This window comes from Pseudophryne corroboree, chromosome 2, assembly GCF_028390025.1.
Source record: "Pseudophryne corroboree isolate aPseCor3 chromosome 2, aPseCor3.hap2, whole genome shotgun sequence".
NCBI classification, from domain to species: Eukaryota; Metazoa; Chordata; class Amphibia; order Anura; family Myobatrachidae; genus Pseudophryne; species Pseudophryne corroboree.
In genome coordinates, this window is record NC_086445.1 from 470210125 (window position 1) to 470498482 (window position 288358).

Here is a 288358-nt window from a genome sequence, read left to right on the forward strand (position 1 = left end):
CAATTGCAATGCTGATTATTTGTTTTACAAAGCACAAGTAGCTTTGTATACTGTAGGTAGAAATCTCATGTTTTTTATGCAGGATCAAATCTGGGTATGGCAGTATATTGAAATGTGCTGTTTAATAAAGGGTATAGTAACAAAGCATATGCCTTATGTCTCTATTGGAAAAATGGGGGGTGGAGAGACAATTCTCTTTCTGGTACAGGGCATCAAAAAGTCTAGTTACGGCTCTGTCTACTGCTACCTTCTGTGGTAGAAGCGACGTATATCTTAGTCTCTCTTTCCCTGACTTCCCTCTTGCATTTCTCACTGCTTGGATATTTTTTAAATGATACTCATCTAATACAGCAGGTATTGCAACAAAATTGGAAACTCCTAGTGATACCTACTGTAGATAGCCATCAAATAACAAAAGTTTTTATTTTCTGAGTTTTTACCCTTGCTAAACTGTATGTGCCATCCATCATGACCTATTTCATTCATTGTAAAATGATCTGCTCACATTTGCCATTTAAAATCTTAAAGCCTTGTACATATAGTAGTATGTAACAATGTTATTAAAAACACTTATGCAAATATCTTATATGCATTTTTACTAGTTTTAGCATAACATGCCATGAATGCAAAACTAGAAAAGGTAGAGTTCCAAAAACATCACCGATGCAACAAAAAAACTACAGTGAGTATAGTAACACTCTAAAAATCAATGTTCCCAATATTACCATATCCATTTGTTTTATACTTTGCATTGTGTTGGTATTAACACTGGGACTCATTCAGGTGCGGTCAGATTTGCTATCACTGCTGCATCCTAGGATGCAGCATTGGATCAAAGCACCCACCATCGGGTGGCTTGCAGCACCCATGGTGCCATGCAAGCTGCCTGTTGCAGAGTTCAGGAAATCTGTGTCCCATGACGGAGATCCCTGGCCTTTCCCACCCCTGAAATGGCATCACACTGTTAATCAATGTCAGTTTGATGCTGGCCTGCGTGCTATGCCGCAGGACACGCACGCGCAGAATGGGTCCTGTACATGCAACAAGTACCGTGCTGATGGTCTCATACCTGAATGACCCTCACTGTTTGTTCCATTTTTTGTTCATTTGAATGCATTGGAATACATACCCAAGTAGAATTCAAGGGCCTAATTCAGATCTGATCGCAGCAGCAAATGTGTTAGCTAATGGGCAAAACCATGTGCACTGCAGGTGTGTGTGTGTGGGGGGGGGGCAGATATAACATGTGCAGAGAGAGTTAGATTTGGGTGATGTGTGTTCAAATTGAAATCTAAATTGCGGTGTAAAAATAAAGCAGCCAGTATTTACCCCGCACAGAAACAATACAACCCACCCAAATCTAAAGGGCCCCATACATTAGAACGATAATGCCCGATTTCAGCCCAATTCGGGCATTCGGCCCGATATATCGGCTGAAATCGGACATTTTAGGGGTGTTCCCAAACCAAAACTGATCCAATGCGCATTCCCGTGAGCATCAGATCGGATCCTCCAGATTGAATGTGCTGCACATTCAATCTGGTCCGACCTGGGGGCATGGCTTGGGATCGCCCAGATATATCATATGTAACTGTGCAGCATACAATGTTTCTTGGCCAAACCTGCCCCCCGGGAGGCTGCTGGGGTGATCGCCTGCGATCACCTCCGACATGAGATCGTTGTAGTGTATGGGGCCCTTTACTCTCTCTGCACATGTTATATCTGCCCCCCTCCCTGCATGGTTTTGCCCATTAGCTAATAAATTTGTTGCTGCAATCAGATCTGAATTAGGCTCCAAGTACAAACACACTAATGGGAAGATTCAGCTAGTCATGGGGCTTACTTTATTGTTAAGGCTCTGACTATAGCTACCAATTAATGCTACTGGTTCCCCCACACCTTAAGCCCCATAGGATGCACTGGAGCCTCTGGAGCTGAGAGGAAAACAATCCATATTAAGTGCACCCCCTGGGACTTACTGCGCTGGGTAACCCATTGATTCTGGGCTCCTAACTCAGAATCTTTGAGTTAGCGCATGTTAGCCTTGGCCTTACTGCATGAGTAAATTGCTTAGTAATTGAATAGCTCTATACATTAAACCCGGAGCTTTAACCCCACAGCTAATTGAATCTGCCTCATAATGTGAATCTAAAGATTTTGCATTTGATATACATATTTGCCAGTGTTACAAAACACATTTGAAACGTAATATTAGACTAGAAGTTTCAAACACTGGCTTTTTCTCAGTGCAACATTTTAAGAACAGAAGTATTCTCATGTGTCTGCACCAGTGGATCTCAATTCCAGTCTTCAAGTACCTCCAACAGGTCATGTTTTCTGACTTTCTTTAATCATGCACAAAGGAGTTTATCTATTTTTGCTGGGTCAGCAATTATGCCACTTATTTCCCCAGATAGAAATCCAGAATCACATCCTGTTGGGGGTACTTGCGGACTGGAGTTGAGAATCATTGGTCAAACATAGATCTGTTTTATAGTGACAGAATACAGCACCTCTAAAATAAATGATTCGGTTCAGCTGAAAGTATTGGAAATTATAGTGGAAAATAATTAGGAAAGACAAGATCAGTCCAGGGGAGAGGATGAAGCCAGCACGTATCCAGTAACATGGTCACAAGTATTACAATTTTAATTCAGTGCAGTTTAAATATCATCAATGGCAGTTACTCTTAAGAAATGTAAATTAATCACAGAATTTAACTGAAATAACACTATATTAAATGTTAGATGCGTACAACAATGCATTCCCTTCACTGTCATTTTATTTGAAAACCAATTAAAAAATTGGATTCACATTTTGCCATATTGCAATAGGTCACATTTCATGGATCAACCTACTTAACCCTACTGATGTCATAGTAAGCACATGTGTGCATAGTTATGTTGACCGAAAAGGCATACAGTAAGATCCTGAGTTACAGACAGGTGCAAGTTTTACCCCGGTGCAGACTTTACAGCAGAGCAAACTATATTACACTTACATTTTCTGAGTTAGTCTCTTATTGCCAAGGCCATCTGACAATGGCGTCTGTATGTCTCACCAGAGAGGGATTCTTGGATCTCTCTGTACAGTGGTTATGCAGTCACAATAAATACATGGGGTCAGAACCCAGAAGTTCTGTCAGTGGAATTGAATCAGTTCCAAACACAGCTTGTTATCTGCTGCATTGTTCCTACTAGATAAATACATTTATCCAAAGTATCATCTCATCTCGGTGAATAGTGCCATTAACAAATGATTCTATATTGAACTTTTATGTGAACAAACCTAAATCAGAGAGATAACTTTACATGTTACTCTCGCACACATTTTTTTTTTTTTTTGAGCACTTGAACCTAGTAGATGCATTTGCACTTTACTCTAAGTCAGCATCTACATTTCAGATTAATGACACATCAACTGCTCTAGAACTGGCAGCCTACAGAGTGGTTGTAGCTCTGAGCTATTTGTATCGCTAACACTGCTGGTTTAGATGAATATAATGTATAATGTTCTTGGGTTCAATGATTGTCAGTAAGTTTCTTCAGAACCAATCTGATGAAAGCTAAAACAGCGGGGAGGAAATGTATTGATCCTAATAGAGTTGTACAGTGAGCAGTGGAACAAAGGTAACCCTGTTCTGTTAATAATGCAACATGAAATGATTCTGAGCCGTAGCTTGAAGGAGCCACTTGATGGATCTTGCATGGTCCACTTAGCATATTGTCAATGGATTCTGAACCTCAACAAACAAGCATAAAACAATGATTACTTCTTTGTGTGGAATATACAACATTTAGCTGTTATTCCAGTTGAATAAATCAGTCTACACACAAGTTGATTGTTTAAACAAGTTCTTAGTTAATCACTAAAAATGTAGAAAGGAACTAATCCTTCCGGTCACAGGTTCCGTATAAAGTTTTAAATAATTATATTCAATAGTCTCATTCATTAAGGATTGTGTACTCTTCATTAGAAAGGACTGTTATGTATTTATTTCCTTTTATGCTTTCGAAAGAGTTACAATCCTTCTTTTTTCGCTACATATTGTGCCGTAAGCGTTCTTGACCTCTTGTAGTGCCTAGTCAAGGCTAAGCATAATGGCTCATCCTAATGGGAATATCTTCTTCCATTCCAAAACAATGGTAAAAGTCAAACTCTAGTTCATACGCTTTCACTATTGGGCACTGTAGGTGGTGTAATTGTTGGAGTAGCTTGTGCCCACTCTACAATGTCTGCACAAAGAGATTCCACTGCATCTAGTCTTTCAATCTGTACCAGTTTGGTGAGCAGATCTGGTATGCTGTAGCCAGCAGTACTGATGCGATCAAAAAGCTGAAGTCCATCTGTCATTCCTCCAATTTCATCTCTCTTCAGACCAAAACTCTCAGCAAGGTGGCGCCACGTTTTCACTATTGCCTTCTCTGTATTATAGGTAGAACTAAGCATCCTGCTGGTCTTTTCTAGACAATCGAATGGCAATTCTGTTGGGCTTAGACCTGAAAGACAACAAAACATTCATTTTAACTTTAATAATTCTCCACTGATTTCCACTGTAGTTAGAACTAGTAGTGATTAGTTTGATTCCCTGTAATAAAGCAAAGATTGAAAACCTTTCTTTATTTTTCTCTTTATGTCTTTCCCAAGAACCCAGTGGACTGTGAGATATTGGTATATATGCATTATACATGTCATATGCATATGTAACAATAGATACTGTATGCATTTTAATTGCTAAACCAGAATGTACCACATGGGCTGAATTGGTTTGGAGTGTAGCCAGATAGCAACTGTCCCTCAGTACTGCAAATGGCCAGGGAAATTTCTCCCTCAGACACCTATATACTGAACAGTGCTGGTTTGCAGGCCAGGGCTCTGGGTTTACCGTGGTAAAAAATAGTTGTGTGGCTTGGGAGCAGCAGCCAATACGGACTGAGTATAAGGCATGCCCAAGGCAATATTACCAATAGTCTTAATAAAGGAATAGAGGAAGCTGTTCTTCTCCTAGGTTCAGTTTTATTCTGCAGCGTTGCCACCTAGAAAAAGGGGGTAGGGAAAGAGCAGCAATTACAGGAAATAATGTGCTCTATTGTGAGAGCTTCATCTAGGAAGACACTACATGCTAAATCCAGACAAAGGGATGCACATTTAGTGGTAGAGTGTACAAGTAATTATCAATGACATATGGGGACCTCATACAAATCAATAGGATTTTTTCCAGTGAGTATAGAGCTGGGAGAAAGACAATGGGATTTCTGACACTAAAATGTGAGTTATTTGAGGCAAATGTAGATTATACGCTACTGCAAGCTACTTTGTAAATGAATGTACAGTATATGTGACTGTGAGTATCGTTTTAATGTTTTATCATGCAAAATTGCCTCTCAACGATGACTTTAAAGGAAACAGACTTATAGTATGATCCAGTGATGTGCAGTGGGGTGAGGCAGGTGAAGCAGATCCTTTCCTGTCATACTTACGCTTAAACCAGAGTTTTGACTTAATAAAGTATATGAAAAATACTAATAATTTGTTTGAAATATCTTCTTTGCATTATTCTAATAATTTTTATAGCCAAAACTCTGGAGTAAAAAGTCTATGGCAGGTGAGGCAGTGCCTCCCTGTCTGTCTTTTCCGCACATCTCTGATCAAAACTCACCAAATTTCCAGGAGTTTATAATGCTGCACCTGTGTATAATGCCCAGATGTACCCTTTGGCTTATATATTGCATGTAAATCTGGCTCTTGGGTTAGCTGGTGCCTCCTGAGCCATTTAGCTCACCGCACGTCCCTGGTATGATCTTATTCCTTATACCAGTGGTTCTCAAACTCGGTCCTCAGGACCCCACACAGTGCATGTTTTGCAGATAACCCAGCAAGTGCACAGGTGTATTAATTACTCACTGACACATTTTAAAAGGTCCACAGGTGGAGATAATTATTTCACTTGTGATTCTGTGAGGAGACCTGCAAAACATGCACTGTGTGGGGTCCCGAGGACCGAGTTTGAGAACCTGTGCTTTACACCATAGGTTCTCAAACTCGGTCCTCAGGACCCCACACAGTGCCTGTTTTGCAGGTAACCCAGCAGGTGCACAGGTGTATTAATTACTCACTGACACATTTTAAAAGGTCCACAGGTGGAGCTAATTATTTCACTTGTGATTCTGTGAGGAGACCTGCAAAACATGCACTGTAGGACCGAGTTTGAGAACCTGTGCCTTATACAGTTCAAGGCTTAGGGGTCTATTTGTGAAGAATTTGGTTGTAAAACCGGGCACGTCTGATCATTTTTATGCACGATATTTAAACTGACAATGCTTTTACTAGCAAAACACAGCTAGCAAAAGCATTGCCCTTTAAAATATTGGGCCTAAAAATGATCAGAAGCGTAGGATTTTACAACACAATGCATTTGCAATCACAGCTGAGGGGCTAATTCAGCATGGATTGCATTTGTAAAGCTGCACACAGTCAACTTTGGAAATGCAATCCTTAGCAATGCAAATGCAGTAGAAAGTGTCTCACACCTCCTTGCTGCATTTGTGATCCCAGCACTGCAACCGCATCGCAGTCTAGGATCAACATCGCGACCGATGGTCGTGATTTTCCCCACAGACTGCCAGCTGGCTGTCACAGGGTGGCTTGCGAGGCCAAAGAAACTGCGTCTCGCGATGCAGTTCTTGGCCTCATCACGCACAGAAAACGATTTTTCAGCTTTACTTCAACACCTATAGATGTGTCTTCAAACACTATTATTGCGATTGCGCAAAACATCCCTTCTCGACGCGCCATTTCCTGTGTGACTCGTCTTGCACCACGTGTCTTTTTCACTTGAAAGTGCATCTTATTCACAATGCGATGTATCAAAACTGCTTCACGAGACTGCACTGATTCATTTAATTTAAAACGTGATTTGTGTGTGGCTGAATCTGTATACAGTATGAAGTGCTACGATCTGCAGGTATGGCTCTTTTTCATGCCAATTTCCGTTGTGCTTCTTATGCAGATTCAGACTGTGTTGTCTCACTGCATATTGTATGTGCTTCAGAAAACGCCAATGTTTCTGAAAAGTAGTTAGATGACTAGAAATGAACCTCACAAGCCTGACAGCAACAAGTTGCAATACTGATATCCAAATATAAATGGACTACTGAAGGTTAGGTTATGACTTAATCTTTGTCACAAATAAACGGTAAGTGGACTAGTAGGTATTAAATAGATTAAACTACACAATGTTTATTGGTAATAAGTATCTTATGAGGCAGTAGTGTAACTATTGTGTATACGCACCTTCTGCAACACTGCATACATTGGCATAAAGATCTAAAATCTTTTTCCTGCGACTGTGAATCTGGGAGGAAAAGAAGATATTGCTGTTAATATGAATTTATTGTAAAATCTATAATTCAGGTATATACTTTACAGAGTATGTTTATTTTTCACCCACAGGCAATGTAGTGCCATTTAGTTTTTAAGCAATGTAACATTTTTGCCTCTTTATTTTTCATAGGTAAAGCATGAACATCAACATAATTGACACATTATGTTGATAATCTATATACAGTATATTTAGGGGGAGTGAGTTAATAAAGTAACAAGACCACTAAACAAAATATGGTAAAGGTATTAAAGATACAAAAAGAAAATAAATTCCCATCTCAAGTGTTCCAAAGTCTGCCTAGATTATATTAAACTCTAAGTCAGTGGTTCCCAAACTTTTTGAATCACTGCGCTCTAGAGTATCAGAATTTTTTTCACGGCAACTCTAGGCCAAACTTTTCTTATTGAGAAATTCACAAAAATATATTAAATTGTGTTCATATGTCATCCTTAGGATCAGTTATGTGGTGAGGGACAGGATTAATTTCTGTTTGTCCACATATTTTATGATTGGAAGCCACAAGCACTGATTTTGCCTATTACATTGACCATAAATAGTTTGAGTTGGTCCTGGACCACCAACCCAGGGCACCCCTGCAAGTGTACCCCGAGGCACCCAGTTTGGGAACCAGTGTTCTAAGTAAAGAATATTCTGTAGACAGATTAAATCAATGTGGATATTTTTAAAATAAACAAGAAAAGTTTCATTTTTAGATTACAAAATACCAAACTGCAGCAAAATAACCTCATCACACTGAAAAGCATTGTAGTGGAAGATGGGGTTTGGGCTGGTTTGACGATAATCTACCATTGAGGAATCTATCGGCAGATTCTACTGCAGCCTCCAGAGTATTTGTCCATGAGCCAAAGACAATGTGGGCATTACAACATGACATTCAATATACACATACTGTTAGTCAATTTACAACAGAATGAATGAAGCAGAGAAAAATAATTATGGTTGGAAATTGCAGAGTGAAAGTTGTGACCTTAACTTAACCAAAATGTTTTAGAATCTGTACGTGTGGTTCATGCACAAGCAAAAATATGGGATGCAGTCAATTTACCTACAATCAAAATTCCTACTGTCAAAATACTGACAACCATTGGCCGATGGTCAAAATACTGACAAGGTCAAAATACCGACATTTAAAATGTCGACAGGTCAGAAAATTGACATGCGTTTTTCATTATTTTTTCAGTGAAACCGACTTGTTCATAGTTTACCATCCCAGTGGACGTGGAGGGGGATTATAATAGTGTGCTGAGTGCAGCGAGGCACCGCGACCAAAGCATGGCGAGCGCAGCGGTACACTTATACGGTGTCCATGTTGACCTATGTCAACCTATACACCCAAAAAATGTAAATACTTGTATTGACTTTTTGACCGTGTCAACATTTCAAATGACGGTATTGTGACCATGTTGGTATTTTGACCATCGGTCAACTGTTGTCTATATTTTGACCATCAGGATTTTGATTGCAGGTAAATCATACTGATCCCCCAAAATATCAATGACTAGAAGCCTTGTGAATGCTTGTGTGTTATCACATGGAGCAGCTGTTGGCTGGAGCACTTTCTATGTCACCACTCTTACTCTCTCACAATGCCTCAATTGTGCCTTAGTGAAGGAAAGATGTTCACATTGATTTGGATCTGAACTGAGCACTGTTTTTGATGAATGGGTTAAAGAGGAATATATAAAGAAAATCTCTATAATCTGATATGCATGTGGGGTAATGTTAGATTGATGTCACTGTTGCTAAATAAATAATAAAAGGAGTTAATAATCTAGGGCTATGAAGTTTGGTCAATCATACATGAAAAGTCAATTTTTGTGTGTTGTGTGATTCTTTGATTAAACTGTTTCTCATTATTAAATATATATATACCAGAACACAGCTCTCTGTTATGGATGTAAATTGAAGCAGAAAGTAAGTAAATTAGGTAGAGGGGCAGCATTTGAAGTGGGAAAAGTAAAATCAAGATAGTGTACGGCATATACGGGTTATTCAGGTGTGTTAGTTAACCAAAATAAGTTAGCAATTTGGCAGAATCATGTTGCACTGCAGGTGGGGCAGATGTAACATGTACAGAGAGAGTTAGATTTGGATGGGTTATATTGTTTTTGTGCAGGATTAAAACTTGCTACTTAATTTCTACACTGCAATTTAGATTTCAGTTTGAACACACCCCACCCAAATCTAATCTCTCTACACATGTTACATCTGCCCCACCTGCAGTGCAATATGGTTTTACCCAATTGCTAATTTTTTTGGTTTGCTGACGAACCTGAATAGCCCCCATTGTGTGGTTGAAATTCGCAATTTATTTATTTTAAAATAAATTTTTATTTTATGCATCGTTTGTATTACTATTAGCTTGTTGCCTGTTGTTTTTTTTTGTTTGTTTTTTAAATATACTACAGATTTAGTCTATGAATATATGTCTCAACAGATAGCAAAATACAACATTTGTAAATTGGTGATGTGCAGGGAACTGCCTTTAGTTCCTGCCAAGAGTAGATTGGGTGTAGTATGTGTTGCCGGTGGTTGGGCTCCCGGCGACCAGCATACCGGCGCCGGAATCCCGACCGCTGGCATACCAACAGCTGGGGTGAGCAGCTGGGGTGAGCAAATGAGCCCCTTGCGGGCTCGCTGCGCTCACCACGCTGCGGGCACGGTGGCGAGCTACGCGCGCCACGCTATCTATTCTCCCTTCAGGGGGGCCGTGAACCCACAAGAGGGAGAAAAGTTGTCGGTATGCTGGCGTTCAGGATTCTGGCGCCGGTATGGTGGTCGTCGGGAGCCCAGCCGCCGGCAACCTGAAGACCACCCGAGTAGATTAGTGCACAACATTAATCTGTACCTTGGAGGATAACTGTATGCTGCATAAAGTACTACACTGCCCACTGATACTACACAATATCTCAGCAGAAAGACTCTTGTTTTTTGTGTGTTTACCAGTCCAAATTAGGTAACAACAACAAGTACACGTGTTACAGCAGTAGCTGCTGTCCAAGGTACAGTTTTCCAGAGAGAGATGGTCAGGAAGGACAAGTTCTTTGACTGCAGGAGCAGAATGTGTCTTTTACCATTGCATGTAGGTCATCTCTGCAGTTGTGCATTATCAATACGGGCCTTCCTGCATTTATACTCAGTGGTATAGTATGACTTGGCAGGAGATTAAGTGAGGTTGGAGGGAGGGCTTTATTTTTATTCAAATTAACCACATCTTTTTATTTCTGAACACTATGAGACACTTGGTGTATGCAACATGGTGGATATACTGAATTAAAACTCTCATGTTTAGTGTCTTTGTGTTCTAATGGAAAGGTTAACTTAATAGTGTTCTATTAAAAATAGTAAAAAATTATGGTTAGTTCAGCAGTTCAGAAATACCTTTGTACATTGGGAGCCCTCGGGTGTAGTGCTGCTACATGGTCAATGGTACTTTTTATCTACCACTACGTCTTTTTAGACATGGGCCATGAGTTCACAAACAGTAGCTGGGGGATATGGATATAATGGTTGACATTTATGTATCCATGTATTTATTAATTTGTCAGCTTTTATGGGCCTGCCTGGTACAATAGACCTAGAAATCACTATTTATAGATACAAGCCACAAAAATTCAGATATGTAAAACAATGTAAAACAATTGGGCTTAGTACTGTATTATCTAGTTTACACCATGGCTACACTGATCCGTTTGTAGTATTATACACTGATACAGCAGTTATTAGCATTTGTCCATGCACTAATGTGTCTACTACTCATTTATTCCAGATGATAGTGATGAAAAGTAAACCGTGGTGTTTCTCACTTCTGGGTAGATTCTAAATTAAGGGGAACATGTACTAAGCAGTGATAAAATTGGAGAAGTGAGCCAGTGGAGAAGTTGCCCATGGCAACCAATCAGCACTGATATAACATTTATAATTTGCTTTCTATAAAAGTATACATAGCAGCTGATGGGTTGCCATGGACAGCTTCTCCACTGGCTCACTTCTCCACTTTTATCACTGCTCAGTACATGTCCCACTAAGTTTTTTTTTATAAACTAAAGGACTTATATAAATGGCAATTACTCCCTCTAGGGTTGGGCTAATGTAATAAGTAGATACACAGAACCATATTTTGTAATTCAACCAATACCTTATTCAACAGTTAATTTATAAATGAAAGAAATTTAGGGTTGCTCGATAAAGGGTCACATCTAGTCCTAATATCATTATTGCAAACCTATTGTAGGTCTAGTAACTCTCTTTACCGCCAGACCTAAATTTAGAAATTCCATGAAATTGCACAGTATGAAATCAAACATTATGGATGCAATGAGCTCTGTTGAAACTATCAATCTGGATTTGGAAATGACAAATGCAGTTCAGCATAGACAAAAGTCAAGTTTTCTGTATAGGAGATACTAAATAATATATATTGAATGTTACTATTGTATTTAAGAAGAATTTAGGAGTAAGCGTGGTTCACAGATTGTCCAGCAGCAGGCAATGTCAGTCAGTGGCAGCCAAAGCTAGCAAAATGGTGTTCAAACAGAGGATTGGACTCACGTGTGGAAAATATAATCTTGCCTCTATATAACTCCATGGTAAGACCTCATCAGGAATATGTGGTGTAATTCTGGTCACCAACTTTCAAAAAGGACACATTATAATTAGTCTAGATACAAGTTATGTAATAAATGGTATGGAGACTGTAACGTCTGTAGACAGGTCGATATGGTTGTGTTTAGGTACATAGAAACAGACCAAATACTGCCTTCCTTCTCGTTGAACCCCTGATGTTATCATAATAAAGTTACAAAATTCTCTTATTTCTTCTAAATTGTATATATTATGCTTCCTTGGGCCATTGCAATTTGGCAGGATGTCTGCTAAGCATTGCCGCATTGCTAGACTGGGCACATATCAGCCACATATAGAACCCACAACATCATTAACTGTCATGTGCAGATATATGGGGGTACATGGAAAAGTTTGCAATATTGTCATTCCAGAATGGCGTTAAATTTAATTCAATTTTCCCTCGAGTCTATAAGATCATGCACCATTTTACCGAACTTAATTGAATCTTCTCTGTTTTAGCAATATCTCTTTTGAAATTGAGAACTGATCAAATTTCCATGTTGCGTACTGTATGGGTGAATTTGAAGGTATGTAAACAGATTTATAAATCGAATTAGGTAGCAACAGGAAGTAATACATTTAATACTTATATACTGAGTATTTCATAATGTACAATACTAATTTCTTTGGTTATGCAGCATATTAAATACGTAGCCCCATTTTATGCATGTTTTAAAGAGAGATCCATAAAAGAGCAGTTGAGGCCATTTTATAAAAAAATTGAAGGCCATTTTCTAAGCCTTATTCACTCCAAATTCTTCTTTTTCATGCATGATTCGGTAGCAATACCATTTCAAAGGTACAGTACAAATAACTAATTGTTATAATAATAGCAATTTACTTATAAAAACAGGCAGGCATCTGTGTAGGGTTTACTGTGAATGTTATGGGATTGGGTAATTTCCAAAAGTGTTGCATCAACAGAGAGTATTGTTCTCTTCTGGATATTACTGGTGCAACCTCTTAAACTCAGACTATGATAAATGGTGTAGTGTACTATGCTGTACTGTGCTGCGGTTGCTATACATCCTGCCAACAATGCAAGTGCTCAAGGCGAGCATACAGGAGACAAATGATTTAAAGTGTTCACTAAGTAGTGGTGTACACATAATACGGTAGTCACTGCTAGGTATGAGCTAAATCATGGAGGAATGTCATGCAAACCTAGTTCTGCAAGAAACTGGTCAGTTTTCAGAGGTGCTAAGTTCCAGCAATATGTTCTTCAAGTTCCATAATTGCTTCTACATTCTGCACTGCTGTGTGGAAGTGGGAAGACCGTGTGAGATTTATGAGTTAACTCAACTACATGGCTGAGGAGAAATAATGACTTTTATTTCTTCTACAAGGCTCCACTGCTGTACAGCCCAAAAACTAAAACATACAGTATGATCTACATGATTTTATCCTATGTAGAGGTGTAAGAAAGCAAGCACCATGACTTCCTTCTTTACATGCTTGACACGGAGACAATGCAAATGTCTATGTATGATAGACATGAAGGAAATCTAATTACACTTTGCTTTTTAATAAAATTCCACTGCAAAAGGCAAAGCTGAACCATCTACTTTACCTGCATGTGTCACATGAAACAGATTCAATATTGATATTTAGGGAAGTCTGTAACTGTGGATCAAGGATCCAGTGCATCTCAGCTACTTCTAAGTCAGTCTTTCTAGAACCTTTTGGTTATTCACTACCAGGTGCATAGCCAGAACTTTTGGACCCCATAGCAACATTTTGAAGGGTCCCCTGTCCCAATATTTCTAGAGAGATACCTCTCTGCTGCAGTTATTAATGTTATGCCCCATAATAGTGCCCTAGTTTATTTTATGAACCATAGTAGTACTCTAGTTTATTTTATGAACCATATTAGTGTCCTAGTTCACATTACGTCAAATAGTAGGGTGGCCAGTACACTTTATGCAACACAGTAACCCCAGTTCATATGATGACATAGTGTCCTCAGCCACACTAAAGTGCCTCCACTTCATATTGTGCTACTTTTCAGTGCCTCAGTTCATATTATGTAGCATTATAATGCTCCCAGTTCATTTTATACCACACTACAATGAACATGTCCAGGAGCATAACTAGTTATATAGGCGGGTCCAAAGCAGTGCCGGATTACCAAAAACTGTAGGCAGAGGCCTATGGGCCATGTGACTTTTAGGGGGCCCGCAACAACAGATCAAAATAATATTGATTGGATTTTGAAAGAAAATTACAATCAAGCTTTCTCAAATTGTTTCCAAAAGATAGAAAAAAAATAATCAACTAAAAAAAAATGAAAACTTTACATTAAAGACTTCATAGAGAAAATACTGTATTAATGTAATGTACCCATTAACAACTTACAGTACATAAACAATAGATATCAGATTCAGATTACAGTTTCCAGATCGTAGACTGTTGGTTGGTAAAATTAAAACCTTATTAGGCGATCATTTGTAAAAGGGCCTGATATTTCCAACTGCCTAGGGGCCTCCACATGGTTTGATCCAGCACTGGTCTCAAGGCAAAGGTATGTAAGGGCCCCTGTGTACCACCCAATTGTGAAAAATGTATATAACACATGCAACTTTGCCAGTGAATGTGGGCTCCTCTCAGCTCTGGACCACATAGTAGCAGCACTCCCTGCACCTATGGTAACTACATCCTTGTTCACTACATAGTGGGAAGTGTAGTGTATTGGGTGTAATAGTATTTTACATTGACTGTGTGTCACTGACAATGAATACACTATACACATATTGTAGTTTTCTGTTCTTTTATAACTTGAAAATATACTATTTTGGAGTATTCTGAAGAGCAGTTACTTTAGTAATTACACCATATGAATGGACCAACACCTACTAACAATATATGGTGCACTGCTTATGCTGCACTACAAAGTGGTAAATCTTTTATTTTTATATTCATCAACATGTGGGACCCTAACTGAGAGGTGCAGAAAATATAACTAAGGATTACAAGACACTGTTTATAATTGTGTGCAGTAGAAAGCTTCTGTTAAAATGAATATATTAGAACGTAAGCTCTCACGAGCAGGGTTCTCTACCCTCATGTGGTTTTCCTTCTCTTTCTTATGGGTATATTTACTAAAGTGTGAGTTTTTTAGAAGTGGAGACGTTGCCCATAGCAACCAATCAGATTCTAGCTATTATCTTCTAGAAGGTGCTAGATGAATAATAAGTAGAATCTGATTGGTTGTCATAAGCAAAATCTCCACTTCTAAAAAACTCGAACTTTAGTAAATTTACCCCTTAACTATCTTCTACTCCATACTCCCTACAACAGCACCTAGCCCTTGGTTTCTGCCACCCTGATGCTTATTTCAGTGTTGTGTGCTGATGTAGCAATGTTTTATACCATGTACTTGTCCTATATTGTCTTGTACTGTAAGTTGCTGTTTTCTTGTTTTGCTCATTTGTTTATGTACTTTGTTAGGCGCCGTAGAACCCTTGTGGCGCCATATAAGTAAAGCATAGTAATTAAGAATAATATCACATCCCAAATATATCAGCAGTGGAAGGCAGGCTTCTAAGTGGAAAGCAGCTCTAAGTCAGTATAGTAAATAATATTTTTTTCTGCACAAGTCTCCAGCAAATGCAGAGCTGGGATTGGCTACATGCTAGTAGTGTAAGTTACAGGAGAGCTAGATGATAGATTTATTAAAAATATATATATAATAAAAACACAGTTTCTGGTTGCTTGAGTTTGTTATTTGTAACTTATTTATGAAAAGTGAGTATGTGGCTGTATGAGAGAAGTGAGAAGTAACAGCAGTCCCTTACCCCTGTCAGTTTGTTGTTTGCAGTTGACTTGTCTCTTGCCAGGTGAACTAAGGATAAGAGGCAGAGCTCCGGGGAACCCTGTTTGTCAAGTGCGGCCTCCTCGTCACTGTCCATGCTTCTGCTCAGAAGGTGCTCATTCTCAGAGGAAGCATCGTTTTCACTGAAGGAAGACAAAACCACAGCATGTATTACTATAACTTGTACATGCACCAACATTCTGCCAAATAATAATTACTGTATATTATTAATAAAGCATCTACACAAACAATACAACTAGTAGTAATTGCTGTTACTTATATGCAAGTAACAAACATTTTCCAAGAAACACTGCCTGGAACACTTTTGAAATTCCGGGTATATTAGCAACTGACTGGACAGGAGCTGTGGAGAAGCAATTTGGTGTGGACATCACGTTATCCTGCGGTAACTCACCTAAGGCCAACTTGTACCCTATCCTTCTGGTAGTCAGGGCGGGAAGGTCATTATCACCAGAAGATGTATATTCTAGGTGATATCCAAAAGGGACAAAGGTATATTGGCAAATGCAGGCCTTCAGTAAGTCAGTGGCCAGAAACTGGATTTACTGCGACCTAGCCATCTTATTTGCTACGTATGGGGAGATGTATCAAGTCTTGGAGAGAGATAAAGTGGACAAGTTGCTTAAAGAAACCAATCAGCTTGTAACTCATCAGTCTTTTAACCGTTAGACCTGATTGGTTGCTCTGGGCAACTATCTTTCTCCAAGGCTTGATACATCTCTGTTTATTTTACTAATCATCACCAAGGTTTATGGGGAGTGCACAGTTTTTGGGATATGCATGCATATGAGCATATGGGGGAGATGTATCACACCTTCTAGAGAGTAGAGGAAACGTGGAGAAGTTGCCCATAGCTACCAATCAGCTTCTAGCTAGTATTTATCAAGTGCATTTTATAAAATGATAGATAGAAGCTACAAGGGGGATTTAATAATTAAGGTAATAAGACTTGTCATGTGTGCAATGTTCTCTATTTCACTCTAATTTCCTGTCAGGCCAGAGCAGGTAGACCTCTGCTTTCCCTCACGGCCAATAGACTGTGCCTCTTATCAGTCATACTATCCCAACATTCGTTGTAAGATGGCGGAGCTGGCGGAAACATGGTCACACATTGAGGTGTGCAGTGTGATCAGATTTCTGCATCTAAAGGGCACATCAGCAGCTGACATTCATCACCAACTTGTCCAGGTGTGCGGTGATAATGTCATGTCATGGAAAGAGGTTTGGGTTTGTGCACTATGAGAACTGCAGGACAGACGTTCAAGATGAGCAGCAATCCAGCCGGCTAAGGATGTCCACCACAGACAGTGCACCAACCCAAACCTGTTTCCATGACGTGATTTTAGGATTTGGGTTTAATCAGGGTTCGATTAGGGTTAGGTTTAGGCCTATATTTACATTTCGTCTTAAAATATCCATGTGTTAGCACAACATTCAGACCATGAGAAAGTTGAGATGGTCACTGAGGAACTTGCAACAATAATCATCCATACCTACTACATAAAACTCACTGTACTGATTCATATAAAGAAAACACCAGTGATGCACCTTGCACATACAGGATTAGCTGTAGTAATAATAATATCTGTCAATTCAAGATCTAAAAACACTTACCTTTTCTCAGTTTTTGTTTGTGTTTCCGAAAGTTTCTCAAATTCATCTTTTTCAGAGTAGATGACATTTTCAGCTGTGAAACATATTGCGTGTTTAATTTGAATAGTTCAAAGGGTTTGAGCATTCAGGTAATAACGCATATCACAAATCACAAGAAATCAAAATATGATTACTTATACATATAGGGGGTTATTCAGACCTGATCGTAGATGTGCTAAATTTAGCACATCTATGATCAGTTACTCTGACATGCGGGGGTACGCCCAGCACAGGGATAGTCCGCCCAACATGTCAGGCTCTGCCCCCCTCTCCCCCCCGCACGGCGGAGATGCTTTTGCATCTGCCATGTAGCTCCCTGCCTGCGCAGCCTAGCTGCACTGGCAGGCGGCTATCCGCCGTGTTCCGGGTCGCAGCGGCTGCGTGTGACATCATGCAGCCGCTGCTGCCCGTAACATTCCAGACATGCCTGCGTTGTCCGGACCGCACCCCACAAATGGCATTCTAATGTTGTTGGCACGTCCCCTCCCACCTCGCGACCACCTCTGCCTGTCAATCAGGCAGAGGTGATCGCAGCCCTGAGATGCTTTTAGCAGCTCACTGGACCTCCCGGGGTGTGCACGCGCACTCCCCAAAGGGCTTCAGACTGAGACCGCTGCCGCTGATAGGGATTGAGTCTGAATTAGGCCGTTAGCGCATATCACAAATCACAAGAAATAAACATAAGAATACTTATACATTAAAGTTAAAACAGTGGCAGTTAAAAAAATTGCATTATTTTGGGCAGTACGGATGGTGTAATGATTGACATTACTGCCTCACAGCACTAAGGTCATGGGTTCAATTCTCACCATGGCCCTAACTGTGTGGAGTTTGCATATTCTCCCCATGCTTGCATGGGTTTCCCCTGGGTACTCTGGTTTCCTCCCACAATCCAGAAATATACTGGTAGGTAAATTGGCTCCCCGCAAAATTAACCCCTGTTCAGAGAATTCTGGTAGAAAGACCTTTGTATGAAAGCTTTCCCAAGATAAGGTGACAGTGGTAGAGACAGCAGGGGATGTGATAGTTTGAGGCGCTCATGGCTGAGGCATCAATCACCAGCAACTTCAATTCCCCAAATGTTCTATGTTCAAATGTTGTTGGGATATTTGTGATTACAATTCTTTCTGTATTATAGAGATGCTAATTTGTGTATTATAAATGTTCTGTGCTATAAAATGTACATTAGCTCTGCATTGATCTTTCACGTTTGTATGTAAATGTATCTGCATTTACCTGGCACTTCCTTTTTCTCTTCCTGATGAATGTCCTGAGCTTCCACATTCTTTGTATTAATTGTGCAGCATGCTGGAATATACAGACACACTGATCAGCAAAGCCAGCGGAATAGTATCACAGCAGCATATTACAAACAAAATCCAGGTCTTAGTAGTATAGATTATTAATATTATTGCTATATTGCTTTGTATAGTCAAAAAAAACACTATGGTCATACACTTTTAAGTGAATATGGGAAACATTGAGTGTAGAGCAATATATACAAAATGTAGCAATAATTATGCTATATACTATTTTTCTGGCCACATTGGCCCTGGGGGTTCCTTATGACGGGATCCGGTCTGAAGATCGACAGTATCTAGGTCGACAATGTGTAGGTCGACCACTGTAGGTCGACAGTCACTAGGTCGACATGGATGGAAGGTCGACAGGGTTTCTAGGTCGACAGGTGCTAGGTCAACAGGTCTAAAGGTCGACATGAGTTTTTCACAATTTTTTTCTTTTTTTGAATTTTTTCATACTTAACGATCCACGTGGACTACGATTGGGATGATAATCTGTGCCGAGCGAAGCGGCAGCGGAGCGAAGGCACCATGCCCAAAGCATGGCGAGCGAAGCGAGCCATGCGAGGGGACGCGGTGCACTAATTTGGGATCCCGGTCATTCTACGAAGAAAACGATGCAAAAAGAAAATCCTCATGTCGACCTTTAGACCTGTCGACCTAGCACATGTCGACCTAGAAACCCTGTCGACCTTCCATCCATGTCGACCTAGTGACTGTCGACCTACAGTGGTCGACCTAAACATTGTCGACCTAGATACTGTCGATTTGATGAACTACACCCCCTTATGACAGGTGATGTCAGCCAGACATAGCCAGCATGCATCTTCGCACACAGCAAACTTATGCTATCAATGTATGGCATGCATAAAATATAACACTACCTATGAATGCCAAATCACATAGAACATTTACACTGTATAATATAAGTTATTAAAAGAGTCTCCAATATAAATGTCTCCTAAACTGGAAGAACAGTTTCAACTGTAACGTCATAAGCAATATTATTTTTACACACCAATAACACATGCCCCCCCTCCCCTCATAAGTTCACTATCACATTGACATAAGCCCATTGGCATTACCTCCAGCAGAAGGCTTGGTCTTCACAATGTAGAACATGATGATAAGCACAATAGCAATGGCCATGATGAATATTGTAGACATTGCAATAATGAGAGCGGTGGCCAGATGTCCTTGCCCAGGCACATCCACTGAAGAAGATAATAATTCAAATTATTATTATTGTTGTAGTTGTTGTAGTAGTAGATGTGTAAGGTGTCAGATGTTTAGGAAAACAGACCTTGAACACATCTTGCATAACACAGCAACATGCAAGTATAAAGATGTATTTTTACAGAAAAATGACAAGGGTTGGGAAGAATGTCACCTGCTCCCTAGTGACAGTATACACATAAGCAGCTGAGCACACCATTGTAGTGCCCCAGATATTGTGGCCTGAGAGTGCAGGTTATCACAGCTCCTGCCAGACACTGCTTAGCGCTCACCTTTGTGTGCATGTTGGAAGGGAGAGGCTGTGCTGGAGCCCACAATTCTTGATGAACTCCCGGACGCATAGTGCTGCGTTCCAATACCTGCCAATTAAAGGAGATTGTTTATAATAGTTTGTGCACTAAGTAACGAAAGGAAAAAAATTCTTCAAGGAGCTAAAAATAATTCCTTTGTTATTTTGTGTATTTGTATCATAGCCAGGATTCCATGAGCACTGGGCATGCCTGTGTGAGCTTCTAAAGCCAAGAACTGCAGATTGACAGGTGAAGTAGTATTTTTGGGGGGTGTATTAAAAGATCAACAGTATATAGATAGTCAACAGGCCGACCGGATGGTCAACAGTGTCAAAATTCGACAGTTAAATGGTCACCATGGGCTTAGGTGGACAGGGTCATAAGGTCAACATGCAAATGGTCGACACACAAAAAGGTTGACACATTTATTTTGTTCTCATTTTAACTCTTAATCTAACCCTCCCCCGGTACCTAACCCTCCTCTTGGTGCCTAACTCTATCCTTCCCCTTACGCAGTGTAACCCTAACCCTCCACCAGTTGCCTAACCCTAACTGTCCCCTCCGGCAGCCTAATTCACCCCCAAATGCCTAATACTAACCCGAAAAATTATGAAAAATCACGTGATAACCTTTTCTGTGTGTCGACAATTTAACTGTCAACTTATTGACCGTGTTTCTATTTATGGTCTATTTTCCATCCAGACACCATATATTTTTGCTGTTTTCAGCCAGTATCACCGGGTTATTGATTATCATTCAGCCGCCCCGGCAACATATCTTGATAAATTGTGGCAAAACTAGATTTTCTATTGCTGGGATGATCAGTAAAGAAGAATCAATATTTATTCTGGGGCATAGTAAATGATCATATTACCATGATTAGGTTAACAATATGGCTATAACTGAAATCATTCACTTTCATGACTATCTACGCAATATCACACAATCAACAATATTAACATATACAGTAGAAGAATGTACGTGGGAAGAGACCTAACATATGAATTTAGATATGCCGATGTTTCCAACTGTTCACTGCCGCTGGCCGCTGTGTAGTAGCGCATTGACAGCAGGACATCATACAGGGAGAGAAGGGACAGCATCCGCAGCCTCCCGGGACAGCACACATTGCTGGGCTGAGGAGGGAGGATGCTGTCACTGTGCGGTAGTAGACAGGTAAAAAGTGTTACGCCTGGATCCGCACCTTGGGGTGGTGCAGAAAAGAGGGGGAGAGCCCCCCAAATGCTTAATCCAGCCCTATGTACAGCATTTGCCTGGTAAGTAAATGTATATTTAAAGTATACTGTACAATCTTTTTTTGGAACAGAACTGAACCATGCGGTTAACCGTTAACTTGATCCTACTTTCCTGGCTTTTTACTTGGCTAAATAGTAATGAATCCTCTCTGTGTTTCTGGGTGTTAAAAGTCTATTTTGGAGACCAACCAAAGTAAACATAGCTCTTATTGTTGAGCCTCAACAGAAATGTGTCGTTAGCATTTGTCATCCTCACAAAGGGTATCAGTAAAGGACAGACATAGCATTCAGCACACCTAGAAAATGAGATCAGAGTGTAACTTGTCAAAACAAAATGCGTAATTGTAATTAGAACACCCTATTCATGGCTAACAATGGTAAAATGGTCTATCCTGAAACTCTTCATTTGGTATAGCACAGCAATGGAGACTACATTAGATGATGTGAAGTGTAGCAGGACAATGTCATGTCAACCTTTTGATCCTGTTGACCTTTTGTACCTGTCAACCTTACCCACTGTCAACCTTTTATCTGTCAACCTCTTGTACCTATCGACCATCTGTACCTGTCTACCTAATGCATGGCAACCATTTGCTGTCGACCTACTGACTGCCGCCCTAAATACTGTACATTTTTATACCACTCCCCTGAACAACAGCAGTTGCCAGTGCACACTGCACAGGAGACAATTTGAGTGAATGGATCAAGTTGAAAACCGGAGACTAAGCTGCTGCTAAAGGCTCTTGTAGAGAATGGACCTGCAAATATTGGGTGTTATTCAGGTGTGGAAGCAAACCAAAAAAGCACACAACTTGGCAAAACCATGTTGCACGGCAGGTGGGGCAGATGTAACATTTGCATACAGATTTAGATTTGTGTGGGTTATATTGTTTCTGTGCAGGGTAAATACTGGCTGCTTTTGCATGTAGCCCACAAATGTTAGGCAGATTTATTTCTACACTGCAATTTAGATTTCAGTTTGAACACACTCCACAAATCTAAATCTTCATGTTACATCTGCCCCACCAGCAGTGCAACATGGTTTTGCCCAGTTTGCTTACACACCTGAATAAGACCCATTGTGATTCCAATAAGAGAAAGCAGAAATACAAACACTAACATAACATTTTATCATTCTAACATTGATGACAAAACACTACTCAAGACTTACAGATATGAATCATAGAGAATAAAGGTACATGATGGTGTACTGTACTTCTAGGGATCTATTCTTCATTCTCTGTAATAGTGAATATTTTCTGTAGCTGCTTATGGCAGTAGGAGAACAGTTTCTACAACAAATAGGTTCTGATTGGTATTTGGTAGAAAAACAGATATGAAAGAAATTTTTTAATCAAATAGTTAAAACAATAGTAAAAATACATATTTCTCTAACGTCCTAGTGGATGCTGGGGACTCCGTAAGGACCATGGGGAATAGACGGGCTCCGCAGGAGACAGGGCACTTTAAGAAAGAATTAGGAATACTGGTGTGCACTGGCTCCTCCCTCTATGCCCCTCCTCCAGACCTCAGTTAGAATCTGTGCCCGGACAGAGCTGGGTGCACTTTAGTGAGCTCTCCTGAGCTTGCTAATAAGAAAGTATTTTGTTAGGATTTTTTATTTTCAGAGAGATCTGCTGGCAACAGACTCTCTGCTACGTGGGACTGAGGGGAGAGAAGCAGACCTACTAACTGCGGATAGGTCGTGCTTCTTAGGCTACTGGACACCATTAGCTCCAGAGGGATCGAACACAGGAACGCACCCTTGGTCGTCCGATCCCAGAGCCGCGCCGCCGTCCCCCTCGCAGAGCCAGAAGCCGGCGTGAGAAGCAAGAAGACTTCGAAAGCGGCGGCAGAAGACTCCAGTCTTCATATGAGGTAGCGCACAGCACTGCAGCTGTGCGCCATTGCTCCCACATTACACCCACACACTCCGGTCACTGTAGGGTGCAGGGCGCAGGGGGGGGCACCCTGGGCAGCAATTAGAGACCTCTTGGCAAAGTGGGCATATATACAGTTGGGCACTGTATATATGCATGAGCCCCCGCCATTATTTTACACAAAATCGCGGGACAGAAGCCCACCGCTGAGGGGGCGGGGCTTCTTCCTCAGCACTCACCAGCGCCATTTTCTCTCCACAGCTCTGCTGAGAGGAAGCTCCCCAGGCTCTCCCCTGCAGAAGCACGATAGAAGAGGGTGTAAAAGAGAGGGGGGGCACATAAATTTGGCGTAAAAACAATGTATACAGCAGCTACTGGGTTAACACTACGTTACTGTGTGATTCCTGGGTCATATAGCGCTGGGGTGTGTGCTGGCATACTCTCTCTCTGTCTCTCCAAAGGGCCTTGTGGGGGAACTGTCTTCAAATAGAGCATCCCCTGTGTGTGTGGTGTGTCGGTACGTGTGTGTCGACATGTCTGAGGTAAAAGGCTCCCCTAAGGAGGAGATGGAGCTAATATGTGTGTGAGAGGGTGTCTCCGTCGACAACGCCGACACCTGTTTGGATATGTGTAAGTGCTAAGGTGAATTTATTGCACAAAAGATTAGAGAACAGACAGGAAATATACCCATGTCTGTCCCTATGGCGCAGAAACCTTTAGAGTCTCACAATGCGCACTATCCAAAATAATAGACACTGATATCGACACGGAGTTTGACTCCTGTGTCGACTACGATAATGCAAAGTTACAGCCAAAATGGCAGAAAAGTATTCAATATATGATTATTGTAATAAAGATGATTTGCATATCACTGATGACTCATCTGTCCCTGACACAAGGGTACACATTTTAAGGGGAAGAAAGCTGAGGTAAATTTCCTCCTCTCATGAGGAAAAAGAGCGGGAATCTCCAGACAAGAGACTGCAGCTTCCCACAAAGAATTCTCAGGCAGTATCCTTTCCCCACTAGGGCCAGGATGTGATGGGAATCTTCCCCTAGGGTGTCACGTTTGCCCAAAAGGTAGCCCTAGCTATTCTCAGGGATCCTGCAGATAGCGTGCACATTTTGGTACACTACTCAGACCGGCGATTGTGTCGGCATGGGTTTATAGCGCTGTGGCGGCGTGGACAGGTACCTTATCAGCAGAAATTGAAACCCTAGTATGTATATATATATATATATTTATATATATGTATATATATATATATTAAAGATGCTGTCTTAAAAGATATATATCATAAAACATGCCCAAAGAGACATGAGTATACTGGGTCCTAGAGGCAAAGCTATGTCGATTTCTGCTTGACATATCCTGTAGAATATGCAATGGACAGATGATGCCAACTTAAGTGGCATATGGAAGGCTGAGAATTGTGTGGAGAAGGGTTCTGGGACCTGGTCTCCACAGCTATAGCTGGTAATTCTGATATTTTGCCTTATATTCCTGCACAGCCTAGGAAAGCGCGTCATTATCAAATGCAGCCTGTCGAACAAAGAAACAAGAAAGTCCGAGGTGCGCCCTTTCTTGCCAGAGGCGGGAGCAGAGGAAACCAGCTGCACAACACAGCTAGTTCCCAGGAACAGAAGTCCTCCCCGGCCTCTACGAAAATCCACCGCATGTCGCTGGGGCTCCACAAGCGGAGCTAGGCCCGGTGGGGGCACGCTTTCGTAAGTTCAGCCACAAGTGGGTTCACTCCCTGTTAGATCCCTGGACAATAGATATTGTGTCTCAGGGATACAAGCTGGACTTTGAGAAGATGCCTCCTCACTGACGGCCTGCCGGCTTCCCCCCGAGAGGGAAACAAGGTTAGCTGCAATTCACAAATTGTATCTTCAACAGGTGGTGGTCAAGGTTCCCCTCCTTCAACAAGGAGGGGGTTATTATTCGACCATGTTGTAGTCCCGAAACCAGATGGTTCGGTCAGACCCATATTGAATTTAAAATCCCTGAACAAATACTTGAAAAGTTCAAGTTCAAGATGGAATCGCTCAGAGCGGTCATCGCAAGGGAGGGGGATTTTATGGTGTCTCTGGACATAAAGGATGCTTACCTTCATGTCCCCGTTTATCCACCTCATCAGGAGTACCTCAGATTTGTGGTACAGGATTGTCATTACCAATTCCAGACGTTGCCGTTTGGTCTGTCCACGGCACCAAGAATATTTACCAAGGTAATGGCAGTAATTATGGTGCTCCTGCGAAAGCAATGAGTCACAATTATTCCATACTTGGACGATCTCCTCATAAAGGCGAGGTCCAGAGAGCAGTTGCTGATTAGTGTAGCACGCTCTCGGGAAGTGTTACAACAGCACGGCTGGATTCTAAATATTCCAAAGTCGCAGCTGATTCCTACGACGCGTCTGCCCTTCCTGGGCATGATTCTGGACACAGACCAGAAGAAGGTTTTTCTCCCGACGGAGAAGGCTTAGGAACTCATGACACTGGTCAGAGACCTCTTAAAACCAAAACAGGTGTCGGTGCATCACTGCACGAGAGTCCTGGGAAAGATGGTGGAGTCATACGAGGCCATTCCCTTCGGCAGGTTCCATGCGAGGACCTTTTCAATATGATCTGTTGGACAAGTGGTCCGGATCGCATCTACAGATGCATCGGCTGATCACCCTATCCCCCAGGGCCAGGGTGTCTCTTCTGTGGTGGCTACAGAGTACTCACCTTCTCGAGGGCCGCAGGTTTGGCAGTCAGGACTGGGTCCTGGTGACCACGGATGCAAGCCTCCGAGGGTGGGGGACAGTCACTCAGGGAAGAAGTTTCCAAGGGCTGTGGTCAAGTCAGGAGACTTGCCTTCACATCAATATCCTGGAACTAAGGGCCATATACAACGCCCTAAGTCAAGCGGAGACCCTGCTTCGCAACCAATCGGTGCTGATTCAATCAGACAACATCACCGCAGGGGCTCATGTAAACCGCCAAGGCGGCACAAGGAGCAGGGTGGCGATGGCGGAAGCCACCAGAATTCTTCGATGGGCGGAGAATCACATACGAGCACTGTCAGCAGTTTTCATTCCGGGAGTGGACAACTGGGAAGCAGACTTCCTCAGCAGGCACGACCTCCACCCGGGAGAGTGGGGACTTCATCAAGAAGTCTTCGCGCAGATTGTAGGTCGGTGGGAACTGCCACAGGTGGACATGATGGCATCCCGCCTCAACAAAAAGCTACAGAGGTATTGCGTCAGGTCAAGAGACCCTCAGGCGATAGCTGTAGACGCACTGGTGACACCGTGGATGTACCAGTCGGTTTTATGTGTTTCCTCCTCTTCCTCTCATACCCAAGGTGCTGAGAATCGTAAGAAAAAGAGGAGTGAGAACAATACTCATTGTTCCGGATTGGCCAAGAAGGACTTGGTATCCAGAGCTGCAAGAAATGCTCGCAGAGGACCCATGGCCTCTGCCTCTAGGGCAGGATCTGTTGCAGCAGGGACCTTGTCTGTTCCAAGACTTACCGCGGCTGCGTTTGACGGCATGGCGGTTGTACGCCGGATCCTAGTAGAAAAAGGGATTCCAGATGAGGTTATTCCTACGCTACTAAAGGCTAGGAAGGACGTGACGGCTAAACATTATCACCGTATACGGCGAAAATATGTTGCTTGGTGTGAGGCCAGGAATGCCCCTACAGAGGAATTCCAGCTGGGCCGTTTCCTTCACTTCCTACAGTCGGGAGTGACTTTGGGCCTAAAATTGGGGTCCATTAAGGTCCAGATTTCGGCCCTATCCATTTTCTTTCAAAAAAATAAATAAAAAAGAACTAGCTTCTCTACCTGAAGTTCAGACGTCTGTAAAGGGAGTGCTGCATATTCAGCCCCCATTTGTGCCTCCAGTGGCACCTTGGGATCTTTACGTGGTGTTGAGTTTCCTGAAATCACACTGGTTTGAGCCGCTTAAAACAGTGGAGTTAAAATATCTCACGTGGAAGGTGGTCATGCTATTAGCCTTTGCTTCAGCTAGGCGTGTGTCAGAATTGGCGGCTTTGTCACATAAAAGCCCCTATTTGGTTTTCCATATGGACAGGGCAGAATTGTAGACTTGTCCGCAATTTCTGCCAAATGTGGTGTCATCTTTTCTTATGAACCAACCTATTGTGGTGCCTGTGGCTACTCGTGACTTGGAGGATTTCGAGTCCCTTGATGTAGTCAGGGCTTTGAAGGTTTATGTAGCCAGAACGGCTAGAGTCAGGAAAACTGACTCGCTGTTTATCCTGTATGCATCCAACAAGCTGGGTGCTCCTGCTTCAAAGCAAACTATTGCTCGCTGGATCTGTAACACGATTCAGCAGGCTCATTCTGCGGCTGGATTGCCGCATAAGCCCATTCCACAAGGAAGGTGGGCTCTTCTTGGGCGGCTGCCCGAGGGGTCTCGGCGTTACAGCTTTGCCGAACAGCTGCTTGGTCGGGTTCAAACACTTTTGCAAAATTCTACAAGTTTGATACCCTGGCTGAGGAGGACCTTGTGTTTGCTCATTCGGTGCTGCAGAGTCATCCGCACTCTCCCGTCCGTTTGGGAGCTTTGGTATAATCCCCATGGTCCTTACGGAGTCCCCAGCATCCACTAGGACGTTAGAGAAAATAAGATTTTACTTACCGGTAAATCTATTTCTCGTAGTCCGTAGTGGATGCTGGGCGCCCGTCCCAAGTGCGGACTTTTTCTGCAATACTTGTATATAGTTATTGCTTAAATAAGGGTTATGTTATGGTTACATCAGGTTTGGCTGATGTTCTGTTGTTGTTCATACAGTTAACTGGGTAAGTTTATCACGAGTTATACGGTGTGATTGGTGTGGCTGGTATGAGTCTTACTCTGGATTCCAAATCCTTTCCTTGTACTGTCAGCTCTTCCGGGCACAGTTTCCTTAACTGAGGTCTGGAGGAGGGACATAGAGGGAGGAGCCAGTGCACACCAGTATTCCTAATTCTTTCTTAAAGTGCCCTGTCTCCTGCGGAGCCCGTCTATTCCCCATGGTCCTTACGGCGTCCCCAGCATCCACTACGGACTACGAGAAATAGATTTACCGGTAAGTAAAATCTTGTTTTTTTATATAATTTGCCAACAACAACAACATTTTTTTTTCTTCATTTTAATAATGTAATAATAAATAGATGGCAATAGCTGTGACAGCTATAGGATGGCAGCCAGCAATATTTGTACTTGCTAAATAGACAGCTGGCCATAACTACTGCCACTGAGGTAATTTTTTTTCAAATGGAGATGCCCTATCTGCACAAATAGTGAGCAGAAAAGTAGTATACGGGTAAAAAAAAAATATTGCCTTTGAAAAAACCTCAAAGTTTTACCAGCACTGGGGATTTAGGAGATCTAATGATGCTTAGATTACGCGGCCCATGAATGGAATTGTGTATATTTATTTATTTTATTACCAGTTTTTATATAGCGCACACATATTCCGCAGCGCTTTACAGAGAATATTTGGCCATTCACATCAGGCTCTGCCCCAGTAGAACACACACACACACACACACACACACACACACACACACACACACACACACACACACACACACACACACACACACACACACACACACACACACACACACACACACACACACACACACACACACACACTAGGGTTCATTTTTAGTCAGGACCCAATTAACCTACCAGTATATTTTTGGATTGAGGGAGGAAACCGGAGTACCCAGAGGAAACCCACGCAAGTACGGGGAGAATATACAAACTCCACACAGTTAGGGCCATGGTGGGAATTGCACCCATGACCTCAGTGCTGTGAGGCGGTAAAGCTAACCATTACACCATCCGTAGTGCAATCCGTAGTGCAATGATGGGAACAGTGGGAAGAGTAGCCAGAATAGATAGTATATGTAGTGTACGTAATGTATGTCTGATCTCAGCAGGGACACTGGTGAACTGCATGGCACAGCCTGTTAAAAGGAATAGCAAGTCGAAGCATGTCAGTAATACTAGCATCAGACAAAACATCAATTCGTTTGTGTCTGATAATTAAAGGGAATGTGAGGAGATGCTGATGGCCTGCTGTGGCCTGAAATACTTGGTTGGCAACTTGAGATTTCTCACTGAGATTTGGCAATGATTACTTAGAAACATTTTTGTGAAGAGTGCATTGACGGCTGGAAGCCAGAGCTTTAGTTTACCTGGTTGGCTTATATGAAGAATTAAATGTCAAAACAATGATCTGATCAGTGCGAGAACCAGGCAGATCTAGACAGCAATCAAAATCATTTACTGTATCTACTAGAAAGAACCCTGGTCAGAATCAAACCCAGAGTTTAGAACTTGCAGTTCAGCAATGCTAACCACTGTGCCTGACAGTAATTCGCAATGCAGTGCAGTAGTGTATTAAGGAGAGTGGTGGGTGGTTCATCAGCGATAGACCTGCACCCGTCCTTGTGGGAACATGGCATATCACCAATGTGATGCAGCCACATCCCTTTTTGAAATCTTTATAAGCTGAATTACTGTAATTACTGCAATATGATAATCAAATAGTGATATTATTGCCATCATCACAATTTGCCTTGCAATAGGATGTAGCCATCGCAAGATAACCATTTAATAGTGGTAGTAGTGTGGAGATGTGCCCCGTGTCCCAGGGCATATCGGACCGGCAGGGTGCAGGGGATCTGCATCCCCTGCAGTTCCTAGCTGTGGGCAGCGCTGGGGCAGCTTGTCTGTCCCCAGCGCCTGTCAGTGTGTGGCAGCGGCGGGTGTCTGGTGCAGGGATCAGACGTTTCCCTGCACCAGACTGTCAGTGGCGTCGGGCAGCACCGCGGCAGCGGCACTTTAAACTTGGCGCCATTCTGGCCGCCAATGAAGAGCGCCGCCCGCGGCTTTTCAAATCCGGCACCGTCCGCGAGCCAATCGCGGCTCGCCGGCCAATCAGAGGCGGGCGCGGTGAGCCAATCGGCGCTCGCCGCGTCATAGGCCCCGCCCCCGGCGTCTGACGTCAGACGCCGGGCGGGAGCCGAAGACCGAGCGCGCGCGGAAGAGTGCGGAAGAAGACCGGCGAGAGAAGAAAGAAGACGCCGCCAGGAGAAGAAGACGGAAGGCCGCGCCGAGGAGCGGTGAAGAGGTCCTGAGGCCGCGGAAGAGGCCAGAAGACGCCAGGCTCCTTAAAGAAGATGTCCAGCGGCGGCCGGACGCAGAGAAGAGACGGCGGCGCCGCTGGCCAGGACGGGTCAGCGGCAGAAGAGGGTGCCGGAGACCCCCGGATCAGGTGAGGCCTCAGTGAGGCTACTCTCACCCCCTCCCCTTTTCCTCCCTAGACCATCAGGGACGGGCATTAGGCCCGGGGGCACAGTTCAGGCACTAGGCCTGTGGCGCAGATAGGAATTTGGGGGTCACCATTAGATTTGGTGGTTTGGGCGTTAGGCCCAAGCCACCTAAACTGCGCAAGTTAGGCGGGCACTAGGCCCGTGGGCAATCCAGGCAATAGGCCTGTGGGGGCATTAGAGGGCATTAGGCCCTAGTTCAGTTTGGCGGCCGCTAGGGATACAATAAGGTGACCCTGGGCACTAGGCCCAGGTCACCCAACAGGTGACAAGTTTGGCGGGCGCTAGGCCCGTGGGTGTTGTCGGGCTTCTGGCCTGTGGGCAATTAGGGGCGCTAGGCCCAGTGAATAAGTGCCCCCCCCAAGGTGAATAAAGGTGGCACTGGGCACTAGGCCCGGGCCACCCTGAGGTGTTTAGGTGGGCAGCCTGTGTGGCGCCCCAGCGGTAGGTAGGGATTTAAAGGGACAGCACCGTGCGATCTTGTAATCCGATATTGTGATGTTTGTTGTTACCGTGCAGGGCAAAGTGTCTGTTTGTTTTAAGTTTGTGCATAGTTGTGTTGCACCACCCACACAAGCTAGTTTGAGGGCTCTGTTTATGTAGCTAGTGTAGCGGACGCACACTAGGGTAGTTCTTGGCCCTGCACGGCTGTTTTCTCTTTACCTCCTTACAGGGACCTGTAAGTGGAGAAGATCGGAGTGCAAGACTTGTAACGGTGAGTAGCATCTGTGTACGTTTGTCCTTTGTCTGTCCCAGAGCGCCGGAATAGGGATTGCTCACGGACGTGAGAATCCCCTTCATCACACTATGCGCGAGAGTGCGAGTGTGTGAAATCTGGGTGGCTGAGGCTTTGTGCCAGTGATGACCTTTCACCCAACCGGTAAAGGTCGCCGTCACCCCTGGGGTGTCCCCTTTTCCGGTGGAAGAAGGGTTGATACCCCCCCTTAAGGTAGACTATTTTCTCCTCAGCTCGCTCGTCCGTCAGCTCCGAGAGGGAATCGCCGTGTCCGGATCCGACTGAAAATTGCCAGGTCCGTTGAAGGTTCCGGTACCTGAAGGTGAGAGAGAGCGACGCCTGGTGAGTACCGAAACTAAACCTGCACGGCACCAGGCACCACCACGCGCACCGCCGCCCTCTTACAGTAGTATACACAGTTTCACTTAGAACTTCACAAGTTCAGCTGCGGACACTCCTTGTTGTCCGCAGAGTGTGGACATTGAAGGAGCCATTGGAAACAAACATGCAATGGTGGCAAACATTTCAATCCCAATATTGAATAGACAAAAGTATTTCCATTGATTTGGGAACATCTGTTGTTTCTAACCCTTGCTTTCCAATAGCCATCCCTATTCTGAATTGAGTTCAACTTCCAATCCCAAAAAAATACTAACACCTTCCAGTATAGACATTTAGATAAAGCATAATTCAAACTAAGGGGTCTATTTACTAAGCCTTGGATGGAGATAAAGTCGCTGGAGATAAAGTACCAGCCAATCGGCTCCTAACTGCCATTTTTCAAACACAGCCTGTGGCATAGCAGTTAGGAGCTGATTGGCTGGTACTTTATCTCTGTCCACTTTATCTCCATCCAAGGCTTAGTAAACATAGCTTAGTTTATGCAAACCTGGTTCCCCCTGGCAAAATGTTTTTTTGTTTTTATGTTACTACACTTCATTAGTGGCCCTTAAAAAATTGTTATAATTATTACTATTTATTAATACAGCGCACACATATTCTGCAGCGCTTTTACAAAGACTATTTGACCTACACATGTCTACTTACACCCCCGCATCTTTACTCCTGTCAAATTCAGCAAACACAATAGACAAACGTCAAAGGTACAATACAGATGGAGCTACGCTAATTGTAGCTCCACCTGTGCCTGGGCGCGCCCACCTAGGTGCGCCCATCTCAGCATCTGGTCCCCGCGTCTGTGAGGCTCCCCATTTACTACAATGGGAGCGTCTCTGTCATTGGCGTTTCTATAATGGGTGCAGTGTGTGCGAGGCACACGGGCCCCCAGGTCCAGGGGGGCCCACCCCGCACACACTGTACCCATTTGTTTAATACTTACCTCTCTGAAGTCCCCTGTCGAAGCCATCCCTTTTCGGCAGCGCAATAGAGTTTGAGCACTAGGGGGAACAAACTCTATTGCGCCTGCTGAAAACTCCGGAAAGATGGCACGGCGGCCATTTTTCCGGAGTTTTGTGCATGCGCTTTAGCAAAATCTTCAGGAAAATGGCCACCGCGCCGTGTTCCTGGAGGTTTGCGCATGCGCAATAGAGTCTGTTCTCAGACTCTATTGCCACTGCCGCGGAGAAGGATGGCACCACCGGGGGACTCCGGAGAGGTAAGTATTAAATCTAGTGCATCAGTCAGAGAGGAGGGGGCCCCTGAAGCAGAAACGCCCCTGGTCTCTGTGCACTCCCGTAGCGGGGCTAGGCACCGGATCACATAATCCCGCCGAGAGTGCACGTCTGGTGTATACTGTACAGTAGCTATGTCCACTCACACATTGAGATACATGAGCCTAAAACACTTCCTGTAGCTCTTGCTTGTATGTTTCCCACAAACTGTATGAAAAACATTTAGTAATACATCTCCCAGCAGGTCTCCTTCCTGAGCTAGAGTTTTCACTTTGTTTTCCAATTTAATAAACCTGAACTAATAACTGTATGTAGTTGATATTAAAACAAAATCAATAATTTCATTCAGAACTGGGTAATTTAGTGTCACAATGATTCATGTTGTTTCGGTATATATTTCATAGTCAGGTCAATAAGCTCAGCAGGTTATCATTTCCTTGTGCAGTCATGTCCCTGTCAAAGCCATAAGCAAACTACAGTAGCAGGTCTGTAATGAAATAAGCATGCATTCCACTCACTGGTACTATGTTCATAACAATAATTCTTTTACCAAACTCATAAACATATAACCTGACTTTTGAAATTCTACCCAAGACGTGCAAGAGTGAATTATAAGAATAATTATTTTTTAAAAGCAAAGAATATTCATTTGTGGGCACTGATAATCACTATGATGTGTGCCAGTACTTTCTGTTTTATAGTTTATATATACTTTTTTTTATTTTTTAGAGGAAACTGATTTTCCGCGTAGATTACTGTTTTTATGAGACACTGTAAAATGTCTTTATTGAGAAAATGCCCAGCTGGATTTCTGTTTAAACTTGTTATATTTCAGTAAAATAAGTGCACTTTGTGCAGGAGGTAGAGCCTGAGTTTATCAGACAGCGCTGTATTGTATGCAGAATTTCTCCAGGATTCAGTCTGAAATCTTTGTTTCCTAGCAGTAAATAATACAGTGGTATAATGGAAACATGAGTTTAATCACATACTGTAGGTGTACTTGTTTCTTCTGAGGGAGCAGGAGAGCTGTTCAATACTGAAGTCTGTTACATTTGTACAGACCATTCTAACAAAGAAACACAAAATAATTTACGGGGTTCTTCAACTCCTCTGAGGTTTTACACATCAATGGGCATTGCACAATGAGATCATATAGATAAACTGTGCAATGTGCATCAGATGGCCTGGACTGGTTATACCGTATTAGAAACACAGCACAAAGATACAATGGTTGATGCAGAGATGAATGCTACTTGGCTGTAATTGCATGCAGGGCAGACAAGAGCCGCCTGGGGTGCCAGAGCTACAACCGAGCCATTTTGGGGCGTGGTTACGCCTCATCTGTATTCCCAGCACCCTTGTTTTCTCTTCAGTGTGTGCAGGGAACTCATATTACAGAGGCATATTTTGTTTAATATTGCAGTAATACTAACGAGTATGAGGTTAGCATTTAACATTACTTACCTTTCCGACAAGGTCCAGCAACGTCCCCCTTCTAGGTAGTGTAAAGAGTTAAGGGCCCCATACACTACTGACATGTCACGGGCGATCCCCCTGGCAGCCTCCCGGGGGGCAGGATCGCCCAAGATACATTGTATGCTGTCCTTTTGCATACAATGTATCTTGGGTGATCCTGCGCAATCCAGGCATTGCCTGCAGCGCCGAACCAGATTGAATGTGCAGCACATTCAATCTGGAGGATCCGATCCGATACTCACGGGAACGCGCATTGGATTGGATCGGAAACGCCTCCAAAATGTCTGATTTCATCTGATTTATCGGGCCAAATGCCAGAAATTGGATGAAATCGGGCATTATCGTCCTAGTGTATGGGGCCCTTTAGTTCATTGATGGTAAAGTAACAAACACTGTAACAAACAGACAAATATTTAACAGTGTTTTGCAAAGTAAATAGAGAGGGATAAGCAGAGAAAACTAGGAACCAATACCAACATGTCTTCCTCAGCTTCTCTGTCCAGATCACAGGTATTGTACAAGTGCACAGTTACAGCTGCCAGCATTTTAATAAACTCTCCAGACTTGCTGTCATGTTGGAGCATATCTAAACAAGTGACATGTCCTACACTTCAGTGTTGCAACCCCAGGTAAACCTGGCAATAACCTGGGTCATTGTAGGGTCTACCCGGGTACTGGCTCAGTGAAAAAGGGTCCTTAAATTAACCCGGGACCAGTGACCTGGGAATCTGACATGGGTAGCTACCCGGGTCAGACCCAGGAAGGACCTGGGTAATGGTGCTGTGTAAACTGGTGACCCAATTCATCTGACACGGGCCTGTTAAAAGCCTATGGAGAGCCGGATCACTTGCGCTTGGAAATTATGTCATCTCCAAGCGGCGACATATGTAAGACCTGACAATAACCCGGGTCCAGCCTGTAGTGTGAAAGGGGTATCAAGCTGCTGTGACGCAGGTGTGACTTGGCTTGAAACCGTGTTCAGTTACCCGGGTCGAACCCAGGTTTTAGGTGGAAAAGGGGTATTAGTGTGTGCTATTGTATAATGTTATACGCACAGGGGACAGGGGAACTGTAGCTAAACAATCACCCAGTATGGTCTGTGGAAAAAAATACAACAATTTTCAAAGGAACGAATGCTTCCAATAGCAAATCTCAAAAGCTGGGATTGCTTCTGGAAATTTGGGATATGAGCAGCTCAAGGTCTGTATGGGGCAAATGAGTCCCACAACAGTCACTTTGTCAAAATAAAAGCGAGAAATCAGTGTGATAAGCCAGCAGTCCCTGTGAGTCAGTACAAGTCATCACTTTCATTTGTCAAAATTTTCACTGACAACTCAAACTGCAAATTCAGACAGTGAAGTGTTATTGATTATTAAGTCAATCTACAGTAGAATATCATATATATCTTGTTAGTCATGGTAAAGATATTTTTAACACATAAGATAATTATTAATAATTTTTCCTCCTTAATCAATAATGATTGCCCACATAATTAATAAGTTTATTGAGCTGTGCTTATCAGTACAATGTGTAACAAAAAAAAAACCTGCTGTCTGGAATGAACACCTCAGGCAGTAGGTGGAAAACCACCACAATTATCACTGATTAGTAAATGTCCCTGTGGTCACTGTACTATCATGGGCCATGCAAGGCTACGGCATTAGAAAAACAAATCACACTCCAAATGACACAGCAAGATTGAGACTAAAGGTGGGTACACACTAGGCGACGTGTTCTATGAGCGACGTCGCCTAGTGTTTCCCCCCCCAGGCCTGGCGGTCGGCGGCAGGGTATACACACTGAATGATATGAGGCTCATACCGCTCAGCGACGTCACGCAGTGGCTGGGACGTGCAAGCAGCTCTTGGATGACAGTCCAAATTGAGCTGCTTGCACGGCCGACAGCAAGGGTTGTTAACGACTCACGGGGCCGCGGATAAGTTATTTATTATTTATTTTCAGTTTCTTATATAGCACAGCAAATTCCGCTGCGCTTTACAATTGTAAATAACAATGATATAACAAAACTGGGTAATAACAAACAGTCATAGAGGTAGGAAGGCCCTGCTCACAAGCTTACAATCTATAGGGAAATAGGCATAGATACACAAGGAAAGGTGCTATCTATTGAATAGTTGTCCTCCAGATTGCAAAGGTTCCTGGTGGGCTGTATGATATGGTCACACAGCAATGATGAACTGGGGTCAGGTGGAAGGGTAAGTGAAGAATGAGAAGACGTGTGGATATGTGTGAACTGTGCAGAGTGGATGCAATTTGATAGGAAGGTTTATGAAAGTTATGTGGGCGGTTCTGGAATTTTATATGCTTTCCTGAAGAGGTGCGTTTTCAGGGAACGCTTGAAGGTTTGGATACTAGAGGAGAGTCTTATTGTGCGTGGTAGGGCATTCCACAGAGTGGGTGCAGCCCAAAGAAAGTCCTGCAATCGTGAGTGGGAGCGGGTAATGAGTGTGGATGAGAGACGCAGATCTTGTGAAGAGTCAAGAGGTAGTGTTGGGAGATATTTTGAGATAAGCGAAGTGATGTACGTTGATGTAGTTTGGTTAATGGCCTTGTGTGTGAGTAAAAGTATTTTATATTGAATACGGTAGAATACAGGTAGCCAATGGAGGGACTGACAGAGTGGATCTGCAGACGATGAACGTCTAGCGAGGAAGATTAGCCTCGCAGCTGCACTCACACTTGCCGAGAAAGTGAGCGACGTCACTCAGGAAGGGTGAAAATGAGCGACGTCACTCATTTTCTCATCAAGTGTGATTGCACTTTTAGATGTGTTAATGAAATAGCCTATACAACACTGCTAAACTAGGCACACTGCCCACAGGAAAACAGGGCACTTTCAAGTGCCAAGTGGATATAACTGGTATTTAAAACCCTGATTGTAGTAGTAGTAGTAGTAGTAGTAGTAATAGTAGTAGTAGTAGTAGTAGTAGTAGTAGTAGATTGGCATACTGACGGCATGTGGTTAATTGCCCTTTTGGTATAATTTGTTTCTATTAAAAAATATATATATATATATATATATGTATACATACTTTTATGTAAAATATAAAAGGGAACATGTGTATAAAGAAAACCACATGTTGTGGAAATCCAGAAGATCAATGTAAAACAGAAAAATGCTCAGTTGATATTTTACAAGTTATTAAAAATGGTGCCTCACAGATGCAGTTAGCAATCATTATTGGTATGTTGTCTAGAAAAAGCTGCAAATTGGGTTTCTAGAAGTTCAGAATCAATATTTTCTTGCACTCATATATGGTTGTTCAAAATTAAGCATTACAATTCCTGCTGGTCAAATCTGCAGTTTCTGCTTAAAACAATGTGGAATACACAATATACTGTAGCCAGTCATTACTGAGGTAGGGGATGGCAGTGCCAGTATTCCACGCAGGTCAATGAAGTGGGTCCTACACGACACGATGCGTGATAATGGCTTGAAAGTGCAAATGTATTGCGCATGTCCTGTTATGAAGTTGGGACACACAGACATCACTAACCTGAAAACTATTACAATAGGCAGACACACACCTGAGTGTAAAGCAGCTAGAAATTAGCAGGGTGAACTGCCAGTTTAGCTTTAAACAACCTTAATAAGTCACAAAATTTACAGTGTTGAGATTTCTGCCCAACCTTAATAAGTAACAAAATCTAAGTGTTGAGATTTCTGCCCAAATAGAGTATTACTGGAAATCTGATGGAGACAGTGAGTGCTGAAAAGGTGTGAATAAAAACAGGCAACAACTATTTCTGTCCATAAATTAGAAGAACAGATTGCTCGATGTAGTTGAGGAGGCATTTGGCCCATGCAAAGAATGTAAATACCATCACAATATGCTCTGGCAACCAACCATGGTTTGGTCAATAACTTACATAAGGCTTCCAGTATTCATTATTGGCACACACTAGTATTAGGAAGACAGCATGTGTCCAAACCGCAAGATTCATACTTTAGCAGTACAGGAGTAAATTTCATCACAAACAATCATGTAATGATGCACAGAGCAACAGAAGTACTATCAGGGATGCAGTGGAGGAGGGTGGCAGTTTACAGGCCCTGTGTGTCTGAAGCAATGGTCAGGCCAGGCATCAGTCTGCATATTTCCCCATCTGTAACCTGTTTACAAATGCTGTATTTATTATGTAGACAAAGGGGGGATTACACACTGATGTGTCTGTCTTTTTCATAGGCAGGATATTAAAATTCTAAAGTTTTGTAATAGAAGTAGTTTATGAAGGACGTTGCTATGGCAACTTGCTGCGTTATGTATTTCTGCTTACGATCACACTAATACAGTCATCTCCCCACACTGACTGAATTTAATCACCTTATGGCTTCAACTGAACACAATGCATTTCAAAGCACTGACAAAAAAAATTAGTCATCAAAGCAAGTCGAGGAAGAGTTTATAATAAGGTCCACGTGAAACAAATCTAAAACATGAAGAAAGAACAAGTAAAGGAAATACTGTAGTAGAGCACTATAGCAACACAACACATATGCTTTCTACTTATATATTCATGTTCTGTCCATTTGCAGTGTCCAATGAATCATCTGCTGCCACCATAAACAGGCAATATTCCACCATTATATTTAATAGTTAAATACCCGCATCATTTACACTTTAAGCATGCAGGCTAAAACCTATGCAGCAATTTTACTATTCTTCTCCCCCTCTTACTCCAGATGGAAGCAAAAGGACAGAATGGAGGAAATTAACTTTTTTATGCCACAAAGTAACAGAGAACACATGTCCAGAAGAAAAACACACAGGCCCGTCTAGGTACTCGCTATGTAAGATGTGGGATTACTGAAAACAGAGGTTTATAAATACAGTAGGATTTATTCCTCTCTGGATTCTTTACTCAGTCATTAATTTGTCACTAAAATACAAAATCTGCAGCTAAGACTTCCCTTTTAGCTCACATATCCGATAAACTGTGGATAAATGGGAAAACTGGTATAGATCTCTGCAATAACAATTTACAAAAGAGTGGAGTAAGCTTTGCTAAATGTCAAGAGCAGACTTTCTGTCAGATCTGTTTATCAAGACACAAGTCAACAAGTTTGCGGATTTCACTAAATTTACCCATGTAAAACTCTCAGCGGGATGTAATGGAGTCCAAGATCGCCAGAGGTGCGGGATGCCAGCCGATCACGTACATTTTTTTAAAGGGGCAATCACATACAAGGCCATGCCTTGTAAGTGATTGCCCCTTTAAAAATAGTCAGAGATTGGCCGGCAACCCGCACTTCCGTCAATCTTGGACTCCATTGCATCCCGATGTCTATTTGTGTCTATGGAAGTTTGATGGTGTGGAGCAAATATAGGTATGCAAAATAACATATTTTAACATTTAAGTTACATTTTCTTTGACTAGCTAACTTCATGAAAATGTTTAGTCAGAAACAAAAATCTAATAACAGTTTATGCATTACATTTTGTTAGGGTACTTTGTAGACCAAATATCGCTCTTGCGTGCTGAAGACAGAATTCTACATCACTTCCCAAAACGATTAGGGTTATATTGTACTTTGGGATTTCTATGTGAGAAACTCTCTGTAGTCAACTTTGTATTGGCTTTTATAACTACGTCTCACATTAGTTCTATCTTGGACTATTTAAATCTTAACGTGCGACATGATCAATATAGAATTAGAAAAATATTCAAATCAGACTGCTGTGGCCTCTAGATTTAAATTGAAAGCAAGAATAGACACCTAAGTATTTATATGATATCAGCATTCAGCTACTGTAGCTGTGGTAATGTAATTAAGGGACCTGTGGAGCTGGGGGTGTGCTCTGCGCTCCCTATATAGGTTACTTGTATGTCTAAATATCCGTGCAGCCCAGGTTAGAGTAGGAAACTCTTTTCGGATGTTTCCTTAGTTTTTGTAATCTCTAGGGGGAAAGGACCAACCTTTGGCGCAACTGGATATTGCTCATCAATAATAAATTAATTTGTTACAGTTTTTCTTTCTATACAAAAGATGTCCTGTTATGAATTTATAGTTAACAACTTATGACAAAAGAATAAAGTATAATTCTACTTTCTCTTTCTGTACAAAGTATCTCAATGTTATATTGTTAGTGCATTGAATTAAATAGTATGTATAAAATATAAATGAGTATAGTGAATAAATGAGTAAACAATAGAAAAAATTCCTGTAATTGGAATGAATTTATTTAATAGGCTAGTAGTTCTGTTAAAATACGATAGTGTTTAAATATACCTTAATAACTGAGCGCGCTCTTAATAATTAATTAAAACATCATTTAAACATTCAGTACAGTTAATTCATTTAACACAATATGTTAAAAAGCATGGAGGAGACCGGTCTCCAATTATATATGAAGTGGTGACTTATCAAGCAAGTTTGTGCTCTGGGTGGACGTTTCTGAAATGTCCACAAAGTCCGTTTTTAAAGTTCCCGGTTTTGTAAGTAACTTATGTTACAGGTGCAGAGTGCTAACGGTACTTCAGCATCGGGTAAGGTTTGTTTGAGCGCTTACGTGTCTTCACCCCGTCCGGGGCTGGGGAGTCCGTTTTTACTTGTATTCTTTGGTGCTGCTGATGTTTCTTCCTCGGAGCCGCGGTGTGTTACAGGCGCCTGTAACTCCAATCCTCGTGGTGTTCTCCACGCCCCCCTTCTCATCCGAGACCCGGAGATCCTGACCTCCTGGAAGTCGCCGGCGAGAGAACACCACGAGGATCGGAGTTACAGGCGCCTGTAACACACCGCGGTTCCGAGGAAGAAACATCAGCAGCACCAAAGAATACAAGTAAAAACGGACTCCCCAGCCCCGGACGGGGTGGAGACACGTAAGCGCTCAAACAAACCTTACCCGATGCTGAAGTACCGTTAGCACTCTGCACCTGTAACATAATGCTGCATTCAGATCGCAAATGCCGGATCCTACCCGGTAAGAGAAACGTGTACTTACCGGGTGGGATCCGGCATTTGCGCTCCGTTGCTGGCTTTCCGACCCGGCAATATACCGGGTCGGTTGCCATAGCAGCAGAGGGCGCAGCAGCAGCAGGGGCGGCGGTGGAGGCGGCGCTGGGAGATGAGCTCATCTCCTGCGCCGCCTCTCCCTATGCTGTGAATGGGAGCCGTGTCGCATCGGAACGGCTCCCATTCACACTGCACCTGACCCGGTAATCAACCCGGTAATAACCCTTCTTTTTTACCGAGTTGAATTACTGGGTCAGGCGACCCGCTAATTCTGAAAAGGAGCTTTCACATCGCACACTGACCCGTGTCGATACCGGGTTTTTAGTGCGATGTGAAAGGGGTATAAGTTACTTACAAAACCGGGAACTTTAAAAACGGACTTTGCGGACATTTCAGAAACGTCCACCCAGAGCACAAACTTGCTTGATAAGTCACCACTTCATATATAATTGGAGACCGGTCTCCTCCATGCTTTTTAACATATTGTGTTAAATGTATTAACTGTACTGAATGTTTAAATAATGTTTTAATTAATTATTAAGAGCGCGCTCAGTTATTAAGGTATATTTAAACACTATTGTATTTTAACAGAACTACTAGCCTATTAAATAAATTCATTCCAATTACAGGAATTTTTTCTATTGTTTACTCATTTATTCACTATACTCATTTATATTTTATACATACTATTTAATTCAATGCACTAACAAACAATATAACATTGAGATACTTTGTACAGAAAGAGAAAATAGAATTATACTTTATTCTTTTGTCATAAGTTGTTACCTATAAATTCATAACAGGACATCTTTTGTATAGAAAGAAAAACTGTAACAAATTAATTTATTATTGATGAGCAATATCCAGTAGCGCCAAAGGTTGGTCCTTTCCCCCTAGTAATTAAGGGACCTATTTACTAAGCCCCTTTAAAATCTTGCGTAAATTATAGGACCCTGTTTGCTCATGGTATCTTTAGGTGGCGTTAGCCATTGTATACTATAGAGAGCTTCTCGTCGGCTGGTGACTGTGAAAAGTACTTCTTACTAGTGGGGTTTTGAAGAGACTCCAAGGGAAGCCGGTGATTGATAAATAGCAATAAAAACAAATTCTAAATTGTTGCAATATGCAACAATATGGAATATAAATTTTCGGGGGTTTGTGAAGTATCTTTATAAAGGGACTCCTAAAGCTTTTGAAACCTGTGTTAAATAGAAGAGAGAAAATATAATATCAAAAAAGCTGTTAAAGCAAACTTTATATATGAAGTAGTCAATGTTGATTGACAGGTGATTAAGAGGAGGAAACTCTTAACAGAGGACCAAAAGCCAAAACAGAATCAGAACACAAGTTTCTGAAACAGCTTGCGTCATAGGCAGATCACAGGACAACAGCTTCAAGCATAGCTTAACACACTGATCAAAGTAAGCAAGTCTTAGGGGTACATTTACTAAGCAGTGATAAGAGCGGAGAAGTGAGCCAGTGGAGAAGTTGCCCATGGCAACCAATCAGCACTGAAGTAACATCTATAATTTGCATACTATAAAATGATACAGAGCTGCTGATTGTTTGATGGGGAAATTTCTCCACTGGCTCACTTCTCCGTTCTTATCACTGCTTAGTAAATGTCCCCCTTAATGTCAACAGTTAACAGAAGACTTCCAGCTACAGATTTGACAGATCAAGTGGCAGCAAGAAAGCCATTGCTAAGGTGTCAACATAATAAAAATAGACTTGCCAGACCCATGAAGCACTGCCAGTGGACGACTGAAGACTGGAAGAAGATCTTGTGGAATAATAAATCACAATTTCTGGTTTATCACACAGAGTTTTTGCATGCTGTCAGGTAAAAGAAAGGATGATTCCTCAGTGTGTGACATAACTGTTAAACATGGAGGAGGAAATGTGATGATCTGAGACTCTCTTGCTGGATCTAGAGTCGTCAACTTGCACAGAGTGACCGGCACCTTGACACAAAAGGGCTACTGCAGCATTTTGCAGAATCATGCATTGCTCTCTGGTCTACACCTACTTGATCAAGGGTTCATCCTACAGCAGGATAGTGACCCAAAACAAGATGTCTGTACCAACTTCAAGGAAAAGCAAAAAAAAATGTAGACTTCAAATCAGAGAATGACCAGCACAGTATTCAGACTTCACCCCATCAAGCAGGCTTAGGATGAACTGGACAAAAGACTTAAAGCAAAGCAACCTACAAGTGCAACACATTTATGGGAACTTCTGCAACAGTGTTGGGAAGCACTTCCTGAACAATATCTGATTTCCATTGTAGAAAGAATTCTATTGGTGTGTTCAGTGTTCATATCTGCAAAAGCTGGCTACTTTGATGGAACAAAAATGTAGATGAAAAATTATTCTGTTTTTTTCTCAACTGCCAGTTTTTTAGTAGCTCTAGAGTACAACGAGACATTAAACTGCATAAATTTCACCAATAAATGGAAAAATGAAAGCGTTCCAAATATTTTGACCAGTAGGGTATGTATAAGTAATAGACAGTGGTGGCTCCAGAGATGAGGCTGCAGCACCGTCCAAAATTCAAATAGGGGAGCCACACCAAATGCCGCCAAACATTGCCGGCTGGGACTCACTGGGATATCCCTTATTTGAAATTTGGACTGCGTTGCAGCCCCGCAACTGCAACTCTTGGGTGTGTGGTCACACTTTGATATACAGATGGGTCCACGGTTATCATGGCTAGTTTGCTGCGCCTAGGCACAACATGGTTTATTAACATAAACCCTTCATCTATTGTTCTCAGCTGCAATACAATACAGAGAACAATACAGCAGGGGATTAAGTCATTACAGCAGGGGATTAAGTCCGACTACCCAGTCTCAGTTAATCCTATTAAAGGTCAAGGTAAACATGTACCCATCTGTACGCTAGCCTTGGTGTATGTTCAACCACCCAAGGCATGTGTCTAATGAACACGACTGCATACCGAAGAGTAGTATATCTATGTTATAAAATAGCCCCTGTTGTGATGAAATAGGGTGAACAGGTAGAGAATTGCAGGAAAATAATAGTTCAAAATGGGCTGTTTTAATGTGAATTATTTTTAATGAATAAACATCTAACGAGATAACAGTGTAAGTGCATAAAATGGTTAAAATTCTTGTCAGAAATGTGTATGTCTGTCAGCAGAGACGGTTTAACAGAGGAGGGGCCAAAGTGCAGACTCTCTCTCTCTGGCATTGTGCCAGAGTCTACTGTGTATGTACAGGTCTCCGGAAACAAGGCGTCCGCCATGTTCCCGGTGACTAATCTCTACTGTGCATGAGCAATTCACAATGGAAAATGTCCACCGCACCATTTTGTGGGTGATTGTTGCTGCTCCTGCAGCACTGATGTGGGACTTCGGAGAGGTAAGTAATTAAACATGGGTGCTGGATGTGCATTGTAGGCCCCCAGGGGCCTGTGTGCACTGCACACACACCACCCATTATAGATACACCAACGTCTGTCAGTGAGGCAGCGATGTGCTGCTTTCTGTTAGTGTCTCTGTAAGTGATGCTTTTGTTTACAAATGGATTTGTTTACAGATGGAAATGTGACAGTTGGAAGTAGGTCAAGTATGCGGTTACCCTGGGAAATTTAGAAATAATGCACGGTCATGTGATCTAAAATAGGCGGAGGTGCTACCTGGAGCCGGTGTCTGGACTATTCTTCTTAACAGGTAACTGTCACTGTGACTGCAGCAGCTCTGTCTCAAACAGCATGGGATAACAATCTCTACATCTTTATTGAAGAATACTGAGCAGATTGTTTGCTCCAGCAATGCGAGCAGCGGCACAATACACTTTCCAGGAATCAGATAATGGAAAGGATGTTTATTGTCTATAAGCAAACAACTCTTTATGTAGGTTATGCAGGAAGACTACAGTGCAGAGGAAAAAAAGACTCTTCCCTCAAAGACTGCACCTACAGTATATTCATGGGAATCTGTATGTATTATATGTGTAGTTCAGCTACTGTATAAGGCAGCTTGTAAGTGTACATTTAGTATATTTATCAAATATAGGCCCCATTTTCAGATCACAAAATGGCTTATGAGCAGTGCAGCATCCATTTTTTGCGCATCTGTGCCTCAGTTTCTGTTGGAGCACATGGGTTTGTACAGCAGGATGTCAACATTTGCTGGGGAGCAGAAGTTTGTTCTGGGTAATGGCTGGAGGAAAAGCCAGTGTACTCGTATTGTCCATTTGCTGAGTATATGCAAAAAGCAGATTGTGGGGCAGATATACTAAGCCATGGAGAGAGATAAACTACCAACCAATCAGCTCCTGACATTTTTCAAACACAGCCTGTAATATAGCAGTTAGAAGCTAAATGACTGATACTGGTACCTAATGTTGGCGAGCAGTGGTTCCCCAACTCGATCTTCAAGGACCCACAACAGGTCATGTTTTCCAGGTCACCTAGCAAGTGCACAGGTGTATTCATTACTCACTGACACATTTTAAAACATCCACAGGCGAAGCTAATTATTTCACTTATGATTCTGTCAGGAGACCTGGAAACATGAACTGGTGGGGATCCTTGAGGACCGAGTTTGGGAACCACTGTTAAAGAGCAAATTTATTAGAATGGGATTAAGGGATGGAAAGGTTGGATTATTATGGACATTTCAAGGTGTTAGGAGGGACTCACAGTCATTACCATACCATAAATAGACTTGATTTTGCCTTTTCATTTTGCCAGTTGTTCTGTATCTCTGAGCTGACAGGAAATTGTGTTTCTGTCTCTGCTTTAATAGAATGCTAATTTTAAGTTCCAGTTGTATTTTGGTGGTAAAGAAGTGCATTTCTAACCACACCCTTCCCAATGTAAAAAAAAAAAAACCTGACACATTCAATGTGATGACCCCTCATTTCTCTAGCTGCTATAAATGAAGCTGAAGTGAATAGTTTCAAGAGAAAAGCTTATGAACTGGGCCTAGTGGTAGGAGGTTGGGTTGGTGATGTCACATTTACTCTTTAGCTCACTGTGCCTCTAGGAGATGTCTACACTCCAGTCTCCACTCTACAGACGTTACTGTGAAGTCCTCCAGACACTCTTTCTTCATATGGTATAAATTGTTGTACTTGCACAGTTAAAGCAATAGGATCTCTGAGGGGTAATCCTCTGATCTGGCTGCTTTAGAATTATTTAGAATTATTCGGTACTACATCTGCCAGACGAACTGCCACACATATGCAGATCATTGAGATGGTGTTATATTCTCAGTTTAAACTACAAAAAGCTTAAGTCCTTTGTGGTTTGTACAAATGAAACACTACACTGTCTCCATAGCAGACTATGAGGCTATGACACAAAGGGAATATGGATGGGGCTATGATAAAGAGTGAATATGGAACGACCGTAGGTAAAAAGCTGTGTTTTCTATATGATTTCCCATTTGTTAAATGGTCAGAAACTATAGAAAGGGCTTATCGCTGCTTCATAAAAAGAATCCTAAATCTTGTTAGAACTTCATAATCTGATTAGTCAAGCATTACTGAATAAGCCTCCGGAACATTATTGCAGTTATTACTGCATCATGCATACATGTCTATGGAAACATTAATTTCCCATGTAGCTGTTAGTAATAAGAGGCAGACTAAGTAGCTTGCTATGAGACACTTCTTTTCCAATGGAATATATTTCTCGGGTACATTTTTTTGTATTTTGAAAGCAAGGTCCCACTTCTAATTAATTACAGGGATACGCAGGCCTTTTGTTTTAGGCATCTCTATGCAGGTTCTAACTGTGCATGTGGTTTTACACTGGCTGCCAAGCAAAGCACCTGCATGAGGAGGTAAACACACAGCTGCTACCTCCTGACATTCTTCTGTGAATGGCCCTGTGTTCCTCGGATGTGAATAACAACACGACAAGAAGGTTTAAGGGATGCAGCAAATAAGATGTGTGGCTGCGTTTTTCACAGAACAATGTGTACCTTGAAGTTGGGAGGAGGGGTTACGCCTCAATAAATTCCACACTGAATGTGCATATTAATTACTTGCTCCAGGAATATTATGTGGGAGCTGAATGTGATGTGTTGAAGATGTGAGGATACTCTAAATGGGAAATGTTTTTTCTGCCCACAAACCAAAGCAACGATACAGCATGTTGTAATTAATGAGATAAGCTCCCATACACACCCTTCTTATTAACTACTGTTTTATTTAAATATTTCCTAGATTTTAGCATATATGTAAACAGTTCAGAACCCTTGCTATATTTTGGCCAGTTCAGTACCAAGAATAAGAATGTTATTTTAGAAGGAAAATGTATATATAAAAGAGAATAGTGTGGAAGAGATATTGACATATATTTTTTTGTATTGTTACATAACTGTTACCTTGTGTTCTAGAACCATACAAGACACCCAGGTGCCATTATCTGTGTCATTTGTCCAGGGGAAAAATGACACTTCAGAAAGGGAAAGATGTACCATACTTTCTAAATAAACTGGAGAAGTTGCCCATAGCAACCAATCAAGTTCTAGTTATCACTTTATGGAATGTACTTGATACTGTAAATGATCACTAGAAGCTGACTGGTTGACATGATCATCTTGTCCTCTTTAGAAGGTCTGATACATCTCACCCAAAGAATTATGGGACAGTATAGGGGCTTTGTCATTTATTTTAAAGGTGTTCATATAAATCCAGGACGGTTAGGGCATAGTTCTGAATGAGGATAAAATAATGTATTATATTGATGATACAATGATTTGATAATGTTTGACAATATCTATTCTCTTATTCATTATTTTCCTTATGTGTTCTTTGTCCTGTTATTGTAGGACAACTAGATTTTACCAGCATATAGTACACAGTACAGGTTGAGTCTCCCACATCCAAAATGCATGGAACAAAAAGTAGCTTGGATATCGGATATTTCCGTATTTTTGGAAAATTTGCATATCATAATGAGATATCTTGTGGATGGGGCTGAGGTCTAAACACAGAATGCATGTATGTGTCATATATACCTTACACACACAACCTGAAGGTCATTGTATACAATATTATTAATAACTGTGTGCATTAAACAAAGTTTGTGTACATTGAACCATCTATCTCAATCACGCTGAAAACATTCTGTATTTCAGAATATTCTGTATTTTTCAGAATTTTGGATAATGGAAGCTATACCTGTATTTATGTTTGTGACCTTTTTAGGGAAATTGGATGTTGCATGCTATAATAATATACTAATGCAAATAAAGTATCCAGGTATTATCCAGGTATTTGTCAAAAAAATGCTGCATATTTATTATGTATTGCTTACATAGATATATGGAAAGGAGTAAAACGTGCTGTTTATGATGATTAGTTCTCATTGGTTAGTATTGTTAATGTTATGACAAGCTGTAATGGGCAATCTATGAGTTATGGGATGTGACACAGGAAGGACAGACAACAATGATGCTCTGATTCTCAGTCGCTTTCAAGACACTTTAGTCGTTTGTGTGCTCTTTTTTTCTTCCTGGAACCTGAGAAGAGAACAAAACACATGCAGTGAGGTAGTGTGGGGTTTGTTAACAAGAGGGTTACGTCATGAGGTGACTACAGAACTTCTGGTTGTTTCTGCTGTACTGTGAACTGTAAGAGCAATCAGAATGGTGAATAGTCTCAGCAAGTGTGGAAGTTGCTGAAAGTTATGACTTAGAAAACAGGTACAGTACTTGCAACACCAATTTACCCAAGCAAGGTCACAATCATATCTAGCTTGGAGCTGTTATTGATGCTCCTCCCAAGGTTCCATCTCTGCCTCATTTAATATCGAATAATCGGTCATCCATTTGTTTTATTTTTCATATCCATCATCCATCCTTACTGCGTTTTAGAGTACTGTATTTAATTCATGTAATGTTCCCCCTGTACAATAGCCATTGACATGGCCTTTGAATAACTACATATATATATATATATATATATATATATATGGGTGTGGTTCATCAAATCGACAGTATCTAGGTCGACAATGTTTAGGTCGACCACTATAGGTTGACAGTCACTAGGTCGACATGGATGGAAGGTCGACAGGGTTTCTAGGTCGACATGTGCTAGGTCGACAGGTCTAAAGGTCGACATGAGGTTTATTTTTTTTTGGGTGTCGTTTTCTTCGTAGAGTGACCGGGATCCCAAATTAGTGCACCGCGTCCCCTCGCATGGCTCGCTTCGCTCGCCATGCTTCGGGCATGGTGCCTTCACTCTGCTACCGCTTCACTCGGCACAGATTACCGTTCCAATCGTAGTCCACGTGGATCGTTAAGTATGAAAAAATTCAAAAAAAGAAAAAAAAAAGTGAAAAACTCATGTCGACCTTTAGACCTGTCGACATAGAAACCCTGTCGACCTTCCATCCATGTCGACCTATAGTGGTCGACCTAAACATTGTCGACCTAGACAGTGTCGATCTTCAGACCGGATCCCATATATATATATATATTACACATTGAGTTGTGTTCTGCTGAAATCCTATCAGACTTGACCAGATTTAGTGTTGAACAATATCAGAAACTGTTGATTTGTTATCTATAGGAACAAGTTTCCTTGCAGTATGATGCGTGAGCCATTGTGTTATGTTGTAATTTCCTTTATATTGAATGACGTTATCTCTTTGATTTCAGTTATCTGTGATTCTTTGAGATCTTCTTTGTGGTTCTTTGTGTTGAGTAGTGACCATTTATTTTGTTCAGATTCATCCTGATCTCATATATATGAGCTGCTTTCAATCATTAGGCATTGTTGAAGGAATAAAGTACAGCTGTCCAAGATTTAAGTGGAATAATCTTGGAACGAACTTTTGGAGCTCAATTTGTTTGTACAGTCCTAAATCAGAGGTATAAATATTTCTAAACGCAATAACAGACATCCTATAAATACTTACCTATACAGTACTGATCATGTGACTTGGGCTCTGCTCCAGTCTTTCTTTATTAAATTGTGATTCTAATGAGAATTTGCTCGCTACAAAATGAAGCAGTCCAGACGCAATTCTACATAGAGACAAATCACACGCTTACTGTGCCAGGCCTATAAACACTAGATTATATATCAAAATTACAGTATTACATCAGATTATTAAAGTTAGCCTGTAAGTTTAAGATAAAAATTTTTATTCAACAATGAATCAGTCCAGTTTTTCTTTGCCATGAAAACAAATTAAATATAGTACAATTATTCGATGCTGTGTGCATTTTACGTGGCAGCGAAAGCACTGATTGTATACCCAGTCTCCCATGGCTTGGCCACCACATCTGATTATGACCATATATTGAACAGTTGGTATAAGTGGATTGGTCTCCGATTTTGTTACTATAGAACCTCCAACATGACCATGTTCATCAGGTACAAAATGCCCTGCTCCTGGGCTTCCTCCTTAGTTTATTATTGGTGTCACCTGTGTTGAACTAGTTCATTGATTAAAAAAAAAGGTGTTTCAACATAGGTGACGGCAATCTTAATTAAAAGAGAAGTCCAGAAGCAGAGAATTTTGAACCTGACGGTCATGTTGGAGGGTCTGCTACAAGTTTTTTTGATACGTAGAATCATAGTCTGAAATAAATTAAGATGCATGTGTGTATTACCCCTTCACATCTCCAATGCCGGATCCCACCCGGGAATTGGAAACGGGTCCTTCCTGGGTGGGATCCGGCATGGGACTCTAACAGCAGGCTTCCCGACCTGGCAATATGCTAGGTCGGGTTGCCATAGCGGTGGGGGCGGAGTGGAGGCGGCACTAGGAGATGAGCTCATCTCCACGCCGCCATTCCCCATATATAGTGAACAGGTCCCGGGTTACAGCGACCCGGGAACCCGTTCACACTGCCACTGACCCGGTATTCAACCCGGGAATAACCCTTCTTATAACCCGGATTGGATTACTGGGTCAGGCGACCCGGGAATTCTCCATTGTATAGCAAGAAAGAAAATAAAGAAATGTTAGTGGACAAAGTTTTGTAGCACTTCTATTGTATCTGTATAAATACTCTGATTTAAGCATTTATGTTATCATCATTCACCCGCATCTCATAAGCTACCGATTTAGCAAAACCTTTATTTTACTCAGCTAGACAAACACATAACCAGGAGCAATATGAAACCTAGTTTGAAACAGGTACCTTTGGACACCTTTGAGCTGATCTAACATCTTGTTGCAGTGACTGCATTTTAATTAACCCCAATCAAACATTTTCTGTATCAGTACATTATAGGTTTTCAATAGGTGGTCTGCATGTAAATACATTGTTTCATATTCCTAATAGAAATGGATTGCTAAAATGGGGACTATACACGTTTTAATGGAAGCCACGGTAGACAACATCAACTGAAGAGCTTGCAAATAGTCAGTCTTTTCTATACATTTCGAAAAATGAATTATAGTGTGACTTACTGACAAATCAATACAATAACGGAACTCATAGTCATAGTGTAGAACTACCTGTCACATAATTCTTACATAGACAACAGCGAATATGTGCATTAAATAAGAGCTATGGCATATCACCCAAGGGTCAAATTGCAAACTCTGTGTACTGAACTCAACATTTATCCACTTCCCTGATTACATACATTCAATTGACCAATCCAAATCAGCACAGTTTTCGCCGAAAAAGTATGTCAGCAGCAGCAATGGATATAAAATATACAACATATTAAACCTCCTATTATAGAAGCAGAACATTTCCATCTTTCAGAATAGTTCCACACACTTTGCAGACTGGGAGCTGTCAACATTCTATTTCTCAAAGTCTGAGAAAGTAGAGCCTATGTACGTCTGTGTGCCGGGACGTAACACACAATCACTGGGTGCCTGGGCTCCATATCAACATTTGAAAGTGGCCAGTGATTCATGTCCATTTCATCCGAAGGTCCCTGCTCTGGTAGTTTCAGTATGTGTAGTAGGCTGGTGCATGTGAGAGGCCTGGTGCATGTAAGTAAGTATGCACATCAATAGCCAATGGTTCTCTACCATAAATGGCTTATTTCCAGTGGCAGTATTGTTACCATTCAATTATGGCTTTCCAACATTTGCCATCATAGAATGGTTTGAAAGCAATGGTCTTCCAAGTCCAAATTACAAATGAACACAGCTATTAAAAATCGTGACCGTGGTTCTCTCTTGTGCATGTGCAAAACAAATTTCTTGTGCATGCACAAACCATATGTGCAAAGCTGCATATCTGAGGGCAAGTCCATGTGCGAGCTGGTACAGATAAGAAGGCTGATGCATGTGCTGGGGCAATGCATGTGTGAGCTAGTGCACAAGAGAGGGCTAGTTCATGTACCAGGACAGTGCATGTGCAGGGGCTAGTGCATGTGAGATACCTGGCAAATGAGCAGAGGCTGGTGTATGCATGGGAACATTGTTTTGGGGCTTTTAGCTCTTTGTTTTGTAGACGATAGACTAACGACACCAGTGTCAAAAAGACTCTGCGCCTCTAGAGACAATTATACTTCGGACATGAAAGACAATAAAGATAATTTACAATTGTTTAGTCTGTGCTTTTATAAAAATGTCAGTAGGTTTTTTTTTTTACTTAGCCATGTCCAAGAGTGGGGAAAACGATGTAGCGTAGTCTTCCTCTCCGGGTAGCAGTGGATGCCATTTTACTTTGGGCGCGAAGTAAACAAAAATTGCATAGACCCTTACTTCTACTTCAAAACTATGACTAATCTATCTTTCTATATATATAAATGCGAAAGCCCTCACTTACTGACTGACTGACTCATCACTAATTCTCTTGCTTCCCGATATGTTAGAAAGATGAAATGTAGCATAGGTATTCTTCAGGTGGGAAATAGGAAAACTACGTAATTAGAATTTTAATAACCCCCCCCTAAGGGGATGAACAGGGGGTTGACATAATGACATCATTACCAATGCGTGGCTTGCGTTGTGTGAACGATAACGCCCAAACGGACAATCGGACCAAAATTTGGATTACACCTCCAGTGTGTAGCATTTAATAAACTACAACAATGGTCCTGTCACTTTTTACCATATCTGCTACGGGTACTCCTCGGGTAACACCAAGAACCATAGATTAATATTTACTTACATTAAGACATCTCAAATTTACATCTCTATAGATGTACCAAATTTTTAACACTCATTTATATTTACAACCGTGAAAATAAAAATTCCCGTGCGAAGAACGGGTAGAACGGCCAGTGCAATAATATATGTGTGATATTGCACATATGTATCAGATGTTTTACATAATTACTGTAACACATTTAGTGTATGACCATGTAGGGAACATGTGCAAGAGACGAGGCAGGTTACTTACATTCCTTGGTGTTTGGAGGTGCCAATGAACATGAGTGACACACCATGCCATATATGCTTTTAGGACGGTTCTCTAACATGTAGAATCTGGGATGAAAAACACAGTGAAGAGATTCATAATGTTTGAAAAAAAATCTAAACTAGAGCCAAAAAAAGAAATCAAGGATGGTGTTACAAACTGTGAACCATATTAATTAATTAATTAATTCATATAATATTACATAAAGTGAACCACTTGTACTGTAATATTGAATAATCTCTGTAGTTTGGATAACATAGACTGTTCACTCAAATGGATCATACACCTATCCATTGCGCTGTACCCATGGGCATAGCTAAAAACATTATGGGCCCCACAGCAACATTTTGCTTCTAGGAGACATGTGTCTCTGCAGCAGTTGTTAATTTTATGACCCACAGTAGTGCCGTAATTAATGTTTTGCCCCATAGTAATATCCTGGTTAATGTCTAGTTAATGTTAGGCCCCATAGTAGTCTCATAGTTAATGTTATGCTCCATAGTAGTGCCCTAGTTAATGTCTAGTTAATGTTATGCCTCACAGTAGTGCCCATAGTAGTGCCTAGCTAATGTTATGCCCCATAGTAGTGCCATAGTTAGCTCCATAGTAGTGCCCTAGTTAATGTCTAGTTAATGTTATGCCTCACAGTAGTGCCCTAGTTAGTTGTGCCCATAGTAGTGCACTAGTTAATGTTATGCTCCATAGTAATGTCCTAGTTAATGTCTAGTTAATGTTATGCCCCATAGTAGTGCCATAGTTAATGTTATGCTCCATAGTAGTGCCTTAGTTAATGTCTAGTTAATGTTATGCCTCACAGTAGTGCCCTAGTTAGTTGTACCCCATAGGAGTGCCTAGCTAATGTTATGCCCCATACTGTAGTAATGTCCTAGTTAATGTCTAGTAAATGTTATGCCCCATAGTAGAGCCTAGTTAATGTTCAGAGCTGAGAAAATTGTAGTTTACAGTAAATGTAAATACAGGGGTGGAGGGACCATTCAGCTCCTACCTTGGTAATGCAGGTAACTCCCCTTTGTATGAAGATCTTCATTTCAGCACCATATCCCTTTCTGGGACAGTCCTAACCTCAGAGCTCAATCCCTACCCCAGTTCACTTCACAAAGGCTGTACTTAAGGAGAAGCCTACTTCCTGACAAAGCTGGGCTCAGCTGTGCCTGTGGGGGTGATACGGAAGCACGGGAGATGGATCCTATCAGTATGGGTCATTACTGATGGGCAGAGACAGAGACCTCCACCTATATGAGTGCTGATGAGTCCCTGTTTTCAAGCTGGAAAACAGGTTGGGCTAAATTGATTAGAGGCTAATTCTGGGAACAGTATAAAAAAACGATATGACCTTGGTCCGGGGCCCTCTTTGCCTCTGTTCACCATATCAATTGCACCAACTGCACCCACTATAGCTACGCACATGGCATTGACTGAAACACTTTTACACACTTTGGTCCTTAGAACTTTTTGGAAGCAGCTTAATATGTTATAAAATATATAACACAAAATGAAAACCATAAGAGTAGTATATGGCTAGAAATGATAAAGTATTGAATGAAAAAAAAAATATTTGCCCATCTGCAACTACAGTATACAATACTAATCTAATACAGTCTAACGTGAATTCATTACATATGCAAAACAATTCTATGCAGACATATTTGTTGCAGTTGTATGCAATATTCTGAGGTTAATATTGTATTTAATTCCAACTTAATAATTAATGCACATCATCTTACCCTGGGAGACAGGGTCCACATTCTGCATCATTCTTTGTGTCCCCTGGTGTTAAAATAGTGGCACGGAAAAACCCTTCACAGTCCTTGTGTCGCCTGCATATTTGGTAGCCGCCTTTAGAATACTTGCCAGATACACAAGGAACACAGCTGTAGTCTTCATCTTTGGTGCCATATCCACAGGACTAAAATAACATAGAACAATCATATGGCAAACTGTGAGCCTCAGAATTAACAGTGTGAATAACACTATAATGTACTTTTTAATATTTTTGTGATACAATGTTTGTAAAATGCACTTTTATAATCAAGCATTGTATATTTCCATACAACAGTTTCTAAAAATGCTTCTTGCTTTAAAATTGTACACAATCCATACAGTTATGGCTTTGTTTGGACGGGTTCAGTTGATTAGATAGACAATGTCTAGGTCGACAAGCAATAGGTTGACCCCATTATGTCGGCACTGGCAAATGGTCGACATACATTAGGTGGACACTGACAAAAAGTCAACGCTGGAAAAGGTCAACAGGTTAAAATGGTCAACACAACTTTTTAAGGGGTTATTTTTGCATTTTTTACACCTTTTTCATACTTTACCATCCACGTGGACTACGACTGGGAATAGTAACCTATGCCAAGCGCAGTAACCTGTGCTCTGACGGTGAAAACTACACCCAAAACATAAAAATAAAAAAGTGGTGTCTACTTTTTTGTGTCGGCCATTTCCTGCATCAACCTTTTCATGTGTCGACCTTTTGTACCTGTTGACCTTTTCCTATGTAGACCTTTTGTCCATGTGACCATATGGGGTTGACCTAATGACTGTCGACCTAGACATTGTAGATCTTCTATACCACACCCTGTTTGCATGGCTACAGCTAACTTACATTATATGGCTCTTCCCCTGGCTCACACTCTGGACAGCTATGGCACAAGCCTGTTGTCTGGTTATAATATTCATTTTCACCACAATTAGAATACTCTGCTAAAGCTGAATACACCAAGGATACCTGGAAGAAAAAGAGGAAGCCACAAGATTGAATACAGGTTATAACAGTACTCTAAGAATGGCTTTGTACATGCGGTGACTAGTGATAAAACATCTAGGGACAGTATGCTGGCAATGGCCACCTTTCTGACAATCACCTACTACCTTAGTGACAGTTCTGCTAGGTCACCTCCAAACATCTGCAAGCAGACACTATGGGCGGTATTCAAATGATATATCACGCCCAGTCTCCTTTATAAAGTGATCCCTGTTATTGCGCATATTGCGCCCATAGTAATCAGGTTTAGCTGCATAAAGGATTGGGCATCTCACTACCCTGGGGGTAACGAGCTGAAATGATACCACACCCGTCAGCAGAAACAGAATGGGTGTGAAAGAGGGCAAAAAGAATTGAATACCGCCCTATGTGACAGTATATCATTCTCAGTCACAGCTACTGTATGCAGGCTCAGTCAGTTATAGTGATACAAATTGATTTGCTGTGGTCCTTCTGCAAATGTATAATAAGGATAATGTCCCAATAAGGGCATGCATTGCTATATAACATCACTTTACTTCCACTATTGAAGGTATATACAGTACTGTAGAAAAATTATAGGACCCTTTACAGCTTTGGGTTCCAGACTGTAATAATAAACAAATTATTGTACATGGCACGACTGGTGTTACCTGTTTGGCCATTATTACAAATAAAATATAATTAATAGATTTTCAAATAGCAAAGTTAAATATGAATCTATCATAAAGACCTTGTTACCATGTCTGCATAATATATTTAATCTATAACTTTGTGGTTTTTCTTCATCACAAATAATTAGAAATGCTCTACAATTAATATTACGCATGTTCAATATTTTTAATTACTGTACTTCAACTACTGAGGAATTCATATACCCTGGTCTTTTCTTTTGTTTTTGTTTTTTTACCAGCAGTCACTTGTGCACCACCAGCATCTGACAGGTGGGAAAGGATGACTGCATCCAGTAAGGCCTACGTCATTGTGGTATCCCAGCAAAGGATACATTGGGCTTTGTCCCTAAACAGAATTGTTGTCTGAAAGTGGGCAACCCCTTTTAAACTATAGAATGGTGATATAATTCCATGGAATTCTGATTTCCACATGCGTATAATTAAATCTTACAATTTAATGTAAAGGTATACAATTATTCTCTAGTATAATAAAAACAATTAATGGTAAGATAATAAGTTAAAAAAATGTAAATTTTCTTATCAGTGTAAATAGTTACAAAGAAAAATATATAGAAAATACTTACCATTAGAAATGGGAATATACGGTTCCATTTACTGCCACTTTGTTTGCTCATATTCCTGATAACTTGTTTCCCACCTATGGAAACAAAAACAAAATACCATTGGTGAAAGAGTATAGTACGGTGTTTGGGTAGTCAGTACAAGATAAAATATAAGAGCATATGTTCTTAATTGTATGATGTTTAGTTAATTTATATTGACTCAATGAGTGATTTTAAGAGCATAATTATAATTTTAATCCACACATATATTTAGTATTGGAAAGTCATAGGCAGTAAGCAAGCTATTCTTATTTATTACCATCTATATAATACTGACATATTCTGCACTGCTGTGTATATATCACTGTGTGCTTTATGTCTCAGTACTGGAATCTAGTATATGTTATACTGCTTCTAGTTCAGCAAAAAAAAAAAAAAACAACAAAGAAAAAAACGCTTCATGGCACCCCTGATTTTACCAGAACTTAACAGCTTGTTCTGGTGACATTGGGTATGTTTTTTCTCTTCGCACTACTGAAAATTGCTGTAAAATATCACTGTTCACTAATGTAAGATACCACTGTGCAATACTGAAAGTTTCACTAATGTAAGATACCACTATGCACTACTGAAAGTTTCACTAATGTAAGATACCACTGTGCAATACTGAAAGTTTCACTAATGTAAGATACCACTATGCACTACTGAAAGTTTCACTAATGTAAGATACCACTGTGCATGCAATACTGAAAGTTTCACTAATGTAAGATACCACTATGCACTACTGAAAGTTTCACTAATGTAAGATACCACTGTGCACTACTGAAAGTTACTGTAAGATACTACTGTGCACTACTGTAAATTACTGTAATATACCACTGTGCACTACTGTAACATACCACTGTGCACTACTGTCAATTACTGTAATGTACCACTATGTACTATTGTAACATACCACTGTGCACTTCTGTAAGTTCTGTCCGTTATCACTTTGCACTACTGTAAGTTAATGTAAGATGCCACTGAATGTATTTTCATGTAGGATCAAATTTGCATTTTAACAATAATTTCATTTTAACGGATGCTTTACTAGATTGATTAGAGATTATCTCTTAATACAAGGATTTTTCTTACTCTTTTCCTTAGAGCTATTGGGCTAGTTATGACAAGTAACTGAGGTAAGGGTAAACTGTTCCGTAAGCCAATTTGTTTACCTGGATTGACAAAGAGTGAGAGGAGCCAGCTCCGTTCTTCTTTTCTTTCCAGTTTTTTTTTTACATTAACAGAAGTGAAGGCTTTCCTTCATGCAAAATGTGCACTTCTTCGATAGAAGCTGTGAAGTGTGTTTAATTTGGCTAATGACTAAGACTGGTTATTTTGAAATAATTCCAAAGCAGCGTAATTAGCAGATATTTGTTTAACCCATGCACTACAGATAAACTAGAGAGAATTAATGTGTGCAATAGTATTGTGCAAGTCTACTGCCTACCCATAGTCTAATAAACTATTTCAGCGAGTCCTGACAATATTATGAACAGTAAAATTCAATGATGAAAAATGGATACTGCACACACAACATACTGTAGTGTTTCCTGTTTTGTGTGTTAGAAAGAATAACACCTAAAATTATGTCTTTAAAGAATCCACCAACAGATGCGGATATGTGGTAAAACCAAATAGCCCCGGGTATAGGGCTGCAGGTGTGTAGGGGTGGCATTGGGCCAACTTTTCAAATTGATACTATATTATTTATTATTTGCTTATAAACAAAAAATGAATATAGGTGGGGTACTGCTATGGCAAACTATGATGGTGGCAAAGTGACGATATAGATTACCAATCAGAAATATTGATAGGTATTACATAAAAGTGGCCTCGAGGAAAAATAAGGTTGGTACACACGGAGAGATCCATGCCTAAATTCTAAGCAATCTTGCTTAGAAATTAAGCACGGATCTCTCCTTGTGTAGGGTGCCTGCGACAGTGATGCCCGGTCCCGTACGTCAGTATCGCCGGTTCTAGATTTGGCATGCATGACAGTTAGGAGATGATTGACTGATCCTTTATCTCTCTCATTTTTATCAATCTCCAATGCTTGGTACATCTCCCTCAAAATGAAAGATTTAATGTTACACACAACCAGGGCCGGATTAACAATGGGGCGGGTGGAGCTGCAGCTCCAGGCCCCCCCATGAAAATAGGCCCAGATGGTGCTAGTAGACATCGGTGACAAGCAAAAAAATAATAATTTTCTTACTGTCACCACTGTCAGTGGCCATCCGAGGCCCCGCCCACTATGTACCTCACCCCTCCACCCCAACTGGTGTCCGACTCCACTTCATTTCTTCACTAGTGCGGCACAGCTGAATGGCCTCTCTGTGCGGATGCACTGAAGTGCTATGAGGCTGGCCGCGGGCTGAGGTGGTCCGGCCTCTCCCCTCCACTTATGTTTCTTCCCCCTCCTCTTGGACGCTGCCATTGCTGTTGCCACGGCTCAAAGCCGCGAGATCTGAATGACCGGGAGCCGCTGTTGCCGGCTCATATGACCGGGACCCGCTGCTGCCTGCGCAAATACGGGGAGACGCTGCTGCCGGCGCAAATGACAGGGGCCCGCTGTTGGTTGTGCAAATGACGGGGAGCCGCTGCTGCCAGCGATATTGATGGAAACCCGCTGCCGCCAACCATGGGGACCCGCTGTTATCGAAGGTGCAAAGTGCTGCCTGTACAGGGAGAGGAAGAGGGAGGGGATGCCTGGTGACCTGTTAAAAAAGTGTCACCTGTACGGTGTTAGGGGATGCCTGTCTCAACCAATTACCCTGTCGTCACCCCCCCCCTCTCTCTCTCTCTCTCTCTCTCTCTCTCTCCTCTACTCTTTCTGTGTCTCCCCCCCTCTCTCTCACTGTCTCCCCCCTTCTTTCCCTCTCTCTCTCTCTGTCCCTCCCTCTCTCCCCCTTCTCTCTCTCTCTCTCTCTCTCTCTCCCCTTCTCTTTCTCTATCTCTCTGTATCCCCTGTCTCTCTCTGTGGGTCTCCCCCTTCTCTCCCAGTGTGGGTCTCCCCCTTCTCTCCCCGTGTGGGTCTCCCCCATCTCTCCCAGTGTGGGTGTCCCCCTTCTCTCCCAGTGTGGGTGTCCCCCTTCTCTCCCAGTGTGGGTGTCCCCCTTCTCTCCCAGTGTGTGTCTCCCCCTTCTCTCCCAGTGTGTGTGTCCCCCTTCTCTCCCAGTGTGTGTCTCCCCCTTCTCTCCCCGTGTGGGTCGCCCCCTTCTCTCCCAGTGTGTGTCTCCCCCTTCTCTCCCAGTGTGGGTGTCCCCCTTCTCTCCCAGTGTGGGTGTCCCCCTTCTCTCCCAGTGTGGGTGTCCCCCTTCTCTCCCAGTGTGGGTGTCCCCCTACTCTCCCAGTATGGGTGTCCCCCTTCTCTCCCAGTGTGGGTCTTCCCCCTCTCTCCGTCTCCCACTTCTCCCTCTCCTCTGTCTTCCCCTTCTTTCTCTCCATGTTTCCCCCCTTTTTTCTTTCCCTCTGTTTCCCCTTCTCTCTCTCCTCTCCCCCTCATCCCTCTCACCTCTCTCTCTATCTTCCCCATCTCTCTCTCTCTCTCTCTCTCTCTCTCTCTCTCCTTTCACTAATATACAGTAAGTATGGCAGGGAAGGTTAGGGTTAGGCTGTGGGAGGGGAGGTTAGGGTTAGGCACTAGGGTGAAGGTTAGTGTTAGGCTGCAGGAGGGGAAGGTTAGAATTTGGCTGTGCAAGGGGAAGGTTAGGGTTAGACTGCATGAGGAGAGGGTTAGGGAGAAGCTAAAGGGTAGGGTTAGTTTACTTACCAAGACGTGTGTGTATTTTGACCGCCGGCATACTCACTGTTGGGATCCCGTACCCAACCCATAGCGGGGCACATATAGACATATTCACATACATACATACGTACATACAGGAGCACATTCAGACATAGGCACATAAAGACATAGCAGAGCACATATAGGTATACTACAGACACAAGAGGACATACGTATATAGGCACATACGAACATATAGGAGCACATAAAGACAAAGCAGAGCACATATAGGTATACTACAGACACAAGAGGACATACGTATATAGGCACATACGAACATATAGGAGCACATAAAGACATAGCAGAGCACATATAGGTATACTACAGACACAAGAGGACATATGTATATAGGCACATACGAACATATAGGAGCACATAAAGACAAAGCAGAGCACATATAGGTATACTACAGACACAAGAGGACATACGTATATAGGCACATACGAACATATAGGAGCACATAAAGACATAACAGAGCACATATAGGTATACTACAGACACAAGAGGACATACGTATATAGGCACATACGAACATATAGGAGCACATAAAGACATAACAGAGCACATATAGGCATACTACGAGTACATACGGACATACAGGAGCACATACAGACATAGAGTAACACATTTGGACATAGAGGAGCACATACAGACATAGAGTAACACATTTGGACATACAGGAGCACATACAGACATAGAGTAACACATTTGGACATAGAGAGCACATACAGACATAGAGTAACACATTTGGACATAGAGGAGCACATACAGACATAGAGTAACACATTTGGACATAGAGGAGCACATACTGACATAGAGTAACACATTCGGACATAGAGGAGCACCATCAGACATAGAGTAACACATTTGGACATAGAGGAGCACATACAGACATAGAGTAACACATTTGGACATAGAGGAGCACATACAGACATAGAGTAACACATTTGGACATAGAGGAGCACATACAGACATAGAGTAACACATTTGGACATAGAGGAGCACATACAGACATAGAGTAACACATTTGGACATAGAGGAGCACATACAGACATAGAGTAACACATTTGGACATAGAGGAGCACATACAGACATAGAGTAACACATTTGGACATAGAGGAGCACATACAGACATAGGCACATAAGGACACCCATGGATGCCACCCCACAGAACAGGTCGCACCCCCACATCACTAGTCACGCCACCACAGCACTGGTCACACCCCTGTGGGGGCACACAATAGGCCTTTCAGCAATTTCAGCTCCAGGCCCATGTGGACCTTAATCTGGCACTGCACACAACATTGCCTTTCTTGTTCTGCTTGTTGCACACACGGTTTTAAATGGGTGCAGCTGTATAAACAGCAAAACAAAAATAGTGTGTCAAAATTGGCACTAGCTTTAACAGCAAACTTTCATTGCTGGCAGTAATTATTCCATTACTGCAGTGCTTTTGCAAATGAGCTTATCAGTATGTTCCTTCATATAAGCAAAACCCACAAGGTAGTTGGAGGACACACCACAAGTGTACTGATGTTTAGAGGTCTATCATTCTGTCCCCCAATAGATAGCATTTTGCCTTCATGTATTATTCTGTACTTGCATTGACTGCACCGGGCACAAAGTAGCTTTCCTGATAAGTTTTATCCCACCTTCATATAATGTTTGCTCTGATTTATATACAGAGATAGTTATCTCTTCCAAATTTCCAGTATTACATTTGATGTGAGAATTCAGCACAAACCAGCTAGTTTTATTTTACTTTTGGCTATATACTGTATGGTTCTAATGGATGAGTCAATGAATATTAAATCAATGAGTAATGTACTTAGAATAAAATATGAGAAACTTACTTTGTCCATCACCTATTTTAATTATGAAGAAAGGGCAAATAAAACATTTTGTGAGTCTGGAAATGTGTCTGGAAAAAATACCTTAAAACCTTATAAATGTGCAAAAATTAATAATTAAAATAACGGAAACCAAAACATACTAGGAAGTCGGTCATTCTTTATTTCTAATAACTGGGATAGGAAATAGCAGTGTTATCACCAGCGGCAACCCTTTCATATATAGGACAAAGCAAAAAGCCTAATGAACTGCTAAAACTCATGTTTCTTTGTCAGCCATAGAACTGCTCTCCCTTTGATAAATATGACCCTTAAGTACATTTTGTTTATAGGATTAGGTGTCTTCATTAGGTGTCTTCATTAAGAAAACGAAAAAACTGAATTGCTATATTGCTTCGATGCGATGTATAGCTGTAATAAGTAGCAATTCATATATACTCACCCATCCAACGATTTGCTGCAGAATCCAGGGGTCCAGCAGAGAGGTCTTCTCCGGCGGTCCCCCTCTCCGATGCGCAGTCAGCCGGCAGTCCCTCTGCACATGCTCCGTCTGTTGCCCTTCATGGCAGGCAGCACGGGCTGCTAGAAGGTCGGGGGCGGAGCCAGTGCCGGGTGCTGAGCAGAGATCAGGGAAGCATTGAGCTTCCCTGCAGTTCAGGCTATGCCATCCTGAGATGGCAAACCTGAACTCCATGGAGAAGCGCTCCTTTATGCATACAAAAGTATGGTGATGCGATTCAGGCAAAGAGCGGGGGTGCCGCTGGAGGAGTCAGTGACTTCCTCACGGTAACCCGCTCTTTGAATTGCACTAGGCAGAGAAAAGCCCTGTTTACCGCAAAACGGGGCATGTCTCTGTTACATAATTAGACCGCTTAGGGGCCTATTTACCAACATCAAGTGCAATCTAACAATCTGTATGGCTCCTTATTGCACTATGTTTTGCTTCTATTTACCATGACGGGCTTCTTGCATTGTCGGGTTTTATGCTCAGAAATATACATATTCATTTATATTTATTATCTAAGCTGTTTCTCTTAATATCATAATGAATGAATGCGTGAATGAATGAATGAATGAATGAATGAATGAATGAATGAATGAATGAATGAATGTTCTAATAACACAACAGCCTCTGTTAACTGCTTTTCTAAACTGACTTATATGGGTGGCTTTACACATTGTAAATCTCTCTTGAGAGCAACGTTTTTTGAATTTAGACTAAAAGGAAAAAGCAGGAAATTGTGGTGTAAAAAGCACATCCTGAGGGCACAAGGTGATCCAGGTGTGCATCAGTAATACTTTAGGGGTAGGTGCTTCCCACGCGTCTAGCCACAGCTCTGCCTGCAGACATACAATGCTCTGATAAGAGTCCCTAGTTCTGAATAAAAGCACATTGTAGTAAATGGAAATATATTTGTAAGGCGGTATATGCATATACAGTACTCTACCATAAGGTTGGCATGTTACTTGCATATACAGTATGTATCTGTCCTGTATTTGCCACGTGTCTGTTAGCACAAATTAATAGCGTTACAACAAAAATACCTATCTATACAATGATTGCTAATAATATTGATTATGATATCCACACATATATGACCCAGTAGATTTAAATGTCTGTAATAGTCTTTTAATTGAAACTATTTTTTCTGTATAACTTGTTATCTTGTTTAAAAGGCCATCGTCACAGTTACTACTCATCTGTGGTATATAGCATGAACTGAATTAGTTAATGAAGACAAACTTTATTTTAATATTCAACAATAAGGGTTTGAGGGGTCTATTCATGAAACAATGAAAAGAGCGGAGAAGTGAGCCAGTGGACAAGCTGCCCATGGCAACCAATCCGCTGCTCTGTATAATTTTATAGTATGCAAATTATAAATGTTACATCAATGCTGATTGGTCGCCGTGGGCAACTTCTCCACCGGCTCACTTCTCCACATTTTTTCTTCTCCACAACTGTTTCATGAATGGACCCCGTAATCACCCACTTTGCCACTGCCTCCATTCTCTTCGGCATTTAGGTGGCATGAACTGTACAGCAAATGTTGTGGGGGCACAGTGCACAAGCTGAGAAATGGAGCTTCCACCTTTCTTGGAAACACAGCTGATACAGGGCTCTATTCAGCAAAAATTGTCCCGATCATTATCGGGCTATAGACGCGATCCTTTCCCCCCCCCACTTTTTTCCACAGTTATTCAGCAAAAAACTTCAAAGGAACAGCGGTTGCGATAACACACGGTTCCTGTGATGTTCTAGAAGGCTTTGTTTTCGGAAATCCGAAAACAAAACCTTCTGATTTTGGTTCTGCGTGTGCTCAGTCCTGCTCTTACTTAACAATGCGTATAGTCTCCTATTTGCATTGAGTCTGCAGTGTGAGGAGCAGCAATTGTATGCCCAGCTACAGCGGGATGCGGTCAAGATGCCGCCGGCCGGAATCCCGGTGGTCGAAATACCGACGCCGGAATCCCGACCGCCACAATCCCGACATATTCTCCCTCCATGGGTGTCCACGACTCCCATAGAGGGAGAATATAATAGTGTGCCGAGCGTAGCGAGGCACCGTGCCCGCAGCGTGGCGAGCGAAGCGAGCCCGCAAGGGGCTGCGTTCCGCTCGCCACCCCTGTCGGGATTGTGTGGTCGGGATTCCGGCGTCGGTATTTCGACCGCCGGGATTCCGTCCGGCGGCATTTAGTACTGATCCCGCTACAGCCTCCCAAAGCTTCTAAATTGCTTAAAATGTGTATGTACAGTAGCAGTGGTTCTCAAACTGTTTTGAATCACTGCGCCCTAGAGTATCATAATTTTTTTCACGGCACCACTAGGCTCAAAGTTTCTTATTGAGAAAGTTAGAAAGAAATATTCAGTTAAGTAAATTGTGTTTATATGTCATTCTTAGGGTCAGTTGTGTGGTGAGGGACAGGATTTGCGTCTGTTTGTCCAGATATTTTATGATTGGCAGCCACCAGCACTGGTTTTGCCTATTACATTCACCATAAATAATTTGAATTGGTCCTGCACCACCAATTCAGGGCACCCTTGCAAGTGTTCTGAGGCACCCCATGGTGTTATGGGCTGGCACACAGTTTGAGAACCAGTGGCATATCGGCTTTATATTAGTCTGTATATATTTATGTGGTTTAAATATAAAATGTATACATACAATTTATATATAATCACATACATATGAATGTATATAGAATAATATAAAGCCTATGTATACATTATAATCAGTTTAGAAGCTTTTGGGAGGCTGGAGCTGGGCATATACTTGCTGCTCGTTTTAAGATCCTGCAGGGATTTTCTTTATACTGTATAACGCCATTCTGAAATGGTGTTATCTAAAGTAATATATTATCGGGATGTTTGACATTTTGATGCTTGCTGAATAGCATAAAACATTAAACCACAACAGACATCAATAGATTAATCCCTACTGTGTGATATTCAGCAAGATGGGTATGAACGGACCAAATAACTTTGTTATCTTCTCTGTTACCCTTTGCTGAATAGCGGGGTTACGTTAAAAATGTGGGAACACTTGTTTCCAGATTTTTAGCGAGAAAATAAATGTCCTGAATAGAGCCCAATGTCTTAAGTTCCTGTGAAGCATTTATGCATCTCATAGTAGTTTTATGTAGTGGAAAAATTAAGTCTTTAAGCACTTGTTCAGATCTTGGCATAGAGAAGGACACTGTGTATGTTACCAAGTTTGATCACAGGCATAATGATATGAACACAGCACACTGATATCTCTTACTGATATAGGGCCTAATTCAGTAAGGATTGCAAATTCTGCTAATCAGCAGAATTTGCAATCCTTTTCCTAGCATGATGACCGCCGCATCCCCCCTTGATAAAGCAGAAATTGCGATCACCTCGCAATTTCTGCTTCATCGTAGAAATTAGTGAAGCCTCCTGCCGGCACTGCTCAGCTGCACCTGCCGGAGGCCCACCGCCATGTTCGCGATCATGGTGGCTGCATGTGACGTCATGCAGCCGCCGTGATCACGCTCCCGATGCGCCCCCGTTCGTGCGGAACTGCCCCGTTTATCCGGCTCCACGCCCGCAATGTTCCGTCTCCTCCCTGGAAACTAAGCGTTGCCCGCCCCGCTGATTGACAGACAGAGGCGATCGCATTTTCTGCGCCCCCCAGCAGAAAATGCAGGCGGATGCGCAGGACGGGCGATGCGCCCGTATCTTTTTCTCAATAATACCAGTTGGATCGCACACTGCGATCTAACCTGAATTAGGCCCATACTCCTCTATCTGTGTGTCTAACGGCCTGCCCCACTATGCCTCATCATACTGTAGCTCTCATTGGATCTGATGTGGTCTCTCCATTTCCTGCTACCAAAGCTCCAGATTGCCATGTATGTGTCCCCAGTGCTGCTGCAGCGCTTCTCTTCTTCCCTCTCTGTAGCTTCCCGCTGTCAGCTTGGTGTCTGAACTCTGGTGAGCTCACAGTGTGTCACTTCAGCAGCAGCACTGTGCCTGAGGCTGCAAGTATTTACAAAAAATATGGTGTACAAGGAAATATTTACTCAATAAATAAACATATTACAATACTACTTAATTATTCAATAATTAATTAAAGTCTATTTACTCTAGACTCGGCTAATGACTGGTCAGAAATACAATTAGAGTACCTCCAAGCATTCACAGTAGAGGTTCTATTTATGAGATGGAGAAGAGTCCTGGGCAGCACAGTGGTGCAATGTTATCTTTACAGCACTGCAGTCATCAGTACAGTATCATTGCCCTGTATGTGTGTAGTGTATATGTTCTCTCTGGGTTTGCATTGGTTTCCTCGGGGCACTTCATTTTCCACCCACAATTAAAAAAAACATAGTGGTAGGATAACTGGCTTCTGACAAAAATTAACCCTAGTGTGTACGTTTGTGTACATGTGGTAAGGAATACATGGGTCTATTTACCAAGCCTTGGAGAGAAATAAAGTGGAAGGCGGTAAAGTACCAGCCAATCAGCTCCAAACTGCCATGTTACTGTTGCTGTGGGCAGTGGGTCACGGTACATCCGGCCACTTATCGCATTGGTACTAATCGCATCTATACTAACATATGTGATTAATATAAAAAAGGACAGCTCTCCCAATAAGCGCTGCCCTATGCAATGTGCTGTGGCTGTCTATGACCAGGAGTCCATCTGCGCATGCGCAGACCAGCGGGACATGCTGGGCGGGTTCCGTGACGGAACCCTCTCTACATTGCCCATATGCTTCTACTGGGTAACGCCAGCAAAAGCATTACCCTGCGCGGTGGAGAGCCACCAGACAGAGGTAAGTACATACGAAAATGCAGTAAACCCCCTGAAAACAGGGTTTTTTAACGCATTTTCACTTTAGTACGTCCCACCCTGTGTTTTCAAAATGAAAGTTAGGAGCTGATTGGCTGGTACTTTTTCTCAATCCACTTGGTCTCTTTCCAAGGCTAAGTAAATAGAGTCCATAGTGAGGTAGGCAAGTGCTTTCTTATCGCTGCCATACAGTGTCAAAAAAAATCTTGTTAATTTGCAGAAAAAAAAAGATTTTATATCACTTCAGTAAGCATACTGTAGAGAGAAACTGTCTGTTATCTCCATAATATAATACATAGAGATATTAGTGCAAGGATTTGAGGGGTCTGTTTGTCCCAACTCAAGGGAATTTGGAAGGCATGTCCATAGTCTCACACAGCTGGGCAGATGCCTCTGGTGACTGTAGCAAGCCAAGGGTGTATTAGGAGGAGGAGGAGGAGAAGGAGTGGCAGAAGTACTAAGTATGCCCAACAGGGGCATGGTCATGCTCACTCTGACACAGTCATGGGTGGCCCCAGTGTGCCATGGCCATGCCACATATCGTTGGGAGATATGAATATTGTACCTTGGCACAACCATAGGAAAAAGGGCATACCCTTGCTCAATTCTAAATTGTGGTGTAAAAGTAAAGCTGCCAAGTACTTATGTATTACTTACAGCAACTGGTGGTATTTCCCCTGCATGCTTAATAGTGATAATTGGTATACCTTTCATTGCAGCATGGTTTGATCAGGTGATAATGATTTTTATTGCTAACTGGTAAATAAAAATGAATTATTAAATGCTCTCACAATATGTCCAGCAATTTGGAAATTCTGTAAAAATACTGCAAAACATAGATTTTCACAATAAGGGGATGATTTAAAAAGATTCTCTTTAGCGTATATGCATACAGTATGTGCATTTGGATATGTCCATTGTGACTAAGATGCATCCTATGATACCCTGCAGCTGTAAATACAGTGTATAATGCGCGCTGTGCACATTTACAGTTAACATATAACCGAAAATAGCAATCTCATTGGGCATGCTAAAGTGCACATTCATGCCTTGCCCTTTACTGTTCCCTACTTGTACATGAATGATCCTTATATGAGCCTAAAAGGACAAGGGGACGCAGATATGTGCACCTGAAAATACCACTAGTACACAGTATGATACACTTTGTGTGAGACACATGCTGTGGAAATGCACTTGTGTTCATATCTAAATCAGGCCCTTAGAGTATAAAAGTAAAGTCCGCCACATTTGCTTGACCATGTACTTTATGGCCGCTGTAAGGGTGTGTGCAAGTACAACAGTGTTCTGTACATACTGTATACTGTATGCACCCTCCCTTGTGCCTTGGGTCACGTTTCTCAGAAGGTTCCGCACAAATGTCAGGAATAAAAGAGATCAGAGGAATGGCAGTGCAGGTAAATTGTCTTGGCTGGGGAGTGGCATTGGGAATATTTATCTCAATGCTTTGAAGAATACTGGCTTACTCCGTATCTAATTCTTCAATAAATACTACATCAGCACACTTCTGAAGCACTGTGCTCATAACCCATGTGAACATGTAGAGATAAAACTAATAGGTAAAGGATGTGTAGCTCAGCACACATGAAACCTTGTTGTATTAATATATGTACAGTGTAAAAGAGATGGGAATGTAGTGAAAACAGGTAGAGGATTTCCTCCATCACATACCACTCCCCCAGGTGCACTGTCACATATCTAGGTGCTATACTGATCTAACTTCAGCAGAAAGTGCGATTTATGACATACTGTCAGCTATATATACAGTATTTTCAGACATCTGTGTTTTTGGCAGAAAATATATTAGTATTACTACTGTAAGGGATACATTTACTAAGGTGGGAGGTTTTTTTTAGAACTGGTGATGTTACCCATAGCAACCAATCAGATTCAATCTATTATTTTCTGAAAGCAGCTAGATAAATGTTAAGTAGAATCTGCTTGGTTGCTATGAGCAACATCACCAGTTCTAAAAGAAAACGCCCACCTCGGTAAATTTACCCCTAATAGTTAGATGCTGTGTTAGAGTCTCACATATGATACCAGGGTTACATTGTGATAATTATGAGAAAACAAGTATATTCATCTGTATTAAAACCCTTAGCTCAACTTTGGAGAATATTTCATATGTTTTGCTTATCATATAGCTTACAGGATAAGAAAGAAAATATAAATCAAAGGTAAAATATGCTGAGGTATAATAGTTCATACATAACCTAAACGGCACATTATATTCATTCCTGTGCTGACCTGTATTTAACACTACACTTATAATACATTCATAATACATAGCACAACTTAAGAGATACACAATGCTGTATGCATATTATCTGCCTTGCACATACAAGTTACGTGCAATAACATTACAAATGTAAATTGTTTTATGCATACCCTGTGTAACTTAAGAACTTAATAGATTGTTTGATTTCCAGAATAAATGCTCCTGGCAATAACAAGACAGGAGAGACAGAGAATTATTCTTTGCCTGTACCAAGAGCAGAACGCTGCTTGTCAGATCATTCTGTACTGCACCTCCTTCCAGACACTGTCCTGTCAGTCAGGCATGTACAACAATGAATGTATAATACATTACATTCAATTGGGCCTGTAATATTACAATACAGGTTTTTATAGAAGAGTGTAGATGTTCTGCTACTTACCCAACCTCACCACACACCTAACTAAACAAGTGATACAGATTATAGTTTGCTTGTAAATATGTCTGCACAGTAGCTGTTAAACCCTGTGTGTATTATATGAACACTTTATGCCAACTGTGCATTGTAACAAAATAGAAGCTAATATTAAGCAGTGATAAATGACTGACTAGTGCGCAGAAATACTTACACACACAGTTTAGGGAGTGAAGATAGAGGTCCAGGCTACTTGGCAGTGCAGGCATTTATCCAGGCAAGGCAATCGTTTTTGGGGTTTAAACATAAGCCTTTTTCCTTTTATCCTCTCAGCAAATTGGTGAGGTGAGGGATCTGGCAGCCCTGCCTCCTTTCCACCCACATAAAAAGTTAGCAATGAAATACACAAAGCTCTTTGAGAAACTGTTACTTAACTAATAGAACCTGCAATTAATCTAGTGTTTAGGAAACCATATGTCCTTAATGTCTTACACTGTTGGTAACCATTGCCCTAGGGTGATAGGCTGGCACGGTGGCAAGTCATTACAGCCTACAGAGGTTTAATACATAGACTACATCATTTTGAAAATATAGAAGTTATTTATTGTTTATTAAGTACAAACATTAAAGCTGCACAGTGATAGTTATGTCTCCCGCTAGCAAGTTCCTATAAACGTTTAACACTAGGATCAGTGTGACAGAAACCAGGCAAAACATCCAATAAATGAGCTATAGCCTATTATAAGACTGAATAAGCCCAAATTCTGTTCCTACTCACTCTGCAGTACAGCACGGGATGACATCAAGCAGCTCATGTTGTCTGGAGATAGACCCTGAAGTGAACAAGAGAATCAGTCTGGCAGCATCTCTCGCTATGCTAAGTCAGAAACTGAGCTCAAGCCAATTCTTTTATCTGTAGTCACTTATTGCCATTATGTACAAGGACATGGACTACAGGTCAGCCAGCTGTCAGCGAGCACCACTCAATTTCCAGATGCTTATAGAGGCTTTGATCAGTCCAACAGAATGGATATACTGAGTGACTGCTACATGAACTTCGTGTCCCCAATAGAGATAGTTTGTCATAGATGCACAGAAGGGGTCGTGATAACTCCAACAACAGACAGCATGTAAATAAACCTCTCCCACACAGTCCAGATGAGAAGAACAGATAGCCATGTCAGCTGCATTTTTAAAAGGTATCTGGTTGATAGTTCGACTTGTATTAGGTCAACAGTCAATAGGTCGACACCATATGGTTGACATGCATTAGGTCGACAGGTACAAAAGGTCGATATGGTAAAAAGGTCAACATGTAAAAGGTCAACAGGTTCAAATGGCTGAGATGACAATGGTCGACACACATATGGTTGACACAAGTGTTTTATTTTTTTAACTTTTTCTTCCATTATCATCCACGCGGACTATAATTGGAAATAGTAACATATGCCGAGTGTTGCGGTAGTGGAGTGAGGCACCTTGCCTGAAGCAATTGGAGAGAATCGCTACACCATTTGGAAATACAAGTCAGGTCCATAAATATTGGGACATCTACACAATTCTCATATATTGGGCTCTTTACACCACCACAATGAATTTGAAATGAAACAAACAAGATGTGCTTTAACTGCAGACTTTCTGCTTTAATTTGAGTATATTTACATCCAAATCAGGTGAATGATGTAGGAATTACAACGGTTTCTATATGTGCCTTCCGCTTTTTAAGGGACCAAAAGTAATGGGACAATCAACTCAAAAGCTATTTCATGGACAGGAGTGGGCTATTCCCTCGTTATTTCATCATCAATTAAGCAGGTAAAAGGTCTGGAGAAGATTTTAGGTGTGACATTTGCATTTGGAATCTGTTGCTGTCGACTCTCAATATGAGATCCAAAGAGCTGCCACTATCAGTGAAGCAAGCCATCATTAGGCTGAAAAATCAAAACAAACCCAACAGAGAGATAGCATTAGTTGTGGCCAAATCAACTTTTTGTAACATTCTTAAAAAGAAAACGCACCGTAGAGAACAGCAACACCAAAAGACCCGGAAGACCACAGAAAACGACTGTGGTGGATGACAGAAGAATTATTTCCCTGGTGAAGTAAACCCCTTCACAACAGTTGCCCAGATCAAGAACACTCTCCAGGAGGTAGGTGTATATGTGTCAAAGCCAACAATCAAGAGAAGACTTCACAAGAGTGACTATAGAGGGTTCACCACAAGATGTAAACCATTGGTGAGCCACAAAAACAGGAAGTCCAGATTAGAGTTTGCCAAACAACATCTAAAAAAGCCTTTACAGTTCTGGAACAACATCCTATGGACAGATGAGACAAAGATCAACTTGTACCAGAGTGATGGGAAGAGAAGAGTATGGAGAAGAAAAGGAACTGCTCATGATCCAAAACATACCACCTCATCAGTGAAGCATGGTGGTGGTAGTGTCATGGCATGGGCATGTATGGCTGCCAATGGAACTGGATCCCTTGTATTTATTGATTATATTGACTACTGACAAAAGCAGCAGGATGAATTCTGAAGTGTTTTGGGCAATATTATCTGCTCATATTCAGTCAAATGCTTCAGAACTCATTGGACGGCGCTTCATGGTGCAGATGGACAATGACCCGAAGCATACTGCGAAAGCAACCAAAGAGTTTTTTGAGGCAAATAAGTGGAATGTTATGCGATGGCCAAGTCAATCACCTGACCTGAATCCGATTGAGCATGCATTTCACTTGATGAAGACAAAACTGAAGGGAAAATGCCCCAAGAACAAGCAGGAACTGAAGACATTTGCAGTAGAGGCCTGGTAGAGCATCACCAGGGATGAAACCCAGCGTCTGGTGAAGTCTATGCATTCCAGAATTCAGGCTGTAATTGACTGCAAAGGATTTGCAACAAAGTATTAAAAAGTGAAAGGTTGATTTAGGATTGTTTAGTTTGTCCCATTACTTTTGGTCCCTTAAAAAGTAGGAGGCACATATAGAAACCGTTGTAATTTCTACACCGTTCACCTGATTTGAATGTAAATACCCTCAAATTAAAGCGGAAAGTCTGCAGTTAAAGCACATCTTGTTTGTTTCATTACAAATCCATTGTGGTGGTGTATAGAGCCCAAAATATGAGAATTGTGTAGATGTCCCAATATTTATGGACCTGACTGTACATGTGGTTTAATGTTTAAAATTACACACACAAAAAACAACCAAAAACTTGTGTCAAACATATCCATGTCCAACATTTTCCTATTTCGACCTTTTGACCCTGTTGACTACTTGCATGTCATCCGTAAGGGGTCAACCCAATGATCCACACCCTTTTAAAAGTAACAATATTAACAATAATAATCATAATAATCATAATAATAGATGTTTGTGAGTTACAAGTAAGAATTAGGGATGTAGCAATAACAAACATCTGAGTGCAACACCATGCCTGAAGCATGGGGAGCAAAGCGCTGCACCAATTGGAAATACATGTAGTTTAATGTTGAAAATTACATACACAAAAAACAACCAAAACTTGTGTCAACCTTTTTTGTGTCAAAAATATCCATGTCCAACTTTTTCCTGTCGACCTTTTGACCCTGTCGACTACTTGCATGTCATCTGTAAGGGGTCAACCTATTAACTGTCGACCAATATGAAGTCAACCCAATGATCCACACCCTTTTAAAATTAACCACAATAATAATAATAATAATTATAGATGTTTGTGAGTGACAAGTAAGAATTAGGGCTGTAGCAATAACAAACATCCGAATGCAATACCAAATTGCCGGATACATTTTAGAGGCACAGGCACTGCATCATTCGGTGTACACAATTGTCTCTGGTTACCAGACTTTGAGAGGAGAATCAGACCATGCAGCATGAGAGTTACTAGTTACCTAATATATCCACATACCCAAGATGCTAAAAGAAAGAAAAGCTACTTTATTGTTGGAAGCATGCAAAGCAAAGTAATGTAAACCAAGGGACACATTTTGATAATGACCCAGAGCCTCTTGATTTCGACTTCAGACCTGGATCTCTGATGCCAGGGCTTAGTAACTTTCCTACTAAACATTGTCATTTTGACTGTAGCCATGGTGGAAGGATCAATCATTTAACTGGTCTTAGATATCTAACTTTACTTTCTACATTCTGGTAATGCCATGCCTATGATAGACTGTAGGAAGAAGAAGGCAAACTAAATTTGTCAGTATAATCACAGAAACAATTTTATGAAGTATATAGATGAAAAGTAAAGTCTATAACTGAAGGGGAAAACAGTTTTTGACCAGATAACAAGGGTGTAAGAGTAATAACTGTGCTCACACGCTCACAATGGGGCTAACACAGAGTTGGTCACAATAATAGGTGTAACTTACAGAAAAACAGCTTTTGCAAAAATGTCATAATTCCTCCCATATGAAGAGTTTGAGATAGATCTTAATATGGGTACACACTATATGATATAATGGCAGATGTTGTGATCTGTGATGGATCACAGCCACCATTGTTTAGTGTGTACCATCAAACTTACCCAATTCATTGTTTGATGAATTGGGTGGTCGCATTGTCCCATTGGATGCGCTGCACGTGGTGTTGTTAAATGCCGCATGTAACGATACATCAAGGTCTCGTACAGTGGATTGTGCTCTGTATATGGAGGTGTATTGTTACACTGCATTGCCGCGTTGCTGGGTTTCACCGTCGTCAGGTGTGTACCCAACTTTACTTTACATCAGCAGCATATCTGCCGGAGTTATGCCAAGTCATCATCATCAGCAAATATAGTACGTACATACTAAACAGTGAGAAACTAGGGGATTCTGTACTGGAAAAAGATGTAGATAAAAGACTTAGCAGCAGTACCCAAAGTAGGATTGCAGAAAATAAGGCAAACAAGGTATTAGCATGCATAAAGCGGGGAATTGATGCAAGGGATGAGAGTGTTATACTCCCATTATATAAATCACTAGTGAGGCTTTATCTCGAATACTGTGCACAATTATGGGCACCATACTACAAAAAGGATATCCTGGAACTAGAAAAGGTTCAGAGACGGGCGACCAAATTTATTAAGGGGATGGAGACACTAGAATAAGAGGAAAGGCTAGCTAGGATAGGCATGTTCACACTGGAAAAAGGAGTTTAATAGGGGACATGATTAACATTTACAAATATATAACGGAACAACAGAGCTAGCGAGGTATTTATTTTTGGTAAGATCAACACAAAGGACACGTGGACACCCACTTAGGTTAGCAGGGAGGAGATATGGCACACCGAGACGGAAAGTTTTCTGCACAGTAAGGACAATACGTATTTGGAATTCCCTGCCTGAGAGAGTAGTAATGGCGGACTCTGTCATTACTTTTAAGAAAGGGCTAGATAAATTCCTAATGCATAGAGATATACAAGGGAACAGTGGGTAAATCATGCATTACAGTAATAATAATAAAAAAAAGAGGAACAGACATAATGGCTAAACATTCGCCCCAGTTAAAATTAGTCTTAAAAATATTACAGTGTAGGAGATCACTAACAGGTTGAACTTGATGGACAAATTGTCTTTATTCAACCTCATAAACTGTGTTACAATATATGTATATATATATATATATATATATCTACCTCTACTATCTAACAAAAGTTGCGCCTCCTATCATGCGTGTATGTGTGATGCTGCAGGTCTGCATGAGCCACAGTTACATGAACATGCCTACTAGGCCTATGTGTGGGCAACACGTCTCTCCCTTGATTGGCTTCTTCTGTCCAATGGAGGTTTGAGTTCCAGATACAAGTAAGTGGGCATTGATTGGCGCATATTGCATATGTGCATTCTTTATGTCAGCTTAGGCATTGCGAATTTGCACAATTTATGCTTTGGAATGTTTTATAGTAATAATGTATGTTCTGTAGGATTTTTTTGTTAATAAAAGTAGTAATTGTAGATATAGTTGGATTTGGGGGGAGGGGGGAGGGAGAACTCCAAAAATTTCTCAGACAAGTTGCTAGTATACCTGGGGCTGTCCCTGGTCGGTCACAAGATGATTGTGGGGTTATAAGATCAAAAAGGTTACAGTCTTCCGTGCCACACTGTACAATATGTGTTTTTGAATGCGCTCTGTAACTAGTCTCACTTCTGCAGACCTACAATTTAACATAGTTATTGTTACTATATGGCAGCAGCAGCACATGATGGGCAATTACAGTAGTTATATAAATAAAAATTAATTAACTCTTAAAAATTATTATGTGGTTTATTACTGTTAAACCAATAAAACAAATCATAAGTTATTACAGGAGAAGGTGCACTAGGCCTATATTTATGGTATTTTCATAAAAATATATAAAATACATTATGAGAGCAGTAGTATGGGTGTATAACTGCCATATCAAGCTATTAAATGAGTCATTGTTCCTGTCTGTAGGAGGCATTGCAGATTGTCTCTAGGACCCAGGTAGGCATGTCTGGAAATGCTCTAACTGTAAATGTGTAACTTAAAAGAGGGACTTTTACCAAGCTACTGTAAAGGTGGCAGCTACACACCTTCACATGGGTGCTATTAGTATCATGGTTTATCTGCATGTCATTTCAAACAATGATCGCTCAGTTTTAAATAACTGAATTTTTATCACAATTAATGATTCATGGTAATGATTTTTATACTGTATGTTCCATCCGTTTGCATAATTTCTGTTCTTAGAAAAAACATTAATACTGTATATAAAAAATGCTACATACAGATGTGTCCACATACACGTTTTCTAAAATCGCACCAAGCAGCCCCGTCTGGCGTGCTACGGACTCTGCAACTTAGCTGCGCTAAGTGTCCTTACAGAGACTTCTGGCTATAAAAGTCAAAATACAGTTTCGATATGAGTGACCTCGCCATGCCTTGTGCCACACATCATTATGCTTAATCTTTATACCGATTCCTTGGTGGCAACAGTACTAATCTAGAGGTCCTGGTACACCGTAAGCAAACTTTGGGGCAGATGTATTAACCTGTAGAAGGCATACGGAAGTGATAAACCAGTGATATGTGCAAGGTGATAAAGGCACCAGCCAATCAGTTTCAATATGTAAATTAACAGTTAGGATCTGATTGGCTGGTGCCTTTATCACCTTGCACATATCACCGGTTTATCACTTCCTTATGCCTTCTCCAGGTTAATACATCTGCCCCTGTGTATGCAGCTACAATGCAAAAAAAGCTGCTCAAATTAAGAAAAAGTATGAATCGCACCAAGAGTCTTGTGCCATACGCACCAAAACTGTAGGTGAATGCGGACATCTCTGTATAACATTTAGATACCTATGTATATACTAAAAGCTTATAGTATCATACTTATATTAATTTTTATATAAATTAGTGATCATACAGCAGGTCCCAAATTTTAGCTTTAGTGTTCTTTTAAAGTAATATCTAAACTATATTTTTACTCTATTGTAGGTATTTCTAACCAATAACTTGTCACTGGGAAAAGATCATAAGGATGTACTGGCTGGGCCACTATGTAACTTTGCAATAAACAGAACGTTCCTCCAACAGCACGCATCGAAGTGTTCTGTACTAATTTGAAAGCAGTAAATTTACTGACTTGTTTAGCAAATGGTGCACTAAGCCAGGCAAACCATATGATGTAATGCCAGAACTCAGGAGTAGCGGGGAGCTGCTAGGTATTGGACACAATACTGCTCATCTTTATATGCTGATTGTGAATATAGTATGTTGAGATTAGTTTATTGGCTAATTGTGGCATGTGGATTGTTCTTCTCCATTAGGAAATCCAATGTTGTATACCATACATACTTATCTGTATAAATATACTGTGTGGGATGGCTCAGTTCCATGAGCAAATCCAAAGCTGTATATTTTACATACTTTGCTTTTCATGTCCCTTTGATTCCCACCAATCAGGAAGCTGTGTCACTTTGCAGATGACCAATGATATACAAATCAGTTAAGCCATGTACCGAACGAGTAAGCATACAATGTGATAAATGATGGGCTGATTTTAATGATTTAGCAGTGATTGATTTTAATGATTTAGCACAATACTTCAGTTAGCTCAGTAAGGGGTCCATTTACTAAGCTTTGGATGGAGATAAAGTACCAACCAATCAGCTCCTGTCATCTTTCAAGCACAGCCCGTAACATGGCAATTAGCAGATGATTAACTGGGACTTTGTCTCTGTCCACTCTATCTTCATCAAAGGCTTAGTAGATAGACCCCTAAATCTCTGAGTTCCCCATCTTCGACAAAAGTGGGGCAGATTACAGATCGTTGGAGAGGTTTCGGTGGATCCCAGGGTGAGTGGACCCCCTTGCCCTGTGGCCCCTTAATGAACCCAGGTGTATGGGAAAAAGGGCATATTTTTCTATTGGTCTGAAGTACAGCACCAAGGACCACCCATAAAAATGATGGGCCATAATATACATTTTGAGAGTCGTTCCCCCCTCTTCTTGATAGATACTGTAAGATTAAAAGATGGGTACTTTGTTGTCAAATGTTCTACCTTTTATTCTAATTTTTTTGTTCATTGCATTCAGAAAGTATTCACAGCGCTTCACTTTTTCCACATTTTGTTATGTTACAGCCTTATTCGAAAATAGAATACATTTATTTTTTTCCTCAAAAATGAAAAAGTACATAGAAATTCTGACCAGTAAACTGGGGGCAGAGCTCCCAAACAGAAGAGGTCAAATACCTTTAAATTGTCATCTAAAGAAAGTAGTCCAACAGACGGTTATGAGATTAACAGCTGTAAATTTCATGATGATGTTACAGAAAGCCAGACATGTTACTATTCATAACACTGGCCCACCTCTTCTTAGGAGGAATTTCTCTATTTCTAAATGATCAAATGGAGTTTAGACAGTAACCCACCTTTTTGAGTCACACCTACATCCTGCACCCTACACACGCATCTCTGTAATGCTGAGGGTCCACCCATAACACAGTCTAACACCATGGTAGTTATATCCTTACCACAGACCCTGATCAGCTCTGATCACTGTTACTGTATCTGTGACTAGCTCACACATGAAGCAACCACCAATCCCGATGTCAGTGTGCCACCTCCAGCTTCCCTTCTGTCATTTCATAGACTGTGCCAGATAAATGTTAGATATAAGCTCAATAGGTGCTATGGGCAACGTCTCCATTTTATTCCTTGGGTTTGATATATCTCCCATCTCTGTGAGTGTCGGACATCAACAAGCTGGGCAGGACATTAGTGCAGTATGAGCTACAAGCTGTCATCTTTAAATACCGGTCGAGGACGCGGCACAGGTGTCTTTGGGCTAAGAAGGTTCCCCCCCACAACTTGTTGGACCTCTAGACATGTGTACACCCTGCCATTCCCTATGGGCAGCCTTGCCGGTGCCCCTGAAGATAATTTTGGGGTCTTTATATTTGTTAGTGCACCACACCAAAAAAAATGGTCACAAATAGTATTATATCTCTCAGTTAGGCATTAGTAAAATAAAACCGATCTCATAGAATACTTGACTAGTCAGTGATCAAGGACATTTGTATCTTGCTTTTACCTGGAGTTACTGAAACATTTTACAAATGCCTTGCATCTGGCATATATGACATAATAAACTGTTCTAAATATAAGGTATTTCCACATTTTATTGGGAAGTTTTCTCTCTCTCTTGTTGTTGTGTACAACCTATTTGCACTAACCAATAAGATACACAGACTGTGGCGTCTTCCACTAATATGCTGGAACTGGAGTCACAGATGTTTAAATAAGTGATTTCTTTCTAAACTGCTGCAAGGGAACATACATGTTGTTCCATGTAGCTGGATGTTTGATTACCCTGATAAATGTATGTGAAAAGAGAAACTGCAAAGGGAATCTCATAATGTACTAACTTTAACTAATACATTCACTGAAAGATCATCTAGATGCAGGGTCGGACTGGCCCACAGGGGAACAGGGGAAACCACCGGTGAGCCCCACCGCCTGTGGGCACTCCTCCTCCTCTAGGGATCAGGTTCCAGACTCTATCCTAGTGCACTTTAATTATGCATTATACTTATGTTACATTATACTTCACAAGAATATGGTTTATTATATATTTACCAAGAGGAACAGAACATGTACTCTGGAATGGTTAGCCAAACGTCTGTGTGGCTGGCCACGCACCAGTGGAGCTTGGCCACACCCTTAAGCATGCGCGCCTACAACAGCATTTTCCCTGGTGGGCCCTACATGCCCCAGTCCGACACTGTCTAGCTGACACCAAATACCTGAGCGCCAGTTGTAATGTTATCTCCATGTGGCAGCTTATTGCCCACCCTGGTGTTAGAGTCACATGCAAAATTTATTTCCAGTTTCTTCCATTTTCGGTCCACTTTGAAACCTGCCATAATTATATTTGGATTTTTCATGCTGCATTTTATAGTTATTTCTAAATTAAAGACCTCCAAGTTGTCAATTAAGGTGAAAATGCAGAAAGGTGTTTTTAATGTCATTTATTTTAAAGAAACACAAATATAATTTTTTTTTTTTAAATGTCAAAACTTTTAAAATCAAAACATAAGCAACCTTCTATTTTATTATGGCTGCCATGCAAACAGCTCAATAGTAATCAATTATTTCCAACCATTTTGTAAGAGTTTATAAGCTTAAAAAGCAGAAGAAATGCAGAAGGGTAACCTGATGCATTGGCGGATTCAGTGTGTGGGGGGGGGGGGGGGGAGGCACCAAGGCCCCTGTCATTTAGGATAATTTTTTATTTATTTATTGTGCACTCAGGCTGCCATTGGCTCCCCCCACACTCTGTAAAGTGTGTTTCTTCATGCTCTGCGTTTCGCTCCTCTAGGCACCAGATCAGGGGGCAGCGCTGCATCTAGGAGGGGCCAAGGGCCTCACCATGTGACCTGTGGCTTGGAGGGGTCATGGGGGTAGATGCAGTCGCGAGAGGGTGTCTCCGCAGTGCTTGCACAACTACACCTCCAATGCTGCAGTATATCACTGCTGTGAGTGCCCGCTGTGTTCATACTTTGCTGCATAGCTCTACTGTTGAGGCAGCAACTGGATTGCGGATGAGGGACAGGAAGACCAGCAGGTGTTGCCAAAGTCCTGTTAGATACAACTATCTTAGTAACTCTCCAGCTCATGGACAAATTACCGGCAAATCTGCATTTATAGGACTACCAGTCACCCACTGCCTCTCCCAGTCTGGCACCCATTGCCTGCCATGGTCACCTACTCACCCTCTATTGCCACTGCCAGTCACTGCCTTTCCCTGCCACCTACCACCTCCCCTGTCACCCTCTAACTCTCTCTGGTGTCATTATCTCCCCATCACCCTCTCACTTCACCCACTTCCTCACCCTGGTATCACACACTTCCTCCTCCTGTCACCCATTCCCCAGGATCAGCCACTGCCTCCCCATGGTGTTACCCACTGCCTCCCCATGAGGTCACACACTGCTTCCCCCGTCACCCATTCTTTGGCATCACCCACTGCCTCCCCATGGTGTCACCCAATGCCTTTCCCTGTCACCCATTCCTTGGTGTCGCCCACTGCCTCTCCATAGCATCATCTACTGCCTTCCCCTTGACTCACCCACTTCCTTCTCCTGTCACCCATTCCCTGGCATCACCCACTGCCTCCCCATGGCAACACCCACTGCTTCCCTATCACCACCCACTGCCTTTCACTGTCATCCACTGCCTTTCCATCCCCCACTGCCTTACCCTCTGCTTCACCCTGTGCCTCATCCCTGTGTCAATGTCTCCACATAATTTTCTCTTTACTGTCACCCTCTGCCTCTCCAAGGCATCACCCTCCCCCAGTTATACGGTTATAGTATTCCCTTTGAGACCAAGCCACTTGTTGCGAGTCCACACCCATTTTCCCAGGAGCACTTGCGCCTCTGGTGCACGAAAATAACACCCCATCCCCTGTCATAGTGCCCCCCACCCTGTCATTTTTTTCTTTATCCTCCCCTGGCCTGATGTCGATATGAGTTTACTCTAGCTTTTACAGTATATGAGCAATATCGCTTTGCATAGGCATTCTCACAGGGTGTGAGCCTTTAAGCAGCTTCATCCCCTACCTAAATCATCTCCTCCGTGCTGTTAATGGGTCCCAAGAAAGAGGCAGTCTCTTTTTGAATCCAGGATGGCTGATATGAAACTGCTGCACCTGAACAGAGCCATAGTGGATTGAAAACAAGGCTGCCCGGGAGTCAGCAACATCAGCAAGGAGACAGCAGTGACCGCTGCCTGGACCAGGTGAGTAGTGCATGACCCAGGGGTGAGGAGTGTATGACCCAGGGATGGGTGGAAGGCGGGTGCTTGCCGGGGAAGGGGGGGGGGAGGGAGCGGAGGAGGAGGAGGAGGAAAATGTAGTGTATGTCCCAGGAAGTGGGTTGGTAGGGCAGGTAGTATATGTCCTGTTGGGGTAGTAGAGTATGTTCTGGAGGGCAGTGGGAATACCAGTGTACTTCCAGGGGGATGGAGGGAAAGGTATGGCTGCGCATGCATACACTTCTTTGTATTGGCACTCTTCTTAAATATGTTGAAAAATGTATGTATGCAAAATATTGACAGTCTGTAAAAGTAATTAAACACCTACAGTGAACAAATAGTTCAGAAACAGAATGTTTCTGCATAGTTCAAACATATGGGCAAAGGGCACGTGCCAACGTACTGTATTTAATCATTCAAGACATTGTCAGCCCACAGATGAAGTCTTGGATGATGAAACTCGTAGGTAGGGTACCATAGTTTGCACATATGGATGTTAGTCTGCTTGCATATCATGAATAGCTGCATCAAGAACTTGCACAGCTCCAGGTTAAGCAGGTTTTATCATTTAAAACACTATGTGGCACCCCCTATTTGGTTTTGCTTGATAAAAATCGATTTATTCAAGATTTGTTATGGGTAATAATTATTGGTGAGGATACCTAGTGCAAGAAATATAACAGAAACATCATTTCCACAGCAAAGACTTTATTCTGGGGCTTGTGTTTCCTTATGACTCTTAAATACTGGTATAGCACATAAAGCACACTCTTTATACTATGTGTGGCTATTACTGTAAATAACGAGACTGATGCTATGAATTGTGTTTATTATGTTAAGTGTTTTTCAATTCTGTTACCCTTCTATGTACTCCCCTTCTGCATCCACACACCGCTGCATTTTTATTTTCCATTGGTCAAAGCCGTGCTGTAGCTCATTATCTCTCAGATGTCTCATCAGCACCGTCACTTTCTTCTTTTCCTTAGTAACTGATGCAAAACTCTTGAGGACAGATTTGACTTTAGGGAAAAGAGAGAAGTCACACGGTGTTAGGTCTGGTGAGTATGGAAGGTGTACTACCACTGCAATCTGTTTCTGCTTCACAGAGAGAGCTGTGTGGGCTGGTGCAGTGTCATGATGGAGGATGAAACAAATTTTCCACAACTCTGGCCTCTTTCTTCTGATTCTTTCCACTACATTTCTAGAACATTTTTGTAGTGATGTTGATTCACTCTTGTGCCTCCTGGTACCCAGTCTGCCAAAGCAACACCAAAGAAAACAATTAACATGACTTTGAATTTGGATTTGCTTTTTTCATTCTTGGTGATGATGGTGTATTGACTGGTGTTTTGTCTCCGGATCGTACTGGAACATAATGTTTCACCACAGGTAATAATAACTTTATCTAAAAATGTGAATCCACTTGAATTTGTTCAAAAATGTCTGTAAAATTTGCTTTAGATTTCTTTCTGCTCGGCAGGGAAAATTCTTACAACCATCTAACACATCTTACCACAGTTTCTTTGACAATGTTGAGCATTTCTGCTATCATTTGGATGCTAAGTCGGCTTTCATTTCAAACAATTTTCTTAATTTTTCCACATTTTTGTTTGTTTTTGATGTGCAAGGCCTTCCAGGACATTTGTCATTCTCAACATCCTCATGGCCAACGCTAAATCTTTTGTGCCACTCAAACACAAGTGCACATAACATACAGTACAATCTGTCCCGTAAGCCTCAGATAGCATACAGAAAGTTTCGGTGGGCGTTTTGTTCAATTTAACTAAAAAGTTTAAGTGAACATGTTACTCTACTTTTAAACTAAGCGTTTTTGCGAAGTCCTAAAAGTAGATAAAGAGAACTAAATCAAACAAATGAGACAAAAAAATTAGATGTGGTCATTGTTTAATTGATCCAATATCACATATCTGTGAGTGGCAAAAGTATGTGAACTTTTAGGCTTAATAGATATTTTGAAGGTGAAATTAGAGTCAGATATTTTCAATCTATTGGATGAAAGGTGTGAGTGGACAACCTGTCTTTTTAAAAGAACAGGGATCTATCAAAGTCTGATGTTCACAACACATATTTGTGGAAGTGTATCATGCCACAAAGAAGTTTTCTGAGGACCTCAGAAGAGTTGTTGATACTCATCAGGCTGGAAAAATTTTAATAACCATCTACAAAAAGTTTGGACTGCACCAATCAACAGTCAGATTGTGTACAAATGGAGGAAATTCCAGTCCATTATTACCTTCCAAAGGAGTCGTCGACCAACAAAGATCACGGCAAGAGCAAGGCGTCTAATAGTTTGCAAGGTCACAAAGGTACCCAATGTAACCTCTAAGCAACTGGAGGCTTTTCTCACATTAGCTAATGTTACTGTTCATAAGTCCACCATCAGGAGGACACTGAACAACAGTGTTGTGCGTAGCAGGATTGCAAGAAGAAAGCCTCAGCTCTCCAAAAAGAACATTGTTGTCCATATGCAGTTTGATAAAGATCAGCTAGACAAGCCAGAAGGCTATTGGAACTATGTTTTGTGGACATATGAATACAAAATAGAGCTTTTTAGCTTAAATGAGAAGCTTTGTGTTTGGAGAAAGGTGATCACTGCATTCCAGCATAAAACCCTCTTACCATCCGTGAAACACAGTGTTGGTGGTATCATGGTTTGGGCCTGTTTTGCTGCATCTGGCCCAGGATGACTTGCCATCATTGACGGGACAATGAATTCTGAATTATACCAAAATATAAAGGAAAATATCAGGACATCTGTCCATGAGCTGCATCTCAAGAGAACGTGGGTCATGCAGCAAGACAATGACCCAAAGCCCACAAGTCATTCGACCAAAGAATGGTTAAAGAAGAATACATTTAAAGTTTGGAATGGCCAAGTCAAAGTCCTGACCATAATCCAATTGAAATGTTGTGGAAGGAGCTGAAGCGAGCAGTTCATGGGAGGAAACCCACCAACCAGTGGCGGTTCTTGCCACGGGCAAGCGGTACTTTTGCCCGGGGCGCCGCCTTCCGGAGGGCGCCGGCGCCATCCGGAGGGCGCCACACCAGGGCAAGATCCGCCACTGTGCCCCCCGCAGTGCCCTGCTGTGCCTCCCCCGGTTTGAAGGGAACCAGACGCGTAGCGTCTAGTTTCCCTTCATTGAGAGGACCTAAGTTGTGCGGTGCGCGATGACGTCATCGCGCACCGCACAGCAAAGGTCCTCTCCATGAAGGGAAACTAGACGCTACGGTCTAGTTTCCCTTCGTGTAGAGGACCTTTGCTGTGCGATGCGCGATGACGTCATCGCGCACCGCTCAGCATAGTGGCACAGACACTAGGGGTCATAATTGACCTCTAGTGTCTATGCTGTTCTATGGGAGAGACGTAATAACGTCTCTCCCATAGATCGAAGAGAAGAGAGTGGGGAGAAGAGCGGTGCTGCCGGCGGAGGGGGTCTGGATCAGGAACGGGGATGGTAAGTATTCTTTTTATTTATTTATTTATTTTCTTGCAACGTCGTGACCACGCCCCCTATTGAAGCCACACCCCCATATTTTGCCCGGGGCGCCACAAGTCTTAGAACCGGCCCTGCCACCAACATAACAGAGTTGAAGCTGTTTTGTACAGAGAAATAGGGTAAAATTCCTTCAAGCCAATGTTCAGAACTAATCAACAATTATCGGAGCTATTTACATGCAGTTATTGCTGCACAAGGTGGTCATACCAGATACTGAAAGCAGGAGGTCACATAATTTTGCCACTCACAGATATGTGATATTGGAACATTTTCCTTAATAAAAAAAATAAGCAGGTCTAATTTTTTTGTCTCATTTGTTTGATTTGGTTCTCTTTATCTACTTTTAGGACTTGTGTAAAAATATGAAGTTGTTTTAGACCAAATTTCAGTAGAAATATAGAAAATTCACAAAACTTCACAAACTTTCAATCATGACTATATATTTCTCAATTATTCAATGTTTTTGCGTTACCAGTACTGAAAGATTTTATGAGAGAAGTTCCTGTGCAATGACATGTTTGAAATATATCTCAAAATAAAATATATTGTGTTTCACTGGGCTTGAGCGGTATTAGTCCTCAGCCTACTGTAAGGTCTACATGTCTGGATGTTTGCTACTGAAGTTACCTACTGTATGCTGTTGCTGTCAGAAAATGGTTTCATACATAAATAAAAAAAATGTTTAGGAAACCAACTTCATGGGGCCAATTAATTAGCCACGAGCTGCCCAAAAATGGTTTAACACAAGTAGAAAAAACTGCGGACATGACTAGCAATCCACATTTACTTAACATGGTTCTCATTGAGAGTTATGGTGGGTTTTAGTTTGTAGCTCTAGACTAGGTGATAAGTAGAAATAAAATATTGAGGGCAAATTAATATTCATGTATTTAAGGTTTTCAAATAGCAGAATATGGGCAATAAAGATATTATTCATGTCATTATCTCTCGAAAGCAGAAAAATGTGTTAAATAACATGGAAAATGTATGTTGAGGTGTTGTATTGATGAGGGGAAAGGGGTTTCTGAACTTACAGATGGGAGTTGCAAGTGTTTTTTCCAATGTTCTACAAAGTAGTATAAACACAATGAAAAAATCAATATAAAGATACTTTAATGTACCCCAAATACTCGAAACACTTTATTTGCTGAAATACACATGCTGACTAAAATGTTTCCATCATTTTTAACAGTTGCAACAATCAACCATTTAAATCACTCTTTTTAGGGTAACATTTTCATAGGGTTGGGTATGATATGCCGGTGGTAGGGATGCCAGCAGACAGAAGACCAACCGCAGCATCCCGATGGTGAGAATACTGACAGGGGATAGGTATGTATACTTACCTTCCCCCAATGCCCTCCTAACCCTCCTTTTCCGCAGTCTAAACCTAGACTTTCCCCCCCTGCAGCCTAACACTAACTGTCACCGGTGGTGCCTAAACCTAACCCCTCCTTCCTGCAGCTTAAGCCCCCCCATCCCCCATGGATTACCTGTCCGTACCCTCGTTCGGGATACCGGTGATTGGGATTCCCGCACCGGGATTGCAATCCTTGTCGGGAGCAGTGTCGGGATTCCGGCATCAGTATTTCGACTGCTGGGATCCTAACCCAATCTCTTTTCATGTACTTCACATAGGTTGCACACGGCAGAGTTTACACTTAATATCTGTGACTTCAGTTTGCATTTAAATTGCAAGTAAATTGAGAGCGAGTTTAATTATTTAACATGAAATTAAGAGTGGAGCAGACTCTAAGGGGTAAATTTACTAAAGCTTCTAAAAATGAAAAGTGGTAATGGTTGCCCCTAGCAATCAATCAGATTTTGCCTATCATTTTCTAGGATGCAGTAGAGAAATGATAGACAGAATCTTATTTTTTTGCGATGGGCAACATCACGACTTTAATTTTTATAAGCTTAGTAAATTTACACCTAGCATGGGGAGCCTAACGAGCACTTTGTTATCTAGCAAAATATGGAGTCACTGTTTTTATGGGTTAGCAATGATGAGGCTCTGCACAAGGGGAGGATCAGTGGGCAGAGGCATATTTTTGTTTTAGGAGTTCTTTTCTGAGTATTTAAGCTAGAAAACAGAATCTATCAAAACGCGATCAAACTGGAATTTTTTCGATGGCCCCATGGTCACATGCTCAGCGTCCACATCCTGCGCATGCGCCCGCACTTTCTGCGGGGGGCGCAGAAAAAGCAATCATCTCTGCCTGTCAATCAGGCAGAGGTGTTCATGGGGTGGGGGGATGGCAACGCTCCGTTTCTAGGGAGGAGACGGAGCGCTGCGGGGGCGGGGCGGCACAAACGGTGGGCAGTGCGGCACAAATGGTGGTGTGTTGTGGGCGTGATCACGGTGGCTGCGTGACATCACATGCAGCTGCTGCGATGGGTAAGATGGTGCCTGGTCTCCTGCTGGGGGCGCAGCTAAGCATCAAGGCATCAAGAATTTTTATGATGAAGCAGAAATTGCGAGGCGCTTGCAACCTCTGCTTCATCAAGGGGGGGGGGGGGCGCCGGTCAGAATGCTGGGCATCCTTGTCCAGCGATGGGCGGCCCCCAGCATGCGATCCAAAGGATAGCAAATTCTGCTGATTAGCAGAATGTGCTATCCTTACTGAATTAGCCCCAATATGAGCAGCCGAACATCACTGCTCTTTGGAGGAACATTGCTGACAATTAAATTGCCCCATAAAAATGATTCAAACCACACCCTCTCACACTGCTTATGCAGTCAGCATTGTCTGTAAGGTGGACAAACGCATGCCTCAATAGATTTGTGGGGGGGATGTAGTTTGTTTTAGGTGAGTGGTGCTCCGGTTAATTCTCGCACAAGGGCCCGGTTCTGCCAATGGGCTACACTTAAGGTGCATACACACGGGGAGATTTTGACTGAGAGATTTCCCTTGAACTGGCAGTAGGAGATTTTGACTAACTTTACCAGAGATTTTGTCTAACTATGCAAGAGATTTTGGCTATGGGAGATTTTGGCTATGGGAGATTTTGACTATCTCATTTAAATAAGGGGATGAGTGGGGGAGTGTCATATATAGGACAATTTTACAGGGTGGCTGGTATTTAAATAGCTAAAAGTTTAAAAAAAAAATTGTGTGGGGTCCGGTTGTTAAAATACAGAGGGAAAAATGAGTAGGGTTCCCCCATATTTAGACAACCAGCACCGGGCTCTGCGTCCGGTCCTGGTTTAAAAAATACGTGGGACACAAGACATAGAAGTCCCCCGTATTTTTAAAACCAGCACCGGGCTCCACCAGCCAGGGAGATAATACCACAGCCGGGGGACACTTTTATATTGGTCCCTGCGGCAGTGCCATTACCTCCCCAACTAGTCACCCCTGGCCGGGATACACTGGAGGAGTGAGGTCCCCCCCTCCAGCCACCCAAGGGCCAGGGGTGAAGCCCAAGGCTGCCCCCCCCCCCCCATCCGTGGGCGGTGGATGGGAGGCTGATAGCCTTTCAAAATGACATAAAAAGAATATTGTCTTTTGCTTTGGAACTACAAGTCCCAGCAAGCCTCCCCCACACGCTGGTACTTAGAGAACCACAAGTACCAGCATGCGGGGAAATAACGGGCCCGCTGGTACCTGTAGTTCCACAACAAAAGAAATACCCAAATAAAAGCACAACTCACACACCGTGAAAGTAAAACTTTATTTAAACAAACTTACACACTCACACATACTTACCTACATCCCACGCCGCCAATCACGTCCCCTTGTCCAGTAGAATCCAATAGGGGTACCTGTAAAAATGAGAGACAGATTACTTACCTACATCCCACGCCGAGAATCACGTCCACTTGTCCAGTAGAATCCAATAGGGGTACCTGTAAAAATGAGAGACAGATTACTTACCTACATCCCACGCCGAGAATCACGTCCACTTGTCCAGTAGAATCCAATAGGGGTACCTGTAAAAAACAAAAAAAAAAAAACCCTCACCTATTATCCGGTGAAGTTCGTTCCAGTAGTCGGGTCCGGGGGTGGAGGGAGTGGCTGCACAGTGGGATGGTGCTGAGTGTGTCCCTGTAGCCGGGCGGTGCACATAGTGTTTAATATTACATCATCCATACACAGCGCAGGCACCCACCACACACAGACAGTGCAGGCACCCCCCCCCCACATACAGACAGCACAGGCTCCCTCCACATACAAATGGCGCAGGCACCCCCCGCTCCCTCCACATACAGATAGCGCAGGCACCCCCTCTCACCACACGCAGACAGTGCAGCCACCACCCCACCCCCTCCATAGACAGAAAGCTATGAAAAAGCTATTATTCCACCCCCAGCAGCCCCCTGCCTTCCATAGACAGACAGCACACTACCAACAATCACCACCGCCCCCTAAATAGATAGACAGGCCGGCCAGTGGAATCATCTCCTTCTTCCCCACAGACAGATAGGACAGTACCATCCAGCCCAGCCCCATAGACAGACACAACAGCACCATTATTCCCTCCCACCCCCCCCACTCCTCCACCATAGACAGGGCAGCACCATCATTTTCCCCTTCCCCAAAGTCTGACAGCATGGCATTATCACAACTTGCTCCCTCCCCACGGCTGTCACCTCCCACAGCACGTCAGCCTGACAGGAGCTGCCCCCTGTCTCCCCCTATATGCCAGCCTGCAAGACGCACCGGGAAGCTCCGGACCAAGTGTCATCCCACTGTGCAGCAATACACCCCCCCCCCCCGTCACCATCCCACTGTGCAGCAATACACCCCCCCCCCGGGCGCCATCCCACTGTGCAGCAATACACCCCCTTCCCCGGGCGCCATCCCACTGTGCAGCAATACACCCCCCCCCCCGGGCGCCATCCCACTGTGCAGCAATACACCCCCTTCCCCCCCCCCCCCCCCCGTCACCATCCCACTGTGCAGCAATACACCCCCCCCCCCCGGGCGCCATCCCACTGTGCAGCAATACACCCCCTTCCCCGGGCGCCATCCCACTGTGCAGCAATATACCCCCCCACCCCACCCCAGGCGCCATCCCACTGTGCAGCCATACTCCACCCCCCCCGCACCATCCAACTGTGCAGATATACCGCTCCTCCGGGCGCCATCCCACTGTGCGGCCATACCTTCCCCCCTCGGCCGGGACTCTGCAGGGACACGCTCAGCGCCTTCACCCCGCCCCCGTCTGGACACTATGTGTTACACTGGGGAGAAGTGCACATACTCACATTTTTCAGTGTCTCCAGAATGCTGCTGGCTCTCCCTCTTCAGCCTCCGTTCGGCACGCACTGAGGTAACAAAGTGGGCAGCGGGGAGTGGCTAGAATTGAAGAGGTCGCTGGGAAAAATCGCTGGGGGCCAAATAATGAGCGATTTGCACTAACTTTTACAGCAACATAGTCTAAATTGACTTGCCTGCACTGTCTATTTTTCCCAGCGATAGCGACCTGACGGGGACGCGCATCGCTATCGCTGGCTGTGTACACACGGAGCGATATGCACTTACTTTCTGAGCGATTTTGACTATAAAGTCAAAATCGCTCAGTTATATCGCTCCGTGTGTATGCCCCTTTACTGCTGCATTTACTGCCAAATATTTATTGTGTGATATTTATTTATTTTATTTATTTATTTATTAACAGTTTCTTATATAGCGCAGCAAATTCCATTGTGATTTACAATTGGAAATAACAATGATATAACAAAACTGGGTAATAACAAACAGTCATAGAGGTAGGAAGGCCCTGCTCACAAGCTTACAATCTATAGGGAAATAGGAATGTATATACAAGGAAAGGTGCTATCTATTGCATAGTTGTCCGCCAGATTGCAAAGGTTCTTCGTGGGCTGTATGATATGGTCACACAGCAATAATGAACCAGGTTCGAGAGGAAGGGAAAGTGAAGAATGAGAAGACATGTGAGGATATGTGTGGACTGTGCAGAGTGGATGCAATTTGATAGGAAGGTTTATGAAAGTTATGTGGGCGGTTCTGGAATTTGGTATGCTTGCCTGAAGAGGTGCGCTTTCAGGGAACGCTTGAAGGTTTGGAGACTAGAGGAGAGTCTTATTGTGCGTGGTAGGGCATTCCACAGAGTGGGTGCAGCCCGATGAAAGTCCAGCAATCGTGAGTGGGAGCGAGTAATGAGTGTGGATGAGAGACGCAGGTCTTGTGAAGAGCGAAGAGGTCGGGTTGGGAGATATTTTGAGATAAGTAAAGTGATGTACGTTGGTGTAGCTTGGTTAATGGCCTTGTGTGTGAGTAAAAGTATTTTATATTGAATGCGGTAGAGTACAGGTAACCAATGGAGGGACTGACAGAGTGGATCTGCAGACGATGAACGTCTAGCGAGGAAGATAAGCCTCGCCGCTGCATTCAAAATGGATTGTAGTGGTGAGAGTCTCGTTTTGGGAAGAACGCAGAGATAAGGAATTTTAATATTTGGAGCATATTGCAATTATTCATAAATATGCTCCTTAAGCTCTAGTGAAACTTCATAATTTCTGACAAGTGTTGTCTTTATTTAACCAGCATTTAAAAAAAATGTCTAGTTAAATACTTTACTCCCCAACGAGTTAAAAATAAATTGAGATAAATGTATATATTCCCCTCTATTCATTGTTTGCCGGTTTTCTTTACCAGTGTTTGATTTTACAGGCTTCAAAGAGTAGATATCAAAATGTATATTTCATTTATTCAAAACAGCTCTCGTGTTAGTACATGTTTGCCTGTGATCTTCATCACCTATGTGTGCTATACCTTACTAACACGTGTGTCAGTGACGTCTAGTGGGAAATTCAGCAACTGCACCTCAATTTTATTTATTACAACATGAGATTCTACATACAGATCATCCAAAAGGGTCCAGCCTGATCAGATTGTGCACTGCGTGTAGCATGGGAAATACTGTACTATAAAACCAACAAAATACAGTATAAAACATCCATATATACATTCATTTTATATATATATATATATATATATATATATATACAGTATATATATATATATATATATATATAAATAACCACTTATAGTGCGGCACTCAGATGTAAAGAAGAGACACACGCAATGTGGCTGAGTTTCTACGTTTCAATCAGAAAGATTTTCGTCGGGAGGTGATTGAAACGTTGAAACTCAGCCACAGAGTGTGTCTCTTTACATCTGAGTGCTGCACTATGGGGGTCATTCCGAGTTATTCGCTCGCTAGCTTGTTTTAGCAGCCGTGCAAACACTATGCCGCCGCCCACTCTGGGGAGTGTATTTTAGCTTAGCAGAAGTGCGAACGCATGTGCAGCCGAGATCTGCAAAAACAGTTTGTGCAGTTTCAGAGTAGCTCTGAACCTACTCAGCGCTTGCGATCACTTCAGCCTACTCGGGTCCGGATTTGACGTCATACACCCACCTAGCAAACGCCCAGCCATGCCTGCATTTTTGCAAACACTCCCTGAAAACTGTCAGGTAACTCCCAGAAACGCCCCCTTCCTGTCAATCTTCTTGCGGCCGTCAGTGCAACTGAAAACTTTGCTAGAACCTGAGCTAAACAACAAATGCCTTTGTACCCGTACGTCGTGCGCGCGCATTGCGGAGCATACGCATGCGCAGAAATGCCGATTTTTAGCCTGATCGCTGCACTGCGAACAACGGCAGATAGCGATTAACTCGGAATGACCCCCTATAGGAGGTTATGTGCATGTCAATCAGTGAGGGCACCGGAGCAAGTTCTTCACCGTTAATTAAGTGCCGGATCACTGGAGCTCTCTCTCTCTCTCTCTCTCTCTCTCTCTCTCTCTCTTTCTATCTGCATTATATATGAAAAAAATAACATTATAACTTCAGAACACATTAACAGCCTTAACCTAGCAATCCAATGAAGAAATACTGCTAACACTATGGGAAGACAAGATAGGAACAAAATGTTTCAGTTCTCTCCATATATAGTGAGGCTCGCTTTTACGGGGATGCCAAACATAGGTAGGGATAGACACAGTAACCAAAGCATATATTATAGTTTTACGGTAACATTAGCACTATATATATATATATATATATATATATATATATATATATATGTATGGCAGGTGGCCACAATGCGGCTTGCTAGTGTTTGAAGTAAATGCATTACCCTATTTGTATACAACATAAAAATGTAATGAAGGGTTATATACACAAGAGTTTATTGCCTGTGTAGTATTATTATTAAATGCCAAATTTGTATTTTAACAATAACATGTAACTTAATACGAAAATAAATACAAGATACAATTACAAAACAAATATAAATGATAATACACTGTATATCATATAAAGTTAAATGTAAATTCTTTTTTCCCTCTCACTATGAATGACCTATGAATACCTGGCCCTACCTACTGTATCTCCACTCTGCCTTTACAGACAAATGGAGACGCAAGTCAACAGAAATGTACTGCAAACATGTTTGTAACCAATTAACTAATATAATTCAGTTGTTGATGACATTTTCAGCCTATTTTATGTTATTCTTATTCTTACTCAAGCTTGCTTTGAGCAGTTTTTGAGGGGTTTTTTCTGTTCGTAAAGTTATCAGTTACAAAATAAAACTGAATTCTACCACAAGGGGGCAGTGTTACAGCACAACCAGATCTGAATCATAGCAGTAGAATTGCTGTACTGCAGGCACTTTGTATATTCAGTTCTTGTTGTTATTTTTTTTTTTTTTTTTTTTAAGGCAAAACATTTATTGGCAAGGGATGCTAAATTACCATCACAGCTTAGTGATTAATGGAGCATAAAAAGCTTCATTAGTTTTCTATACTGAAAACAATAGAGGGGTGTGAAAAAAGATCACTAGTGGAGAGCTGCATCTAGAAGGAAGGAATGCTGCCATGTTTACTGAATTAATCCTTTTTATATTTATATTTAGGAAACTGATTTCTCTACATTTATATTCTATTATCACTTATCCTCAGATCAAACTTTTGTATGTGGTATGTGCACAATCAGTGTATTGCCAATATCTGAAAATCATTCCAGGATCATTTTATTGCTGTACAGGAAAAAATTAAATAGGGACATTTCCAAAGAGAAAATAATCCAGGGAGAAATCTGGGACTGTTCCTGGAAATTAGCGCCAGTTGACAAATATGAATTTGGCACTAATTTCCTGAATGCTGCTGTAACAGGTTTATCTACTGAATTTATGGCGATAGTGTTTCAGAAAAGTTGATCAAAGAGTTTCTGTTATATTACTGTCACTCTGGCTGTAGCTTCAGAGACTTCACAAGCCACAACAGTTCTTATCAAAGATAAAATAGTATCAAATAAATGTGTAATCTTTGGAGATTGGCTGAGCTCTGAGATATGTACAATAGCACCTGCATCCTAATAACAATGTGCAATTAATTAAATAAAGTGGTTCTCTGGAACTGTTGCAAGGAAACTCCAAAAGTGTCAGATTTCATACACCTCCAGCTTGCTAAGTATTAAATAGGGCTCACATAACCTTGGAATGAAAAACAGGGCCACCTACGAAATCTACCTCGTAGGTCCAAAATAAGGAGTTCAGGAACGGTGGAAGACTAATATCTGCCCTAGGATCTCCCCAACTTTCCCCACTGCCATACGCCCTCCCTGAGAAATACCCCGCACCTTTGGGATATACTTTTTCACTTCTTACCCCTGTGGAGCAAGGAAGAAGGGGGCAGAGCAGTACTGCAGCTTCTCCATCTCAGGGTGGGACCATGCCACTAGTTTGTGGCATCACTGACACTGAGGAGCACCACAACTTGTATCCTTATGGGTACCTCCCATGGGGAAGGGAAGTGTCTTTAATTGAAATCAATAGATCAATGGCTCTCACTGCGGGGGTGCTGGGAAAATGAGAAGCACTAACAGAGTGACATGATAGCGCTCATTTAGACGTTATAGAAACATAGAAACATAGAATTTGACGGCAGATAAGAACCACTTGGCCCATCTAGTCTGCCACTTTTTTATCCTTTAGGTAATCTCAACCCTTTTTGAACCTTATTTCTTTGTAAGGATATTCATATGCCTATCCCAAGCATGTTTAAATTGCTCTACAGTCTTAGCCTCTACCACCTCTGATGGGCGGCTATTAAGTTGATTCAGCATTGGGTGCAAATCAAAAAGGGCAAGTAACTTTACACCTAGGAAAAACTATGCTGCACTGCAGGTGGGTCAGATTTAAATTGCGTAGAGATTTAGATTTGAAAGGAGCAAGTGCAAACTCAAATCTGAATTGCAGTGTAAAAAACATAAAGCCATCCAGTGTTTGTGGGCTACATGCATAAGCTGTCAGCATTTACCCTGCATTCAAAAACAAATAAATGTATTTGCCCCCTTCAGTATGACATGGTTTGTCCAGGTGTAAAGTTACTTGCTTCTTTGTTTTGCTCCAAACTCTGGATGAGACCCTTATTGTTTTACAGTAGGTTCCCCCAAAATGCTGGCACTCTAGGCTAAAGCCTTTGGTTACCTAATCTTAGCACTGGATCTGAGACACTTATAAAGCAACCAGCGTTTTCCCGGGGCTAACTTGGTAAACCCTGCACAGTTGGAATATATAGCTACATAAGTATAGAATTAGTTCTGCTCTTCAATCATTAATAGAAAGTAAATAACATCCTTTAGTGTAATTCATTAGATGGAGATAAGCCCCAGAAACACTCTGATCACCAGGGCCGGTGCAAGGTCTCTTTACACCCTAGGCAAAGCTTCAGCCTAGCGCCCCCTAAACTGCAATAATTTACCTTACCCCTTGGCCTAACCCTAAGCATCCCCAGCATATTAACATTCAGGATGCTCACTGTCTGGATTTTGGAGTCGCCAGCATTCCGTCCGCTGGGATACCAACTACATCCCTTTAATTGTATGGGTATATTATTATTAATATTATTATCATTTATTTATATGGCACTACATGGGACCTGCAGCACACAGTTACAGAGTAAACAAACAAGCAAAACATGAAGACAGTGAATTGCTGTTCAATACAATATACAGTAGTACAAGGTATATAAACATAGCTGTGACAGTAAACAGCACTGAAATAAGTATCAGGGCGGCAGAAAACAGAGGGATTTGGTGCCATCAAAGGGAGTATTGAAAAGAAGATAGGTTAAGTAAGAGCCGTAAAAGCACATGAGGGAAGAGGTCCCTGCTCGTGAGAGCTGGTATATATACATATATACGCACAGACATACATATATTTGTACACTCCTTATTGTGTTCCATCCACCCCATCTGTAAGTTTATTACTGAACCGCATAAAGAGACATCCTTCAGTTTTAATGGTAGATGAATTCAGTGGTGCCCCCCACTGGCCAGCGCCCCTGTGCAGCTGCCTAAAGCTGTCTAATGGTAGAGCCGGCCCTGCTGATCACTTTGTATATTGACAATAAAATATTTACCACTAAACATGGGCTCAGTGAGGGCGGAATAATTTCCATGTATTTATGTTATACTGACGGGATGCAATAATGGTTGGAACCAGAATGAGCTGGGATTGCACAGACAATGTGTCCTTTGGGGTTAAAAATATAAATTTAAGCCTGACATCTAGTTACAGTTACTGTACTTCCAACATGTGTTTTCCAAGCTACAGTGAATATGCCATGATCTAAAAAATAATAATAATCCAATTATGCCTATGTAATAATAAGCTATAATGTGCACAGATTTAATGTACTTCCTTTTTATAATACTGCTTGGTAGATCAAACATCTTACTAGTTGCTGTTGGTTACAACATCAGTGTGCACCTTACAAAATGTTATTAAATAAGCTCCAATGACTTGAAAATACAAAGCACTTTACAATGAACACATAATGAGTGATTCTATCCCAGCCATCCCCACCGCTTTAAGGGCCTAATTCAGGGGGGCAGATATAACATTTGCAGAGAGAGTTAGATTTGGGTGGGTTATTTTGTTTCTGTGCAGGGTAAATACTGGCTGCTTTATTTTTACACTGCAATTTAGATTTCAGTTTGAATACACCCCACCCAAATCTAACTCTCTCTGCACATGTTACATCTGCCCCACCTGCAGTGCACATGGTTTTGCCCAACTGCTGACAAATTTGCTGCTGTGATCAGGTCTGAATTAGGCCCTAAGTTATTCATTTTAGCACCCACACTAAGGATACACAGCTGATTTACATTTACCTTACGTTTCACATCTGCAATACATTTGTTCTATAAAGGAATACAAATCTCCAGTCTTTAAATAGTTAACACTATCATAGATTTTTTTCCCCTTGTCTGTTTGTGCTGTAGTATATGTTTCAAATATAAGGTAATAGCATTATATCACTGTTTCAAATGTTACAAAATTAAAACCTCAAGTAAATGTTCATTAGTAAGGTCTGTCTTAGTAATACCTCATGCACTGTGCTGTGATTTAGCTTAGTTCAGGTTTACTAGATTCACTGGCATACCTAGGGCCACCTATACCCTCAGGGCCTTCATTTGTGGCCCCAGTGCCTTTCTGCTTTGTGCCCTGTCTGCCATTTCCTCTATATGGGGCTTTGTGGACCTCAACAGCTCTGAATGTCATGTTATTCTTTGCCCAGATGAGCCAACTTTTACGTCATGTTACCTACTCTGTACAATGTAAGGAAGTCGCACAGCGGAACCTCTGAGATCACAGTCGGAGGGACATACATCTTTTATATTTTAAAATATTTTGCCACACAATTTAAAGGTAATACAATTTTTCAATAAGGATTAATAAAGCATTGTATATTAATACTGTACATATTGTCAAATATATACTCTAATTTCAGTGCCTCTGTATATAAATACTCTTTCCTTGCTTTTGTTCTTTGGTATATGACAAATAGTATTGATTCCAGAATATACTGGGGAGATGTACTAAGCCTTGGAGGGAAATACAGTGGAGAGAGATAAAATATCAACCAATCAGTCCATAACTACTGTATTTGAAAATGACAGAAGCTGATTTGTTGGTAGTTTACCTCTTTCCAAGGCTTAGTACATCTCTCCCACTGGGTGTGATACGCGAAGCCGGCGTACGGAATGCCGGTGATCAGAAGACTGACAGCGGCATCCCAATGGAGAGAATCCCAACAGGGGTTCGATTAGTATACTTACCCTCCCCCCTTTGAAAAAGCTGCAGGACCTGCAGCGAAACGCGTCAGTGTCACCTTTATCACCAACTACGTGCTGGTTTATGAGTGCCCAGACCATACTGGACATTTACAACACTTTGGTGAATGGACTTAACTTCAGGCTAATTTGAGCCCTACCCCGCAAAAAAGGCTCTGCATTCTGGTGAGGATATATGAATACGGCATCAACCCTTAACTTAAGGACTTTCCAAAGGCACTTTTTCCTCCAGCGGCACAAGAGCGGTAAAGTAACTATTGGGACTGTGCCACCAGCTCCTAAAAATTTCCACACCAATTATTGGTCCAGTTAATATCAACAGGAACGGACACATTAATTGAAGAGCTCTGTCGGTGAAAGTGTTGATTTTTACTAGTTTTTACCAGAGTATTTAATAAATGTTGTTAATTTTCCCTTCATTCAATCCATCTATGTCTGCTAGTTTGTACACTTAAGCGCTGCTATTTTAGATTGTTTTTATGTTTCTTACCCTCCCCTCTACCTGCAGCCAAACCCTAACCCTCCTTTCCTGTAGCCTAACCCTAACCTTCCCCCGTTGGGGCCTAAACCTAACCCTACCCTCCGTATCCTAACCCTAACAGCGGTTAGGTGCTTACATGCTGCCCATTTCTGGTATCTGAGAGACTGTGTTATACAACGCAGATACATACACTATCTTTAGAATCAGTCTTTCTGACCACTTTTGTACATCTGTATGATGGTGAAATACTCTCCTCTGCCCAAAATAACCCTTTATTAATATCAACCCGAAGACTTTGGCATATTCTTTTGACATAAATATCTTTTAACCCCATTTGTATCTCTTTTCCTGCGCTTAACAAGTAACCCTGGTTTTTCAACATGGTGTAGGATGGCACCCCTTCACTTTATGATCACGCTTGGGTCTTACCTGTGTTCGTCAATTTACCAATCTTTCACTATTGTGCTCACAAGCTGCCACCACACAACCGATCCTGCGGCCTTACCCGATATAATTTCTACTAAAATTTTGCTAAAATACTAACACCAGCAGATTGGAATAATTCATTAGACATACTTTTATGTGAGGAAAATCCCTCTTGCAAAGCCATCCCCCCTACATACCCCACTACAATATGACCTGACCACCGCAGGACTAGCTCAATGGAAGGATCAATTCCCAACATTAACTGCTTAGTTTCTACTGAGAACTTTAGCTCATTCCATTAAACTGGTCCAGCTGCATCATATACAGAACTCTTCCTTAATATCTTCCACAAGTCATATCTCACCCCACATCATTGATTCCTGATAGGATTAGCAACAGATCATGCTTGCCCCAGATGTGGAACTCCAAGAGCAGATTTACTGCGTTGTATTTGGGCATGTACAGTGATACGTTGCTTATGGAACCAGATATGGCGCTATGCAACCAGACTCTTCTCAATTATCTACCCATAACACCTGAATGGGCCATATTTGGTATTATACCCAGGGGTACAAGAGTAGCCGAAGGGATTCATTAGCTATTGTTAATAATTTTAGCAGTTGCTAAATTGTGGATACTACCCACCATACCACCATTTTCCCTTTTTCTGGAGAAACTATTCTATGTATTTAGGGTAGACTGGAAGAAAGAAACATTTACAAAATGCTTCTTTAATACATGGGAGAGAAACATTGATATTCCATTGTCCCCATTGCTTAAAAATCAGCTTTGGAATTGCTTCCAAATTATGCTATGGTATGAGCATGTGCTCTTTTGATGCTCCGACTGATGCTTATACAGGTACTACTCCGGTTTAAGTGGTCATGATGTGGGTTCGGGATTAAGTGCTTGTTTTTTGTCTGTAAAGGTATGCATACTAATTACTTACTTACTTTTCTTTTTTGATGGTACTGGTAATTAGGATTTGAGGATTAGTTCTACAGAATACAGTTCTTGGAACAATTAATGTACTAACAAGCCTAACTGCAAGTACTTGGCTTATCCATCACTCTAAGGCAGGGCTGGCCAAACCGGTCCTCGAGATCTACCAACAGTACATGTTTTCCAGGCCTCCTGGAGATCTGTAGAATTGTCAGTTAGGAATGAATGCAGCACATCCTAATTAGTAATGACTGCACCTGTGCACCAGCTAGGTGGTCTGGAAAATGTGAACTGTTGGTAGATCTCGAGGACTGGTTTGGCCAGCTCTGCTCTAAGGGGAAGATTTATAAAATCTTGCAAAGAGATGAATGGGTCAATTTACTAAGCCTAATGGGTCTATTCATGAAGCAGTGAAAGGGTGGAGAAGTTGCCCATGGCAACCAATCAGCATTGAAGTAACATTTATAATTTGCATACAGTTCTACGGAGCAGCTGATTGGTTGCCATGGGCAACTTATCCACAGGCTCACTTCTCCACTCTTTTCACTGCTTCATGAATACACCCCATAGAGAGAGATAAAGTGGAGAGAGATGTTGGGGTGGATGTATTATACAAGCACATAAAATGCCGGAATTTCTTTTTCTGCTTCACCTTTTACAGAGGTGAAGCAGGAAGCAATAGTGACAAGATGTATGAAAATCTTGTTTGCCGGAGTGGGGGAGTGAAAACTTCCCCCTCCGGTGATTCCTGTCAGCCTCCACAGCACATCAGCCTAGTGATGATGGACTCTATCTCTTCTCCATGCCCGCTTCCGCCTGCTGTGGTGTATGGGCAATGACATCTGCAGCTGTCGAAATCAATAGCTGTGGGTGTCGAATGGGTTTGTGCAAATGAACGTTCATACATTGCCCTGCATACCAGCGTGCTATCTTTTACATAGCAGCACTGATATAGACAGGGGCTTCATTTCACTCACTTCTCCTCCTTCATACATGGGAGAGAAGTGGTATCAGTGCTCATAATGGCGATAACGCTTCTCCCCCATAACGAGCTGTCATACAGTATATCTACCCCAAAGTACAAACCAACCTGTCATTTTTCAAACACAGGGCGGGATGTACTAAAGGTAAAATGCAGTAAAAACCCAATATTCAGGGTTTTACAGCATTTCCATATGTACTAAGCCCTGGAAGCCAGGATCTCTGTGGCTCCCCTATTTCAATTTTGGAAATCGCTGCAGCCCCACCTCTAGAGCCGCCACTGCAAATAACCCTGATTTTTAAAATGGTGAAGCAAGGCACCCCTTCACTTTATGGTCACGCTGGGGTCTTACCTGTGTTCGTCAATTTACCAATGCTTCCACTAGAAAACCATTATTATTATTATTATTATTATTATCACAAGCTTCAGTGCATAGGGTAACGCTGGCTTTTGCTGGCATTACCCTATAGAAGCCTATAGGATTCTTTCCATATCCTTGCTTAGAGGGATCTGATTGGATCCCTCCCAGCATCCCCCGCAGCCTCTTGCATCACTCTTGGGTCATAAATAGATGGTCATAAACAGGTGGCGATCGCAGTGATTGCAAAGGACAGCTCTTACTGGGAGAGCTATCCTTTGCAGTACTCATTGCATATGTTAGTACATATGCGATTAGAATGCATGCGATGTGTGGCAGAATGTACACCATTGGTTAATGCATCCCGGCCACAGCCTGTGCAGTGACATGATGGAGGGCAATTAATAACGTTGTGCCTAGGGGCGGCCTGATCACTAAATCCACCCCTGCTGGGGACAGTAAGGAAACCCTTGCAGAAGAGCAGATTGTTTGCTCTAATTGTTTGCTTTGTTATACAGGGATTACATCAGCAGGGTTGTTGAGTACAGTGACGGCTCGGGTACCAGGGTGTGGCCAAATTGGGGAGGCATGGCCACATTTCACCTCCAAAAATATTTTGAAAACAGTACTATGCTCTGCCCTGCATGCTGGGAAGAGGGGTCGATATTTCCAACTTGGCCAATGGCAGATCCAGGTAGTGCAATCATTGCAATCGCCTCCTACCTCCCATGCTACTCTTGCTGGATCCCCACGTAGCCCAACACACACCAGCGTATTTCCTTTCTCTCCCTGCCTGATGTTTACTGACCTGGGTTGTCCCCAGGCCCCTTCAGCCGAACCGAGCCTGGGTAAGTAGTACCTATTCCCTTCCCCCCCTCTTGGCAACCCTGTATATCAGTAGATTTGGGCCACAAGATCACTTTGGGTATTTTTTTCTATAGCTGCTGAGTTTTGGCCAGCTGTTATGACTACAATAAAACAATTGTGGCTCTATTATTAATAGACACCTAGTAGACTATGAGCTCCACTAGTGCAGAGACTGCTGTCAATTATTTAAGATTCTCCGTAAAGTGATGTGTAATACGTTGGCAATATATAAAGGATGATAAATAATCACAAAAACATAACTGTATTCTCATTTATTTAATTTTACTTTGGTAGATCCTACTGATTACATGAATAGTTTTAATAGAGGTTGTTTTTTCTACACATGTATAACCAGCAACAGTACTTATGTCTCAGTACCAGTAAGATAAGCAATGGTTAAAGGAAGTGTAGGCGCTGGCAGATTAGTGCCCTGGAGCTTCCCACTCTTATCTGAAGGAGGCAAGGACGCCCCTGCACTCATATTCTCTTCCAGACTGAAAAGGAACAAAAAAAAAACACAGGATGCTTTACACAAAAGCCTCAACTTTTAAGTGTGGAATGCACCTCTGTCTGTCTGAAGGCATGACTTAGACCTGACACCTTGCTGTACACTGTTGTTGAGACTCGTCTATCATTAACCGCATACTCCATGCCTGAGGGACTGCATATAACGACCTTCGTATCATAGTCTTTTCTGTGGTGACATTGGTCCTGTGCTTATCTTATTGTACTATGATTAACATTACAGTATATTCATATGATTTTTAAAAATTAAAAAATGTATAATTGTAATCCATTCCTTGCTTGGATGCCTTTACATTGGCATTGCCAAAGAGCACAGTTGTAAAGGTTTGCGCCCCGAAAAGTTGGATTTCATGTGACACTTTTAATACTGGAATTTATTCTTTTCAAAGTCCGTGAGTGATGCTGTTAATTGTTTGGAGATACAAATGAGTGCTAATAATTTGGTAAATCTATAGAGATGTAAATCTGAGACGTCTTAATGCAAGTAAATATTAATCCATGGTTCTTGGCGTTACCTGAGGAGCACACGTAGCAGATACGGTAAAAGGTGACAGGACCATTTTTGTAGATTATTAAATTCTAATTACGTAGTTTTCCTATTTCCCACCTGTAGAATCCCTATGTTATATTTCATCTTCCTACCATATCGGGAAGTGAGAGAATTAGTGATGCGTGAGTGAGTGAGGGCTTTCACATTTTTGTAGTTGATTAAATTCTATAAATAGAGGTGCAATCCAAATTTTGATCCGATTGTCCATTTGGGTGTTATCATTCACACAACACAAGCCATGCTTCAGTAATGATGTCATTATGTCAACCCCCTGTTCATCCCCTTAGGGGAGGTTTAATAAAATTCTAATGCTGTAGTTTTCCTTTTTTCCACCTGAATAATACCTATGTTACATTTCAGCTTCCTAAAATATTGGGAACGAGAACTCATCCGTATCGTGCAGTGTGTAGGCATCAATGATTATCGATGCGTGGCCCTGCGCTCGTTAATTGTTGGTGCCCCATCGCTTATGCATGCAGGCCAATATGGACAATCTCGTCAGTGCTATGGAACCGGGTGACTGGAGGAGTGAAGAAACTTCACTCCCCCTGTCACCTCCGACCCGCCGCCGGGTCGCCCGTCGGCCGTATCCACAGCTCGGCGGCGGTCCACCTAGTGTGTAGGGCTCATACGGCTGCCTCTCTTGTAAGATTGGTTGCAAATGGTTCTAGAAAATGAATATAAAACAACTAAACAAGAAGGCACTCATAGGGCCTAATTCAGATCTGATCGCTGGGCAGCATTTTTTTTGCTGCCCTGCCATCAGATAGTCACTGCCTACAGGGGGAGGGGAAAATCGCTGTGCAAGTGTGCGATCGCTTCTGTTGCAGAGCTGCATAAAAATCAGTTTGTGCAGTCTCTGCACAGCTCAGGACTTACTCTTCCTGTGCGATGGAATTCTGCTAATCAGGGCCGGAGCTGATGTCAGACACCCTCCTTCAAAACGCCTGAGCCCGCTTGCGTTTTTCCGGACACTCACGGATAACGGTCAGTTGCCACCCACAAATGTCCACTTCCTGTCAATCACCTTGCGAACACCCATGCATTTGAATTTTTCGCACCATCCCGTCGCTAGGCGCCGAAGCCCGTTGCTGTTGTGCGACGTGCCGGCACAGTGTGGTGCATACGCAAGCGCAGTTCGGATCTGATCGCCTGCTGTGCAAAAATGCACAGCAGCGATCAGATCTGAATCACCCCCATAGTCTAGTATGAAATTGCCAATTAAAGGTCATAAAGCATTTTCATTTTCATTGACTGCACTGGAAGTACCAGACTGGGTCTCCAGTGCAATATGCCTGTTTGACCCAGCAATGTAGTAAATCTTCTCTTACTGTTGCCTGACACTTTGTCCTAATATTTAGTTGCATCGTCGACCTTTTGTTCCGGACTCATCTACATGCTATACTAAAAACTGCACATGTCATATGTTGATATCAAAATACAATTGCAGAAATGTAAATGCTCAGACGACACATATTTACGTCCATACAAAAGTTGCATTCACCTCTAAATAAGTAGCTGTATACAGAGCACAATAACTTGTGACCCTTGCATGGCCTTCTGGCATTTTTTTTAAATGATCAGGCTTTTAGTGCAGCATATGGACTCCTATAAGGTTTCACTCATGCACATTGACTTTCAAACTAAAAGCTAATTAAAAAACCAACAACCAATATTTTGGCATCTGTTTTCATTTAGACAAACCGTTTAGAATCCATATTATTTCTGATGTACGCACTGTCATCAATCCCCTGACAGATGAAACATTAATGCATTGTGCCTATATCCTAAGACTATAAAGGTTATTCTCAAGTTCTCCATGCACATAGAACTGGTGCTATCATGCTGGAGAACATGATAGAGAACTTATACCTGACAGTTAAATGCAGGTTGCCTTGTAAATGGCTTCACAACAGCTTTACCTTGAAGTCTAACACTCAGAGCCTCACTGCACCTGGCTAATCTATTCCAAAACAAAGACGTAACCACCTCCCTAGTTTTAATACAAACATTTATTTGTTATTACTTAGAAAAACATCTCCTGTGAAAAATGTAACTTCCTCCTGGATGTGTAAGCAAACTTAAGTTCCAGTCACTTAGTTTAATAAATAGCGGTGTACGTTAGATTCCAATCTGAACAGGAAGCCAGTATATATGAGACAATAAAGGGCCAGCACTGCGTCCGTACAGAAGCTTTCGTTTTTCTATAAGTCACAGTTGTTTGAATTTTAAAATTAAATACTGTCAATATAAATACAGTGATACACTACGGCAGTGGTTCTCAAACTGTGTGCCGTGGCACCCTGGGGTGCCTTGGGCCACTTGCAGGGGTGCCTTGGATTGCTCTCGGCACAGATTATCATTCCCAATCGTAGTCCACGTGGATCATAAAGTATGAAAAACTTCAAAAAATGGAAAAAAATGTGAAAAACTCATGTCGACCTTTTTCCATGTCGACCTTGTTCATGATGACCTTTTGTCCACGTCGACCATTTGGTGTCAACCTAAGGTGTGTCGACCTTTTTGGTGTCGACCTGGAGTCCGGATACCGTAATTCCCAAAGTGGGTGATTCTGCCTTTTGGGGGGGAGCTGAAGTGCCCTGGATGGTCTCTAAAAGGGTGGCTCAGGGACACTGGAGGGATAAGCATACACTGGGGGATAAGCTGAAGTGCCCTGGGTGGTCTCTAAAAGGGTGGCTCAGGGACACTGGATGGGCAGTGTAAATACTGATGCGTGAACTAAGTTCACGTATGTGCATGGAGATGGCTGGATGGGGTGGATGGATCTGACTTGATCCCTCTTCGCACCCTGAACCTCCTTCCATTAGGAACAGCAGGACTCTGGTAACTATACTTACTTTTTCTTTCATTGTATGACACAGCCTACTTACACATATGCCCTGCACCAAACAGGTCTACTAATCGTGACTAAAGATGTCCAAGGGGCTGTAATATCCTTCTGTAAGGCTAGAGAATAAATACGGATGGATGGTTGCAAATTGGCTTCTTTACATTTCATGCACTGTGATTTGCAACTATCCATTACAGTCTTTCACATATCATAGTCACATTAGCTTTGTAAATGCTGTAGGAAAGACCCAGGAGAAGAGGGGATAAACTGTAAAGAGTTCTGGTTTGGAGGAAATTGGACTATCAGCAGTTGTCATTTGGGTCAATTATTAACGAGGGCCATGAGGTGATGACATTCTATTTTTCTGGCACTTTACAACCAGCAACATTGCAGGTTTTTCCTTGCAGCCCATAGAGGTGTTCAGAGAAATCTGCAATGGTACTATACCATAATTATTGGTGATGTGCACAGCCATACATCACCAGTTATTGAATATCGCCTAATGTGTCTGGTGTTTTTCTCTTCTGTGGCTTTCGTACAGCTCTTTGGACATCTGCAACCTGGGGTAGAGTTGCTTGCAATCTTTTTCTCAAATACTTTTGTCAAATCGGTATGAACATTGGCGAAAATATCTTGACTTATCCATATTTAAAAAAAATATATATAGGAATTTCAAGGGCTTTGACCATCTTCAACCAAGAGATAACTGGCTCAAACACATTGGAGGTTACAATACTGCATTCATACACATCAAAAATGAAAAATGTAAAATAATTTTTAACTGGTTTCATAGTTTTGAGCATCTCTGTCCAGAGACATAGAAGTAGCAGCTGTACCAGTTGTACCAACTGCTATGGGGTCCAAGTACCATAGTCTGTTAGAATCAAATAAATTATTGTAGATAGATATATTTGTCTAGATAGAAAGTATTAGATTTGTGTTGTATTTATTTTAATGTGTATGGTTTATCGCCATATATTTGAAAATATAATCATCATTGTTTAATTATTGCATTACATGTATTAAGGTTCACACCAGGTATTAATTTATACAGGTGTTCCTAATTTAAAGAATGTGCCAGGGAGGAATTTTCATTGGATAATGACTCCTTTAAATATCAGCAACACCATCTACGTTTCTGACCGCCTCTACACACCTGCTTTCAGGCATTTAGCCGATCATCTTTGCTGCCGTGGAGCCGCGTCTGTTACCAGGGTATCAGGAAATCAATTAGTGTATTTAGTCTGGAAGGTAGAAGATTGTTTAATAAAACATTTTAATGGCAGAAATCCCTTGTGCAGTACATTTAGATCCAAGGTGTACGTGGACAACATAAAAAGACAACTGTATTGTTTCAATCTGCTGTTCATTCATTGAGGGATCAATGTACCATAAATGTAAGAATTATATATTTCTATAACTGGAGTAGTGTCCATCCCTCTTTCGTTGTAAGAATTATGTGCTGCAACTATCAGTAAGATCTGAGTTTGAAATGTCCCAGCAAACGCAAAGCATCTTCTCCTTTTACCAGCTTTTATGTTTCTATACATGTCAGCTTAGTCTTAATTATAAAAGTCAGCTGTACCAGTTATGTCTTGTTGTGCAGTGAGAAAACCACAAATCTCACTCATTTAGCTCCTTGGGCTTTGACAGCTAAATTATATGCATTGTGGGCAAAAGCTCCACTGTCAGTTTTGTGACAGAACTAAAATAACTATTGTGCAACAGAACACTAAGGGAATGTTAAATATGTTGACAAGTGATAAGCCTCTAGAGCAGCAATTTACCAGGGTTCAGATCCTAAGGTCAACACTTTATTAAACTTCACACAGACGCATCCGTTTCAAGACTAATTATTAAAATAAAAATAATTCAGTGAGTACATACCGAACTGGTTATAAAAGTAATCTAGTCAGTTCTGAATAAACAAATGTATTAATATCTGGAAATGTTTACAGTAGCTCAGCTGTAATGTTGGAATGGCTGTGAAACAATTTATGCTCCAAGATCTAAGATAATATTGTAAATTAGAGGAAGATCCCACCAAGGTACACGTAAAAGAGACGACAGATCATATGAGGTCTTTCTTCCTCCTTTTTGAATCTATGTAACCTGGGGTTGGGTATGACTTACCGGCACTGGGGATCCCGGCGATCAGCATACCGACCGGGGGATCCTGGCAGCAGAATGCTAGCAGTGGTGGGGGCGAGCGCAGCAAAGCCCCTTGCTGCGCTCACCACAGGTTCTATTCCCACTCTATGGGTGTCGTGGACACCCACGACTGGGAATAATCCCTGCTAGTCGGCATACCAACTGTCGGGATATAGAGGGGCGGGATGTAGCCATCGGTATTGTGACCAGCCGTCTCCTGACCGCCGGTCACATAACTATATGCCATAATCTGTTACTGACTGATGCCTACAAGTTGGTAGGTACGTAAAAGATGTGAGTAAGAAGATTAGTTCACACGTTGACTCAAAACCAGAGTCAATTTTATGGAAGATAACAGGATACAGGTGATAGAAGATAAACAGCTGTCAATCTCTCCTGGGCTAAGTACTGTGCAGTCATACAGTACTGTGATGCTTCAATAACAGTGACAGACTTTGCCATATGCAGACCATTTTATAAAGCTAAGTAAACAAAATGCACCTGCAGTCTAATCAGCCTAACCTTTAAGTCTGGAGACTCAGACATATGATGTTATTGTGGCTGATAAGTGATGCACAATAACAGTTTGTAGCATTTAACCATTTAACTATATGTCAACACCTGTTACCTTAAACACCAATAATGGGAATATTTTACATGCTTTCACAATAGATAAACTGAAAACCCAGTGAGGGGCATATTACTTCTGATGTGGGGACACTGACAGAGAAGTCCTCTGGATGGGTTAAGAGCATACTTAGACCTACTGGTAAGAATCTCAGAATGCTTCCTCCAGGACACCAACGACCTTTATGATAAACTATTGACTATGGGCACACTACCAGATGTAACTATTCTAACCACTATATTTATGGAATCTTAGCTCTCCAATATACACCATGATGGATTAGATAATTGCAAGGAATTGTTGGTAGAGCATGTACTGAAACTTATAAAACTCAAACGTACTCATAATTACTTCTCATTTTATATTGATGTACAAACAGACAGGAAGACAAACGGTGCCACACAATGCAAATCTACTTATGAAGCAAGATGGAAGGGCTGTCTTCTCCAACTATTCTATTAAACCTACTTTAGGACCTGCTTCTAGTAGATTATTTACATCCCGTAACTTAAATTTACTCTGAACAGGAACTAGTAAAATTCCAACAAATATTTAATCTGCTTAACCCCACCATTAACCTATTCTCACAGTGAGAGTAATCAAAGAAAACGGACCAGTGGATCATTGAGGACAATGGTTAAGTTCTGAACATGGCACTGTGTATGCTATGTAAGACCTTGTCAGCTTCTAGTCTGTATGAGTAGTACTGTGCAGCGAACATCTCTGCGCCACTAGAGCTTTTTCCTGGTACGTTAGTGAAAGTAGATGTTAGCAGGCAAAGTAAAGTTTGTGAAACCAAATGAAGGTGTTCTCCATGGTAGACCACAGGACCTGGATCAGAGAGGGGCTCCTGACGCATGTTGTTCCCTATGGACCTTTCCAAGTTCTAAAGACAAGAGCATACTGTACTTAAAGCTTACACAGCAGATGGATGTGGGGCAACGGTCAGACTAACAACCCCACTGGCCAGTCAGACCAATAGCCCACATTTTGGCATTACTATTTAGCTGCTACAGCTATACTAATATTAATGTCTACCAGCACTAATTCTCTGATGTAAAGTGAAAAATGATAACTAGCCCTATAGCCCATTTTTTTCTGGCAATATGTTTTTTTTGCTCTTTGAGTACTTAGGACCTACTGCATAAGGAATACATACGTGATGTCGGGATGCCGGCTGTTAGTATACAGACAGCGGCATCCTGCCAGCATGAATCCTGGCCCAGTGGCAAGCTTTGCTTTCCTATTCCCATTCGGGTGGTGGCGTGGACTCACCACCAGAGTGGGAATACGGGGCTGCGGTCGGTATTCCAGCCAGCGGCATTTTAGTGGCTGTTGGCATTTTTAGCGGATCCCGACAGCCAGTATATTAACTGCATCCCATGCATAAGGCTCTTGTTTGTGTGACCCTGCACAGACAGCATTGTGGGAAGTACTGTACTAATGTCAGAATTACTGACTATAACGTCATATCATTTTTAATGAGAACATTAGTGGTAGTGTGTATTTCAAAGGTCCATAAGTCTGTGTACTACAGTTCAAGGACAGAGTATTCTGTGTCATGTTTACATCCTCCCAAACATTGTATCACACTCTCTCCCACAAGCAGCAAATTCCCCAAAGTTCATTCAATTAGTGCAACAAACGTTAGAACAAATTCCTGTACTTAAAATTACCAGAAATGTTATCTTCTTTTTCTTACTTGAATAGTCTCCATATTTGTTCATTTGTTTGCAGCACAATCTGACTTCATAGTGTACACTTAGCTTCTCTTGTCTTAAAAGGCTTTTCCCGTCACTATTTGCTCTGAACACCTTGTGCTTTCTTATGCAAGCCGTTTGTCAGTTTAAGCGATGAGCTTAAGCGCTTCTATCTATATAGTCTCACAGCCAGCGGTGAGGATTGACAACCCAGATACAATTTACAGAAATTCTTACAGTACTATGCAAAGTCAGGATTTATATGTAATTATTTGTAATTATATATAATTTACTGCACATTTTTAAATAAAATATAGTAACAGCTACACCGATTATAGCATCTGACATCTGTAATTATCAAAATGTTTCCTACAGAGAAAAACATGCAGCTATCTTTACAAAGTTAGCTCCTATTCTGTTATAGTGGGGTCTATTCATAAAGCAGTAAAAAGAGTGAAGAAGTGAGCCAGTGGAGAAGTTGCCCATGGCAACCAATCAGCTTTTAAGTAACATTTGTCAAGTGCATTCTATAAAATGATACATAGCAGCTGATTGGTTGCCATTGGCAATTTCTCCACTAGCTCACTCCTTCACGCTTTCCACTGCTTCATAAATAGACCTATAAGTGTTCCTGATGAACTTTCAAGAATATACCACTGTGAGATGAGAGTTGGCAATTTGCCAATGGGCTGGCTATGGTCTTGCCTATGGATACCCGTGCTTAGGATGCTGGCGGTCACAAGACTGACAGTGGCATCACCTGGTTTGTAAGTATGCTAACCCTCTCCCCCCTAACCCTCCCTTCCTGCAGCCTATACCTAACCCTCTCTTCTTGCAGCCTAACCATAACCTCCCCTCCCCCCCCCCTACCCGTCCCAAGTCTAACCCTAACCCTTCCCGTGAGACTTACATTAGGGATGTTGACTTCGGGACGCCAGCGTCAGGATTGTAATGGGTGTTGGGATTCCAGTGCCGGCCTTCGTCGGGAAGCCATCTACATCCCTTGCCAAATTATACCTAAGTTCACTGGCAATTATTTTCTTACTTATTCTGGAATATTTACCACTGACCAATACATTATACTACTGTATGTAACATCAAGTAACTAAACAACAGCTTTTTCTTAATTACAAATAAACAACAGTTAAACAATGATTGATTGTGTAAGATATGCTTCCCCCGCCAACCCCCCATCCCCCTTTCCAAATGTTTTATTATTTGATAGAACCACCTTCAGCTGCATTAATACCTACATACGTTTAAAAAAGCATTTCAGGGTGATTGTGAAACCAACACCTATTAGCGCAACTTAAAGTCAACGTGTACTATTACTTATGGTTTTTTGAGTAATTGATAATGAAGTTATAAAACAGTGCACATTGTTATTGCTGTGAAATCTATACCATTATTTTATTCTCCCGGGAGATTGTTGTAATTTTTACACATTGTATACAAATAAATGTTTTTTAATTTATCTGATTGTCAAGCGCCACTTGTTATTTGTTGGTTAGAACGTGTACTGCTCCGCCTGAGAAGGGTGTAATAAAATTGACTTACATACAAATATAAACGAGCCTTATACAGGTATATTGGCCATGAAAAAAGTTATTTGAAAATGCATGTAGCCATAGGGATCATTGTGTCTTTAAATCAAAGCAGGAAAATTACACCGATGATCCCATTTGATTGTATACATCTTTGGTTTAATTTTTTTTTACAAGTATATAACAGGTACATAATTGGGGGTAAGGTCCAATCAGAGAGATGGCTAGGCTCTTCGGGGAGTCAGTGAGATTACTGCTATTTCAGGGAGTCTCTCTCCACTGTATCTCTCTAAGGCAGGCTTTTTCAACCAGTGTGCCGTGGCACAATAGTGTGCCGCGTCCAGTTGCAAGGTGTGCCGCGGAGCCAGAGCAGCTTCCTGCACCTTCAGAGTGAACTGCTGGCCTGGGCTCTTCTTAGAGGATCAGTCATGCCCTGGTCGTGACCTATGCCTTGAAGACGCGGTAGTGTGACATCATAGGTCACAGCCACCACGTCTCACCACCCAGCCAGCCCACACATACACATACACATACACATCTTCCAGTTCCCACCCGCATACAAAACTTTCCCTGCTCACCACATCCACTCCTGCCCGACCGCCCGCTGCTCAGTATTTGCTGTCCACTATGAACAACCCCCAAAACTGAAGGACAGGGAGGAGGTTAGCTGACAGATAGGGGCTAATATTAGTTATCTTATTTCTCCTGTGGGGAACAATAGGATGTATGTGGGGATCAAAAGGATTTATGGGGGGGAACAATGTGAATAATTTAATAGGATTTATGTGGGGAGCAATGTGATATATTTTTCTGTGTAGGCCAATGTATGTGTGGATTTTTATTTACTGTGAGGGCCAATGTGTGTATGTTTTTTTCCATGGAGAACTGATGGTGTGCCTTGGCAATTTTAAAATATTGTTTGGTGTGCTGCAAGTAAAAAAAAAAGGTTGAAAATCACTGCTCTAAGGCTTGCTAATGTTTATTTAATGCTAGTAATATGTAGCACTGCTCACGCTGCACCAATATCTGTGCCACGTCTACACTACTGCCCCAACTGTCCCGATTTTCGCGGGACAATCCTGTGTTTTTGGGACCATCCCACGGTGGGGGAGGGGCAGTTGGGAGGCACCTGTCACTCATTGCCCTGTGGTGAATAGACGCTGTGTGCATGCGCACCCATGAGCTGGCCACGTCTGTTGATGGTGTGGAAGTGCAGCGGCACGCTGTCCTGTACATGCTGCAGCATCCAGGTAAGATGTTGCGCTGCGCTGCAGTGCGTGTGGATAACATATCTGCAGCATCCAGGTAAGACGCTGCGTTGTGTCTGCATGTGCGCTCAGGAATTGCCATCACTAGTACTAGTAAGGGCCCCCACAAATTCATTGTCCCTAGGCCCCCAGAAGCATAATTGTATCCAGGCAGTCATTCCTATGCTACATCTTGCAAATTTGTGACTTAAATACACAGGCCTTGAGGCTAAATGTATTTGTTATACATAATGCATAAAATGTGCAAAAATGACCTTTGGAAAATCTTACACATAAAGTAAACACAATCCTGCTGATTAAGCCATTTTCAATGTTTTAACATCTATTGCTCAAAAGGCATTAGCAATACTCTTATCGGGTGGTCTTCAGGTTGCCGGCGGCCGGGCTCCCGGGGACCACCATACCAGCGCCGGAATCCCGACCACCAGCATACCGACATCTTTTCTCCCTCTTGGGGGTCCACAACCCCCCTGCAGGGAGAATAGATAGCGTGGCGCTGCCCGCAGCGTGGCGAGCGCCGCGAACCCACAAGGGGCTCGTTGGTGCTTGCCCAGCTGTTGGTATGCCGGCGGTCAGGATCCAGCGCCGGTATGCTGGTTGCTGGGAGCCTGACCGCCGGCATACCATACTACACCCCTCTTATATGGGGTAGAATATTTCTCATAGCCTGCAGACACTATTATAAATGCTGCCAGAAAGCGTCCTGGCTGATGACCTGGTCTACCACACAGGAGAGCGTGGGAGTATCATTTCAAGTCTCCTCAGTTTAAAGCTGTGCTACCACCTAAAGTCATGAACAGTTTTACTCAGTACTCTTAAATGAATGCAGACAGATTGACCAACAAATAACTGCCAGGGACTATGTGACACACTCCTGGTTTTCAATCTTTATTATGTGCTTTTGTGTAATCTAGAACTAGAAGCCCAAGTCCAGTTATCCGGTTCCAGTGCGCAGGAGCCAATAAGCACATAACTGGTGAATGGTGCGGGGCAGAACTGTAATGCTCCACTCCCCTCCTGGCTGGATGTGCAGTATACAAATTGGCATACAGTATTTTAAATAGTATTTTTAATGGAAAAAACTTAAGCAAATAAAGTACTTTTTTTATTAATAATAAAATTTGCTTTGTCACACAATTAGCAGAGAGCATCTTTTTACTTGTAAGAAAACTATCTTTTCAGGTATTTACAAAGAAAAAGTCATTGGGGCAGCAGAACAATTCTTGGCTCTCAGGTTATACAGACGGCAGCAGTTCCAGTATTATTACCATTAGAAAGACCAGTTATGTACAAGGGAGCATATACCTATTGACTCTCGCAGGCGTACTGGAACCAGATGCCTGGACTTGGCTTCAAGTTCTAGATTTTACAAAAATAAAAAATCAAGATTTCTAAAAAAAATAAGTATATAATGGAGAGAATAAAAGAATAATGCCCCATTGAAAGCTATCACTACTGTATGTCTAATGCTCACAGGGTTTACAGCTTTCTAGCTTTTGATAAATAGAAAATGCAGGAACAAAAATTCTGGGCAATCCAGTACCTTTCCACAACTAAAAGAAACACAGGTCCTAGTGCACGGAGCTGTTCACCCCCATCAACATCCGGTATCCAGTCAGATGGTCGGCAGGAACCATGGCGGCATTCATAATGTCACATGTCATCTGTCGACACATCATGATAACTGTCGACACATCATACCACACCTGTAAAAGCAGTGTAGTTTCAAGAGAGGAGGAGGCCCATGTGTAAATTCCGTCTGGGCCCCCTCCTCTCTAGCCGTCAGCGCTGTAGACTCTGGGCACTAGAGGACCATAGCGCTGTCCCAGAGTCTAGTGTCGCACCATTTTCCTGGTGATTTCTGCAGCGCTGTTGCTGCCGATGCAGGCCCCTCTAGTATACAGTAAGTATTGAAAAAAAGGGGCCCGTGTGCACCGCACACACTGCATCCATTATAAATACACCAGTGCGTAAACGCCTGGTGCTCTCTCAAAGTACACAGAACTAAATAAATGGCTTCATAGCAGTTCAGTGATAATGTAATGATAATGAAATAGAGCTCTTCAATTAGCTGCATAAGCAACATTCCAGTTCAGCTCCTGTACTTTCAAAGCCTGGAGAACAAGCATTTCTATGAACAGATCACTCGTCAAAACCAGGGTGGTTAGCTGGAGAGAGATGTTTATTGTTTCCCTGAAACTCTTTGTGAACAAGTTACATTTTCATAAAAAGATTGTAACCCTGATTTAGGGTTTAAACAACACTTATACTGAGGTAGTTATAATATGGTGACTAAAATGGAGTATAAGCATATATATTATTCATATAAAAGTTAATGGATGTTGTAATACTGTATGCATGTTTTGAGGTAAATAATACAGTTCACATATATGTAATTGTATATACATTGATGTAAATGTAGTGGTGAATACAATGAAGGCTTATTTTATGGTTTCACAGTGTATCTAAAGGGTTAATGTCCTTGTGCTCCTAACTGTCAATCACCTAGTGGGGTGATTGCCAGTGGGCGGGGCATCACCTCAGAGTGGGTCATGTGACTACTAGAGAGGGGTGGAGAGGTGCTGTGAGTGTAGCTGAGGGAGAGACTGCATATCCCTTGGTGAGAGGACATAGTTTTTTGCTGCTCCGGCCGTCGCCCGCATTAGAGCTGAGCGGTATACATTGCGGCGGCCGGAGGGGGCTTAGTGTGTGTAGCCAGAACAGGGCTTCCTTACTGTAAAGGTGGTGACAGCAGCATTGAGACTCAGAACTGTTCATAGAACCCGGCATTAGCGCTAGTCACCTCACCCAGCAGTATTGGAAGGGCGCACCTATGACAGGGAGACAGAGAGGGTTCCTCCTATTACCGGCACAGACTCTGACAGCCACAACAAAGAAGCCAGGACCAGCAGCAGAGGCTCCATTCTGTGTGGCTGTAAGTGTAAGGGAGGAGTCGGGGGAGCATCCTGCAGCAGCATCACTAGATCGTAGAAGTGTGAGTGCATAATCCAGCCATTTATATTACCCCTACACTAAGCACAGCAAGCCATAGGTGACTATTGTACATAGTCAATTTCATATTGGGACTAAGGACTCCAGGGCTAGGCCGCAATAATGGCTATTAAGCAGGAGGATAGTAATGGGTCACAGTAGTCAGAGTGACCTATAATGACAGTTCCATGTATGGCTTAATCATAGTGCTAAGGAGAAGGTAGAAAGCACTGGGTATATATATGTAACAGGAGGAGTGGAGTGAAACTTGAACTGTTTAACGCTTCATAAATAGTTTTAAAGCTCCCCCATATATCAGCATCACATCAGTCAAAGGAGAGCCAGAGACATTGTTCCGCAGCGCTAAATAGAAAGTAACACCCTAAAGCTGCCACCTAATGTGTGTATTTATGCCCCTGAATTAGCAGAATTAGAGGCAAGGACAGTAAAGGTAGCCATACTACAGTGACATTGGATGGATGTTAAAGCCTCTTAGCCACAAAGGATTAGACTATCATCCCGATTCAAGGACTAGCTTGTGGCACTTTAATACAACTGTGTTATATGTATATTCGTGAACCCGTAAGAAGGACTGACACGTAAGAGACTATTAGTTTTAAAGTTAAAGGATTTGAGTTCGCTGTGACTATGATAAGAGAAACCATCTCTTGCAGATATATTTAATATAGACTCATCCTAAGAGACAACAATAATTTGAGGCATACAGGAATCGAAAAGCTATATATGCTCTGAAATATAGAAAGCATCAGCTACTTCAAATGGACACAAGGACGCAGCATAACAAAGGTTTATCATACCAGCTTCTTAGGAGTTTACTTTAATACTGGACAACTACGGTAACATTTTTACTGAGGAAAGGATACAGATTCCTTGGTAATCAACTGTTGATGTTACTATCTATGAGCTAAATAGATACTTTCTGTTATCTGCCAAGGAGGAACTATAAGTAACCTTATAGGAGAAAGTAATCGCTACCATAAGTAGACTGAGCCAAACATCTTTCTCTTTAACTGAAGGGAGAACTGATAGTTGATACTAAAACATAGTGTCAGACATTCTGTATTAACTGCTGTTATTTTTAGGAAGTTTATGGGCCCTTATAGTGCACTATCATATTAAGAGTACCCGGGTCACTCTAACACCTAAGGGTGTCTTGAAAAGAAAAAGGATTTGTTGTATTGCATGCAGGTACTGTGTATAGGCCTAATTGACAGGGGGTTAGCATGGATTAATGACTTAAAGGGGAATGTGTAATTGATGAAATGTTATTGTATACTTAATCCATTTGGTACTGGTCATTAAAGTGTTATACTTTCCAGGTGTGTCTGGTCCGTCTGGAAGTTGATCTGAAGATCCAGGAAGAAAGAGACAGGTATATTAGATAATATATCTATGATATAAGGGAATCATCCCCTAAGAATAGAGATCAGGCTTACTCAAGCAAGCCTTAACGGTAGTTAAATACTACACATAGCTTGAGTGGAGGCACAGCTATTAGGTAACCATCCCTTAATAGAATACATAGACAGCTCTCGTTCAAGGTATTGAGGGTAGGGTTACAAGATGTTTTGTTTTACTTTCCTGTTCAGGAAACAATATTTACTATTTTTAACATTCTTCTGAAAAGATCCACTGACAATGAAATATCGTTCTCATGGTTACCAATGTGAAATACATTTTTTCTCCGCTTGGTAAAGCATTGCACTCAGAACCTAGTGCTACTTTCACATTGCTTAATACACGCCATAATATTCTTCATTGTGTCTCACTGACTTAAAATACTTGAGAAAAACATCCAAATGGCAGAGATGTAGTCCTGGTCTGGATTTGAAGTCATGACCACAAGGCTGTGTTTAAAAAAAACATACTAACCGCTGTGCTACCATGCTACCACTTTAGAGACTGTTTATAAAAGCAGAACTTGTTTACATAAAGAAGGAATTGCACAACTTTTTTAATCTTAAAGCTGTGCTATATCTATAGCAGTATATACAGTATTCATGTTTTCTTCTATCTGTGTAATGTTTGCTCTGGATTTTATATTATGATATCACAAAAAAGCTGTATCAAAATAACAAACTAATAGTAATAATAATAATAATAATAATAAATATCAGAGGACACACAGGCATAAATACTGCCACCTCATGAGCTATATTAAATCCCAGGCTAAATCTAGAAGTTGGTGCTTTCATAGAATGCTTGCTTACTATTTATAATAAGATTTGCATGTGTATCTTTGTATTTATAGCAAAATTGATTATATTTTCCAAATTTGCATGAGCCATGTAGTATCAAAACTTTTATTAATTTTTTTAAATTATTATTATTATTTCTAATGGTATCTATAATAATGTAAAATGCTTTGCAAGTAAAGGGTTAATATTTGATGGCTTCATTATATGTTGTGAACTGAAGGGGAAACGTTCATGAATGCTGTGTAATTGCAGCCTTGGACAGATCACCTGCTGGATATTTACGTGAAAGAAAACCAGAGGCACTGTGGAATGAAAATCCCCCTGGCAAGTTTGCAGAACAACTATGGACACGCTTTATTGATGCTAACCAATACCTCACAATGGCATACCTTATATAGTTGTTAAGGTGTCTGTATGAATAATACTTAAAATAAGCCCAAAACACTGGCAGAGTCTTAATATAACATTTAAAGGGTGTACATGTATATGTATATATATATATAAAATATAAAAATATATATATGTGTATTTGTGTATGATACTGTGTGTGTGTGTGTGTGTGTGTGTGTGTGTGTGTGTGTGTATGACACTGTGTGTGTGTGTGTGTGTTGTTAAGTTGCCGGCAGTGTCGGACTGGGGAATAGAGGGCCCACCGGGGGAATGCAGTGTTAGGAGCCCATGTTTAGGGGTGTGGCCAGTCTGCAGAGGGGGTGTGGCCTGCCACCTTATTGGTTTGACTAACCATTAGAGAGTGCAACGTCTGGGCCCCTTCATAAATATATACAGTAAATTCAGCTGCTGCGTGTATGATAATGTACCAGATTAATAACAGATTAATAACAGCAATGCACTGTAGAAAATACACCACGGTCCAGTATAAGGTAACATATGTATAATGTATAATTCAAGTGCATAGTCTAGAACCTGATCCTTAGAGCAGGAGGTGTGCTCCCAGGCAGTAGGGCCCACTGGTGGTTTCCTCTGTTCCCCTGTGGGCCAGTCCAAGCCTGGGTGCCGGTAGGAAGAATACTTAAAATAAGCCCAAAACACTGGCAGAGTCTTAATATAACATTTAAGGGGTGTATATGTATATTTATGTGTGTGTATGTATATATATATGTGTGTGTGTGTGTGTGTTTGTTGTTAAGGTGTCGGTATGAATGATACTTAAAATAAGCCCAAAAGCACTGGCAGAGTCTTAATATAACATTTAAGGGGTGTATATGTATGTGTATATATATATATGTGTGTGTGTGTGTGATACTGTATATGTGTGTGTGTGTGTGTGTGTGTGTGTGTGTGTATGATACTGTATATGTGTGTGTGTGTGTGTGTGTGTGTGTGTAAACAGACACAATTTTTTAGCGTGTCTAAAATAATTAAAATCTCTGAAATTCATAATGAATTGCTTAGATTATAATTTTTATTCCACCAATTCTGTCTATTGCTACAGGTAATTGAGTTAATTGTCCCTATAGAAATGTAAGCCCTTCTATATGCCGGTGAGATGTGGAGCCTGATTCTGAGTTGCATGCTGTGGCGCCCATGTGTGCATCATCTGTCATTGTACAGCCGCACGTCTGCAGGAGCAGGGGTACTGAAGCTGGGCACACACCTGTACGATGTTGACTACGCATTCCCGCGGATCGTTAGCCCCATCTTCTGGCCGGCCCTACTGCAGAAGATATCACCAGCGAACCAGTGCTGTTTAAATAATTCTTTGCGGTTGTGCAACACCAACCACATAAGAATCAGGTCCAAAATGATGTGAATGCGTTGCATTTCCTCTGAAGAACTGTAGGCCAAGATCCTCTGTGATCTTGTTGTGTCACATGAAGAACGCATCATGATGCATCTTGATCCAGTTGTAACACAGACTAGTCACCTGAATAATTAAATATTGCACCATTGATGTTTAAGTTGTAGCTGCTAAAAAAAGTACCAGCATTATATTCTCCACGTTGCATTGAAACAATTACACGTTTGTTTGATATTTGAAGTGTAGCTCTTCTTTTTTCTGTGTCACATCACGAGCTGAGATCGGCCTGGCTTTCGTATAGATTGGCTCATACTTTGGGTCTAATGCTTTCATGTTTTTCTGATATAATATATACATGTAGAAAATAAGTGGCTGTGCTCATCTGCCAACTCTTAATGCCAAGCACAGGGTGCATATGATTTTAATGTAAAAAAATTTTTGTTCCTTTTTATTGGGTATTAGTGTAGATTAATATTTTTTTAAATTTTTGTTAGAGTAGAATAGTATTTACTTCTCAAGATGGTCAGATTCTTTTAAAGGGGTTTTAATAGTAATGTAGGGGTATTATATTGTTTATATATACGGCTTACTACTTGCCTTTTTAACATTATGCATGTAGGTATATTTTAGTTTTCTAATTCTAGTTTTCATATCTCACTACAGCATAACTACAGAATTCCTATTTTTTTTTTACTATTTTGAAATGTTGCATTATGTTTTACATAACGGCATGTGCGCAAAACACCTTCTTTTTATGTCATTTTCAGCAGCTGTTGTGTGTGGGCAAGAACACTTGTTTTTAGATTTTACAGGTAGCTTTAACTTAGTGTTGGTGCACTTGTTGGTGGCTCCATGCTTGGTATTTGCTCTGTGCCTCTACTGCTGTAAAATTAGCTTTCATGCTAATAGTTAGAATGATGTGCTGCCATTTGCTTCATGCTCTGACAGTGTTTCTTACTGTATCTTGTCCCCACTTTCACACTGTAACATCTGGCAGGGAGGGGTTTGAGGGACACCACAAAACATTATTGAAAGAGTTTTATTGATTTTGTTTTATTTTGTTCTGCAATCAAGCATTTGGAAAACAATCTCTAGAAATCCTGTGTTTGCCTCTGAAAGTAGCCTGACAGTTTGTAGAACTCCTGACCAGGGCTGCCAAGAGTTCTTTTGGGCTCTGTCACTAGTGGGGTATGTCCAAGCATAGGGTGCAGGGCCATGCACATGATAAATTCTGAGACACCATTTACATGCTGAAGGAATGTGCTGCCACATCATCTGGTAGACGTAACAGCCCCTCCTTGGCAGCACATCTTGGTGATCCTGTGCCTGCTCAGGGTTGCATTGGCCCACAGTGAAAATCCCCAGTAGTACCTGGTTTGTTTGTATGAAACTACACCAAGATTAGGATCCTGCCAACCAAAGTTTATGGTCCTGACACACCCCTGTTTATATAGGACCCCTGTTCTTTGCATGTCCTCTCTAATTGTTGGCCAAGTCCCTCTGTGGTGGCTGGCCACACACCGTCTGGTGAGTGGCCACACCCCTTAAGCTTGGCCCCTACCACTTTATTGCCTAGTGGGCCCTTCATGAAATTGTTATACCTTACTTAATGGGTTTTTATTTCTGTATTTTTTTTTTTTTACTTATTATTTGCTTTAACTTCAACAAGCATTGTGTGTATTTTACCAAAACCCAGAGTCAAGTGTGCAAAAGTTGTGACCATTGCTGAACTAAGGTTTACATATTAATGACTGTGATATACGCATTCCTGTATATGTACCATGAAAGGTATGTTTTGTATTAAAGAAAAAGTAATAGAAACTAAAGATTTAGCAGAGCACAGTCCTCCTACAAAGCAGATTGTGAGTGTGTGCAGCATATAAATAATTACACTCTATAGGCTGTACAAAGGCATTGTGATTGATTTATATTTTGTGAGACTGCTTCAGTTGTTTTTTCTGTTTTATGGAGATTGTTAACTGAAGACCAAAGACGTTCTAATGAATTGCAGCATGTTACAAAGATGCAGTTCCAAATTTCCCTAGTCAGGGACCAAGTGTTTTATAGATTCCCTAAATAAAAATATTACGGCCACATACCCACACTTAGATAGATAGATAGATAGATAGATAGATAGATAGATAGATAGATAGATAGATAGATAGATAGATAGATATTAATACAAATATATTAAGTTTACTTATATATAACACACAAATATTCCAAATCTTGCGCTTTAAACTTGGGAGCAAAACAGACATAGTAAGAGGGCCCTGCTCGCAAGCTTACTGTAATAGGGAAAAAGGCTTTAATACACAAAGATATGTGCTACAAATTGCATATTGGTCCAGTCAAGTTGCAGAGGTTCTTGGTGGACTCTATGATCCAGTCACACAGCAATGCTGGCCTAGGGTAAGTTATGATTTATAAAAAAACATGTATTCCCATGGATGGGTGGGTAGCGGTCTCAGCTCATTGTTTTGCCCAGGGCCTTCAATGCTGTTAACATGGCTCTGCCTACAGTTATCACTCGCACACCCCTAGTTATGGCCCTGAATGTACATCAGATATACTTACACCCAACTAAGTCATAAGCACAATAGAAGATTTTACTAATTTATTTTTATAGTTAAAAACTAATTTGATATTGGGTTTGATTTAAATAAAAAAAATCTATAATAGTTAATGGTGGGAATTCAAATGTTATCGCCCCTGATCCAATATCTAAAGTGATGGGAGGTCGCAGGGGGCAATATTAATTTGATGCCCCCATTGCGCAGATCACACCCATTAGTGTCGGGTTAAGCCATGTAAAGCGGCTAAACCCGACTAAACTAATAGGCGCGATCAGGAAAAGTTTCGTTTGGGCGTCCAAATGGATCACTTAATACAGATTTCAGCTCGTCACCCCCGGCGGGTGCAAGCTAAAATGTTGACGCCGGCAGCCGATCAGACCCGAACAGAGCTATAGTATATTTGAATATCTCCACTGGGTGCCATCTAGTGGCTGCCGGTGTCAATATGATTTGAATCTCGCCCAATGTGTTCCTTCTCATGATCTAATAGATGTTGCTAAGAAAAAAAAATTTTGTAAAATAAGCATTACCCGCTATATAATACACAATGTGACAACAAGCAGGAAGGAGTTGGGTGGATTCAAGTGACAGTTCAGAGAGCCATATTCAGCCCCAGGGCTGCTTGTTATCCTTACCCACAAGTGATATGCTGACAGACGGGTCTGCCGTACTAGCAATAATACAAATGCCTCTGTACTAGACTCAGCCTATCTTAATCTGCCCTTTCCCTCCCTTGTTCTGCCTTTTCTGTAATAAGGAGGTGCAGGTGGCAGAATCAAACAAATCAGTATATACTTGTAAGTGTATGACTTCTTTTGTGCCTATGGGGGTAATTCAGAGTTGATCGTAGCAGGAAATTTGTTAGCAGTTGGGCAAAACCATGTGCACTGCAGGTGGGGCAGATATAACATTTGCAGAGAGAGTTAGATTTGGGTGGGTTATATTGTTTCTGTGCAGGGTAAATACTGGCTGCTTTATTTTTACACTGCAATTTAGATTTCAGTTTGAACACACCCCACCCAAATTTAACTCTCTCTGCACATGTTATATCTGCCCCCATGCAGTGCACATGGTTTTGCCCAACTGCTAACAAATTTGCTGCTGCGATCAACTCTGAATTAGGCCCTATGTGCTGTATGAAGAAGTGTATTTTATATCAAACCAACTGGAATAGACTGAACAAAGCAAAGTCCCCACCCCCAACCCCTCCGCCCCCATGTGTATGCTCTGGATCAGGTCGTATGTCTTTCTTTTTGCAGATAATGCATTTATGTATGAGAATGCCTTGGCATGACCTGGATTTAGGGAGTGCCCCAGTGGGAAGGCATTGCTAAGCACTCACATTTTCATATCTATCAATGCACCCATGGAAATCAGGATGTGTTACAGGGATGAATTCCATAAGCATAAAACTCTGTTATGTACATTGCCAAAAAAGCAAATCCATCAATTAATATTTTTGGCAGAACGCACAGGGGATGAATTGATAGCTGGCGCAAAGCATATATTACATTTAAACCATGCAGGGCAAATAAACGTCCACAATGAAGCCATCCTTCTAGATCATATATTGCATTGGTTTTCATTTGCTTTTTCTGTAGAGGGCAGTGAAAAATAAAATATTTTGGAGACATAAAATGTGAACGATCTCGTCAATTCCCACTGAATCCGTTATATCATAAAGAAATATCCATTTTGTGCAATGTGTACAGATGCCTGGCAGTTATCCAGGCTATACTATACTGCTATATATGGATGGCTTTGTTATCCAAGTTTGTCTTAGAGAATCACTGCCAAGACAATCAACAGTACCAATTGTTCAGGAGGTTTTTCGCTTTTTTTCATTTAGTAAACTGTGAGTAGGATTTATGATGGGGGAAAAACTATAAATCAATAGGTAACCCCAACTGTATTCCTTGTTCTGTTATCTCTGGATGGTAATATTAAAAGAAAATAAATGAAAAATGCTAACTCAGTGCATTTTTCAGTGTATAAATATTGCTCAAAGAGCATTCGCCCTCTGAGCAATATTTATACACACTTTTGTTTTGTCTATTTATTTATTTATTTATTTTGAAATTATTAACTTTTGTTCCGCAGGTGTAATTGAAAGCTATAGTCTAACCCTTAATTATTTCACTGCGCATGTTTGAAGCATTTTGCCAGGTTGCTTATATGCATATCCCTGGAGACTGGAATGGTGAATCGGTCAGTTTACTCTTACCTCTGCCGGACTTAGTATTGCTGACTTATTATTGCTAAATTAAAGCAGTAGCAGGTTTCCTATTACTGCCTAATAGCCCTTGATTAAGAGCAAACCCAACTAAAGGGTGCTAATTTGTACTTGGACCCACCATATTGCAATGCGTGCCATGAAAGTATGTACTAATTTGTATGTGTAACATGAATAGTGAGCAGATTTCTTTTTATGCTAATATTCAGAGTTGAATCCATCCAACTCAGTCTTTCTGCACACATATAATTCCTCTTTTCCACTAAAGTCCTGGGTCTGACCCAGGATTTCGAACTTGGTTCCAAACCAGGTCAGACCCGAGACAACCCCTTTCACACTGCAGCTCTGGCCCGAGTTATGCCCAGGTCGGCACTGTTTACACTGCACACGGGTGCAGCGCCAGTGTTTGGAGATTATGTCATCTACTTGCGCCAGGAAAGCGTCTCTCCCCGTGCAGCTCACCTGGGTCCTTCCTGTGTAAAATCCTGCTAGGTACCCGGGAAGGATTACCAGGTAACTGGACCCTGGTGGAATTTCTTTTGACAAAAATCCCAGGTTGTTGCATGTTCATTTGCAATAACCTAGGATTTTCAAGTCAGTGGAAAAGGGGTCTAAGTCGAAGCACAATATGATATTACCAAAATGCACCTTCTAGCTGGATTGACTCTCTTTTGAGTCCTCACATCTATAGAACACAGGCACTGCTCTATAATATTGTAAGTCCTCACATCTATAGAACACAGGCACTTCTATAGATGTGAGGACTCACTCATTATAGAGAAGTGCCTGTGTTCTATAGATGTGAGGACTCACAATATTATAGAGCAGTTCCTGTGTTTTATAGATGTGAGACTCACAATGTTAGAGCAGTGTTTGTGTTCTATAGATGTGAGGACTCACAATGTTATAGAGCAGTGTTTGTGTTCTATAGATGTTAGGGCTCACAATATTATAGAGAACACAAACACTGCTCTATAATATTGTGAGTCCTCACATCTATAGAACACAAACACTGCTCTATAACATTGTGAGTCCTCACTTCTATAGAACATAGGTACTGCTCTATATAGTATTGTGAGTCCTCACATCTATAGATCACAGGTACTACTCTATAACACTGTGAGTCCTCACATCTATAAAACACAGGAACTGCTCTATAACATTGTGAGTCCTCGCATCTATAGAACACAGGTACTACTCTATAACATTCAGAGCCGGCCCTAGCCAATATGATGCCCTAGGCAAGATTTTGGCTGGTGCCCCCTAGCACCACCGCTGGTGTCGCCTCAGACCTTGCACCCCCTATATTTTAACCCCAATTCCAATTACGCCACACAGTACTGCAACTTTATTTACATATGATCATGCAATAGTGCTCATAATTCATATTACATCCCACAGTATTATCACTTTACTTTATAAACGTTACTCCTCACAGTAGAGCCCCTTATTCACATTACATCACACTGAATTGCTCCTTATTCACATTACACCACACCCTATTGCTTTTTATTCACATTAGATGACACAGTAGTGCCTTTTCTATACGCAACGCCACATAGTAGAGCACCTTATACACATAATGCCACACATTAGTAATGCATTTATACACATTCCACACAGTAATGCCCCTTACACATATGAGACACCTTATTAATGTCCTTATAAACATAATGCGCCACCTTACACATTATGACAACCTTCATTAATGCCCTTTTGCACATAATGTCCCTTACACATATGCCGCACATTATTAGTGCCCCTATACACATAATGACACACATAGTGCCCCCTACACATTTGCTGCACATTACTAGTGCCCTTATACACATAATGACACACATACAGTAGTACCCTGTTACACATATGCCGCACATTATTAATGCCCTTATACACATGACACACATAGTGCCCCTTACACATGTGTTGCACATTATTAATGCGTTTTTACATGACACACATAATGCTCCTTACACATATTTCGAACACTACTGCACAACCAACCCACTCACATGCACACAGCAATCACACTGCCACTAACACTGTGACCTCTGCCTCTGCTTGGATACAGATGTGTCCTCATAAATCTTGCCTCAACGCTAATGTCGAGCACCTTTTTTATGAAAATCCATATTATTTGCATTGCTATGTAGCTAGGATGCACAAGCAGCTTCTGCTGAATAAAATGATATGCAGCATGCCTATATACTGTGTGAGACTGTGGCTGTATCTGCATATGAAATGCTACACACAGAATATAGGCATGCTGCATATCATTTTAATCAGCAGAAGCTGCTGATGCCCCTAGGCATATCAAATGCCCTAGGCAATTGCCTAGTTTGCCTATGCCTATGGCCGGCTCTGATAACATTGTGAGTCCTCACATCTATAAAACACAGGAATTGCTCTATAACATTGTGAGTCCTCACATCTATAGAACACAGGAACTGCTCTATAATATTGTGAGTCCTCACATCTATAGAACACAAACACTGCTCTATAACATTGTGAGTCCTCACATCTATAAAACACAGGCACTGCGCTATAACATTGTGAGTCCTCACTGTTACGCACACCAGTGCTAACAGGAGTATACCGGTGTATGAACAGAGAGGGAAGCGAACAAAACGAACTCACAGACAGTATAACATAACATACATAGGAGGTGATGCAATAACTAATAAACACAAAGTGAACGGAGAAGCCCAAAGGCTCAGGAATTGGGTGTCTCCCTAGTGTCAGGAATGCTCAGATGGAATAGAGCGGACAATGAAGCAATGTGTAGTGATTTAACATGTGGAGCACCTAAAATTATGTTGCTAAGAGCAACAGAAAAAACCCCAAAGGGTTACCAACGGGTGTGGGAATAAACTCCTTGGTCAGAGATAGAAATATAGACACAAGGAGAGTATCCACAATCCTAACCCCCACTTGCAGGGCACAGGTTCAGCTTACTGCCACTAAACTGACACCTGGACGCCCTGCACAGTGAGGGAGGATTAAGCAAGCAGGTCTGAGAGTACAGCCGCAAACCTGCTGGGTTCACAGAATAGCAAAAGAACCCCAGCAGGTCAAACAACTGACTCCAGTCTTACTGCTAGGTCCAGATTGGCAGAATGAAGTACCGAATCCCAAGGCCTATTCGCAGTAAGCAACAAGTAAATACAAAGTCACACAGTACTAGCTAACTCTCTGGAACTGACTAACAAACAAAGATTCAGCAGCATTTGCCTAGCCTGAGAGGATGGTTTATATAGCAGGTGCTGTCCACGCCCCACTCAGACCTCACAGACTGTGAGCACAAAACCAGCGCCGGATTCCCTGCCGTGCACAGAGCCTGTAACCACTACACAGTAAAAACCCGGACCAAGGTATCAGCTGCGCTCAGGTTACTTAGCTAACACTTGCCTCCCGGTTGCCATGGCGACGTGGCAGCACAGAGCAGGAGATCCTAACAGTACCCCCCCTCTGACGAGGGGTCAAAGAACCCCTACCACCGGGTTTATCGGGGAACTGCGAGAAGAAAGAGCGTATCAGTCTGGGGGCATGAAGATCACAACTGCGCACCCACGACCGCTCCTCCGGGCCATACCCCTTCCAGTGCACCAAAAATGACAGCCGACCCCGAACCATCTTGGAGTCAAGAACCTTTTCAACCACAAACCTCTGACCCCATATCAGAAGAGGAGAAGGTCTTCCACTGGAAGAAGGATTACTAACCGCCAGTTTTAAAAGGGAACAATGAAATGTTTTATTGATATCCAATGAACGGGGCAGATCTAACTGAAATGCCACCGGATTGATAACCCTGGTGATCTTATAAGGGCCGATGAACCGGGGGCCTAACTTATGAGATGGCTGTCTCAACTTCAAATTCTTGGTGGACAACCAGACGAAGTCTCCTAATTTGAAGCTGCAGGGTCTTCTCCGCTTATCAAAAACCCTTTTGGTCACTAATGACACAGACACAAGGGCTTTCTTCACTTTCCTCCAAATACCCCTAAGGACCGAAACAACAGAGGAACCACCAGGCGTGGAATCCAGGGGGTCAAAAGAATTGGCCTTAGAATGATGCCCATACACACAAAGGAAGGGAGAGATCCCTGTAGCAGAGTGAGCCGCGTTGTTATAGGCAAACTCCACCATGGACAGATGAGCAACCCAGTCAGTATGACACTTGGAGACATAACACCTGAGGAACTGCTCCAAGGACTGGTTCACCCTCTCAGTCTGCCCATTAGACTGTGGATGGTAGCCTGACGACAAGCTCACAGAAATCTGGAGATCAGAACAAAATACCCTCCAGAATTTGGCCACAAACTGGGATCCACGGTCAGAGACCACATCAAGTGGCAACCCGTGGAGGCGCACAACATGCTGCATAAATAACTCAGACAGGCGTCTGGCCGATGGCAACCCAACCAGTGGAACGAAATGCGCCATCTTCGAAAACCTGTCAACGACAACCCAAACAGCTGTCATCCCCGAGGATTTGGGCAAGTCCACCACAAAATCTATGGAAATGTGGGTCCATGGCTTAGACGGAATAGAGAGTGGATGTAATGGGCCGACAGGAACCCCTCTAGGAGTTTTATTTCGGGCACAAACGTCACATGCCCGAACCCACTGATCCACATCCCTAGTCACCGAGGGCCACCACACCGCCCTAGACAGCAACTCCCGAGTTCTGGCAATACCCGGATGCCCTGCCGACCTCTTGGCATGGAATTCCAGGAACACTCGCTGTCTTAACCTAGGAGGCACAAACAAGAGACCTACCGGAAGGTCTGGAGGAGCCTGCTCCTGTGCTCTAAGGACTAATGACAAGAGGTCCTGGGTAATGCCCACTTTAATACATGATGGGGACACAATGGGCAATGGCTCCTCGGTGGTCTCTTGAACTGGAGCAAAACTCAGCGAGAGCGCATCAGCCTTTTGACCCAGGGCGATATGTTATCAAAAAATTAAAGCGAGCAAAAAACAAATCCCATTGTGCCTGCCTGGCATTGAGCCGCTTCGCTGACTCTAAATATGCCAGATTCTTATGGTCGGTGAGAATTGAGACCACAAACTTAGCCCCCTCAAGCCAGTGTCTCCACTCCCCGAGTGCATCCTTTATAGCCAACAATTCCCGGTTACCCACATCATAATTCATCTCGGCAGATGAAAATTTACGGGAAAAGTAAGCACAGGGATGAAGGCGATTATCAGACACCCCCATCTGAGAGAGCACTGCCCCAATACCTATCTCAGAGGCATCCACTTCTACCACAAAAGGACGCTCTGGATATGGGTGTCGCAGCACCTTGGCCGAGACAAATGCCCTTTTGAGACGGGCAAAGGCCGCTTTGGCCTCACAAGACCAGTGAGCAACATCCGCCCCTTTCTTAGTGAGTGCCACCAAGGGGGCCACTATAGACGAAAATCCAGCGATAAACCATCTATAAAAATTAGCAAAGCCCAGAAAACGCTGAAGCGCCTTCAAACTAGTGGGCTGCACCCAATCCAGGACTGCCTGTACCTTAGAACCCTCCATTTGGAAACCTTCTGAGGAGATAATATACCCTAGAAATGCGATTTGCTGGACTTCAAACTCGCACTTCTCCAGCTTCGCCCCAAGCTGGTGGTCTCTGAGTTTCTGGAGGACTAAGCGTACATGCTTCCGATGTTCCTCCAGGGAATGAGAGAAGATTAGGATGTCATCTTGATAAACAACTAAGAATCTATCCAAATATTCCCTGAGCACATCGTTCATGAATTCCTGGAAGACTGCCGGGGCATTAGAGAGCCCAAAAGGCATCACCAAATATTCATAATGCCCTGAGTGGGTATTAAAGGCAGTCTTCCATTCATCCCCCTCTCTTATTCGGATTAGATTGTAAGCACCGCGTAGGTCAATCTTAGAGAAAATGGTGGCAGTACGAAGCTGGTCAAACAAAACCGAAATGAGAGGCAGTGGGTACGAGTTTTTAATCGTGATACGGTTCAATTCCCTGAAGTCGATGCAGGGTCGCAACGAACCGTCCTTTTTACCCACGAAAAAGAACCCCGACCCAACTGGGGACTGTGCGGGTCTGATAAATCCCTTAGCCAAGTTCTCCTGAATGTACTCTGCCATAGCCTGAGTCTCAGGACGTGACAGGGAGTACAACCTGCTCTTGGGAAGCTTAGCATCCGGCAACAAATCAATGGCACAGTCATAGGGGCGATGGGGAGGTAGCACCTCCGCAACTTTTTTGGAGAACACATCCGCAAAATCTGCATAACATCCTGGCAATCCTGGCAAACTTAGCTGCGAGAGCCTGTCTGGAAGGCTCAAGCAACTCCTGAAACAATCACTACCCCAACTAAGAATCTCCCCAGAGACCCAGTCAAATTGAGGGTTATGGGCCCTTAACCAGGGTAACCCCAAAACCAATGGGGCAAAAGAACAGACAGTCACATAAAAAGAAAATTTTTCAGAGTGTGTGGCTCCAATAAACAAAGGCTGGTGCAGGAGGTAATTTTACCCTGGGACAATGGTTCCCCGTTTAACCCACAGATCTCAATCTCTGATGCCAAAGGTACTGAGGGAACAGAGTGTTCCAGGGCGAATTGACGGTCCATGAAAACCCCATCGGCCCCACTGTCTACAAAGGCCTCAGTCTTGACAGTTTGACCGAGGATCTCCAAAGTCACCGGAATGAGAAAAGTCTTTTTGGGAAATTCTGACTTCTGGCCTGACAGGATATTTCCCATCACCCTCAGGCCCTGAAGTTTTCCGGTTTTTCTGGGCATGATACTACAACATGACCTTTATTCCCACAGTACAAACACAAACCCTGCTGTCTCCTCCGCGTCTTCTCACGCGAGGAGAGGCGGGTAGCCCCAATCTGCATAGGCTCCTCGGAATATTCCTCAGAGTCTGAGGTTCCCTTGGGAAAAAAGGAAACTGCGGTCTCCCTTTCAAGCCTACGCTCTCTCAGCCGTCTATCCACCCGGATGGATAACTGCATGAGCTGATCTAAGCTATCAGGCGAGGGATATTGTACCAGTTGGTCCTTTATCTGGTCAGAAAGGCCCCTTCGGTACTGGTTTCTCAGGGCTGGGTCATTCCACTGGGTATCATGAGCCAACCTCCGAAACTCCGTACTATAAACCTCAGCTGGCCGTCGCCCTTGCTTAAGAACCGTAATCTGAGCCTCGGCTGAAGCCATCTTGTCAGGGTCATCATACAAAATGCCCAGGGCCATAAAAAAAGCATCAACACTTTTAAGCGATTGACAGTCAGGCTGTAACCCATATGCACAGACCTGTGGGTCTCCTTGTAGCAAGGAAATCACCATGCCCACCCGCTGAATCTCCGACCCAGAAGACTGGGGCCTAAGCCTGAAATATAGCTTACAGCTCTCCTTGAAACAAAAGAACTGCGAGCGATCTCCAGAAAAACGATCCGTTAGATTTACTTTCGGCTCCTTAACCCCTGAACTTGCCGCTGCTGCAGGGGGAGCTCCGGTAGCGGCCTGCGGGGTGTTCATTTTAATGGACATCTCATTAAATTGTCGAGTCAGGACCTGCACCTGATCGACCACCTGTTGCAAAGTATTTTGAGGGGTATGCTCCATATTCCCACAAAATTTCAACAGGAGTAAGGCTGCTGAATATGTTACGCACACCAGTGCTAACAGGAGTATACCGGTGTATGAACAGAGAGGGAAGCGAAGCAAACGAACTCACAGACAGTATAACATAACATACATAGGAGGTGATGGAATAACTAATAAACACAAAGTGAACGGAGAAGCCCTAAGGCTCAGGAATTGGGTGTCTCCCTAGTGTCAGGAATGCTCAGATGGAATAGAGCGGACAATGAAGCGATGTGTAGTGATTTAACATGTGGAGCACCTGAAATGATGTTGCTAAGAGCAACAGAAAAACCCCCAAAGGGTTACCAACGGGTGTGGGAATAAACTCCTTGGTCAGAGATAGAAATATAGACACAAGGAGAGTATCCACAATCCTAACCCCCACTTGCAGGGCACAGGTTCAGCTTACTGCCACTAAACTGACACCTGGACGCCCTGCACAGTGAGGGAGGATTAAGCAAGCAGGTCTGAGAGTACAGCCGCAAACCTGCTGGGATCACAGAATAGCAAAAGAACCCCAGCAGGTCAAACAACTGACTCCAGTCTTACTGCTAGGTCCGGATTGGCAGAATGAAGTACCGAATCCCAAGGCCTATTCGCAGTAAGCAACAAGTAAATACAAAGTCACACAGTACTAGCTAACTCTCTGGAACTGACTAACAAACAAAGATTCAGCAGCATTTGCCTAGCCTGAGAGGATGGTTTATATAGCAGGTGCTGTCCAGGCCCCACTCAGACCTCACAGACTGTGAGCACAAAACCAGCGCCGGATTCCCTGCCGTGCACAGAGCCTGTAACCACTACACAGTAAAAACCCGGACCGAGGTATCAGCTGCGCTCAGGTTACTTCGCTAACACTTGCCTCCCGGTTGCCATGGCGACGTGGCAGCACAGAGCAGGAGATCCTAACACTCACATCTATAGAACACAGGCACTTCTATATAACATTGTGAGTCCTCGCACCTATAGAACAGAGGCACTTCTCTATAACATTGTGGCATTGTTGTGTGTACTTCCAATGGAAGAGTTTTGTGCATATGCTTTGAGCATTGTCTGGATAAACGCCTTAGAATGTCACTTTGAAGTCACTATCAATTTTCCCTACCACATCCTGCTCTCCATGTCTTACCTTTCCTCCTGCTCAAATTAGGATGTTATGACTGTAGTTTGTGTTTAAAAGGACAGCATGTACCTACATGCTAGCTTACTTATAGGCAACGCATTCAAGTGTATCATCCCATGGAGAGATTTAAGTTGGAATTTAAACAGATAATTGTATTGAAGTTTATAAAGGAAATAGTTAAGCGTGAATCAAGGGATCATTTTTTTACGGTGAAGGATAAAGAGTATAATAATGCAGGGAAGCCTGACAGAGGTTTATATGAAGCTTTTGTCTGATATTTTCTTCAAGAATAAACCTGCCAGACGCTTCTCAGTAACATAATCAGTAGTTGTAAAGTTGGATTGTGCACATTCTATCGATAAAAACATATAAAAAGATAGAACATAACCACTAGAAAAAGGTAATGTCAATGCTTATGATTTATCTTATTCACTTTTTATCACGTAATCATGGAAAAGTAAAATTTGTCATTAAATGAAAATATATGAATAATAATAGAGCACTTCTCTAATCAGTGCATTACCACTATAGCTTTTTGTGTGGAAAAAAGGTACCTGCTCACACTTAAACTGCTGAAGGATCTGTGGTCTCAGGTTATTGGCTAATGGGCCTGATTCGGAGATGGACGGAAGTTCAATGCTGATGCAAGCAGCATTGAATTTCCGTCCGATCTCTAAGAAGGACATTGCAGGAGACGTCTCAGTAGAAGAGACACCTCCTGCATGTAGCTGCAATCCCAGCACTGCGACCGATGTCGCAAGCTGGGATCCAACATCGCGACCATTGGTCAAGTAGTTCCACGCAGGCAGCCAGCGGCGTAAGCCTCAGCATACGCAGCTGGCCAACAGATGCGGAGGCTGCGAGGCCAGGAAGTCTGCGTGGTAACACACAGACCTTTGACTCTCCCCTCCTAGAAAATGAGGGTGGCACACCCCATTTCTAGGAATGCAAGCCTCCCTCCGCCCTCTACCCACCCTCTCAATGCCGCTGCCTGTCAATCAGGCAGCAGCAGAGGGGAACTTTATACAACAGCGCGAGGTCCATTCCGTGCATGTGCAGAATGACCTTGTGCAGCCGCACATTCCCAATAAACAGGAATCTGCGTGGGCCACAGGTTGGTCCACGCCACCAGCCGAGTGGGAATACCAGCTGGTGTTCGGGATTCCAGCTGTCGGTATATCACTAGCTGTCAGGATTCCGGTGTTGGTCTCCTGAACGCTGGGATCCCAACAGCCGGTAAAGTGACTGCATACCCCCAGAAGGTACCATTATAAAAAAGCAATATATACAGTATACCCTATTATGTACATGCATACACAACGCACATACGTACGTATATTTAATTTATACAGTATGCGTGTGTGCATTTCAGATGTCTAACAGTACTATGCTCAAGACATGTTATTAACAACCTTGGCTGTTAGGAGTTCAGTTTTGCAATACTGGAAAGTGCATTTAGAAGTTTATAGCTGGAAGTAGTATCTGTGGGTATTGTGCCTAGTAATTATAGCTATCTAGGCAAGCTGTCCGTGCACATGTATCATTTATTAGTCATGTTTATGCAAACAGTTATAGCTGGGCACAGCAAATTGACCACTCACATCATAATTATAAATCCAAGCAGAAGCAGAAGTGTATATTAATTATTAAATGCTCAGCTATAATAGCTCATTTTTGATGAAGAAATGTACTGTATCACGTAACAGTAAAATGACATGTCCCAGGCTCTTATAACATATTAAATAATATCAAGTATGCATACAACTTATTAGAAAATGATTTATACTAGAGAAGCAACAGCTAGAGACTATGCTGAAAATGTATGTAAAACCTGATGATAGGTAGATCCTTTTGTTTTAGAAATAAATCTTATACACTAAAACTGTGGTTGTTTAAGCCAATTCCCTCTGGACATAATATTAATGCAAATGAGAAACTCATGGTGGAAGGGCTTAGACAAACCTGATCAAAGCCCATCTGAGAAGAGATCACTAGGTATAAAGCAGCAGTATACTGTAATATTCTGAAGTTCACTCTCTCACAGAATAAGGACCAATTTATCACTGGTGGCAGTGGTGCCCGGAAATGTATCATTCCTTATTTCTCTTTATACACAGTATCATTGTACACAGAGCCGGCCCTAACCAATATGATGCCCTAGGCAAGATTTTGACTGGTGCCCCCTAGCACCACCGCTGGTTCCGCCTCTGACCTTTCATCTCTTTCCCAGCACCCCCACCCCTCATCCATAGCAGTCCTTATTTTGGTGTTTGTACCCCCTATATTTTAAATAGGAACAGTTCGCACATTTGGCGCACAGCCCAAAAAGGAGTGTGGTTTTGCTGGCAAGGGGCATGACCACACAATAGTAACCCCAATTCCAATTACGCCACACAGTACTGCAACTTTATTCACATTTGATCATGCGATAGTGTCCATAATTCATATTACATCCCACAGTAGTATCACTTTACCTTATAAACGTTACTCCTCACAGTAGAGCCCCTTATTCACATTACATCACACTGAATTGCTCCTTATTCACATTACACCACACCCTATTGCTCTTTATTCACATTAGACGACACAGTAGTGCCCTTTCTATACGCAATACCACATAGTAGAGCACCTTATACACATAATGCCATACAGTAATGCCCCTTACACATATGAGACACATTATTAATGTCCTTATAAACATTATGCGCCTTACACATTATGACAACCTTTATTAATGCCCTTTCACACATAATGTCCCTTACACATATGCTGCACATTATTAATGCCATTATACACATAATGACACACATAGTGCCCCCTACACATTTGCTGCACATTATTAGTGCCCCTATACACATAATGACAAACATACAGTAGAACCCTGTTACACATATCCGCACATTATTAATGCCCTTATACACATAATGACACACATAGTGCCCCCTACACATTTGCTGCACATTATTAGTGCCCCTATACACATAATGACAAACATACAGTAGAACCCTGTTACACATATCCGCACATTATTAATGCCCTTATACACATAATGACACACATAGTGCCCCTTACACATATGTTGCACATTATTAATGCATTTTTACATGACACACATAATGCTCCTTACACATTTTCCGAACACTACTGCACAACCAACCCACTCACATGCACACAGCACTCTCACTGCCACTAACACTGTGACCTCTGCCTCTGCTTGGATACAGATGTGTCCTCATAAATCTTGCATCAATGCTAACGTCGGGCACATTTTCTTTTATGAAAATGCGTCTTATTTGCATTGCTATGTGGCTAGGATGCACAAGCAGCTTCTGCTGATTAAAATGATATGCAGCATGCCTCTATACTGTGTGAGACTGGCTGTATCTGCATATGAAATGCTACACACAGAATATAGGCATGCCGCATATCATTTTAATCAGCAGAAGCTGATGATGCCCCTAGGCATATCAAATGCTCTAGGCAATTGCCTAGTTTGCCTATGCCTATGGCCGGCTCTGATTGTACAGTACTATTTAGGCAAGAACATGGAGGCTGCCAGAGACATATCAAAGGATTTCCCTCTACTGATAATGCCTCCATAAGGCCAAAGCTGTTAACACTATAAGAAGATGGTGTTAGCTAATGACAACAAGCTCTGATCTCTACTGCTTGAGGTTCTACTTAAATAGTCCAGATACTTACATCATGCTGATACATTATTTTCAAGACAATAGGTGATGATAAATAGGCCCCTTAGTCTTTAAGTCACTGTGATGAAAATCCTTTGAGACAATGGGGAAGGTTTATCAAAGCTCAGAGAGGGATAAAGTTCAAGATAATCAGCTCCTGTCATTTTTCAAACACAGCCTGTAACATTGCAGTTAGGAGCTGACTAGCTGGTACTTTATCTCTCTCTACATTATCACTACTCAAGGCTTAGTACTTAGACCCCTTTATCTCTTTCTACTTTATCTCTCTCCTATATTTGCTATATTTCAATTACATTACACATTACATTTTATGAATCACAAAGGAAATAGATAATAGATAATTTAGTAGTATTATGAGTGATCTGTTTTATGTAGTACAGTTCACAAACAAAATATATTCTTACAAGTTCTGGGGCTCATGGAAAAGAATAAACCCACCTTTGAATTAGTTCTATATTTTAATGTTGTAAATAACGTGCAATAAAATTTGTCATCCCATTCCATCTCTTGTCACACATACAGTATATCTTCAAAGAATGAGGCTTCACAGGAAAATTTACTTCTTCCTCTAGATCTTACTGCCCGTTCTGCACAGATTTTACACCGCAGTATGTTTGAGAAGGCTATTAGCATGAAAGCTTTTCCAGTAATTTTCAACATATTCATTAAATAGGATTAGTATTTAATTTACAAGGTAAGAGCTCTTCTTAGCCTTTGTTCATTCTTGCATTTATTTTGTCTACTTTGTGGAATGTTCCTGTTTTATTTGTGCCCTCTTTCCCTCACTGTCCCACACTGCAGAGTCCTGAAATATACTGGAGAGTGTGCAGTCAGTTTCTTTGGGATAAAACTACAGTATATACTGTCAGGTATAGGCAACTTGGTACACTCCAGGAGCCCCTTTGGGTGGATGTATAACCTTCAAAGGGCATCACATTACCCTTAATCTCAGTCACAAGACAATACATTTAATCACAGAAAGAGACAACACTGTGTACTAACATAAGTACAGTATCATCAGCGGCCTGCTTCAGAGTTGCACACCACATCGATGTCGGAAATAGTTTTTTTTACTACACATGCATCCCAGTTGTGCTTGTAGTTGTGACTGCAGACACATGTATGGAGAAATGTATTGTAAATGTGCTGGGTGGTGACTGGGAGGTGGCTATTCAGACGCACAAGATGGACCATCTTATGGGTGTGTTATTGGAGTGTCACAGGTGTGTCGTTGAAGTGTTTGCGTACAAAGACACATAACTGGATGCCATACTCAGAAGGAAAATCTGCACCTGCCGTGGGGTTGGTGCAAGTTTCAATGGTGCAGCTGATGATGGCTTCTATAGATGCACCAATTGGTGTCAGGGCATCTGAAGATACTCAAAGTGGGCATCTCTGTCCTTGCACATTGAGTCACATGCTTGCACAACAGGGGAAGGACTGATACCAGTATTAGTATATAGTCGCAGATGCGACTAATCAAAAGATACCAGAGAGTACAACTCAGAATCAATACACAGGCGTCATTTTACACAAACGTTACAGACTATAAACAACAAATGTAACAACACAGTTGTAAGGAGCTGGCGGCCGCAAGTGAGTGTTTTATAGTTGACCACTCTCCCGGAAATTCCGAGAGACTCCAGGATTGGGGGAGTTTCCTGGCTGCCAGGACTGTGAGGAACTCTTCCGCATGCTCCCATTTTCCTATCATGTGGGAAGGACAAGGGGCATGATTACATTGTTCATTATGAATCTCATCAGTGTGGCCTGAACCATAATGCCGTTTATCATAGAAAAATGCAGTGGAGGCTGGGCCCATGATGATGAAAATCATAGGATCATGTCCCCATCACACACCTGGACCTCCACCTTGACCGATATACCAGAGGCCTCCCAGTAAAAAGTTTACAAATACTATATGTATTATTGGAGAGCAGCATTCGCACCCCTTAACTGCTATAATGCCCTGATTGATCTTTTTCCCCCCTATTATTTGTCTGTTTTTGAACCCAATATTCAGTAGGAGGAGGGGGCTGGCCTTATAAACAGCCAATACCTATCGCTCTCTGTGGTGTGCATGATCATTTTGTTTGGAGGACCCAGACAACAATGAGCAGTTATAATGATAAGACTCATGTCACCAATCTTTTTTAAATATTTGGTATCATGGCCATATTGCGTTGACCTTTCTACTTAAGCAATATTCATGTTTTTCAAAAATATTAAGTTGGAAAGTCTTTTGTGACATGTTTACTTATCCATATTGTTTCACATACAGGTATTGTCACGCAGGCAAGATAGACCAGACAATTTACCAATTGGCATATAGAAGAAAGGTGCAATTCGGTTTCCAATGTGTGTTCAGTGTCCTCACCACGACCACTCAAACAACTACCGTTGGGTTTATTTGGGCTATGGCATATGGACCCTTTTTATCTAGTAGCTTTAATAATTAGTTCTATAGTCAATCAGTATAGAGACTTTGTGTATTTTAATGCCTAATTTTCATATGATTTATCTATTATCTTAAGTTATAAGCTAGATTTACGTTACAAATAATACACATACAAGTGCAGGCATCTTGGTAACATGGTAGTTTACAGATCCAGATTGAAACGTCCCTATACTCTAGTTACTTTGGTCTCTTTGGTGATAGGCTTATTGCATTCCATATAAATAACTCTGGTGTTTTGACAGTTCCACAGAGTATATGTGTATTATGTTTTTTTTGTCATATTTCATTCATTTATTGTTTTACAGCTATTTTTGTAGCATGTTGTGCCAGGTCTGTTTAATGAGATATTGCTTTGTACCAACTGTTACTGTGTTTTACATTATGTTTCTTTATTTCTCTATCTGATGCTATCATCTGTTGTTTTCTCAGTATCCCCAGAAGTCTGATTTCCATTAGATGTTCTTTTGTTTCCAGCATCCCACCAGTTAGTGTTCATCTGCTTTTTCTGAATGTATACATATCAATTCACTACAATTACTATTATGGCCAATAAAAAAGTGATTATAATTGATATTGTCCATGTGTTAGGTGATACTATTTCAAAATATATACCTATAGGAATCCTGTTACAGGATCTCGGCAGTCAAGATACCGATGCCCTAATCCTGACACTACTCGGAATGCAGACGCCGGCTCCCGATATTGATATAGATAATAGAAGATCCTATACATGGAATGTCACATTACCCCAATGAAACCTTCTTATGTATTTCTCACCCTTTATGATACAACATTTCATTTCAGTCCACAAGACTTGGTTTGAAAAGAATTAATTGACATAAAAAAAAGACTTGAAACTGATAAGTTATATTAAAAGTTCAACTTTATAACTGTAAAGGCAATATTTTGATGTTTTCAATCCTCCCACAAACCCTTCAATTACTACATAATCATTGTGATAAAAGCAGTTACCTTTCATTCCTCTTTATAAGATGGTGTGCAGTTTCTGCCTTCCATTGCTACATGTACTAAGACATTTCTTACGATTGGCTGCAGGTTAACAACCAATCAGATTTGTGCACAAGAAGATGCCAGGAGACAGGAAACTTGCAAAGGTGAGGATACTTTTGGGAAGTAAAGGGGCTATTTTCTTCTGAGATTTCAAAACAAATAGCCACATAACTAACTTGAGGACATGTTATATTTAGGTGTGTTTTATATAAAATACTTATAGTAAGAGTGCTATAGCTGGCCCTTCGGGTGTAGTATGGTATGCTGGCGACCGGGCTCCCGGCGTCCAGCATACCGGCGCCGGAATACCAACCGCCGACATACAGATAGTGTGGTGAGCACAAATGAGCCCCTTGCGGGCACGGTGGCGCGCTACATGCGCCACGCTATTTATTCTCCCTCCAGGGGGGTCGTGGACCCCCAAGAGGGAGAAAAAGTGTCAGTATGCCGGCTGTCGGAATTCTGGCGCCGGCTGTCGGGATTCTGTCGGGATTCCTGACAGCTGGCAAACTGAAGACCACCCGGCCCTTCTATATGATTTATATCAGTAAAAATGTCCAGAGGTAACTAAAAGGACAAGACTAATGTTTAAAACAAAATTAAAAGGTCGATAAATAATGTATTATCTAAATAAAAGCAAAAATCCAATAACCAAAAAATAAAATCACACATAAACAATGTAGAGAGCAAGTTTAAAACATGGGGGATTCAACTCCAGCAGTAAGAACACTTAGGAAGAGGAACATGGATTTAACATGTGGTACTGTACCTCCCAATAATAACAGCCAAATAACACAACTTGCAAAAGTATAAATGCAAAAGAATAAAAAGAAAACAATGTGACTGCACAACAAACACCAATACAATAAACTCCAAAACACTTGTTCACCAAAACTACATGAACTTATATAATAAAGTGTATTTTCCTTTGTAGTCACTCTGCTAAATCTGTTTTCAATATTGCATTATGACGGAGTTTGTGAGTTATGTGACATTTTATGTGAAACAAGACTTTGAATTGCATGTTCAATATTTTTTTCTGTTTGATATATTTTTTATTACATAAAATGGTCACACTGGTTTGAAAGGAGGTAACTGATACAACCTGCCAAAAACCATGATGTCATTACGGACTTTCTCCTTTTCTTGCAAGTTATCTTGCCTTCAGCACTGATCTCTGGCACTCTTGATAAGAAAGTGTGCTTGTGAATCATAGACTAGAAGCGTAACATAAACATTCTCGACATCAGAACTCTTCACATAAGCGGAGTCCACAGTACAATTGCCATATCATTTCACATAGGCTGTATATCCAAGGTGGAAATACTATATTCTCTTAGGTATGATAATAACGATGCATGATATAATCTATAAGTGTATATACAAAAAACACACGTGCTAGGTTTTTGTACATTTCTATGCTACATAGCGTACATTTTCTTATATCCATATACATATGTCATCAAGATTATACTTCATCTGTCTTTATATTTTTATGGAACGTATATAGATATAAGATCAGAAGTGTGCTATCTATTTATTTAAGCTGTATTTGTATATAAAAGAGGATTAGTAAGGATTTTATCTCAATGCACAGAATATACATAAGCTGTCTATACACACAGTACAGTAGTTCCAAAGACATTGTAGCAACTGCTTGAGGGCTTGTATTTGCAGGCTGTAATTCCCCACATTCATTCAACCTCAGCCAAAGTACTGAAGAGCACCACCTTGCCTGGGTAGGAAGCTGAACTGCAAAGTGAATTTAGCTCCTTTATTTGGAATGCAGTAATCAAAACAGGCACCTAATTATCAGTCATAGAATAAAACAGTTCTAACCTGCTAAAGTACAGAATTACACAAAGGCAAGCAGAAGAGAGCTGCACGTTCACCCTGTAACTGTGGGGCCCAGTAATAGTAGACAGTGACTGATAAAGTACAGTACGGTCTACTTACTGTATTTATAGACCATATAGATCACATACAAACATAAACTTTGATCTTTAATTAATGGCAGTTCAAAGAAACCTGTGGGACACCAACTGTTGTTCTAGAGGTCCCTGCAAAATGGGTATGCTGGGACTTGTAGTTCTACCACAGTTGGAGTGCCTAGCGATCTAAAAAAGGAAATCTCATACTGACCATTATGCATTACAAATCTGTATGTTGTTTTTGGCACAATGCAGATGTACTGTAAAGCATATACATTCACATACCTGTATGATGTGATCTCAGCACGGTTCCCAAAATGTCCTGAACATCCAGGATTTTTATAGGTGGTCTGCCCTGCCAGCAGCCTGGCTTGGTCCAAGTCTTTGTGGCACACCTGTCATCCCTAGATGAGTGATGGACAATTCCGCAAAACTCCTTATATTTCCAGGCTAATGCCTCAGCAACTTAATGTGTGCTGCTTCTCTCGCTGGAGAACACATGCTTTTGAAAAAGTACAGAAGAGATTATAGTTAGTTTAGAGTGTGCAGAGTTTTTCCCCTCTTTTAATGTATACTTGTAAACTCTCTTACACCACCTAGAGGCATACCTGGTTTAGTTTCTCCATGCAGATTTCTTTCAGGAATAATAAAAAAAAGAAATACCGGTTTGCTTCAAGGGATGTACTATATCATAAATAGCTGTCTGTATAATTGTAGCCTAGAGAGTTAGGAAGCTTTGGCACAATCAAAAGGGGTTTTCCACTCTATTCTGAATCTAAGTAATAAGGCGGCTTTCCTTTTAAGTGAGGGCACTTTTTACCGCCATTAGCATATGACATTCACTGGAACAGCACCTTGAGGACTTATAAATGTGTTCATTTCGCAATGAATAATAGTTATTTATTGCATGAATAAAAACTGTTTTGTGTTTAAATTACTGGACACAGGTCAGTTTCAGTCCCAGTCGGCAGGATATAAACTTTTTTGCAGACGACTTCATATACTATATTCATTCATATGAAAAGGAAAGGAAAAATTGCATGAAAGCACTAGAGAGTATAGTCCAATAATAAATAACAAAATACAGTAGAAACAGCAAAAGCCATTTCTACTTATTTTTCCAATATAATGACTGTGTTTTAGAATTTTCATGGCAAGCTACTGTAGTTACAGGTCTGAACTTTTGGAGGACTCATCAGGAGTCAGGTATTGGTGCAAAGTGCATACAGTATATACCAGCACACATTACCAAAGTACAGCATTATAGTGCTTGCTGTACCTGATCATCAGAGAGATATTAGCAAACCATTTTGTGAGTTACATATCTCTGCTCTGAAGTCACTAATACAGCAAAGTACAGAATTATAGTCAGGGGTGTACGAGCGGCAGTGTCGGATTCTCCCACAGGTGCACAGGGGAAATCACCAGTGGGCCCCACTGTCTGAGAGCCCCACACTCTTCTCTAGGGGTCAGGGTTCAGACCAAGCACTCAAGTTATACATTATTTCTCTATGACTAGAGGGTCAGTAACTTTGTGGAGTAGGACCATTGTTGAACTTGGTTGAGCAATTCCCTCTGCAGTGGCTGGCAACAGCCCCTCTAATAGCTAGTCACACCACTTAAATGTGGGCTCCTACCACTGCATTCCTCAGTGAGTCCTTCATGTCCCAGTCCATACTGGTAAATGGTGCCCTTGCACAGTGCGCAAGGCCCAGGGGGCAGTACCGTCACTGCCCCAAGCCTCCCCTACTTTGTCTCACCTCCTCTTTCCCATTCTGCTTTCAGTCTCCTATTTGCCAGCTAACCTCCTTCTTTCTGTGCAGAATATTCTTCTTCTCAGGGCCGCCGTAACAGCCATAAAGCACTGGGGCTCCTATCCATCCATTCACGCAAATAAATAAAATAAAAATCATAAATTACCTCTGCTTGAGTTATGCACTGTCCCTCCACCAGCTAACCTACAGTGAATGGCTGTCAGCACTTTCATTGGAGGTTAGCTCCAGCGAGTTACTTCCTCAGGCTGCAGGCTGGGATGCAGTTAGAGGATGCTGCCTAGCTGCTCTGATTATGTGTAACCCGCAATCAGAGCAGCAGTCAGCATTCTCTACCTACTTCCCAAGTAGCTCTGAAGGAACCAGCCAGGGGGATAGATGCCCACCCCTGCTCGAAGGCCCCTAGAATTTGTGGGGCCCTGGACAGCTTCCAAATGTGCCTATATGTTAAGATGGCCCTGCCTATTCTCCCTGTGCTTACCTACACAACCACAAGACATATCCCTAACAACCGGAAATGGACAGGCATTTGGCAGCTTTGAGTAATGGCGCTATGAGCTCAGCCCGCTGCATATGTATACTAGGACCTTGTGCTGTGCTGGCAACTACTCTACAACATACCCGGTGACTCACAGCCTACACACCAAAATTACAGCCTCCTCCCCAGATCCATCTGACAGGTAGGAGTTGCATTGCAAGCGCCAACACCCCCGGCTCCAATAAACAGTATCTGTCACGATCCGGGTATCTGGACGCCATTACCTGCCTTTCAGATGTCTCCTGAGGCTCGCTCAGCGTTCCAAGGCCGGATCTCATCTGTGTCCACATACTGCACATTCCTCCTGTCACACTGAGATGCTGTCACAGCAGCGCCATGTTTGAATCCTGCATGGCGTCTCCCATTCTCCGCGGCATCCGCCGCTCCTGTGTTATAGGTGCAGGTTGTCAGTGTAGTGTTCCATGCCTGCCGCGGCCTCTGTTGTCATCCACGAGTCTCAGCATACATTTTTCAGTCTGGCGTCTCCTGTCCTCTGTGGCCGGCGCTGCCATTACAGTTATGTTTCCACATGGTTTCCCAAGCCAGTTTTCCCTCCAAGTTCTAACATGGGCGCAGCCATGTTGGATCTAATCACATGCTTCAGTTCCTCCAATCCACTGCCTGGAAATCTGCATAATTGCCCAGCCAATACCTGCATTGCTGCAGGTATAAGTATCCTGTGCCAGGAAATGGTCAGTGCTTTGTTAGTCATACCTTGTTCCAGTCTCTCTCCTGTGGTTGTGTTTCCAGGTTCCAGCTCCTGTCTCCAGCATCCACCAAAGAGACCCGCACCTGCCTACCATCCTGCGGTGCAGCCTGACTCTGCAGTCCTCCGTGGCTGATCCAGCTTCCAGCTATTTCATCTGCTTCCAGCAGTATCCTTCAATTCCTCTGTTTCCACGCTCCCTAGCATCTTACTTTATTCACTCCGTGTTTCATCACCTGGCTGGTTCCACCCAGCATTCATTCAGTGACTTTATCATCTGGCTGATTCCATTCCGCATCCACTCCGTGTCTTACCACCTGGCTGGTTCCATCCAGCAATTACAACAGCTGATTCAAGTTACCAACTTCATCTGTTCCATCTACTGGCATGTTCCTTGGATATCTTCACTACTACAGCCAGGCCTGGTAAGATTATTCCATCTAAGGACTGTAACAGCTGTTCTTACCTACCAGTGTCCCGTGTAACCATTTCATGGTCAGAGTGCTCCAGGAATCATATTATTTATCATTGCCATTATTTACCTTGAATGCTGTTTGTTTACACAGAGTCTGTTAATAAACTTTTATTTTGACTTTTACCTGGTTGTCATGGTCACACCTTCGGGTTTTCTTTTAACACTTACATGTCCAGGGATCTGATTAAACCTCCCCGGTTTAAGTTCCTCTCAGCCCCTACAACTGAGGCTTTCTCCTGTCAGCCAAAACCCTCAGTTGTGACAGTATCAGCTTGCTGCATCAACCAAATCTCAAATCAGAGTTAGATTGAACAGGACTTCAGTTGGGAGAGGACATACTATTAGACCAGGATCTAAAAAAACATTCCTGGTATCATTGTTATGGCACTCTAGAAATTCCAGTTTATAAAAGACTGCCTATATCTTTATTAGAGTCATTATTTATAAGCCACACCCCTTTTGCATAGTTTCCCATTTTTTAAATGGGGGGGACGGGGACATACACTCTTTCTGGCACAGGGCACCATAAGATCTAGTTGCGGCTCTGATTATAGTGCTTTCCTCACCTGAGCATAAGAGATACATTTAGGGGCATATTTACAAATTATCAGGTTTAGACCCATTGAATAGAATATCTTATTGCCGCTATCCTTGGCAATAAGAAATTAACATTGGCCTAAATGTATTAAAAGTCACATGCAGGGACAGGGGCTTGAAAAGGAGATGGTGTTACCTATCAGGGCCAAACAACTTGGTAGAGCTGACAGCTTTGCAGCCCTAATAGAGACCTCTTTTTAAGGGAATATGCTGTGAAAATCATTTAATAAATAGGTCCCTTAGTGAGGTACCAAGTAATCGTTCTGCAGATGCCTAAGTGTGTACCACTCCAGACGGATGGCTTTTAAACTTGTAAAAGAATAATTATATACAACTTCTACCTTTTCTGACTATAAAAAATAGGATTAGGTTAATTTGATTTGCTAATTGAACCAATTAAATGTATTATTTCATTTTGCATTGCAGTGTATATAAATATTAATTCTAATTTAAAGATATAATATGTATGAAAGTCCCCTGGTCATACACAAAGAAATGATTGTGAACTCACAGTGGTTAAAATCCAGACAAAACATCTGCAGAGCTGACGCAGTATATGCAGTTGTTTAGCCTGTGGCCCTTCTGTCTGCGAGACTGTCCTGGTCTGTCAGTCACCGGCTCGCTGCACAATGGTTCTTATTAAAGTACTATGGTCAATACTTTTGGAACATTTTTAATTTAACAGGATATGAAAAATCAGGCTACAGAAACTAGTGAGATCATAACTACTAGCTGATAATAATTATCCTTTGTGACTATATTAAACTAATGACAATTTACCTTCTCTATTGTCAGCAATGTTTTAGGTGCCTACAGGCATTCATAAGTAAGTTGCAATGAATTTAAGAAGTATCAAACTTACTGTATTCTATACATCAGGTGTGCCCTTAGGTAACATTTACCGCCATGGTGTCTGCCAGCAGCTAGGAATAATGCCTGGGCTGTTCAAATACACGGAAGTGGCTATCCAAGACTTTTCTGAGTCTGTATTGTGTCTAGATGCTTATTCCAAGGCAAAAGAAGTGCATTATATTTGTACAGTATAGTTTGCTTTTTTGGCATAAAATATTTATGCAAAACTCTCTGTGCGCTGCTATAAGTGAAAGGGATTAGAGATGTGATAAATAAAAATCTGAATTTGGTTCATGAGATTCCTTATTCAATCTAACATATTCTCTTTTTGGTATTAAAGAGAATTAAACTGCACATAGCATAATACCGTCAATAGAATCTTTTATCTATGAAATATTGGGAGACATCAGAGAGAAAGTCCACATAAAGCATGCTATTTTCCATCACCATATAGTACGGTGCTTACTCCAAAGCAGCTTGATGACAGCATTGATATGATCTTTGTACTGGAGTGATCCTCTACATTGCACCACTTCAGCTCACCCAATGGGAATCCGCTAAAAATCAATACACACTCCAATCATTTTACTATAAATTTATATGGAACAACAGAGCCTCCACGCAGAGATGTCCTCTTCAAGGGCTCAGTAGCTGGTAGTCTCGGCCTCTTGTCACTATTGTGGCAGAGACAGCATTTTTCCAGGTGAAAGTAATGTGGAGGATCCAGACCAGGTTTTGGAAGCAGTAGCAGAATCCCAGGGGTGTTATCAGCAGCACCAGGCATTTCCTGATATAAGAGTTTCCAGGGCAGAGTCACCTTGCTCTTGATGGTGGAATAGCTACCCAAGTGATAGGCCGGGGTGTGTGGGTTAGACTAGGGACCACTGGAGCCTATCAAGAGTCTGCCATGCTGAGAGTGCCTGTATGCTACTGCCTGTAATACCGACTGCATATGGATTTAACTCGCTATGTGGTGACCTGCTGTTTAAAATAAACACACGAAAGTGTTCATCTGAGTCCCCGTGCTTGTGATCCTTGTCACAAGTGGTGGAGAACGCGAGCAAGGACACGGGGTACAGCTGAAACTGTTGGTAAGCATACGTGTTTAAACTGCAAGTTTTCCCTTTTCTTTCCTTCCTTAAAGTGGCAGCCTTAAAGGGCTATAGCAGGTGTTAGACTGCTCGGTGCAGCGGTGGGCCCTTCAGGCTGACCCCCAGACATTTGAGGAGTTGACAGTGATGACTGAGCGGCACCTGACGCTGGGAAAGCTGAATAAAGCCAGGTCAGGATACGGGCCACCACCTAAACCCAGAACTCAGGTCCCAGTAGTTAAACCAAAGGCTCTGCCTACCTTGGTGTGCTTTGAGTGCGGCGAGCCTGGTCATGTGCGGCAGGACTGCCTGAAACAGGGCAAGCCGATGGATTGCAGTGCGGGGAAAATGGCTCGGCCGTTGGTCAGCAAGGCGGCGGTGGGGGTAACTGTCAAAGTCGAAAAATATCGTTATTCTCATGCCTTGTACTAACCCCATGCGCTTGCCCGCTGCACATGCACATTCTCTCCCGTGCGTGCGCATATTCGCAGTTGCGTGATGGCGCCTCCACGGACATGCGCTCAAGCGCGTGGTATGTGCATTTACGGTAGAGTTTGTGTGCCTCTGGCGGGCGACTCAATTGTCACATAGTTAATCCAAATAGTGCATTTTGTAGGTTATGGTCTCCTTAATAATATCAGTAAGTTTGTTTAGTGTAACTGGTTTATGGACAGAGAAATCCCTCTTTACATGATATGAAGGGTCAGACAGGTTTTAAGCAGTGGTGTTTAGTATGCAACGGTAGAGTATATTATTAGAAACATTCCGGTATTGGTTTGAGAGAAATCAATCGCTCCTGCGAATAGTTATGTCTATAAGAAGTTTATGGACATTTGCTATATTTGCAATTCATTATTCATGCGGCGGGAATCCTGAGATTCCCTCCCACCTGAGCAGTATGAAATAGTCACAGCCCACCTGTTTGAATCAACCTATGACCTTTTGTTATAATGTAAGGACAGATTCCTGCGTCCAATGAACAATGAGATTGTAGGCCCCTTTGTAGTGTACTGTATGCAGTGTATATAAGGCAGCCAGCTTGGGCCAGCTCAGTCTACTCTCCACAAAAGGTTTTCATCACTGACTAACTTGAGAGCTGGTACCAGGACTGCGCTGCGATCATTCCCCAGTGTGTAAGTGTTTCTCTGTAACCAACTTGTTCTCTGTTTGTATTTGCCATACTCTCTCTCTCTCTCTCTCTGTTATTGTTACGCTGTTGTATATTGTATTTGTGTAGTTATTATGTTTAGATATTGATGTTAGCCTGTAGTGTATAAAATGTTAACTGTATTTTCCTTTTTTTACATAACTAAAAGGGAAGGCGTATCCCTTTGTATCCGTATTGGTGGTGAGGGATACGGTAGTGCTGACTAGATAAGCGTCTGCATCGCTACGCTGTAGGAGTGCTGGTGGAATCCGGAACCGGAAGGTAAGAACAGTACGCTATTGTCTTTTAAAACTGTTTTATTTCTGTTTGATACGCATTGCATACGCAACACACGCACACACCTGCATTTGTCATTTGTGTAATTTTCACATCTCGCCTTCCTGTTTTGCCATTTATCATTGATAACGTGCTGAGAAAGATCTGTTGCTATTGGTAGTTAAAAGTAAAATTAATACGTAAGGGAGTAATTTGTAAAACACGCGCACGGCTTGCCTAAGATACAAGGAAGTTCTGTGTGGTGCTTGGTAGATGATTACAGTTAAAGATCATTTACATTGATATAAACGTGTTACTTGTGTTACTGTGGACGTGTCTGGCCTGTGTACACGTGTCCCTAACAAAGGGCGGGACAAGCATACGCGACGCAAGGGCTGACGCACGCAGCGTATATTACGCAACGGAACGTATGGGTACGCCCACGTAATATAAATCACACGATAGTATTGTTTTAGTAGGCGATACGGAGGCAACGCGATAATAGCGCAAGTCAATCTCAGTGTCCTAAATTTTAGCGTAAATAATCCTTCTCTAGTTGTAACTCCTTTCAGGACTAGACTGTGATACCGAATGAAAGGGATTTCTGCGCAGAAACTAAAGTAAAGAGTATATGAGGTGAAAGAGTGTGTATACATATATATAAGTTTCTCATTTTTGGGTGGAATCACAGGAAATCGAGTTCTCGTGAGGTACATACGTGAAAGTGACAGCATGGTGGCTTGGGAGGCATCCCTTGTTAACATATTAAAATAAGAGCATTAGAGATAACGGACCAGGAGGTCCAGAGACAGACCAGGAGGTCTAGGTACAGCGGACTAGGAAGTCCGCTACAGATAAGAGTCAAGAAGCACAACACCAGGAGGGTTGGTGCAATACCCATATAGGCCATTAAGCTCTGGCTGAAGGAATTCGCAGCCACAATTTTCGATTCCACTGGTCGTTACGCACATAAGATTAGTTGCTTATGTGCAGAACGATTGTACCGCATGTAATTGTGTGCATTAGTTAGTAACTTGACCCAGTACCATTTGCGTACGCTAGAGGGGTCATAAACGCTATTTGTACATTCTAACGTGATTTGTGTAATTTTTTTTATTTTAAGGAAGGTTCGCTGGTCACTCAGGAATTCTCTAACAACCAATAGTTACTGGGAAGGGTAAGTGCTCTTCGGATCACACCCACATGTTCCAGTAAATAGAGGTTCAGGTCACAGGGGCCCTAGGTTGAGTACGCCAGCGCTAAGGCAGTGTGTGGGCGTATTGGTCAACATGGGCGGAGTGAGTGGAGGTACTCGGTAAACTTTCACCGTCAGTCTACCCCGGACATCTTGGTTTTTGTAAGGGTTCGCTGAAGACCCTGATTTGAAGGTCAGAGGTAGCGAAAGCAACACCTGCAAAGATGGGGGCCAGTTGTTCAGGTAGGGGGCGATCAACCCTGGTCCAAGTTGATTCAGTAAACCGACCAATCGGGTCGGCAAGGTATATCATGTGTGAGAAATACGGTTCACACACAGAGGTTTTGTGCGATGAATGGGAAAGAATGACTGTGCATGACGGGGAAAAGTTCCCACGGGTAGGCAGTTTTAGCCCCGAGGTGTTACAAAATCTAAGGAGAAGGATATGTCTCATTAAATCTGCAAAGAGACGGATCAAACATTATGATTATTTACAATTATGGCAACAGGAAGGTGAAATACAGAGAGGATTGGCTCAAGCGGCTGGATCTAACCCTATCAGAAAACTGATAGCCACCGCTCCACCACCACCATACATAACGGGAGAGAAAGTGGTTACAGAGAACGGCACACTGGTGTATGATAAACATGCACTTAGTAACTGTATAGATGTTAAGAATAATGTAACTAAGATTGTTGATGCTAATACTAACTCGTGCAAGCTGTACCCTGTTTTAAACTTTCCCCAGGATTGTGACCAAGAGGATGAACCCACAACAATATCGGCACTCTCTCTAGCAGCCACCATAGCAGAAACAACAGTGGGCACGTCCCAACCAGTAAGAGCAGTATCAAAGGCCCCTAGTGAAGGGACAGGTGAGGTCGTATCAACTGGTAAGTACAGCACTGTACACTATGCTGAAACCATTACACCACATGTTGTAGAATCTACTCAGAATGATGTTATTGAACTTAATCCCGTTAGGGTAATTGCAGTACCAAATGGGAAAACTGACACTTCAGGAGTCACTCCTGTCAGAAACATCGCCATGCACTGCCCCTTTTCCCGAACAGAATTAAGATCAATGGTGTCTGAATTCCCTGATCCTAGGGAAGATCTAGTTGCAAGCCAGAAGTACATTAGAGTTCTAGGACATACTGTAGAGCCCAATAACAAAGATTGGCGGACATTGCTGAGGGCATGTTTACCCTCCAATGTCGACTCAGCGAAGTTTATAACTGACTGTAGACTAGATGAAGAAGTACCCCTTACTGAGGAGTACAATCAAGATAATGTAAAAAAAAATAATTTGCAGCTGGGAGTATATTTCCCAGCTGTTGCTAAATGGAACAAAATTTTCTCCATCAAGCAAAAGGAGGGAGAAACAGCTGCTGATTATTTTCATCGGGCACTACAGGAAATGGCTAAGTATACAGGGATAGAAGACATTAAGACAAATGTGAATCATAGAGAAGTAGCAGTATCTGTGTTAATGGATGGTTTAAAGGAAGTATTGAGGACGAGGGTACAGACCACCCAACCATGTTGGCGAGGTTTGTCGGTGGCTACGTTGAGAGAGGCCGCTATTGATCATGATCGGAACATCACCAGACACAGGGAGTCGCAGAGTGATAAGCTGATGGCTGTAAGTATACAGGCCCTTACCACAAGGCCAGCTCAGCATAAGTTTCAGACCCCTGTGGGTAAGTCAAATGTGGTAACTTGTTATTACTGTCATAAAGAGGGACATTTTGCACGAGACTGTAGATTGAAAAATGCACAAAACTCATATCAACCCCCTAGACAACGACATGACACACGAAATTGGGATCAAGGACCGCAGAGACGGAGTTATGAGCCACACGTAGGGGAAACAAAAAGGTATCCCCCAAAAAGAGACTGGCAAGTCTCTGATAGTTCCCATTTACCCCCTTCACAGGTAATAGCTGCCAGCGCAATACAGGGAGGTCACCACATACAATAGGGGTGGGGCCACACCTGTAGTCTGCAGCCAGTGAAATTAATTGCGAGCCTTGGAAGTGAACTCGAGGTCACAATTGATGTAGCTGGTAAATCTCTAAATTTCCTTGTAGATACGGGGGCGGCCAAGTCAGTGATAAATTCGACCGTGGGCATGAGAACCACTGGTAAAACAATTCCAGCCATGGGAGTAACAGGAGTAGTACAACACTACCCTTTAAGCAAACCTGCAGAGATTACGATAGGGCCTTTGCATACCAAGCATTCTTTTCTGCTGGCTGCATCGGCTCCGACTAATCTCCTAGGGAGAGATTTACTGTGCAAAATGGGATGTGTCATATATTGTACTCCTGAAGGTGTGTTCTTGGACATACCCGAAAACCACGCTCAGGAAGTGCAGGGTATGCTAGACTCCCCAACAAGATTAATGTCACACACTGTTATTGTAAATAGGTGTCCGTCCGAGGTAGAGGAAATGATTTCCCAGATACCGGAATCACTTTGGACCAAGGATGGACAAGACACTGGATTAATGGCAAACGTAACCCCAGTAGTTGTACAAGTAAAAGATGGTAGGATAGCTCAAAAAATCCCACAATACCCTCTGAAGCCAGAGGTGGAGTTAGGAGTTTACCCTGTAATAGAGCGCTTGTTACAACAGGGCATTCTCGTAAGAACGTCCAGCACTGCCAATAGTCCCAACTTCCCTGTTAAAAAGAGTGGGGGGAGGGGTTACAGATTAGTGCAGGATCTAAGAGGGATCAACAAAATAGTTGAGAGTCAATTCCCCGTAGTGCCAAATCCAGCTGTCATCCTTATGCAAATCCCTCCCACTGACAAATTTTTCACTGTGATTGACCTCTGCTCCGCCTTCTTCTCGGTACCTCTGTACCCTGACAGTCAATACTTTTTCCCATTTACATACAGAGGAGTTTAGTACACCTGGACTCGATTACCACAAGGTTTCATTGACAGTCCAAGTATTTTCTCACAAGCCTTGCATGATTGTTTACAGTCTTTTCAACCTGAGAGTGGATCAATATTAATACAGTACGTGGATGACCTACTGCTGTGTTCAGATTCACTGGAATCATCTCTGAGAGATACGAAACAACTCCTGTTTCATCTTTCAAACACCGGACACAAAGTTTCCAAAGACAAGTTACAATTATGCCAGACCAGGGTAAAATACTTGGGATACTGTCTGACACAAGGACTGAGACACCTCACCGCTGATAGAATTCAAGCAATTCATGACATGACCCTGCCACAAACCCAGCAACAGATTAGAACGTTTTTAGGAATGTGTGGGTATTGCCGTAACTGGATCCCAGGTTTTTCCATACTGGCCTTGCCTTTACAGGAGATGGTCTCCTCAAACAAACCTGATCGGATTTCGCACACAGACGAGTCTGAGATGGCATTTGAGAGACTTAAACAATGCCTAACGCAGGCACCAGCATTAGGCATGCCAGATTATGGAAAACCCTTTGAGCTGTATGGAACAGAGAGTGCTGGGTGCGCGGCTGGTGTCTTAACCCAGAAGCATGGTGATGCCAGCAGGCCGGTAGCCTACTATAGCGCTCAGCTAGACACGGTAGCGCGATCCCTCCCCACATGCTTGCGAAGTGTTGCAACAATAGCATTGCTAGTAAGTAAAAGCGAAGATGTAGTGCTAGGACACAACCTCACAATTCATACACCACATGCAGTGTCAGCCTAACTAAATTCGGCCCAAACCAGACACGTCTCATCAGCACGGTTTACAAGATGGGCATTGGCGTTGATGGCCCCCGTAAACATCACCATAAGGAGATGCAGCGCACTAAATCCTGCAACATATCTCCCAGGTGTGCCTGGACAGGCACAAAGGGTGGAAGATGAGAGTGATGGTGAAGGAGGATTTAGTAAGGAAAATGACACACATGATTGTATGGAATATTTGGCCCAAAATTTCACGGCAAGGCCTGACATCAGTGACAACCCACTGGAAGATGTAGATTTTACTTTCTACACTGAAGGCAGTTGTCACAGACAGACGGACTTGGGAGACTTGTGTACTGGATACGCAGTCGTAGATGACCAAGGTACCATAGAAGCGGAACCCCTAGGCCCACCACACTCAGCACAAGTTGCTGAACTGGTTGCCCTAACCAGAGCATGCGAACTGGCTAAAGGCAAGTCAGCCAATATCTACACAGATTCTAGGTACGCCTTCGGAGTAGTCCATGATTTCGGGGCCCTATGGCGCCTCAGAAATTTCATGACGGCAGCTGGCACACCTGTAGCACATGCAGCCCACATCAAAAGACTTCTAACAGCGATACAGGAACCCGACAGAGTGGCTGTTATCAAGTGTAAAGCTCACACGTATAGCCAAGACCCGGTATCACTTGGTAACAGCCGAGCAGACGAAGCTGCTAAATCAGCAGCCAGTAACCCCATACAGACAGACAGCACACAACTGATGGTATTTAATACTGTAAACACACAGAAATTATATGAAATGCAAGATTTGTGTTCACCACAAGAAAAGGCAGTTTGGAGGTCAAAAGGATATGGCCAGGAGTCCTCAGGACTCTGGACAGATGGACAGGGTAAGCCAGTGGCACCCAGAGCATACCTTCCAAGTCTAGCGGAAGCGGCACATGGACTGACTCATCTAGGCAAAGAAGGAATGTGTAAGTTGGTAAGAGCTTATTGGTGCGCCCCAGGATTTTCTTCCCATGCGGGTAAAAGAGCAATGACATGTCTCACCTGCTTGAGGAAGAATATCGGAAAGGCAATACCAACATGGCCATCCCATATCCCTCCTACAGATGGTCCTTTCCAGGTAATTCAAATTGATTTCATACAATTGCCACCTTGTAGAAATTTAAAATATGTATTGGTTTGTATTGACGTGTTCTCAAATTGGGTTGAAGCATTTCCCGCAGCCACAAATACCGCTGTGTTTACTGCAAAGAAAATTGTGCAGGAATTTGTGTGTAGGTACGGTATCCCTAGAATCATTGAGAGTGATAGGGGTACCCATTTTACAGGTGAAGTTTTTCAAGCAATGTGTAAGTTGATGGGAATTAATAGTAAGCTGCACACTCCGTACCGCCCCCAGGCGAGTGCGAAAGTGGAAAGAGTAAACAGCACTATTAAAAACAAATTAAGCAAGGTAATGGCTGAAACAGGATTGTTGTGGCCCGAAGCTTTGCCAATCGTATTATAAAGCATCAGAACCACTCCCAGGTCCCCTCTTAATCTGTCTCCTTTTGAAATTCTGTTTGGTCGACAACCCCATGTTATGATTAACCCCCAGGATGATTTGAAATGTAACAATGAAGTCACTGTAAGGTATTTGGTTAAAATGAGTAAGCAATTGAGGAATCAGAATGATAATCTAAAGTTGGTGATTCCTGATTTGCCAGACAGTAATTGTCATGACATTGAACCTGGGGATTATGTAATGATACGGAATTTTCTACGCTCAGGTTGCCTTATTGACAGATGGGAAGGACCATATCAAGTCTTATTGACCAGCACGACAGCATTGAAGGTTGCCGAGAGAGAGACTTGGGTCCATTCGTCTCATTGTAAAAAGGTTGCTGACCCAGAGAGGTCCCGTGATAAAGAACAGACGGTAAAGGTTGTATCACTAGAGTGTCTGTTCCGGGAAGGTTGAGACGACACTGAGAGCTGAGAATAATAAGACCGGAGGCGTTTGTCGAGCCAGATTTCTTTCTCCCTTTTGTTATTTTCTCCAGTTCCCATCTCCCTCCTATTCTCCTTCCCCCTTCTTATTTTTCTCCTTTTCCTCCTATAAGATGGACTTGCCCCAAGAGACTGTGATCCGGATTTTCCTGTTGACCATGATGTTGACCAGAGCAGTGTGTTTCGGTGAGAGTACCATGGAGGTCGAGAAAGGATCTGGAATGGGTTCTGATGACCAGGATGGAGGCGTAGTTTTCCAAAAGCAACATAATCACCGAGTAAAGGCGAGTATCAGAAAACGATCTGGTAGCATTGACAATAGAAGGAACTGTGAAGGATTGTTAGCTGAAGAGAACTGCATCTGTAGGCATTGTGACAATATAGTTGAGGATGGGTGCATCAAGAAATGTCAGTCCAGTTTTAATATCCATATGGACCGGCATCCATTGAGTGACTATCACTCCTTAGTGGGTAAAGTGTTAAATCAGACAGACTGTTGGGTATGCTCTCAAGTACCTCAAGGTCATAGCAAATCAGGACTAGTACCATTCCCTTTAACTGTAGGAGAGGTACTTGAGTTAAGTGGTGGGAGGCCGGTGGACAAGAGGTTTAATATCTCTAGTCCTCCTAGTTTGAAGCTCCACCAGTATCACGTAGATAAGTCCTTAGTATGCTTTAACATTTCCAATCCCCGAAAGCCGGGAAATTGGGAAGTGTCATGGAGTAATCAAACCATGACATTTTCTTTTTTTTTTTTAAATTGTTTATTTTAATTTACAGGTTATAAACTTTACCGGTTACAAACATTACAGCAGCCTCCCCCCATTCTTGGGGTGGGCTGTTCCGTCTAACATTATAGTACCAAAAGCAGAGATATAACCTTAAAATAAGGAACATATGGTTCCCATGGTGCACAGATACATCAAGGAGTTATGCATCGGGGTAAGCAGATACTGTTCAATTGAATGGGAACCAGAAAAAAAAAAAAAAAAAACAAGCTCATGATTGTATCAATAAGAGGAAAAAGACTAGAGAAAGAGAACATGAAGGGCGAGAAGAAGAGACAGGGAAGGCTGAGAGGGAATAGAGTAGAGGGGGAGAGGGGACAAGGTTGGAGAGAGGCCGCTGGTACGCCCCCGTGTTGCGCTGGCTACGCACAAGGCGCCAGTACAAGATGGAAGGTGCTATTCGGGGAACACGGAAAGGATATGTTGAGGATATCCCACGGGCTACTTATCAGGTTAGGAGAGTACAAGGGTCATAGTAGGAGGGCCGTCGAGCTCCCGGAGGGTCGTACTCCATGTGCGGGAGCCTGTGAATCGAACCATAGTTCCCAGTTTTGAAGGAACTGGAAAGATCTGTTATGGAGGTAAGCAGTGATTTTTTCCATGCTTGCGAAGTACCATACTTTGTTGATGATCTGTTGCATAGGGGGGGGCTCCGTCTTTTTCCAATGGAGGGCAATTGCGCATCTAGCCGCGTTCAAGATCTGTGTCAGTAATTTACCCGAGTTCGGAGGTGCATTGGCAATGGGGAGACCTAGCAGGAATGACCAAGGGTCTTTGTATATCCGGGTCTGGAGTACTGTACTCAGCAAGTGTGCGACTGAATCCCAGTATAGCTTGATTTTGGGACACGTCCACCACATGTGAAGGAAAGAGCCATGTCCTCCGCACCCTCTCCAGCACAAAGGCTGAGAGGAGGGAAACATTTTGTGGAGTCTAGAGGGGACTAGATACCACCTATATAAGATTTTATATGCGTTTTCCTTAACTAAGGTTGAGATAGAGGATTTCGCGGCCGCCGTAAAGACATCTGACCAATCATAGTCATCCGGTATCGGGCCAAGGTCCTGTTCCCACTTGAGTATAAAAGCCGGGGTTACCGATTTATCCCCTGCCTGGAGAAGGGAATACAGTAGGGTGATGATTCCTCGAACAAGCGGTTTGTGATAACAATAGGACTCCAGGGTTGAGAGAGGTTGGAATGGGGATGAGCTCATTAAGGACGTGACAAAATGTTTCACCTGGAGATAGGTAAAAGGATTCGCTTCCGGGAAGTCATGTTTTGATATGATATCCGGTAACGGTGCGCAGGCCCCTTCGGATAACACATCTAGAACAAAGCGAATGTTGTGTGTCGACCATGGGCGCGAGCGGGTTATGGATTGGCCTGGGACGAAAGCATGGTTGTCCCACAAGGGGGTAAGTGCCGAGGGGAATGACAACATGTGGAAATGACGTGTGCAATAGTCCCAGATCTGGCAAGTGAATTCCAGAACCGGGTGGAGTTGCAAGTGGGGAGATCTGGTCTTAGGAGGGGATAAGAGTATAGATGATAGCGATGGAGTGTGGCTAAGCGTCCTCTCTAGCTGAAGCCAACGTATGGACTGCGTAGGGGCGAACCATGCCACTGCTTGGCTGAGATGGGTAGCCAGATAGTAAAGACGGATGTCTGGGAATCCTCTCCCCCCTTCTTGCACTGGTTTGCGGAGGGTAGAAAACCCTATCCTAGGGGTTTTATTTCTCCACACAAAGCGAAGCAACCACGAATGGATTTGTGCCAGTACCGAGTCCGGGACTTTCACTGGCAGCGTCTGAAACAAATAAAGGAGACGGGGGATAATATTCATCTTCAGAGCAATAATACGACCCAGCCAAGAGATGATTAGTGATTGCCATTTATGGAGGTCGGCCTTAAGGTTTTTAAGCAATGGCGAGAAGTTTTCCTTAAACAAGTCTCCATAGCGACTCGTAATATAGACCCCCAGATATCGAATTTTAGAAGTGCACCAGGAGAATTTAAAGTTGTTTTGCATGTTGGCTATTTGGGAAGGGGAGATGTGGAAGGGAAGAGCTTCAGTCTTGGACCAATTGACTTTGTAGCCCGATATATTTCCGTAGTCAGACAGGAGAGTAAAAAGGTTCGGCAGAGAGGTGTGAGGTGAGGAAAGTGATAGGAGGACGTCGTCTGCGAACAAGGAGATCTTGTAAACAGAGTCCCCCACTTCCAGTCCTCCGATATCGGGCGAGGCTCGTATGCGGGCTGCTAATGGCTCTATCACTAAGGCAAAGATCAGGGGTGAGAGTGGGCAGCCCTGTCTGGTACCATTGGAAATGTTCAAAGGGTCTGATTGTACTCCGTTCACAGACACCCTAGCGGAAGGGGTCGAGTATAAAGCTTGTATCCCTGCGAGGAATTCCCCCTGGAAACCTAAATGAGCAAGTGTTTCAAACATAAAGGGCCAACCTATCCTGTCAAATGCTTTCTCCGCGTCCAGAGAAAGCAAGAGAGCAGGGGTATGTGTAAGGTTGATATAATGAGTCAGGCTAATAACTCGTCTCGTGTTGTCTCGAGCTTGGCGGCCGGGAATAAATCCTACCTGGTCGTTATGGATAAGGTGGGGCAAGACACAATTTAGACGGAGGGCTAATATTTTGGCATAGATCTTGATATCTGAGTTAAGTAGTGATATAGGCCTGTAATTAGCGCAATTAGATGCGTCCTTACCCTCCTTAGGAATGACTATAATCTTAGCCTCCAGTGCCGATTTGGAGAAAGAAGCTCCCTGCAGGACAGCATTGAAAAGGGTTGAGAGGTGAGGAGTAAGCTGGGGGAGAAAGGTCTTGTAATATGCGGCCGTAAAGCCGTCTGGGCCAGGGGCTTTGTTAAGTTTTAGGGTTTTGACAACAGTGGCAATTTCTTCGTCGGATATTTCTGAATTCAATTCGGCAGAAACCGATGAGTTCAGACGAGGGAGATGGCAGTGGGCTAGGAAGGTACGGATAGCCCCAATAAAGTCTGGTTTCGTCTGAGTGGTCTCATGGGCATTGTATAGCTTCTCGTAGAAGCGAGAGAAAGTTTCAGTGATACGTTTAGGGTCCCTAGTCTTCTCACCAGAGAGAAGCTGGATGGACATAACGTTGTTCCTTGCAAGTTTAGCCCGGAGCCTAGAGGCTAATAGCCGATCGGCTTTATCCCCTTTTTCGTAGAAGGATTGGTTGAGCCACTTCAGGCTGGTCTCCACCTTCGTCGTCAGGAGCATATTTAATTCCCCTCTGACCGCAGCTAGGGAGGAGAGATCCGTTTCGGACCCTGTTTTTTTGTGTTTCAGTGAGAGGGGACCAAGCATGTCTGAGAGTTCCCGGATGCGTTTAGATCTGGTCTTCTTGTTATAGGAGGAGGCGCTGATCAGGCATCCACGTATAACCGCTTTATGAGCGTCCCATAGTAACATAGGGGGAACAGATGGGGATGCGTTTGTCTCAAAGTAGTGGGAGATTTCGGCGGCTATGTGGGCTTTCGTTTGGGGGTTAAGAAGGAGTCTGTCATTCAATCTCCACACAGGATGGCGGGCGGGTGGATGTGAGCCCTGGACATCTACAGTGACCGGGCCGTGGTCTGACCACGTGTTGGGGTGAATGGAGGTGTCTATGATACATTGCGCAGGCTCCGAACTCAGGAAAATCATGTCCAGTCTTGCGTAAACATCGTATATGGGGGAATAGTATGTGTAATCTTTAGCAGTCGGCTCTTTCACTCTCCATGTATCGAAGAGAAGGTGGCGTGACAGCAGGAGGTTCAAAGCAGCTGCGTTACGCGTGTGTGAGGGGCGCATAGATCTGGGTAGAGGTTTAGATCTGTCCAGAACGCTGTCCAAAGTCACATTAAAATCCCCCCCTAATACCACATTCCCGCGTCTGTGTAGGGTTAAGAGGTTATTTAGTGAGTGGAAAAAGGGGGCCTGGTTCTGGTTTGGAGCATAGACATTTAAAAATGTATAGGGGGACCCGTTTAACATCCCCACCAGCAACAGGTATCTACCTTCAGGGTCGCTCAGTATTTCAGAGGGGATGAAATCTAAATGATTAGCAAAGAGTACTGAGACCCCTTTCTTCTTGTGTATGGGGTCGCAAGCATGGAAAGTGAGCGGGAAGTGTTTGGACTTAAGTTCTGGATGAGACTTACCCGAGAAATGAGTCTCCTGTAGGAAAACGATGTCGCCTTTAAGTTGCTTAAGGGATTGGAATAAGAGAGATCGTTTACGCGGGCTATTCAGACCTTTCGTGTTCAATGTGATTATTCTAAGAACCATGGTATGAGAACAGAGCACTCTTCATGTGGGAGCGCACCAGCTGGGCTCCGAAAGAAATAGGGGAAGGGAAAGGAAAGAGGATCGGAGAGAGAAGAAAAGAGAGGGTAGGAGAACAGATGAAGGACAAGCCTATATTAGTATCAGTGGTTAGAAGGCGGAGAAAATCCATTCTCGTTAGTCGGACCCAAGGAAGAGGTCGACCCGTAGGTCCAGGTCGTCCGACGTCGACCTTAAAGGTCGAATGGGGGGTGGGTGGACCCAGCTGCTCGGAGAGGAGCCCGGGTCCCGTGTGCAATCAGACTAAAAGTAAGTGTACATATTGCGGACAATAAACTAGGGGAGCTTAAAGGGGAGGGAGGAGGGGGGGGAGGAGGGAGGGAAACAGCATTAATGGAACTGGGGGTAAACATGTCATGTCGACCACATATCAACAACAATAACATTACAGCCTGCATGAGGTAAAGAGAGAAGGTTCGGCCCAGACGGGCCTCCCGGGGACGGAACCCCCGCGGCCAGCCACGGCGAACCCCGGCCCCGAGGGCCCAGACAGGCCCCCCCACAACAGGATCACCAAGGCATTAAATGGTAAACATTAACTTAACCAAAGTCTCTACATCTTATTGGAGTCTTGGCATAATGCGGAAAGAACCCCCGCAGTCCGTCAGGGACTCGTATGCACATCGAGATCCATCATGGACATCTATACATGGCGATTCATGTATCTGGGGAGGCGTGGGAAGCGGATCCGACGGTGGTCCAGTTTGAGGCTGGGGCTGTGAGAGAAGGGGAGGTGTTGACTGGGAGAGAGCGTTGAGGAGTGGTCGGGGGGCCGGAGATGTTCAGTTGATGGAGTAGTTGAAGGGCCTCATCTGGGGACCTAGCAGAGAGGAATTTACCATCCGTTCTGACTTGGAGGGCAAAAGGGAAGCCCCATCTGTATCTGATGTTATGATCTCTTAGGGCTTTGGTTATATCTTTTAGCTCCCTCCTTCTGTTCAGCGTGACCGGCGACAGGTCCTGGAATATCAAGAGATCGGAGCCCTCGAACGGGATAGTCGACATCCTCCTGGTTTTGGCGTAGACTCGGTCTTTGACCGCGAAATAGTGAAAGCGGAGAATTACGTCTCTTGGTGTTTTGGCGTCTTGGGATCTAGGGCGTAGAGCCCTGTGGGCCCTATCTAGAAGAAGCATGTCGTCTGGAACGGAGGGAGCAAGTGAGCGGAAGAGGCGGAGTAGATAATCCGTGAGGTGATTTTGTTCCACCGTCTCGGGCACATTGCGTATTCTAAGATTGTTCCGACGGCCTCTGTTGTCCAAATCTTCCTGTTTATCCGCTAAGAGCATAACATCCGTACGCATTTGAGATATCTCCTGTTCTGATTCTTGTTGGAAGGCGATAAGCTCTTCTTGTTTTCTTTCGATGGCATCCACCCTGGTGCCCAGGCTATCCACGTCCGATTTTAGACCCGAGATAGCCTCCTGTACTTCTGCACGAATTGATTTTTTAATATTACGCATCTCGGATAGGAGAAGGGCGACATCAGCCTTTGTGGCGGGAGTGGAGGAAGAGTCATCGTCCGAGACTCTGTCAGAGGTTGCTGAAGTGGGTGGGGGTGAGGTTGCTCTCCGGGTGGAAGATGGGGTCGAGTTCTTGAAGTAGCCCACCAGGTTATGGGCATTCGACTTTTTCCCCCCTTTAGGCATGTTGGCGGAAAGAGGTGAGGTAGGTTGGTTGTCAACAGCTGGGAAGGACGAGGGAGGCTCCTATATCATTAGGATCACACACGGGACCAGGTGTAGTACATATCGAGGTCACATGCTAGGCACTTTGAAGAAGATGGTCAGAAAGGTCCAGCTGGGCATGCCACGGCATGTAGGTAATGAGTGACGTTTCTTAGCACCGGCAGGATTGGGATCCTCCGGAGGCCGGGGCTTCTTTCAGAGATACTCAAGGCCCTGCAGGCGTCACGTGTGTGGGTGTCAGGGGGGGGGAGGGCCCTGCAGGGTGCTTAAAGAGTACCGTTGCACCGGTAATAGTAGGCCGAACCCTCAGAAGTGTTATCTGGTCCAGTATTTCTAGCCCGTAGGAGCGCCTATAGGGCGGGATAGGGTGTTCAAGAGGTGAGGGTGAGAGCAGGGTAAGGAGAATCCTCACTATCAGCTGCGCCCGCTTCCGATGGCCGCTACAGGTACACAGGGGGTCTCCGGCGTTGGCGGCAACGGCTCCCACCTCTCCAGGTAACAGTCACCAGCCGCGTCTATCCGGTTTCCACCGCCACCCGGCCCGTCCAGCCGTGCCTCTGGTAGGGGAGGGGAAGGTCGCACCTCGCAGGAGCCCCTCCGAGGTAGCACCAGCCCGTGGGAGCACAATTTAACCTTGAAAGAGTATATTAAAGGAGAGAGGGCAATTGCAGGGTGAAGTGGTCGCTGCACAACAGGTTCTCCCCCCTCACAGTCTGGTGTAGTGGGCAGCAGGTACTGGGCACGGGGGTCTAGGCGGGGGTTCTGAGGTGTACTGGAAACCCAATCCCCCAGCCGTGTTTTCAAGATGGCCGCCGGGCTTCATGCACTCTTACCGTGCGGCACTATTTTGTGCTCGGTGCGATGGGGAGGTAGGGGCTATATTCCCGGGCCCAGGAGTGGGATACTGAGCGATAGCAACCTCGGCGTCCCCAGGTGATCTAGAGCTGAGCCAGGTCTCTGCTAATATGGCCGCCGTGTCTCCCGCCGTCCCGTCTGGCAGGCCGGGGATGTGAGCAGGGCCAGGATAAAGCCCCTACGAGGGCCGGTAATGTGATGTCCCGTGGGAGAAGAAAAAATGTTTATTTTGTGTGTCGGGGCAGCGGGGAGAGATAGCCGCGGTGAGACGCTGGGAAGCACCAGCGTATGACTCACCTGCCGCGCGAGGCCGCCGCCGTCCGCCGCTCAGAGCTCCGTCTTCCGACCTCACTCGCAGAGATCCCCAGAGAGCTCCGGCTCGGGGGGTAACTCCCTCCACCCGCCTGTAGTCCTCGCCGGGGTATGATGAGTTCGTCTCCCGGGTTTCGCCGTCCGCAGGTCGCAGGTCTGCGCTGTGTAAGGGGGGGGGGAAAACCGTACTCCAGCCCCCGGCTTCTGATGGAGGGGAAGGCCGCAACCCGCGGGAACCCTTAAAAGGGCTCCCCGGCTCCGCGACCGAAGCCCCTCGCCCTGGGTGACAAAGGGCACAGGTATCTTTGTCTGTGCGCCCGTGGGGTTCAGTAATCCACTGGTAACAACCGGTATATGTGTGGGGCTGCAGGAGCTCACATGAAACGCTTCCTCACAGCACACCAGCCAGGCCACGCCCCCCAAACCATGACATTTTCATATAGAGCCGATAGAATGCCCATAGACACAGAGCTTATACGCCAGATCGCCAACAGTGGAAAATATTTCCGGTATAGGTATACTCTAGGAAGTAGGACCATGCGAGTTGGAAAGGTATCACCAGGATACTGTGCACATATCGTACAACCTGATACGTGTACTAGACAGATGGGAGTTATGGTTAGGAGATTTCACATGGAAAATTTGTAACATGGTAATGTCATACTCTGTCCCATATGTTCTCCCCGATGATGCATATTTCATATGCGGGAGAAAGGCGTATAAGTGGCTTGCCCCAAACTCAGAGGGATTGTGTTACATTGGAAAAGTACTGCCTGAAGTAATGACTGTATCCCATAACAAAATGAAAGAAATTCACCGCGGTGCCCAAGCTCCTTATACTCACACTCATTACGAGCACGTCGTTAAAAGGCACCTGATAGAGAGTACAGAGCATCCGGCCTCTGATCTGATCCATGAATCCACCGGGATTCAATTCTTACTCGCGTTAGATATCACTCGCACCGCCAGAGGAGTGATAAATTATAAATATATATCTGCGCTAGCGAACTTGTTAGACAATATCATCGAAATGTATGACGACACGTTCAGGTACACTGGGAAAGAGTTACAGCCTACAAAACAGAGCTGGTTCAGCATAGGATGATTCTCAATTATCTCACAGCAGTGACAGGCGGGTATTGTGTTACCCTAGCAACTCAGTATGGAGTAAAGTGCTGCACGTATATTACAAACAGCACCGAGGACCGGGCCGAGGTCATAGACCAAAAGATGGATGACATTTTGCAATTAAAGTGGGAGTTTCGAAGGAAACACAATCTCACACTCGCTGCTGTGGGTAATGAGCTGACCAGTTTGGTGTCATGGTTGAACCCACGAAATTGGTTCTCTGGTTTAGGAGAATGGACCCAAGGTATTATAATGGACGTAGGGAAATTTCTCTTGTGTATTCTGGGAGTCGTCATATTGGTTGGCCTGATATTTAGATGCGTTCGGGCTTTAACGACATGTAAAGGTAGTACCAGAGTGATGAGTCTGAGGAGCGAGGACACTGTAATAACAACAACTAATTTGATTTATGACCCAACAATAGAGACATTAACTTTTACGATAGCCCAATATTTTAGAGACTGTAATTTAATGGACAATGGAAAAGCTTTTGCTCGCTATTTATAGCAAAAGCACAGAGAGACATCAGACAACATGTACATCAAGACAAGACACCAGACAAGACCTCAATCGGCGACTGTTTATTTAAACTCACATAGTTTACGACTGCATTTATAATGATTGTTTCTTATCTTCATCTCTACAACCTCCAGGTAATGACACACATAGTCGACAGGGAATATAGACACATATATCCGCATTCACATGTTCCCCCCTTCATGTATCATCAACTAAATGTGCTCCCCATTTGTTGCAACCAAAAGCCGAAAAGAGCTCGGTAGAGTTTGACAGCCCATCCACAGACCCTTGATACGGGATAAGAAGGATTCAAATGTATACTTCGCAATACCTCGAAGCTTGATTTAAAACACGTACGGCACGATGATACATGACCCCTCAAACATGGATCTCATACACACATGCTTTTACTATCTCACTAGGTCATACTTTTCCTACCTTCTCCTCTCCTCCCCTTACCCAATCATAAAAAGGTGTTTACATGATGACATATATTTTTCTGTTTTGTTTAGGAAGTGGCAGTTATTGGTGACTGCCAAAGGGTGGACTGTCAAAGTCGAAAAATATCGTTATTCTCATGCCTTGTACTAACCTCATGCGCTTGCCCGCTGCACGTGCACATTCTCTCCCGTGCGTGCGCATATTCGCAGTTGCGTGACGGCGCCTCCACGGACATGCGCTCAAGCGCCTGGTATGTGCATTTACGGTAGAGTTTGTGTGCGTCTGGCGGGCGACTCAATTGTCACATAGTTAATCCAAATAGTGCATTTTGTAGGTTATGGTCTCCTTAATAATATCAGTAAGTTTGTTTAGTGTAACTGGTTTATGGACAGAGAAATCCCTCTTTACATGATACGAAGGGTCAGACAGGTTTTAAGCAGTGGTGTTTAGTATGCAACGGTAGAGTATATTATTAGAAACATTCCGGTATTGGTTTGAGAGAAATCAATCGCTCCTGCGAATAGTTATGTCTATAAGAAGTTTATGGACATTTGCTATATTTGCAATTCATTATCCATGCGGCGGGAATCCTGAGATTCCCTCCCACCTGAGCGGTATGAAATAGTCACAGCCCACCTGTTTGAATCAACCTATGACCTTTTGTTATAATGTAAGGACAGATTCCTGCGTCCAATGAACAATGAGATTGTAGGCCCCTTTGTAGTGTACTGTATGCAGTGTATATAAGGCAGCCAGCTTGGGCCAGCTCAGTCTACTCTCCACAAAATGTTTTCATCACTGACTAACTTGAGAGCTGGTACCAGAACTGCGCTGCGATCATTCCCCAGTGTGTAAGTGTTTCTCTGTAACCAACTTGTTCTCTGTTTGTATTTGCCATACTCTCTCTCTCTCTCTCTCTCTCTGTTATTGTTATGCTGTTGTATATTGTATATGTGTAGTTATTATGTTTAGATATGTTAGCCTGTAGTGTATAAAATGTTAAATGTATCTTCCTTTTTTTACATAACTAAATCTCGTTAGTAAAGGTTTTGGAACCTTAGCAAGGTATTGTGTGTTTATTACATTGCTGAGAGTATTCAGAGCGTCTCAATCGCTCAAGAGGCTTTTATATAGTAGAGGTTAATTAGCATTGCATTGTGTTCACATTACAAAACCAAGGTTTACAGTATAGGCTCAGCCTTTCATTGTGTTGCATACAAGGTTTACTGTGTGTCATCCTGTGAGCGTCTGCGCCGCTTGTGTTCCTCTTGTAGGGCACAGCGTCCGCTACGCTAGTAGCGTAGCATTACGGTACTCGGACCGCCTATAGCGTGCTCGATACCCAGCGTAAGCCGTGAGCGAACGTGTCGCTCGTGCGTCTCGACCACGGCCTAGCGTCTGCTACGCTAAGTGCGTACCCTAACGGTACCCCGTACGCCCATTGCGTACTGAGTCTCTTACCAATATATAGTGAATGTTATAAGATAAATATTTAGCTTTATCATAACCCAAGCAGAGTCCTCACTGTTCTGGGTGCAGGTACAGGTGGAAAACTGGAAGATTTGGGCCCTGGTGGATACCGGCAATGAGCTCACCATTGTCGCAGTCAATGTGGTTCCTCTGGGAGCTGATAAGGTCCAGTCTCCTGTCAGGGTGTTGTGCATCCATGGCGATGTGGAGGAGTGCCCACGTGTATACTTACTCCTGACATTTCAAGGTCAGTCATTAAAGGAGGTAGCGGTGGTGACCTCCAGTGCCCCCATATCCACTTATCCTGGGCCGGGACTTTCCATTGCTGCAGGAGCTGGTTACCTGGCATGCTACCAACAAACCATCAACCACCGAAACAACTCAGAAGCCAGAGACCAGAGACTACCAAAGTTTAGCATCCGGGAGAGAGGCTGCCGGTCCCAAACCAAATCTGAGGCCCATAGGAACCCAGTTGGTGAGAAGATATCACTGCAGGACTTTGGGAGAGATCAACGCGATGACAGCAATTTGGTACACGCTTTTGAGACTGTTAAAGTAGTTAACAGCAGGGTAGTTGATGCTTTACCATCAGAGAGTGTACCATATTTTGTTTTGGAAAATTATTTACTACATCGTGTCGCTACTTTACAAGGGAAAAAGATAGATCAGCTCTTGGTTCCCCGAAAACTGGAGCGGTTGGTGTTAGAAGCTGCCCATACGCATTTGTGGGGTGGCCATCTAGGGGAGGAGAAAACACTCCAACACATCCAGTTAAGGTTCTTTTGGACCGGCATCTATGCTTCCATTAAGAGGTATTGTCAGGAATGCCCAGTCTGCCAGAGGACAGCCCCTCGGCCAGAGTTTAGAGCTCCACTGGTACCACTAGCTATCATTTCCGTACCTTTTGAGTGGATTGGTATGGAAGTGAACAAGCCCTAACGGGCTAAACGCGTTTTCCACGGATTTAACCAGGAGACCTTCCTTTGGAGCTTTATTTACTGCCACCCATCTCTCAAACCTGACACCCTGAGTATCATCCTTTTCACATATTTATGTCTTTTGTGTTAGAAATACCGCTGCTGTATGTATCCATTGCTTTAGGCACACCATAATACTGCATAGCTTACAGTGGGTTCGTTCGGATGCCTAGCTCAGCTTTTTCCTACAGATTGTAGAATAGACTTAATTGCTGCATTTCATTCGTCTATTTTTCCTTCAATGGATTATGATACTTCATAGGCTGATGTCCCATAGTTTATCCAAAGCAATGATTATATCTTCTTGATACTGTATGTCCTCTGCATAATAGGAATGTGTATGTGAATTACACAATTGGGATCTCCTGTGCTTATTACAGCCTATAAATCCCACGGATTACAGATCAGGTCTATTTGGCTGCACTCTGCTCACTATTATGATTATTTTAAAAAATGCGGTACACTCAATGGGCTGATGTCATCTTTTACCTATGGTAATGATTTCTCAGATAGTGTACTTAGGAATGTCCTTTGCACATCAGTAATAGATACGTGATTTGTGCTTTGATTCATCAACTTACCTGAACCTCATATTCTGCGGCTTTGGTCTCCTCTCTGAGACACCACTTGTTAGCTGATTGGACTCAGCTCCCAATCCTTCCTTTCTCCTTCATACTGCTCACTATCCTTCCGTGGACTCTCATTCACGATCCAGGGCTTACAAGCGCCACCGAAGTGTCGACTGTTTTCACCCTGCCTAACGTGAACAGCAGATCCACATACTGAATGACCCCATCTTTTCTATCATCTCTTTCTGCTATCATTCTTATATAGGTGCACTCTCATTGGTAGATAACCTCTCTACTATCATACCACGCTGCCTATGCCCGATCTCGTCCGATCTTGGAAGCGAAACAGCGTCAGGCCAGGTCAGTACCTTGAGGGGAGACTCCCTGGGAATACCTGGTTTTGTAGAGTAGGTACTATTCCCCTTCTATTTGAAGGGTGGACACCAACAGCAGTATCACCACTAAAAGCTATTTCCAACATTCTATCCACTCCAATTCATGTTCAGGTTATTTAAATTTAGATATTCCTAATCTTTCTAAAACAATGGATTGACGGGTGAGCAGCTAACTGCTTGGTATTAATTTAATCCAAGCGGTCCTCCAAGATACAAACTGACCTCTTAGGTTGGTCTCATTAATACAGATTATCTGTACTGGTCAGGAGAAACGGGTGCTAGACTATCTTGTGTCTGCAGCCTTTCTAATTTCTCTCGGTGATTAAACAGACCAGAACAATTTTATACACACATTTTTTTCTCACACACTTTCTCACATCTGTCCTATGCTTACATTTTTCTCTGGATCATAGAGGGATTATTTTTCATTTTTAATGGTAATCAATAAATATACGTTTTAATGTTCTCTTTCGTAATTGAATGATCATTTTCTTTTTTTCATAAGAGTGCGCCCACACAAGAGCTTTCTTTTTCTCCCCTTGTAAGTAATGGATCTGATAGGGCCAGTGGAAAAATCTGCTCGAGGGCACCAATACATATTGGTGGTAGTTGATTATGCCACCAGGTACCCAGAGGCTATACCCCTGCGCAATATGAAATCTGGCACTATTGCCAGAGAACTACTAACCATGTATACCCATTTAGGAATACCAAAAGAGTTCTTAACAGACCAAGGTACACCTTTCGTGTCTAGACTCATGAAAGAGTTATGTCGGTTGCTAAATGTAAACAGGATTGCCACCTTGGTGTACCACCCGCAGACAGATGACCTGGTAGAAAGATTTAATAAAACCCTTAAGCAAATGATAAAGAGGGCAGTGTCACAAGAAAAACGAGATTGGGATCTGCTCCTACTGTACCTTACTTGATGTTTGCGGTAAGAGAGGTACCCCAATCCTCTACAGGGTTTAGTCCCTTTGAGCTCCTCTATGGGAGACAGCCCAGAGGAATTCTAGATCTCTTAAAAGAAGGGTGAGAAGAACAACCATGCCAGGACCCTAATGGCATTCAGTTTGTGGCCCAGTTATACGGCCGTCAAAGGCAGATTGCGCCACTACTGAACGAACACATGGAAAGGGCCCAACAACGTCAGAAACAGAGGTATGTCGTCACCTCAGTCAACCGGTCCTTTAATCCGGGATACAAAGTGTTAGTGCTGGTGCCCACCACAGAAAGCAAGATGCATGCACAATGGTGGGGCACTTATGAGATCATCGAGGCAGTGGGACCGATCAATTACAGGGTCCGACAGGAGGGTAGAAGGAGGGAGGTACAAGTCTACCATCGGCCCACTTTGGTAGCTAAAAAGATTTCAGAATGCCAGGTACCCACTGAAATCACGCGTACTCCTGAACAGAAATGGGAAGTGGTGAACTTGGCGAAACGCTACCAAGATGTGTTTTCTACCATTCCGGGAAAGATACAGATCATCCAACATGCTGTTGTGACTCCACCCGGGGTGGCCATTAAACAGAGGCCATATTGCATACCCGAAGCGAAGCGGGCAGCGGTAAAGCAGGAGGTGAAAGAGATGTTACGCCTGGGGGTTATAGAGGAATCCACCAGTGAGTGGAATAATCCAATTGTCCTAGTACCAAAGCCTTCAGGTGCCTTACGGTACTGCGGTGACTTCCGTAAATTAAATTAAGTGTCCCTGTTTGATTCTTACCCTATGCCCCGGGTTGATGAGTTGGTAGAAAATTTAGCCAATAGTCAATATCTCACTACACTTGATTTGACAAAAGGTTATTGGCAGATTCCGTTAACAGAAGCTGCTAAGGCAAAAACAGCCTTCTCTACCCCAGAAGGCTTATTCCAATATAAAATGCTCCCATTTGGTTTACATGGTGCCCCAGCAACCTTCCAGAGAGCTATGAATAAGTTGCTGCCGCCCCACAGGGAATATGCGACTGCATATTTAGATGACATTGTTATTTTCAGCTCTGACTGGGAGTCACACCTACCAAAGGTAGAAGCCGTTTTACAGTCTCTATGAGCAAACGGGTTTACCGCCAACCCCGAGAAATGTGCCATTGGTATGATTGAGGCCAAGTATTTGGGGTACATTGTGGGCAGTGGGCAGGTTAAAGTTCAGCCTAATAAGGTAGAAACTGTCCTCACCTGGTCTGGTCCTAAATGTAAATCATAACTTATGACATTTCTCGGTTGGTCAGATATTATCGCAGGTTCATTCAAGATTATGCCGTTAGAGCGGCTCCACTAACCGAATGTCTTAAAAACAATTCCCAGACAAGATAACATGGTCTGGACCAGTGGAAACTGCTTTGCAGGATTTAAGATGAGCTTTGTGTACTGAGCCTGTCTTGCAAGCTCCTGACTTTAAAAAGCAATTTGTGTTACAAACGTATGCCTCTGGGACATGATTAGGAGCAGTCCTATCCCAAGAGGTAGATGGAGAGTAGTAGCCCATCCTCTACCTTAGCCGTAAATTATTGCCCAGGGAGCGCAGGTACTTAATTGTAGAGCAGGTGTGTTTGGCCATTAAATGGTCAGTTGAGTCATTAAGGTTTATTTATTGGGACTAGAATTTATGTTGGTCAAAGACCATGCACCCTTACAGGGGATGCATACAAACAAAGAGGTGAATGTTTGTGTGACCCGGGGAAACAGCACCTCAATGCCGATGTCCTTTCCAGGAGGTTTGTAGGTCATGTTCCTCCAAGCAACCCTATGGTGAAGGTAGAGGAGGAAGAAGGCGAGTTGGGTGACCTCTGGAAGGTAGTGGAAGGCTGTGTACCTTAGCGGATGACACTGGTAGGGGTGGGCAAGGCAGAGAGCTCACCCGAAAATAGTGTAGTTTCACCAGGGTGTTTGAAGATAAGGGGGGAGGAGTGTGGCAGAGACAGCATTTTTCCAGGTGAAAGTAATGTGGAGGATCCAGACCAGGTTTTGGAAGCAGTAGCAGAATCCCAGGGGTATAATCAGCAGCACCAGGGATTTCCTGATATAAGGGTTTCCAGGGCAGAGTCACCTTGCTCTTGATGGTGGAATAGCTACCCAGGGCCGTTTCTTGGGGTGGGCGAGCCGTGCAATCGCACTGGGCGCCCGCCGTGGTACTCTGGCTTCCCACTCCTCCCTCTCCACGAGTACCCAGCTTGGGGGGCGGAGTTTCGCGGAATGACGCGGTAACATCGTGACGTCACGACATAACCGCGTCATTCCATGAAACTCCGCCCCCCGAGCGGAGTACTAAGGTGGAGGGGGAGCCAAACTATGAAGAGGGAGATGCGGCCGGCGTGAGGAGCGACTGGTGAGGCGTGTCGAAGATCGTGAATCGCCTCTGTAAGCTTTCTTTCTTTCTTTCTTTCTTTCTTTCTCTCTCTCTCTCTCTGTAAAATGGGGACACCTGCCGCAATATATAAAAAGGGGACACTTGCCTGCCGTAATGTGTAAAAAGGGGACACTTGTCTGCCGTAATGTGTAAAAAGGGGACACTTGCCTGCCGTAATGTGTAAAAAGGGGACTCCTGCCTGCCGTAATGTGTAAAAAGGGGACTTTTGCCTGCCATAATGTATAAAATGGGGACTCTTGCCTGCCGTAATGTATAAAATGGGGACTGTTACCTGCCATGATGTGTAAAATGGGGACTCTTGCCTGCCGTGATGTATAAATGGGGACTCTTGCTTGCCGTGATGTATAAAATGGGTACTCTTGCCTGCCGTGATGTGTAAAATGGGGACTCTTGCCTGCCGTGATGTATAAAATGGGAACACTTGCCTGCCATGATGTATAAAATGGGGACTCTTGCCTGCCGTGATGTGTAAAATGGGGACTCTTGCCTGCCATGATGTATAAAATGGGGACACTTGCCTGCCGTAATGTGTAAAATGGGGACTCTTGCCTGCCGTGATGTGTAAAATGGGGACTCTTGCATGCCTTGATGTATAAAATGGGGACTCTTGCCTGCCGTGATGTGTAAAATGGGGACTCTTGCCTGCCGTGATGTGGAAAATGGGGACTCTTGCCTGCCGTGATGTGGAAAATGGGGACTCTGCCTGCCGTAATGTGGGGATTTAATGTATCAAGGGCATTGCGGTGTGTGGCATAATATTGTGCAGGGGGCATTACTGTATGGAGCTTAATATGGTAGAATTATTTTTTCCTATGGTGGGCGTGATCTGTTGGTGCAGGGTCAAAAACTGGGGTGTGAGGTAATCTTTTCAGACGAGGCAACGCCCATTAAAATGAGGCCACACCCAATCAAATGATGCCACACACCTTTGCCAGGGAGCGCGCAAGGTTTTTGTTTTTTTAATCTAAGGGGGGGGGGGGGGGATCACATTTTTTTTATGTCATTGGGGTGCATTTTTAAATCTCGCACTGGGAGCCAAATTGGCTAGAAAAGGCCCTGTAGCTACCCAAGTGATAGGCCGGGTTGTGCGGGTTAGACTAGGGACCACTGGAGCCTATCAAGAGTCTGCCATGCTGAGAGTGCCTGTATGCTACTGCCTGTAATACTGACTGCATATGGCTTTAAATTGCTATGTGGTGACCTGCTGAATATGTTCATCTGAGTCCCCGTTTTTGTGATCCTTGCCCCACTATCTAAGTACAAAACAAGACTCTAGACTCTGCCAAATGATAGTTAGGCACTCTCGTAAAGGTTCCAAATGTTGGGTTTACTTGGAATATGAATTTGGCAAGGTTGCCTCTGTTCCCAATCTCCCTTTGCTCCTCCGCAAACATAACCCCTATCTCAGCCATCTCAGTCCCTTCAGTTGCTCTCATTTTATCCGTCTGGGATTCTCTCTCCTCTAAGTTCAGTCCACTTATCCTTGCCCCAAACTAGTCTTTGGCATCATCCCTCTTCACCCCCCCCCCCCCCCCCCCAATTCATCCCATATGGCCTCTACCTGACCAGCAGCAGGCATTACCCACTTTCATCACATTCTTGGTGGGTTTGCTCCGTAATCTTTCACTGAACTGTATGAAAGACACTTCCTCTCACAATTCTGTTTTTATCAATACAGTACCTCTAGGTTTGGAACCTAGCTACTTCATATCTTCCATCCACTGATTTTCTACGCAACCCAACAGCAATGGCCTCGCTTAATCACTTATCTTTGCCCTTATGCCACCTCACCTTCTACTCCTATTGTTGTTTGTCCTTTTTTTCTTCCCCTTTTATACTCTCTCTTCTTGTTCTTTCTTCTCTTTTTCTTCCCAGCTCACTTCCCCTCCCCTGTCTTCAACTCTGTACCTAACCTTATACCCCCTTCCAATCCTAGGTTATTTTTTATCCTTCTAACTCTTTACATCTCCAAACTTGCTCTTTCGTTTCCCCCGGACTATCTATGAGTCCTTGTCTAAGGCTATTTGTTTCCGACTTCCAAGACACTGGGGTCTGTTTGCTAAGCCTCGGATGGAGATAAAGTGGATGGAGATAAAATACCAGCCATTCAGCTCCTAACTGCCATTTTTCAAACACAGACTGTGGTATGTCAGTTAAGAGCCTATTAGTAAATAAACCCCTATGTTGGTGATTCTCTCTTTACTCCACAGTCTTAATCTTCTTTCCCTGAGATTCCTATCTCCAAGCTGGGCTCACTCTCAAAGTCTTTTCTCTCAGTAGATAGATAGATAGATAGATAGATAGATAGATAGATAGATAGCTGCTTGAATGCAACAAAGTTTAGTGATTCATAATAGGGTATCCGTCAATGTTTCAAGGTCCGCAGACCTTTTCGTCAGGACAAAGCATAAAGATTATTAAAAGTGTCATACCTTTATAAGATGTACCTGTCCTCGCACATCTGTCCGCTGTTCCCACCCGGCCGGCAAAAGGAGGGACTTCCGGGAAAGCGTCATCTCACTGCCTAAACGGTCGGTAACTAAGTACACGTAGCAACCGCATCGGAACTCCATCTCCAATGTCCGTCCCGGGGAAGGGGAACAGCAATATGTGTGCCTGCCACAGACAACACAATAACCTATACATGAGTGCAAAATAATGTGTAGATATATAACAACAGTAAAAAATGTGCTCCAAACAAAGTGCTCACATCATAAACCTACATTTCACTGTGTCTGTGTAAAAGTGCAATAAATATATAAAATATTTTAAAACCAGGTGTGCCAGAGTTCTCTTTCATATAAGTAACTATCAAACGTAAAAAGGAAGCTATAAAAAAGATATAAAAATGGGTTATAAAATGAAGAAATTCTTTTGTCTTTAAACTAGTGATGAGCGGGTTCGGTTCCTCAAAATCCGAACCCCCCCGAACTTCACCCATTTTACACGGTTCTGAGGCAGACTCGGATCCTCCCGCCTTGCTCGGTTAAACCGAGCGCGCCCGAACGTCATTATCCCGCTGTCGGAATCTCGTGAGATTCGTATTCTATATAAGGAGCCGCGCGTCGCCACCATTTTCACTCGTGCATTGGAGATGATAGGGAGAGGACGTGCAGCGTTCTCTCAGTTTCTGTGTTCAGTGTGCTGCAAATATCTGTGCTCAGTGTGCTGCAAATATCTGTGCTCAGTGTGCTTGCAAATATCTGTGCTCAGTGTGTTGAAAATATCTACATTCTCTGCCTGAAAAACGCTCCATATCTGTGCTGCATTGTAGTATATAGTAGGAGGACAGTGCAGAATTTTGCTGACCACCAGTATATAATATATAGCAGTACGGTACAGTAGGCCACTGCTCTACCTACCTCTGTGTCGTCAAGTATACTATCCATCCATACCTGTGGTGCATTTTAGTTGTGCGCAGTATATATAGTAGGAGGACAGTGCAGAATGTTGCTGTGACCACCAGTATATATAAAGCAGTACGGTACAGTAGTCCACTGCTCTACCTCTGTGTCGTCAAGTATACTATGCATCCATACCTGTGCTGCATTTTAGTTGTGCGCAGTATATAGTAGGAGGGGACAGTGTAGAATGTTGCTGTGACCAACAGTATATATAGCAGTATGGTACAGTAGTCCACTGCTCTACCTCTGTGTCATCAAGTATACTATGCATCCATACCTGTGCTGCATTTTAGTTGTGCGCAGTATATAGTAGGAGGGGACAGTGCAGAATGTTGCTGTGACCACCAGTATATATATATAGCAGTACGGTACAGTAGACCACTGCTCTACCTACCTCTGTGTCGTCAAGTATACTATGCATCCATACCTGTGCTGCATTTTAGTTGTGCGCAGTATATAGTAGGAGGGGACAGTGCAGAATGTTGCTGTGACCACCAGTATATATATATAGCAGTACGGTACAGTAGACCACTGCTCTACCTACCTCTGTGTCGTCAAGTATACTATGCATCCATACCTGTGCTGCATTTTAGTTGTGCGCAGTATATAGTAGGAGGGGACAGTGCAGAATGTTGCTATGACCACCAGTATATATATAGCAGTACGGCACAGTAGTCCACTGCTCTACCACTGTGTCTTCAAGTATACTATGCATCCATACCTATACTGCATTTTAGTTGTGCGCAGTATATAGTAGGAGCGGACAGTGCATATTGTTGCTGTGACCACCAGTATATATATAGCAGTAAGGTACAGTAGTCCATTGCTCTACCTCTGTGTCGTCAAGTTTACTACAAAAGTTCAGTAAAATGACCCAAAAATCAAAATTAAAAGCGTCTGATGAGAAGCGTAAACTTGCCAATATGCCATTTACGACACGGAGTGGCAAGGAACGGCTGAGGCCCTGGCCTATGTTCATGGCTAGTGGTTCAGGTTCACATGAGGATGGAAGCACTCATCCTCTTGCTAGAAAACTGCAGTGCCACTCCTAGATGGGCCAGGTGTTTGTGTCGGCCACTTGGGTCGCTTAGCTTAGTCACACAGCTACCTCATTGCAACTCTTTTTTTCTTTGCATCATGTGCTGTTTGGGGACTATTATTTAAATCTGCCATCCTGTCTGACACTGCAGTGCCACTCCTAGATGGGCCAGGTGTTTGTGTCGGCCACTTGGGTCGCTTAGCTTAGTCACACAGCTACCTCATTGCACCTCTTTTTTTCTTTGCATCATGTGCTGTTTGGGGACTATTTTTTAAATCTGCCATCCTGTCTGACACTGCAGTGCCACTCCTAGATGGGCCAGGTGTTTGTGTCGGCCACTTGGGTCGCTTAGCTTAGTCACACAGCTACCTCATTGCACCTCTTTTTTTCTTTGCATCGTGTGCTGTTTGGGGACTATTTTTTAAATCTGCCATCCTGCCTGACACTACAGTGCCACTCCTAGATGGGTCAGGTGTTTGTGTCGGCCACTTGGGTCGCTTAGCTTAGCCATCCAGCGACCTCGGTGCAAATTTTAGGACTAAAATTAATATTGTGAGGTATGAGGTCTTCAGAATAGACTGGAAATGAGTGGAAATTATGGTTATTGAGGTTAATAATACTATGGGATCAAAATGACCCCCAAATTCTATCATTTAAGCTGTTTTTGAGGGGTTTTTGTAAAAAAAACACCCGAATCCAAAACACACCCGAATCCGACAAAAAATTTTCAGGGAGGTTTTGCCAAAACGCGTCCGAATCCAAAACACGGCCGTGGAACTGAATCCAAAACCAAAACACAAAACCCGAAAAATTTCCAGTGCACATCACTACTTTAAATTAGCACAAAAACTCATGATGTATCACTATAACACCTATTCGCTACAAATTTCTGTTTCTATGCAAAGTGTCATAAATGGCATATTGGCAAGTTTCCGCTTCTCCTCAGACACTTTTAGTTTAGATTTTTGGGTCATATTACTGAACTTTTGTTTTTTTGGATTTTACATGCTCTCTACTATGACATTGGACATCGGCCTTGGCAGACGATGTTGATGGCATTTCATCGTCTCTGCCCTGACTAGTGGCAGCAGCTTCAGCACTAGGTGGAAGTGGATCTTGATCTTTCCCTATTTTACCCTCCACATTTTTGTTCTCCATTTTTTAATGTGCGGAATTATATGCCAGTAATATATCTGGAATTAGACGGCAGTAATGTCTGGAATTAGATACGACTAGATAGATACCAGATACCACTGTGACTGGAATGAGGATGACCTATGCACAGTGACAGGACACTACCACAGCACTCTACAGCAGCAAGATGCAGCACAAGACAATGGACTTTTAGTCACCACAATGCAGCACTGACACTGAGCACAGATATTAAGCACTGTTCAGGATACTAGAAGTGACACGGAGCTGCAAGATACAGCAATGGACTACTGTACTGTACTACTATTTACTGGTGGTCACCACAATGCAGCACTGTACTACTATATACTGGTCACCACAATGCAGCACAGATATTGAGCACTGATCAGGAGAATAGAATTGAGTCTGACACTGAGCTGAAAGATACAGCAATGGACTACTGTACTGTACTACTATATACTGGTGGTCATCACATGCAGCACTGTACTACTATATACTGGGCACCACAATGCAGCGCAGATATTGAGCACTGATCAGGAGAATAGAACTGAGTCTGACACAGAGCTACAAGATACAGCAATGGACTACTGTACTGTACTACTATATACTGGTGGTCATCACATGCAGCACTGTACTACTATATACTGGTCACCACAATGCAGCACAGATATTGAGCACTGATCAGGAGAATAGAACTGAGTCTGAAACGGAGCTGCAAGATACAGCAATGGACTACTGTACTGTACTACTATATACTGGTGGTCACCACAATGAAGCACTGTACTACTATATACTGGTCACCACAATGCAGCACAGATATTGAGCACTGATCAGGAGAATAGAACTGAGTCTGACACAGAGCTACAAGATACAGCAATGGACTGCTGTACTGTACTACTTTATACTGGTGGTCACCACAATGCAGCACTGTACTGCTATATACTGGTCACCACAATGCAGCACAGATATTGAGCACTGATCAGGAGAATAGAACTGAGTCTGACACGGAGCTGCAAGATACAGCAATGGACTACTGTACTTTACTACTATATACTGGTCAGTGGCGTAACTAGAAATTTTTCTCCCCCAAGCCAAAAAATTCTTCGGCGCCCCCCCCCCTTCATGCTCCATAATTGGGAGCAAGAAAGGGATAAATATGCGCGCGCCCAAAAAGGGGCGTGGTTTTGCTGGAGTGGGCGTAGTTTCGCATAAAGGGGCATGACATTGCAGGAAAAGACTACCTTATACCCCAGTTTTGCAACCTGCACGCCCATACGTTGGCCACCACAGGAAAGAAAAATAATCCTGATTCATGCCCCTTACATTATTTGTCATTTTTCCTCCTTATAGTAATGCCCAGTATACATTATGCCACATACTGCAATGGCCCTTAGACATTATGCCGCACACAATAATGCACGACACAATATGCACACACTGTAATGCCCCCGACACATTATGCCACACACCGTAATGTCTGTGACACATTATGCCACACACCGTAATGCCTGTGACACATTATGACAGGAATCGCAATGCCCATTATACATTATGCTACACACTGCAATGCCCCTGATACATTATAGCACATACAATGTCTGTGACACATTATGACACACACCGCAATGTCCGTGATACATTATGCCACACACTGCAATGCCCGATACATTATAGCACATACAATGCCTGTGACACATTATGCCACACACTGCAATGACCTTGAGACATTATACCACAATGCCCGTGATATAGTATACCATACACCGTAATGCCTGTGACACATACCGCAATGCCCTGCCCGTTATACCCTATGCCACACATCGCAATGCCCGTTATGTATTATGCCACACTGCAATGACCCTGAGACATTATACCACATACCACAATGCCCGTGATATAGTATACCACACACCGTAATGCCTGACACATTATGACACACACCGCAATGTCCGTGATACATTATGCCACACACTGCAATGACCCTGAGACATTATACCACATATCACAATGCCCGCGATATAGTATACCATACACCGTAATGCCTGTGACACATTATGACACACACCGCAATGTCCGTGATACATTATGCCACACACCGTAATGCCCATTACACATTAAGTCCTACAGTAAGGCTTCTAATTACTTTTCAATTACCTGCTCGTTGTCAGGGGTTTCATGCACTGGGTGTCATGCTCGTTGCCAGGGGTTTCATGCTCTTGGTTCCATGCACGGTGCCAGGGGTTTTCATGCTCAGGGTGTCATGCTCGTTGCCAGGGGTTTCATGCACTGGGTGTCATGCTCGTTGCCAGGTGTTTCATGCACTGGGTGTCATGCTCGTTGCCAGGTGTTTCATGCACTGGGTGTCATGCTCGTTGCTAGGAGGTAGTCCTTGTTGCTAGGGCTGTGCTCCCAGTGCCACATATGTCCCCAGTGCCAGATATTCCCCCACGGTGCCAGGTACTTACATGCCCCAGTGCCAAATATAGTCGTCGTCCCCATGTGCCAGGTACACATATACCCCCCCAGTGCCACATATGCCCCCAGTGCCAGATATTCCCCCCAAGTGCCACATATGCCCCTAGTGCCAGATATGCCCCCAGTGCCATATATTTCCCCCCCAGTGCCAAATATGCCCCCAGTGCCATATATGCCCCCAGTGCCAGATATTCCCCCCCAGTGCCAGATATTCCCCCCGTGCCATATATGCCCCCAGTGCCAGATATTCCCCCCCAGTGCCAGATATTCCCCCCGTGCCATATATGCCCCAGTGCCAGATATCCCCCCCAGTGCCATATATGCCCCCAGTGCCAGATATTCCCCCCCAGTGCCATATATGCCCCCAGTGCCAGATATTCCCCCCCAGTGCCATATATGCCCCAGTGCCAGATATTCCCCCCAGTGCCAGATATTCCCCCCAGTGCCATATATGCCCCAGTGCCAGATATCCCCCCCCCAGTGCCATATATGCCCCCAGTGCCAGACATCCCCCCCAGTGCCATATATGCCCCCCGTGCCATATATGCCCCCAGTGCCAGATATCCCCCCCCAGTGCCATATATGCCCCCAGTGCCAGATATTCCCCCCAGTGCCACATATGCCCCAGTGCCAGATATCCCCCCCCCAGTGCCAGATATGCCCCCAGTGCCAGATATTCCCCCCAGTGCCAGAAATGCCCCAGTGCCAGATATTCCTCCCTCTCCCCCCCCCAGTGCCATATATGCCCCCAGTGCCAGATATTTACCCCCCCCCCCCCCCCGCCGTCGCTTGTTGGAGGGACACGGAGGGCACACAGCTCGCCTCTCCTGTGTCCCTCCTGCTGCATCATCTCCGGCGGCCGCGGGTCTATTAGGGGGAAGTGCCGGTTCGTGAGCCAATTAGAGCTCACGGACGGCACTTCCCCCTATTAGACCCGCGGCCGCCGGAGATGATGCAGCAGGAGGGACACAGGGAGGCGCGCTGTGTGCCCTCCGTGTCCCTCCAACAAGCGGCGGAGGGAAGGAGACTGCAGACTGACATGCGGACGCTCGTCCGCATGTCAGTCTGCTGTAAATCAGTGGCGCCCCCGCAGCCCCTCGCCCCCAAGCCACCGCGAGGACTGCGGGGGCAGTAGTTACGCCACTGATACTGGTGGTCACCACAATGCAGCACTATACTACTATATACTGGTCACCACAATGCAGCACAGATATTGAGCACTGAACAGGAGAATAGAACGGAGTCTGACACGGAGCTGCAAGATACAGCAATGGCCTACTGTACTGTACTACTATATACTGGTGGTCACCACAATGCGGCACTGTACTACTATATACTGGTCACCACAATGCAGCACAGATATTGAGCACTGATCAGGAGAATAGAACTGAGTCTGACACGTAGCTGCAAGATACAGCAATGGACTACTGTACTGTACTACTATATACTGGTGGTCATCACATGCAGCACTGTACTACTATATACTGGTCACCACAATGCAGCACAGATATTGAGCACTGATCAGGAGAATAGAACTGAGTCTGACACGGAGCTGCAAGATACAGCAATGGACTGCTGTACTGTACTACTTTATACTGGTGGTCACCACAATGCAGCACTGTGCTACTATATACTGGTCACCACAATGCAGCACAGATATTGAGCACTGATCAGGAGAATAGAACTGAGTCTGACACGTAGCTGCAAGATACAGCAATGGACTACTGTACTGTACTACTATATACTGGTGGTCATCACATGCAGCACTGTACTACTATATACTGGTCACCACAATGCAGCACAGATATTGAGCACTGATCAGGAGAATAGAACTGAGTCTGACACAGAGCTACAAGATACAGCAATGGACTGCTGTACTGTACTACTTTATACTGGTGGTCACCACAATGCAGCACTGTACTACTATATACTGGTCATCACAATGCAGCACAGATATTTAGCACTGATCAGGAGAATAGAACTGAGTCTGACACGGAGCTGCAAGATACAGCAATGGACTACTGTACTGTACTACTATATACTGGTGGTCACCACAATGCAGCACTGTACTACTATATACTGGTACCACAATGCAGCACAGATATTGGCCACTGATCAGGAGAATAGAACTGAGTCTGACACGGAGCTGCAAGGTAAAGCAATGGCCTACTGTACTGTACTACTATATACTGGTGGTCACCACAATGCAGCACCCTGAGCACAGATATTGAGCTTTTCAGGCAGAGAATGTAGCCACGTCCTCTCTGCACAATTAACAATGCATGAGTGAAATTGGTGGCGACGCACGGCTCTTTATATGGAATCCGAATCTCGCGAGAATCCGACAGCGGGATGATGACGTTTTCCTGCGTTCGGGTTTGCGTGTTAGGCGGGAAGAACCAAGGCTGCCTCGGACCCGTGTAAACCACGTGAAGTTCGGATCTCGACGAACCGAACCCGCTCATCTCTAATATATATATAAAGTAATAAATAAATGTAAAAAAAAGATATATATATATATATACACACACATACATATATATATATATATATATATATATATATATTGTGACAAGAACACTGGAATAGTGTTTGAGGGCAGGTATGTTTGTCCCAGGTTCTTGTCTTATATGTTTTAGAAACAGGAAAACCTCCATGAAAATGTTTTGTTTTGTTAGAACCTTTTCATTTGTTGGAAAAGCTGGATAAGGGCCCTGAGAGAGAGAGGGGGCAAGCTCCAGACATTGGGCCCAGTTCGGGTCTTTGGCCTCACAGAAGGCTAATCAGGGCTTTCAGCTGTACAAGAACCTTATAGGGCTGCTAGCCTGATTAGTGTGTGCAGACTGCCTGAGGAGACTGGAGAACCTCTGTGAGAGAAATACGCTTCCTTATACAAGTGAGCCATACAGTGTTGACTGGAAAACTTTGTGTTTTTGTTTAGAGACAGTTAGGAACGTCTTGTGTTTAGTTAGTGCCGGACAGGCAAGGTATTTTCTTTTGATGTTTGTTTTATTTTCTGTTTAATAAAACTGGTTGTGGCCAGTTGCACCACAAACTGGACTTGTATGATTCCTCAGCTGCTGCTTGCTGCCATTTACCCCAGGAAATGGCACCTTGTTCCCTTACAGTGTTACAATATATAAATATATATATATATATATAATAAAGTTGTAATGTATGTCTGTTCATTCCAGCATCACACAAAAACTTCTGGATGAATTTGGATTGTGTTTCCACTATTGTATAGCGTAGTGACCAAGAAAGAAACTGAGGTATGTATGATCTCGATCTGACATCAGAGAGAGGAGCAATAAAGGAAAAAGCAGATGCTTGACAATCTGCATGTGCAGTGTGCAGGCTCTTCAAGTCTAAAATGACTATATGTATATACATACTTTTTCATCAGACTGGCCAACTTCTCTCCAACTTGTGATGTCACAAAAGTAGGTGGACAGTGTCTGCCTACTTCTGTATGTTGTGAATAATTTTTTTTATCTATTTCCATAAAATTGTGCTACTTTTTATTTTATTGATCACAAAAGACAAAAACTTCTGTTTTTTTTATCCAGTACTACAGTACTACACAAGACCATAGTAAATAGAGAAAAGCACTACATAAAAAATTTATTTTTAATTGTGAATGAAGTTCTCCTTTTACAACACTTACTTTGGAAGCTGCCATCCCAACAAACTACTCTGTCATCCACAACCTAAGACTGGACCGCAGGGGAGGTGGGGTAACTATCTGCTTTAACAAGTCACTTAAACTTAGGGTCCACCCTATGGAAATGACCCACTCATTTGAGTGCATCGCTGCCTGTTGTTCAGTAGTGTTAGGTTTTAGAGTACTTCTCATTTACTGCCCCTCTGGAGATTAAAAGACATTTCTACAAGAAATCACAGACACTGTTGCTGGTCTAGTTCTGGAGCATCAAAGATGCTCATCCTCTGCAATTTCAATGCATGGGTTGATGATGAGCTCTCACACCTTGGTCAAGACCTCCTGTGCACAATGAATGGTCTGGGCTTCACAAAAGTCATTACGTTTGCCACACATAGAGTTGGTTACACTCTTTATATTGTCGTTCAGATTGGACTGGAAATCTCAGACCTAAAAATAAACTTAGTCACGTGGTCAGACTACCACTTAATTCAGTTCAAAGTTGCAACCCCTCAAATTAGATCTTTGCCTACGGAGTTCACCAGGTATCGTCCAAAGAGGGGCATGACTCCCCAGGCTCTTGCAGTGAATTTGGATCTCTCTGCGATATTGGGTGCCTGTGAAGATACCTGTTCCCTAGTCCATTATTACAATAGGGATGCAATGGACGACTGCAATGGATATTATCAGCCCTGTGTATATACGACCACGCAAACCACACCGTCAAGCTCCTTTGTTTGATAACAGTGTTAATGACCTCAAGAAAAAGGGGTGTAGACTTGAAGGATGATGGAGGAAGACTAACCTGGTAGAGAATAAGATAAAACTAATAAAGCATTATGAAGAATATCAATCCACAGTCACCCGAAATAAATCAAAGTTCCTGCCATCAAAGGAGGGCAAAACTACCATGCCTGCCATTGTAAGCCACCTGTTGTCCTTGACCAGCTTTGACCCAATGGATGTAAAAGATATTGCTGAAATTGCCCGAATGTTGCGTCCCACTACCTGTGTTCTGGACCCAGCCTCAACCAAGCTCCTAATAAGGTGTATGGACATAATTGGCCCTGTATTTGCAAAAATAGTTCAGTGCTTTCAGCAAACAGGAATTTTTCCTGAACCCTTAAAGGCAGAAATTGTTAGACCTCTTCTTAAAAAAACTAATTTAGATCCCGAGTGCATGACTAACTACAGACTTGTATCAAACCTTCCTTTTCTAGGAAAGGTGATTGAGAAAGTGGTGCTAATCAACTGTAAACCTGCCTGACAACCCATGACATTTATGATCCATTCCAATCAGGATTCAGGAGAAGACACAGAACTGAAACCCTAGTGTGTGTGTTAAATGATCTTCTGATGGCAAGAGACAGAGGTGACAGTTCCATCTTAATCCTTCTGGATCTCTCTGCAGCATTTGATACCATGGAATTCTGATTGAGCGCCTGAAAAATGTATGTGTACCGGCACAGTCCTTAGCTGGTTCAAATCATTTCTCACCGGCAGGTCACAGAAAGTTTCATTGTCACTGGTGCCACTGCCATGTGGTGTCCCACAATGTTCTATACTATCCCCCATGCTATTTGCAGTATAGATACTACCACTGGGTGAAGTAATCAGACACCATGGACTGGTCTACCACTGCTATGCATAACTATGATACATAACTGTACCTGTCCTCTGCTCCGGGTACTGAGAACCCAATAACAAACTTAAACGGTTGTCTAGCTGAGCTCTAGGAGTAGATCAGTGCCAGTTGGCTGCGACTGAATCCAGATAAAATAGAGGTCATTATGATAGGACCACAATATCAAAAGACAAGACTGCAGCATAGCCGACCAACTGGACTTACACTTGGAGATTCAGAATTACAAACCACTGATGATGTGCGGAATCTTGGTGTTGTCCTGTATGATGGCTTGACCCTTAAACATAAGATATCAGCCACAATCAAATCCCCATTCTTTCATCTGAGGAACATAGCCAGAATCAAAATGTAGCTGCCAGGCTGTTAACCAACCAGTCCCGTTCCAGCCACATATAGTAACACCTATTCTCCACTCCCTCTATTGGCTACCGGTAAAATGGCGAATCGTCTTCAAGATTGGCTTGCTGACTTTTAAAGCTCTAAATGACCAGGGCCCAAGGTACCTGAAGCAGATTCTTATTCCATACTGCCAAACTCGATAACTGCGATCTGTAGTTGAGGCATTATTAGCAGTACTGTACCTAGAATATCCAGTAATTCATCTGGGGGTCAAGCTTTTATCCATGTGGCACCAACTCTATGGAATTCACTTCCCCATGCAGCTAGAGAAGCCCTCACTCTAGAATCCTTCAAAAATGAACTCAAGACTTTCATGTCTTGCATTTCCATAACTGTCCCTTTAATATCTCCATGCTCTCTGTATTTTATGAAAAGCTTTTCTGTTCTTCAAAGTTTCTATACTGTATCATGTTAATTCTGTTAAGTGCCTTGAGTCCTTTTTGAGTAAGAGCGCTATATATTTTTTTATAATTTTTTTATTATAAAAATTATTATTATTATTATTATTATTATTATTATATGGCAGTTAGGAGCTGATTGGCTAGTGCTTTATTTCTGTCCAAGATTTGATACATTTCCCCATATATCTCAAAGGTTTAATACATCTCCCTAAGGTCACACACTTGTACTTGGTTCATATGATCTCTTTATCACATATCCTGAAGCTTAAACTTTGCTTGAACACAATTATCTCTTCTATTAATGTTAGCATAGGTAACTAAGGGGAAGATAATCAAAATGAGAAGAGAGATAAAGTACCAACCAATAAGCTTCTAACTGTCATGTTTCTAGCACAGCCTGTAACATTGCAGTTAGAAGCTGATTGGTTACTGTATCCCTCTCCTCTTTCTCTCCCTCCAAGATTTGATAAATCTCCCCCTAAATTGTCAAATGCAGACCTCCATCTATCTACTATTATTTCTGTAATCTTCTCAGATTAATCTCTCAGAGAGCCTCCTTCCATCTCACTACAGAGGGGTGCACACGGAGAGATCAGTGCTTAAATTCTATGCATTCTGACTAGATTGCTTAGAAGTTAAGCACAGATCTCTCCGTGTGTATGCCCCCCCAGTGATAGCGATGCGCAGCCCCGCGCGTCGCTATCACTGGTGCTAGATTGGCCTGGATGCAGGCACAATCTAGCACATCGTTCATTTCACCGCTGGGTGAAATGAGCAGCCCCCCTCCCCCCTTGCTCAGCACACATTGCGCTGTGCTGAGCGGGGGGAGAGATGTGTGATGAGCGGTCTGTGATAGATCGCTCAGCACACATCTCTGTCAGTGTGTACTGGCCTTACCATATGTTTTCTCTTATCATGATACTAACTACCTCTCCTCTCCCCAGGGTCATTACTGTTGTTTACTCCCTAATGAGTGCATTCCGCACTAGTGTTAGCCTAAAGGGACTTTGTATATGGAGCACATGCTTAATTTAGTGACCTATCATTTTCTAGTTCTTGAAGATATCTTGCTGTGATTTTGTTGTCACTCATCCTTTAATTGATTGGTTCAAAGTTCCAGCAGCTATACCCAGGGCTTCCGCTCAACAAATAAATGCTGTATGATGGCAATAATATTAGAAAAGGAGAACAAGTAATTAACCTATGGAGACCTGGTACTTGGCTTACTACCAGGAACATTAAATTAAGAGTGCCTTCCCTGGAATTTGCTCCTCAGTTCATTGACCCATGTAAAGATATTTGCCAACAAATGAGATCTCTTTTCAACTGAAATGTTTTCATATTTCTCTTTTGAAACCCTGTGTGATTGTTTTTCCTTCCACAAGCATTCTCTTAATACTGTATATTATCTTGGTTAATCAAGAGGAATTTGAGATTAATAATATATTGGTCAGTGGTATTAGGTGAAGTGAGCTTGTCAGTGTCCCCCAATGTCTTTGTATTGGGAGGAAGGGATGGGTCTATGGGGGTCATTCTGAGTTGTTCGCTCGCTAGCAGTTTTTAGCACTTCAGACTGTTCAGTTCCTGTTTTGACGTCACGAACACGCACTGCGTTCGCCCAGCCACACCTGCATTTTTTCGAACACTCCCTGAAAACAGTCAGTTGACACCCAGAATCGCCCTCTTCCTGTCAATCACTCTGCGGCCAGCAGTGCGACTGAAAAGCTTCGCTAGACCTTGTGTGAAACTACATAGTTCATTGTAATAGTATGACGCGCGTGCGCATTGCGCCACATACGCATGCGCAGAAGTGCCGTTTTGTTGCCTGATCGCTGCACAGCGAATGAAAGCAGCTAGCTAACAACTCAGAATGACCCCCTATGTCCAACAAAGTCTGTGTAATAAGACAAGGGGAGATATCTGTGTCCCCCAATATCTGTATATTAGGGGTCAGTGAGCCCATATGTCTCTGTATTAGGAGGAGGGCAGTGTTCATTTTTGCTGGCTTTGGTTTTATTTCATCGTCCGGTTTTGGATTCGGTTTTTGGATTTCGGTTGCGACTGGTTTTGGATTTTTTTTTTAAAAATACCAAAAAAAGCTAACATCACATAATTTGGGCCTTTTTTGTTGCTACGGTATTATTTACCTCAATAACATTTCATTTCCACTCATTTACAGTCCGTTTTGACCACATCACAGCTCACAATATTGTTTTCATCCGCTTTAGGCCAAAGGCTGGTTACTAAGCGACAGAGCAGGGGGACAAACACACGACAGTTTATAGCACATATAAGAAACATTTGACACACAGTAATGGCAGAAATGAATAGTGGTGCAAGATGCAATTATCCTTGAACAAAGTTGCACTGGGGTATAGCGTACTGGGATGCCCTGCATATAACAGTACAAACAAATTTTACAACAATATTTTATTTTTATTTTTTTAACTTGGCTCACACTATATGGAGTCAGACCGCTTTTCCGCAAGTGCACTGGGTTACTATAGCGTGCTAGGGTGCAGTGCACAGTACAAACAAATGCAACAGTTTTTATGTTTATTTTTTCAGACTGGTAGCTTGGCTCACACTGCGTGGAGTCAGACCACTTTTATGCATGTGCACTGGGGTACTACAGCATACTAGGGTGCAGTGCACATTACAAACAAATACAATTGTTTTATTTTAACTTTTTTTGCTGACAAACTTGGAGTCACACTGTGAACCCAGTGGGTGGAGCCTGTGGAGTCAGTGCAGGACCACTGTGATGGAATTATACTAATGGGACTGGACACTAGAGATGAGCGGGTTCGGTTTCTCTGAATCCGAACCCGCCAGAACTTCATGTTTTTTTTCACGGGTCCGAGCGACTCGGATCTTCCCGCCTTGCTCGGTTAACCCGAGCGCGCCCGAACGTCATCATGACGCTGTCGGATTCTCGCGAGGCTCGGATTCTATCGCGAGACTCGGATTCTATATAAGGAGCCGCGCGTCGCCGCCATTTTCACACGTGCATTGAGATTGATAGGGAGAGGACGTGGCTGGCGTCCTCTCCGTTTAGAATAGATTAGAGAGACACTTGATTTACTAATTTTGGGGAGCATTAGGAGTACTCAGTACAGTGCAGAGTTTTGCTGATAGTGACCACCAGTTTTATTTATAATCCGTTCTCTGCCTGAAAAAAGCGATACACAGCACACAGTGACTCAGTCACATACCATATCTGTGTGCACTGCTCAGGCTCAGGCCAGTGTGCTGCATCATCTATTATCTATATATAATATTATATATATCTGTCTGACTGCTCAGCTCACACAGCTTATAATTGTGGGGGAGACTGGGGAGCACTACTGCAGTGCCAGTTATAGGTTATAGCAGGAGCCAGGAGTACATAATATATTATATAGTGAGTGACCACCAGACACACAGTGCAGTTTATTTAATATATCCGTTCTCTGCCTGAAAAAAGCGATACACACAGTGACTCAGTCAGTCACATACCATATCTGTGTGCACTGCTCAGGCTCAGGCCAGTGTGCTGCATCATCTATATATATTATATATCTGTCTGACTGCTCAGCTCACACAGCTTATAATTGTGGGGGAGACTGGGGAGCACTACTGCAGTGCCAGTTATAGGTTATAGCAGGAGCCAGGAGTACATAATATTATAGTAAAATTAAACAGTGCACACTTTTGCTGCAGGAGTGCCACTGCCAGTGTGACTAGTGACCAGTGACCTGACCACCAGTATATATAATATTAGTAGTATACTATCTCTTTATCAACCAGTCTATATTAGCAGCAGACACAGTACAGTGCGGTAGTTCACGGCTGTGGCTACCTCTGTGTCGGCACTCGGCAGCCCGTCCATAATTGTATATACCACCTAACCGTGGTTTTTTTTTCTTTCTTTATACATACATACTAGTTACGAGTATACTATCTCTTTATCAACCAGTCTATATTAGCAGCAGCAGGGCCGGCTCTAGGCATGTTCGAATAGAGCGGCCGCACAGGGCGCCACCCTTAATGGGCGCCGCGCGCTGGCGCCGCCATATTCGATGCTGGAGCCGGCCCTGTGTGTGCAGCATTGGCCCGTGTGCACTGTGCGCTATGCGCGCTGCGCGGCGCCGGTGTCTGACGTCAGACGCCGGCGCCATAGTGCACACAAGTGGCCACCCGGACCCAGGCTCACTCTGACTCGCTGGCCGCCCGCCCGCCCGCCAGCACTCCCGCCCGCTCGCCAGCACACTCGGACAGGCGGACAGCAGCAGTACTCCTCCCCAGCAGCGCCGCAGGTATTGGGGGGATCCGCACTGTGGGGGCATTTCTGGCTATGGGGGGGGGCATTTCTGGCACTGTGGGGGGCATTGCATATCTGGCTCTGTGGGGGCATATCTGGTTCTGTGGGGGCATATCTGGCACTGTGGGTGGCATATCTGGCACTGTGGGGGGCATTTCTGGCACTGTGCGGGCATATCTGGCACTGTGGGGGCATATCTGGCTCTGTGGGTGGCATATCTGGCACTGTGGGGGGCATATCTGGCACTGTGGGGGGCATTTCTGGCACTGGGGGCATATCTGGCACTGTGGGGGCATATCTGGCTCTGTGGGGGCATATCTGGCACTGTGGGTGGCATATCTGGCACTGTGGGTGGCATATCTGGCACTGTGGGGGGCATTTCTGGCACTGTGGGGGGCATTTCTGGCACTGTGGGGGCATATCTGGCTCTGTGGGTGGCATATCTGGCACTGTGGGGGGCATTTCTGGCACTGTGGGGGCATATCTGGCACTGTGGGGGCATATCTGGCACTGTGGGGGCATATCTGGCACTGTGGGTGGCATATCTGGCACTGTGGGTGGCATATCTGGCACTGTGGGTGGCATATCTGGCACTGTGGGTGGCATTTCTGGCACTGTGGGTGGCATTTCTGGCACTGTGGGGGCATATCTGGCACTGTGGGGGCATATCTGGCACTGTGGGGGTATTTATCTGGCACTGTGGGGGCATTTATCTGGCACTGTGGGGGCATTTATCTGGCACTGTGGGGGCATTTATCTGGCACTGTGGGGGCATTTATCTGGCACTGTGGGGGCATTTATCTGGCACTGTGGGGGCATTTATCTGGCACTGTGGGGGCATTTATCTGGCACTGTGGGGGCATATCTGGCTCTGTGGGGGCATTTATGTATCTGGCACCGTGGGGGCATTTATGTATCTGGCACCGTGGGGGCATTTATGTATCTGGCACCGTGGGGGCATTTATGTATCTGGCACCGTGGGGGCAATTATGTATCTGGCACCGTGGGGGCAATTATGTATCTGGCACCGTGGGGGCAATTATGTATCTGGCACCGTGGGGGCATTTATGTATCTGGCACTGTGGGGGCATTTCTTGCACTGTGGGGGCATTTCTTGCACTGTGGGGGCATATCTTGCACTGTGAGGGCATTAATGTATCTGGCACTGTGGGGGCATATCTGCGCTGTGGGGGCATTTATCCATCTGGAACTGTGTGGCCATTTATGTAGCTGGCACTGATGGGGGGCATGTCACGTGTAGCTGCCACTGCTGGGGGGCATGTCATGTGTAGCTGGCACTGCTGGGGGGCATATCATGTAGTGTTCCCGCTAGGCGTCTGTGGCTGGGCAGTGTGTCTCAGTGCTCTACCTGGCGCAATGTGTCTAACGTGCTCTTATAGGAGGTTCTACCTGGTGCAATGTGTATTAGCTGCACTACTGTGTGGTGTAATGTGAATTGCCACTATAATGTGGCTACGCACCTTCCCCACGAAGTAACTCCCCTAAATTTTTGCTGCGCGCCTTCGGCGCGCACTGTCCATGCTTTAGCGTGTGGAAATGGGTACAACAAGCATTACAATATGTACATCATTTTGCCCACCTAACTTAAAAATGTGCCCTCCCTGTGATCAGCAACCTGCCCTAAAAAGTGAACACTATCATGTGTAGCTGGCACTGCTGGGAGTCATGTCACGTGTAGCTGGCACTGCCGGAGGGCATGTCATGTGTAGCTGGCACTGCTGGGGGGCGAGACCACGCCCACTTTTTCAGGAGGCCACACCCACTTTTTCAGGAGCGCGCGCCTTCGGCGCGCGCATGGGGGAGGGGGGGGGGGGCACTTTTAAATTTTCTCGCTCAGGGTGCTAGTAGGCCTGGAGCCGGCCCTGGCAGCAGACACAGTACAGTGCGGTAGTTCACGGCTGTGGCTACCTCTGTGTCGGCACTCGGCAGCCCGTCCATAATTGTATATACCACCTAACCGTGGTTTTTTTTTCTTTCTTTATACATACATACTAGTTACGAGTATACTATCTCTTTATCAACCAGTCTATATATTAGCAGCAGACACAGTACAGTGCGGTAGTTCACGGCTGTGGCTACCTCTGTGTCGGCACTCGGCAGCCCGTCCATAATTGTATATACCACCTAACCGTGGTTTTTTTTTCTTTCTTTATACATACATACTAGTTACGAGTATACTATCTCTTTATCAACCAGTCTATATATTAGCAGCAGACACAGTACAGTGCGGTAGTTCACGGCTGTGGCTACCTCTGTGTCGGCACTCGGCAGCCCGTCCATAATTGTATATACCACCTAACCGTGGTTTTTTTTTCTTTCTTTATACATACATACTAGTTACGAGTATACTATCTCTTTATCAACCAGTCTATATATTAGCAGCAGACACAGTACAGTGCGGTAGTTCACGGCTGTGGCTACCTCTGTGTCGGCACTCGGCAGCCCGTCCATAATTGTATATACCACCTAACCGTGGTTTTTTTTTCTTTCTTTATACATACATACTAGTTACGAGTATACTATCTCTTTATCAACCAGTCTATATTAGCAGCAGACACAGTACAGTGCGGTAGTTCACGGCTGTGGCTACCTCTGTGTCGGCACTCGGCAGCCCGTCCATAATTGTATATACCACCTAACCGTGGTTTTTTTTTCTTTCTTTATACATACATACTAGTTACGAGTATACTATCTCTTTATCAACCAGTCTATATATTAGCAGCAGACACAGTACAGTGTGGTAGTTCACGGCTGTGGCTACCTCTGTGTCGGCACTCGGCAGCCCGTCCATAATTGTATATACCACCTAACCGTGGTTTTTTTTTCTTTCTTTATACATACATACTAGTTACGAGTATACTATCTCTTTATCAACCAGTCTATATTAGCAGCAGACACAGAACAGTGCGGTAGTTCACGGCTGTGGCTACCTCTGTGTCGGCACTCGGCAGCCCGTCCATAATTGTATATACCACCTAACCGTGGTTTTTTTTCTTTCTTTATACATACATACTAGTTACGAGTATACTATCTCTTTATCAACCAGTCTATATTAGCAGCAGACACAGTACAGTGCGGTAGTTCACGGCTGTGGCTACCTCTGTGTCGGCACTCGGCAGCCCGTCCATAATTGTATACTAGTATCCAATCCATCCATCTCCATTGTTTACCTGAGGTGCCTTTTAGTTGTGCCTATTAAAATATGGAGAACAAAAATGTTGAGGTTCCAAAATTAGGGAAAGATCAAGATCCACTTCCACCTCGTGCTGAAGCTGCTGCCACTAGTCATGGCCGAGACGATGAAATGCCAGCAACGTCGTCTGCCAAGGCCGATGCCCAATGTCATAGTACAGAGCATGTCAAATCCAAAACACCAAATATCAGTAAAAAAAGGACTCCAAAACCTAAAATAAAATTGTCGGAGGAGAAGCGTAAACTTGCCAATATGCCATTTACCACACGGAGTGGCAAGGAACGGCTGAGGCCCTGGCCTATGTTCATGGCTAGTGGTTCAGCTTCACATGAGGATGGAAGCACTCAGCCTCTCGCTAGAAAAATGAAAAGACTCAAGCTGGCAAAAGCAGCACAGCAAAGAACTGTGCATTCTTCGAAATCCCAAATCCACAAGGAGAGTCCAATTGTGTCGGTTGCGATGCCTGACCTTCCCAACACTGGACGTGAAGAGCATGCGCCTTCCACCATTTGCACGCCCCCTGCAAGTGCTGGAAGGAGCACCCGCAGTCCAGTTCCTGATAGTCAGATTGAAGATGTCAGTGTTGAAGTACACCAGGATGAGGAGGATATGGGTGTTGCTGGCGCTGGGGAGGAAATTGACCAGGAGGATTCTGATGGTGAGGTGGTTTGTTTAAGTCAGGCACCCGGGGAGACACCTGTTGTCCGTGGGAGGAATATGGCCGTTGACATGCCAGGTGAAAATACCAAAAAAATCAGCTCTTCGGTGTGGAGGTATTTCACCAGAAATGCGGACAACAGGTGTCAAGCCGTGTGTTCCCTTTGTCAAGCTGTAATAAGTAGGGGTAAGGACGTTAACCACCTCGGAACATCCTCCCTTATACGTCACCTGCAGCGCATTCATAATAAGTCAGTGACAAGTTCAAAAACTTTGGGTGACAGCGGAAGCAGTCCACTGACCAGTAAATCCCTTCCTATTGTAACCAAGCTCACGCAAACCACCCCACCAACTCCCTCAGTGTCAATTTCCTCCTTCCCCAGGAATGCCAATAGTCCTGCAGGCCATGTCACTGGCAATTCTGACGAGTCCTCTCCTGCCTGGGATTCCTCCGATGCATCCTTGCGTGTAACGCCTACTGCTACTGGCGCTGCTGTTGTTGCCGCTGGGAGTCGATGGTCATCCCAGAGGGGAAGTCGTAAGCCCACTTGTACTACTTCCAGTAAGCAATTGACTGTTCAACAGTCCTTTGCGAGGAAGATGAAATATCACAGCAGTCATCCTACTGCAAAGCGGATAACTGAGTCCTTGACAACTATGTTGGTGTTAGACGTGCGTCCGGTATCCGCCGTTAGTTCACAGGGAACTAGACAATTTATTGAGGCAGTGTGCCCCCGTTACCAAATACCATCTAGGTTCCACTTCTCTAGGCAGGCGATACCGAGAATGTACACGGACGTCAGAAAAAGACTCACCAGTGTCCTAAAAAATGCAGTTGTACCCAATGTCCACTTAACCACGGACATGTGGACAAGTGGAGCAGGGCAGGGTCAGGACTATATGACTGTGACAGCCCACTGGGTAGATGTATGGACTCCCGCCGCAAGAACAGCAGCGGCGGCACCAGTAGCAGCATCTCGCAAACGCCAACTCTTTCCTAGGCAGGCTACGCTTTGTATCACCGCTTTCCAGAATACGCACACAGCTGAAAACCTCTTACGGCAACTGAGGAAGATCATCGCGGAATGGCTTACCCCAATTGGACTCTCCTGTGGATTTGTGGCATCGGACAACGCCAGCAATATTGTGTGTGCATTAAATATGGGCAAATTCCAGCACGTCCCATGTTTTGCACATACCTTGAATTTGGTGGTGCAGAATTTTTTAAAAAACGACAGGGGCGTGCAAGAGATGCTGTCGGTGGCCAGAAAAATTGCGGGACACTTTCGGCGTACAGGCACCACGTACAGAAGACTGGAGCACCACCAAAAACTACTGAACCTGCCCTGCCATCATCTGAAGCAAGAAGTGGTAACGAGGTGGAATTCAACCCTCTATATGCTTCAGAGGTTGGAGGAGCAGCAAAAGGCCATTCAAGCCTATACAATTGAGCACGATATAGTAGGTGGAATGCACCTGTCTCAAGTGCAGTGGAGAATGATTTCAACGTTGTGCAAGGTTCTGATGCCCTTTGAACTTGCCACACGTGAAGTCAGTTCAGACACTGCCAGCCTGAGTCAGGTCATTCCCCTCATCAGGCTTTTGCAGAAGAAGCTGGAGGCATTGAAGAAGGAGCTAAAAGGGAGCGATTCCGCTAGGCATGTGGGACTTGTGGATGCAGCCCTTAATTCGCTTAACAAGGATTCACGGGTGGTCAATCTGTTGAAATCAGAGCACTACATTTTGGCCACCGTGCTCGATCCTAGATTTAAAGCCTACCTTGGATCTCTCTTTCCGGCAGACACAGGTCTGCTGGGGTTGAAAGACCTGCTGGTGACAAAATTGTCAAGTCAAGCGGAACGCGACCTGTCAACATCTCCTCCTTCACATTCTCCCGCAACTGGGGGTGCGAGGAAAAGGCTCAGAATTCCGAGCCCACCCGCTGGCGGTGATGCAGGGCAGTCTGGAGCGACTGCTGATGCTGACATCTGGTCCGGACTGAAGGACCTGACAACGATTACGGACATGTCGTCTACTGTCACTGCATATGATTCTCTCAACATTGATAGAATGGTGGAGGATTATATGAGTGACCGCATCCAAGTAGGCACGTCACACAGTCCGTACTTATACTGGCAGGAAAAAGAGGCAATTTGGAGGCCCTTGCACAAACTGGCTTTATTCTACCTAAGTTGCCCTCCCACAAGTGTGTACTCCGAAAGAGTGTTTAGTGCCGCCGCTCACCTTGTCAGCAATCGGCGTACGAGGTTACATCCAGAAAATGTGGAGAAGATGATGTTCATTAAAATGAATTATAATCAATTCCTCCGCGGAGACATTGACCAGCAGCAATTGCCTCCACAAAGTACACAGGGAGCTGAGATGGTGGATTCCAGTGGGGACGAATTGATAATCTGTGAGGAGGGGGATGTACACGGTGATATATCGGAGGGTGAAGATGAGGTGGACATCTTGCCTCTGTAGAGCCAGTTTGTGCAAGGAGAGATTAATTGCTTCTTTTTTGGGGGGGGTCCAAACCAACCCGTCATATCAGTCACAGTCGTGTGGCAGACCCTGTCACTGTAAATGATGGGTTGGTTAAAGTGTGCATGTCCTGTTTTGTTTATACAACATAAGGGTGGGTGGGAGGGCCCAAGGACAATTCCATCTTGCACCTCTTTTTTCTTTTCTTTTTCTTTGCATCATGTGCTGATTGGGGAGGGTTTTTTGGAAGGGACATCCTGCGTGACACTGCAGTGCCACTCCTAGATGGGCCCGGTGTTTGTGTCGGCCACTAGGGTCGCTAATCTTACTCACACAGTCAGCTACCTCATTGCGCCTCTTTTTTTCTTTGCGTCATGTGCTGTTTGGGGAGGGTTTTTTGGAAGGGACATCCTGCGTGACACTGCAGTGCCACTCCTAGATGGGCCCGGTGTTTGTGTCGGCCACTAGGGTCGCTAATCTTACTCACACAGCTACCTCATTGCGCCTCTTTTTTTCTTTGCGTCATGTGCTGTTTGGGGAGGGTTTTTTGGAAGGGACATCCTGCGTGACACTGCAGTGCCACTCCTAGATGGGCCCGGTGTTTGTGTCGGCCACTAGGGTCGCTTATCTTACTCACACAGCGACCTCGGTGCAAATTTTAGGACTAAAAATAATATTGTGAGGTGTGAGGTATTCAGAATAGACTGAAAATGAGTGTAAATTATGGTTTTTGAGGTTAATAATACTTTGGGATCAAAATGACCCCCAAATTCTATGATTTAAGCTGTTTTTTAGTGTTTTTTGAAAAAAACACCCGAATCCAAAACACACCCGAATCCGACAAAAAAAATTCGGTGAGGTTTTGCCAAAACGCGTTTGAACCCAAAACACGGCCGCGGAACCGAACCCAAAACCAAAACACAAAACCCGAAAAATTTCAGGCGCTCATCTCTACTGGACACAGCACATCACAACCACTTAGATGGACATAGTGACAGCAGCACAGTCCCTTAGATGAACACAGTGACAGAACAGCCCCTTAGACGAACACAGTGATGGCACAGCCCCCCAGATAAACACAGGACAGCAGCACAGTCCCTTAGATGGACACAGTGACTTATATTCCGCAAAGCCACTTGGATGGACACTGCAGAGCAGAACGCAGCATACAGCAGTGTGATTGGAGTGAAATGGCTCTAAATGGGAGGATGATGTTCGGCCTCGATTTGAAAACCGAGCCTGTCGGGAAAACCCGAGCCAGAACTTGGATTTGACTCGGGTCCCAGAGTTCGGAGCTGTTTGGAGCTGTTAAGGTAATATGAACGCTCATCTCTAGTCCTGATATCTCTATTAGGAGGAAAGGAGGGATCAGTGTGCCCTGATGTCTGTATATTAGCAGGAAGGTAGAGGTCAGTGTGCCCTGACGTCTGTATATTAGGAGGAGGGGATTGGTCAGTGTGTCCTGATGCCTGTATATTAGCAGGAAGGGTGGGGTCAATGTATCCTGATGTCTGTATACTAGGAGGAAGGGAGGGGTCAGTTTATCCTGATGTATGTATATTAGCAGGAAGGGAGGGCTCAGTGTGTCCGGATGTTTTGAAATTGTATTGGGCATTGACATGAAGGTGGCTAATGCACAGAGATGGTCTGATTTATTGTATTGGTGTGTTAAGGGGGTGTCGCAGGCATGTTTATAATAGTGGTTACATACAGAGAAGCAGAATTATTCACCTAGGGGCATAGTCAGATGGATAATCTACACCTGCTGTAGGGCTGCTTCAAGTTCTGACCGATCCTGTGTATAAAGATGGGGTGTGGTATAGAAGATCTACATACAGTAGGTCTACAGTCATTAGGTCAACCCCATATGGTCGACATGGACAAAATGTTGACATATGAAGGTTCAACACTAAAAGGTCGACATGGTCTAAAGGTCGACATATGAAAGGTCGATGTTGAAAATGTCGACGTGGGCAAAAAGGTTGACAGGGTTAAATAGTCGACATGACAGTGTTCAACAAAAAATGGTCGACACACTTATTTTTAGCTTTTTTTGGAGTTGGATAGTTTTTTCATCTGGGACCACCATTTGTAGAAAGACGTCCCCTCGTGTGCTCGCTCTGCTCACCACTCTTTGTGCACATTGTCTCGCTCCGCATCATTCGCCACAAGGTGACTAAAGGTTATGATTTGTGATATGGATAGTCAAGGAAGAAACAAGTCCAAAATCATGGAGAAAAAAAAAGTGTGTCAATCATATGTGTGTCGATCATTGTCATGTTGACCATATGAAACTCTCGACCTTTTGAACACGTCAACCTTTTGTTGTGCGTGTCAACCATATGGGGTCGTCCTAATGACTGTCGCCCTATAATCCAGATCTCCTAAAGATGCACCAAGCTGTATTTCAGCATTTGAAGATGCTGACAGTGGGCGTCCCAGTCCCTGCACCTTCAGACGCACAGTTGTACACCAGGAAAGGACTAGTAGGGGAAGCAATATTGGCAAAAGATGCGCACATGCATGCCGCAGCGTCCAACTCAGAATCAGGCCCTTGATACTGTATGCTATGAAGGTGATACACAAGATTCCTTGGCTGACTGATTTTCACCAGTGAGTGCACATTTAAAACCACTTAACTGACGATTTTTTCCTTTCAAAATGGTTTATAACATTGGTTTTTAAAAATGTTTAATTTAATATAGCTTAAAAAGTATTTTTTGAAATATTTACATATTATATTATGCACATCTGCAGAACGGATCTCCTTGTCAAAACCTGGGGAACACAGTGGGGTGGTTTGGTAGCATGTGATCTGACCATGCCAGTTATAGTTCTAGTATGAATTGCCATCCATTTGCTGGTACTAGTTCTACAAGTACCAGCATGCAAGAATAGTCATTGGTTGTCAGTGTACATGCGTCAGAAGTGTCTCCTCTTTTAACTGGTGAGTTCTAGTGATGAGCGGGTTCGGTTCCTCGGAATCCGAACCCGCCCGAACTTCAGCTTTTTTTACACGGATCCGAGCGACTCGGATCTTCCCGCCTTGCTCGGTTAACCCGAGCGCGCCCGAACGTCATCATGACGCTGTCGGATTCTCGCGAGGCTCGGATTCTATCGCGAGACTCGGATTCTATATAAGGAGCCGCGCGTCGCCGCCATTTTACACGTGCATTGAGATTGATAGTGAGAGGACGTGGCTGGCGTCCTCTCCGTTTAGAGAAGAAATAGATAGGAGAGTGAGAGTGAGACAGTGACACTTCATTTACTGGAGCTTAGGAGGAGTACTCAGACAGAGAGTGCAGAATTTTGCTGATAGTATTAGTTAGTTATACTAGTGACAGAGTGAGACAGTGACACTTCATTTACTGGAGCTTAGGAGGAGTACTCAGACAGAGAGTGCAGAATTTTGCTGATAGTATTAGTTAGTTATACTAGTGACTGACCAGTGACCACCAGTGCAGTTTTATATTATTTAATATAATCCGTTCTCTGCCTGAAAAAACGATACACAGTGACTCAGTCACATACCATATCTGTGCTCAGCCCAGTGTGCTGCTGCATCATCTATGTATAATATCTGACTGTGCTCACACAGCTTAATTGTGGGGGAGACTGGGGAGCAGTTAGGTTATAGCAGGAGCCAGGAGTACATATTAAAATTAAACAGTGCACACTTTTTTTCTGCAGGAGTGCCACTGCCAGTGTGACTGACCAGTGACCTGACCACCAGTATATAGTATACTATATTGTATTGTGAATGTCTGCCTGTAAAAGTTAAACACACGTCGTGTGACTTGTGTGGTGTTTTTTTATTCTATAAAATAAAAAACTCATTCTGCTGACAGACAGTGTCCAGCAGGTCCGTCATTATATAATATATACCTGTCCGGCTGCAGTAGTGATATATATATATTTTTTATATCATTATTTATCATCCAGTCGCAGCAGACACAGTACGGTAGTTCACGGCTGTAGCTACTTCTGTGTCGGCACTCGGCAGTCCATCCATAATTGTATACCACCTACCCGTGGTTTTTTTTTTCTTTCTTCTTTATACATACTACATCTCATTATCATCCAGTCTATATTAGCAGCAGACACAGTACAGTACGGTAGTCCACGGCTGTAGCTACCTCTGTGTCGGCACTCGGCAGTCCGTCCATAATTGTATACCACCTACCCGTGGTTTTTTCTTTCTTTCTTCTTTATACATACTACATCTCATTATCAACCAGTCTATATTAGCAGCAGACACAGTACGGTAGTCCACGGCTGTAGCTACCTCTGTGTCGGCACTCGGCAGTCCATCCATAATTGTATACCACCTACCCGTGGTTTTTTTTTTCTTTCTTCTTTATACATACTACATCTCATTATCATCCAGTCTATATTAGCAGCAGACACAGTACAGTACGGTAGTCCACGGCTGTAGCTACCTCTGTGTCGGCACTCGGCAGTCCATCCATAATTGTATACCACCTACCCGTGGTTTTTTTTTCTTTCTTCTTTATACATACATACTACATCTCTTTATCAACCAGTCTATATTAGCAGCAGACACAGTACGGTAGTCCACGGCTGTAGCTACCTCTGTGTCGGCACTCGGCAGTCCGTCCATAATTGTATACCACCTACCCGTGGTTTTTTTTTCTTTCTTCTTTATACATACATACTACATCTCTTTATCAACCAGTCTATATTAGCAGCAGACACAGTACGGTAGTCCACGGCTGTAGCTACCTCTGTGTCGGCACTCGGCAGTCCATCCATAATTGTATACCACCTACCCGTGGTATTTTTTTTCTTTCTTCTTTATACATACTACATCTCATTATCATCCAGTCTATATTAGCAGCAGACACAGTACAGTACGGTAGTCCACGGCTGTAGCTACCTCTGTGTCGGCACTCGGCAGTCCATCCATAATTGTATACTAGTATCCATCCATCTCCATTGTTTACCTGAGGTGCCTTTTAGTTGTGCCTATTAAAATATGGAGAACAAAAATGTTGAGGTTCCAAAATTAGGGAAAGATCAAGATCCACTTCCACCTCGTGCTGAAGCTGCTGCCACTAGTCATGGCCGAGACGATGAAATGCCAGCAACGTCGTCTGCCAAGGCCGATGCCCAATGGCATAGTACAGAGCATGTCAAATCCAAAACACCAAATATCAGTAAAAAAAGGACTCCAAGACCTAAAATAAAATTGTCGGAGGAGAAGTGTAAACTTGCCAATATGCCATTTACCACACGGAGTGGCAAGGAACGGCTGAGGCCCTGGCCTATGTTCATGGCTAGTGGTTCAGCTTCACATGAGGATGGAGGCACTCAGCCTCTCGCTAGAAAAATGAAAAGACTCAAGCTGGCAAAAGCAGTAGCACCGCAAAGAACTGTGCGTTCTTCGAAATCCCAAATCCACAAGGAGAGTCCAATTGTGTCGGTTGCGATGCCTGACCTTCCCAACACTGGACGTGAAGAGCATGCGCCTTCCACCATTTGCACGCCCCCTGCAAGTGCTGGAAGGAGCACCCGCAGTCCAGTTCCTGATAGTCAGATTGAAGATGTCAGTGTTGAAGTACACCAGGATGAGGAGGATATGGGTGTTGCTGGCGCTGGGGAGGAAATTGACCAGGAGGATTCTGATGGTGAGGTGGTTTGTTTAAGTCAGGCACCCGGGGAGACACCTGTTGTCCGTGGGAGGAATATGGCCGTTGACATGCCTGGTGAAAATACCAAAAAAATCAGCTCTTCGGTGTGGAACTATTTCAACAGAAATGCGGACAACAGGTGTCAAGCCGTGTGTTCCCTTTGTCAAGCTGTAATAAGTAGGGGTAAGGACGTTAACCACCTCGGAACATCCTCCCTTATACGTCACCTGCAGCGCATTCATAATAAGTCAGTGACAAGTTCAAAATCTTTGGGTGACAGCGGAAGCAGTCCACTGACCAGTAAATCCCTTCCTCTTGTAACCAAGCTCACGCAAACCACCCCACCAACTCCCTCAGTGTCAATTTCCTCCTTCCCCAGGAATGCCAATAGTCCTGCAGGCCATGTCACTGGCAATTCTGACGATTCCTCTCCTGCCTGGGATTCCTCCGATGCATCCTTGCGTGTAACGCCTACTGCTGCTGGCGCTGCTGTTGTTGCTGCTGGGAGTCGATGGTCATCCCAGAGGGGAAGTCGTAAGACCACTTTTACTACTTCCACCAAGCAATTGACTGTCCAACAGTCCTTTGCGAGGAAGATGAAATATCACAGCAGTCATCCTACAGCAAAGCGGATAACTGAGGCCTTGGCATCCTGGGTGGTGAGAAACGTGGTTCCGGTATCCATCATTACTGCAGAGCCAACTAGAGACTTGTTGGAGGTACTGTGTCCCCGGTACCAAATACCATCTAGGTTCCATTTCTCTAGGCAGGCGATACCGAAAATGTACACAGACCTCAGAAAAAGAGTCACCAGTGTCCTAAAAAATGCAGCTGTACCCAATGTCCACTTAACCACGGACATGTGGACAAGTGGAGCAGGGCAGGGTCAGGACTATATGACTGTGACAGCCCACTGGGTAGATGTATGGACTCCCGCCGCAAGAACAGCAGCAGCGGCACCAGTAGCAGCATCTCGCAAACGCCAACTCTTTCCTAGGCAGGCTACGCTTTGTATCACCGGTTTCCAGAATACGCACACAGCTGAAAACCTCTTACGGCAACTGAGGAAGATCATCACGGAATGGCTTACCCCAATTGGACTCTCCTGTGGATTTGTGGCATCGGACAACGCCAGCAATATTGTGTGTGCATTAAATATGGGCAAATTCCAGCACGTCCCATGTTTTGCACATACCTTGAATTTGGTGGTGCAGACTTTTTAAAAAAACGACAGGGGCGTGCAAGAGATGCTGTCAGTGGCCAGAAGAATTGCGGGACACTTTCGGCGTACAGGCACCACGTACAGAAGACTGGAGCACCACCAAAAACTACTGAACCTGCCCTGCCATCATCTGAAGCAAGAAGTGGTAACGAGGTGGAATTCAACCCTCTATATGCTTCAGAGGTTGGAGGAGCAGCAAAAGGCCATTCAAGCCTATACAATTGAGCACGATATAGGAGGTGGAATGCACCTGTCTCAAGTGCAGTGGAGAATGATTTCAACGTTGTGCAAGGTTCTGATGCCCTTTGAACTTGCCACACGTGAAGTCAGTTCAGACACTGCCAGCCTGAGTCAGGTCATTCCCCTCATCAGGCTTTTGCAGAAGAAGCTGGAGACATTGAAGGAGGAGCTAACACGGAGCGATTCCGCTAGGCATGTGGGACTTGTGGATGGAGCCCTTAATTCGCTTAACAAGGATTCACGGGTGGTCAATCTGTTGAAATCAGAGCACTACATTTTGGCCACCGTGCTCGATCCTAGATTTAAAACCTACCTTGGATCTCTCTTTCCGGCAGACACAAGTCTGCTGGGGTTGAAAGACCTGCTGGTGAGAAAATTGTCAAGTCAAGCGGAACGCGACCTGTCAACATCTCCTCCTTCACATTCTCCCGCAACTGGGGGTGCGAGGAAAAGGCTCAGAATTCCGAGCCCACCCGCTGGCGGTGATGCAGGGCAGTCTGGAGCGACTGCTGATGCTGACATCTGGTCCGGACTGAAGGACCTGACAACGATTACGGACATGTCGTCTACTGTCACTGCATATGATTCTCTCAACATTGAAAGAATGGTGGAGGATTATATGAGTGACCGCATCCAAGTAGGCACGTCACACAGTCCGTACTTATACTGGCAGGAAAAAGAGGCAATTTGGAGGCCCTTGCACAAACTGGCTTTATTCTACCTAAGTTGCCCTCCCACAAGTGTGTACTCCGAAAGAGTGTTTAGTGCCGCCGCTCACCTTGTCAGCAATCGGCGTACGAGGTTACATCCAGAAAATGTGGAGAAGAAGATGTTCATTAAAATTAATTATAATCAATTCCTCCGCGGAGACATTGACCAGCAGCAATTGCCTCCACAAAGTACACAGGGAGCTGAGATGGTGGATTCCAGTGGGGACGAATTGATAATCTGTGAGGAGGGGGATGTACACGGTGATATATCGGAGGATGATGATGAGGTGGACATCTTGCCTCTGTAGAGCCAGTTTGTGCAAGGAGAGATTAATTGCTTCTTTTTTGGGGGGGGTCCAAACCAACCCGTCATATCAGTCACAGTCGTGTGGCAGACCCTGTCACTGAAATGATGGGTTGGTTAAAGTGTGCATGTCCTGTTTATACAACATAAGGGTGGGTGGGAGGGCCCAAGGACAATTCCATCTTGCACCTCTTTTTTCTTTTATTTTTCTTTGCGTCATGTGCTGTTTGGGGAGGGTTTTTTGGAAGGGCCATCCTGCGTGACACTGCAGTGCCACTCCTAGATGGGCCCGGTGTTTGTGTCGGCCACTAGGGTCGCTTATCTTACTCACACAGTCAGCTACCTCATTGCGCCTCTTTTTTTCTTTGCGTCATGTGCTGTTTAGGGAGGGTTTTTTGGAAGGGACATCCTGCGTGACACTGCAGTGCCACTCCTAGATGGGCCCGGTGTTTGTGTCGGCCACTAGGGTCGCTTATCTTACTCACACAGTCAGCTACCTCATTGCGCCTCTTTTTTTCTTTGCGTCATGTGCTGTTTGGGGAGGGTTTTTTGGAAGGGCCATCCTGCGTGACACTGCAGTGCCACTCCTAGATGGGCCCGGTGTTTGTGTCGGCCACTAGGGTCGCTTATCTTACTCACACAGTCAGCTACCTCATTGCGCCTCTTTTTTTCTTTGCGTCATGTGCTGTTTGGGGAGGGTTTTTTGGAAGGGACATCCTGCGTGACACTGCAGTGCCACTCCTACATGGGCCCGGTGTTTGTGTCGGCCACTAGGGTCGCTTATCTTACTCACACAGTCAGCTACCTCATTGCGCCTCTTTTTTTCTTTGCGTCATGTGCTGTTTGGGGAGGGTTTTTTGGAAGGGACATCCTGCGTGACACTGCAGTGCCACTCCTAGATGGGCCCGGTGTTTGTGTCGGCCACTAGGGTCGCTTATCTTACTCACACAGTCAGCTACCTCATTGCGCCTCTTTTTTTCTTTGCGTCATGTGCTGTTTGGGGAGGGTTTTTTGGAAGGGCCATCCTGCGTGACACTGCAGTGCCACTCCTAGATGGGCCCGGTGTTTGTGTCGGCCACTAGGGTCGCTTATCTTACTCACACAGTCAGCTACCTCATTGCGCCTCTTTTTTTCTTTGCGTCATGTCAAAGTCAGAAAAATATCCCCATACACTCTGCCATATTTGCACCGCACACTGGTCTGCGCTGCGCATGCGTACGCTCTCCCGTGAAGACGCATACCCGCAATAGCGTGCACCCGCGGACGCACGGTATGCGTATTTACGGTAGAGTTTATGTAACCGTGGCGTGCGACTCATTCGTTACATATTTTCACAATTAATGTAGTTTGTAGACCATGGTCCCTTTGATAGATTCTGAAAGTTTGGTTAATATAGAATGTCCCTGAACGGAGGAATCCCTCTTTGTATTGTGCGAAGGGTCTAACAGGAATCATACAGCAGTGTTTGGTACCCATCGGAAGAGTATTTAATTAACAATATTCCGGTGTTGGTTTGGAGCGTACTAATCGCTCGTGCGGATAGTTATGGACATAAGAAGTTTATGTCCATTTCTATTATTTACTCATACTCAGGTATGCGGCGGGAAACCTAGTTTCCCACCCACCTGAGCTGTTTGAAATCGTCACAGCCCACCTGTATGAATCACCCTATGACCTTTTGTTATAATGCGAAGCCGAATTCCTGCGTCCAATGGACAATGAGGTTGTAGGGACCATTAGATTGCATTGTGTGAGTAGCATAAAAGACGGGCCTGTGGCATCCAGCCTTCACTTCTCATCAAACGGTTCTCATTGCTGATAATCGGGAAGCTGGATGTCCAGAGGCGCATGCGATCATACCCTTTGTGCGTAAGTTTTTCTCCGTAATCATATTGTCTTACTGTGAGCCAATCTCTCTCTCCCCGTCTCTCTCTCTCTCTCTCTCTCTCCCTTCTCTTTCTCTCGTATCTCCCATTGACTAGTATTGTATTGTATTAGATCAGCATAGTATTGTATTGCATTTCTTGTATAGTTATTCGGTTAGGAAGTCTCTGTTATATTGTAGTGTATCATTTGTATTGTGATTCTTTTTGCAAGTATAATAGTTATAATACAGATAATAGGCTTTGGACCCTAAACCAGTATCTGTGTATTTCCTATAGTTTTAAGTGTTCACTTGAGCGTCGGTGACGCTCAAGCAGCTTTGTAGTTAGTCAGGTTACACAAGGTTGCACTTACACCCTGTATTCACATTAAGGTATTCTGTGTATTTCATTGATAAAAGGTTTAGACATAAAGGTATAGCGTTGTGAGCGTCTGCGCCGCTGGTGATCTCCTCGTGGTCTCGAGCGTCCGCTACGCCATAGCGAATCATTACTCTAGTCATAGCCAATAACGTGTTGTCCTGTGATCACTGGGCCGTGAGCGAACGTGACGCTTGAGCGTCTCGCCTTCGGCTGAGCGATCGTTACGCAACTAGCGTACCCTTACGGTACTTCTTAAGTAAACAGCGTACTGTGTTCTTAGACTTCATTAAGGGTTGTTTATGCGACAAAAGAATTTAGCATTGTCAATTGGGGGACTCGTCCTGTCCTTCTCATATCTGCACTAGGTAGATCAGCAGACATTATCCCCCAGCAAAGGGTGGGAGGTTGTCTCGCAGTGCTGACGGGATAAGCGTCTGCTTCACTTAGACAAAGAGTGCTGAAGGAATCCGGGAACCGGAAGTAAGAACAAAACGCTTGTGTCTTTTAAAACTGTTTATTTCTCTTCTGTCTTGCGTATACACGCACGCATACATATATATCTGCATTTCTTTTTCAATTTCGTATATCACTATTCCTGTTTGCCAATTTTTATAGTTGATAGAAAGTACTAAAAGAGACTTGCTGTTATTTCATAGTTTAAGAATAGAGGTAATAGTTAAAAGTGTAGACAAACACACAGGTTTGCCTGGGAGATAAGGCAAAGCCAGTGGGGTACGCGGTAGATGATCAGGGATCGTTTACATTGATAAAAGAAATTGTGTTACGGTGGATCTTTTGTTTTGCGTACACGTGTCTCTAACAAAGATTAGCGTACGCAATCCAAAGGCAGACGCACGCAGCGTACATTACGCAACGTAGCGTCCGGTTACGCCCACGTAGCTCAAGTTGTGAAAAGGCGATAAGTAACGCACAGCGGTAAGTAACGCGACGCGGTAAATAACGCAAATCTATTTTTGGAAAATTTGAAATTTAGTTTAACAGATCCTGCTCCTAATTGGTAACACAGCTGGGCTAAAGAAAATTTCTGCGCAGAAATAGATATAGAAACGAAAGTGTACATGTGTTGAGTGAGTGTGTTTTTATTACATAAGTTTATATAACTTAGAGGTTGAACCAAAAAGAAATCGGGTAGGACATACGTGTAAGTGACATATACGGTGGCTAAGGAGGCATCCTTGGTTAAATAAAATATGAGCATTAGAGTATAGCGGACCAGTATACAAGACCGGGAGGTCAGACCAGGAGGTCGTACAGAACAAGACCAGGAGGTCATAAGGAGACATAGAAGGTCCGCTATAAAGGTACAAGAAGCACAACCCCGGGGGTTGGTGCTAAAACCCATATAGGCCATTGGAAGCTCTGGCTGAAGGAATCCGCAGCCGCAATTTTCGATTCCATTGATTTCTCAGTACATAACAGGTAGTGCTTATGTACTGAACGATTGTACCGCACGTAATTGTGTGCAGTAGTTAGTAATCTGACCTAATACCATTAGAGTAAAGTGGTCACAAACGCTATTTGTACATTCTGACGTGATTTGTGTAATTTTTTATTTTTAAAGGGAAGTTCGCTGGTCACTCAGGAACTATCTAACAACCCCACCTTTACTGGAAAGAGTAAGTGTCCTGCGGGTAACCCTCATATGTTCCAGTAAACAGAAGGTTTCTGGTAGGGCCCTGTATCGAGTACGCCAGCACCATATCGGTGTGATCAGGTCGTATTGGTCGAGGTGGGCGAGTGAGTGGGGTACTCGGTAAACCGCCACCGCCGGCCTATTTTGAATAATTTGGTTTGCTGTAAGGGTTCGCTGAAGACCGTGATATAAAGATCAAAGGAGTAGTAAGCAACACCTGCAGATTATGGGGGCCAATTGTTCAGGTAGGGGGCGATCAACCTCGGTTCGGGTTGATTCAGAGAACCGACCAGTCGGGTCGGCAAGGTACATCATGTGTGAAAAATACGGAAGTCACACAGAGGTTTTATGTGATGAATGGGAGAGAATGACTGTACAAGACAGGGAGAAATTCCCAAGAATAGGTAGCTTCAGTCCAGAAGTGTTACAAAATTTAAGGAGGAGGATATGTCTCATAAAATCAACAAAGAGACGAATTCAGCATCATGATTATTTACAGTTGTGGCAACAGGAAGGTGAGATACAGAGAGGTTTGGCTCTGGCGGCGGGATCTGGGGCAGTCAGGAAACTGATAGCCACAGCCCCGCCGCCACCATACATAGCAGGAGAGAAGTTGATTACGGAGAGAAACGCATTGGGTTGTAAAACACAAACACTTAGTAACCCTGTAAATGTTAATGATGTTAACCAAGTAACTCATGCAAGTATTAACCCGTGCAAGTTGTACCCTGTTTTGAACTTTCCTCAGGAGTGTGATCAAGAAGACGATCCAGCAACAATTTCAGCTCTCTCTCTAGCGGCCACCATAGCAGAGACCACAGTAGGCACAGCAACACCCACGAGATTAGCGAAAGCTCCTAGCGGAGGGATAGGTGAGGTCGTGTCAACGGGTAAGTACGGCACCATGCATTATACTGAAACAATTTCACCACAAGTTGTAGAATCTACACAGAATGAGGTTGTTAGAGTTAACCCTGTTAGAGTAATAGCAGTTCCCAATGGGAAAACAGATGTATCAGGAGCCACTCCCATAAGGAACATTGCCATGTACACTCCATTTTCCCGAATGGAATTAAGAACAATAGTGTCCGAATTTCCTGACCCCAGGAAAGACTTAGTTGCTAGCCAAAAATACATCAGGGATCTAGGTAACACTGTAGAACCCAACAACAAGGATTGGCAGATACTGCTAAGAGCATGTTTACCTTCAAATGTCGACTCAGTTCAATTCTTAGCTGATTGTGGACTAGATAAAGATGTACCACTTTCAGATGTGTACAACAAAGATAACGTAAAAAGGATAAATTTACAGCTAAAGGAGTATTTCCCAGCCGTTGTTAAATGGAACAAAATATTCTCCATTAGACAAAAAGAGTCCGAAACGGCAACAGAATATTTTCATCGGGCACTATTAGAAATGGCAAAGTACACTGGAATAGAAGACATTAGGACCAACCCAAACCACCAAGAAGTAGCAGTATCTGTACTGATGGATGGTTTAAAGGAAACATTAAAGACTAGGGTTCAGACCACGCAACCATGTTGGCGAGGTCTGTCGGTGTCCACATTAAGAAAGGCTGCTATTGATCACGACAGAAACATCACTAGACACAGGGAGTCGCAAAGTGATAAGTTGATGTCAGTAAGTATACAGGCGCTGACCACAAGGCAGCCTGCGTATGTACCACCGAATCCTGTGGGTAAGTCAAGTGTAATAACATGTTTTTCTTGTAACAAACAGGGACACTATGCACGAGACTGTAGAACAAAGAGTGTACAAAGATCTTTTCAACCCCCTAGACAACGACACGACACACGACATTGGGAGCAGGGTCCACAGAGGCGGAGTTTTGAGCCACATACAGGGGAAACAAAAAGATACCCCCCGAACAGAGATTGGCATGCCTCTGGTAGTTCCCAGCTAACTCCCCCACAAGTAGTTGCTGCCAACGGGATCCAGGGAGGTCAGCATACCCAATAGGGGTGTGGCCATACCTGTAATCTGCAGCCAGTGAAATTGATTGCCAGTCTTGGAAGTGAACCAGAGATTGCAATCAATGTAGCTGGTAAAACTTTAAACTTTCTTGTAGACACAGGGGCGGCCAAGTCAGTGATAAATTCGACAGTGGGCATGAGAACCACTGGTAGGACAGTTCCAGCCATGGGAATAACAGGAGTAGTCCAGCACTACCCTGTTAGCAAACCAGCCGAGATTACAATAGGGCCTTTGCATACCAAGCATTCGTTTTTGCTAGCTGCATCGGCACCAACAAATCTCCTGGGAAGAGACTTACTATGTAAAATGGGTTGCGTCATTTATTGTACTCCTGAAGGTGTATTCTTGGACATTCCTGAGAATCACGCTCAGGAAGTACGAGACATGTTAGACTCCCCATCAAAATTAATGTCACATCCCATTATGACAAATAGGAATCCATCCCAAATAGAAGAGATGACATCTCAGATACCAGAGTCACTTTGGACAAAAGATGGACAGGACACTGGATTAATGGCAAACGTAGCTCCAGTAGTTGTACAAGTAAAAGATGGTAGGATAGCTCCAAAAATCCCACAGTATCCTCTGAAGCCAGAGGTGGAGTTAGGAGTTTTCCCAGTAATAGAGCGCTTGCTACAACAGGGCATTCTAGTAAGAACGTCCAGCACAGCAAATAGTCCCATCTTCCCTGTTAAAAAGAGTGGGGGGAGGGGTTACAGGCTAGTGCAGGATCTAAGGGGGATTAACAAAATAGTTGAGAGTCAGTTCCCCGTAGTGCCAAATCCAGCTGTCATCCTAATGCAAATTCCTCCCACTGCCAAATTTTTCACTGTTATTGACCTCTGCTCCGCATTCTTTTCGGTACCTCTGCACCCTGACAGCCAATATTTGTTTGCATTCACATACAGAGGAGTCCAATATACGTGGACTCGGTTACCCCAAGGTTTCATAGATAGTCCAAGTATATTTTCTCAGGCTTTGCATGATTGTTTACAGTCTTTCCAACCGGAGAGTGGATCAGTATTGATACAGTATGTAGATGATTTACTACTGTGTTCAGATTCGCTGGAAGCTTCCCTGAAGGATACGAAACAGCTCCTGTTTCATCTTTCAGACACAGGACATAAGGTTTCCAAAGACAAGTTGCAATTATGCCAACCTAAGGTAAAATATTTGGGACACTGTCTAACACAAGGACTGAGACACCTGACCGCTGATAGAATCCAAGCCATTAGAGACATGACACTGCCACAAACCCAGCAACAGATCAGGACGTTTTTAGGAATGTGTGGGTATTGCCGTAATTGGATCCCAGGGTTTTCCATATTGGCGTTACCTTTGCAGGAAATGGTCTCCTCAAACAAACCCGATAGGATCTCGCATACAGACGAATCCGAAACAGCATTTGAGAGACTCAAACAGTGCCTAACGCAGGCGCCAGCACTAGGTATGCCAGACTATGGGAAACCCTTTGAACTATACGGAACAGAAAGTGCTGGTTGCGCAGCAGGTGTACTAACCCAAAAACACGGTGATGCCAGCAGGCCAGTTGCATACTACAGCGCTCAGCTAGACACGGTAGCGCGATCCCTTCCCACATGCTTGCGTAGCGTTGCGGCGATAGCATTGCTAGTGACAAAAAGCGAAGATGTCGTGCTAGGCCACAACCTCACAATCCATACACCACATGCAGTATCTGCCTTATTGAATTCTGCCCAAACCAGACACGTCTCATCAGCAAGGTTTACAAGATGGGAATTGGCATTAATGGCCCCAGTAAACATCACCATAAGGAGATGCAGCGCATTAAATCCTGCAACATTTCTCCCAGGTGTGCCTGGTCAGACACAAAGGGTGGAAGGTGAGAGTGATGGGGAAGGAGGATTTAATACAAAGGAAGATGCACATGATTGTATGGAATATTTGACCCAAAATTTTACCGCAAGGCCTGACATCAGTGACAATCCACTGGAAGATGCAGAACTCACGTTCTACACTGACGGTAGTTGTCATAGACAGTCAGACTCGGGAGACTTGTGTACTGGATACGCAGTCGTAGATGACCAAGACACCATAGAAGCGGAACCGCTAGGTCCACCTCACTCAGCCCAGGTTGCTGAACTGGTCGCCCTAACCAGAGCATGTGAATTGGCTAAGGGTAAGTCAGCCAATATCTACACCGATTCTAGATACGCCTTCGGGGTAGTACATGATTTCGGAGCCCTATGGCGCCTCAGAAATTTCATGACGGCAGCTGGTACACCGATAGCGCATGCAGCTTATATAAAAAGGCTTCTAACAGCGATACAGGAACCCGACAGAGTGGCTGTTATCAAATGTAAAGCACATACATATAGTCAAGACCCAGTGTCACTTGGTAACAGCCGAGCAGACGAAGCAGCTAAGCTTGCAGCTGCTACCCCCATACAGACAGACACCACACAACTGATGGTATTTAATACCATCAACACACAGAAGTTGTGTGAGATGCAGAATTTGTGTTCCACACAGGAAAGAGCAGTCTGGAAGGCAAAGGGATATGGCCAGGAGTCCTCAGGGCTCTGGACGGATGGACATGGTAAACCAGTGGCCCCCAGAGCATATCTTCCATGTCTGGCTGAAGCAGCTCATGGGTTGACTCATCTAGGCAAGGAGGGGATGTGCAAATTGGTAAGAGCATACTGGTGCGCCCCAGGATTCTCCTCTCATGCGGGTAAAAGAGCAATGTCATGCCTTACCTGTCTGAGAAAGAATATTGGAAAAGCAATACCTACAGAACCATCCCATATCCCACCTGCCGGCGGCCCTTTCCAGGTAATACAAATTGACTTCATTCAATTACCCCCATGTCGAAATTTGAAATATGTACTTGTTTGTATAGATGTTTTCTCGAATTGGGTCGAAGCATTTCCAGCAGCTACAAATACCGCTATGTTTACAGCTAAAAAAATTGTACAGGAATTTGTATGTAGATATGGTATCCCTAGAATCATTGAAAGTGATAGGGGTACCCATTTTACCGGTGATGTCTTTCAAGGAATGTGTAAATTAATGGGTATTGATAGCAAGCTGCACACTCCGTACCGTCCACAGGCGAGTGCGAAGGTCGAAAGAGTGAACAGCACTATTAAAAATAAATTGAGTAAAGTAATGGCAGAGACAGGATTGACGTGGCCAGAAGCTTTACCCATTGTTTTGTATAGCATCAGAACCACTCCCAGGTCCCCTCTTAACCTGTCCCCTTTTGAAATTCTGTTTGGTCGACAACCGCATGTCATGATTAACCCTCAGGATGATTTGAAATGTAACAATGAAGTAACTGTAAAATACTTGATTAACATGAGTAAGCAGTTGAGGAATCAAAATGATAATCTGAAGTTGGTGATTCCTGATTTACCAGATAGTAATTGTCATGACATTGAACCTGGGGATTATGTAATGATACGAAATTTTCTACGCTCAGGTTGTCTTATTGATAGATGGGAAGGACCATACCAGGTCTTATTGACTAGCACCACAGCATTGAAGGTTGCTGAGAGAGAGACTTGGGTCCATTCATCCCACTGCAAAAAGGTTGCTGATCCAGAGAAGTCCCGTGATAAGGAACAGACGGTAGAGGTTGTATCACTGGAGTGTCTGTTCCAGGAGGACTGAGGCGGCACCTGAGCCTTGAAGACCGAAAGCAGTTGTTGACTCCCTTCTCCCTTTTATTGTTTTTCTCCACTCCCCATCCCCTCTCCCTTAAAATTTCCTTTTCCCCCTTCTCATTCTTCTCTATTTCCTCCTCAAAGATGGACTTGCCCCAAGAGACTGTGATCCGGATTTTGATGTTAACCATGATGTTGACCAGAGCAGTCTGTTCCGGCGAGAGTACCATAGAGGTCGAGAGAGGTTCTGGAATGGGTTCCGATTATGATGATGGAGGCGTAGTTTTCCAAGATCAACCAAACCAACAAGCAAAGGCGAGTATCAGAAAACGATCCGATAGAAGAAATTGTGATGGATTGTTAGCTGAAGAAAACTGTATCTGTAGGCTCTGTGACAATTTGATTGAGGATGGGTGCATAAAGAAATGCCAATCCAGTTTTAATATCCATATGGACCGGCATCCATTGAGTGACTATCACTCCTTAGTGGGTAACGTATTAAACCAAACAGATTGTTGGGTATGCTCTCAAGTACCTCAGGGTCATAGCAAATCAGGGCTAGTACCATTTCCTTTAACGTTAGAGGAGGTACTTGAGCTAAGTGGTGGGAGACCGGTGGACCGGAGGTTTAACATCTCCAGCCCTCCTAGTTTGAAGCTCCACCAATACCATGTGGATAGGTCCCTCTTATGTTTCAATATCTCCAATCCCCGTAAACCGGGAAATTGGGAAGTGTCATGGAGCAACCTTACCATGACCTTTTCACACAGAGCAGATAGAATGCCTACAGATACAGAGCTTGTACGCCACATAGCCAGTAGAGGAAAATCTTTCCGGTATCGATATACCTTAGGAAATAGGATTACGAGAGTTGGAGAAGTATCACCAGGATACTGTGCACATATCGTACAAACTGATACATGCATTAAGCAGATGGAAGAATTAGGGTCAGGAGATTTCACCTGGAAGGTGTGTAATATGGTAATGTCCTTCTCTGTCCCATATGTTCTCCCCGATGATGCATATTTCATATGCGGGAGAAAGGCGTACAAGTGGCTTGCCCCAAACTCTGAAGGATTGTGTTATATTGGAAAAGTATTGCCTGAAGTGATGACGGTAACACATGACAAAATGAAAGACATACACCGTGGTGCCCAAGCTCCTTATACTCACACTCATTACGAGCACCGAGTTAAAAGACAACTGTCAGAAAGGTTAGAGCATCCGGCCTCTGATCTTATCCATGAATCCACCGGGATTCAGGTTCTGGTAGCGTTAGATTTCACTCGCACCGCTCGAGGAGTGATGAATTATAGATACATTTCCGCACTCGCCAATTTGTTAGATAATATCACTGAAATGTATGATGACACGTTCAGATACACTGGAAGAGAACTTCAAGCTTATAAAACAGAACTAGTTCAGCATAGGATGGTTCTTAATTATCTTACAGCAGTAACAGGCGGATATTGTGTTACATTGGCAACACAGTACGGCATAAAGTGTTGCACGTATATCACAAATAGCACCGAGGATCCGGTAGAGGTCATAGACCAAAAGATGGACGATATTCTCCAATTAAAATGGGAATTTCGCCGAAAACACAATCTCACCCTTGCCGCTGTAGGTAATGAGCTGACTAGTTGGGTGTCATGGTTGAACCCGCGAAATTGGTTCTCCGGTTTAGGAGACTGGGCTCAAGGAGTCATAATGGATGTTGGAAAGTTTCTCCTATGTATCTTAGGTGTTGTTATATCTATTGGATTGATATTTAGATGCGGGCAGGCTTTAATGAGGTGCAAACAAAGTACAAAAGTGATGAGCTTGAGGAGTGAGGAGACTGTAATTAACCTGGATTTGATTTATGACCCAATGATAGAAACCAAGATGTGATGAAAAATGCGATTATAAGGTCCGTTTCTTTCACCTGTTTTTCTGTTTTTTCTCCAAGATACAAAGACCCCCTTGGACGAGGAAGTTGACGAGACGCTATACAGACAACAGACAAGCACCAAAGATGAAGTTCTGACTACCTATGATATGGACACTTGATGAACTTTGCCATGGATCCCCAGTTTCCCTAGTATTTTTAAACTCACGCTAGCCCAACATTTTTTTTGTAAATCCGATGGCACTGACAAAGCTATTTGCTCATGCCCAAGGAGCAATACAGCGCAAAGAAGACGACTCTCAACAGATACCGAACAAAACTTCAACGACAGATGTACATTTACCTGACATAGAATATCATTGCATTTTCCATAAGTGTTCTTCATCCTCATCTCTACAACCCTCAGGTAAAAACACACATAGTATAGGGAATACAGGCACAGATATCAGCAATCACATATTCCCCCATTCATGTATCATCAACTAAAATGTGCTCCCCATTCTGTTCAAAAGCCGAAAAGAGCTCGGTAAAGTTTGACAGCCCATCCACAGACCTGTACCACGGGATAAGAAGGAATTCAAATGTATACTTCGCAATACCTCGAAGCTTGATTTACCACACGTACGGCACGATGATACATGACCCTCCAAACATGGACTCATACACACATACTTCTGCTATCTCACTAGGTCATACCCTCTTCACACCTACTCCTCTCTTCTTCCTTACCCAACCATGGAAATGAATTAACCCCTGACTTATATTTTTCTCCTTTTTGAAATGTTTTGAAGGTGGCAGTTATTATTGACTGCCAAAGGGTGGACTGTCAAAGTCAGAAAAATATCCCCATACACTCTGCCATATTTGCACCGCACACTGGTCTGCGCTGCGCATGCGTACGCTCTCCCGTGAAGGCGCATACCCGCAATAGCGTGCACCCGCGGACGCACGGTATGCGTATTTACGGTAGAGTTTATGTAACCGTGGCGTGCGACTCATTCGTTACATATTTTCACAATTAATGTAGTTTGTAGACCATGGTCCCTTTGATAGATTCTGAAAGTTTGGTTAATATAGAATGTCCCTGAACGGAGGAATCCCTCTTTGTATTGTGCGAAGGGTCTAACAGGAATCATACAGCAGTGTTTGGTACCCATCGGAAGAGTATTTAATTAACAATATTCCGGTGTTGGTTTGGAGCGTACTAATCGCTCGTGCGGATAGTTATGGACATAAGAAGTTTATGTCCATTTCTATTATTTACTCATACTCAGGTATGCGGCGGGAAACCTAGTTTCCCACCCACCTGAGCTGTTTGAAATCGTCACAGCCCACCTGTATGAATCACCCTATGACCTTTTGTTATAATGCGAAGCCGAATTCCTGCGTCCAATGGACAATGAGGTTGTAGGGACCATTAGATTGCATTGTGTGAGTAGCATAAAAGACGGGCCTGTGGCATCCAGCCTTCACTTCTCATCAAACGGTTCTCATTGCTGATAATCGGGAAGCTGGATGTCCAGAGGCGCATGCGATCATACCCTTTGTGCGTAAGTTTTTCTCCGTAATCATATTGTCTTACTGTGAGCCAATCTCTCTCTCCCCGTCTCTCTCTCTCTCTCTCTCCCTTCTCTTTCTCTCGTATCTCCCATTGACTAGTATTGTATTGTATTAGATCAGCATAGTATTGTATTGCATTTCTTGTATAGTTATTCGGTTAGGAAGTCTCTGTTATATTGTAGTGTATCATTTGTATTGTGATTCTTTTTGCAAGTATAATAGTTATAATACAGATAATAGGCTTTGGACCCTAAACCAGTATCTGTGTATTTCCTATAGTTTTAAGTGTTCACTTGAGCGTCGGTGACGCTCAAGCAGCTTTGTAGTTAGTCAGGTTACACAAGGTTGCACTTACACCCTGTATTCACATTAAGGTATTCTGTGTATTTCATTGATAAAAGGTTTAGACATAAAGGTATAGCGTTGTGAGCGTCTGCGCCGCTGGTGATCTCCTCGTGGTCTCGAGCGTCCGCTACGCCATAGCGAATCATTACTCTAGTCATAGCCAATAACGTGTTGTCCTGTGATCACTGGGCCGTGAGCGAACGTGACGCTTGAGCGTCTCGCCTTCGGCTGAGCGATCGTTACGCAACTAGCGTACCCTTACGGTACTTCTTAAGTAAACAGCGTACTGTGTTCTTAGACTTCATTAAGGGTTGTTTATACGACAAAAGAATTTAGCATTGTCAGTCATGTGCTGTTTGGGGAGGGTTTTTTGGAAGGGACATCCTGCGTGACACTGCAGTGCCACTCCTAGATGGGCCCGGTGTTTGTGTCGGCCACTAGGGTCGCTTATCTTACTCACACAGCGACCTCGGTGCAAATTTTAGGACTAAAAATAATATTGTGAGGTGTGAGGTATTCAGAATAGACTGAAAATGAGTGTAAATTATGGTTTTTGAGGTTAGTAATACTTTGGGATCAAAATGACCCCCAAATTCTATGATTTAAGCTGTTTTTTAGGGTTTTTTGAAAAAAACACCCGAATCCAAAACACACCCGAATCCGACAAAAAAAATTCGGTGAGGTTTTGCCAAAACGCGGTCGAACCCAAAACACGGCCGCGGAACCGAACCCAAAACCAAAACACAAAACCCGAAAAATTTCCGGCGCTCATCTCTAGTGAGTTCCAGGAGTGGCTCAGTGCTACTTGGCAGCGAGCTGGTCATCTATGGGTATGGCCACACATAGCGGCCAAGCGGGTCCCGTTCAGCGGGACCGGCTCAGCCGGAAGGAGAGTGTACATGGGCGCTTATGCAGGCGCCCACACATGTGCAGCAGTCCCGCTACCGCCAGATCAGCATGCTGCTGTCGGGCCGGATGACAGAATGGCTGGATTTCAATGTGAACACATACATTTCAATGCTGTGCCGCACTGTGTTTCATTGAAATCATGTGTGTCACTGGCATCCTGCAGAACAGGATCGGTGTGCACATAGAACCCCCCTCCCGGCCAAGCGGGTCCTGTTCAGCAGGACCCGCTTGGCCGCTATGTGTGGCCCAGACCTATAGGTGAGAAGGACCAATCATTTGCATCCCTCCTGGAGGGCCACGCTGATGCTGCTGAGTAGCACTGAAATTGATGAAAATGCAATAGAAGGAGTTTTCATACCTTTTCTTTTTATTTGCTAGTTCTGACAGGCAACATAGGTGGTCATTCCGAGTTGTTCGCTCAGTATTTTTTTTCGCATCGCAGCGATTTTCCGCTTATTGCGCATGCACAATGTTTGCTCTGCGACTGCGCCAAGTAAATTTGCTATGCAGTTAGGATTTTTACTCACCGCATTACGAGGTTTTTTTTTCGTTCTGGTGATCGTAATGTGATTGACAGGAAGTGGGTGTTTCTGGGCGGAAACTGTCCGTTTTATGGGAGTGTGTGAAAAAACGCTACCGTTTCTGGGAAAAACGCGGGAGTGGCTGGAGAAACGGAGGAGTGTCTGGGCGAACGCTGGGTGTGTTTGTGACGTCAAACCAGGAACGACAAGCACTGAACTGATCGCACTGGCAGAGTAAGTCTTGAGCTACTCAGAAACTGCACAGAGATGTCTTTTCACAATATTGCGAATCTTTCGTTCGCAATTTTAAGAAGCTAAGATTCACTCCCAGTCAGAGGCGTATCTAGCACGGGGCGAGCAGGGCACGTGCCCTGGGCGCTGTGGAAGCCCCAACAGAGGGGGCGCCACCGGCACGGCCCGCTCACCCCATGCAACAGGGATTCCGCCGACGCTACCTGCGGCGCTCTCCCTGTCTTCCCGGCTGCTGTGCCTGTCACACTGGACAGGCAGCGGCAGCCAGGAGCCTCCGCTCATCTCCCCCGGCCCTCCCCCTCTCTCCGTCTCCCTACACATTGTACTGTGCGCGCGACCGCGACGGTACGCGCGCGCGCCTGCGCGGCTTCAGTGAGCGGGTTTAACAGCCAGGTGAGCGGAGTGGACTTTAGTTTTTTTTCTGTCGGGAGAGGGGGTTGCGGGACAGTGTGTGTGTGTGAGTGTGTGTTAATTGTGTGAGTGTGTTAATTGTGTGTGTGTGGGACAGTGTGAGTGTGTTAATTGTGTGAGTGTGTTAATTGTGCGTGTGTGGGACAGTGTGAGTGTGTTAATTGTGTGAGTGTGTTAATTGTGCGTGTGTGGGACAGTGTGTGTGTGTTAATTGTGTGTGTGTGTGGGACAGTGTGCGTGTGTGTGTTAATTGTATGTGTGTGTGTGACAGTGTGCGTGTGTGTTAATTGTGTGTGTGACAGTGTGTGTGTGTGACAGTGTGCGTGTGTGTTAATTGTGTGTGTGGGACAGTGTGCGTGTGTGTGTGTGAGACAGTGCGCGTGTGTGTGGGACAGTGCGTGTGTGTGTGTGAGACAGTGTGCGTGTTAATTGTGTGTGTGCGTGTGTGGGACAGTGTGCGTGTGTTAATTGTCCCGGCGGTGATTGGTGTCTGCAGTGTGCGCCCCCGTCCTCCTCCGCTGCTGCTGACAGGAGCGGTGTTGTGCGGCTCTCCCCCTGCTCCGCCGGCTCCGTCCTCCCGTCGTGGCCCTGCAGTGTGTGCCGGTCTCCCCAGCAGCAGCAGCAGGTTAGTCTCTCTCTCCTACCCCCCCCCCCCTCTCTCTCTCTCTCTCTCTCTCTCTCTCTCTCTGCTCCTGTGGATTGAAGTTTGTAAGTATCATTTTCATTTTTACAGGTGCCCCTATTGGATTCTACTGGACAAGTGGACGTGACCGGCGTGGGATGTAGGTAAGTAATGTGTCTCTCATTTTTACAGGTGCCCCTATTGGATTCTACTGGACAAGTGGACGTGACCGGCGTGGGATGTAGGTAAGTAATCTGTCTCTCATTTTTACAGGTACCCCTATTGGATTCTACTGGACAAGTGGACATGACCGGCGTGGGATGTAGGTAAGTAATCTGTCTCTCATTTTTACAGATTCCCCTATTGGATTCTACTGGACAAGTGGACGTGACCGGCGTGGGATGTAGGTAAGTAATCTGTCTCTCATTTTTACAGGTGCCCCTATTGGATTCTACTGGACAAGTGGACGTGACCGGCGTGGGATGTAGGTAAGTAATGTGTCTCTCATTTTTATAGGTACCCCTATTGGATTCTACTGGACAAGTGGACGTGACCGGCGTGGGATGTAGGTAAGTAATCTGTCTCTCATTTTTACAGGTACCCCTATTGGATTCTACTGGACAAGTGGACGTGACCGGCGTGGGATGTAGGTAAGTAATCTGTCTCTCATTTTTACAGGTGCCCCTATTGGATTCTACTGACAAGTGGACGTGACCGGCGTGGGATGTAGGTAAGTAATCTCTCTCTCATTTTTACAGGTACCCCTATTGGATTCTACTGACAAGTGGACGTGACCGGCGTGGGATGTAGGTAAGTAATCTGTCTCTCATTTTTACAGGTACCCCTATTGGATTCTACTGACAAGTGGACGTGACCGGCGTGGGATGTAGGTAAGTAATCTGTCTCTCATTTTTACAGGTACCCCTATTGGATTCTACTGACAAGTGGACGTGACCGGCGTGGGATGTAGGTAAATAATCTGTCTCTCATTTTTACAGGTGCCCCTATTGGATTCTACTGACAAGTGGACGTGACCGGCGTGGGATGTAGGTAAGTAATCTCTCTCTCATTTTTACAGGTACCCCTATTGGATTCTACTGACAAGTGGACGTGACCGGCGTGGGATGTAGGTAAGTAATCTGTCTCTCATTTTTACAGGTGCCCCTATTGGATTCTACTGACAAGTGGACGTGACCGGCGTGGGATGTAGGTAAGTAATCTGTCTCTCATTTTTACAGGTACCCCTATTGGATTCTACTGGACAAGTGGACATGACCGGCGTGGGATGTAGGTAAGTAATCTGTCTCTCATTTTTACAGATTCCCCTATTGGATTCTACTGACAAGTGGACGTGACCGGCGTGGGATGTAGGTAAGTAATCTCTCTCTCATTTTTACAGGTACCCCTATTGGATTCTACTGACAAGTGGACGTGACCGGCGTGGGATGTAGGTAAGTAATCTCTCTCTCATTTTTACAGGTACCCCTATTGGATTCTACTGGACAAGTGGACGTGACCGGCGTGGGATGTAGGTAAGTAAGGTGTCTCTCATTTTTACAGCTACCCCTATTGGATTCTAATGGACAAGTGGACGTGACCGGCGTGGGATATAGGTAAGTATGTGTGAGTGTGTCAGTGTGTTTTAATAAATTTTTACTGTCACGGTGTGTGAGTTGTGTTTTTATTTGGGTATTTTTTCTGTTGTAGAACTACAGGTACCGGCGGGCCCGTTATTTCCCTGCATGTTGGTACTTGAGGTTCTCCAAGTACCAGCAAGCGGGGGAGGCTTTCTGGGCCTTGTAGTTCCACAACAAAAAACAATATTCTTTTTTATTTACATGGCTATCAGCCTCCCATCCACAGCCCACGGATGGGGGGGACAGCCTCGGGCTTCACCCCTGGCCCTTGGGTGCCTGGAGGGGGGGTGACCCCTTGATTTAAGGGGTCCCCACTCCTCCAGGGAACCCCGGCCAGTGGTGACTAGTTGGGGGGGTAATGCCATGGCCGCAGGGACCTACATAAATGTGTCCCCCGGCTGTGGCATTATGTCCCTGGCTAGTGGAGCCCGGTGCTGGTTTTAAAAATACGGGGGGACCCCTACATCTTTTGTCCCCCGTATTTTTGGGACCAGGACCGGACTAAGAGCCCGATGCTGGTTGTCTAAATACGGGGAACCCCTGTCCAATTTTTTCCCAGTATTTAAACAACCTGGACCGGCTCAAAGAGCCCGAGGCTGGTTATACTTAGGAGGGGGGACCTCACGCAGTTTTTTTTGGACATTTTTAACCCATTCAGACCCTTCTCCATTAAGTTAATGGAAGCCCTGGACAACAAAATTGCATTCATGTCCTCCTCCCACTCCCATCCCAGTCCCAAACACTAATTATTATTTTTTTCTATAAAATTGTACAATATATCACAAGTATGATGAGCAGGCATGCAGCGGGCATTGGCGGCTTTGGACTGAGTTGCAAATTAGTGGCGGAGGGCTGGGTCAGTTGATGGTGGGCCAGTTTGTAAGCCATTGGTGGTGGCAGTGGGCATCGGCTCAGAGGCAGTGGCGGGCATTGGCTCGGTGGCGGTAGGGCTCATTGGCAGGATTCGGCAGACATTATGCTGTAGTGCCTCACCGCATGCCACTGACCTCACCGCACGCCACTGGTGTGTGGGACAGTGTGCGTGTGTGTTAATTGTGTGTGTGGGTCAGTGTGCGTGTGTGTTAATTGTGTGTGTGGGACAGTGTGAGTGTGTGTGTGTGGAACAGTGTCAGTGTGTGTAAATTTTTGCAGTCCAGTGTGTGTGTGTGGGGGAGAGGAAAGTATGAGAATGTGTGTGTGTGTGTGTAGTCTGAGTGGGTGTGTGTAGGATTTGGGGGTGGCCAGTCTGTGTGTGTGTGTAATCAGTGTGTGTGGGATGTACTAATGGCCATTTACCGAAGAGAGATATGTATTAAACCACGGGCACTGAGATGCCCTTCTCACTCACCATCCAGCTGGGTGGGCGAGCCGGGCGGGTGGAAAGCCAGCAGCAGGGGCAGTATGCCGGATATCAGCAGCCGAGGGTGGGGGCTGTAATGCACGTGCGGAGCCCAAAGCCGGAGATCAGCAGCACGTTGACCGGCAATAAGCAGCTTCTGCTTCCGCGTTCAACATGCTGCTGATGTCCGGCTTTGGGCTACGCAGGGTTCGGGGGATGGGTGTCCTCTGCCGGTGTACTGCAGCTCCGGGGGTGCGGGCTCCGGAGGCTTTCAGCACTGTTGAATATCCAGCTACCTCAAGTATGTACAGCCCGCACCCTCTGCTGCTGATATCCGGCATGCTGCTGCTGGTTGTCCCCCCGCCCGGCTCGGCCACACAGCTGTATGGTGAGAAGGGCATCTCAGTTCCTGAGGTTTAACACATATGCCTCAGAAAATGGCCTCTGCGGTAATCGATACTAATGCTTACCGTGACAGTAACAGCGGGGAGGAAGGTGCACATCGGAATCCTGCAGCATGAAACAAGAACCACTTCAGAGCGCAGCAGACCACACTGAAAAGGGTGCATACCCGGTGCGGTGCTCTGCATCCCGGGTCGTGCCGAAGATGTGGAGTGTCGGAGGTGGCAGAAGCGCCGCAGCTTGGGGTGAGAAACCGCTGCAGCCCTTCCGCTGCTAAACTCTGCAATTAGTCTATTAAGGGGGTGGGCTCCCTCATCATAGTGCCCCACAGGCCATGTTAATTCTGGGGGTAGGATCCCCTAACTCTATAATGGGAATTTTGGCTCATATCATGTGCTGTAACGTGAATTTTGGCTCATACCGTGTGCTATAATGTGAATTTCGGCTCATACTATGTGGGGTAATGTGAATTTTGGCTCATTCCGTGTGCTGTAATGTGAATTACGGCTCATACCGTGTGCTGTAATGTGAATTTCGGCTCATACCATGTGGGGTAATGTGAATTTTGGCTCATACCATGTGGAGTAATGTGAATTTTGGCTCATACCATGTGGGGTAATGTGAATTTCGGCTCATACTGTGTGCCATAATGTGAATTTCAGCTCATGCCGTGTGGGGCAATGTGAATTTCGGCTCATACTGTGTGCTATAATGTGAATTTCGGCTCATACCGTGTGCTATAATGTGAAAGGGGCACCAGTACTAGATAGTACAAGGGGTCCTAATACACTGAAGGACACGCCCCTTTTGAGTGACCGCGCCCCTTTTCAGGAGCATAATTGCTATCTAAACTCTTTCATTCCACCTTCAAAATTCTACTTCGACCACTGCACCTACATACACATACATACACACCCTGACATCTTTATATGCAGTGACACCGGTGGCGTCTGCACATACTTTCCTTTTGTATTTTTTTTTTTTTATTATTAGCATTTTATTAATTTATTCTTTTTATTAGAATTTTTTTTTTTTTGGGGGGGGCCATTATTGATCTTGCCCTGGGCTCCAAAAACCCTAGTTACGCCTCTGCTCCCAGTAGGCGGCGGCTTAGCGTGTGCAAAGCTGCTAAAAGCAGCTTGCGAGCGAACAACTCGGAATGACCACCATACTGTAGCACAAACAGCAAGCAATTTCCGCTATCTCAGCTGAATTAACCACATCTTTTGTTTTCCACAAAAAAGTGAAATGTTTTTTATGCCTCTAATGTACTGTATAATATTTGGAATGACGGTTTTGCAATCATTAATGTGCTTTGATGTACTTCTTGGATTATAAAGCATAGATCGAATCACAGGAAAACAGTGTTCTCCTATGTGTCTTCAGGTGAGATCTTTAAATGAGCTTCAGTGGATGCAGCTACGTAGCACATATAAGGGGCATTCAGGGTGTATGGTCACACAACCACTTTCCCTCTCACAGTTTGACTAGCGGAGATTGGGTTGGTAGTCAGCCTATATTTGTGGCAAAAAGTGATATTGGAAATATATTTTAATGCAGACAAATGGCAAATAAACAAAAACCTTGAAAGTGAGTTGTCCCTTGCAACTGCCGCAACTCGTGCCCCTCTGGATTTGCACCAGAAATGCACATTTTTTCTTGCAGATCCACAAGTCTGGAGGAACCGTAAATGTGGCTTATAGTGCACTCAATCACAGGCACTAGAGGATTGCGCATAATGGAATCAGTCCTCACCTCTATTGCTCTCTCTCTCTCTCTTTCTATTTGTCTCATTCTCTGTCTCGTTTCATTGGACCTGGTGCCATACAATGTATCTAACACAAGGGCACTTGCTTCATCTGCCTTGCCTACACCATGCAGCCTAGTTACTTATCCTTGGCCTTGGAGAGAGATAAAGTGGACGGAGATAAAGTACAAACTAGCTCATAACTGTCACTTTTCAAACACAGGCTGTGACATGGCAGTTAGGAGTTGATTGGCTGGTACTTAATCTCTGGTCACTTTATCTCTCTCCAAGGCTACAGTAGGTAAATAGATCCCCATGTCCTTGTGCTAGTATTGTTTAGTGGTTCCATGTAAATATTGCCAGATTCCATATTTTACTGGAAACACTCTAACAACCTTTAGCATGTGATCCTACAGGCCTGTGTCGAATCACTACAAGTAATAGGATTTTTTAAATATGATGAAGATAGTGCAATATACAATATAATAAATGTAAATAGGTATTTTAAAGAAAAATCATGTTATACTGTATGGAGTGATGCCACAGTTTAGTCATCCATATGCGTACATTATGCTGAGAATGATCTACATATTATAACAAGCAATGCACATACTGTACATCACACTACTTTTTTCCTGATGGTACTGTACAGTATGCCATACAGCACATTATTTTTCTTTTAGTTTTGGGAACTGTAAGGAATCAATTAAAAAAAAAAAAATTTCAGCCCAGCCCATCACATTGTACAACTTGCTTTTGTTGAACAGGAGAATAGATACAGTAAGACAGCATTGATTTCCTCAGAGGTTACACTGCTAACAAACCAAAAATAGTTTTGACCTATTATAAAAAAAAAATCTATACAGGAATTCTAGTAACTCTAGGGAAGAGCCAATATTATAGCTGATGAGAGAAGAGAGAAGGGTGCATACTATTATCCTGCAATTGGAGTCGCACCAGGCGCCATGTTTTTCATCTCAGCGATTGCAGCTGAAGTCAGATGCATGCCCGAAAACCGCCATGACGCACCTGCGTTTTCCTACCCACTCCCCACAAACGCCATGTTGCTTCCCACAAGCAGTCACTTCCTGTCACTTCGTGGTCACATTTCACTGGGCCTGCGATTGCAGAGCGTACGCACTTTGGTCTTCACGCACGCGCAATGTGTTCGCAGCACATCACATGCGCAGCCTGCTCGATAATCACTCGGTGCGTGCGTTCTCACATTTGCAAATGATAGTGAATTAAGCCCTTATTCAGTTCTTCCCCTATTCCTTAGACTGTGATCATAGCACCTACATTTATTAAACTAGTGGATTTACTTCATCCAATCCCACGGATTCATTAGAGATTGTGTTTCAGTTAAAAGAAATTTGCCAAAGGGATGAAAAAGTCCAACTTCTGCCTTGTAGACAACTGAAGCGCAATATATCCATTTATTTTTTTGACTCATTGGTATTACATGTTTATTAGATTTTATTTCCTGTAGAATATTGTCAAAGAGAAGAATGTATAACTTAATTAAATAAGTGTCACAAAGACCAGTGATCTGTGGGAGTGATATTATATATTGTGAAGTGAAGTTTGGTGGAAGTGCAGCAGTCTCTGTCTGTGAGTTATAAATTACAGTTTGCAATATTATAAATTACTTTTTGTGCATTCCAGGAGATGACTTATGCTGACTAAATAAAAGATGACACTTAAGAGCTGTTAAAACTGAAGACTGAAATTCACTAATGACATTTTGTAATAATCAACCTAGAAGATTTAATTTAAAAGCCTATTCTGGACTGTTAAAGCCTAATTATTTTAAAAGAATTGGGGAGTCTCCATTGTGATGATATTCAGTATATAGAATTTATTATCAAAGAAGAGGCCACGCCTACTATTTTCTGCGCAGAGAGACGTGACCCAAGACAGACTTCATCAATGATGCCCGTCCCTTCAGGGGAATTCAGGCTTACATATATAGTACATAATTATACAATAATTCATAATTGATTAATCAATGGGGCGTGTATTCAGATAACAGGGGGATCATTGATTGGTTGATGGTCACCAACAGGAAATTTCAAATATGGTCATCTGGGCTAGATGTAATGGCTGATCTTCTCCTGAAGATGGCAGACTGGTTCCATGAGTCTTGGATCTCCCATTCACGCCAATAGAGTCTCTCAATAAGCTTCGTCAGCAAAGAGGTCATTCATGTTCATATATCATGTTGTTCTTTTCAGAGCCGAAGGTTCATGTGATATGTATTTATCAAACCCCATAAAATGTCATTAAGTTCTGGTTATCTAAATACAAGGGTCTCTATTCATAAACTAGGATAAAGGTTGACAGAAAATTCCACTGTAAGAAAGACTGACCATTATTGGAATTAAAGTGCCAGTTACAGATATCTAACTATAAGTTTGAAAGCACAATTTCTGAGGCAATACAGATGTATATTTGATTTTTCTCCATCATTCCTATCTTTTGTTTAATCTCTAAACACAACATATAGTAAATCAAATATTCATCATATTCAAATTAATTTTCAAATGAGTGTGATGTGAGATGTGAGATAGGAAAAGGAAAATCCATTCTCTGGATGCAATCGCTGGCACGAGACCATTGAGTATCAATGCAAAAAGTCTCAACCCTCCAGAAAACTTGGACAGATAAGAGAAATGAAACGGGTAGCGACAGGATGTATTCTTGTCTTCTTCAACCTGGCTATAGGTTGAGGTTCTTTCTTACTAAGTGTATATATATGATGCATGAGCGTGTAAGCACATATTAGGGTATATTTCTGATAATCTGACTATGTGTGATAATACTACTGATTCACTATGTGTGGGCTACTGCAGTGTAGGTAACAGGAGTCATTACCATAAGCTTGGTTCTTGGCTTCCTTTCAGGCCGTGTGAGTACTCTCCCACACGATCGTCCAAGAATAGGCAGGCATTTGATTGTTACATAAATTATAAAAATTATAAGTATTATTATCATAACATAGTGTAGTATGTGGTAAAGCCATTTTGAAATTCCATCTCCCATCCATCCGAAGGGGTCCCAATCAGCCGATTGGGTCATATGTTCTTGTATATCCTGCAACAACTTAACCTTTTGTTCAATGGGATTATAATTATCTGAGATGTTAAAACAACACATTCCTTTAAATTGTTCACAACCACTTTCTGCTTTAAGTAACAGGTAATCAATGGCTACTCTATTTTGCATCATACCATCTCTTACTTCTCTGAGTTCTTCATTTATGAGAGCTATAGCTGTACTTGGTGCATTGATAATTGTAGCTAGTCTAAAAAAGTTAAACTTCCTAGGTCTATCACAAGTCTATATAACAAGCCAAAAGGCATATCAGTACGGGTATGGTTTTATAGTAGTTTAATTGTAAATATTTTTATTTTAGCTCTATAAACACAGGATATAAATACATTTGATAAATAAGCGTGTCTCAATTGATAGGTGATTATATTGATCATTATCTTATTTTTACATCATTTAGTACATATTACTAGCGTTCATTATATTTTCATATGCCATGGTCAGTGTGGGGAACATACTGTATGTTATTTTCCTTAAACCATTATGGACCATGATGTAGGGAACAAGGTTGTCAGTCACATAGAACCCACAAGTGAATTGTTACCTTACTTGCCACATCACCGGGAACCTGGTTCCGCTCCACATCCTGTTTCCCCCCTTGTTCGATCTTGTATGAAATATATATTATCTGCCATCCAATCTATCATGGACAGGTCTATTCTTAAACTTAATACACCTTATAGGGATTGGTGATTCCTTTTATTTATCAGGTTCAGGGCTGCAGGACATTCTCATCTGTCCCACATTCTTCCATTTTACCATCCTTACCAAACAAGGCATTAAACTATTTACTGTCCTTTGAACAGTTCCTCCAAACCTAGGGTGAGCTCATCCCCCCTCGTTGGTGCCTTTAGCTTCTCCAGGTGGGTTTCTCTCAGCAACTTTCCTAGGTGGAGGTAGTCCTTGACCTGGTCCTTCCCCAGTGATTTACTGTATAAGGAGACCTGAAAAGAGAACTGCGGACCATTCATAAACTCACCAGGCTTCATATCATGCCAGCTGGTCCCAGCAGAGCCGCAACTAGGGGGGGGCTAGGGGGGCACGCGACCTGGGCGCGGAATAGGAGAGGGCGCCGGCGCGAGGCAGTAAGCGGGAACTTCAACTAGCAGTGCAGGACGGCGCAGGGTTGAAGAGGCGCCGTCCCGCTCCGCTGCACCGGGACGCTTCCGTAAAGATGCTTCCCGCTTCACACAGGCGCCGCTTCACACACATAATGTGCCAGCGCTGTGTGTGTGTGTTACAGCGTGCTTCAGAAATGGAGAGGAGGGGGCCCTGACTGATATAGAAGATCAGCACTAGAAGTGTGTAAAGGTAGGGAGAGGCAGCTGTATATGTACAATATGTGTGTGTGCAGACAGTGTACTTTAACTTAGTGTGTGTGAGCAGTGCAGTGTAACCCTGAGTGTGTGTGTGTGTGTGTGTGTGTGTGTGTGTGTGTTGGAGCAGTGCAGTGTAACCCTGTGTGTGTATGTTGTCAACATACACACACAGGGTTACACTGCACTCCTTCAACATTGTTGAAGCAGTGCAGTGTAGCCCTGTTTGTATGTGTGTTGGAGCAGTGAAGTGTAACCCTGTGTGTGTGTGTGTGTGTGTGTGTGTGTGCGTGTGCTGGAGCAGTTCAGTGTAACCCTGTGAGTATGTGTGTTGGAGCAGTGCAGTGTAATCCTGTGTGTGTGCATGTGTTGGAGCAGTGCAGTGTAACCCTGTATGTGTATGTTGAAGCAGTGCAGTGTAACCCTGTGTGTATGTGTGTTGGAGCAGTGCAGTGTAACCCTGTGTGTGTGTGCATGTGTTGGAGCAGTGCAGTGTAACCCTGTATGTGTATGTTGAAGCAGTGCAGTGTAACCCTGTGTGCATGTGTGTTGGAGCAGTGCAGTGTAACCCTGTGTGTGTGTGTGTGTGTGTGTGTGTGTGTGCATGTGTTGGAGCAGTGCAGTGTAACCCTGTGTGTGTATGTTGAAGCAGTGCAGTGTAACCCTGTGTGTATGTGTGTTGGAGGGGATCAGTACTAAATGCCGCCGGTCGGAATCCCGGCGGTCGAAATACCGACGCCGGAATCCCGACCACACAATCCCGACAGGGGTGGCGAGCGGAACGCAGCCCCTTGCGGGCTCGCTTCGCTCGCCACGCTGCGGGCACGATGCCTCGCTACGCTCGGCACACTATTATATTCTCCCTCTATGGGTGTCGTGGACACCCACGGAGGGAGAATATGTCGGGATTGTGGCGGTCGGGATTCCGGCGTCGGTATTTTGACCGCCGGGATTCCGGCCGGCGGCATCTTGACCGCATCCCGTGTTGGAGTAGTGAAGTTTAACCGTGTGTGTATGTGTGTGTGTGCTGGAGCAGTTCACTGTAACCCTGTGTGTATGTGTGTTGGATTGAATGTATAATCCTGTGTGTGTGTGTGTGTGTGTGTGTGTGTATGTGCTGGAGCAGTCCAGTGTTACCTAGTGTGTGTCTGCTGGAGTATTGCAGTGTAACCCTGTGTTTGTGCATGTATGTGGGCTGGAGCAGTTTAGTGTAACGCAGTGTGTGTCTGCTGGAGCAGTGCAGTGTAACCCTGTGTTTGTACTAGAGCAGTGCAGTGTAACCGCGTATGTGTGCGTGTGTGCTGGAGTAGTGCAGTGTAACCCTGTGTGTGTACTGGAGCAGTCCAGTGTACCCGTGTGTGTGTGCTGGAGCAGTCCAGTGTACCCGTGTGTTTGTACTGGAGCATTGCAGTGTAACCTACTGTGTGTGTCTGCTGGAGCAGTGCAGAGTAACTCTGTGTGTGGGTGTACTGGAGCAGTGCAGTGTAACCCAGTGTGTGTGTGTGTACTGAAGCAGTGCAGCGTAACCCGGTGTTGTGTGTGTATGCTGAAGTACCCGGGGTGGGTACTTCATTTGTATGTATAGGAGGGGTGTATTTAACCACAGTATATTGGGGTATGTGTATATACAGGGGCACATATATATGTTTATTTTGGTAGTATGTGTATATTCAGGGTCTGTGTAGATCATACTTGCCTACCCTCCCGGAATGGCCGGGAGGCTCCCGAAAATCGGGTGACCCTCCCGGCCCCCCGGAAAGGTGGGCAAGCCTCCCGCTTTCCCCCTCGGCCGCCCGCAGCAGTGAACAAGTAGGCGGGCCGAGGGGGGTCCGATGACGCGATTCGCGCTGAATCGCGTCATCGTAGCTCCGCCCCCGCTATGCAGCGCCTCGTTTCTCGCGATGACGCAACAGTGATGCAACGCCCCCGGACCGCCCATCCTGCTGCTGGCCACGCCCCCGAACCACCCGTCCTGCTGCCGGCCACGCCCCCATTCACCTACAACACTGCCTCCTCCCGGAGGAGGAGGCAGTAAAGTAGGTAAGTATGGTGTAGATATGTAGACATGTACCGTACTGTGTATTATTGATAGTGTGTACATGTATGGGAGGATGTATTTCTGTACATTGGGGGACGTCGGCGACAAATGACTGCCTTGCCCCGGGTGACAGAAACCCTAGTTTCGGCCCTGGTCCCAGCACTGCTGTTTACCTGTGAGGAGACTGCGCTCTGGTGTATCTTTTCCCTTTAAGGCATGGATATAATTTGTGGTGCTGTTATTTAATTCAGCATGATCTTCTTTCGGGTTTACTCTATAATCTGAGCATGTGCCAATGAAAATCTAATATGAAAACAGGTTCTTGGGAACAGGGTTAGTGGAGCAATAGACATCAACTGGTGTGTATGCAAGACTACGCCAACTCCACACTGTGTTCCCTGTGACTGTTGACAACAAAATTATTACCATGGTGGGACTATATGAGGCCAAAGACCTATAGGGCAGTGTGCTTGTGGATTAGACTCCTATGATTAAATATACATATTTGTCTATCAAAAAGTGGCCAACCAGTGTTTCTGGCTGCCCACTAAACACTTTACAATATACTAAACATATTTCTTATAAGGTGGATAGAGTTATTCTATATCGCCTGGGAAAGGTCATTGTGTAGAGCGGGCTATTCTCTCCCATTACATTACATTCATAGGAAAAGAAAACTAAACTGTTATTTGGTATCTGTACAGATCTCTACAGATACCGTTATTATCTGGTACACATACATTTTCCCTTCCATAAGGAAGGAATTTTTCCTTTTATAAACAAGACTGGTACAATTGTCTGAGTTGTTTTTTTCATAGGTTTAACATTTCACTATTATACAATATTTATTTTCCATATGAACAGGATAATTTCTATATTTCTCATAGTGGTTCATTGTCAAGTAACATGGAATCAGTGTCTTTATTGTGTTTTTTGACTGTACAGTTTCCTTTGACACTGCAATATCATTGTCGTGAGTGGGATGACTAGGTGGTATCTCATTATCTTGCTTACTATAATAGTCTCTTTCTTTTGTCCTTCTGAAAATGGACCCTTCTTCTCTTCTAGTCTTCAAACTTTCACGCAACATTCATATTGCTCCATCTATTATACTACATACTTTTCCTTTTTTCACTTTTATATCTTTTCTAATATAAAACTTACTGAAATATGCGCCATACAGCTAATGATAGTAACAATATCTTTGCCTATACCAAATATGTTCTACTCTCCCCCCCCCCCCCCCCTTTGGGACAACCTTGTCACAAACCCAAACCTGTGTTGTTTTATAATGCTTGTACAGGTTGAGTCTCCCTTATCCAAAATGCTTGGGACCAGAGGTATTTTGGATATGGGATTTTTCCGTATTTTGGAATAACTGCATACCATAATCAGATATCATGGTGATGGGACCTAAATCTAAGCACAGAATGCATTTATGTCACATATACACCTTATACACACAGCCTGAAGGTCATTTCAACCAATATTTTTTATAACTTTGTGCATTAAACAAAGTGTGTCTACATTCAAACAATTTATTTATGTTTCATATACACCTTATACACACAGCCTGAAGGTCATTTAATACAATATTTTTAATAATTCTGTGTATTAAACAAAGTTTGTGTACATTGAGCCATCAAAAAACAAAGGTTTCACTATCTCACTCTCACTCAAAAAAGTCCGTATTTCGGAATATTCCGTATTTCGGAATATTTGGATATGGGATACTCAACCTGTACCACTTTATTGACTTCCACATTACAATAATAAAACTCTTGTGTTGTTATATGGTCAAATAACTGTTACATCGGAATGGAGATCTTCCTTTGGAATTCAGTGGTGCTTTGGTCTTCAAGCAGTGACCCCTGTACAACTGGGATTGAGACTCATAGAACACACTCAGCAGGTCTTCTTGCCTATAAGAGCTGCTTTTCCCATAAGACTCCATATGTCTACCGGTACTGGTATGCCCACCAGGACTTACGCCACTAGTGGTGGTGTGAGCTCAACCCCTAGGTAACCTGGATCAAAGCCGGCAGGAACTGAACCCTAAGAGAACTACATGGGCAGTGAGGATCAGTGGGGAGAAGGGAAGGCAAACAATTGCATTTCATAATAACTAAAACTAAAGTACTGAGGGGATGAGGGACTCTCGGGGAGAGGTTAATACTGAGGAGAGCTTAACTGAGATAACCTCCTTGATGGGAGGAATAGTACTATATGTAGCATCTAGTGCTCAACTAATACTAAAGAAAAAAATAAAGATACATAATACAGCAAGGTAATTTTATAGAAGACTGGTACGGAGCAAAAGCTGGACACTAGAGCTGACACTGTCAGTGTATGCTGAGAGGCAGGTGAGAATTCTAAAGCCTGAGATTGGAACAGAGTGAGGCTCCTGCAGCAACTAGGAACTATGACCAGCATGGAATGAGAGTAGGGAAACACATATACAGGAGATAATACCCAATCAGAGCAACCAGGGAGACTAGGCCCTCTGATGAGGAGACTTAATGAACCTGGTTCAGCTACACACACAGACAAAACTCCTCATTATAATGCAGCTGAAGCTGAACACAAAGAAACATGCAGAAATCTAAAATGAACTGGGAATGTGAAAAAACATGGCAAGCTGATACAATAGAAATAGATTATAACAATAATTCTAGGGTATCTACAGGTAAATTAAATTAAGGGTTATGACCATTAAAGTTTGAAAATATAATATTTAGAGGAAAAAAAAGCAATATGAAGGAAATGAGGTAGAGAAAAAATTAAATTATGTCAGTAGACACGTTAATTCTGTGTGGTATGTCCTTGGCGTTATTTAGAAGAGGATGTCTGAAATAACAGGTGACTCAATTAAGCGGGCAGTAGCCAAAAGAAAGGAACAAGTTTAAAAAATTCACCACATGTATTTGGTAATAAAAAATACACCCAGGGTTGAATGTGTGGGTGGAAAAAATATATAAATATTTCATCATCGGCCAAACTATATGCGCTTAAATACTGTGGAAATAAATAGTAATGTTAATATCATTCTTTAAAATTCATAGTAACAAGAAATATAAATGTGTTTTCATAAATACATTCACATATACCATATATACACACACATACACATACATACACATAGAAACATTTGTACTGTACTGTAAATGCTGCGCCAATAAACAAAACATTTAACTTGCATATAAAGTTATGACAAATATATTTATGAAATAAGGTTTTCAAGTATATGTTTAAGGAGTTACATAGCTTCCAGTCAATGACTGAAGGGAAGATGTCTATAAGTAATATGATCTGTTGTTCATCTAGGGGTATGTTGGGTATTCTATATGCAGGTGATGTCATTGATATAAGTTCTTTTATTCCATATTGCAACTCGGGTTTATTACCTACTGTAGAAACTGTTTGCACTGTGGTAAGGCTATGTGATTTAGAAGTAGGAGTGTGTGTCTGTTGGGTGATAACTGTGACAGGTGTGTCTAACAGCGCTTGTGCATTGCTTTCTAGTGATTTTGGAATATCTAAATAAATGCCATCCGCTGTGCAGTAAATGGTGCCTTTGAATTTGCATAGTAGGTCACGGCCCAGCAAGTTTGCTGGTGCGTTGGATGCTAGCAAGAAAGCATATGTATCATTTAATGGACCTATCTGTATATTACTATCAGCTAGTATTGGCAGGCGTTGTATTTGCCCTGAGACTCCTACCGCTGACATCTGATTGTGTGGGCCACTGTGTGGGGCATGATTGCCCACCTGGGGTCCTTGGTTATCATACTGGTGGTAGGGAGTCTGTGTGGGGTCGCTGGGTGTCCCCGTATTTTCATGTGGCTATAATCTGTGCTGTGAGGCTACTTGACTCCTGCAATATCTAGGTCTATGGCTGTATTTACCACATGTAAAGCATGCCGTTAGGTCTGGGTGTCTAGGGCCCTGGTATACTGGACCTATGTTTCTAGGTGTGTACTTACCCTCCTGCGGTCCCTGCCATGAGTTTCTCTTCTGCTGACTATGTCTTGGCTGTCTGGGGTCCCAATGGCTTTGTGTAGGTGGCCCCTGATTGGTTTGAACTGTCTGTGGGTTGGTTATATTTGTCTGTTGCTGAATTTGTGCAGGAGGAATGTGATCTACAACAAGGACTGGAGTGGGTTTGACAAGATTAAGTTAATGAGCTCTTGCTTCCCCCACTACAGTGCAAGTAAACTTATGTACATAATACTCCTGTGAAAGGTACTTGCAAGTGGCATTAGCGTTTTTCCTTGGGTCGGGGAATACTGCTTTTATACTTAACAACTCAGTTTTTGATAATGGGTAACTGACCTCAACTGAGGAGGCTGGCACAGCCGGGCTTACAATGGTATCTCCTTTGCATTTCACTTCTGCTCTACCCGGTAATGTCATTGTGCGCATAGGATTCAGTGTTACAGTGTCCATGTCAGTTTCTATGAGTTCCTGATCTGTCGGTACTTGTATGGTGTATGCTGCAAGCTGATCTTGAGTGGCAGTGTCAATAACTTCTTGTTTTCCAGTGCGGTGGAATACCCGCTGTCCTGTGTTATTTAGTATTTTGTAATTAAACCTTGGTCCATGTCTGAGTGTTCTAATTGACTGTGCAATCTGTTCAGATGTACTGGTAACATTGAGACATGCATGATTACCGCTTACATATACAGGAGAGGCCACCGGTAGAGTAGCAAAGGAAAGTTTAGGTATTGGAAGCTTACTGAAATCAGGGGAAGAAGCAGAAAGATGTGAAACAGAAGAGTCAGTTGATATTATAGATACAAGTTGTTGGATATTGTCTTGTAATGTGTCAACATCCTGTTTTGATTCTCTAAGTTCTTCTTGTTGTGGTCTTGTGTGGTCAGAGCTGTATGTAGTAGGTGCACTATGTGTTTGCTGCGTGCTGCCAGTGAGTGGAGGCGGGGAAGAGCCCTGCGTACCCTGTGTTGCTGGAGGAGTGCCAGAAGGTTGTGCAGCACTAGCTGCTGGCTGTGGAATATTAGACGGCTGTGCAACCTGAGGAAGTGAATTTTGAGAAACAGCAAACTGAATAAAAGCTGCGTCATCCTCAATAGTCGAAATATCGTTAGGTGCATTTTGTAGTGACTGTAATTCCTTTACAGGATATAGAGATGCTGGTAATGCTGTGATATTGTTGTATGGTGGTGGATTGTTATGCGTGTTTGGAGTGTCAGTACATGTGTCAATACAGAGGTTAGCCTTAACATTATCTGCAGTCCAGTTACACATTTCTTTTTTCCACAAATCTAAAACTTGTAAATGCTTAATGCGATCATTAGGTTTTATAACTGACTTTATCCTTTTTTCAAGGCATTGAAGTACTGCGGGGTCAAAACTACCCGTTTTAGGAAATGATATAGCCTCATCCTGTGTGATGTCATTCCACTTTGAAATAAACTGGACGTAAGGTCACTCATAAATACTGAACATACAATTCACTGCGGTACCATCATTACTCTTTGACGAGTCACTTCCCATTTTTCAACAACACTGTATGTCTCCCAATTTGATGCCTGGACTGCTCTTTTGTGGCCACAAAGAGTCTCAAATAGACAGCGTATTGGTGTCTTTCACAAATTTGGTTTGCCAAACATATAACTTATAACAAGTGACTCGGTTCTTTATTTCCTCATTCCTCCATAGGGAATAATATTCCATAACTGAAACAACATTTTTCTATTCAAACCGGCACAAAAATCCTACAATATCTTATCTATGTACTTTAGACTCTTCACAAATAACACAGTGAAATATTCAGTTAGGATGAGGCAATAAACTTTTCCTGTAATCTCAATTATATATGCACACTAGCAGTACTATCAGTGTTTTGAAGAGAAGAATGAAAAAAAAACATTTGGTCATTTAAACTAGATATCATTTAGACAATACCATGCTGTGTTACTTAATTATTTAATTATGCATGAATATGGATCACAAGAACTCACCAAAATTCCTGAGTTCAGTGTAACTAGCGTCCCATCAGCTACAGAATACTTTGACCAGGCAACAGAGCAGAGTAAATAAACAATGACTAACTGGTATCTACAGTATCCATTTTACATGTACACATGAATGTAAGATATTGTCTCAGTCTTCTATTTTTCTAAAGTAATTCATTCAAATCTTCAAAGGACAATTTTACCATAAACTGAGAACTTCATTTTGGGCAGAATATATCAAATACGGTCCAATCCCTCTCTCTCCTCACCAGGGCTGTCATTAGAAATCTTGGGGCCCTGTACAATGATGTATCTGCCCCCCTCGACCCCACCACCCTTGACCCGCACACCCACACATCCATCCCAAGTGTGCCAATAAATGTAACACCACAAATAAAACACTCATACTTAAAAAAACACATAAACATACACTGTCACTTATGATAATGCACACTTCTGGATACTCATACACATAGTTGCTCCCTTCTGGCCTGCCATAAATGTGTACTTCTTTTTGTAGAAGCGACTCAGTATTGTCGAAGTCAAAAATATTACATAGAGAGAACATACAGACTCCACACATATGAGTCGCTATGCTTGCAAATAAGCGCAGCGAGCACAGCAATATACGGTACCATACACATTTACACAGACATGCCACAGAGATAGATTCAACACATATTTCATACAGCACATAATTTGAACATATCAAGCGCCAGACATCATAATGTTTTAAATGTATTTAATGGAGTAATGTCATGTATGTGTATTATTGGAACGAAGCAAGATAGACATGTCGTGTTTGGTATTACAGTAACCAGATTAATGTGTAGATTAATTTGATGCTTGTTATTAAGTTGTAGCTCATTGCAACAAGTAGATATGATTAAATGTATGAAAGCTAAAGTCACTCTTATTAGAACAATGGATTTCCTGGAAGACAGCATGATTGTAGCCTGACCAGTGGCTATCTCCTGTAATTACACCATCAGGGCTGGACCTTGTTAGCATACGAACAGACCAGTGACTCATCATGAATGAGAAAGTTCCCTCCCTTAGACTAGTCTGTGCACTCCCCCAAACTACATAGTATATTGCTGAAGAGACACACAGAAGTCTCTGTTCTTTTTCCCCTGGGTTCTGATCGTGTTGGAGTGTGGTAATATTTTACTTCTGTTAGCTGGAGTTGAGAGCTAAAGATGGAGGAACTGGAGCGTAGAAAGCATTGAGCAAAATATGGTAATTGTATCACTGGACTGTAACTGTATGTATTTGATTTAGTTTGTATTAACTGCTTACTGTATAGATTGTAACCATGTAATTATATATATATATATATATATATACTGTACATTGTGATATATTGAATACATATCCTTTTAATAACAAATATATACATCAATGAGCTTTGGAACTCAGATAATGTGTGGGTGTATTGTTTTCTCTTAAGGGATGTAGTGTTTTGCGACGTACAGCGCACTTTTATCGTATATGGTAATAAGATGCGCCTGGCGTCCGCAGTATATATTAGAGCGGCATTTTAAATATTTGTTAGAAAGCAATTTGGTATTTACAGAAGTCACTGGTTAGTAGTAGGTAACATGTCCACTGCTGTGCTGCCTCAAGGATGGGGAGGGTGTCTGCAGTAGTCCTGAACAGGGTGCACAGATCAGTGAACGGTGTTGCTTGAAGCTTGAACTGTTTGTTGGCCACATTGCGCACTTGCTCCCACCCTGCTCCAGTGCCTGCTAGGTGGGTGCGGGGGCCGGGACAGAGAAGGGCCAGCATGGTGCAGCATTGCAAGTCATAATGCTGTCATGGCAACAGTGATCACTATGTCGCATGCACAGTGGCAGCGCACTAGATGATGTTCCCGACTCTGAGAGGATAAGGTAGATGGGGGTAACCTGGGGGGGTGATTTCCATACTTTTTGTTTTACTTAGTATTGTTGCGGTTGGCATGCGCTGTCCCTATAAATGAATATAGGAGGCTGGCATCATGGCCCCTAAGTGTTTTGGGCCTATCCAGACTGACAGCCGAGCAGAACCTTGGGGCCTGGCACAGGTGTTCTATTTGTACCCCCTTATTGCCAGTCACTCATTTTGGTGATTTTAGCATTCATTTTATCTTAAATTGCAGTCAATGATTGTGGTAACAGAACTTTTTATAAGACTTATGTATACGTCAATACAGTACACTGTTTATTTAAAAAATATTTATATATATTTTGCTGCAGATATAAGAACTAATAACATATCCATATATGTATGTAAAAATATACCTTCACATAACGTCAGATGTTTGATTTGCTTTGTAGCTGAATGTAAGTGATTATTCTAGTCTTTTCCCAAAAAGGTTAGCAAAAAAATCTTATGGCCCAAATGTAATAGCTTTTCTTTTGCAAGCACTGGTAATGGTAAGTAGAGAGGTGTGCCGGCACCCGTCATGGGTTTTGGTTTTTGATCTGTATCTCTTTTGTATTTTGGATTGTATTTGGTTTTGCCAAAACTGCCCTTGTGGATTTTGGTTCTGGATCTGTATTTTTTGTTACAAAAATCATGAAAACCGCTATTATAATTTTGACCTGTTTTTGTTCCTTCAGTATTATTAACCTCAATAACATTCATTTCCAGTCAATTTTGACTATCTCACAGCTCACAATATTGTTTTCTTCCAGTTTAGGCCAAAAGGTTGCACCGAGGTAGCTTGATAACCAAGCTAAGCGACAGCAGTGGGTGGCACAAACATGTGGCTTTTAAACTTCCAACATGGTACATCTAGGAATGGCACTGCAGTTGCAGAAAGGGTAGCAGTTTAATAAACTATGAAAATGTCGTCTGCACAAGAAGACAGCAATGCTCCAAATAACGCATAATGCAAAGAAAAGAGGTGAAAGACGGAATTGTCATTGGGCCGTCCCACCCACTATTAGGTTGTATATGTTAAACAGGACATGTACAGTTTAACAAACCAATGCACGATTACAGACGCCTCTGTATTTTTTGGATGTAATTGCCAGTAAAGGTCTTCCTCGTGAAATTTGTAATTCATTTTGATGAACATCATCTTTTCCACATTTTGGGGAAGTAACCTCCTATGCCGATCTCTGACAAGGTTACCGGCTCTATGCCGATCTCTGACAAGGTTACTGGCTGCGCTGAAAACTCTTTCTGAGTACACACTTGAGGCTGGGCAACTTAAGTAAAGCAAAGCCAGTTTGTGCAAGGGCCTCTAAATTGCCTTTTTTCCTGCCAGTAGTGAAATGGACTGTTTAACATGCCTATATGGATGCTATAACTAAAATAATCATCAAGCATTCTTTGAAGGGTGAGCGTATGATGTGCCATCACGGCAGACATGTCACTAATTGAAGGCAGTTCCTTCAGTCCTGACCAGATGTCAAAAGTTTTTGCTGACTGATCTGCATCACCACTAGTGGGTTTCTTAGGAAAACTGAGTTTTTTTCCTGGCAGCCAAAGTTGCCGGAGAAACTGAAGGAGGAGATGTTGCCATATCACTTTGCGCTTGAGCTGACAATTTGCTCACCAACAGTTCTTTGCACCTTTTCAGATTTGTGTCCATTGGAAAGAAAGACACAACGTACGACTTAAACCTAGGATCAAGTATGGTCGCCAAAATATAGTGATCTGATTTCAAGAGATTGACGAACCTTGGATACTGGCGAAGCGAGTGAAGGGCTTGATCTACAAGTCTGACATGCTTAGTGGAATCATTTCATTTCAGCTTCTTCAGTTTCTCAAGCTGCTTTTCTAAGAGTCTAATAAGAGGAATTAACACTCTCAAGCTGGCAATGTCTGAACTAACTTCACATGTGGCAACTTCAAAGCGTTTGAGAATCTTGCACAATATATAAAGTATTCTCCACTGTGCTTGAGTAAGGTACATTCTCCCTCCTTTCCCTATGTCATATGTCATTGTGTAGCCTTGGATAGCCTTTTGCTGCTCTTCCATTCGCTGAAGCATTTAAAGGGTCGAATTCCACTTAGTTACTACCTCTTGCTTCAGATGATGGCAGAGCAAATTTAACAGCACTTGCAGGTGCTGCAATCTTCAACATGCACTGAATGTCGAAAAATGTCTCACATTTTTTTGGGTCACAGAGAGCATCTCCTGCATGCCCCTGTCATTTTTTAAAAGATTTTCCACCACCAAATGAATTGTGTGAGCAAAACAGGGGGCATGATGGAATTCACCCAGCTGTAATGCTCTCAAAATATTGGTGACATTTTCCGAAATTACAAATTCCAAGAAGAGTGTCCAAGCAGGGTGAGCCATTTTGCAATGATTTCCTGAGTTTTCCTAAGAGGTTATCAGTGGTATGCCTCCTTGTGAAACTGGTGATACACAGAGTAGCCTGCCTGTGAATGAGCTGCCATTTGTTAGATGCTGCTGCTACTGTTGGAGCTGCTGAAGGCAATACACCTACTCAGTGGGCTGTCACAGTCATGTAATCTTTAGATTGCCCTGTTCCACTTGTCCATATACCTGTGGTTAAGTGGACAGTGGGTACAACAGCATTTTGAAAGACACTAATTAAGTTTTTTTTTAACATCCTTGTACATTCTAGGAATTGCTTTTCTAGTAAAGTGGAATCTAGATGGGATTTGTTAGCGGGAACACAGCACCTCAATTAACTGTGTAAAACCCACTGCATTAATGGCTTATACTGGATGCATAGCTAATACCATCATAGCTGTTATGGCGTCAGTAATCCGCTGTGCAACTGGGTGACTGCTGTCATACTTGTTCCCCCTTGCAAAGGATTGATTAACAGTCAGCTGCTCACATATGTATAGCCTCATCTGATGCAAGAGATCCTACCACCTATAACCAAAGTTATCCCTGTGGACCCTAGCGACCTCGAAGAAAGAGAGTTAACAAAGGTAAGTCTACCATAACTCTCCTTACAGTATATGTGACATCACACTCATATTGGAGCAAAAACTGTGTGGGCTGCAGGGTGATTAAGGGCTACTGTGAATGTGATGTGCTGTGGGATACTGTGTCACACAAAGTGTTAACTAGGGCTGTGGGCTGCAGCACTGCCTGTGACTGTGTCAGTGTCTGTCATCATAATCATCAGTGAAGGGCTGTGAGCTGCAGTGTAAGGTCTGTGGGCTACTATAGGGATGGCCATCAACCATTGATGATTCAAACTCATCGATGGTCTATGACCAATGTTGAATACTTTTGCTGTCGATGGGACAGAAAGAGGTGGTTTCCACCATTGATAATGGACAAGCATATGAATATATTTTTTTTACAAAGTGCCAGGACAAGGAGCTTAGCTCCACTCCCAGGCTCTCATTGGCCTGTAGCCTACAGAAATGAAAAGCCGGGGTGACCATCAGTGGGTGAAACCATCAATAGTTCCCTTGCAGATGGTTTCACACCGAGGATACCCATTAATGGTACCATCAATTGGTAACCTACTGATGGCCATCCCTAAGCTACTGTGTCATCATCATCATCATCATCATCATCATCATCATCAGTGAAATAGGGCTGTGAGCTGCAGCACTGTCTGTGTTGGACTCAAAGGGGGAGATTCAGATGTTTGAAAAGGCGGTTGGGTGTCTGTTTTTTCCTATCTAATAGAAAAAACAGACTACCAACTGACTTTTTTTTAAATCTCCCTCAAAGTGTATAATTCAGAGTTGATCGCAGCAGCAAATTTGTTAGCAGCTGTGCAAAACCATGTGCACTGCAGGAGGAAGCAGATATAACGTGCAGAGAGAGTTAGATTTGGGTGTGGTGTGTTCCAACGGAAATCCAAGTTGCAGTGTAAAAATAAAGAAGCCAGTATTTATTCTGCACAGAAACAAAATTACCCACCCAAATCTAACTCTCTCTTTAAATGTTATATCTGCCACACCAGCAGTGCACATGGTTTAGCCCAACTGCTAACAAATTTGCTGCTGCGATCAACTCTGAATTACCCCCAATGTCGTCAGTGAAGGGCTGTGTGCTGCAGTGTAAGGGCTGTGGGCTACTGTGTCAGTCAGGGGCATAGCCAGAAACTTTGTGGGCCCCATAGTAACATTTTGAAGGGGCCACCATCCCTATGCTTCTAGAGAGATACGTCTCTGCAGCAATTGTTAATTTTATGCCTCATTGTAGTGCCCTAGTTAATTTTCTGAATGATAGTTGTGCTTTAGTTAATGTTATGCTCCATAGTAATGCCCTCTTTTATTTTATGAACCATAGTAGTGGCATATTTCTCATTATGGGCGGGATGTACCACCCTCTTGCAGTACATCCGGCCACTTACCGTGCCAATACTAATCGCATATATACTAACAGTTCAGTTCATATTATGCCACACTATAGTGCTTGAACTTTACATTGTGCCCAGTTACTATTATGTAACATAATGCCCTCCAGTTCATTTTATACTACATTACAATGAGCATGTCCAGGGGCATACCTAGATATATTGTAGGCCTTAAGTCAAAAGTTTGTAAGGGACCCTATGTATTATTCAATGGTGAAAAATGTATATAACACATGTGACTTTGACAGGGAAGGTGGGCCCCTCTCAGCTCTGGGCCTCATAGCAGCTGCACTCCCTGCACCTATGGTTGCTACGCCCTTGGTTGTCAGTGTCATGAATGAAGGTCTGTGTGGGCTGCAGTGTAAGGGCTGTGGGCTACTGTGTCAGTGTCATCAATGAAGGGCTGTGGGTTGCAGCACTGTGACTGTGTCAGTGTTACGAAAATCATTACAAAAAATGAAATATAAAGTGTGTGTTCAATAAAGGTTAAGGCACTGTACTTAAAAATATAATGTTAAGTCAGTGGCGTAACTAAAAATGTTTATCCTCCAAGCCAAAACATTCTCTGGTGCCCCCCCACCATAATTGCCACTAGCAAGGTGATGAATCTGCGTGCCCCGCAAAAAGGGTCGTAGCCTTGCTGATATGGGTGTGTCTTTGCATAAAGGGGCGTGGCATTGCAGGAAAAGACTACCTTATACCCCAGTTTTGCAACCTGCATGCCCAGATGTTGGCCACCACAGGAAAAAAAATAATCCGGATTCATGCCCCTTACATTATTTGTCATTAATGCCCAGTATACATTATGCCACATACTGCAATGGCCCTTAACATTATGCCACACACAATAATGCCCATTACACAATATGCCACACACCATAATGCCCCTGACACATTATGCCACAGACCGTAATGCCTGTGACACATTATGCCACGCATCGCAATGCCCGTTATACATTATGCTACACACTGCCATGCTCCTGAGATATTATAGCACATACAATGCCTGTGATACAGTACACCACACAGTCATGCCTGTGACACATTATGACACACACCGCAATGCCCGTTATACATTATGCCACACACTGCAATACTCCTGAGACAATATACCACATACCACAATGCCTGTGATATAGTATACCACACACCGTAATGCCTGTGACACATACCGCAATGCCAGTTATACCTTATGCCACACACTGCAATGCCCATTACACATTAAGCCCTACAGTAAGGCTTCTAATTACTTTTAAATTACCTGCTCGTTGCCAGGGGGTTCATGCTCTTGGTCCCATGCACGGTGCCAGGGGTTTTCATGCTCAGGGTGTCATGCTCGTTGCCAGGGGTTTCATGCACTAGGTTTACGCTTGTTGCTAGGGGTATCATATGCTGGGTGTCAAGCTCAATGCCAGGGGGTTATATTCGTTGCCAGGGGTTTCATGCAATGGGTGTCATGCTCGTTGCTAGGAGGTAATGCTTGTTGCCAGGGATTTCATGAGCTGGGTGTTGTGCTTGTTACCAGGGGCTAATGCTTGTTGCTAGGGCTATGCTTCCAGTGCCACATATGCCCCCAGTGCCAGATATTCCCCCACAGTGCCAGATAAAAATATGCCCCATAGTGCCAGAAACACATATGCCCCCAGTGCCCCATATGCCCCCTAGTGCCAGCTACACATATGCCCCCAGTGCCAAATATGCCCCCCCAGTGCCAGCTACACACCCTCCCCCGCTGCTGTGAGTCCAGGAAGAAGCCTGAGGGCACAGCGTGTGCCTCTCCTGGCTGTGTCCATCCTGTGTCTCCAGCGGCATGTCTGTCAAATGAAGTGCCAGTTCGTGAGCCAATCAGAGCTCGCGGACCGCCAGCTGCGGCTCCTGATTGGCTGCCGGTCCGTGAGCGCTAAAATGTCTAGTTATGGCACTGTCTAATAGTGTGCGGTTAAAGTACTGCAGGGATACCGCCTGTCGGGATCCCGGCTGTCTCAATACCGACGCCGAGATTCTGACAGGGGTACTATACCGACACCCGAATACCGGCGAAGTGGTCGATTCCCCCTCTGTGGGTGTCCATGACACCCAAAGAGGGAGAATAGAACCTGTGGTGTGGCGAACACAGAGTGGCGAGCGAAGCAAGCCTGCAAGGGGATTTATTGCACTCGCCCCGCTGCCGGCATGCTGGCGCACAGGATGCTGATGTCAGTATACTGACATTCTGCATCCTGTGCACTGGCAGCCCATACCGATCCCTGTCTAATACTGTACATTACTAATTTGCAACACATTTTTAACCAGAAAAGAATACAATGTTAATACAATAGCATACCTCCCAACATGACCCTCTCCAGGAGGGACAGAACGCTCTGCTTCTGGACTTTTCTCTTAATGTATGATTGTCTGCACCTGCGTTGAACAGGTTAATGGATAAGAAAGGTGTTTCACCACAGGTGATGGCAAGCATACATTAAGAGGGAAGCTCAGGAACAGAGCATTCTGTCCCTCCTGGAGAGGGTCATGTTGGGAGGTATGCAATAGCCAAGGATTCCTGACAAGGATTGAAGAGCAATGTTAGTAGCCAAAGATTTCCGACAATGATTAAAGAGAACACAGGAGGCTGGAATATTTTCTGGTGAGGTAATTTTTTTTTAAGCTTCCACCACCTCCATCTGCAGATATGCTTGTGCCAGATCTATTTTCATGAAATATTCTACCCTGAAAAGATCACAAAATTACACTTGGTTTTTGGCAGGGAATATTTCACAGTGTGCAAAACTGTATTTGTCATTTTGAAATCTCCACAGGTTTGGATACCCAAATTGATAAGGCCCAGTCACTCCATTCTACACGAGAAAGCTCCCCACAGTTTACTAAATTAACTAAATTCTTCCTCCACCGCTGGTCATGTGGTGTATGGAACCAAGGGTGCATTTCAGAATTTCAAGGCAGCATTAGATTCTAGTTCAATGTAAGCTTTGAAGTATTTTAGAGTACTTAAGGGGCCTATTTATCCATTATTATTATTAGTGGGCTGTTTTCAGAGGGTACCTGCAAATATTAAGGATCCATTAGATCTACCATACCTTGCAGGGATTGCAGTAGATATTTCCATATTAGAATCACACATTTCTTCAATCTTCTAATCAGTCATTTGGCCTATTTAAATGGAGAACAGTGGTCACTCTGCTATTTCGTATCATCGTGTACTCCATTATGCTGCACATATAAGTTGGTTTTTGTATTTCATATTGACGTTTATTTTCCCCACTATAAAAACGACATCACACATATACATGTGCAGCTCTACTGATGATTTTCTCAGTGGGAACTGGTCATTATTAGCTGTATTAATACAGATAATGCGGAACTGGTGCCTCTGTCAGTTTAGTAATATTCCCCCCACTTTAGGGGAAACCCAGATCCTTTGCTAGTCTTTCACTTTAACGCTAATTAGCTGCAGGCAAGACAACAAGACAGCCTCCTTTCAGTGTCAGCATTGTCAGTGGAGTCTGTTTAGTTCAAGTTGTCAACTACCTGGTGCACACTAGACTTTTTTAATCTATACTGGTTTCAGTCACTTTTTCAGATCTGGTGTTTTCTCAGAAGGGCACACATGTTCTATATGATCCCACTTTTGGCATTTTAAACAGGCATTGTCAAAGAACCAGCAATGACTGGTGCCGTGGATTGATTTGCCTCATCAAAAACATCGGCAGACCAGAAATAATTTTATGCGAGGTGCACTCTGCGTCTTTTTAGGGCCCCTGTCTAGAGTTAGTTCAGGTTTGGATAGCAGTCTTTTCTGACTGCTTTCACTAATCATACCACATTTGAATTGGTCTCCAAGGACATATGTTAGAATGGCTCCAAGCTGGCAGTACATTCTTTAATTTGGCCACATATTAAGTCTTGGATTCACCCTGATGCTGGCAGTGCCTATGAAACCAGAATCTCTTTACAATCACTAATGATTTTGGATTTGAGTGGATTTCAATGGATCCAATTAATTGCACAATAAACTGCACATCTTGGAGCCCATGATGCTCAATAAAGAGATGGATATAGATCCAATGTATCCTGCCATCTCTTTATTTGTTTGTAACTGATTTTCTTGTTGATTAGAAATCGCAGTACTTACACAGCGCTCTGTATACTCATTCACAGGCTCAGCAAGAGGTCTCTCCGTACTGCAGAACTGCAATTCACGTTTTATGCAAGTTTCTCTAACTGGAATACATAGCTTTTGGAAGTGATAAAATAAGATTTGTGTTACTCCTCATTGCCAGTGTTTCATCCGATCAGATAGTCGCCGCCTACAGGGGGAGCAAAAAAGCCTGTACAAGTGTGCGTTCACTTCTGTAGCAGAGCTGCACAAAAATCGGTTTGTGCAGTCTCTGCGCAGCCCTGGACTTTTCCTGTGTGATGGAATCCTGCTGATCGGGGCCGGAGCTGACGTCAGACACCCTCCCTCAAAATGCCTGAGCATGCCTGCGTTTTTCTGGAAAACAGTCACTTGACACCCACAAACGGCCACTTCCTGTCAATCACCTTGCGATTGCCTGTGCGTTCATTTTTTTCACCCCATCCCGTCGCCAGACACCAATGCTTGTTGCTGTTGTGCGACGCGCCAGTGCATTGCGGCTCAATCGCATGTGCAGTTCGGATCTGATTGCACGCTGTGCGAAAACGATCAGCAGCGATCAGATCTGAATTACCCCCCTCAGATTGGAGTAATACTGAATGCTCCAATATAAGCATATAACAACAATGTCAATTTATGAGCAGATACATAATAAAAACCAGGAAGTAACAGGTAAATTCCGGCGTATACTTCCGTTGGACAGTGTTAAACAAATAGTGCTATAAACACCACAAGTAGTATTGTAATAACAAATGATACTGAATTGCAGTCAGGGACAGGCCAAAAATGAGGGGAGATAGATAAGGATCATAAACAGAAAAAGTTGTCAGAGAACACACCAAGGACACGGTCATACTGTAGATAAATACGTGTAGTAAAAATACAAGCCAGGAATATAGTACTAACAATAGAGAAACTGACAGTATACAGGAAACCCATTGCTCAGGCAGAACCAAGCTGTTTAAATATGAAAGGTGCTGGTGGGTGATTTCAGGTTACACCTCCATACTGTATCTCATGAGCTGCATCTGGATTCATAAAACAGACAAGGGTGCTCCTAAAGAGTCCTAGGAATAAACAGGTGGGGGATTTTGTTTATTAGATTTCACTGAACTCCCCCCAAAAATCTATTATTTAAGTTTTGGTTGAAGATATAATTTAATGATTCAGTTGACAGTTAAACTTTGGTGAAGATTACAAGCAACACATTTTGCAATCTACAGTTTAACGGCATGCCACAGCTCACTTTCAAGAGATATGGAAAAAAACAACCATTCCCTAAATGCACATCAGTATATACAGGTTACCAGTGCAGCTTCTAGGGCCGTGGCCACGGCAACTGCATGTTACATTATTACATCTGGAATACTATTAGAAATCACATGTACATAAGTATTCATAGCCTTTGCTCAATACTTTGTTGATGTACCTTTGGCAGAAATGACAGCCTCAAGTCTTTTTGAATATGATGCCACAAGCTTGGCACACCTACTGTATCTTTGGGCATTTTCGCCCATTCCTCTTTGCAGCACCTCTCAAGCTCCATCAGTTTGGATGGGAAGCGTCGATGCGCAGCCATTTTCAGATCTCTGCAGAGATGTTCAATCGGATTCAAGTCTGGGCTCTGGCTGGGCCACTCAAGGACAGTCACAGAGTTGTCCTGAAGCCACTCCTTTGATATCTTGGTTGTGTGCTTAGGGTCGTTGTCCGGCTGAAAGATGAACCGTCGCCCCAGTCTGAGGTCAAGAGCGCTCTAGAGCAGGTTTTCATCCAGGATGTCTCTGTACATTGCTGCATTTAACTTTCCCTCTAGCCTGACTAGTCTCCCAGTTCCTGCCACTGAAAAACATCCCCACAACATGATGCAGCCATCAACATGCTTCACTGTAGGGATGGTGCCTAGTTGCCTCCAAACATGACGCCTGGCATTCAGGCCAAAGAGTTCAATCTTTGTCTCATCAGACCAGAGAATTTTGTTTCTCATGGTCTGAGAGTTCTTCAGGTGCATTTTGGCAAACTCCAGGTGGGCTGCCATGTGCTTTTTACTAAGGAGTGGCTTCCGTCTGGCTACTCTACCATACAGGCCTGATTGGTGGTTTGCTGCAGAGATGGTTGTCCTTCTGGAAGGTTCTCCTCTCTCCACAGAGTAATGTTGTAGCTCTGAAAGAGTGACCATTAGGTTCTTGGTCACCTCCATGACTAGGGCCCTTCTCCCCCGATCGCTCAGTTTAGACGGCCGGCCAGCTCTAGGAAAAGTCCTGGTGGTTCTGAACTTCTTCCATTTATGGATGATGGAGGCCACTGTGCTCATTGGGACCTTTAAAGCTATAGATTTTTTTTCTGTACCCTTCCCCAGATTTGTGCCTCAAGACAGTCCTGTCTCGGAGTTCTACAGACAATTCCTTTGACTTCATGCTTGGTTTGTGCTGAGACATGCACTGTCAAGTATGGGACCTTATATAGACAGGTGTGTGCCTTTACAAATCATGTCCAATCAACTGAATTTACCACAGGTGGAATCCATTTAAGCTGTAGGAACATCTCAAGGATGACCAGTGGAAACAGGATACACATGAGAAAATTTTTGAGCTTCATGGCAAAGGCTGTGAATACTTATGTATATGTGATTTCTTAGTTTTTTATTTTTAATAAATTGACAAAATCTAAAAAAAAACGTTTTTAACATTGTCATTATGGGGTATTGTGTGTAGAATTTTGAGGGAAAAAATGTATTTATTCCATTTTGGAATTAGGCTGTAACATAACAAAATGTGGAGAATTACTGCGTGGGGCATAATGTCAGGGGCATTACTGTGGTGACTTAATATGGTGCAAGGGTCATTGCTGTGTGTGGAATAATATGATGTAAGGCACACTATGTTGGTGAAAAGTAGCCTTTTCCTGCAAGGTCACACCCATTGCAGCAAAGCCATGCTCATTACAGCAAGGAGCGCACAAATGTTAATTGTTTTAATATGTATATGGGGGGGGGGGGGGGCGCTACAATTTTTTAGTGTTCACACTGGTTGACCAATTGTCTACAACCAGCCCTGCAGGTTGATGAGAACATCATTCACACTACTCTAATAGTATAGTATTTTGACTGCATAAAGGGTCTTGATTTTAACATCTCTGAGGGCATGTTAAAAGCTACTTCCAATAGTGTTCTCTTTTGCTCCAGAGTACATTACAAATTCACACAACCCAATTCTCAATTACTCTCTATAAAAGGTCCCATAGCTGTATTACTTTGTACCAGGGCTATTTTTGGTCCGGAAAGCACTGGAACACCAGTCCTGACAGTCTTTTCCAAAAGCACGTCACCAGGAATGGCGTTACGGAATGTCTGCATCCCAGCCCGGCACTCCCCTGCTGTCACTGCTTGTGCCTCCGCTTCCCCTGTATGTGAGTCTGCATGTGGCGAGGGGGGAGGAGAGTGCAGCACACGTCTCTCCTTCCCCTCACTGTGTCCTGTCTCCAGCAGCCAAACAGAGCTCGTGGACTGGCAGTGGCGGCTCCTGATTGGCTGCCAACTCACTAGCTTTCATTGGCTCACAAACCGGCGCCATGTTTCAAATGGCCGTTGGAGACTGAACACAGTGAGGGGAAGAAGAGAGGCGCACTGTGCTCTCCTCCTCTCAGGTTCATACAGGAGATGCGGAGGCAGCAGCGACAGCAGTAGCAAGAGCAACAATGGAGGGGTGAGCGCTGTTACCAGGGGCATTGTGTGTCTGGCTGTACTGGGAGCTATGTGTAACTGGCACTACTGGGGGTAATGTGTAACTGGTATTACTGTGAGCAATATGTAAGTGCCACTACTGGGTGGCAATGTGCAACTAGCATTATTAGGGGCAATGTGTAACTGGCATTACTGGGGGAAATGTGTAACTGGCACTACTGGGGGCAATGTGTAACTGGCACCACTGGGGGCATTATGTGTATATATGGGATTGCTGGGGCACTATGTGTATACTGTATATGGCACTGCTTGACACATTATGTGTATATATGGCACAGCTGAGGGCATTATGTGTATATATGGCATTGCTGGGGGCATTATGTTTAAAAAAAATAAGTTTATGCATCAATTGATGCCCTTTGGTAGCTTCACCCACATCACAGCCCATTGCTACCCCGCCACAGTTCCTGAACCTATTTTCCTACAAAAATAGAACTGTTTTGTACAATATACTATCTTGTTTTCCAGCTAACTTGTGTTTTTAGCATGTTGAAGCTTCAACAGTAAAATAAACATCTTCACACACTATAACTGGAGCTCACAGCATAAATGGAAAGGCATAGTGAAACATATTCATAATATTCGCAGTATGCCCTCAAAGATAGTTTTAATTATTATGGTCAAATGCAAGCCTTTGTCTGTAATGAGAAAACACATATGGAAAGTTTGTGGTTTTTTTATAATGCACACAATCTTTAACAATCTTTTACTTTCTGAAATCCTTTTATGTACTAATTCTAATAAACTACACTTAAAAAAACAGAACATGGAAAGTCTTTACTCATTTATGTTAAGGTTTATGCAATTAATGTAATCAGCATGTGCAACAAAATAATTTAAAAACTCCAGCACTGCAAAATACAACCTTATGAGAGGAACTAGTATTTCTGAACTGGCACGTTGAAAAAACAGGACTTTTTCATGAAAGCGCTTCTATTATGATCTAGCTAAATACAGGATTTTGGATTGATGCAGCAATAATCTCACCATCACACACACAAGAAAATCCTGCTTTGTAATTTAGTACTTTGGCAGGAACCTCACCGGTGGTGGCAGATTTGCAGGGTTGCCATGCAATCTTTTCAATTCCAGCCAAAGGGTGGCTAAAACATTTTTTTTTAAATTGTATTTCTATTTTTCTTTGTATCTCTATAATCGCTGGGCGTAGGGAAGCAGCTGTGTACTGGCCTGCCAGCATTACAAATCATTTTTAAATTACTGGTAGATTACATGTATTTAATTTATACAAATGGTAGATAGGGGAGGATTTGGACAATGGAGCTACACTGAAGGGAGAAAGAAAAAAATTCTCGTTGTGAAGTGGACTTTAAACCAATACGCTTTGCATTTATAAGCTTTTATGTCTGGGCATAGAAAGTGTGTCCTACTGATAGCTTTGCAAATTTGGGATGGTATCAGGATCCCGCCGCTTGGGATGCGGCAGTCAGAATACCGACAGCGGCATCCTGATGCTTAGGATCCCAACACCTAAAAGGTAACTATGCTACCCCTACCCCTAACCCTAAACTCCCTAACCCTCCTCAGCCTAACTCTAACCCCCACCCCCTTATCCCCACAGCCTATCCCTAACCCTCCCTGGTGGTATCTAACCAGAGGTTAAAGTGTGTGTGTGTGTGTGTGTGGGGGAGGGGGGGCGAGGTGGAACTGAGTTCCACCACCTGTAATGGTAGGGGGAACTAGTTCCTCCTCCTCCATTGCCTTGCTCAGTAATTCCAACAGAAATGCCCGCCCCATCACCTACGTCAATTGATGATGTATACAGTGCTGGTGTTACTGATGAGCTGCAGCCACCACCCCCTTCCTCAGGTCCTGGTGGCTCCATGGTCCTCCTCCATCTACAGCCCACCCTTCCTGGTACTCACACACGCTGTGTCTGTTGGACAGCATTCATCCCCTCCTCAGGTCCCAGTGGCTTCTTTTTCCAGCACTGCGTATGTTATGCTGCCACCGCTGCTGAAGTGAAGGAGAGCTATGAAGAGGAGCAGGCTCTGTGCATCTTAAAGACAAGATGAGAGGGGGCTGGAGGGACAAGAAAGTTGGGGAAGCTACTGGAGGGATACAGGGCATGGGTCTGCTGGAGTGACAGGCAGAGATGTATATAAAGGGCACTACTGTTGGCATTATGGGTATAAGCGGTACTACTGTGGTCATTATGTGCAAGAGGCACTACTGTTGTGAGCATTATATGTAACGGCAATGCTACTGTGGGCATTCTGTATATAAGCGGCACTACTACTATGGGCATTTTGTGTATAAGTAGCACTTCTGTGGGCATTATATGTATATATGCGGCACTACTGTGATCATTATGTGTAAAGGGCATTATGTGGGGTGGCACTAATACTGTGGGAATTGTGTATAAGGGACACTATTGTGGACATTGTATATAAGGGGCACTACTGTGTGGCATAACATGTATAGAAAGTACCATTGTGTAGCACAATGTGAAAAAAGAGCACTAAGAGTGATGTAACCATAATAAGGGGCATTACTATGTGGTATAATATGAATCAGGGGCACTAAATGCGGTACAGTGTGAATAAGATTGTGCTACTGTGTGGTGTCATTTCAACTGGGGGTACTATTGTGTGACCACGCTGCTTTTTTGTAAGATCAATGTCTCTTTATAAAGTATGGGAAGTAGGGCACTAATTTAAAATCTGCATGGGGGTGCCAGAAACACTAGCACTGGCCCTGGCTCCGCTTAATGTGAGAGGTGGGGGGTTGCGGGGTAAATGAGTTCCACCACCTCCCCAGGACCACGTTTAGCCCTGTGCCTAACCCTAACACTCCTTCCCCACAGCCTAACCCTGACCCTCCTCGGTGGTGCCTAACCCTAACCCTCCCCCCACCTCCCCCACAGCCTAACCCTAACCATCTCCCCGCAACCTAAACCTTCCCTCCCACCTCCACGGTTTATCTCAATGCAGAGCTGGCAGTCCTTCGTTCAGGATTCCAGGCATTTGGGATTCCGGCACCGGCATTGTGATCCATGTCAGAATCCCGTTGTCTGCATTCTGAGCAGTGTCAGGATCTCGACTGCCGGGATTCCAAATTCCGGGATCCTGACAGGTTCCTGCTTATTTTTTCAATAAAGCTTTGCAGCTGTATGGAAAATGCTGCTTTCTACAGTTCAAGTATTTTGTCCTTTACAACACAGTTGTTAGAAGTTGGAGAGTTCTCGCTTAAAAAAATATAAGTTATTGTAAGCGCCACCACCTATCCAGAAGATGCACTGATGTAAGGGATAGTACAGGAGAAAGCTGAACTGCACAGTTTTGCTACAAGAATGTGAGATTTACAGTATGTGGGTCACATGTACTGATAAAGTGGAGAGAGATGAAGTATGACCCAATCAGCTCCTAACTGCCATTTTTTAAACAGAGCCTGTACCATGGCAAATAAGAGCTGAATGGTTGGTACTTTATCTCCATCCACTTTATCTCTCTCCAATGCTTAGTACAGTACATCTCCCCATGTGTATCCCCAGTGAGGCTAAATTCTATATGTAAACCTTTGCGCCCTTCTAAATTGTACAATATGCTAATGTTATACAGGGTGGGATTTGTTACATAATAGTGCCGATATACTCTATGAGATATACTGAAAGATTTTTTTTATTTTTAAATCATGTGCTTTTGTTTCCCTTTCTTGAAATTTCAATTAAAAAAAACACTTTTTGGCCATTGCATAAAAAATCAGTGATTTTGAGGATGACAAAAAAAGATCTTCAGCACAAGGGTGAGAAAAACAACCAATGCATCTCCATTTTTGAACACTTTTGAACAACTTACTGTAACTCTGTGTTGTTATGTCTGCTCACAGATATTGTGGATGGCTGATCGGAAGAAGTGTATCATAGCTGGGATCCAGCGAGCACATATTAATTAACTTTACTTTGCAATCAGAATTTAGCCAAAACAAATTTTGCAACAGCCACACACTTTGAACCAAAAGTTGGAAAAATTGTGGCAAGTAGAATTTTTTGGGCTTTGTACAACACTCATCACAACATCAGGCTGCAGGTAACACAAAACTTTAAAATATAAAATTCTGGAAAATAGGTTGATACATAGGGGTTAATGCAGCAAGCAGCAAAACAAGTGGAGAAGTTGGACCAGTGCAAAAGTTGCCCATAGTAACCAATCACCATCTACCTATCATTTTATTGAATGTCATTGATAAATGCTATCTCAAAGCTGCTGTGATGCTATGGGCAACTTCTCCACTGGTCTACTCTTGTCACTGCTTGATACATCTTGTAACTAAAAAAGTAGGTAATGATTTTGTATTTTATCTATAATTAGTTGAAATTCTATCTGCTAATAGCGTATACATTTTTCAACAGAGTATCTGCAATGTAAAACACATGAACAGTTCTTATAATAAATAACATTACAATTTTATTGCGAGGTATTGTAAATACAAAGTATTTTGTGTACAGCCCTCGACTGTTTACAAAAACATGTTATTGGGGCTCCCCGTCTGAAATAACCCATAGTCTTGGACAGGTCTGGCCAACCTGTGGCTCTCCAGATGTTGTGAAACTACAAGTCCCAGGATGCCCTTCTACACTTCTGTATTTTTTTATGCCTTCATGTTTGTTAGCTGTGTCCAAACACTAAAACATTTAGAAACCTTTGGAATATTGGACACTATTCGGGTTCAGTAGCAGTTTCTGCTACTGCTTGTGATCACATGCTTTGGGCCACCCAGTATGAAAAGTTCTGCCCAGCGTTGCGATCGCAATGTAATTCGCATCGCTGACCAGGGAATTGTGGATGACCCCCTGCATACACAGCATGACTGTGTATGCAGCCTCACCGCCGACATTTTCTTTATCGGAGCGGCTGTGTAGCTGCCCCGAAAATGGTCTGGCTATGTATGCGTTGGCCGGACCACTCCCCCGCAACGCTGCAACACCCTCTCCCCCCGCCTGCTGCTGAATGACCTCCACAGTACACCTACTTTGCTGTATACAGTTTTACCTGTGAATGTCAATGACTGCAGAACTGCTATGTACAAGTGCAAGATGATGAAGGTGCTAACCAGTTTTCCAAAAACTATTGTTGTATCTTGATAATATACAGATTATTTAGACTTTATATACAGAAAAGGGATAATGATAATGTATGTTCAGTCCTATTCACTTAATGACCAAGGAATACATTTGCTAAACTGTTCAAGTCTTCCTCTATTATTCCTTTCTTAAACCCTGAAATATATTAAAGCCTTGAGGATCTGACACACCTTTCGTAAAATTAATGATCTAACGCTCAGTGATTGTGCCAATTTGGCTTGAGATGAAAATCTTTTCCCTGAAGATTACACGGAACGTAAAAAGTACAGGCAGCTACAACGCAAGCTGGCTCTGGTTATTCTAACACTTTTACTGCCACCAAGAGGACAATCTGATGAATGATTGCATCTGTGTTATAAGTATTTTTGCTTTTAACACTTTAATGTACTGCATTACTAATAAACGTGTAAAAAGTATCTATAACTGTCACGACTGGAATTATTCACTATTGTCCATGATCATGGTAGCTTCATGGCTTTTTAGTAGGTGCTGCATATGTGTGACTTCAACTAGAAACATGAAATATAGGCGACGGGACTCCGAGATCGCCAGAGGTGTGGGTTGCCGGACGATCTTGGATGTTTTTTTAAAGGGGCGATCACTTCCAACTGTGGCAAAACCATGCCTTGTAAGTGATTGTCCTTTTAAAAAAACATCCAAGATTGTCCGTCATCCCATACCTTCGGCAATCTCGGACTCCATTACATTCCGCTGAATATATTTTATTCATCATATAAATTCCAGTATTGAAATCACAACATATCTGCTGTATAGGTCGGGTATACTGTTTATTGTGGCAAGTCTTAGGGGCCGATATTCAATTGATTATTGCGCCTGATCTCCCATCTAAAAGGAGGGAGATTGCGGGGCTATATTCAATTGATCTTTTTTATTGCCCTGATCACACCCATAGAAGTCGGGTTCAGCTGCGTAAAGCAGCTAAACCCGACCAAAGTGCTGGGCATGATCATGAAGTGTAGTTTGGGCACCCAAACAAGACACTTTCGCACATTTCAGCTAGCCACCACCAAGGGGTGCAAGCTGAAATGCAGACACCAGTAGCTGCTACAATTGAATAGCTCCATTTGGGCGCCATCTACTGGCTGGCGGCTGAACAGCATTTGGATTGTGTCCAAGGAGTCAAGTAATGCTTTTAATGTGAAGGTCCAAAAGGTGTCTATTTAAGATCACCTCATCTCACTACCAAGTAAATCTTTTTAATAACTTGAAAATGTATTTAAGCTATACAATACTGATGTTCAGATAAACCATGCCTTGCAAACAGCTACTTATTTCACATCTTAGCTAAACTATAGATAATATGCCCATAAACGTTTGAAAAGAAAACTGAAAATTTGCCCAACATACAGTACTGTTATAAAGATTGATTCCTAGATTGACTAGTAGTGTATGCTTAGCAATATACCGAAATTATAGCAATCACTGATTTTCCTATTTAGAAAGCATTTTGGCGCACAAGCATTACATATCCTCGGTTTACCCCAACCATTGAAATTATACCCAAGAGAATGATTTACCAAGCTAGATGGGATTTAGCAACCTTTTCTAAGTTATAGAATAAAGTAACTCTACAGATGTGTCCTGTACACAGTGCCGGATTTCCCACTAGGCACGTGCGGCACGTGCTATGGGCGGCATCTGCTGGGGGCGGTAAGGCAATCCCCCCCCCCCATTAGAGAAGCTGGTGTCCCCCGGGCCCAGCCGTGTACCCATTGTGCAGCAGTATAAGCAGAAGAGCCGCCCGCAGAGTGTGGCATCCAGCAGCAGTAGCAGCGCGGGCGCTCCTCTTCGCTCCTGCATCCTCTGTCTTTGTGCGCTCTGTGCTCCGGACCGGTCGCTGGCATCATGTCATGTAACATGACATCTGAGCACGACCGTCACCACCCAGAGAGCCTGCATGAGGAGCCAGCCAGGAGGACACAGAACGGGAGAGGCTGCAGTGTGGGGCTGTCACTGGCTCTGGCTGAAGTGAGGAGGACACAACACAGTATGCTATAACAACAAGAAGAAAAGATTACATTCTGCATGTGCAAGCCCTATTGGGGGAGGGGGTGGGTAGCATTTATGGAGTGGAGTAGGTAACATTTATGGCACATGATCTATGCAGGGCCGTTACTAGGTGTCGTGATGTGTAAAAAAAGGGGGAATCTTCCTGCCGTAGTGTGTAAAAAGGGGACTCTACCTGCCCACTGCCGTAGTGTGTAAAAAAAAGGGGACTCTGCCTGCCTAATGTGTAAAAAGAGGGGACTCTGCCTGCCATAATGTGTGAAAGGGGACTCTGCCTACCATACTGTGTGATAGGGAATCTACCTGCCGTAATGTGTGATAGGGGCTCTACCTGGTGCAATAGGTATAAGGGGCTCTTCCTGTTGTGTAAAAGGGGTATTACTGTGTGCAGTATCGGACTGGGGCATGAAGGGCCCACCAGGGGGAATGCAGTGATAGGGGCCCATACTTAAGGGTGTGGCCAGCCTACAAAGGGGGTGTGGCCAGCCTCCACAGAGGCTTGAAATACACAATAGTCTAGTGCAGTGTAATGCAACATATCTACCATGTATAATACAAGTGCACAGTCTGGAACCTGATCTCTAGAGGAAGGAGTGGACACTCAGGAAGTGGGGCCTACCGGTGGTTTCCCTGGTACCCCTGTGGGCCAATCCGACCCTGACTGTGTGGTGTAATGTGACTGACGGACACTACTGTTTGATGTAATGTGAATTGGTACTATTCTGTGGCCACTCCCCTTCCTGTGGTGCTTGGGGGGTGGCGGCCAATATCATTGTGCCTAGGGGCGGCCTGACCCCTAACTCCGGCTCTGCCTTTATACTGGCTTTAGTCACGCCATATAGCACCTTTCAGCACGCCAGGTCCTGGGCGTCTTTCTGACTCAAAGGGCCAAATGTAATGGAGTGCATGTAATGGAGTGCAAGTTCGCACAGAGTTTAGCGCTAACCTCGCACATTTTGCTAATTCAACCAATGTAATTGGGTGCGAATGTGAGTAAACTCGCACATTTCTGACCCTACTAAAAACTTGCAAATGACAACTCGCATCCAGATGTTTTCAAATACAACAGATAGATCTCTGGCAATGTACTGCAATGTGGGTTTGTAACTCGCACACACAAAACCTTACCAAAAACTAGTCTAAAATAGACCAGGTTCAGGTAGGCAAGTTTGACAGAAGCATGCACAGATCAGTGTGATCCTTGCATGCTTCTGCCTGTAAAGGAAAAGAAAACACACACACACACACACACACACACACACACACATTACCAGCCCTGGGCTCTTTAAACCGGTCCTGATTGCTAAAATACAGGAAAGAAGATGTGTAGGGTTCTCCCATATTTTAACAACCAGCATCGGGCTCTAGGACTGGTCCTGGTTCCAAAAATATGGGGGAAAAGACAGACATAAAGGTCACAAGCTAGGGATGCCTAGTTGGGGGGGTGATGCTGTGGCCGCAGGGACCTGCATTAAAGTGTCCCTCGGCTGTGACATTACCTCTCTGGCTAGTGGAGCTAGTGGTACCATAAGTGCAGCATATACAGATGTAGTCACGCTCATCTGAGGCAGCTCCATCGCAAACAAGCTTTCCCGGCGTGACTAGGCAATCCGTCCGCCTAGTCACGCCGAGAGTGCACTCAGACGCTCCCATTCTAGTGAATAGGGCTCATGCACGCCCCGGACCCAGCAATAGGCGCGCCCGGGTGGACACGACCAGGCACAGACAGAGCCATGGTTAGCGTGGCTCCATCTCTACTTGCACTTACTCCTGGGGGTGAGAACATCTCCCTTAATTGAGCCCTATGAATAGCAGTTGTGTGATCCCTGTGCAACAGTCACGTAAAGGGTTAATCAGCTTGTTACTTAGAGTTACATTGTTGCTCCTTTTCGCAGAAAAATAAAATAGTTCATTGGCAATTGGAACTCTGGAAGAGAAAAGCTGGGGCATGAAGCATAAAGGGATAAGCAGCTGAGAGGGAGAGTGGATGAGACTTGTGGTTCCACACAGAGAGTCTCGCTAAAGTGAGAGCTGTAATTACCATTTGGAAGGGAAGTAGAATCATGACTCAGGGCCTCATTCAGCATCAGTTGCATATGTGAACAATCGGTACATTGGTGAAATAAAACCCCAATGTGCACACGAAGGCTCAGATGTGACTCGGATTACAGGCATTCATGTCATTTAGAGAGTCCACATCAGATTTCATAGTGTTGTAGACAGGGCCGCCATCAAGGGGGTGCCCTTTGTACAGTTGTCCTGGGTCCGGCCACTCTGCCGTCGCCGTTGCCTATTTTGTCAGTCGCGGGCCCCACAATTTCTGGTGGCAGTCCTGGTTGTGGACATTGGTATTTGGTTAGAGAACCGTCCATTACTAAAAGGGACATTTGAAATGTGTTAGCAGATGCATATTTGGGTAAATTTATGTGAATAATATAGGCAGTTTTTGTATATTTTGGGTGAGATTCAAATGATATATCACGCCCAATTTCCATTCTAAAATGATCTCTGTTATCGCGCATATTGGCCCTCATTCCGAGTCGTTCGCTCGGTAAATTTCATCGCATCGCAGTGATTTTCCGCTTAGTGCGCATGCGTAATGTCCGCACTGCGACTGCGCCAAGTAATTTTGCAATGAAGATAGTTTTTTTACTCACGGCTTTTTCTTCGCTCCGGCGATCGTAATGTGATTGACAGGAAATGGGTGTTACTGGGCGGAAACAGGCCGTTTTATGGGCGTGTGGGAAAAAACGCTACCGTTTCCGGAAAAAATGCGGGAGTGGCTGGAGAAACGGAGGAGTGTCTGGGCGAACGCTGGGAGTGTTTGTGACGTCAACCCAGGAACGACAAGCACTGAACTGATCGCAGATGCCGAGTAAGTCTGAAGCTACTCTGAAACTGCTAAGAAGTTTGTAATCGCAATATTGCGAATACATCGTTCGCAATTTTAAGAAGCTAAGATTCACTCCCAGTAGGCGGCGGCTTAGCGTGTGCAATACTGCTAAAATCGCCTTGCGAGCGAACAACTCGGAATGACCTCCATTGCGCCCATAGTAACCAGGTTTCCTGTGTAAAGGGTTGGGTGCCTCACTACTCCGGGGGTAGCGAGCTGAAATAATGATACAACATCCCTGAGGGCAGAAACAGAATGGGTGTAAAAAGGGGTGAAATTAATTAAATCCCGCCCTTTATGTATATAGAATTTGTCTTACAGAAACATTCTATAGTGGAGTGATTCTCCATGAGGTACTCGTCTCATTATTTATTCCATTTTAGATTATTTGGCAACTTACTCCTATTGATTTGTTACTCACTGAAGTGTTTGGGTCCCTGTGGTGTTGTATCCCAGTAGGTTATCTATCGTATGTCCTCCTCTCATGTTTATTACTGTAGTTTCAATTGGTGTGTTTCTTATTTTTTTTGTTTTTGTTGTTTAAGTGTGCCCGTAGCTATTGGGCAATAAGTAAACTCCCCCCTCAGATCTTTATTTTTGGCCACATCGTTCCATGGACCATCTGACTCGCATAGTAGAGAAACTCATGTTTACCCATATTTTCTATTTTACCCCAGCTTACTTTCCCAACCTTCTCATCAGGTTACAGTATATTCTGCTTATACTCGTATAATACAGTATATTTGGATCCTTTAGATCTTCCACAGTTGGATTTGCACATTCTACCCCACATGGTTATATGGCAAAACTTACGTCTATTAATTAGAGATGAGCGGGTTCGGTTTGTCGAGATCCGAACCCCCCCGAACTTCACGTGGTTTACACGGGTCCGAGGTAGCCTCGGTTCTTCCCGCCTAACACGCAAAACCCGAATGGGGGAAAACGGCATCATCCCTCTGTCAGATTCTCGCGAGATTTGGATTCCATATAAAGAGCCGCGCGTCGCCGCCATTTTCACTCGTGCATTGTCGATTGAGCGGAGAGGACGTGGCTACGTTCTCTGGCTAAAAAGCTCAATATCTGTGCTCAGTGTGCTGCATTGTGGGGACCAGTATATAGTAGTGCAGTACTGCATTGTGGTGACCACCAGTATATAGTAGTACAGTACAGTTGTCCATTGCTGTATCTTGCAGCTCCGTGTCAGACTCAGTTCTATTCTCCGGATCAGTGCTCAATATCTTTGCTACAGTGTGGGGACCAGTATATAGTAGTACAGTGCTGCATTGTGGTGACCACCAGTATATAGTAGTACAGTACAGTAGGCCATAGCATTATCTTGCTGCACCGTGTCACTTCTAGTATCCTGATCAGTGCTTAATATCTGTGCTCAGTGTCAGTGCTGCATTGTGGTGACCAGTATACTACAGTACAATAGTCCAGCGCTGTTCTCGCTGCTCAGTGTCAGTTCTCCATAGTATCATCAGTGATCAGTATAATCAGTTCTCAGTATAATCAGTGCGCTGTTAGACATGCGCCCGTTTTCCGCCATTGGTGCATTGGGATTTAGACAATTGATTAAGTTATTGTGTCCCCGGTACAAAATCCCATCTAGATTCCACTTCACTAGGCAGGCGATAGCGAGATTTTTTTTTTTTTAATGCAATATTTTTATTGAAGAGAAGTCGAATAAGCTGATACAAATCAAACAGGAGATGATGACTCCAGATAAGTTCAAAATAACATACATGATATCCCGCGGGACATTACCAAACATAGCGAGAGCGGGGGAGAACATCATCAATACAATATATATGTCGACAACAGTTTTTCTATGTTGGAACGAAAAGTAAAGAGAGAAACAAGAAGAAAAGATCAGAGATGAAGAGAGTAAGAAACAGAGGGGAAGGGGGATGGGAGAGTGGGGGACCACTAAGGGAGCATACAAGGTAAAGTCATATCGTGGGGGGTAGCCCACACTATCTTCAAACGTTAAGACATTGAACAGTACATCACCACTTTTGCCTATTGGGACCCGTTTGACACAGTATATCATATCCGGGCAGTAGAGGATATGCATAAGTGAACCAAGGTTCCCAAGTCCTCCTATATTTCTCTGACCTGTCATGTAAGGAAGCAGTAATTTTCTCCATCATGGAGATATGCCATATTTTAGATAGTAACATGCTCCTAGGGGGGGCAGTGGTCTTTTTCCAACTTTTAGCTATCACACATCTGGCGGCATGAAGGATTTGGAGTACCAGGTTGCCCGCATGGCTGCCAAGATTAGGCAAAGGTAGGCCCAGTAAAGCCGACCAGGGACCCAATGTTATCTGAGAACAGAAGATAGATCCAATAAGAGTTTCCACCAGGGCCCAGAACGGGCGGATTTTGGGGCAGGACCACCAAATGTGTTTGAAATCTCCAATTTGACCACACTCACGCCAGCACAATGGGGAGGACCCGGGGAAAATCCTATGCAGTGTCGCTGGGACCCGATACCATCTAGTATAGACCTTATAGGAGTTTTCCTTCACTAGGGAGGAAATTGAGGACTGGGCTACATTTTGTCTAATGATCTCCCATGAATCTTCTTCAGGGGGAGGGCCCAGGTCCTGCTCCCATTTACGTTCATGGGGGAGTATGTTCGTTGCCTTCAGAGAGCGTAGTAAACCATAAAGTATAGAAATAATACCCTGACGCATAGGAGAATAAATACAGAGACATTCCAAAGGGGTGAGTTGGCGAATAACCTGGGGTTTAGGAAGGGAACTTAAGAAGGAGCGAAGTTGTAAATATTCGTAAAGTACAGGTTGGGAAATGCCATATTTATCACATAGAGATTTTAGGGAGCGCCAGGTGGAACCTACTATAAAATCAAACACCAGTCCCGGACGTGGGTTCAGGTGAAGCCACGAATGGGACCGTAAGGTGGAGCCAGGGGGGAAATCCTGATTATCCCAAATAGAAGTAATGGGAGATGGAAAAGTAGATAGACCATAATGCCGAACGCAGAAAAACCACAGGGAGCAGGTGAATTTTGTGGAGGGGGCACACGTTTGTATCGTCCGATGTGGCTTGACCGGTGTAAGTAGGGAGACCAAAGTGGAGACCCCAGCCGACAAGCACTCGATTCGTATCCAGGGTAGATGGGGCGCTGGAGAAAACCATGCGAGAGCCTGGCTCAGGTGGGTTGCATGATAGTATTTACGGATATCCGGTAAACCTCTGCCTCCAGCTAGTGGGTCACGCACCAGAGTGGAGGTCCTAATTCTAGGAGGTTTACCAGACCATACAAATTTTAGGAAGAGTTTCTGCATTCGACACAAAGCCTCAGCGGGGATACGTACAGGGATTGTTTGAATCAGATACAAATGCCTGGGTAGGATGTTCATCTTTACTGAGACTATCCGTCCGAACCAGGCTATAATCTGTTTGTCCCAGGCTCGTAGGTCAGACTCTATACACTTAAAAAGGGTTGGAAAATTTTCAGAATATAGAGAATCATAGGAATTTGTGATGAACACCCCTAAGTACCTAATTTTCTTGGAGCGCCAGGAGAAATTAAAGTTAGCAGCTAGGAGAGATCTGGTATCCTCACTAAGATGCAAAGGGAGGGCTTCTGATTTGGAATAATTAATGCGATAGCCTGAGTAATAAGAGTATGATGAGAGAGTTTTAAATAGGTTAGGGATAGATATATGGGGAGAGGAGAGAGTTAACAAAACATCATCTGCAAATAATGACATTTTGAACTCCTCATCACCAGCAGAGATACCCTTAATATCGGGGTTGGCCCTAACCATATACGCCAGAGGTTCGATAGTCATAGCAAAAATTAATGGTGACAGGGGACACCCCTGACGCGTACCGTTGTTGATGTGGAAAAGGCGAGAGTCCTTTTCAATTAACTCCAACTCTAGCGGAGGGGTTGGAATAGAGTGCCTGAATACCCTGAAGTAGGCTTCCTCCCAGGCCGAACCTACGTAGGGTGGCGAACATGAAGGGCCACAATATTTTATCAAAAGCTTTCTCCGCATCGAGCGAGAGAAGGATAGAGGGCAATCTAGCTTTGTTAATGAGATTAACTAAGTTAATAGTTCTGCGGGTGTTGTCTCTAGCTTGTCGGCCTGGGATGAAGCCCATCTGGTCAGCATGTATCAAATGCGGGAGAACTGAGTTTAACCTCAAGGCTAGAATTTTGGCAAAGAGTTTAATATCGTTATTTAGTAAAGAGATGGGGCGGTAGCTAGCACAGGAGTTGGGGTCTTTCCCGGGTTTGTGGATTAATTCGTGCCTCCAATGTACGGGGCGACAAAGGGTTACCTCCAAGGAATCCATTAAAGAGCCTACAGAGGTGGGGCAAGAGAATCCCCTTGAATTTCTTATAATACATGATTGACATCCCATCAGGTCCAGGGGCCTTACCCGATTTCTGAGTTTTAAGTGCATTATCTATTTCCTCAATAGTTATCTCTGAACCCAACTGAGACACTGTCGAGCCACTCAGTGATGGTAGGTTACATTTATCTAAAAGGGATTCAATCCCCTCATTGAATCTCAGTGATGATGAGGGAGTCGCTTCCGTATTATATAATGATTTATAAAATTCCTCAAATTCACCCAGAATGTGGTCAGGGTCATGAGTCAATACCCCCTGTTTAGTACGAATAGATAAGATATTTTTGGAAGAAATCTGGGCCCTCAGCTTCCTGGCCAGGAGTTTATCTGCCTTATCCCCTTTTTCATAGTAAATCTGGTTAAGGCGTCTAAGGCATTGTTCAGTCTTGTGAGATAATAGCATATTAAGTTCACCCCTAACTTTAAGTAGCCTATCTAAGTCAGCTGGGTTCAGAGAAGACTTATGAACTTCCTCCAGACGGTAGAGTTGGTCAGTTAACTCCATGATCTTTTGGGAGCGCTGTTTAGTGAGCCTGGCCGCTATCTGTATGAAGTGGCCCCGGAGGACCGCTTTATGCGCCTCCCACAGGGTCATGTCAGATATACCAGGCGTCTGGTTCAAATTAAAATAATCAGTTAGTACCTGAGTAGTCTGCGGTGGAACATCAGAGTGTTGGAGGAGGGCATCATTAAGGGACCAGGAGGGGGGGAAGAGTGCGGGCCAAACCAGAAAGAGTCAAAGATATCGGGGCATGGTCAGACCACGTAATTGGATGAATACAGCATTTCTGGATCCTAGAGGTCATGTCCCTCCCAACCATAATCATATCAATTCTTGTATATAGATTGTGGACTGGGGAGAAAAACGTATAATCTTTAACTAAAGGGTCGATAACCCTCCAGGAATCAAATAGCAAGTGGTTTTTGAGTAGTGACAGCAAGGCTCTGGAATTGCGAGTGCTTGTTCGGGACTGGGACAATGGGAGGGGGTGGGAGCGGTCGAGACTATGATGGAGTATAGTGTTGAAATCCCCTGCCATTAAGATATCGCCTTTCCTACATTGGGCGATTTTAGAGTCTAATGAGGCGAAAAACGAGGCCTGATTAACATTGGGGGCGTAGACGTTGACCAGAGTGATGGGAACGTTGTTAAGCTTGCCCACTATGATAAGGAATCTACCCCGTTTGTCCCTAATGATTTTTTCTGGTTCTAAGTGTAAATGGGCAGGAATCAATATGGCAACCCCTCGTTTCTTCTGGGCGTGATCACATGCGTGTATGACGACTGGGTGGCGTCTAGAACGCAGTTCAGGGTGGGAAGTACCTCTAAAGTGCGTCTCCTGGAGGAACACCAGATCTCCCCCAACCTGTTTCAGAAAAATAAATTCACATTATAGGATATTACGTTGACAGACATAGCAGTATGAATAGAAGCAGAACAAGAACGGCCCTAAGGACCCATGGTTGGTCTCCCGGGGGGACGAGGGAAAGAGGGGGAATAGAAAGCAGAAAAAGAGGAAAAAGAGGAGAGAAAAAACATCGAGAACAATGCAAAGTAAACAAGTATAACCGACCGAGCCAAAGACCCATTGTACACTTCGTACGGGTCTGCATGTTTGAGCTCCCGTATGGGGTATTAAGGGAGAGGAAGTCTCCCTTATGCTCAAAACCGACTAGAATGGCTCAGTGGAGGGCACGGCGCCGAACACCAGGGGGCCCTCTGACTAACCAAGAGGGCGACCATGGGGGTCGTAGCAACAAATAACCGTAATGAACCACAGTAGAATCCAGTGAACAGAAAAAACATATGCTCAGTTATATAAGCTCAGTATGAGTAGAAACTTTAAACCTCTAAACTAGTTAGCACAACAGTGTGAAATGACATGCATTAACCCATTAAGGCAGTTGTAAAGGAAAGTTCACGCAGGGTCACGCCTAGCAGAGGTTTTCGCCGGGACTGTCGACCAGAGGCGTCGAGGTGCTCGCTGTGGGAGAGGTGAGTTTGGGGTGCGTTGGAGACCCGGTGTAACCTGTGGGGGGGGGAGGTTTTTCAGGCTCCGGAGGAGGCAGGTTGAGTCTCAAAAGAAGCCGATGGGCATCCTCCTTGGATCGTGCTAGCAGCCTTTTCCCATCAAGCTGCACAATCAGGGCAAAGGGATAGCCCCATCTATAGCGGATTTGATTCTCTCTGAGGATTTGGGTGTATTCCCTCAGGTCGAATCGTCTCTTAAGAGTAGTAGGGGATAAGTCCTGAAATACCAGCAGCCTATGCGTTTCAAACAGACACATGTCCTTGTTCCGAGCAGCAGTCAGTATTCTGTCCTTAGTTTTGAAGTAGTGACAGCGTAAGACCACGTCTCTCGGAGGGGACGATGGTGAAGGCTTTTGGCGCAGGGAGCGATGAGCCCTATCTAGGAGGAACTGCTCATGCGGCGTGTCCGGCAGGAGATGTTGAAAGAAGCGGAGGAGGAAATCTTCCAGTTGTGCTGGTTCCACCGACTCCGGAATGCATTTAATACGTAGATTATTACGTCGTGCGCAATTATCTGCATCCTCCCGTTGGTCTTGGAGTAGGTATATATATTCCTGCATAACGTGGACCGAATGTTCCAGCTCCTGCTGGAAGTTAATGACTTCATCAATTTTCTGTTCGACATCATTAGTGCGGGCCCCAAGATCAGATATCTCAGCCTTAAGTCCGGAGATGGCTTTATGGATCTCCAAGTGGAAAGCCTGTTTCAACGATTTCATCTCAGTAAGGATAGAGGAAATGTAATCTTTCATGGAGGGATCTGGAACAGACGAGTCTTCCTCAGATTCCGAGACAGGGGCAGGAGGGGGGGCGGCAGGTAATTTAGGTGCACCAGTCTTCATCTTAGAAATAAAAGAAGACATTTCCGCAGAAGGTGTAGCTTTCTTGGACTTAGGCATGATGTGTGACAGTCCCGGAAATAGAAAAGGTCAAAGGTCAAAACTGAGCAATAGCGTAAATAGTCATTGATCCATCACAGGACGTGTAATGAGAATAAACATAAGCACGAGACCCCCATGGTTGCGCCCATAGGCAATCAGCAGCGCATTCCTCTGCTCCAAAGTATCATAGAAAACTGGGGCATAATACAGGCGTAGTCGTAGGTGATGGCCAGGAGATGGCGCCCCTGGGTTGTAGATTGTAATACAGGAGAGCCCAGAGTAGTAGTGAAAAATCAGGGAGCCCCAGCAACCTATATTATAGTACAATACTGAGGAGAGGGGGGGGTCTGAGCAGCTAGAGCCCCTGTAGGGAGAGATGGGGGCACCCCAATGAGCACAGCTTAATGGAGCAGTCACAGAGGCAGGGGGAGGAGAGAAGCTGCCAGCACTTGAGAAAGGCAAGATGGCCGCCGCCAGGGCCTGCAGGGGGTACCTTATCTTCCAGGGGCCGTGGAAGGAGAGCGCGGTCGTCCAGATGAGGTCCGCGGGTCAGGGGCCACCCAGCAGGGCACAGTAGAGGAGGTCCGAGGGCTGCGGAGCGCCCCGAGAGGTCCCGTTGCAGCCGCGCCGGGCACGGAGCTCCCGAGCGGGCCCACTCAGAACTCAAGCCCCCGGCGCCGGACCGAAGAGAAGGCCGCAGCGGTATAGGAGCACGTAGAGCCGCCCGGCCGCGCCGGATCGTCCTGCGCGGCTGACACACCAGGTGATGGTGCTCCCGGGCGATAACAGGCGCCGGCAAAGCTGCGGGGAATCGGCCTGTAGGTCCCCTGTGCAGGAGCTCCGGAGCCGCGCGTCCAGCTAGCTCAGCGTCCAGGCCACCCCCCCCCCCCAATAGCGAGATTTTACCAATTAATATAATTATTAATTACAGTGATCTTTCCAAATAATCTCAGTGATTTTGTCATTTTCTTCCAGTGATTTGAACCAATAATACCATTGATTAGAACAAATAATTCCTGTGATTTTGTCATTTTCTTCCAGTGATTTGGACCAATAATACCATTGATTAGAACGAATAATTCCTGTGATTTTGTCATTTTCTTCAAGTGATTTGGACCAATAATACCATTGATTAGAACAAATAATTCCAGTGATATTGAGGTGTTTGTGTCGCTTAGCTTAGCCATCCAGCGACCACAGTGCACCTCTTTTTCTCTTTTCTTTGCATCATGTGCTGTTTGGGGACTATTTTTTTAAGTGTCATCCTGTCTGACACTGCAGTGCCACTCCTAGATGGGCCAGGTGTTTGTGCTGGCCACTTGGGTCGCTTAGCTTAGTCATCCAGCGACCTCGGTGCAAATTTTAGGACTAAAAATAATATTGTGAGGTGTGAGGTGTTCAGAATAGACTGGAAATGACAAATGAGTGGAAATTATGGTTATTGAGGTTAATAATACTATAGGTTCAAAATTACCCCCAAATTCTATGATTTAAGCTGTTTTTGAGGGGTTTTTGAAAAAAAAAACACCCGATTCCAAAACACACTCGAATCCGACAAAAAAATTTAAGGGAGGTTTTGCCAAAACGCGCCTGAATCCAAAACACGGCCGCGGAACCGAATCCAAAACCAAAACCCGAAAAATTTCCGGTGCACATCACTACTATTAATGCCAAAGCTCTGAACGTTCCCCAGAAACAGAAGGCTGTTTTACGTGATTTCCATTAACATGGAATAGACATTGCGCGGTTCAGGAGTATAGATAAAAAAGCAGCGCTAATAGTAGTATACAATAATAAAAACACAGTTAAATATATAGTTGAGATGCAACTGCACGGTTCAGGAGACCCTTTTTACCCTGCAATTACTACTTGCCTTTATGTGCACTACCCATAAGGGTATTATGCTAATAGCCCTGTGAAAAAAGGAGGGGTGGCAATCAGGGGTGTATCTAGGGGTCTGAGCGCCCTTGGCAAAGTAAGCAACTGGCACCCCCCACCTCCCCCACCCAGGTACACAGAGGGTGGAGTTACAGATAGGCCTAGCAGGGGTGTATCTAGGGGTCTGAGCGCCCTTGGCAAAGTAAGCAACTGGCACCCCCCACCTCCCCCACCCAGTGACACAGAGGGTGGAGTTACAGATAGGCCTAGGTCAGAGACATTGAGGTAGAATTACAGGGAGGGTGCAGGTAGGGACAATGAGGTGGAAGGCTTACAGGGAGGCTGAGGTCAGGGACCCTGAGGGGCAATTACAGGGAGGGTGTGAGCAGGGACACTGAGGGTGAATTACAGGAGTGAGCAGGCAGGGACACTGAGGGGGAATTACAGGGAGGGTACAGGCAGGTACACTGAGGTGGAATTACAGGATTGTGTGGGCAGGGACATTGAGGGGGACAGAGCCGGTCATAGGCATAGGCAAACTAGGCAATTGCCTAGGGCATTTGATATGCCTAGGGGCATCAGTAGCTTCTGCTGATTAAAATGATATGCAGCATGCCTATATTCTGTGTGTAGCATTTCATATGCAGATACAGCCACAGTCTCGCACAGTATATAGGCATGCTGCATATCATTTTAATCAGCAGAAGCTGCCTGTGCATCCTAGCCACATAGCAATGCATTCAAAAAAATGTGCCTGACGTTTGCATTGAGGCAAGATTTATGAGGACACATCTGTATCCAAGCAGAGGCAGAGGTCACAGTGTTAGTGGAAGTGTGAGTGCTGTGTGCATGTGAGTGGGTTGGTTGTGCAGTAGTGTGAGTAATATGTGTAAGGATCATTATGCGTGTTATGTAAAAATGCATTAATAATGTGCAACATATGTGTAAGGGGTATTATGTGTGTCATTATGTGTATAAGGGCATTAATAATGTGCGGCATATGTGTAACAGGGTACTACTGTATGTGTCGTTATGTTTATAGGGGCACTAATAAAGTGCAGCAAATGTGTAGGGGGCACTATGTGTATCATTATGTGTATAAGGGCATTAATAATGTGCGGCATATGTGTAAGGGGCATTATGTGTAAAAGGGCATTAATAAAGGTTGTCATAGTGTGTAAGGCACATTATGTTTATAAGGACTTTAATAATGTGTCTCATATGTGTTAGGGGCATTACTGTGTGGCATTATGTGTTTAAGGTGCTCTACTATGTGGCGATGCGTATAGAAAGGGCACTACTGTGTCGTCTAATGTGAATAAAGAGCAATAGGGTGTGGTGTAATGTGAATAAGGAGCAATTCAGTGTGATGCAATGTGAATAAGGGGCTCTACTGTGAGGAGTAACGTTTATAAGGTAAAGTGATACTACTGTGGGATGTAATATGAATTATGGAAACTATCGCATGATCAAATGTGAATAAAGTGCAGTACTGTGTGGCGTAATTGGAATTGGGGTCACTATTGTGTGGCAATGCCCCTTGCCAGCAAAAACACACCCCTTTTTGGGCTGTGCGCCAAATGTGCGAACTGTTCCTATTTAAAATATAGGGGGTACAAACACCAAAATAAGGACTGCTATGGATGAGGGGTGATGGTGCTGGGAAAGAGGTGCAAGGTCAGAGGCGGAACCAGCGGTGGTGCTAGGGGGCACCAGACAAAATCTTGCCTAGGGCATCATATTGGTTGGGGCCGGCTCTGGAGGGGGAAGTCACAGTGAGACTGAGGTCAGGACACTAAGGGGGAATTACAGTGAGGGTGCGGGTTGGGAAAATGAGAGGGAGGGGCTACAGGGACACTGAGGTCAAGGACACTGAGGGGCAATTACAGGGAGGGTGCGGGAAGGGACACAGAGGTAATTCCAGGAGTGTGCGGGCAGGGACACTGAGGGGGCAGTCACAGGGAGGCTGAGGTCAGGAACACTGAGGGAGAAATACAGGGAGGGTGCAAGCAGAGACACTGAGGGGGAATTACAGTTAGGTTGTAGGCAGGAACACTGAGAGGGAATTACGGGGAGGGTGCGGGCAGGGATACTGAGTGGGAAATATGGGAAGGGTGCAGGCAGGGACACTGAGAGGGAATTACAGAGGTGTGTGGGCAGGGTCACTGAGGGGACAGCTACAGGGATGGTGCAGACAGGGACACTGAGGGGAATTACAAGGAGGGTGCAGCTAGGAACACTGAGGGGAAATTACGGGGAGCTTGCAGGCAGGGACACCGAGGGGATATATGCACACATATATACAGTTAAAAAACCCTCTCTAGGTGTGATGGCACTACATGTCCCAGCAAGTCAAGTTGACAAGGTGTGCTGGGACTTGTAGTCTTGTAACTGGTGATCCAGACTATGCCGTGCAGCTACGGTACCACAGAAAATGTACAGGTACTGTATGCTCATGCTGCACTGCTGACTGGTGCTGATTGTAGTGGCTGGTGTTTGGTGACAGACCGCGTGGGACCAATGAGAAGGGAAGCAGACAAGGAAGAGGAGGAGGATGCAGTCAATTTAGCTTCAATTAAAATCCTGGCGGTCAAAATACCGACAACCATTGACCTATGGTCAAAATACTGACAAGGTCAAAATACCGACAAGCTCAAAATACTGACATTTAAAATGTACACATGTCAAAAAGTCGACATGAGTTTTTCATTACTTTTTCATCAAAACTGACTTGTTCATACTTTTACCATCCCAGTGGACTTGGAGGGGGAATATAATAGTGTGCCTGCATAGCAAGCCATGCGAGGGGAAGTGGTACACTTATACGGTGTCCATGTCGACCTATGTCAACATACACAACATTTTTATAAAAACTTGTGTCAACTATTTGACGTGTCAAGTTCAACATTTTAAATGTTGGTATTTTGACCTTGTCAGTATTTTGATCTTGTCGGTATTTTTTTTGACCATCGGTCAGTTGTCGGTATTTTCACCCCCTCCCCATACCCGGAAGTGCCCCGCTCCCCAGCTATATTCACCATCATTGTGACTGTAGTCACAGATAGTGTCAGAGTGCAATATGCTTCTGAGACCCCGGCAGTGAATGAGCACTGCTAAGGGATGTATTACTCAGTTAGAACTACTATATAATTCTACACCCTGGCGCGGGTGGCATTTCCAGGCGGCGCCCCTGGCAAGTGCCATCCTGGCCAATAGGAAGATACACCCCTGGTGGCAATCCTTATCCATTTCCGCTGCAATTTCTCCCTCGTTTACCAAATTGCTGATAAAGTGGACAGATAACTTATATTGATAGGGAAACTGGATGAGAAAGATATTACTATAGCCTCTATTTATGTACCAATACTGGCCAATTATCATTTCTCAGGAATTTTTTTAAGGTTGTTCCAAAATTTTGTAATGGGTCAATGCTCATTGTAGGTCACATTAATCTGTTTCCCAATCCTAAAATGGATAAATCCAATCCCACCAGAGATATGGACCCCTGTATTGCCTTGGGACCCTCAGATGCCTTTTGTCAATTAGTTGTGGAATACAGTATGGCTTGTGTAGTGTGTGCATTGCGCTCCACAGTGTGTTTTTATGCTTTTATCTCTCATATGCATAGATCCTATTCTGGTTTGATTTAACATTTATTGACAAATAGTCGCTGCAGCAGGACAGAAAAGCAGGTCCATGTGGTAATCCAAACATGCACCTTTAACCTTTACTTGGGATTCCTGTCAGATCCTACCCCTTTTTCAAATCTTCTGGATTTAATCATTTGAATCTGTCTTTAGCTGAAGCAATAATGGCTATCTGGGCTTCCTTGGCAGATTTTCTCCTGCCTAACAAATCTGAGCATACTTCGATCACCTCCTTCTGGTGCACTTTTATAGAGTCCTTAGGGGGGCATTGATTCAAATAGCTTCCAGAATTAAATGCGAGGAAGCTCAGACACAGAAGGACCTAGTGCCTCAACTCCGGGTCTTGGAGGATCAGTATAAAACTAACCCTTCTGACTCCACATTCAGGATGAGCTGGAAATGTACAGTATACAATGAAATCAATTTAAGAATAACACTGCTCATCTAATCATAAGTTTTAGATGGAAGGGAATGGGGCATCATGCCTTTTGGCACAGAAGCAGAGAGGGAAAACTGTTGGGGACTGTTTTGTTCATATGTTTGTAAATCCAGTCATAAGGACACAGAGACATGTGAGTTCACTGCTGTGCTGTTTTATTCCATCACCAAGTCCAGGCACACTGCACACTGGACCACCCACTTCCCTGCATCCCCCTGGTCCCAGGGTCCATCACTGAAGATTCAGGCTTACACATATTACTAAGGGAGTGTCTACAAATATTAAGCATTCTAATACACTAACATCACATCCTCTTTTCTTTAAAGATAAGCCCTGTACGCTTCAATGCAAAAATTAACAACGTTATATTAAGAACATCATCTAACACATTTCAATGAGTCTCTCAGGTCTGCGTATTTCCCTTTTGGGTCTTTCATACACAGTCTGTGTTTCATCGACCATGTTGGACCTTTCTAGAATTGTGGTTTGTTCACCATTATCAGGATCATCATACATGTCAGATGAAGGGTATTCTTCAGTCATGTTGTCATCATTATGGTTAGGTTGAGATCTTAAATCCACCCGATTTCTTCTTACTTCCGTTCCACGCTCTGTACGTATAGTATAAGATCTTGGTGCTACTTGTGCTTGCACAATACCTTTCTGCACCCAAATACCTTTCTCATGATCTCTGAGATGGACTTGGTCACCCGATTTTAGATCAGATAAGCTTTTTGCTCGCCTGTCATGGAACAGTTTCTGTTTCGCCTGTTGACGTTCCTTACTCAGTCTGACCAACGCTGAGTTATGTGTATTAAGCAGTTCATCATATATTGGGAGATTTGCTCTAATCCTCCTTCCCATCAGCATTTGTGCAGGAGAAAGTCCATTCTGTAAAGGTGTACTGCGGTAGATTAAAAGACTTTTGTAGAAATCTTCTTTACCTTCTTGAGCTTTTTTTCATGAGACTCTTTACAGTTTTTACTGAACTTTCCACCAACCCATTTGAGCGTGGATAGTGGGGACTTGATGTAGTATGGACAAATTCCCACTCATCAGCAAATGGTCTAAATTCAGCACTGGAAAACTGAGGACCATTGTCAGTGAACACTCGCATAGGAACACCATGCCTTGCAAAGATTGACTTAATGCAATTGATTACAGCTATACTAGTAGTTGTGTGTAGTGTCTTCACCTCAGGGTAGTTAGAGTAATAATCCGTCACAACAATGTACGTTTTCCCATTACAATCAAACAAATCTGAGCCAACTTTCTGGTACGGCCTCTCTGGCACTGCGTGAGGACTCAGTGGCTCGACTCCTTGTTTTGGTCTATACGTAAGACATAATTCACATGTAGCTGTAGTCTGTGCTGTGTCTTGGTTCTTTCTTGGCCAATTCATAACTTCACGCGCTCTCCGCTTACATTTTTCTTCTAAGTGGCCTTCATGTATCTTGCACAGCATAGTTTTTCTTAGTCGTGCAGGTATTACAAACCTATTGCCTTTGTAAATAATACCATCGACAATTGTAAGGTCACTGCGGTACATCCAATAATCATGGATAGACAGCGGGCACGCATGTTTTTCTGCTGGCCAACCTTTCAGAATGATATCTTTCAACACTTTCATTGTGTCATCTGTCTCAGTTTCTTTACTAATCTGTTCTTGTCTTGCAAGAGACACTGGTAGAGAAGCTACGATCAAATTAACATAGGCTTCTATCTCTTCATCCATCAGACTTTTGGAACCTTCACTTTTGTCCACAGCACGAGAAAGTGTATCAGCAATGTACATGTATTTGCCAGGACAGTACAGCAAGTGTACATCATATTTCTGTAGTCTGATAAGCATTCGTTGAATTCTCATGGGACAGTCATGTAATGATTTAGTCATGATAGCTACCAATGGCTTGTGGTCAGTTTCCACTGTAAATGTTTGACCATACACAAACTGATGAAATCGCTCTCATGCATATGTGATCACTAGAAGTTATTTTTCTATCTGAGCATACCTTGTTTCAGCACTTGTCAGTGCTCTTGATGTAATAGCACTGAGGCTAGGCCAGATTGCGAAGCATCTGCTGAAATTCTTATTCTTTTTGCAGGATCAAAGAATTTTAGCACTGGTTGCTCTGTAATGATCTGTTTCAAGTTTTGCCAACTTTCTTCTTGTTCATGTGACCACATCCACTCGTTATCTTTGTCCAACAACCATCTAAGAGAGGCTGTTCATTCAGAGAGTTGAGAAATAAACTTTCCTAAGTACGTCATCATTCCTAGGAATCTTCTGATGTCGTCTTTGTTGTTAGGACGTTCCGTGTTCACTATGGCTGATATTTTCCTTGGGTCTGGTTTTACACCCTGATCCGAGACCACGTCGCCCATAAAGGTAAGTGTATTCACGCCAAATTCACATTTGTCCTTGTTTAGCTTTAGATTCACTTTCTTGACAAGTTCCATTACTTGTCTCAATCTAGAATCATGTTCTTCCTTTGTAGATCCCCAGACAATAATGCCATCCATCATTGTTTCAACACCTGGAATATGTTCAAAAATCATGTGTATCTCTTTGTGATATACTTCTGGAGCAGACAATATTCCATATGGTAGTCGAAGAAATCTGTATCGACCTTCTGGTGTATTAAATGTACAAAGCTTTGAGCTGGCCTCATCTAGCTTCATTTGCCAGAATCCTGAAGATGCGTCCAATTTACTCAACCGCAAATTGTGACATGATTTCATCTCTGGTTGGTAGTTTGAAATGTTCTTGTTTAATAGCTTTGTTTATATCTCTGGGGTCTAGACATATTCTGAGTTGTCCATTTTTCTTTTCAACAATTACTAAGGAGCTTACTCATTCAGTAGGCTCATCAACTTTCTGTATCACACCCTAGGCTTCCATGCAATTTAACTCTTGTTTCAGTTTTTCTCTCAGCGCAAACGGCACTTTTCTACAGGGGTGTATCACTGAAGAAACTTGCGTGTCTATATTTATTTTATGCTCTCCAGGCAAACAACCTAGACCAGTGATTTTCAACCTTTTTAAACTCGTGGCACACTAACCAAGATTTTAAAATTGCCAAGGCACACCATCTTTTTTTTTGGGCCCGCAGTAATAAAACACACACACCTGCACCCCCGCATAGTAATACCACACACCTCCCCCCCTATAGTAATACCACACACCTTCCCCACTATAGTAATACCACACACCTCCCCCCCCTATAGTAATACCACACACCTCCCCCCTATAGTAATACAAAACACCTCCCCCCCTATAGTAATACCACACACCTTCCCCCCTATAGTAATACCACACACCTCCCCCCCTATAGTAATACCACACACCTTCCTCCCTATAGTAATACCACACACCTCCCCCACTATAGTAATACCACACACCTCCCTCCCTATAGTAATACCACACACCTTCCCCCCTATAGTAACTCCACACACCTCCCTCCCTATAGTAATACCACACACCTTCCCCCCTATAGTAATACCACACACCTCCCCCCCTATAGTAATACCACACACCTTCCTCCCTATAGTAATACCACACACCTCCCCCACTATAGTAATACCACACACCTCCCTCCCTATAGTAATACCACACACCTTCCCCCCTATAGTAACTCCACACACCTCCCTCCCTATAGTAATACCACACACCTTCCCCACCCTATAGTAATTCCACACACCTACCCCCAATAGTAATTCCACACACCTCCCCCCGCCATAGTAATTCCTCACACCTCCCCCCGCCATAGTAATTCCTCACACATTAATGTTTTATATATATATATATATATATATATATATATATAGTAACCTTAACTCTTGCCCTCTCTGTGGGGAGAAGTGAGGAGCACTGGGACGAGGCAGCATTGAGGAGGAGCAGTAGCGAGTGAGTGTCGAGTGTACTGTGCACTGCAAACGGGGGAACGAGACGTGCGGTGCGTGACCTATGAGTCACCATAGGTCACGAGCCGGCTGTCACTGAAGTGCAGCGCTGCCCGGCAACCAGGCATATCTGGCTGGCTGCTGCGGCAAGTCTGTGTGGCGGGCGGCAGCGGGTCTGTGTGCGGTTGGCGGCAGGTCTGTATGCAGGCGGCAGCGTGTCTGTGTGCGGTCGGCGGCAGGTCTGTATGCAGGCGGCAGCGGGTCTGTGTGCAGGCGGCACACCTGGAAACTGCTCGCGGCACACCAGTGTGCCGCGGCACACCTGTTGAAAAAGGCTGACCTAGACCTTCAAACAAGTCTCTGTATTCTGTAAACATCGATTTGCAGTCATCTTCTACTTGTCATGTCACCATAAAAACTTTCTTTAGCAAGCTTAGTTTCTCACAGGAACTTAATCCTAGAATCGGTTGCACGTTTTTATCCACAATCAGTAGAGATGTTTTAACCTGTTGTCCCTTATATTTCAGTGTCACTAAGCATGTACCTTTCACAGGAATTTCCTCCCCAGTGTACCCTGTAACTTTCACTTTGGCTGGATGAATTTTAGGTTTTACTCTAAAAGTCTTATAGTCTTGAAACGATATTAAATTCACCTGCATGCCAGTATCAAGCTTAAAGGGAATGACAATCTTGTTCACAGTTAAAGCGACAATCCATTCTTTCTTATCTGCACTGCAAAGTTCAATGCAATCCACAAAGAATTCCTCTGTTTGTTTAACAGCATGCACATTGGTTGTTCCACTTTTCATTTTACAGCATTTGGCAAAGTGATTAAGTCTACCACATTTCATGCAGGTTTTACCATAAGCAGGGCACATTTTAGGATTGTGAGCATTTCCACATCTACTAGACATTTCCTTGTTAGACTGTGGCTTAGACTGCTACATTCTTGAGAATGGAGGTTTGCTTGGCTCTGTTTTCGACACCACATGGACAGCAGCATCAACTTCCTTGTGTAACGTTTTGGCTTGAAATCTAGTTATTTCTGCAGATCTACACATAGTCACTGCCTTGTCTAGTGTTAGGTCTTGCTCTCTCAGCAGTCTCTCTCTGAGTCCATTATCAGGTATTCCACAGACAATACGATCTCTAATCACTGAATCCTTTAAATCATCAAACTCACAGTTTTTACTGAGTGATTGCAGCTCTGTAACATACTGATCAAATCCATCTACAGACTTCTGATCACATGTGAAAAACTTATATCTTTCATATGTCACATTTTTCCTTGGCACAAAGTAATCTTCAAACTTTTGCATTATAGAAGATAGCACCATATTCTGCCCCTCATCAAACTGAAAACTATTATAAATGTCCAGCACATCCTCTCCTATCACATTGGCGAAAATGGATGCCTTAGTTTTGTCAGCCTCTGTATCAGCTCCACATGCAGCAAGATATATATTAAACCTTTGTTTAAATCTTTTCCAGTTTTCAGACAAGTTACCAGACATCAGCATGCCGGTTGGAGGAGCCAGTTTATCCATGGTTACTCACTGTTTGAAGAGTGGAGCACACGGCAGGCTTTGCAGACACTGAGTATCACAGCCTTACAGACTTCTGCAAGATTCTTTCACACTCTGAGAGCACTAGCAGTCCAAGTTATACTTCTTCTGACACCATGTTTTGTTCATATGTTTGTAAATCCAGTCATAAGGACACAGAGACATGTGAGTTCACTGCTGTGCTGTTTTATTCCATCACCAACTCCAGGCACACTGCAAACTGGACCACCCACTTCCCAGCATCCCCCTGGTCCCAGGGGCCATCACTGAAGATTCAGGCTTACACATATTACTAAGGGAGTGTCTACAAATATTAAGCATTCTAATACACTAACATCACAGGGACTCAGTTACAGCCCTTTATACTTCTGCTGGAGCTACTGTAAATTGACCAATCCTTAAGGATTATTATTCCCACCTCTATAATTCTGAAGAATGATTTATCAACACCCAACCTGCTTTGTCACTTTGGATCTTGACCCCTAAACCCACAGTTCCCTTAATGATCCCTAGACTGAGTTTAAGGTTAACTATACCATAAAATCAGTACAGTGAGGTAAAGCCCCAGGCCCAGATGGCTTCTCTAATAATTTCTATACTGCCTTTCAAGATGACCTTGTTCCAATGCTGGCAAGAGTGTTTGATGTGGGGTCCTCTACAGGCCCTTTAAACTCTGAAATGTTGGAGGCCTGTATCTTCACCCTTCTTAAATCTGACAAAGTTCAACACATTTTCAAACTAATAAGCCAAAAGCATTATTGAACACCGATATTAAAATGGATGCCAAAATGGTGGCTAATAGATTAATTCTCTGCTATTGGACCTGATTAATCCAGATCCGGTTGGCTTTGTGAAGGGGAGACAAGTGCCTGATAATATACTCAGGGCTCTCAATACTATAGAACACTATTCTAGGAAGGGAGACCCACTTTTGGGACTCTCGCTTGATAGGCTTCACTGGGGCTATATTGATGTGGTCCTGTTTAAGTTCAGTTTATCTCAAAAAATGTTAAATGCGATCCTTGCCCTATACTCTGCCCCTGGAGCTCAGGTGTGTTTAGTAATGGCATTTTGCCTTCTATCAGTAATGGCACCAGACAGGATTGTCCCCTATCTCCCCTCATTTTTTCTATATCTGTTGAACCCTTGGCGGAACATATTCTCGCTTTCACTCTCATTAATGGTTCTCTTTTTAACAGAACAAAACACAGGCTCTGTCCCTTTGCGGATGATGGACTGCTTTTTTTTTGCCCATCCTGGAACTTCTTCCCTAGCTATTCATTCAATACTGGATATATATTCCAGGGCATCCTATTATAAATTAAAACACATCCAAACTCAAGTTCTTCCACTTAAAATCCCTTCCGAGTTACTAACCCTCATTAAACTCCAAAATCAGCTAAGGAGGATAATCTAGGTTTATTCCTAGAATTCTGCCTGCATCATGGCTTTAGAGATTTTATGCTGTTTTTTCAATAGATATATTTTGAGTAATAATAAGGATAGACTTGCTAAGAAATATCTCATGATGCCTTGGTAAGCAGAAGGTATGGATTTCCTGAATTTAGACTTGTACTAACTTTTCTGTCTGTTGAACCATATTAGTGATTGGCTATCTTCATTGCCAACTAAACCATAGGTCTCTTTGGAGGATGACATGATTTGTAATTTCCCCTTGCAGGACTCGTTATGGATCCTGGTTGGATCACGGGCTCTCTCCTTGTCTACGTGTAAAGCAACACTTGTGACCCTTAAAGTATGGGAAAAGTTATCTGGCTTTTTTTTGAGCAGCTCCAACTTCCCTCGGCCAATATCCCATTACTGAGTCTGGCCTGCTTAATTCCTGATTCACAATGGCATTCATACCCTGCATAATTTATATTCTAATGATATATTCATGTAACTTACCTAAATGCAATCACAATATTCTTTGAGAAATAATTTTATTAAGTTATTGCATAAGAGAGATTACATTTTTACATATGGCAAGCCAATAACAGAAGCCAAAAAAGATACAAAACCGTGTAAATAGTGAATACGGCTGAGAATCAACAAGACGTATCAGATTAGTATAATTTTCGGTAAGATGGGGGGGGGGGTGGGAGAGGGAAAGAAAGGTAAGGAAGGGAAGATGGGGGTTCATTAGTAAAGGAAAGAAAATGAAGGAGAGGGTCTGTTGGTGCTACCATGCATTGCGG

At 43.5% G+C, this 288358-nt stretch overlaps 1 protein-coding gene, 1 long non-coding RNA gene and 1 pseudogene across 7 annotated transcripts; 2 read left to right on the plus strand and 1 right to left on the minus strand.

The window, feature by feature from the left end:
- Positions 1–1208: 1208 nt before the first annotated feature.
- EDAR (ectodysplasin A receptor) lies at positions 1209–145961 on the minus strand. 4 transcript variants are annotated; one of them, XM_063953824.1, is made up of 13 exons: positions 145722–145961; positions 57995–58068; positions 56599–56721; positions 55712–55893; positions 53949–54034; positions 20326–20412; positions 19903–20031; positions 18753–18824; positions 17478–17550; positions 15826–15985; positions 11957–12037; positions 7294–7354; positions 1209–4499 (listed from the first exon to the last, which is right to left on the minus strand). In XM_063953824.1, exons 2-13 carry the CDS (start codon positions 58043–58045, stop codon positions 4165–4167), a joined length of 1440 nt encoding a protein of 479 aa, XP_063809894.1. In that variant the 5' UTR covers positions 58046–58068; positions 145722–145961; the 3' UTR covers positions 1209–4164. The 4 variants fall into 4 exon arrangements, with proteins under 4 accessions (XP_063809894.1, XP_063809893.1, XP_063809892.1 ...); XM_063953823.1 differs by lacking the exon at positions 145722–145961 and adding an exon at positions 72399–72486; XM_063953822.1 differs by lacking the exon at positions 145722–145961 and adding an exon at positions 71835–71978.
- LOC135029100 (uncharacterized) lies at positions 118364–126190 on the plus strand. Of its 3 annotated transcripts, none has more exons than XR_010225297.1 (4): positions 118364–118420; positions 120132–120184; positions 121263–121334; positions 122464–126190. It is a non-coding gene; the product is annotated as an uncharacterized LOC135029100 (long non-coding RNA). The 3 variants fall into 3 exon arrangements; XR_010225294.1 differs by having other exon boundaries at positions 118370–118795; XR_010225301.1 differs by having other exon boundaries at positions 118370–118735.
- A 27206-nt stretch (positions 145962–173167) lies between the features above and the next one.
- Positions 173168–173286, plus strand: LOC135051779 (5S ribosomal RNA; annotated as a pseudogene).
- The last annotated feature ends 115072 nt before the right edge of the window (positions 173287–288358 follow it).

Excerpts from the sequence above, each read along its gene's own strand:
- EDAR (XM_063953822.1), bottom strand. The coding sequence starts at position 71,889 with ATGCCTGCACTGCCAAGTAGCCTGGACCTCTATCTTCACTCCCTAAAC. Across the intron at positions 20,032-20,325 it reads CTTCCAACATGCACACAAAG|TGGATGTGCCTGGGCAAGGA; the intron begins GTGAGCGCTAAG and ends TATCTTCTTCAG. Across the intron at positions 15,986-17,477 it reads CAAACAAAAACTGAGAAAAG|TGAAAACGATGCTTCCTCTG; the intron begins GTAAGTGTTTTT and ends GTCTTCCTTCAG.